The sequence below is a fragment of the Barbus barbus genome (assembly GCF_936440315.1).
Source record: "Barbus barbus genome assembly, chromosome: 47".
Taxonomy (NCBI): Eukaryota; Metazoa; Chordata; class Actinopteri; order Cypriniformes; family Cyprinidae; genus Barbus; species Barbus barbus.
Genome location: NC_136725.1, coordinates 16423004 through 16628031, shown reverse-complemented (window position 1 = coordinate 16628031; position 205028 = coordinate 16423004). Strand labels below are relative to the sequence as shown.

General features: G+C 36.2%; 3 protein-coding genes across 3 annotated transcripts; all 3 read right to left on the bottom strand.

Moving 5' to 3' along the window:
- Positions 1-9107: 9107 nt before the first annotated feature.
- Positions 9108-10016, bottom strand: LOC306865871 (trophoblast glycoprotein-like; the record flags this gene model as incomplete). Its single annotated transcript, XM_079410695.1, has 1 exon — positions 9108-10016. One exon carries the CDS (start codon positions 10014-10016, stop codon positions 9108-9110), a length of 909 nt encoding a protein of 302 aa, XP_079266821.1.
- A 21208-nt stretch (positions 10017-31224) lies between these two features.
- On the bottom strand, positions 31225-35813 carry LOC306865343 (SET and MYND domain-containing protein 4-like). Its single transcript, XM_079409887.1, has 10 exons — positions 35561-35813; positions 35205-35349; positions 34061-34150; positions 32970-33933; positions 32617-32877; positions 32346-32518; positions 32132-32267; positions 31932-32048; positions 31624-31747; positions 31225-31547 (listed from the first exon to the last, which is right to left on the bottom strand). Exons 1-10 carry the CDS (start codon positions 35692-35694, stop codon positions 31418-31420), a joined length of 2274 nt encoding a protein of 757 aa, XP_079266013.1. The 5' UTR covers positions 35695-35813; the 3' UTR covers positions 31225-31417.
- Positions 35814-75676: 39863 nt separating this feature from the next.
- Positions 75677-204273, bottom strand: LOC306865342 (reticulon-4 receptor-like 1). The gene is made up of 3 exons (XM_079409886.1): positions 203761-204273; positions 79796-80247; positions 75677-78140 (listed from the first exon to the last, which is right to left on the bottom strand). Exons 1-3 carry the CDS (start codon positions 203771-203773, stop codon positions 77259-77261), a joined length of 1347 nt encoding a protein of 448 aa, XP_079266012.1. The 5' UTR covers positions 203774-204273; the 3' UTR covers positions 75677-77258.
- Between the last annotated feature and the right edge of the window lie 755 nt (positions 204274-205028).

The window sequence follows — 205028 nt, the reverse complement described above, 5'->3', positions numbered from 1 at the left end:
GATCACTGAGCACCAGAACAGCCAGACACAAGAACAGTTTTTTCCCCCAGGCCGTATCCCACCTGAACAACACATAACACACCCCGGTACTGTACATCTGTAAATAACCCATCAAACCTTCATCTGCACATAGGACACATGCACATTCACAGTTCTGTCTATGGTCATGTCTCTTTTCTGTATATTTTTATTTTTATTACTATTGTTATTCTTAATTATTGTATATTCTCTTCATTAGTGTTCTTTATCACCTTAATTATATGTTGTCTGCACTATGTTTGTACTTTCTGTACTGGAAGCTTATAACACCAAGACAAATTCCTTGTGTGTGCAAACACACTTGGCAATAAAGCTCTTTCTGATTCTGATTCTGATTCTGATATAGTTTCTTGTTAAGTAATAGTAGTTACTACAATCTTAATAGTGCATTAGTGACTTGTTCCTGTGTAGTTCTTCATTAACAAAGGATCAGTATTCTAAAGTGTTACCCACTGGGCAAATTTTAGCCTTACCCTGGAGTTGGTTCACCTTCCGCCTATGACACACACAAACACACAGTGCCCTCTATAATTGGGACAGTAAATACAAAATTACTTTGTTTGCTGTGGAGTCAAGGCATCTGTAAATATGATTAAAAGATGAACTCAAGTATATTAGTATTTACGAGTTAACTGCAGATCAAATGTAGATTTTGAGATTTTATTGAAAAACAATACATTTTTATATGAACACAATATAATACCCTCACAGAAGCATTACAGAAAGCCTCCAAGCACTTTACACTCGAACCACAGTTATTTTGTACATTCATGTACATTTCTTAGAGGATGAACAGACAATCTCTGCATTAACAATGAATGAATCCTGTTTCAAATCTCTTTAGTTTTCAGTGAGTAGAGGATGGGATTCATGCAGGGTGTGAGGAGGGACAAGATATACTTACAATATAGATTGTTAAAGTCATTTCATTATTGAATTCAGAGATGTCATTGTCTAGCTCAGTTTAGTTAAATAGTATCTGTGAAGTCAAATTAACGATAATCACTAGAAATGAAGTGTCCCCAAGTGGTCATTGCATTTAGAAGCTCAACGGAATTGTGTGTGATTGGTTAGAATTTGCAGCGCTGTAAAAGTGGAGTGAAGTGATGTGTGGCCAAGCATGGTGACCCATACTCGGAATTTGTGCCCTGCATGTAACCCATCCAAGTGCACACACAGTAGTGAACACACAAACACACCGTCAACACACACCCGGAGCAGTGGGCAGCCATATTGCTGTGACATTATGAACCAAATAACACCCAAAGTGGGAAAATGTATAACAAAAACCTAAAACGGATATGCTCTAAAAAAATTCATTTTATAATATGAAATAAAATAAAATCTAAAAATTAACAAATGTTATAAAACGTATAAGACAAAATCCAGTATGCTTTAGGAGATGTGCAAGTGAAGACTGAGAAAAGTGAATGACTTACAATAACACTACTGCACTTCAATGAAGTGTGAACAGAGTTGCACGGCTTGATTAATTGAGGTGTTAAATTGACATCAATCCTGAAACACTTTCTTTCTTTGTATTATAATAATTACATTTAGAAATATTAAGCTGGTGCTGTAATTTTGGAGTCATTTAAAATAAATGAATTTGAGACGCCTGAAGGCACTGTGTCAACTGAAAATCATAATGCTACATGAACAAACAGTGCTGCTAGAGTAAAACACATCACCATAGACATCTGTCTTAATTTGGAGATAATATTTAAAAAGCCATTTTCAGCCAATTTGAAAAATGCTTAAGGAAATGTTATTTGCTTTGATAACATAATCAGGACTTTCTCTTTCATTCAATCATTAATTTTAATCAAAGCTTCCTCTGTATAAGGGATTTTAACTGTTTGTTTGAGCAAAAGCCAAGTTCGTTGTTCCACTAACCATTAAGGCTGGATGGGCAGGCGAACTCATGGAATAATTTTCTTAATGTATTTTAGTTTCCAGTCTAACACTGGTCAGAGACACTGTAAACAGATTGACAGAATGACTTATGTTGGGTACACACTGCATGGTTTTAGCCACGATTCTCACTCGCCAACAGTTTTGTGGAAATCACTGATAAAAGCCCCAAATCAGAGGCAAATCAGCACTTGAGTGACCGCTGTGCAGTGTGTATTATCAGAGACACGATCAGAGTGAAGCAGTTTCACCACTGATGCCCCTGAGATATTTAGGCATGCTGTGACTCAGTGTCATGCGGTGTGAAATGGGTTTTGACTGGAAATTAAATTAAAGTTCAGGGGGAGGAGTCATAGACTAGCAAAAGAGCATCATCAAGCATTCCTTGAAGAGACTGCAAAAAGAGACTGCATGACTACACGTCAATGAAGTTGTTTCAACACAAGTTTTAGAACAGCTGGCGTGATTGAGATGTTAAATGGACATCAATTACGAAATTCTTTGTTTCTTTTAAATGAATTTAATTTGAGCTTCATTTGAGAATCATAATGCTTCATGAACAAATAGTGCTGATATAGTAAAACACATCACCATAGACATCTATCACAATTCTCACATCAGTGAAATTCAATTTTCACAGTTTTTTATATTTGTTTTTTATTTTCATAACCCACATTTTAAATGCTTAAGGAAGTGTATAATTAGCCTTGATAACACATAATCAGGACTTCATTCATTTTAATCAAAGTATCTGCTGTATAAGGGATTTGGGCTGTCCAGACTGAGGTTATATTGGATTGATCAAATGTCAAATTTGAGGTGATTTGAGTGGACACAGCTTCTCCAGATGAGCTAAATTAGCTCAGCTAATGTTATCAATCTGCCACTGGTCAGACAAACACTTAGACTTAGATGGACACCTAATACTACTGTATATAAAGACACTACAATCCAAAAGAAAAAACACACACTCGTAAACAACCTAATGACTCCCTGAAAAACCTAATTCTCTCTAAATAAAGAAAACATTGACAAAGTGACTCATTTGTCTGTCTTTATAAGGCAATTCTGAGACAGAAACAATCAGGTCTAGTCTGTGTGGATGATTTTTGCTCTAATTAGCCCCAGGCTGCTCACATCTCATGAGGGTCAGAGTTAATGGAGACAGCATGTAAACACAACAATGCTTGTCCTCAGAGTGAATTAAATAAGGCAGCGGCTATTTACACTAAGTGCAAATATCAATAGATGCTATTTACACTCGGTGTAAATAGCAATTAGATGCTATTTACACCAAGTGCAAATAGCATATTTTTTTAGTGACAGATGCTATTTACACTAGGTGCAAATAGCGATGGATTCTATTTACACCAAGTGAAAATAGCAGTATTTTTTAATGATATGCTATTTACACTAAGTGCAAATAGCTATAGATTATTCTATTTACACTATGTTAAAATAGCAAGATTTTCTGCTATTTACTACTTATTGCAAATAGTGGCAATTATCTGCACCTCAGTATTGTAGTACATTATAAAACAGTATTCAATAATAACGTGTAAATTATAATTTTAATTCAAATTTATTAAATGGATGCCACCTTATTGGGACAATAAAGCCCTCCCTACACCTACCCTAACCCTACCCGATACTTTATTTTCAACTGTTTGATTATTTCCTTCATTTTTATTGAAAATAAATGCCTTTCTGATGCGATATGAGATTTGAAAAGGGAGAAAAAACTGTTTGGCAAAAGGTGGGCTCGAACTCGGGTCGATCGCGTCAAAAAGCATGCGCCTTACCATCTATGCCATTGAAACTGATGTTGAACTAATTTCTTTTTTTATTGTTGACTAACCCAATCACACGTTAGTGGGTGGAGTTAGTGTAAATAGCCTTTGCCAACAAGATGGGCTATTTGCACTTAGTGTAAATAGACACTCCGATTAAATAATCACTCAAAAAGACATGAGAGATAGAGCTCCTAGTCATTAACAAGAAAATGTATTTGGTTTGTAGGATCTGGAATTGAAGAGGTCAGCTGAGGTTAACAATTATTATTTTCATCAGATAGAAATCAGCTTTTCCCTTATAATGATGTTTTCAAATATTGAGAGTTGGCTGCTGTGATGTATGGTGAGATAAAAATCAGATGCGAATATTAATGAGATGTTGCATCTGCCACCTTGATTTTGCTTTGATAGAAGCTCCAGTTAGACAGCAGCTGACATCTGCCTTCAATGTCACTCAAAATCTTCAAATATATCTTCTTTGAAAGCTGCTTTTACTTCACGATTGCAGATTTTTTATTTTTGTTTGCCATTGCCAAGTGGCATCCACATTTCCTCTTATGAAAGAAAAACATTTCGTCATTTCATCATTTTCTCACTAATTGAGATTTTAATGAGTCTCAATTAGACAGGTGAAAACAATCATTTTAAAATAATGTGTCTGTATCTTCACAATCCCAAATGCACAGACATCCCAATAATTAGTAAGTACTTAAGGGAGATCGTGCTAATAATATAACTCTTTGTTTCTTTGGAGAAGTACCAGATTGTTTTTAACCATTTAAATCACTGCATTTACTGTAAATAAAAACAATTTATTCTAAAAATCTATATATTCACGTCATACATTTATTTGTTATGTTACAAATTTGTTTTAAAAATTAATTTATAATGTATTCATTATAACAAAACAAAACAAAAGAAAAATTAAGAGAGAGAGAAATTGTAATATTTTGGGATAGTTTTGTGCCAATATCACATATCAACAGCTTCTGAATGCTAACTTCTGAAAAACTTCTGAAATCTATTGAAAACAGGTCTAGTTGCTTGGCTGGCACTATGTTAATGTGTTCCTGGTGTGTAAAAGATAATATAGAATCGTAATGGCTGGTTGTCCCAGCACTATAGAGAATGAGTTGGCACAAGACCAGAGGAGCACAAAAGACTATGGCTGGCCATTATGAGAGAAAATAGCCTATTTCAATGGGTTTCATTCTTTATTCCTTGCTCTTTTTCTTTTTTGCTGTGGTCGGCATACATATTTGACAGTTTCCTCAATTTTAAAAAGGCAGTGAATTGGACAAAGTCATTTTGAATTTCACTCAGGCTTACAGGGCCAATGGACTCTAAGTCAGAGGCCTAATTCTTTACACACGGAGAGTGACTAACTCATATACGATTAATATGTTCATGTATGTGAGAAACAGAAAAAAAAAAATGAGTGGGAAAGAGGATTCGCCGCCTTTGTGAGGAGCTGAATATAAGAGATGAAAGATGCTGAGGTATTCTTTCCTTCTTTCATCTAAGGCCTTAACTGATGCCATCAGCACATATGGACACCTGCAGCTTTCCTGGCCAGCATCAGCATCACTAGTTTTGCCATATTTTGAGAAACCTCAAAACTCTATTTCCAGTATGCATTCTGAAAATAATGAAATACTACCCCTCATGGTACTGGGAAATAAAAATATCCAAAGTTAATAACATATTATTGCTATTTCCCCAGAATGTTGATGTTTTCAGTGGTGAAACACAAGAATGAGAAGATCAATGATTGTAACTGTCAAACTCCAAAGCTCACATAAAAGTAGTCCATATGATTTATATGCATTATTCCAAGTCTTTTGAGTTCGTTCGATTGCTTTATATGAAAAACAGGCGATCATTTAAGTTGTATTTTCTCAAAATCGTGTCATACAAATGAGAATATATGAGAAGAAACTGAATGCAAACCTCATTTGTTCTCGTGTCTAGTCAACGCGTAATATTCAAATTGAGATTTGAGAACTTTTAAGAGAGAGATTTTAAGACTCCCACAAACTGAGAACTGAAGCCTTAAGTCACATTGGCCTCCCAAATACTTGTATTCAGCAGAATACAGAAAACGTTACAGGTAAACGAAGCATAAGTAGCACTACAGTGAACATCAATAACAAACTTTATAATAAAAAATTATTCGGGCTAACCGGAGGGAAATAGGTTTGCACAGGACATTCATTTTCTTTCAGGATTTGTATCAGGGGTTGTGCTGCTGCACGACTGACATTGTGTTTAAAATCAAACACCCAATCATAAGGAACTTTGTAATTAAACCTGGGCAAATGAAGCAGGCTCACGGGCGAGACTCAGGATTTATAGAACATCAGCTTACCCTCCTATAGTTATGACCCTGATGGGATTAATCCCTGCTCTGCTATAATTATGTCACAGATTTGTCTTCAGTCATGCCTCTGTTCTTTTATTAGCAGCAAATTGTCTCCAACTATCATCAGTATTGGGGAGAGATATCCTCATAGTAGTGTAAGGATGAAAGAACCTCAGATACTTTGATCTCCTGAGAAACAGACAATACAAACATGCACGGGCATCTTCGAGACATCCCACAGAGTGGAGGTGCAGGAAACTTCCTTCCCTTTTGTCCATTTGTTTCTTCTGTCCATCCCCTCACCCATCCTTCCTTCTACTCAGTCAGCTCAAAATGGTCAATTGAATGTAATGTTCTACATTAATGCAAGTGATATTCACAGTCATGTTTGGTATCATTTTAATTGCATGAGGGTGACTGGTACAATATTCTCATTCTTATAAGAAGTAAACTAAAAGGTAATACAGATCCTACGAGTTTAGAGATATGTTGGGGAAGTCGTAGCCTAATGGTTAGAGAATTGGACTCGTAATCGAAAGGTTGCGGGTTCGAGTCCCTGGCCGGCAGGGATTGTAGGTGGGGGGAGTGAATGTCCAGCGCTCTCTCCACCCTCAATACCACGACTGAGGTGCCCTTGAGCAAGGCACCGAACCCCCAACTGCTCCCCGGGCGCCGCAGCATGGCTCCCCACTGCTCCGGGTGTGTGTTCACGGTGTGTGTGTGTGCATTTGTTCACTACTCACTGCCGTGTGTGTGCACTTGGATGGTTTAAACGCAGAGCACCAATTTCGAGTATGGGTCACCATACTTGACAATACGTCACGACTTATGTTGCACACTGTAGAGGGTGGGTCAGTTCCCAGGGTCTTTCATGCAAATTACCTTCTGTCCCAAGAAGTGATAACTCTACTTGATCAATGCAGATTCCAATTGTTAGCTCCTGTCTCCATCTCAGGGGATGTTGGACTTGGTCTGAATTACTTAAGGAAATGTTGCAAAAGGATCGGGGCCTTCTGTAACTGGAATGTATTTTTCTCAATTCAGGTATGCCTGTTACTCTTAGATATATCTTTGAGAATTTGATGTTTTGTATTGATATAATTTGATACCTTTGAATTGGCTATGTTATTGACATAATACATATTTACCTGACTGATAATAAATTGTTACATTTGAATTTATTCTGATTTACTAAATTATTTTCTCAAGTAGATTAATTAAGTGAAGGCGTATGTTACCGCAAATCTGCGTCCAGGGATAGTACATATTAAATCTCAGGTTAGATGGAGCATGGGGCATATTAGGAGAGATTATAGATTTCTGACTAACTGCTTGACTTTAGTTAAGTTGTTATACAGTTACATCAACTATGGGGGGCTAGATAAAATATTATTGGAGTATTAATATGGTTTGGGCATACTTAGTACTGGACATAACCTCTGGTTATTGTTTGAGCTTTAACTCAGTTGTTACATGGGTGACTGTAGGGGGCTAAACAGAACCATTATTTAAATAATGGTAAGCATGGGTGACCTATTAAATAGTTTATCATAACCTCTGACTAATGATCAGACTGGAGAGTTTGTGATCGTGGGGTACACATACATCGTCCGGCGTGATACACCCTGAGCGACATAGATTCCGAATGAACAAATAAATATAAAGTAAAGAATTTCCTCATTCTGTTGCCTTTATTTGATATTCTCAAAACAAAATGAAGCACAAACAAGAAGTAAAAAGAAATTGGACCCATAAAAAACAAAACACAAAAAGAGTAGTCAATGGGGACATCTTGAGTTTTATTGAGGATACAAGTCATTCATTTATAAAATAGTATTATGTCACTGCTCTATATTGTAATTTCATCACAAGGTTATCTGGGCTGCATAACAGTCATTCAAAATATGCAAAGAGTTGATGAAGGTTAGAATTGCACATATCTGTACAGTCAAATCTCCATATGCATATACAAACAAAGGTCTAGATTCAAACATTGCCAAACAAAAAGACATCTCATTCTCTCACTCTAGACCAAGAGTGTCTTGGCACTGTATACAAGGTTATATATGGTAAAAAAAGCAAAATTCAAGCAGTCCTCCAGGTAGTGCATGTAATGTATGTGCATATACATTCACCCTAATGCACTAAAACATTTGTAAATAATGTCTTGAAAGCTGATCATTTGCCTGTTTCATTAAATGCATTATTGCCCATTTTCAGCTTTATATAAAGTTATTGTATAGCCTAATTTTGCTTATATTTACCCAGAATTTTATTACTGGATTGTTTGATGCAATACTTTAATGCATTGAGGAAAGCAAGGAGTGTTACATATATCCTGCACTTTCCTATATTATTTGGAATTGTTATTTATGTATTAGTATTATTTTTTTGAAACTGATAAATGTATATACAGGTAGCCTGCTTTCATTCCATAGCATCTAACACTTACTTAACAAATTAACACTTAAAGCGACAAAATTGCTTAATGAGCCCTGTCTTTTTTGCTGTATTGATGAATTTTCCTATTGAAATATGACATTTCTGGCTAAGGATCTTTTTTAAAAATAGCCTATATAGGCTTCCATTTACATCACAGTTTTAAAACATGAGTTGTTACCTTCTATGGCTTGCAGTGAGATCTTTAATACCTGGAGAACGCTACAAGTTAGCATTCCCATTCATCTCAATGGCTTTTTTTTTAACCAGCAAAAACCCAGCCCTCTTGATTGCTGGTCCCAGACAGGTTGGAGAGGCATTCCTATTACAAATTTTATTAGAAAAGAAAAAGAAAAAAAGACACTTACTGAAATTCCATATCCATTTTAAAGTTCATTTAAAAAGTGTAAGCCTAAGTCTGCTGAAAGTTAATTTTGTGAACTTTTAAGAGTATGCTTGTCTTAAAGCTAACATACATGGACTTAAAAGCCACAAACTCCAGTTTCGTTGTCATAGCGTTTCATCAAAGAGTTCAGGGAGATGAGGTCAGCAGGTTCCACTTAAACGGCAACGTTTGCTAGCCTGGGATCGGAGTCCTGTTCATATCTGTAATGATACACCTCCATTTGATCCCGGCAGGCCTCTCTAATGTTATTGAGCCACTTCTTGATGCCTCTTCTGTTCAGATACAACACCATGAGGAACACAACTCCAATGAGGGCCAACACAATGCCAAGAAGCACATAAGAACGGGCATCCAAGATTTGGCACTCCAAGTCCCTCTTTTCTAGATCCTTCACAAATGTATTATTCCTCTTTTCTGGTTGTGCACATTTCAGGCTGTTTGAGTCTGCGCATTGGGAGCTATTCTTCAGCCAATCATAAAAGTCCTTCACTTTGTCACATTTACAGTCAAACGGGTTCAGTGATAAGTAAATACGTATTTCCGTGAATTCGTTTAATTTTGTGAAATTTTGCTTATCCAAGGTCCCAATGGAATTATTTGTCAGTATTAATGTGGTTAAATTGAGGTTGCCAAACCCAGAAAGAGGCATTACCTTCAAAAAGTTTCCAGACAGGTCCAATCTCTGAAGATTACACAAACTGTCCGTGGACAGCGCGACTGGGAATTGCCCCGCGCCCGAAGTCATTAAGGCGTTACTGAGGTTAAGATTACATAGCTGCTCCAAGCCATAAAAAGCTCCTGGGGACACAACCCTTAAACGGTTGTGACTCAAATCTAAGGAAACAAGCCGTGGGAGTCCACAAAACGCACAACTTTCGATCACCTGTATGTTGTTGTTCTGCAGTGACAGCGCGCGCAAGTCCATATCAGTCCCATTGGCTGAAAACGCTCTCTCGGTTAAAACTGAGATGTTGTATCTGTATAAAGTTAATTTTTGGGTGCTTCTGGGCACTTCGAGAGGTAGCATGATCTCTTCACAGCTCACCAATCCGTCATAATGCATGTAGGTATCGTGGCATTTATGAGCTTCAGCAGACAAAACAAACAAACACATCAGCCCCACGCTAAAATGATGTCGCTTTAAAGTGTGAGATAAAACACGAAGTGCTTTTCTGTTCATTTCCATTTTAATCTGAAGCGAATGTTATTCCAAAGGTTTAATTGCAGCATATGTTCTCTTCATAGTTCGGAGTCACTTCGCTTCGGGAATCCGTTTCAGCCATCAAGGAAAGAAGTCCGTGTGACCAGAGAGAGAGCGTTCAGGCCGGCAGCATCGTCTCTTTCTGGAGCTCCCCTGACGACGCCTACCCTACAAATGCGAACAAGCGCTGTCTAGCAGCATCCCTGAGGTGAGCAAAACCTCGCCCACTACCCTCAGTGAGAGAGAGAGATATATAAAGAGCCGTGTCGTTTTGCAGTTAAGACAGAGTGGACACTGAATGAACTTCATGTCCGAACGGTGTTCAAACTTTAAACGGGACACGTACATGCTCTGTGGGAAAATAAAGCACGCTGCCTGCAAAACTGTTCAACAGGGGTGTAAAAATGGGTACTGTCTCAAAATTTTACTCAATTAAAGGTCAAACATATTTGTGAGAAAGTATCCAAATCTAATTGTTGGCTAGTTAAGTTTGTATCGAAACGTTTAACTAATATCGTTGCCTGATATTGTTAAACTAATATGTGTTGAAAGAAAGCAGTGAGTGGTGGTGTTTGAAATTAGGAGGCAAATCCTCAGTTTTTTTTTTTTCCAATCAAGTATAAATTCATGTCTCAATCATTACATCAAACATTACTTTCAGAAACAAATAATAATAATAATCTCATCAAGTTAGTGTTTTTTTTAATTATTATTATTATTATTTAGATAGGACAGTGTAGTGAGTGAGTGACAGGAAACGATGTGGGGGAGAGAGATGGGGGTGGGATCTGGAGCTGAGGATCCCAGCACGGGACGTCCGCAGCGCACTGACCACAGGGCTATCGGTGCTGACCTAGTGTTTTTAAGAATTTAACATTTATTCCAAAATAATAACTCAAAGCAGTAACAATTTAAGCAATATATTTTATTTGTGAACTTACATTCAGCTATTATTTTTAATAGTTCACTTTTAACTATTTTAGTTTTTTTTTTTTTGGATCATCAGCCATCAAATTTCCATAAATATTGGTCACAGACACGGAGATTTACTTTAAATTACACCAAGCTGATTACTCACTAAAAACTCCCACAGATTATGTTTTCAGGCCATTTCAAGTCTTATTTGGATGTAACATAGTGGTTATACAGTATCTAAGTGCGTGAGCTGTTTACTTTACTTAGTCTTCCCATAAACGGCATTATATTGTTTATTCAGACTGATTCGTGAATGCAAAAGGCAGGATTTATTGCATGAACCAATCACAGCTGAACATAACCAGTCATATGCAATCATATCTTGATGGAGAAATTGCCTCCTCTCACGTGACTTTCCGCCATTCATTCTCAATTACCGCTCAAAACTCATGACTCGCTTTAGGGGGTCTGTTAAAACTCAGTGGGCTCAGGGGAGACGAGAGACACAGACACTCGCTGTAACTTTACCTGTTGGTGTTGCTGTTGCTGTTGTTTCTTTAGAGATTTCTACACTCTTTAATGTTATATTTTGTAATACTGGCATTTTATTTTTGTACAACAATTTTTTTTCTCATCCAATATTTTGAGGAGGCACTGCCTCTCTTGCCTCCTCGGATGAAACACCTCTGGTAGAAATATAGTACCAGGTTCTGGGACTGCTATTTTCAGTGTACTGATATGTGACGCATTAATTCTAATTCAACTCTAGACACTATTAGGGATGGACAGAATAAGACTGCAGGAACATGGAAGGGAGGGGTCGGGACAGGACACAATTAAAAGCACTGCTGACTTTGAGAAAACTCTACCCACAGGACTTACATAACAAGAACACCTAGAAAGAGGATTGAGGCAACATAACATCTAAAATAACAAACTGAAATATTAATGAAAATACAAAACAAAAATACAAGCTTCGCATTGCTTTTAAACCCCTGTCATCTGTCAATTATACTGTAAGTGCACAGCCAACAACAATGTTGTTCCAGGATCAAAAGTGATTTTTTTTATGCTTAATATTTACTGTGACAAATCCTCAAGACTATTAATTCATGAATACAGTTTAATAATCCTTGCACATTGATGGTTTAACACTGCTCACATTATCACAGAGTTTGATAATTTAGGTCTAACGAGAAAAAAAAATAGTTCTTTCACTATGAAATATTAACACATAATATCAATTCTTTGTAGTTTTGTGTGTCCAAAAGATAATTCAACATGTATGAACTGTGATGCCATCTTTGATTTGCTGTATCTATTCACAGTGTGGCTCCTGCAATCCAATCTATATTGTGAACGCCAACTGTCTAGGGTCTAATGTTACTCCATCCTATCTGTCTGAGGGGTACAATCTGTTGGCAGGTAAAGCCTTTTTCAACCCATTGCAATTTTTGCTGTCTGTCCTAAAACTGGTCCCTGAACAGTATTTTTGGAGAACAATTTTAATTGCTGTGGGTTATTTGTTTAATAGCGCAGAGGAAATCTCCAGGCATCGTGTTGGCTATGACACAATAAAATAATTTTACTGGCGCAAACAGACAAGTAGAGACAGGTAATAAGCTCTAAAACACTCAGAGATGTAATAGTTTTGGTGACAACGTTGAAGCTTCTGGCTCTGGCTGCAGCATGGTCACAGGATAGATCCCTTTTTCACCAAAGGTTACTCGAGTTCAAACGAGAGCACTCAGCATTCAGTCATTTTCTCCAGTCAAGTGGAGCATGTAGCTTTTAACGCTTGGAGATAATTCAATTTTGTGGGATTTCATTACAGTAAGCCATCCTCCACCCTTTAGCCACATGAAATGTATTACTGATTACTTTACTTTAAAATCCAACCTTCTGCTTTCAATCTTCACCCAATGTCTACATCAACACTAGACTGAGAAGCAGCATCTTAATCATCAAAAATTCATGCATCAGAAGGGCTATAGCCTAAGTGATAGCTGTTATCGAGTGATGCACCATGATTATTTTATTCAGTGGGTACCTGACAAAGTGGCCTAATTGTACTTGTCAGCCTATGGTAAGCCAGTTTGAGGTGTGCAACAGATATGAGCTATCATGTTCCAAATGGGCAACTTGGCCGGGTATATTACTTTATTCTTTTGGCTGCCCGTCTGGAGTAACACAGTTAGCAAAATGTCACAGTGTCTGTCACTCATGTAACAGGTTCTTAGCCAGAAAGTAAGAGAGACAGATGCTTTACAGCATTGAATAAATGTGTGAATTTTGACAGATATGACACCCCCCCACACACACACACACACACACTCACCGAAAAAAATATTTTATATATTATATTAATGAAAAATACATTAAAAATTTTTATAGTACTCTATATTTATAGCCCATATATGCCTGATACATATATTTGATAACTACAGTAAAAAATGATTTTAATATTTATATTTTAAAATGTAATTTATTCCTGTACTGGCAAAGCTGAATTTTCAGCAGCCATTACTCCAGTGTTCTGTGTCTTCAGTGTTACATGACTTCAGAAATCATTTCTATCATTATCAATGTTCAGAACAGTTTTTGTATTTTAATAATTTTGTGGAAAGTGTGATACCATTCAGACGTTTGGGATAAGACAGAAAAGAAAAATACTTTTATTCAGCAAGGAGACATTACATGGATAAAAAGTGACAGTAAAGACATTGATAATGTTACAAAGTAATAAAGATTAAATAAATATTCAAATAAATACTGTTCTTGAAAAAAAAAAAAAATCTGAATCCTGAAAAATGTGGGTATATATATATATATATATATATATATATATATATATATATATATATATATATATATATATATATATATATATATATATATTATACAGCAAAAACAAAAAAGAAGAATAAATAAATAAATAAAAAATAAGCACCATATTTGAATGATTTCTGAAGGATCATGTGACACTAAAGACTGTAGAAATGGCTGCAGAAAATTCAGCTTTGCCATACAGGGATAAATTACATTTTAAAGTATTTTTAAGTCTAGAAAACAGTTATTTTAAATTATAATAATATTTTACAGCATTACCATTTATACAGTATTTTTTATTAAATAAATGCAGCTTTGGTGAGCATTGGAGGCTTTACAAAAACATTTTCACACATTTCCAACAAAATTTTTCATTACCGTAATGCAAAAAAATCAAATTTGTGACCTGGATTTGTTTTCATGAGATTTACATTTAAGCATTTAAAATGCACATTAGTTTAGTGTAATTGTGTGTGTGTGTGTGTGTGTGTGTGTGTGTGAGAGAGAGTTTGCACCCCACATTGTTTGTAAAGAGCATTATTTCCGCGTCACTCAGGCGTGTGTTTGTTCTTTGCCCATCACTTTAAAGTGTGTGTATTGGCAGCGTGTGACCGGCTTTTTGCTTGCTGGATCAGTAGTAACAGTGCGCTCTGTTTGGGTGAGCTCCTCTGATAGCTTTTTTTCCATTCTGCTCACTTCAGATCAACCTGATCGCTCTACAAACTCTCTGCATTAAACCTGACCACACATTTCCGCAAATTTCCAACATCCACCCCAGAGTGACTCATTTAATTGTCAGATAAGAGCACTTAACCAAACCAATGCACTATCAAACGTCACTCATGCAACACATTAAAAGAATCAAAACCAGATTGTTGAATTATTAATGTGTTTACAGTAACAATCTTGTGGCAGTTTGTAACTATTTTACATTTTGGGGAATTGGTGATTAATCTCATTCATATGTTTTCATACTTACTTTACTTACTTACTTACTTTTGTCATTTAGCAGACGCTTTTGTCCAAAGCGACTTACAAATAAGAAAAAGTAACTAAAACTAAAAAGTTACAACTCTATAAATAATATATACCCACATATTTAAGAAAATAAAGAAATTAAATAAAATTGACACATGCATATAACAACATTTCAATAATAAACATATAAATGAAAAAATTAAATAAAAAGCGATACTTCTATCCCTTGCCGGTGTCCCTGCCCGGTGGAGTCGCGCGGTAGAGTCGATGGTCTTTACACTCTTTGGTCTTCACACTAAGAGGGCTTCACACGACGACTGCCGCGACCGCTGCCGCGGTATAATAACCTTTTTTATACCAATCCAACAAATCACCATTTTAATTCAGCTGGACCCACTTTCCTGTTTATCAACTACAAATGGCCAAGCAAGTGCACACACTGACAAGATACGCGATACAGTACGAGACCAAACGCGATTTCAGCAACTCTCATCCCATCATACAACCTGCTTATGCACCAGTAATGGCTCTCTTTAATGGTAGGGCTTCATGCATTCAATTTTCATACAAATCGCACCAATTCATGCAACATTGCCACCTCATGAAATCATGAGATTTCTTTTACGTGTGAGATTACAATCATTTTAATTAAAAAATTAAAACATCCAGATAAATGTATGGTAATGAGATTACCAATATATGGTAATGAGAGCCTGAGGAGAAAGACTTAATTGTCATGAAAATTAAGTCACAGTGCAAAATGGCCTTAAAAATAGGTTTAATTTACTTTATGCAAAATAATAAAAAGAATAAAAAAAAATCTTTCAGAGGTGAAATATTAAGGGAGCTCGTTTCCACCCTGGAATAAAAAAAAAATAAAAAAAGGTAATTGTGACTTTTTGTCTCACACATTTTCCTGACTATATATCACAACTTTTTCTCACAATTAAAAAAATAAATGAATAAAAATTGCTAGAAACTTAGAATCACAAGATATAAACACAGAATTGTGATATAAGCAATCTGGCAATTCTGAGAAGAAAAGTCTGAAATGTGAGATAAAAAGTAGTATTGACCTTTTTTTATTCTGTGGTTTTTAATCTGTGGCTTCCATAACATGTGACTCAATGTTAGACTCAATATTTTCTAGCCAGGTTGCATAAAAAAATAATATGTGTACTTTTTATTTAAATTGTATTCTTTTTCATTTCACAAAAGTTTCTGGAAAAAGGTTCTTTAGATTATTAAAATGTTCTTCACACTAAGAAAAAATGGTTCTTTTAAGAACTGTTCACTGAAAGGTTGTTTGGGGAACCAAAGCTGGCTCTTCTATGGCATTGCTGTGAAAACCCCCTTTTGGAACCTTTATTTTTAAGAGTGTAAGATTCACCCTGCACCCTCTCTGTTTTGCTGTACAGAGATTCACTTAAAAGTATATCTCTTAACTTCACCTTTCAGAGACCTCTAAAGGGCTGCATTGTAATTGGAAAGCCTGCAGGTTTTGTTACCAATGTATGGTGTAGGTGTCCAATTGCAAACATCAGTTTTCCCCCAATGAGGAAAGTGTCTTTTGTTTTTGATCCGTGACCCACACAAAAGGGTTGGTGGGTAGATGGTGGAGCCTGGAGGAGGTGATTATGGTTGGATGGCTTGCTCTGCTTGCTCTGATAAGCATTAACAGAAGCTTTTATTTCTCATTAACTCAAGGTGCTTCCTCTCGGCTGGCGTAGAATGAGGAGATCACACGGGGACATCTGCGAGGACCTGTTAGATGCCAAGCACCTGTACTCAACCAGAACGTCTGCTATCAGGCTGTGTCTACACCGCGTGATTACCACAACACAGATAAGAAACCTTGTGATTATAATATTACAGCAGTCACATTGACCCGCAGGCTTGATGTAAACAAGTGTGTCATCCACTAGTGAATATAGATGTGAGCATCTGACATACTGTCAGCAGAATTTAAAATGTTCATACTCATCACTTTGTGGTCTCACACATCAAATGCCTAGATACTTCAAGCTAGGATGCTTCAACAGACGCCCAAGCCTGACATGTTCATTCAGATCCGTAATGTATATTGTGAACTCATGTAAATGGTAGTAAAACAAGCAGCTTTGTACATAAAAAATGTCAGTGTACTTATTATGTAAAAGAGCTTTGATGGGTGAATACCCTTACTTAAACTGCTTATTGCTAAATTTCTCCTCTGGCTGAATTAAACCAGGCACACTGAGTCATGACAAACCTTACCAAGTCAAGCATGCACTTTTCAGACAAATAAAACCACAGAGATTTAGAACATAATGAAATGTGCCTGTGAGAGAGAGAATCTGTGTATTTCTTAAAGCAAAAGCAGAAACTAGATGTTTTTATCTATCTATCTATCTATCTATCTATCTATCTATCTATCTATCTATCTATCTATCTATCTATCTATCTATCTATCTATCTATCTATCTATCTATCTATCTATCATTATATTGAAATTATTTCATATATAATAATTATTATTATTATATAGAAATTATTTTATTTTATTTTCTATCAATAAATTATTCATATCTACAAATTTATACACACACACACACACACACACACACACACACACACACACACACGCACGCACACACACACACGCACACACACACACACACACACACACACACACACTTTTTTTTGGTTTTTGTGGTTTATGGGGACTCTCCATAGGCGTAATGGTTTTTATACTGAACAAACTGTGTGTGCTATTGCCCTACACCAAAACTTAGCCCTCACAGGACACTTTTTGCATTTTTAGATTTTCAAAAAAACACAATTTAGTATGTTTTTTAAGCCTTTTGAATTACGGGGACATAGGCAGTGTCCTCATAAACCACCTTCATATTGTAATACCTCTGTCATGTCATTATACAAATTTGTGTCCTCATAAACCACATAAACACACACACACACACACACACACACACACACATAAAATAATGTATAAAAAAATAAAAATAAAAAAGTAAAAACGTATGTGGCAAAGCTTTATTATTATTATTATTATTGTATGGAAATTATTTGCAGCATATTTTATTTCATTTTATGTCAATAAATTATTGATATCTACGAATTTATATTTGTACACATAAAAAAAGTAAAAAAAAAAAGTATGTGGCAAATCATTTCATTAAACATTTAATTTTATTATTATTATTGTTGTTGTGCTGCATACATTTTATTTAATGAAATTACATTTACAAACTATCTTCATGGAACATCTGGAACATCCCAATGATTTTTGGCATAAAAGGAAAGTTGATAATTTTGACCCATACAATGTATTGCTGTTGCTGTAAATATACCCATGCAACTTACAACTGGTTTTGTTCTCCATGGTCACTTATTTCAGAATTATATGCATTTATACCAGAATGATATACCATAAAATATTATTAATATATCAGAATTCAATTTTTCCTGTCAGCTGTTTAAACATTTTCACTTCACTTGAAGGACTGTCACCATGCCAAAGAAGATATATGCAGTGAAACCCCTTTCCCTTTTCATTACTATGAGCTGTGCAGGTTTATATTTTGACAGGTTTTTCTGAGGATATAGATAAGCCTGGTAAGTTTCCAGCTTACTTGTAAGACTTATCACAGATCTGTCAACCAGTTTCTAGAAATGTCTCTGGAGGCTTGAAAAGTTTACACGCAGAAAGTATCAGCGATGAAAGTGACCTACAGAAGCGATGTGTCAGTGGAGATTAAAGCTCATGCGTTCACAATGCGCTCCCATTGGCTTCACATCAGGGGACCGCTTATATCCCAAATGGCAAGGATTTGTGGGTAAATGCTGTTCATTCTGTCCCTCCCATTGCTCGAGTCCTTCAGAGCTGCCTCTAAGCAAAGGGTAAGGAGTTGAAGGACTCTGCCAAACACTGTATTCTGGCGCACACACGCATGGCTGTACCTTCAGCAGAAGGTTTTTCATTAATCACGCACCACCACGTAAACTTAAATCGGCTGTCTGTGTGACAAACGGCTCTACCCTGATAAAGCACCAATGCAGGTACAAGTTCCTCATCAATCAAAAGGCAACAAGGTCATTTATATTTCACGCTCAGCGGGAATCACGCGTAATTTTGCTTCACCCTCAAGGTCATCGAATCTTATAGGTCAAGCTTACCTATTAACAGAAGTGAGAATTAGACACACGATCCTCCAAACTGCCTTTCACAGATTGATTTTATGAAGGAAAATCAATCATCGCACCGATCAATCTCATCATTCTTAGGTGTCATGTATCTCCCGTCCCGAAGACGGACTAAAAACCTCCTAATCACTTTCCAAGTCATAAAAATTCAAAAGGATTCCTTCTCCGTTCCTCTTCTCCACCCATCTACAGTGAGACAAAGGACCCTGAGGCTGTAATCAAGCCGGGTCTTTGAAGCGTGGCCCCAGGGCCAGCGGAACACTGCAGGAGTGCAGAGAGACACACTACTTAAACACTACTCCTGATCCATGTGAATTAATCATGGAGGTGGATTCCATCTTTGCTTGGTCACTCTGGATGCATTATACCTTCCTATTGGCCGGAGAGTAACAGATACTTATAAAATGGTGTCACCTGTCAAAGAGGCATTAATTAGTCATCTACAGTTGTAACGGAGCAAGCCGCATCCAGACAGGCAGCGTGGCTCGGTATCATCTTGTTGCATGTTCCAACATGGCCATCTTATAATGCATCTCATTCAACTTCTGACATAAATGGCCTCTAAATGCACATTGACACCTTTGACAACAGCCTCCATTGCCCCTGATGCTTCTGGGTAATGCTCAGCTGATGGACAAGAGAGAAAGAGCAGCAGAACTGAATATACTTCCCTATACAAACTTTATTTCGTCAAGCGGTTTTAACAAACTAAATTCACAGTTACAAAGTGATACAGGTGGCATTACCTTAATTGCTGATTTCTGGAACCACCATCATGCACCTCTTTCAAATGTATTTATTCCACACACACACAAAAATCTAGAAAAGGTAAAAAGGTTTTTGCCCCCTCCCTGTTATTTTTATTTTTAGCATATTTGTCACACTTAAAAGATTCAGATCATCAAACAAATTTTAATATCACAGAAAGATAATGCAAGTAAATAAAAAATGCAGTTTTGAAATTATGATTTCATTTATTAAGGGAAAAAAGCTGCCCAAACCTACCTGCCCCTACGTGAAAAATTAATTGACCCCTCCTGTTAAATCATGAAAGAACTGTGATTAACCACATTATTTTAGAAAGCTGACTTAAATTTCACTATCCAAACCCAGGCCTGATTACTGCCAGACTTGTTGAATCAAGAAATCACTTAAATAGAACCTGTCTGTCAAAGTGAAGCATGCTTAAAGAGCAACACATCATGCCGCGATCTAAAGAAATTCAAGAACAGATGAGAAACAAAATAGTTGATATGTATCAGTCTGGAAAGGGTTATAAAGCCATTTCTAAGGCTTTGGAACTCTAGAGAACCATGGTCAGAGCCTTTATCAACAAATGGAGAAAACTTTTAACAGTGGTGAAACTTCCCAGGAGTGGCTGGCTTACCAAAATTACTCCAAGAGCACGATGACGACACATCCAGGAGGTCATAAAAGAACCCAGAACAACATCTAAAGAACTGCAGGCCTCACTTGCTTCAATTAAGGTCAGTGTTCATGATTCAACAATAAGAAAGAGAGTGGGCAAACACTGCATCCATGGGAGAGTTCCAAGGCAAAAGCCACTGCTGACCAAAAAGAACAAAGAGGCTTGACTCACATTTGCCAAAAAATATCTTGATTATCCCCAAGACTTTTGGGCAAATATTCTGTGGACTGATGAGACAAAAGTTGATATTTTTGGAAGGTGCGTGTCCCGTTACATCTGGCGTAAAACCAACACAGGATTTCATAAAAAGAACATTACATTTACATTTACATTTATTCATTTAGCTGACGCTTTTATCCAAAGCGACTTACAATTGCTATATATGTCAGAGGTCGCACGCCTCTGGAGCAACTAGGGGGTTAAGTGTCTTGCTCAGGGACACATTGGTCTCTCACACCAAAGGCATGTGTCTTATCCACTGCGCCATCACCACCCGTGATGCATCATACCAACAGTCAAACATGGTGGTGGTAGTGTAATGATCTGGGGCTGCTTTGCAGCTTCAGGACCTGGACGATTTGCCATAATTGATGGAACCATAAATTATGCACTCTATCAGAAAATCCTGAAGGAGAATGTCCAGCCATCAGTTTGTGACCTCAAGCGCACTTGGGTTATGCAACAGGACAATGATCCCAAACACACCAGCAAGTCCACCTCTGAATGGCTCAAGAAAAACAACATTAAGGTTTTGGAGAGGCCAAGTCAATGTCCGGACTTAAATTCAATTGAGATGCTGTGGCATGACCTTAAACTGTCCATGCCCGAACTGTCATGCTCGAAAACCCTTCAAGTGGCTGAATTAAAACATTCCTGCAAAGAAGAGTGGGCCAAAATTCATCCACAGCGATGTGAAAGACTCGTTGCCAGTTATCGCAAATGCTTGTTTGCAGTTGTTGTGTGCAAGAGTGGCACAATCAGTTATTAGATTTAGGGGACAATTACTTTTTCACGTAGGGCCAGGCAGGTTTGGGCAGCACATTTTACCCTTAATAAATGAAATTATTTAAAAACTGCATTTTGTCTTTACTTGGGTTATGTTTGTGTAATATTAAAATTTGTTTGATGATCTGAATCTTTTAAGTGTGACAAATATACATAAAAAAAACCCAGGAAGGGGCATAAAACTTTTCACTGCACTATATATATATATATATATATATATATATATATATATATATATATATATATATATATATATATAAATTAAGTTCCAAACATTGGTTTGGGAAGAGCCTAATCATCCAGTCCTGTCAATCATCTTTACGAATCTTTACAGTGGTGAAAAATTCATTTTGATTTTGTACGTTTGCCCACTGACAAAGAAATGATCAGTCTATAATTTTAATGGTAGGTTTATTTGAACAGTGAGAGACAGAATAACAACAACAATCGATTAGCATTTTAATGAGTCAAATAAGTATTTGATCCCCTATCAATCAGCAAAATTTCTGGCTCCCAGGTGTCTTTTATACAGGTAAGGAGTTGAGATTAGGAGCACTCTCTTAAAGGGAATGCTCCTAATCTCAGTTTGTAACTTGTATAAAAGACAACCTGTCCACAGAAGCAATCAATCAATCAATCAATCAATCAATCAATCAATCAGATTCCAAACTCTCCACCATGGCAAGACCAAAGAGCTGTCCAAGGATGTCAGGGACAAGATTGTAGACCTACACAAGGCTGGAATGGACTACAAGACCATCGCCAAGCAGCTTGGTGAGAAGTTGACAACAGTTGGTGCGATTATTCGCAAATGGAAGAAACACAAAATAACTGCCAATCTCCCTTGGACTGGGGCTCCATGCAAGTCTCACCTCGTGGTGTTTCAGTGATCATAAGAACGGTGAGGAATCAGCACAGAACTAAACGGAAGGATCTTGTCAATGATCTCAAGGCAGCTGGGACCATAGTCACCAAGAAAACAATTGGTAACACACTATGCTGTGAAGGACTGAAATCCTGCAGGTCCCCCTGCTCAAGAAAGCAACGTACAGGCCCGTTTTTTGTTGTTGTTGTTATTCTGTCTCTCACTGTTAAAATAAACCTACCATTAAAATTATAGACTGATAATTTCTTTGTCAGTGGGCAACCGTTCAAAATCAGCATGGGATCAATTATTTCCCCCCCACTGTATAAGCAGCAGTAATTGCATCGGCCCAGTGACAATTTTTTCTAGAAACCCTCCACCTCCCCATCTCCATATATAAAATAGTTAAAACATATTTAACCCCCAAAAAACTGCCCAAAAATGTGTGAAAAGCCAAGTAAAATAAAACAACAGCAATTTCTTTTTCTTTCTTTCTTTCTTTCTTTCTTTCTTTCTTTCTTTCTTTCTTTCTTTCTTTCTTTCTTTCTTTCTTTCTTTCTTTCTTTCTTTCTTTCTTTCTTTCTTTCTTATCATTCCAAAGGTTGACTGAAGGTGCATCCCAAATCATGTACTTATGCACTATTCTATGACGTTTTTTAGTACAAATAGTGCGAGTAGTGTGTTCACACTGAAAACTGAAGAAAAAGTGCACTTTAAAAACTCGGATGATGCACTTTAATAACCGAAAAAATGAAATCTGGAATGTTGGACACTTCATGCACTCAACTGTCGCAGCTTTAATTACGTTGCGAAGGGGGAGGGTCTATCAGACTCTGATCATTAATGACAAAATAACCTTCTAAAATTCATACACTACATGGTTTAGTACATAGTATATAAGCACATAGTGTATATATAATTTGGGACACAGTGTGCAAGTTAATGCAAGTACTGTTGTGAGGACTAGCAGGGTTTTTTATCATTTAATTCAGAAAACAGGGTAGGAAAAGGGCTAAAAATGTTGTGTTTCTCTCTCTGTCTGTTTTTTCGTTTTTCCCCTGAATGCTGAAGTCAACAGTGGAGCTTGCTTTCCACAGCTGGGAGTGACCTTGGTGGGACTGATGTGTGGCCTGGGTAGCGTCTGCGCACAAATTCAATTATTTATGGTGTGGCTGTGTAGAACTCGAGCATTTGCTCAGAGAAGAATGTCCTCGTCCATCACAGAGAGCTTCAGGGACTATAGCTGAATGAAAATACATCTGTTCAACAGGAAAGAGATTAAGACAAGAGATCTTATTTACACCAGTGTTAACTGTGCACAGGAAGTATTTAGTGTGAAAAAAAATATATATTATGTAATCAAACTATAAAGGACAAATAACTGAAAAGATTGCTTAAAACAATGGACCCTTTTCAGATGACACTTTTTCATGGTTATTAACATCATTTAATCAAGTTTTCATTTTTCAAAAATGTAATGTACATAACACTATACTTTGTATTTTATCAGCTTGCCATTAAATTATAGAAAACTATTAATACTGCATGAGTATTTGTAATATAACAGCTGACGGAGTTGGGGCCAAATTGACATTTTCTTGATATTTTTACCTATTTTGTGAAGTCATAAGAATGCTATGCTACTTTTTTCTTTTGCTGCTACAGCAAATGGAAGTGCAAAACTTCAATTTTATAAATTTACCCAACTATGCTGACTTCTGCCTCTTAGTACCCTGAATAAAGGTAAAATGTCAATTTTTGCTGAAAGTAAAAAAAAAAAAAAAAACTACTACCAAATGAGAACTTTATTTTTCCGGCGTTTCTTTTAGGAGATCTTTCCCGTTGACTGCACACGGTATTCTGAGGATTTGCTTTGTCCCTCAACTTCCAATTTTAGAAAGCTGCAGCTGAAATTACATCACCTTTCAAATAAACTTGACTCAGTTTCCCCTCTCTAATTCTCTCTCTCATTCTTTTCTGCTGACCTGGTCTCTTGCCCAGGGAGTTGGTTAAAATAGCTCAATGTGCTATATAGAGATGGAGAGCACTGCATTTAATCTGGCCAAATAAATATAAGCTAAGAAAGAAAGATAGATAGATAGATAGATAGATAGATAGATAGATAGATAGATAGATAGATAGATAGATAGATAGATAGATAGATAGATAGATAGATAGATAGATAGATAGATAGATAGATAGATAGATAGATAGATAGATAGATAGATAGAGCTTATTAAAAAACACTGAAACCTTATCAAATCTGTCTCTGCTCAAGCTAACACCCTCCCATTTTGCTGGTAAAAATCTAGCTTGATTAAAGTTTAATGGCCCCGAGACCCTTCAATTAGTGAGTTTGGCTCATACATTAAAATAATGACTCTAATGAGGAGAGTAATGAAGACTTTATTATGCACACGGAGAGGAGATTAAAACTGCTTTATCAGCCATTATGTGTCACTGAGCTTGCTAAAAAAAGATGAAAAATAAGGTCAAAGAAAGTGTAATGAGCAACGTGTTAATATTTAGCACCTCTGCATGTCATGATATCCTATTACTGCCTTTTTAATAATTATAATTGACATGTATTTGTTATTACAAATGTAAAAAGTAATATTGTGAAATATTATGACAACTGAAAATAACTGGTTTATTTTCAAATGCAATTGATTCCAGTGATGGCAAAGCTGAATTTTCAGTATCATTACCCTGTCTTTAGTGTCGCCCTGCTCTTTCAGAAATCATTCTAATACAGTCATTTGGTTATTGGTACTAAATTATCAATAACGATTCTTATTATCAATGTTGCAAATGATTAATATTTTATGGGAGCTTAAAATTTTATGGAAACCATGATACTTTTTAGGATTCTTTGATAAATGGAAAATTCAAGATAAAAGCATCTTTTTGAAATATAAATCTTTTGTGGCGATATACATGTCTTTATTGTCACGTTTGATAAATTTTATGCAAATAAAAGTATTAATTATTTTTTTTTTGTCTTACTTACCCAAACATTTGAATGGAATTGTATCATGGTTTACACAAAAATATTAAGCATCAACTGTATTCAACATATAATAAGACAATAATAACAAATATTTATTGAGCAGCAAATCAGCATATTAGAACGATTTCTGAAAGAGCATGTGACACTGAAGACTGGAGTAATGATGCTAAAAATTTAGCTTTGCCATCACAGGAATAAGTTCTATTTTAAAACAAATTAAGAGTTTTTTTTTACATTTATACATAACATTATTTCAGAAAATGACTGTTTATACTGTATTTTTAATCAAATAAATACAGCCTTGGTGAATTATTCCTAATTATTCCATACTTTTAACCGGAAGCGCACACACGCATACACATATAGTCTATATCGCTGTTATGTGATCTCTTTCCTCTCTGTCTGCTCATATATCAGCAAATATTAATCTTTCTTCCTCTCAGTTGCAGTGATGGATGTCAACAGATATGTCTATGCTTCAGATGACCAAGGCACTGCAGGTCCGGATACAGAAACCTCATCTGATGCATTATGGTCATGGTTATTGATTTCTGTTATATACAGCCTGTCATTCGATATCTGTTAATTCAGCATAAATGGAAACTTGCTTGAAGTAACAGATCACCCCAAAATTAGTTCTGTTATCATGTACTTACTCACATGGTTTCATGTATTATTATTTTTTTCTAAGGCGGAACACAAGAGATAATGGACATTCCTTTCCATTATAATGACCGTGAATGGGGACTAAGACTGTCAATCTCCAAAATAACAAAAAAGCAGCATAGAATGTCATACAACTTTGTAACAACATGAAGGTGAGTAAATGATGACAGGATTTTTAGTTTCTGTCGGTTATTCATCAGGGTTCAGTTAATCATTTGCAAGCATCTTAATAGTTTGATCCTGTTTTCTCAAGTCAGTTCACCTATGAAAAATATGTTGGGATGGTGATAGCTCTTTGACTGCTTCTCTCACTCTCGCTGCCTGCCTGTCATGACCTTGGCTTTGATTGACAGCCGAGCGTTGTGCTTGGTGGGACAGCTCACTCATCTCCCCAGTAGCTCCACCGACAGTTTGAGACACTGACATCAGCAAAACACACACTCTTACACACATAAATCTGACAACACCTCTCCCACAGCTCCACTGTCAGTCAGAACGAGAGGTTCCTCACAGCCAATGAGATTGACTCTTTCGTGAGTCTGTATATCATAAAACCTGCATGCAGACAGTTCACATAATCAGTTCTGGTTACCTGATGGAATTACGTGGTGGAAACCAGCTGTGGAAAACTGGCCAAATGACTCCGCTGGCTGTGATGTGCTCACAAACAGACACACAGCAGGATGTGCCAGTGATCTATGACAGAGGTGATAGATGACTTTTCATTATCAACAGAAACATAAGAAGATTTATGACCATACAGTGGCCCCAACAAGTATTTGAACACTTGAGCACTATTAAAATGTTTGAAATTGTAATGCAGTAGACAAAAAAATATCAAATCAGAATTAAAAACTCATCACCAAACACCAATGACTTGTACATAAGGGTACTGTCATTTTAGACACGTCCAAAACTGTTGCAAAAGAGATGGAAATACAATTTTTAAATACATGAATTATGTTTCCATCTTTGTTGCCACAGTTTTGTTAGTGCCTTTTTCTGTTCTAAAGAAGGGGGTGTCCCAACACTTTTGTCCTTACAGTGTCTATACAAGTCATTGGTGTTTAGTGATGAGTTTTTGGCTCAAGGTCTGCATATAAAGTCACACCAGAGGTGTTCAGCTGGGATCAGGACTTGGCTTTCTGCAGACCAGTCAAGTTCTTCCACACTGACTGAATCAATCATGTCTTTTTGAACCATGCCTTATACACACTCTTTAACCTGACTTACACATAACACACTAATACACTTCTATTATTCAAATCCATTAATTGATTCAAATCCAAGGATTGTTAGGCTGCATTAATTAGATCAACCGGAACTGGGAACACTCCTCATAACACACGATGTACTCGTTACATTGTAAGACGAATGGCATCTACGCTAATATTTGTCTGTTTCTTTCTTATTCTGTTTCTCAGTCTGTGTCCGGATCAGATGGTGGATCGGTGTCGGGAGATGATGTCTGCGGCCCTGATCGTCGGCGGAGGCCAGACACCTGGATTAGCCCCGGGGACATATCCCCAGTGAAGACCTTGACTAAAAATACAATAAGACTAAAAATAAAACAAAATAACTAAAAATATAATAAAATACCTAACTACATAATACTATCATTGTTAGAAATTGCAAAAATATAAAAATAGAAATATAATACATTTATACATTTAAAATTTTAATTAAAACAATAAGTAAAAAATAAAAAAACAATAATATCCATGCCAGAGGAGAACTGGCCCCCCGACTGAGCCTGGTTTCTCCCAAGGTTTTTTTTTCTCTATTCTGTCACAGAGGGAGTTTTTGTTCCTTGCCACTGTCGCCTCTGGCTTGCTCAGTTGGGGACACTTAATTATCGATTATCGTCAATTTGATTTCAAAGATGCTATTTAACTAAACTGAGCTAGACAATGACATCTCTGAATTCAATAATGAAATGCCTTTAACTGAAAATTGAGTGTTTAATCTTATTATTATACATTACTGACACTCTATCCTCCAATTTGATACTGTTAAGTGCTTTGACACAATCTGTAGTGTTAAAAGCGCTATATAAATAAAGGTGACTTGACTTGACAGAGGCACTGTCATGTTAGAATAGAAAAGGGTCATGTCCAAACTGTTGCTATAAAATTAGAAGCACACAATTCCGTAGAATGTCATTATATGCTTTACCATTAAGATTTGTACTCATAGAAATTACTAAAGTAGTCAAACATGTTCAATAGAAGGGGGGGACCCAATACTCTTGGCAATATAGTGTATCTGGTTATTAAACTGATCAGATAGCTATCCGCTAGCTATAGCTATATTAAAAGACTAAGTAGAAGTGCCCTTCAAGAGGCATTCGAGACTGAAAGCAATTCAATAGCTAAGTGTAGGATTCGGGTTCGTTTGACACTTTAGCATGTTTGAATCCAATCTGGAAAATTCCTCCTAAAATCAGTACAGGAAAAAAAAAAAAAGTGAAACAAAATAAAAGTACTTTTTAAAAATCACTGGGGCAATTTCCCCCCAACATTCAGCACAGAAAAATACATTAAAAGATAATAATAATATACATTTTTTAAAATTATTATTACATTTATCATTGCAAAAAAGTTTTAGAAAGTGAGTTTTAGTTCTGAGAAAAGCTGTATCATCATTTATTCCCACTTGGCTTTATATTTTGCCATCTAATGCAATGAAATTCATACATTTTTAAGAGTGGCTTAGCTGTTCAGATACGATGGGGCTGCTGTAGATGCTCTTTTGCTGTTTAATTCATCTAAATTTTGACTTGCACAGTAAGCATTGCATGCTGGGACACACTGTGCCCTGCTCAGTTGGGCTTTAATTCATGTAGACAGTGTCAGGATAAATACAAATGCCTGAGGAGACGGATAAACCCACCTGATATAAAGTAAGGTGGGCATTTCTGCTGCTGCAGAACGCATTCACTGCCATCACAAGAGTGAGAGATGCATGTGTTAATCTGCTCAAGTCAGCCATACGTACCCTGTAACGCCACATGCTATGTATACATTTAGACAAGACATGTCACTTGACAAATGAGTGTATCTTCACAGAATGGGAATACAACAAGCATTAGCTTTCCAGAATGCTGAGCTAACACTTGAGTTAAAGACACAGAATGATATAAACGGAGGAAGGATATAAACGGATTGTTTCTATTTAAAGCATTTTTAAACATGTTTTGCAAGGTCAAAACTATTTCTAATAGTTTTATTAATTTTTGTCTGATTAGAATCATGATGTTTGGATATTCTGAGACATTTATTAAACTTGGCATACTGTTTTTCAAATATTAATACCATTTATCAGTAAAACTATTTTTTTAAATAAATGATAATGACAGATAATATCAAACTAATTTTTCTCAAGACCCTATTAATGAGGCCTTTTATTTATCTCATGGCCTTTACATCCCCTTGACATTTTTTTTTTTTACTTTAAGCCACAAAAACATAGCAAAATAAATAACTGATTTTAATTCAGTTATCATAGAAAAAGTGTATTCAAGTAATTGTCTGCGCAAACTGCAATTTTAAATATTACATTTATAGTAAATCATTATAATTCATATTGTGGTTATGCAATCTCATTCCTCGTCACCCTGCTTATTCATCAGCAAATATAAAAATGAATTAGTGATTTTAATTCATTAATCATAGAAGTATTTTAAAGTTATTGTCTGTATTAACTGCATTTTTAAATATGAAATTAATAGATCCGAAAAAAAATCACACTGACACCACTGACCTATAAACATGATGTACAAATTATTATCTATCCCCACGTATCACAGAAGCATTTGATTCTTATTTGGTGTATTGATAAGCCACCTCAGATAAGCCCTTAAAGTTTATGATTAATCTCCCAAGGTATTAAATGTTAATCTCATTCCAAAAAATATCATGAGCATGCCCTTAAGCATAAAAAGTTATTTCTTACATGGAGGTCACATATCCAGCCATGCTGATTATCTGCCTGTTGTGAGTCTGAATGGCCCTGAATGTCAACATGAGGTCGCACACACACACAAACACACAGTGCCTGCTCTCCTGAGATATATAATCACATTATCCCCTGACTGTTAAACAGATTTACCGACGCAAGAACCTTGACCAGAGGCTCAAACCAAACACTGGAATAAACAGCATATCCAAAAACCTCACAGGCCGGTGGTTGCAAGAGTGATGAAACTGCTAAATCCACTGGCTTGGCATCCGCTTTACCAGTTGTCATTCTTTTTGAAGTACAGAGAAGTCGGTTTAATTTCTTGCGGGCAAGATTGTCCCATGGGCTACACTCTAGTTGTGCGAGAGTCCATTAGCAACATAAAATGTCAATGGCGCCAATGGCCTTTACTGGATTATTGAACCAGCATACAGAGATGAGCGAAAGTGGGAGAAGATTAAATCTGTTAGTCTAATGTCTCATTCACAAACATTGTTCTTAAATATGCAACCGTTTTGTATTTTTGAGTGGGTGTTTGGTGATTCATTTTTTTTCTAGAACATCCGACTTAAAGGGATCCCACTTTATAGGCCGACAGCTATTGAACTAAATGTTTTAAGAAGTTCTCCCGCCATTGTTATGAAGCACATTAAATATGCAAGAGCGCAGGATTCTACTTTCTCTTCTTAATGTATGATGCCATGGTACAGTATGAATTACAAGTAGCCTTTAATAATGCCAAATAACAGGCTAAAGTGGAATATGGAGTACAATCATAGCCTAAACGGTATGCATTAGGTCTGTTTGTGTCAAGCGCTATGTCTCATATGCATGGTTGTATTCCCACTTTGTTGTTACAGTCTGCCATCTAGAGGTATGAAAGGTACTGAAATCAGGCTTAAATAATGGCGTTTGCAAGCTACTATTATTGTTGCTCACACTTAAGGGATTTGAACAACCTCTAAACCCAAGTATATGTTAAAATTTACCCTGCATCATTTGTGCTACAAATAATAATGACAGATTAATAAATGATTTTTACTTGCCCTGCCAATGTTTTCACTGGGCCCAACACCATTTTTAATAGTTTTACATTTCTACTTTTTATTTATTATTATTTCATATTTATATAATTAAAAATGTATATTATTAAAATATAATATAAATTATAATTAAATAAAGTATTAATAATATATTATTATTATTTTTTACACCCAGAACCTAGTTTTTATTTTATCATTAAATATCACATTTTCTTTATAAGCAATAATAGCTGAGCCCACTGCAACATAACATCGTTAATTCATGACTTTTAACACTATTGCACATACAGTATATCTGAAAAACAGGCTTTGAATTTATTACATGTTTGATGAAACTACAATTCAGATTTAGCTGTTATTTCACAGCAATCCTTGCAGACAACGCTCCATTTCCTGCAGTTCCTGTAGTTCTTCACAGTGAGGGCCACAGTGGAGAGAGAGGAGCTTACGGGCCCTGGGAATCACAGAGAGAGCCGCCCCACAGTCTCCGCTGTCAAAGCAAAAAGTGACGCTGGGGTGAGAAGAACTGTTTTTGATCATAAAGTATAAAAAGTCTCATCATTTACCCATTAAAATGCAGCTGTGCTAGTTTAAAAAGCTGTTGTCCCAGCTCAATGCTGTCCTCTCCGAATTGGGCCTGAATAGCAAGAATGCTACACTTTAGATGGGATGCAGCCAGACTCCATTCACCTGTTAGAAAAATAAAAATAATCATACTATACCGTTTCCTTGCATGAATTTAGATATTACTCATTACATTATTCAAAAGGCAATGTAGCACTGCTATACAACATTTACATATTTGACATTGTCATAAATGTACAATTATTGCCATTTTTTCTGATAGTGTGATATATCAGGCTGTTATTCTGACCTGTGGTGGCGTACACACGAGCTCTTGCATCTGCTAGCGCTCCTTGGAAAGGGTGAGACTCTGTTAGGATGCTATTTGCTTGAGAAGTAGCTGATTTTAGGATTTTTAGGGCCTTGTCTGAAAAACATGGAAACATTATGTATATTTATGGATATTTATCACATACGCAAAACAGATTGTGATTAATATTGAGGCGGTACCAAATCTGTCTCGCTCAATGAGATGGAAGGCTTCATCCAAGAGAGACTGTAAACCCTTTAGTTTGTTCTGCACATCAGCACTGGTGATCTGATGACCACACGACAGCCCAGAGCACATGTATCTCTCCATATAGGACTGAAATGTACAGCATACATCAAGATACACACAATGAACAAACTAAATGATCATTTGAGCTTTTCTGCAAATGTTTACCCGAAGAGGCTTTCCACATTTCACACACTTCAGCCCTGGTGCTGCGTCTTCTGTTGCATTCTGGCTTGCTTCTATTAGGTCTCTCTTACAGGCTTGACAGTTACAGTGAAAATAGTACTGCTCCAGCAGGAGACGCTGACGCTCCTTCACCTCCATTCTGCTACAGTGAGGACCTGTGTGGAGAGATTAAAAAATGTTTTTTAAAAAAATCAAATGTTCCCAGACGAGCCCCCAACCAAACAAAAACTGAATTCCCAAGATCACATAATACCATAACAGTGCAGAATCTCCTGTCCTGGAGTAAGATCTTTTGAAGCACGTACAGTGACTGTCACACCACTGCGAGAGGTCCCGGGATGGTCAGTGTGACCTTCAGAACAACCGAACTGATTGAGTGGGTCAGTTTGACAGCCTGTGGTGAAGGAGATGCTTGTGTTTGGACTGCAGGAGTGGTTAAGCAGGCTGAGAACAGGAAAAATTGCTGTGGCAATGCGGATTTCACTACTAGACTGAACAGCCATGCCACTTTCTTCTGTAAGAATTGAGAAAAAAATTATTATCATTAAAATTCAATCAAATGTATTAAAATGCAGTTTGTGTTTAAGCATGAGAGTTCTGTCAAACCTTTAACCATAACAGCAGTGACTGCTTGAGCGTTACATCTAAGCTGCATCATGTGTCTCAGAGCCATGGCTCCTAGCATGCTCATCTCAGGCTGCCATGTTCCACTTTCTCCTTCGTCCTCGCAAGATGCCCACACGTCTGGTGGGGGTCCACCTTGCAGTCTCATATAAAGCACCACCATGGTGACTGCCAGTAAAAAGCGTGAGCTGGGTGAGTGTTGTGCCACATGTGGTAAAAGGCTGTAGATGCCCATGTACGTGTTGCCATGATAGCAGTCTGTGTGGTCTGAACTTTCTCTACAGGGATCTCCAAGACTCAACCTCACTGGTGAATCACTTTTATAAGAGCTACATGTCACATGGTCTTCTTGTGAAGTGCTTTTTTTCACCCTTTTAACCTCGTTTTGTCCGGCTTTCAGGGCCACTCTTAGTGCAAGATGACCCAAAACCCCAATGGCCAGCAGATCTGCTCCAATTGGGCACTCCCATTGGTGCCAACGCTCCCAAGCATCTTTTTGACAACACTCTCCACAATATCGAACGTAACTGCAATTTGGACAGGGCACAAAGCTCAATGATTGGCTCAGGCAGTGGTGACAGTGTCGGTCTTGAGTATTAAATATCTTTCCTGTCTTATTGGTCATTGTATTGAGTTTGTTTCCTGGTATAAGTACGCAGCAGAAAGCCTCGTCCTCCAGAACAACCTCACCAGCTGGTTTATTTTCTGTGGTTAATATGTGACGACCTTTCTCTCGGCTGAAGTAAACAGATACACCAGGCGAAATACAGGTCTTAGTGTTTCTGCTTTTCTGGCATGGTGGTGTTGGTTGATATGTGGTTGGCTGGTTGTATTTTTCAGGTTTTTGAAGCTGGTTCAGGCATGCAGTCTGCCTAGCTCTCAGTTTGTCCTGCAGGTGGCTTGGGTAACCGGCCTCCAAAGAGCGCCGGATGTCCTCAAGACATTCCTGGAAAAAGGGAGATAATCACTTAAACTCATATAAATGAGTCAGGTATGCATTAAACAAGGTGGCATGTTCTTATTTGAATGCTTAAAAAAAATCATGTTTTGTGATGCATAAGAGAGACTCTTACTCTGTAGAGGCCTTGGTAAAAGAGGGCAGCAGAACGGTTAGCATAGCACAACGATAGCTCTTCTGTATTCTTGTCAGCATGGCAAACACCCTGAAACATCAAACAGAGAGAGTGGGAATATATTATGGTCACAGGACCACCTGTTATTTAAAATCCAAACCATTATCAGTGTAACATTAACGCTGAGCTCAAACCAGCATAACAAGTTGAACCAAACATAAATCTATATTCAGATTTCAGAATGATTACTTTGACATTTATAAAAGGTGTACATATTTTAAGGTCCGTATGCTGATTTGTTTACCAAAGCAATGAAAATCAATGTAAATCACTCACATTTTTAATAAGCTGGCGGTAAAAAAAAAATCCAGATTTTTTAACAAATAATAATTTACATTCTTAGGACATTTGCACTGTAAGAATGAACAGGCATATTTCGGATACAAAAATCACAATTTGTTTTATATATAATGGCTATACATTAAATAGCTATAATATCCAATTATTGACATTGACCTTCATAGTACTTGGAAATGAAAAGATTAAAGAGCCTTTGCCAAGTGAATCACAAAAAAACTGTTATCAAACAGGTTTCCTAAATTCTCACTGCTCCCTCTATCTATTGGTCAGACAAGCACGTAACCCCACCTCAAACTCGCATCATTGGTTAAGCCACTGATGCTATGCTTAACTACTTGCAGAAATAGAGCAACGGTATGGTCGCCATGATTTAGCCAAGTAAGACATGTTCCTGGATCAGCATCTTTGTTGACCCTGGAACAACATTGTGAAGAACCAGTTTATAGTTTTTGTGAAGTTTAGGCTTACAATCTGTGTTTGGTGCTTGTACATCAGTGTCTTTTCCTCTGATTTTAGGGATTACTCATGGTTAAAGTAGGGATATGGTCAAGAATATATTTTTGGATTAAAATGTTATTCCAGAACACATCTAAATCAGCAAAATCAGGACGTGCATAGTGCAATAATGTGGAAACTTCTTGTGTAAATGAATGCGGTTTATGCATGTTAAGCAGCAATAAGGGAAAATATTTTAACCACGCCAAAATAAAAGGAAAAAAGTTAAACTTTATACATACATTACCTTTTCTTAAGCACTACTATAGGAAGCAGGTATTTTCCTTACCTTGGAATAATACAGAGCTGCAGTTGTATAATCCTTGACTTTGAAGCTGAGGTTACCCTGCTGTCTAAATTCAGACGCCCTCTCAGGAGACTTTTTGACGGAGTACTTCTCAGAGATTCTGGAAAAACAGTTGAGATCTTCTGGGCTGAAATATGGAGAAATTACAAAAGGTAGGTAGAATATATATATTTTTTATTTAGACACGTAATTTACAATATTTAAACATTTTTTTCGGCACTCTTATTGAACAACTAAAGTAACGACTAGTAGTGCAGCAATAACGTAAAAAGGTAGTTAAGTATTAATCACTTTATCTTACACAATTGAAGTTAATTTATGAACAGCTCCACACTGACCGTATTAATGAGAGCCCGTAGTTGAACATGGCATCTATATCTGTCAGAAGGCAGAAGCGCTCAGTTCCTTCAGTTTTCAGTTCCGTCCATTTCTGCTCGACATGCCGAACCCACTCTGGACAGGGCAGATCCATTCAAAAAGCCTGCTAATAATCTATTACCCTACAAATAAAAAGCATGAAACTGTTCAAACACTTCGGATATCGCTTCAGTAAAGAGACTTCCTGCTGGAACTTTTATCAATCTTCAAAATACAGGCCCTTCACTTACACATACTTTTAGATTTTTTTGACTGAAAGTGCAAGTATTGAGAGGGATACATATAAGTTATAGATTTTATATATATATATATATATATATATATATATATATAGAGAGAGAGAGAGAGAGAGAGATCATTTATATCAATAATAATGTTATTAAGGGGGCGTTTAGCATTTGATTTTAGATTAAAATTAGATTATTCTAATTATTAAAATATATATATATTGTGTTAATAATAATTTATTAGTTTAAATACTTACATTCAGCACTTTGTTGGAGCCCTTTCCAGCCCCCCTTGTTGAAAGCAATTTCATATTAGATGTTTTAAATTACATTCGTTTTTGTGCGTTACATTTGTGATGAAATTATTATTATTATTATTATTAAATTGTTACTTAAAATTACCATGAGGTAATCTAAAATCTACATTAATGTTTTTGGAAATTTATAAAATACGATTATTTTATTTCATTATATTAAATTATATTTTAAGGCACATATTATAGGGGTTAGAATTGTTTTTGGCAGTAGCAGTCACGTAGCGACAATAACTTGCTTGATTTGTTTTGTTTTGTTTTATTCATCAACACAGACGTCTATATCAGAAATGCTGTGAGAGTCACTATGGAGGGTGCATTTATTTCCCCACTAGGTGGCGACATTGTTCCACGTAACAATCTTCCTTAAACACACACACACACACACACACACACACACACACACGTTGGTTTTTGTGGTTTATGGGGACTCTCCATAGGCGTAATGGTTTTTATACTGAACAAACTGTGTGTGCTATTGCCCTACACCAACCCTACACCTAAACTTAGCCCTCACAGGAGACTTTGTGCATTTATAGATTTTCAAAAACACACCATTTAGTATGTTTTTTAAGCCTTTTGAATTACAGGGACATAGGCAGTGTCCTCATAAACCACCTTCATATTGTAATACCTCTGTCATACCCATGTCATTATACAAATTTGTGTCCTCATAAACCACATAAACATGCACACACACACACAAACAAACAAAGGCGTCTCAGGGACGCTAGAAAAGTGCACTGTGTCTCAGTTGTCGCCACGCATTTTGCTCCATTAATATCTCTTATATTGGTCAAGCTCTCTAGAGACTTCATTAGCTATATTATCTCCAGTAAATAGGGACCGTTTAGAGAGTTAGTTTTGTCAACAGATGCAATGCTTTCATATTAGGTCTAATGCAGATTCTCCACTTAAAATTAGATTTTGTCCATGACATTATTATAAATAATCAATGTCCCAGGAATCTGTATTAAAAGTCTGAATCTCCTTCATGAGGATTTATAGGATTTGCAAGGCTAATTTGTATGTTTGGTTTGCTGTGAGAAATTGTATTCTAAAGAAAGAGCCATTTATTTTTGATTAAATTAATCAGCATCTGCTAAAGGAGAACTGGTATATAATATTTGCTAGAAAGTAACGATTTCCATAATTTACAAAAAAAACCCAAAAAAACCCCCCCAAAAAAAACACTAAAGCTTCCTTCATCTGGGGTCATTTATTATTATTATTATTATTATTATTATTATTGTCATACAGCTCTGACTAAGCTTGATGGTATCTTTGGCACCGTTATCAGAAGACAGGCTTATATTAATCTTAATTTTAAATTTGGTTTATGATTTGCTTTCCCTTTATGAAGTGTCCCTGTGTCTGCATATGAATATTAATGTTGTATTGCATCTGTAAAAAGATGCTTCTGTGAGGTTCTGGGGGATGGTGCTTATCACACATGTGGCTGATGTTCTATAAGAGCTTTAAGTTCTACTGTTGTGTTTCAACAGCTGCTATTAATGCACCCTGTGATCTAGGGCACTTCCTGCATCTTGTATTTTCGTGACTGTCTTTGCTGTTGCCTGTAGGTGCAATGTTTTCCAAGAACGTAGTGCTTTCTAATGTTTTACCATCTTTCTAAACAGTTGTCTTTATTTTACAATGTCATCTAATGAGTCTTCATTAGCATATAATCACTTCAGTTTTTCACAAATTAACTTCACTGTTAAGTTTAATATATAATGCAATTTATATTACCTCTTGTATATTGATTAAAATACTTACTTCAGTTGCAATGAATGAAATTCACTCTTAGCAAACCTTTTAACTTGATACAATACAAAAAAAATAACAATAATAATCATTAAAAAATTAACAACATGGCCCAAACTGTGCAATTGAATTGCTTTCTATTTAACCGATGAGTTTGTGAGGTTTTTCTTTTTTTTTAAATAATAAAACTGTGAACTGAGTATACTGCTTGTGCTGTATGTTTTTTTGTTTTCTTTAAAAATAACCAGTTCATAAGAGTCATTTGTGTATGAATTGGACTACACGGGTTGCATTGTATTTGTTTCACTTAACTATGCTACCTTTTCATAAGAGTTATTTGTCAAGTGAACTACACTGTAAAAAAAAAAAAAAAGTTGAGCCAATTTAAAATTTTAAGGCAACCATGCTCAAATTATTTGTAGTCTGCTTTGGTCCCTTAATCCAAGAACTGGGATATCTCACCCAGTATTAAGTTGCACGCCTCAGGAGGGCTTCTATTGTAGAAAATGGTGAGATTAGATTATATAAATGGAGACCCTAACAATAAAGGATCATTTAAGTTTCTCCAGTCAATTCTCAATGAAATTTCCAATGCCTGCTGTAATAACACTAGCGAACAGATGTGAACAGCACCCTGCAGAGCATATCAATGTTGTACTATCACGTAATTGAATGGCTTTTAGTTGGTTTATGTACAGAATTAGGGCTTGAACAATCTCACTTTAATCAGAGCCAAGAACCATAATGCATTAAACAGCTGAACAAACATTTTTAGTTGTGTGGAGATGAAAATACACGTCAAGCCTCTTTCTCTCCCTTTTGTACACACGCGTTTCTCATACAAAGCCATACGCACCAGCCGAGACACCGTGGCTCGGGTTCCCTGTGTTTTTATTGTGCGTGTCTTGTGAGATTTGGTTCAGCCATGGGATAATGAAGTCCTGATCCATGTTCTGTCCAAACAGACTGTTTGATTTCATTTTCTGGGTTGTGAAACCCAGTTTGCTCAGTTAAGCTTCACGGCCCACTGAGGTCAGAGGAACATTTTAAATTTGTCTTTCATTTCAGTAGGTACACACAGTAGGCCTGTGGTGTCATTATATTTAGTATTGCGGAACTTTAAACCACTTTAGACCTTTATAAATATAGATATCTTTCATTACGCAAAAAGGTAATTATTAGATGAAGTTTAAAATAAGAATTACAATCACATTGTGGAATATAAATTGTTTATAATTTTGGAATAAATGAAGATGATGAAACATGAAGTAAAATTGCGAGATATCAATTAAAAACTGTAAAATATTATTGCAATATTTATTCCTGTGATGAAATCATCAGAAATCATTCTAATATGCTGATTTGGTGCTCAAGAAACATTTCTTCTTAGCATTGTCGATTTTGAAAACAGCTATGCTGTTTAATATCTGTGTGATTCATTTTTTTCAGGATTCTATGATTTGAGAAATCCTCTGCAAATCTGTTAGTCTTTTCTGCCAGTTTTGATGAATTTAAAGGGATAGTTCATCCAAAAATGAAAATTTTGTCATTAATTACTCACCCCCATGTCGTTCCAAACCCGTAAGACCTTTGTTCATCTACGGAACACAAAGGAAAATATTTTTGATGAAATCTGACAGCTTTCTGACCCTCCATAGACAACAAAGCAACTACCATGTTCAAGGCCCAGATAGGTAGTAAGGACATCATTAAAATAGTCCACGTGACATCAGTGGCTCAACTATGATTTTCGAGAAATAAGGTTGCAATTGTGTAAATTAGTTTGATTCAAAGTCATCGTGCTTATTTTACATGGTAGGATAAACTATTCTGACAAACCTTCAGTATTTGTAAAGTGTATCTATTGTTCTGCCGTTCTCGTGAATCTGAATAAGCCTCTTTTGGGCGTATATGTGGAATTGAGTGATTATGCATTCACAGTTTGCTACAGTAATACCATGGGTTTGATTCCAAGGGTACAGTTGTATACTTTGAATGCATTGTAAACCACTTTGTACAAAAGCATCTGGAAAGTGCTCGAATGTGATGTAAATGTAAGCATCGAGCAGCTGTTTATAGCATTCATTTATAGTCATAGACAGCATTCATATCCACTCTTGGAACGACATTATTTATACAATATCTAGACAAGAATTGGAGAAGACAACTGTTGATTTCATGTGAGAAGCCTTCCATGCCCTCACGTCTGATCGCCTTAACCGAGAGAGACCGCCGCTGTGTGCGTGTCATATCCACTGACAGGCGTTTGGCATTTTCCCAGGGTTGTCTGTGGTTGCATGTGTCGCTGTGTGTGTGTGTGTGTTATGAAGATCAATAGAGTACATCTGTCTCCTGAAAAAAAAAGCTCTTTGTGTGTTTCAGTATTAATTTTGGTCGCATTGGTCGGTGGTCAATAAAGCAATTAATCTGGGCGAACTGAAGAGAAAAGAAAGTAAAAATCTATCGAAAGCCCTCTCTTCTTGAAATGATCAAAAGTTTACAGCATTTTTATGATGAAACGTATTTTGTTACAGTTTCTAGAAGTTTTTTCTTTGCTACTAACATTTAATGTTGTAAATATTGTAAATAACAATGTAGCAAAATATTATCTAATCCATAAAACATATTATACAATATAATATTTTTTATAACGTTACTGTTTTTTTTCACAAGAAATAGTTGGTGCCTAATTAATTTAGTTTCATTAATTTGAACATGCTCCACTGGATCAGGGATGGTTAAAGGATCTTCTGCTCGACCGAAGGCAAATCATCTGCTTGAAGTTCATTTGAGCTGCAAAGCGAGATAGTTATTCTCACAATACAAGTTTGGTGGTTCAGCAGAGAGAATCTTATGTAACAGAAACCTCAGGCCTAGATTTTCACTACATTGTCGTTTATTTATAATGTTTTGACAGGATATTGTCCAGTCAGTAGTACAAACAGTATGTGGATGAATTGTCCAGAAACATTCCTAGCATTTCAAGAAATAGGCTGAAATAGAATAAAACTAGTTTTTTTTAACACTGATACCGATGCTGATGTTTAGAGAGCAGAGTTACAGAGAGCTGATAATAAATATGATGTATTGCTGTTTAATCATAAGAAATTAGATGCATATAACATTATACATTTAAATGAACATTTATTTTAGATGTTTCCTCAAAATTCACTTTGATCGCAATTGATTAAAAGTGACAGTAAACACGTTTAAAATATTACAAAAGATTTCAAATAAATGCTGTTCACTGAACTTTATATTAAGCAGTAAAATCTGTTTTCAACAAATTGAGAAATAGTTGAGCATATTTGAATCATTTGTGAAGGATCATGTGACACTGAAGACTAACTGCTGAAGATTTGGCTTGCCGTCACAGGAATGTATTACATTTTAAATTTGATATAAAAAAATACAAAAATAGGTATTTTAAATGGTAACAATATCTCACAATATTACTGTATATTTGATAAAAAATGCAACAATTGTTAAGCATGAGAGAGTTCTTTCTAAAACATAAAAAAAATCATAATTATCCCAAACTTTTGACCAATATATATATATATATTTACTGTATATAGCGTTCAGTAAAGACTTTGACATCCGTGTGTCATTTCCTATTCAGTGAGCAACATCGTATCTTGTCTAGGAGTAAAGTTCTGAAAGATTCGTGATGAAGAAACATGTTTATGTAAGGTCAATGTTTTCCATCTAGAGATTTTTACGTAAGCTGATGTTTATATAACTTGTTTTGTTCATATTTTTCATTGGTTTAAAAAAAATCAAAATGAGTCTTTAGTAATTCGAATCATGCTAGCATTTCATTCCTTATAGTAATGATTCATTTTCAGTTCTCGTTTTTCACTGTTTTTGTGTATATGTGTGTTTACAGCATGTGGCATGTTAATTGTGTGTTTGCTAGATTAGGTGTCGAGACTCTGCGTGCGCGCGTGTGTGTGTGAAGAGCGCTGGGATCAGGTCGGTGTTATTGATGATGTGTCGTCTCTGATGTAATTACCTCAGCATTCTGGGCTTATTAGCTCTGTCCGCCTCACACTCACTGTTTGTGTTTCTCATTTACTGTAATGAGATGGATATGAAGTGTCTCCTTCTCCACAAACCCTTTTACTCTCTTTTCTGCCCTTCTTGCTCCCTCTCTTTCTCTCTCCTTTGTCTCACGACTTCTCTGTTGGTTTATTGTCGCATCTGTGGTGTTTTGATAAGGCAGGTTTGCATTGTGCTGGAACGAGGCATTCTGGCTCTCCCTCCACGTGACTGTCAGAATCGCTCTCCATTAAATATTTACCTCGCTTGTAAATTATCACTTACACAGAGTTGGCTGTTTGTTAATTAAACCTATCATCTCATTGCTGCATGTCCTCTGAAACTTGTGTGTGTGTGTGTGTGTCACAGTGCTCATTTAAATAGTCTGAGAAGTAAAAGCTGTGATAAGATTCAGATGCCTAATATCACAAGGCACAGACACGGTAAACTATTTTTTACTGTATAAAATGAGAAGCAGTACTTTATGGCTTTTTTATTTATTTTTTATGCTTTTGTGGTTATCTGTAATGCCATTTGTATTGATCTTTTTCCTTTTTTCTCTTTATTGTCCTGTAGAACTGTAGAAATCAACACAAAAGCAATAATGCTATAAACAATGCTATACTCATTTGTTTTATAAAGGAATATTCTGGGTTAAATACAACTTCATCAGTGATGTCTGTAATATTCTATTATCACAAACAATAATTTTCACTCATCCTTTTGTTGTTGTAGTAAAAACAAACCAAAATACATTGACAGAAACGCTTTTATGTTTTTAATGGGACTTTTTTTTATTACTACCACTACTAAATTTAATTTTAGTATTATTTAGTATTTAGTTTGCTATTTGATATGTAAAGTTCTTTAAATAAGGTGTTTTCAGACTTTCAGACAACACAATTTGATCACTCTTAAAGGGACCCATATAGCTTTTATGGAAGCCTGTTTCTGCCAAGGAATAAATGAAACTTAAAAAGGTAATAGCGACTTTTGATCTGACAATTCAGACTTTGTCTCTCACAAATATAAACACAGAACTGTGACATATAAACTAGGAATTTAGACTTTTTCCCCCCTCAGAATTCTTGTAATTCTGTTTTAATGCCCCCTATACAGAATAAAAATATAGTCAAAATAAACTTTTTATTTCATAATTCTTACTTCTTTGAGAATTGAAAATTGCAAGGAAAATCTCAGTATATTTGCATATAAAATATATAGTTTAAGAAAAATATGTATGGTAGTAGAAAGACAACAAAATGAAACTATGAACTATGAACTATTTCCAAAATTATATAACTGGACTTGATATTGGCATTGTATTAAAGCAAATAATTTAAATATTGTGTGGAAAAAAATGTAACTGAGTTATGTAACTGTTTATATATACTGAAAAATATTTTTTAAGGTAAGAGGTCGCAATCGATTTATTTGAGCTACATTTAATAAAAAAAAAAAAAATGTTTAGTTAGTCAACTAAATTAGTTTATTTAAATGTAGCTAAAATAAATTGATTGCAACCACTTAACTTAAAAAATATAGTAAATTCAATGAATTCTTTTTTTCAGCGTATAAGTGAATGTGAATGTTTGAAAGGTCAAGATAACAAAAAAGTTACAGATTGTTCATTTTCAGCCAGGCTGAACTACTTTTCTTGCATGTTGAATGAATGCCTGGTTTTGTGTAACTGTCGTCTTTCTTCTAGGTGCAGTTGAAATACTTGACATTAAAGTTAAAGGTCTGATATAACTTTGCACAGACAAGGTCACTATACTATAAAATATTGGAATTACTTGTAATTGGTAATATGCCACCCATTGCTGTAAATAAAACTTGTATTTAGCCAGGAACATTGTTTTTGTAAAGTTTGTTCCTGAAATGTACACCATGCCCGATGGCTAAGTAAGATAAATCAACAATAACACCGGAGAAGGGAGAGCAACAAAATAAAAGGGACAGAGACATTCAAGTAAAGCAGTCTATTATATAAACTTTAGTAAAAGTAAAAGTGTCGGTGTGTGTACGTGTGTGGAATTAGGCCACCTAGGCAAGCAAAACCGAGCGGAACAGCGAGTGAATATAAATGATGGAGACAGAGGCATGGCCAAGGCCATGGGCGCGATGAGCCCTATAAATCATCATTAGACGGAGAGCCCAGAGACATGGGGAGACGACCCACCAAACTCATGCAAAATGTGGCTGTCACATATGAGCTACTATGACACCGGTCATTTGTCATGCATCAAAAAATACATGTAAACAACTCATGCCACCTGCTGTTTTTAGCAGCTAGCATGCGGAGATAAAGGATGACAACTCACAGGAGAGCGATTTCACAACCCACACAGTTTGATCTCCATTTTAGGATGTCATACATAAAATACTCCGGGCCAAACAAAGTTACTCTCTTTATTGGATAAACACACAGCGGGGACAAGGTATGGGAAAAAGAAACAGGCATGGTTTCAGGAAACGTTTTATCTGGATTTGAACGCATAATATCCACAGGAGCACCACGGCTCAGCATGCACCACACATGCCGGATGCTGTACCACTAGGCCATGGGTTCACAAATGACTGGATGGGGGGTGATCGAATGAATGAAACGCATTTGTCTGTGTTCACTCCGTCGCAAATGGCGCTCACGAAATAGAAATAGTAACGTTATCTCTTCCGCGGCTCGATATGTTTTCGACTCGTCTCAAGCAAGAGACTGTACAACATTCACGTTACATGATCTGAACGATTTTTACATAGAAAGGGTGACAGCACACCACATTAAAAGAAATTATCATTCATATTTTCATAACCGCTCAAAAACTAAACTAAAATTAAATGATCTTTGAAAGCAAGGGGGCCCCCTGGTGTCTCGGGGGCCCTATGCAGCTTGCGTATTCTGCGTATAGGGAGGATAGGCTCTGCCTTTAAGTGTTGACTTATGGGGAAAGATTGAACCAGGCGAATTATTGTTAGAGTGCAATTCCTTAAAAACGTGGAAGAGATACAGACAATGCGCAAATTAAAGAACACAGACACAGCCAGCGTTTTTCTGTAGTGACCAGCACAGTCTATCAAGAGCACTACAAATTAACGTCACGTTGCAAACAAGCAGAGCCTATGATTATCAGGTGAGGGTCATCTACTAACAACACAGGCGCAAGTGCAAGTACACATAGTGCAAGTAAACTAACTACAGCGAACCTTAGTAAATCACCTTGCAGGACTGATTTTATACTTTCCATTCAGCTGCAGTAGAATAGTGTCACCATCTGGAGGGCTCTGACTCGATGTGAAATGAAAAGTACTCTTTGATGGCAGCCTGATGTTAATTGAGGTGTAAACCTAACTGTAATTGATAGATGTGAGAGGCATCAAGGGTAATAAAAATGTAAATAACAAAAAATGTATTTTGCGTGAGGAAAAACCGTACTTGCTCGCTTGCGACTGAATATGTGAGTTTATGCATAAGAATGAGAGTCTTCAGGTTATCCTTACATGTCCTTCCCCTGCCTGAATGAAAAAAAAAATGCAAATAAAGACAGAGAAAAGATGAGTCCGAAAAAAGGCGAAATAAAACAGGCTCTCTGCGATGTAAATGCACAGTGAACCATGATGCCACATTTGCCTCAGTTCCTGCTGCGCTCTCTCTAAACACCGGCTTACTTAACATTTCTAATGCATGGAAAAAAGCTTTGGCAGGTTACATAAATGTAATTATTTTGATTGTTTGTCTCTGGTATGTAGCAGCATTGGGGGATTCTTTGGCCAGGACCACCCGCTGCTGCTCTCTACATCATGTAACGATGCTTGAGGGGACACACTTACAGCTAATGAGGCGCTTGCTAATGAGAATATGACGATAAGAATGTTCTTTTTCATTATCTTACAGTCTCAACAACAAGAAAGAAGAGTTTAGTCCTGCCAAAAATAAACAGAAATCTGTGTAGTTAAAGTTGAGGTAATTTATAGTGTTTTGAAGACATAAGGATAAAAACAGTAGAGGTTGTATTAACTTGACATTAACTTCACTGGAGTAGTCGGCAACATAATTGCCTTTTAAGATTAACATTTAATATTGTGTGTGTGGTAATTATTGTGAGTAAATGCATAATTTTCTACACTGTTTTAGTTTAATTAATTCCTTTTTGCATTGCTCACTTTGAGAACTGGAAGAGCCACACTCTGTAGCACATTTTCCCCATCATTTTTGCATTCATTTATTGAATAAAATGTTCACTTTAAATGTTCACTTTTTTCACTAAAAAAGAAAGAAAAAAGAGAGATTGTATTAGATAGTTTTTTAGTATTACAATATAATAAAGTAAATACAGAGATTAATAATTATAAATAAATAAAAATAAATAAATTAGAATTAGAAATAATAATTGTACTGTTTTAATTTATGCAGATTTTAAGAAATAATATAATGGTTATTTTTTCTTTCTTTCTTTTTTTTCAAACAAAACATGTTTTTATAATATTCTTTTAATTTTTAATTATTTTAAGGGTTTTTCATGTCTCCTCAACATCACATTCCATCTAGTATGTCTCTTGTTACCCCAAACTGACAAAAGTCTTCTTAAAGTGATAATTCACCCAAAAATGAAAATTCATCATTTACTTACACTCAAGTTGTTCTTTCTTTTGTTGAACATAAAAGAAGATACTTTGAAGAACATTTGTAAACCAATGTTTGCTGGTCCCCATTTACATTTACATTTAATAGTATGGAAAAAATAACTGATAGAACAGCCGATAAAAACATCACAATAATCCACACAACTTCAGTCCATCTTGTGAAATGAAAAGCTGCACGTTTGTAAGAAAGAAATCCATCATTAGGGTGTTTTAACTTTAAACCATGATGTTTTTATCAGCTGTTTAAACTCTCATTATCACGGCACCCATTCGCTTCAGCAGATTCATGGGTGAGAAAGTGATGTAATGCTAAATTTTCAGCAAATGTTCATTTTTGGATGAACTATTCCTTTTATTTTCATGTCTTGCTGAAATAATTAACTTAATAATAAGCGTATGTGCCTGTACTAAACCAGAAACCTTTTATGGAAACACTTTAAATTACAGCACAAGAATATACAGAGGACACTAACTCCTTACAGAGTTACTTCTCTACAGTATTTCAGTTGACTGAAGTAGCTCTAGATGTGTTGTTGCCCGAGGTGTTAATGTTCCTGTGAATCACCACTATTCAGTTTGCATTTCAAACAGATTGTGTTTGCATGTAACCTTCAACTGAAATTCATATCTTGGCAAACATATGCATGTTTCCCACTTCATTTTTAATATGCCTGTATTTGTGATTTGTGTTGTTAAAAAATTTGAATCCCCTCAACTCCTTGAACCACTTCCCAGAATATTTCAGGGAGTGTTGTTCTGATCTCTCATACGCACATTTACAAACACATTTGGCCTTTCCCTCTCACCTCCTGCCTACAATATTTTTTTCCAATTCTTTCTTGCCGCCAGTGTGTTACAGTCATAATTAAATGCATTTGATTATAAAACTGAAGAAATGTTGTAGAATTCTGAGTGGAAACACTTTCATGTCATGGCCTTTCATGGCACACTTGTTACTGTAAGATATTTAACATGTTAAAATGTTTAGCAAATTCATCAGAGGTGACAAGAACCATAACTGTTGCGTGGAAATGCACAATTAGTGGCTTCCTCATTCACCTGACAACTGCAAACAAGTTTTGTGTCGCTGAACTGTAAATAGTTTTGTCCAATTTAAGTTTAAATGAAAAATATTTTTGCAATTTAAAGGTGGGGTGGGGGATATATATACATGTGTATGTATGTATATACACACACATACGCGTATATATATATACACTGAACAAAATTATAAACGCAACACTTTTGTTTTTGCCCCCATTTTTCATGAGCTGAACTCAAAGATCTAAGACTTTTTCTATGTACACAAAAGGCTTATTTCTCTCAAATATTGTTTACAAATCTAAATCTGTGTTAGTAAGCACTTCTCCTTTGCCGAGATAATCCATCCACCTCACAGGTGTGGCATATCAAGATGCTGATTAGACAGCATGTTATTGGACAGGTGTGCCTTAGGCTGGCCACAATAAAAGGCCACTCTAAAATGTGCCTTTAGAGTGCTGAGTGGAGCTGGAGGCACGGACCAGTGGGGCTCCAGCAGTTCAGGAGTCCTGGCTGAGGGCCAGGGTGGAGCTGAAGGGACAGACCAGGTGGGCTCTTGCGCCTCTGGAAGCCCGGTAGGAGGCCAGAGCGGGACCAGCAGCTTGGCAGGCAACAAGGGCGGCCCCAGCAGGACAGGAAGCAAGGGTGGAACCATCAAAGCAAGGAGCTTGGGCGGAGCTGGCAGGGCAAGGAGCTTGAGCTTGGGTGGAGCCTGCAGGGCCAGAAGCTTAGGCGGCGCCGGCAGGGCAAGGAGCTTGAGTAGAGCCTGCAGGGCCAGGAGCTTGAGCTTGGGCGGAGCCTGCAGGGCCAGAAGCTTAGGCGGCGCCGGCAGGACCAGGAGCTTGGGTGGAGCTGGCAGGGTAAGGAGCTTGGGTGGAGCCGGCAGGGCAAGGAGCTTCGGCGGCTCCAGTAGGCCAAAGAGCTTGAGCTTGGGCGGAGCCGGCAGGGCCAGGAGCTTGGGTGGAGCCGGCAGGGCAAGGAGCTTGAGTGGAGCCTGCAGGGCCAGGAGTTTGAGCTTGGGCGGAGCCTGCAGGGCCAGAAGCATAGACAGCGCCGGCAGGGCAAGGAGCTTGAGCGGAGCCGGCAGGACCAGGAGCTTGGGTGGAGCTGGCAGGGTAAGGAGCTTGGGTGGAGCCGGCAGGGCAAGGAGCTTCAGCGGTGCCGGTAGGCCAAAGAGCTTGAGCTTGGGCGGAGCCGGCAGGGCCAGGAGCTTGGGTGGAGCCGGCAGGGCAAGGAGCTTGGGTGACGCCGGCAGAGCAAAGAGCTTGGGTGGGGTGAAGCATACCAATATACAAATACATGATCTATTCAGCTAAGCTCAGTGATCTCCATATGTTTGAAGCCAAAAACAAAACTGTCCCACATCTTCAATAAGGGCTTCAACCTGATTTCCGAAATGTGCATGAAAAATAAAAATTTCTCTCTCTCTGCATGTACTGTATGTTAATGCTTTTCCTCGCAGGGCTTTCAACAAGATTTATTTTTTAGACCCTGAAAGAATGATTTTCACCCTGCATGCTTTGTGGGTCACACTTACAATACAACAGCTCTGCTCAATAGTGACAGGGTGGAAAGGTATTCTTGCATTTCATTTTCAGCACTGATAACTCTGATGAACCAAAGTGATTGTGACTATTAAAGTGACTTTTATCCTTCATGCACAGGAAACAAATACATTGGAAATGAGAAGCTCATTGTAGTTGCATTATGTAAATGAAAATGTCTTTCTTCTCACAAGCAAAAGAACAAAACACCAATTTTCTCGAAAATCATGAAGAATTTTGATGTCCCTCTGAACAAGATGTCTGCTTGCATGACACATATTTGCTGTCCTTAGTTGTATTTCTTAAACATCGAAATATTTATGAATGCATCATTAATTCAGCATAATACACTTCATAAAAATTCTACCGTCTTCGCAGAGCAACAACATTTGCTGGAAATAGATGTTTTGAAATCTTGTGCTCTTGTTAAATAGAAAAATGAGCACATTATCTCATGTTTGCATCACATTCTGTCCATCCATACCCTGTAATCACTAAACTAACCCACAGTCCTGGACTAGATGTGGAAACGTTTAGTAGAGCATGCAAGTGTTTGTGGGCCATCTAAGGGAATCAGATAGATATGCTGAGTTTCAAGGTGGGATAAGTTTTATCATAGTCATTTGTGGCAGGATTGTCTGCACATCCTGTTTGTTATCAGGTGTGGACAGATCTGACCAACTCAGAGCTCAATTTTACCTCCAGTAGAGAGATACTAATCTACATAGAGACAGCCTGTGAGAGAACGTAGAAAGATCTGATGAATATGAATATGTACTAAGGCTGTGCTCGGAATAGCACACTGCCATTCCATACTTCCTTCTTGACTCATTATTTATGGAAGCCGTTTCCACCTCAGAGTCAAATAATTTTTTTGACTTTGTTTCTTGTAATTGAAGATTTATATCTCTCAATTGCTATTGTTTCGTAATTGTGACTTTTTGTGATATTTCACAGTGTGACTTTATATCTTATTTTAAATAGTATCTCCCAATAAGTGAATTTTGCAATTGCACCTTACTGCACCTTAATATCCCACAGTTTATGATTTATTTCATATAGTTATGACTTTATTTCATGCAATTGGTGTTTCCATCTCACAACTGCAACTGTATATCTTAAAATTAATACTTTTTTCATTCTTGTGACTGTTTCTCATAATCTCAAAGTGTGACTATTTTATGTTTTTTAATGATCTTACAATGAGAAATTATACCTCATAGTTGCAAATGAATATCTCAAAGTGTGACTATTTTATATTTTGTAAATTTATCTCACAGTGAGACTTTATGTGTTTAAACCAACATTGCAAATGTATTTCTCATAGATGCAGCTTAACAGCTCAAAAGTGCAGCTTGATTTCTTGAAGCTGTGACTTTATTTCTCTTAATTGTTACTATTTATCTTATAATTATGATTATCTCACAACTTTGAACTGCAAACCTTTATTTGAAATTCTCACAATTGCAGCTTTATTTCTCATGGTCATGACTTTTTCTCTTAATTTCTTCAATTAGTATCTTATAAATGCCACTGTATCTCACAATGTGATATTTTTATTTTACACCATATCTCATAGTTTTGTGTTTAATACGCTTTTAGAATTATTTAATTGGGACTTATAATTTTAAACATGCACACAAATTGTTTGAAAAATAAATTAAATTTGAATGCTGAATTAAGCATTTAATGTAATTAGGTCATATGACAGAAATATAGGATCATTTTTAAATGTTTAGCTTACATATTGCGCAAGAATGAAAAATAATAGGCTGTATAGAGTTTATTCTACCCAGTATGCATTGTGCTTTTTTATTCTATTCTGAACATAGCCTTTAGAAAAGACATAAGATTTATGCGTTCACTGTGGCTGGTATAACATTAAAAAGGTGCACGTCATTTAATATTTCATCCTGTGCGAGTTAAAAGGCTTTGTTGCTGCCTGTGTTGCGCTCTATGTCCGTACTATTGTGTTTATGTATGTGTGTGTTTAAAGCTTGACAGTGCTATCCATGGAGAATGAGGTTTTGCCATGTCTCTGTTGGTGATGAGTGCTTTCCATGGGAGTGGCCGAAATTAGCTGTAACACCCTTACTCGCTGATGTCAAATCTGCCCTCACACACACACACAGCACAGGCTGAGACATCTGCCAGCACACTAAAAATGAACAAGTCATTTCAGCGTGTCGAGCAAATTTCACACACATCCAAGGCCTCTCTCTGATCTTCTTAAATCACTGCTTTCCTACCGCTTCCTTAATAAACCCCCTTCTTTCATATCCGCAGTGTTTCCTGCTCTCTGTGACCCTTTCTGGAAGCTTCTTCTCCGCTCTGAAGTGCAGAGCATCATTGAAAAGGAAACGTGTCTAATTAAACATGACCTTATTTACATACCATAACAGAAAAAAGGAAGGATTTTCACTCTTGGAAGAGGTGGAGAAAATTACTCTTGGTTTAAAAAAGAAAGACTATTAGATTCACATAAACAGTCAAAAAACATTGTGTATACACAGCTACCATATATATTACAGTTTTTTTGGAGTTGGTACCATCTATAATACCTAATTTTGACTATTGTCCCAAGTAGCTGACAACTTTTCTTTTCAAATTAATATTTCATGTCAATTATTATTGTATTATTTATTTATTTATTTTGTCATTTTATGGTATAAAGCCCCTTAAACCTCATAAAATGGACATGCATATTGCTCAAGAAATCAATTGATATGATGGGACAATTCAGGCCTGGTTCTAAGGGGATGCACCCTCAAACGAAATCAAAAGCACCCTCAGTTACAGCTGTATTAATGGTATTTTATTGCAGATTTGGCAAACTATCAAAGACTATAGAAATAAAAAGACAGTTCACTCCTATACATATGAATGGGAGAAAGAGCAACGCACAATATGGTGGGATAGTCCTGCCTTCTAAACAAAAGAGGCAATCGTTGATTGGTAAAGTCATTCTGTCACTGCAGTGGCCGTGGTTTCCATAGAAACCTGAGACTGGACCAGCCAATGCACATGTGCAGCATAAGCACGTTGGAGCTACGCATGCGCATTGGCTGGTCTAGCTTGAAAAATAAGCTTTTTAAACGCTATTTGAGCATTAGAAACAACATTCATGGGGCAATTCATTTCAGATTTTGTTGCTGCTTTGAAATATGTAATTTAATCGCGAGTTCAGCGAGCAGCTTTTGAGATTTCAGGATTCCCCCATTCGTTTAGATAGGACTTGGTCTTGTTTGACCTGCCCGGAGACGTTGCAAATATGGTGGCCGAGTGAACAGACTTTTGGTAAAAGGGATTTTGAAACTATCCAGTGCGTTATGTTATGGTTTGCCCTCTGGTGATCCATTTCTATCGGTGCGTTCCAAATTAGCCACTTCAAAGGGTCCTTCGGAATGACGGATTTCGAAGGGTACAACTGATGTGCACTTCGGGCTCCCATGATCCTTTGCGCTGATTCTTTGCATGATGACGCCGTCTCCGTATAATGACGGAAACAGTTGTTTGGTCCCCTACACCCTTCAAGCTCTCACTCCGGAGGGTAATAGGAGTTAGGGCATAGGAATGAGCCCTTCCGAATGGAACGCAGGGTATTTTAACGTGTTTTTGCAGTGTTGAGCAGTGTAGCCAATCACAGACATATCTGTTGATTTCTTGAATCAGAGGCAGTTAATCCACTCACTGCTCAAATTGCCGCAGATTTTGTTCAGGTATTGTATTCAGCACAAATCATCGCTTTATAACAAAGTGTTGACGTGATTTAAATAAGAGATTCGTTGTGCAGCGTAGAGAACTTTATTGACTATAACTTTGAATATCTTTTTGAGACCACGATGAACTAAGATGAATGACTGCTATTTAGTGATTATAAACAGAGGGCTCTTTGCACCATAGCAACGGATGCCACTATATATATAGAGAGAGAGAGAGAGCGAGAGAGAGAGAGAGAGAGAGAGAGAGAGAGAGAGAGAGAGAGAGCACCCTCACTAATTTAAGAAGCACTCTCAGTGATTTGATTCTGGAGCCGGGCCTGGGACAATTATAGATGTATGAAAACATTCATGATTCATTTTTAGATTAATTGTCGCAATACATGTTTATAATTATTAACACTAAATAAGAATCGACCTGTGTGTATCTCTTGCAGGGCCTTTGCTGTTGCAAAAGCATGTTTTGAAGGTCAAACACTCTTTTAAATAAAATAAAATAAAATAAACTTTATTTCATGTCATCAGGAGATTACAAACTCTTGGGGAGCTTACATTAAGTTTTAAAGAGTTTTTTCAGGCACTCCTCTCGTCTGCAGACAGATAGAGGGAGACAGAAAGACGCTGGTTATCACTGGAGTCATGGGCCCTGATCAGAGGCAGAGTGCTGGGTCTTATCTTAATGAAGCTGTGCTTATCATGAGCTTGAGGTCACTGCTATCTGTCTAACCTCTGACTTCACCCTCTTTCTTTCAATTAACCCACTCGCAAAAGTCTGTCTACCCTTTCACACTTACATACATACATACAGTTTCAATAAAAAGTTCCTGTCTGCTGTTTTGATTAAAAAAAGAAAAGGTTGAGACTTATTTTACATGTATTTTGCAGAAGAACTCTATTGATCTCTAAACTCAAAGGCCCCTGGCTTCTTGGTACCAGGGGGCCCCAATTTGTGAGAGGTCCTGGGTTCAACTCCCGGACGAGCCCCCAGAGCTGTTAATTTTCAGGCAGACTGTCTGTAGCCTTTAAGCTATCGATCATCAATTGGAAACCGGTGCACCAACCCCTGTGGTGTGTAGCGGCAGCCACAGACAGACACAAAGCCAGTGTACTAGCATAACATTCCCAACTTTGTTGAAAATGACTCATATTTATACAACACAGATTCATACAGTAACATACAGGATATCTTGGGCATCCAATCAAAGTACTCAGAGGTCAAACATTACACTATATGGATATCAAGAAATATAAGTAAGATGTGCGAGAGTTTAGTTACCGTTTGGTTATTAATTTTTTTAATTCCTTTCAAATGCACTTCTTTCCTGTAAACTTTGTAATTAATTTCTGTAATGGATTTTCAGCATCATTATTCCAGTCTTCAGTGTCACATGATCCATCAGAAATCATTCTAATATGCTGATTTGCTGCTCAAGAAGTATTTCTTATTATTATCAGTGTTGAAATGCGTTTTATATTTATTGTGGAAATCATGGAAGCATTTCCAGGATAAACAGAAAGTTCAAAATAACAGCATTTATTTGAAATAGAAATCTTTGTAACATTATAAATGTCTTTATTGTCACATTTGATCAATTTAATGCATCCTTCCTAAGTAAAATTATTGATTAATTGATTATTGGTATTATTTTTACCTCCATGCATATAAATATACATTTAAGATGATGTTGTCTTGCTAAAAGAACAACTGGCCCCTTTTTCAAATCCCCCAAACAGCCACAGAGTCGAATCATGACTTTTATAGGTATATACAGTAATATGAAAGACAGATGAAACATAAGTATAGAGAGAAAGCTCTCTCTCTCTCTTTCTCTCTCTTTCTGTATTCATCCCTCTAGACTAGCGTGGCCTGAGGGTCTGTGCCACTCATGTTTGTACTTACTGCAGTGCCACTTCCTTTAAAACTCCAAGGACAGTCAAAACTGCCAAGGCCAGGATCAGGTCACAAGCCACTGCAGCAATCCATTGTGTGTGTGTGTGTGTGTGTGTGTTTGTTTATGCGTTTGAGGTGCCAATACTGATGAAGTGTTAGATTGGAAGCTTCCTGTTCCACATTTCCACCAAGCACTCTCTTGTGTGCCATCAAGTGTTTCACAGGTGTAGTAGCACTCGTCTGAGGTCTCGACAGGACATTCTAATTTAAATGATAAACATTATGCAAACTACTATGACTGCTTTTATCATAATTACTGATGTATTATAATAGAATTTATTTTCAAATTCTCCTTAGAGATTTATATTTATTTCTACATGTTTATTTAAAGACAACATAAAACGACTTTCTGTAATATGATGTCTGCTGTAACTGAAGCTGCATGTTCAGTTTTTTATTATATATATATACATATATATATGTATATATATATACTTAATATATATACTGTTTGCTTTAATAATTTAAAAATCAATATACTATTTACTATAATAAAAATGTATATACTATTTAATAAATAAATTATTTTTAAAATTGTTATTTTTTGTATTTTATTTTATTTTATTTTAATATTTTTAAGTATATTTTATAATTTTTTTTTTGCAGTTTTTTATAGCATATGGCATATTACTTTATACTATATATTTAGTTATTGGTAGTATCAAAAAATGGAAATTTCTTTGATAGTAGTATCGTTTGCTGAATTTTTGGTGTCGTGTGACAATCCTAATCTATAGTCAAGATGATTTATAGCATATATTTCAATCTGCTATGACATAGTGAGTGTTAGAGCCATCTAGAGCACATGGGGTCCAACATTTTTTGCTCAAGGGGACCAAGAAGAAGGTCACTTTAAGAAAATGTACCCTGTTATGTATGCAATGCATATTTATAATATTAATGAGAGCAGAGTGGTAATGTAGGGGTATAATAACCTCCTGACATCTGCTGAGCAGCTTTCTAAAAGATTCCTATGAGGGGTCTGAGCTATCTCTTCCTGAACCCTTTTTAATTGGATTCTCCTTTGAATGGCTGCCATCACCTTTCTTTTGTTACACATTTATCACTAGTGACTGATTGTCACCATGGTGATGAGTTCATTCATTTTATTACAGGTACCAATGACAACTGTCAAACAAGAATCTGTTGGTAAAAATAATGAGGTACAGCTCTATGATACTTGTGGGGATTTAACTGTATATATTGTTTTATTGTATTGACTATTATTCATGAAGATATTAAAATTTCTCCATGAGTGTATTGGCTCAAATTGTAATTCTGGTTCATTTGACGATTAAATTTGGCTGTCGTCCAGTCGAGTTGAAAGTAATAGCCACAGAGTTATCCGCTCAAAGTGGTTTCAGGGTAATGATCCATTGAATTGATAGAGAAGACCATTTCATATTCAATTAATTTTAGAGGAGATTTCTGAGACCCCCCCCCCATCAATTGAAATATAAATAAATAGAAAAACACAGAATGACATCACTCAAAACATGCACACACACGCACCCATAAAGCTGATATAATAGGCATACTAAATAGACTTCGCAAATTAGTGTGAGTGTGTTTGCGTGTGTGTTGGGGATGATAATAATGGAGAGCTTTATGAATTATCCTAACACTGACATGTTTATTGTGGCTATTTTCCTCAAAAGGCCTGATTCAGCACTAACTCTGCAGGCATTGTTTCTCATTTGCACAGTGAATTCAAGCACAGATTTGGAAAGTGAGTGTCAGAAACTGTAGCCAGTAATTATATTTACAGTCTTCAATGCTGAAATGTTATTCCAAACCCATTTTTCATTTTGATCTCTTATCTGAATATTAGTATATTCTAAGTAATTCCATGCACTGTGAAAAATTATATTCTGTAAATGTTGAATTGATTTAACAAATAAAATGACAGAATTGTACAGAAATAGATTGTTGTTTGTTTGAACTTTAACACTAACTCCTTTAATAATTTTTAAAGTTTACTATTGAAATGTTGTTGTATGCATTTGTCAATTTTATTTCATTTCTGTATTTTCTTAAATGTGTGTGCATAGAGTATTTACAGAGTGTTAACTTTTAGTTTTAGTTACTTTTTCTTATTTGTAAGTCGCTTTGGATAAAAGTGTCTGCTAAATGACTAAAAGTAAAGTAAGTAAGTAAAAGTAATAATTCCTATCAGTTTTATGAGTAGCAAACATTCTGTCGGTTTCATTTTATCAATTCAAACTGATTCAAATTTTATTTTACGTTGCATAATTTGCATTCCATCATTTTCTTTGCATTTAGTTAAATATGTTTAATCTAATAGCTGATGAAATGATAGTTTACTTAATAAATTTCTTGCCATTGTTTTTTATTCAGGACAGAGACAAATAGTGGCGATGATCAGAAATGGAGGGCAAGGACAGGAAGTGACACGAGCTGGACTTGCATTGACCACCTGAGCAGCACAGCTCAGAAGTCATGTGCACTAGGTTACGGCTCTGATACAACATCAAATTCTCTTTTGTCAGTGCTATGTTCCAGCTTCTGTTATGTTCTTTGCATGGCAGCTTTATTACTCCATTGAATTATGTCCTAACAGTGGATTTGATATAAGTCTCCATATCATCGGTGAACAAACTCCCTATCTTCAATGAAACTCTATCTGTAGATTCTGTCATTGATGCCTGCTGTGGGACGGGAGGAGCAAGCAACTCTTTGTGGCCATGAAGATATCTCTGTTCAATGTGATGCTCGGTTGAGAAGCCCCCCTGCTGCTCTCAAAGCCTTTTGGAGGCTTCAATGATTTTTTTTTTTTTTAAAGACTTACATTGCACTCTGAAGTACGTTTCAAAAACCTGTGTGTACCAAGTGTAGAGCTGGGGTGGGTCAGCCTGTTGAGATTTGACGATTCGTCTTTCACAAGAAGTTCAAATGGTCTTGCATGAAGTGTGTATAAACAAGGTGGTAGGAGTAAACATGTTTACTTACAGGTACACTACAGAAAGTTTTGCATTAGAAATGAACAAGATACTAGCATGTATCTTTACAAATAACTTGCAATTTTATGTTTGAACCACAGATGGTAACAGAGAGCCCATAATTCCAGTGTGCCTTTAAAGGGACAGGCATACATTTCTAGTTCTACCTTGAGGCCCGCTTATAATAAGGTGTTTATAAGGTTATATAATAAGCTTAATAAGGTGCTTTTTGGACGCAAAATCAGATAGAATTTAGTTTCTGGCTGTTTTTCATCCTCTGAGTTTTTAAAATTAAATATGCTGTTTTTAGAGACCTAATAAGTGAGAAAATAATAAGTGAATTTCCAACTTTTTATCTCATGATTATGACTTTTTTTCACAATTCTGAGAAATAAGTCAACATTGTGAGGTGTTTGGTTGCAATTGCAAACATGTATATCATGCAGTTGTGAGTTTATAATGTGCAATTGCAAGATATAAACTCTATAATTATAAGAGAAAAAATATATATAATAATTCTGAAAAGAAAATTATTACGAGATAGAATGTCGCAATTACCTTTTGAGTGCTTGTTAGTTTGTGGTGGGAATAAAAAACAGAATTGCAAGATATAAACTCAGAATTGTGAGAGAAAGAAGTAGAATTGTGAGATGTAAACTCGGAATTGCGAGAAAAAGTCAGAATTGTGATTTTTTTTTCATATAAATATACAGTATCTCACAATTGTGGCTTTTAAAAACTCACAGTTCTGGGTTTATATCTCGCAATTTTAAGCTGATATTCTGGTCAGAATTCTGAGATAAAAATCGTAATTACCTGTTTAATTGTTTTATTCTGTGGCAGAAACTGGCTTCCTTAGTCCTGCCACCTGTTGGTATAAACAGGTATTTCATAAACAGGTATTATATATGCCAGTTGGATGTTGCCTGTTTGCAGCGTGTTCAGGGGCAACACACTCGGCTTTCGTCAGTCGTCTAATTCTTTGATGTCGGTTTGGTGTGTCACAGGCTTTAGTCTTCTACCCGTGCTCACTGAGGCGGGTCTTAAGTGTCACAGCTTTCAATGACACATCATGTTGAATCATTATGACTTTTGGATCAACAGACATTCCAACTGACAGCATGACAGATAAAAGTATTTTTTTGTTTGAGAAAGACTGTATGGATGTGAACATTCACCAACAGCCCAAGTCGCTGCCAATTACAGCTATAGAAAGTGGACAGAGATATATATTGAGACATGGATACTGTGTGTGTGGGCGTGCAAATGTCTCTAGGGACACACTTTGACAGGACGCCTCCAGACACGTGCCAAGCCTAGAGTTGATGGACATTCGGCGCATTAGCAAAGGAGAATAAATAATAAAATATGCGAGGAAAATATCCTTAGAAAATGAGCAAACTGCATCTATCTGCTCGGAGCCATCAGCAGCTGTCCTGAGGGCTGTTCCGCTAAATGCATTCATGCCCTCCGCTGCGGGCTGTTCTGTTAAATGCTTGCGCCTCCCCTCCACCAGCGATGATGAGTCACAGTACTGGTCTGTCTGAAATGTTCAGAATGAATCTGGCTCAGGCGATGAAGCTGCGTAAAGAGGATTAGCTTTTCTCAAGGGTCCAGCCCTGCTTCCCTGAGATTGAGGCCTTTACATATTCCAGCATGATTTCATGTAGATTTTGTGGATCTTTTTGCTAAAAAGAAGTTGATGGCCTAAGGTTTTGGCCTTGCTTGTCAAAAATAAATTATTTTGTGTGTGTGGCTGTCAACATAATTTCTGCCTCTGTGTGTGCGTGTGTGTGTGTGTGTGTGTGTGTGTGTGTGTGTGTGAGCTAATGCCTGAAGACCCAACAAATCGAGAGGAGTGTTAAATATTTTGACATCGGAAATCTGTCTTCAAAATCAGAATATCACAATAATTATCACACTCACACACTATATTCAGTGGTGGTAACATGAACAAATTCTCTAATATTCACCAAGGCTCTAGTTATTTGCTCAAGATGATGTAAAGTATTATTTCAATGTAAGCTAGATTTTTCTATATGAATATTAAAAAAAATATATAATTTATTCCTGTGATGGCAAAGCTGAATTTTTAGCATCATTACTCCAGTCCTCAGTGTCACATGATCCTTCATAAATCATTTTAATATGCTGATTTGTTGCTCAAGAAAGATTTCTTATTATTATCAGTGTTGAAAACCAATGTGCTGGTTAATATTTTTGAAGAAAACATAAATTGTTTCAGGAGGCTTTGAATTTCATTTGAAATGGAAATCTTTGGTAATGTTATATTATATTTACTTTCTTCACTTTTGATCAATTTAATGCATCCTTACTAAATAAAAGCCTGGTTTCACAGACAGGGCTTAGACTAAACCAGGATTAGGCCATAGTTCAATTAGGACATTTAAGTACTTAGAAAAAACATTACTGGGGTGCATCTTGAGACAAAACAAAGGCACTGATATATTTTTCGATCAGTCAGTGCAAGTTTCTTTCAGTTGAAACAGCTCAGACTTACATTTTAGTCTAGGATTAGTCTTAAGCCTTGTCTGTGAAACCGAGGGATAGAGTTTAAAAAATCATACTCACCCCAAACGTTTGTATGATAATGTGAATGAAATTATAGTACACTGCAGTTCCTTCACTTTTTGTCATATATGTGCATATTGTTTATACATTGTTAAAGCTGTATGTTTTTTATCATTTAAAAACTATAATTTAGTTTTAATTTGGCAGTTTATTTTGGGTTTCCAAGCCAGAACTTCAAGAATATGTTAGAGCGCTGTCATACGCGTCTACCACCCCTGCTGTGTCTGCGTCACAAAACGCCCTTCAAGTTTCCAGTGGCGTCGTGCAAATGTGTTCTTGCACCTAAATTTGACGAGACTGATCGGTTTTGCGCTTGACACTGTCTGACAAGATGGAAGGCTGTCACGCTAACCATCTCTGCCCTCGGGCCTTCACGAGGAGGGAACTTTTTGTTCTTTTTCACACTCTCTCAGTTTGTTCATCTTCTCTGCTTTCTATATCCTAATCTGTATGCTTGTAAAGTCATATATGCATAAAATAACATCTGAAGAAAGGTACCGGTGACTCAGTTAGCTTGGTGCATAGCCCAAAACTCTTCTTGCTTTCCAGAGCAGGCACCTCATTCACAGGCTTTTTATGTCAATTTGTACTTGCAAATATATTAACATGAAGTTGCATGATATGATATGACTACTATATTGGCTATCAGCCGATATTAGAGGTTTTGTATGGGTCACTAGTGGATATTTAATTGTGTATTTCCCGTTTTTACATTAAGTTTTGATTTAAAGGAATAGTTCACCCAAAAATGAAGATTCCGTCATTAATTACTCCACCCTCATGTCATTCTAAAACTGTAAGACCTTTGTTCATCTTTGGAACACAAATTAAGTTATTTTTGATGAAATCCGAGAGCTTTATGACCCTACATAGACAGCAACGCAACTGAAACGTTCAAGGCCCAGAAAGGTCACATTTAATTTAATAGGCCCTATCATACACCTGGCGCAATGCAAGTGTTTTTTGCTAGTTTCAGCCTTACGCAGCAATAATTTTCAAGTCCTGCACTACATTGTTTAAATAGCAAATTCATTTGCGTCCATTTGTGCGCTCATGGGCATGCTGATCTGAAAATGAGGTGTATTCAGGCGCATTGTTGGTGCGTTGCTATTTTGAGGCCTGGACTATTATCGTGTACCTGGATTATCTCTCTTTGTTTTGCTCCCTGGATCACGTTCGCCAGCGATCGACCCCGTCTGTTGCCTGGACTACTCTTGTGTCTTGCCTGTGCCATACCTGTTTGCTGGTGTTTGACTCTGCCTGTGTTTTGACCATGTTTATTAATAAAAGCTTGCATTTGGATCCGCACGCCTCACGCCTCTGTCTCCCCGTTACACATTGCATGTATCAGAATTAGGCTACCTATTTGCCGTATCCACCGTATAAATTGGGAATCCGCCATGGCGTGAGTACAACTGGCTCTTAAAAGGAATGGGAAATGAGAATCTGATTGGTTTATTGCATTAGTTTATCCAAAACACACCCATTACTCATTAAGAGAATAGGGACAACCCTTTTAGACCATGCGCTAGGCACGCCGACCGTTTTTCTCTTTGTTAAACTAGCAAAAGTGGACTTGCCTTGCACTTTAGACCATGCTCTTAGATCGTTAAAACAGGGCCCAATGTGTTTCTTTGTAATCGTTTGTAAAATTTACTAGTGGAAAATTGCTTCTGCACCATTTTTTTCAGTGTACAGATTAACACAAATACAGATATGAGAAAGCAAAATAGTTCTGCCCGTGAATATCTTGTTTAATTGCTACTAAGTGCCTCAAACAAAACTCAAGTCACTAATGCAGCAAATAGTTCTTCCTCAAAAGTGCCAAGTACCTTGCCAACTTGACTTTAGCAGACTGGCGCACCCAAAAGTTGTGTAAATCCAGTCAATCAGATTGAAACGGATGGTTTTCAGTTAGCATTTTGGCATTTTTGTGTGCAGTAAGCATCAGGCGGTCCATGAACGGACTGTGGGTGGTTTGTGGGTGTGCCGCCTCGGGCTCAAATTAGACATGCTGTACCATATATCCTGCCAGCAGAATCTGCATCCTGCTCTGAGTTTAGCTGAGGTCTTCAAAGAACAAGCTCTTAAACCTCACTTCAACCCAAACCTGAGCGAAATACCAACCTGAAACTACACAATGATGTCACAAAATGTCACACCTATTAGGTATTGCTGAAATCTCACCATTCCTTCACACTTAGAAATTTCTCACGCTGTATGTAACTAAACACTTGTACACAAGTCTCCTGCTACTCAGATTTTGTTTTCAGAAATAAAGACTCTCACATGTTTTTTGTTGTTTTCAGAAATAAAGACTTGTTTTCAGGATTAAAGACTCACACTTGTTTTCTTTAGAAATGATCACAATGACTGTTCATACTGTGCTGAGTTTTGCATTATTTTAGTGTCTTAAATAATGGAAAGGAAAGTTGTTAAAATCTTTATTGTGCAAAGGATTTTGTAATTCTATTTTTTTAGCTAGCACAAAAACAACAGTCAAACAATCAAGCCTGTACAACACTGGTGAAAAAGGGGGAAAAAAACATCCAGTAAGACAGCGTCTGTCTCTGGTAAACAGTTGTCTGTGGAGTCCAAGAACAGTTGTTTGTGTGTCTCATATTGCCTTGTAAATCTTCACAGATCAAAAGAGCTTCTCCCTTCCTTTCATCTCTCAACCTCTCTTTTCACTCTCACGCCATCATTTAGACATCCCTGAAAACATTAATGGACTTCCTTATGTTATTATGAAGGCATCTGATCACTTTTGTTTGATTGCGTAACTTGCCCCTAGGTAAGTCTGTCTACATTTATTATGGTCCAGAATAGTTTTTTTTTTTTTTAAACAGTACAAAAAGAAAATAATAAAGCCAGCATGAATATATATATATATATATATATATATATATATATATATATATATATATATTTAAAAAAATCAAAGACTTGAAGTCAGTTTTTTACCCAAAAGAAAATGTTTTTTAGATGTTGAGTGAATAAAGGACAAATTCAGTTCCCGAATATGAAAGTGTTCATAAAGATTTGATTTTTACTGAGATTAGATTTTTTTTGTTGCAAAAAAAACCTAAAAAACTTTGGTATTTTAAACGGACCTTAGGGGAAAAATGTAAATAAAGGAGTCATATCATAAATTTTTCTATTAAAACAAAAAAGGGAGTTGTATTCGAATATAGCACTTAATAGTATTAATTCACCAAATAGATTTTTTCTAACCCGTTTCATTTTCAGTTTATAAATGTAACAAGTTAGCTGGTTGTTTTGACTGGATATAATGTTGTTTTGACTTTTATCTGTATGCCAAATTTTCTTCAAAGGAATATGAAAGATGTTGTTGTGAAAAATAAGAGGTCATGAAGTATTATTTTTACATTTTGCTATAAAGGCATCACCATTTTTTACTTCTTTGTTATGACATAAGTGGATCTAATGTGAGCAGTTCTCAACTAATTAGGATACTTTCTTCTTTCATCCACGGTTTTGAGAAATAGTTTGGACTCTCGGCTAATGAGCTTGTTTTAATTACACATTTCATTGTACGTAGACATGAACTGAATACTTGAAATATTTCATTTATTCAGTGATCCTTATCCAATGAGGTGGCTTCATTCTCCTCAAAGCGTTTTCTTAAAAATGAATGCTGTTTTTTAAAGAATGCTAAAAGTTTGTAGCCTCCTACCATACAAGACAGTGTTGTTTGAAGAAAAAAGAAAAGAAAAAAAAAAACTGGTTGGTTCAGTGTTTTTGAAGGAGAAAAAAGATAGAGTTGTAGAATTAACTGCAGTCTTGTGCTCTGATACTTAATGTACGTCCACAAACGTCTGTCTATCTTTTAGAGTCTCTTCACAGGCACATCCAGTTCTTTTTCTGCTTCCTTTTCCAAGATGCGTGTGGAGACAGAATGTCACTCACAGTTGGTAATGGAATATGGATAAGATGCTACTGTACTATACTATTTATTTATTTATTTATTGGTCTGAGAAATGCTGGGGTGGACCCTCTGAATCAAAGGCAATATATATATTTATATCTTGCCTTGTCCTGCCATGTCTTGTCTTGATGTCTACATTAAAGACTATTATTTGAGTTTACGTCCTCGTCTGCGCATTCCTTGTTCCTCCCTGCTGTGTGCACCGTGACACATATATGACATGTAGCATATTTTTACGGGTGGAGCTGGGGAAGGTGGAGGGTTTCTGAAGCATACTGCAACACTAGCCAAGTATTTGAATACTGAGCAGCAAGCTCATTGGCTGCTGATACGAAAAGAACCAATCAGCTTCGTCATGTGAATAATGATGTGATTATATAAGACTGAGTTAGTACCTATCAGCCTGTGCCATTTAGAGTTTCTTGACAGAAATTTGTATATATAGTTAGCAGCTTTAATTTTATACAGTACAGTACATTTCCTCAGCTGATTTTAGTATTTTTAGAATATTTTAGTATCTGTTAAAATCTCTTTTTAAAAAATCTGTTAAAAAATTTTTTTAGGCAGCCTTGAAAAATCAAACAAATCAAACACTTGTGAATGCAGTGTACACACAGACACACACACACACACACACACACACACACACACATTTATATGAAGGTCCAATGTTTAACTAGCTATTCACTATGACTTTTGCCTCAAAAAAACTTCTAATTACTGCTTATAAGTAGTTAGTAAGGTAGTTATTAAGTTTATGTATTGAGTAGGATTAAGGGATGTAGAATATGGTTCTGCAGAATATGTGCCAAATAAGTTCTAATAAACAGACAATATGCCAGTAATATGTCAAATGGGACATGCATGAAAAGATATTTTGTAACTTCTCGTACCACTGTAATTTTAAGATCATTCTTTGAAAACTGAAATTTCCAGTTCCTATTCATTGTATTATATTAACTGCATGGAAAAGAAGGACCATTCTCCTTTTGTGTTCGACAGATGAGATTAAATGTCATATGGAGTTGGAACGAGATGAGGGTGAGTAAATGATGACAGAATTCTCAACTCAATTTTATGGTCATCTTAGCAGAACACAGCTGTTAAATCAAACCGAGGCAGTTTCTGTCCTTCTGCCATTTAAAAAGTTGGTGGATCAGCAGCGCTCCGAGCCGCCTGCTTTGGGCTAAATCAGATCTTGGTCTAGATTCAAAGCGCAAAACAATCTGCTAACCACTGAGCCTCTGGGCAGGTTCTGACACAGACAGAGAGGTTCCAGGAGGCTCCGGAACAGATGGAATATTGCTGATTACTCTTCTAATTCTAATATTCATATCGCCATGGAAAACTTTTCTGAATCTTCGAGCAGGGCCTTAATCAGTATGGTAATACTGCTCCCGGTGATATATGAATAGTAATGAGGATATGGGCCATTCTTCATCCTTTCTGCTAACAAATGAATGTGGCCAGCTTGGTGACTTATGCAAATACTGTAGAGGTACTTTAAATGGCATAAAACAGCTCAGGTTGTCTGACATCTGAAGCTCATGAGTGATAGTGTCTGTCTGGACACATTTAAGCCTGAAGATTGACTCATTGAGATGTGAGTTTATGAACTGTCTGCAAGTGTAATGTGTATCTGATGAGCTGGAAGGCAACTTGGATTATCAGTCTGGATAAACTGACCCACTGTCAGTCCTCTGTTGTGTGTGTCATGTGTTCCTGCCTCTTGTGTCCATATTTGGTTTGTTTCCTGTCCTTGTTAAATGTAATCATTAGTTAATTCTTGTCCAGCCGTGTTCGTCTCGTTATCTATGAGTAACCTGTGTATTTATAGTCCTGTCTGTTCAGTGTTATGTTGTCTGGTCTGCTCGTTACCCCCGGTGTTTCCTGTCTGTAAGCCTTGCCTTGCCCTGACTTGATGTATTCAGTAAAGACTATTATTTGAGTTTACATCCTCGTCTGCGTGTTCCTGAGTCCTCCTCGTGTGTGCACCGTGACACCCACTGTTCATTCAAATTTTAGCATTTAGCAACATTTAAACATCATGAAGGCATGATAATAACCCAGACAGCAACATAGTTTTTGCCCAGATCCGGGCCACATCTGGCCCATGTGAAATCCATGTGGGCCAGATGTGGGCCGAATCTGGCCCAACACTGCTTGCTGTCTGGAAAGTTTAATTCCCATAATCCTCATAAGACAACAGAAGAATCACTGCAAGACAATATAATCTAAATTTCAGACAAAATGGTACACAATGGTCCAATCGTCCTTAGATGTGACTTGAGTAGTTATCCATGGAGAGTCTCTGTTTTTGTTGCCAGTGAAAATATTTGTGAGGATTCTTTTCATGCCTTTTTGCCAGTATAAGTAATATTAATGTCCTACTAACAAGAGTGGATATGATAATCGTGTATCTATAAATATAAATAAAATGAGCACAATGATTTGATGATTTGCTGGGCTTTCTGTTGTTATTTGGGCCCTTCTGTAAACCCTTATGCATGTGTTGGTACAAAATTAGTTTGCCCAAACAAAACTATTTTAGTCTCAGAGAAACGTCTGCGAAAATGAATGAGAACTGAGTGAGATGCAGGGAGCAATGAAGTGTGAACACAAAGGATGTGCATATTTTTAGACAGAACAGACGTGAGTTTGATTATCAACTTTTCAATTTCTGTTTTCCACTTGGGTTAGAGTCTCTCTTTCTTCTTCCCTGAAGTCAAGTCACTGAAACTTCTGTTTACTCTTGTCTACTTGTTTTTAACTCACATGCACTCTGCACCTTTTGCACGATGCAATTTATCAAATAAAAAAAAAATGTTTGGCTAGACTTTTTTCAGCCTGTGTTGGATTCAGTGTGCGGCTTCTTGCTCCTTTTCAATCATAAATAACCATAAATATTTTTACTGGCCATGAAAATTAGACAATTTGCCTGTAGACACTCTCCAGCTGTTAATTAGCGATTAAAAATTACCAGTGCTGGGTAAATTACTTAGAAATTGTAGTCCATTACTGATTCCAAATTACATGACAAAAATTGTAGTAACATAATCCATTACATTAAACATAGTATAATAGGACTATTCTTTGATTACTTTTAGATTCATTTTGACCTAATTCATTTATCACATTGATTTAAATAGCATAATCCTGTACCATATTGATATAAAAATACAAAGAGAAAGGAAATTAATTCCATTCGTTGTTATTAAAGATGAAAAGAGAATCAATTGATCAAAATTGGGAGAATCAATAAATTATGAATGATTCATTGCTGTTGCGTGAATAATAATGATGTAATCAATAAAAAAAAATAATAGTTAGGTGTCGTGATGATGGAGTGGGGATCCAAGTACAAGCTTTATTTAATAGAGCGTAGTAGAAACAGGCAGGGTCAACACATCAGCAAACAACAACAGCAGAGACAAGGCAAAAGAGTAATCCAGATAAACAGGCGAAGGTCAGGGCAGGCAGCAAGCGATCAAAACCGCGGAAATAGTCCAGGATCAAAACACGATAACACGGAAACCAAGAAACAAGGAAGACAAGTCAACGGGAGGCTAAACCAGCGAAGACAGAGAGTGTGTGTACTTTTAAAGTCCTTCTAATGTGAGACAGCTGTGACATGATGATGAGATTAAATGAGAGACTGATGAGTGTGAAAAGCATTATGGGAAATGGATTCCTGGGTAAAGTGGCAAGAGTCTGGAGTGGGGTGCCCTCTAGCAAAGCTCACGGGAATTCTAGCTAGAGAATGTGACATTTAGTCTGATTACGGGTAGTTTAAAATATAATATAATCTAATTACAAATGCTTAATTTTTGGAATGTGATTACATAATCCAGATTACATGTAATCTAATGTATTTTTACGGCATTTATAAATATTTAATGTTAGTTGATTAATAAAATACAATTCTTCATGTTAGTTAACAGTGCATTAACTAATGTCAATGGATACAACTTTTGATTTTAAAAATGTAGTTGTACGGTAAATGCTAAAAACATGAAACAAGATTAAGGCTACGTCCACACGAAGCCAGATTTCTCCCTATCCGATCTTTTTTTTTTGCCTCAAATTCCGTAAACACGGAGTCGTCTCAGGAAATATCTGCATACACACGGAATCACTGAAACCGACTGAAAACGATGTAGTACACATGCCAGACCAATATGTGGCGCTGTAATTCTGCCACAGAGATACACAAAAAAACAGAGAAGAAGACTTGGACCATGTGCATAAACCTTGCGCGCTGAATACAAACTAACACACAAAGCAGAAGATTTTGCTTTAATAAAACTAATGAGCTCAGTAGGTTCTGCAGCACGAACATATGCACGTAGTCTGACATTGTTGTTGTCGCTGTTATGTGACGTAGCGGTGTCTGATTAGGGGCGAGACGTGGGCTGATGAACGTCATCGTTTCAGAAAATATACGGATTCGCCGTCCACACGAAAACGTGAAAACGGCGTTTTCAAATTTATCCACCCTGGGACCCGGTTTCAAAAATGATCGGTTTCACTCTTCGAAAACGCCGGATTCGTGTGGACGAAACGCCTATACGGTAAAAAATTTATGCGTATACAGAGAAACGCGTCTTCGTGTGAACGGGGCCTAAGAATGCTGCAGAAGTATTGTTTATTCTTAGTTCACTGCATTTAACAAATGTTAATAGTTCGCCCAATTTTGCTGAAAATGTACTCACTGCTTCAGGCCATCCGAGACGTAGATTGTTTCTTCATCAGAGCAGATTTGAAAAATTTAGCATTACATCACTTGCTCAACAATGGATCCTCTGCTGTGAATGGATGCCGTCAGAATGCATTTTCAAACAGCTGATCAAAATATCACAAAAATCCACAATAATCCAGCTATCAGAAAAGGTTTCAAACAGGTTAAAATGTCTTGAAGTTCAAATGTTTATGGACAGAGAAATTGATGTTTGGCCGGATAAATAAAGAAATGTTTGGCATGTAAGAGATAAAAACGTGCTTCTGAAATTAGGATGTATGCAGATAAATATTTATCATTAGGGGTTTTCGGTCCTGAGGAACGTTTTCATAGTTCCTAGAACTATTGGCAGATGTACCCGCTTTTTGGTGTGTTCCCATGTTGTAGTGATTCTCTCAGTCTGGGAGATGTGTATGTGATGAACCATGTCTGAAGCTCTGCGTCAGTGATTGCATCGACCACAATTGTTGAGATTTAGGCTCTCGTTTTGACTTTGTTCTTTTGTTCCCCTCTCTCTCTCTCTCTCTCTCTCTCTCTCCATCTCTGAGTTACGCGCTGCTTTGACTTGACAGCACAGTGGATTTAGAAGTACTAAGAGAGGATCACATCGAAACTTCTGGAGTCACATGTTCAAATCTGGAGTCATTGAGCTCATGTCAGTGAAAGGAGTGCTGGGAATTCTGTAAGAGCTCCTCACTGAGGCTTTTTAGATGACACTTTAGAGTTCTCAGCATGCCTGTGCTCACATAAACATAAAAGGACTAAACTGTGCTCTTCTAGTGAGAAAAATATTAGAGAAGTGACACTAAACTGATGGTATTTAACTGAGATAAACCCATAGGACAGTTTTATCACTCAGAGGATACTTTTTGGTAGATTAAGAGAGCCTTTGAATTATTATTTTGAGTGGATGCCCCTTGGGTGACGTTTAAAGTCAATTAGATGTTCCACAAATTGGTACAAATTTACTTTTGTGCCTGAAGCAGTACGTTTATGTAATAAATTTAGTTGATTTAGATGATTTATTTATTTATTTTTATTTTATTTTATTTTTATGTAAAATAAAAATAAAATGTATGTGTGTGTTAAGTGTTAAGTGCATATGCAAAGCACCACAAAAGTCTGAATTCATTGCCCCAAGGGGATTAATAAAGCTCTAAACTAAACAAAACAAAACTAAAGCAAGTCAGTCCACTCGTTTGCCAACTTGGAAACAGCGCCAGTCAGCTTTTTTTTCTTTTATTTATTTATTTTTTTGGTATGGTGCGTGTCAATAAAATAATTAGTGTGATGTTAATACAGTATTATATGGAAACAGATAAATGTATAGATTTGAACCTTTTATTTTAACAGTTATTTATTTACTTGTTATATAATAATAATAATAATAATAATCATAATCATAATCATAATAATTATTTCCCCCCTTTTTTTTCTTTACCTTTTTTCCTCTAAACTTGTATCATGTCTGTCAGATAAAATAATTTGTGTGTTGTTTTAACATTTTACATGTATTTATTTATTTTATTTGCTTACTATTATAGTAATAGTAGTTGTAGTAATAAGTAAATAATAATAATAATAATAATAATAATATTTATTTGTTTTCTTTCCCTTTCTCCTGGAAGCTTTTTTCTGCTGTGCCTTGGTTTGGATAATTTAATCTTGAAAGAATTTGATGAGTAATTTTCAGTTCTTATTGAAATTGCTGATTTTTATTCTAGACATTTTTGAACACAATTGATTTTTGTCCCCCTGAAACTCTTGAGGAGAACTGTGAAGAGGAAACTAATGAAACTTAAGAGTGAAGAAAAGAAACAATTGAGATATTACAAAGGTTTCTTTTGTGACTTTGCTTTTCCATGTAAAAGTTTTGTAAAACAGTGAACTCGAAGGTGCATCTCAAAACAGCTGGTGTTTTGCAGTATTGCATTATTGTGATGATAGCGTATACTGTACCTTAGGGTCGGAAACAGATGGTTTCTGGTTCGATTCCCACAAAGAACAAGTCATTAGCCATCCAATGCATTTGATCCCAGATGAATGACATTCTTCTAAGGCAGCAATGTGTGAAAAGTTAAAGATGTATTAATTTTGCTGCATCATACTTTGCCTTTGGCCACGCACTGCCATCCCCTACCTGTGGGAGGTGCTGCTATCTCACCCATACATCACCTCCTCCTGTTTTTCAATTTCTCAGTTTTCTCTCTTTTCCTCTCGTCAGGCCTCGTCATGCTGCCAGGTGTCCTTGGACTCAGAAGGAAGCTATTGAATTAGTAAATAACCAGGATAAAAGGATTATAGAAAGTAAGAGCTTTAGGAGAACAGGCAACATTAGATTTATGATTGATCTGGGAGGCAGGGACTGACGGAGGGGGACGAAGGGCAAGAGGGATTCAGTAGGTAGACAGAAGAAACAAAAGAGCCCTTTCATTTCTCTTCACATACCTCTTTTTGTCGTCCCCACCTGCCTCCTTTCATGCTCAGACAAATTTTTTGAAGTGTCATCGCCACTTATGCTCCAGGACTCCATGAGGGGCACTCCTTCACCTCATTGTCCTCTTGCGTTTTAATATGCATGTGTTTAATATGCTTGTATTTAATTAAACACACATTGTGCTGCCCTAACGAGAAGCTGGAGTATATAGAGAATAAGGAATGCAAATCTTCAGAGGATAAGTGCTTTCTTGTGAAGACTAAAGTTAAAAGTGTGTGTTTCCACACCACTAGCCTCACTTAATGGACCTGCCATATAATGGCTGTTATCAAAGTTTCATGAACCCCTTCTGCTATTGGTCAGTCAATCAGATAGTCCCACCCCCAAATTCATGCCATTGGTTGATTCATTGTTGCTGTTGTTGGGCTGGTTGTGATGCTCAAACAAACAAAGGGATGTTTTGATAGCAGAGACACAGGGTTTATACTTTAGGAAATCTACTCTTGATTTGACTGCAGTTTCTAGTTTTGTTTTCAGGGATGGCAAGCAAGGGGGGGTTAAATTTGGGATGTGAATGAAATGAATAATTTAATTATTAAATATATCCTTTATATGTAAAGAATTTTATATTAGAATTTAAAATTAGAAATGAAGTCGACCCAGGCTATGTTCAGAATGGAATACTAGTTCTATAACGGCTGTATATGGAATAGCATACATTTTTGCAGTATCTACACTACTGTTCAAAAGGTCAGTAAGGTTTTGTTTTTTTAAGAAATTAAATTTTTTTTTTCATCAAAAGCACCAAATCAGCATATTTGATTTCTGAAGGATCATGTAACACTAAAAACTGGAGTAACTGCTGCTGAAAATTTAGTTTTACCAAGAAATAAATTACATTTTAAAATGTATTATAATTCTATTATAAATAGAATACAGTTATTTTGATTGTAATAATATGTCACAATATTAACAATATTATTTTTGATCAAATAAATGTATACTAGTATACATTTTTTATTTTAATTTTAAGGTTAATTATTTTAATAGTTTATAAAATTGTATTTATTTAATATCCTTTATTGACATAAAAGATATACAATGACAGCAATGTATTCTACAGTTAATTTATCGTGGAATAGTGTCTACTGTTTTACAAACTAGTTTAAAAAAAATAGTAGGCAGTAGGCTGCACAGTACAGTATATGCTAATATTTCAAATACAGCTAGTGTGTACTGTACTTCACTGTTGTTGAGCGACTTTATATGTTGCATCTTTAATTCATTCACACTATTAAAGGGGGGGGGGGGGGTACAAAGCTGTTTCATCCATTCATTGTTAAAGAGTTGGTTTCAAAAAACGATTTGGAAGTATGACGTATGTGCCAAAAATCTTCCTTCCGGGTTCATATAAGTTTCGGAAAGTTTTTTTTTTTATTTTGGCTTTTTAATTAAATTTTGCATAACAAATTCTCAAAAAACAAGAATTGTTTAATTGTTTAAAAAAAGCGATTGGAGTTTATGTGCCAATCTGAAGATAGACTTGGGCATTGCATAGTCTGGAAAATGCAGATGGTCATCCAGATATTCCAAGCATACAGAACATTTTCTAACTGTGCATAGTGTATGTACTGCAGAGATGTTACACACATGGGCTGCTTTTCCAGTCAATATCATACTGTTTGCGGACTTTCAGTCACGGCTCTCTTTCTCATCAAAATATTGGAAGTTTCACCAATATTTATCATGGGAATAAGCATAACAAAAAGAGAAGGTCAGTTGCTTTGGAAAGAGCTTCAGACTGCTGCTATTTCATGTAGTTTCATGTAGAGCCTGTCTGTACTGCAGTCTTGCATAAAGTTCTTCTCTTTGTGAATGACAAAACAAAACTCAATTTTATCCCTACTCTCAGACCACTTTTCATCAAGTGCCAAGGGTAAAAAGAAGGCAATTTTTTCCTCACAAGTTCCATTAACAATCTCCCTGACCTTCCGTGTTAACCATTTTATTTATTTTTTTGTCCTGAAACAGTGTAATTTTATTCAACTTAGTGTGTACGTGGTCAATGTAATACAGTTAAAGGAGTGACAACTGCGTTTAAATACAGGGTGAGTCATCTAAATTATAGTTTCATGTGGGTACAAATCAGAACCCACCCTTGAAACCATGATGATTGACAGCATGATAACCATAGCAACGTTATGGCATTTTGTACATTTGGTATTCACTATTTTTAATCAAAGTAATTTTACAGTGATCAAAGATTTTAACTAAACCACCGTTAACAGAGCTATCATGTTTTGTTAATGTTTGGAAGGCTGCTTTGCAGAGCACACACTCGAAGGGTTGCCATGTCCACTTATTATAAGCAACACTTATTAAGTTGTTCGGACTCGCTTATTTTATGGAGGTAATTAAGTAGGCAGGTTGCTGTATTTTTATATGCGGCTTATTTCCAAGATAACACATTTGGATTTGAGATTTGATGTCTTGCACCGCACAGAGAAGACACAACTCTGATACACGCTCAAGTAGATCATTAGCAAGTAATTGTTACTCTGGCAAAATACTGCAGTATGTGTGAACAGAACAGGATTAAGCACTAAAAGGTGAACTGATAACCAAATTGAGCTGTTTGTTTCTTGTGTGAGAAAAAAACGAACACAGTTGAAGTGTTTTAGCTTTGGCCCAAACCACAGGGGGCGCTATAGCAGGTATTAGCATAAACTCATATTCCTCCACACTCAGTTTTCCTTTTCAGATGAACTACTCTCATAATGAACATGGCAACAGTTTGAGCAGGCTTTACGATCTGTCTGGTAGACAGAATTCCCCCTCAGGGTTAAAATATGTCTGTCTATTGAAAGGAGATGTCCTGCAAGTCCCTGAAGAAATTATGCTTGAAATATATATCCGTTCAATTATTCCCACTGTGTGAGTGTGAATAGGTAAAATATATGCAATTGAGAAAGCGCTATATCTTGTCTGCCTTTTAAATCAGCCCAGAGATTTAATGTGAATTATTATGAAATGTTTCTGCAGTAACTCCAGAAAATGAAAAGCTCTGTCTTGTGTGATCATTTCCCTGGTTAAACAGCATCTAATTTTTACTTTATTCTGTTTCAAGCAGAATCCAAACAGAGGCATCCAAAACCATCAGCGTGAGACCACATTTCTCTTTAATGTTCTTTAGAAACATAACAGACAGAAAGTTTGAGTTATGAAAAAGGGAGGAAGAAAGATGAAGGACAGACTGAGGAATACGAGGAAGGTGTTAGTATGGTGCACTTGTATGTTCAAAATTGCAGTTTGACGACAATGTATAAAGAAAAAGTACATGTATACAAAATAACTTCCTCCTTCCCTCGACAATGTCATACACATAGTCTTTTGTCAGTAAGTGACATATATTCTCAAACAAATAAATGTTCACATTGGACATGTCATAATATTTTCAGTTCACTTTTGTATAAAGGTAGAGAGTCTTTGAGGAGGGACACGATAGAAGTGGGGGAAGTGCTATTACCCCACCTGTCCAGAAGGGGGCTCTGTGACTTTTTCCATTGACAATATAACTCTCAGCTTTAGGATCCCAATACAGACATGTATTTGATGGCTCAACAGCAGCAGGGGTCAGAGACGGTGAGTGACAGACAAGTTTTTCTATGGCTTGCAAGGATTAATCTGGATTGCAAGGATTATTACCTCAGAACTTGTTGGCTTTCTATATGGTCCTTTTCACTTTGTACTCCAAAAAACCTGGACGAGAATTGGCGTTTTTGGGCAGTGGGTTCCCTCTGGAGTTTCTAATGGGTTTTTAGAAAGTAGTTTCTGATTTATTGGAAAAATAAGGCCTGGGGATAACATTATTGTTCACATTTTGTTCTATAACTTTTTTATATATTTAAAATTACTAAGAAGTGGCTACATAAGGCCTACAGAGGCTGTTTGACCTATTGAGCAATATTACTTGTGGTACCTGTAGTTGCAGTCCTTGTTTATCAACTTATTTACAGCGTATTGATAAAACAATCCATTATGTGGCTGTCATTATGTAAATTATGTTAATAGAACAAGAGAATTTGCTACTTTAATAAAGTTTAGTCCTCCTCATGTCATTTCAAACCTGTATGCATTTATTTTCTGTTTATTTTTGGGTGAACCATCCCCTTAACATTCATATACGTTATAGCATATTTATTTATTAATAATCTTATTTATTTCTTTATTTACTTTACTTTTTCTCTGAATTTTCTTCTCAGAACTTTGATTGCAGTCGTGGCCCCCTAGTTCCCAAACCCCGGTTTGGAAATAAATGGTTTAATAAATTCCATCTGCTAGATTTAATGTGAACATTTAATTTCTGTAAACTGTAATCAACTAAACTACAGATACCGCATATATATGGTATACACTGTGTGTGTGTGTGTGTGTGTGTGTGTATATAATATTTAATAATAATGACAGATGTGTAGTATAAAAAACGTATAATATATACAGATGCACAGTGTTTGAACTTTACTTCATTAGTGCTATTTATAATGTCAAGAATATCTAACTGTGTGAGATGTTTTTTCTTACTCCATAGTGGTTTAAATCAATAACCGCTAAAAACTTCCTGAGGGAACCTTTGGCAAATTACCCTTCCAGGTTAGACTTGACATCTGTGACTGAACAGCTGTATTTCTCCATTTGTGAAATTTGCTGTTTCATTTTCCCAAACTGTGCCATGTTCAGATATTAATGTAGTGTTGGTGTTGTTTCCCTTCTAGGTTAGCACATTATTGCAGCTGAGCAACAGATAACGCATGATGCCTTTTGCATGAGCTCCACTTAACCTTTTCATATCTTAATTTTTGCCTTCCGGTTTTTATGCAAAATACTATCTTAAGGGCACAATCAATGAATAACAACATGCAAAAACCCAAAACCATCCCATAATCCTTCATCAACTCCACTTTCTCTTTACTGACATCGCCAGCATAGCAGCTTTAGAACAGTAGAATTTACTAGCTCTAATTCCCACTTCGACAGCAAACAGCAACTTTTGGTTTTGTTGGATCAACCCTGTGAACCAGCTTTAATTAGTGAATATTGCAACTGCAATTATATTTCTTGTATGTAAAAAAAAAAAAAAAAGTCTCAGAACTAACCCAATCACTTCACATCTTGTGTGCTTTGGTTTCATTTTCATGTTGTCAGGTGCTAAAGGTGTTAACAACAACCCTCCCACAGAAACCGCTGAGATGCTAATTTCACATTTGTGTAAATGCTTGGTTTATGTATTTCGTTCACCCCCCCCCCCCCAAAGCTGGGCCGCAGCCTGTGTGTAGGTCAAAGGTCAGGACAGGGATACAGAGGTTGTAATGGCAATGAGCTTGACCACAATGAGCTGCTAATTATTCTGCAAAGGTGTGATGTACAACTAAATGTAGTTAACAAATGCAGTTGTTGTTTTTTTTGTTATTGAATATGCCCTGGAGCAAAAGGAAATGGTGATGATCGAGGAGTAGTTCATTTAGTGTCCCGTCTCTCACTCACAAATCCCAGAGTTTCTTGCCATCTTCGGTTTAACTCCAGGCCTGCAACTTCGCACAAGTCCTCTGTCCCTCGAAAGGGGCTCACATGTACACACAAACCCACACACACACACATTCGCACACTGAAGTGTAGGAGCTAGAGTAGACAGAGGGCTGAGTTTGTTCGGTAAAACCATTAGTAGATGCTTCCACAAGGCTCAGCGGAAAATAAGGGCAGTGAGACACACCAATAAGCAAAGAGGGATGATGAAACAAGGTGCCAAGAGGACCGCCGCCCTGCTGTTCGCTCTTTGCACGCCACTAGGGGGACCCACCGAAGTCCGTGGTATGCATTTGTTCTTTCGTCTCGGTTTTGACGGGTCATATTTGTCGTCCGATTCCTTATTGGCTAACTCCTTTAGGTTATACACCTCGTTCTGAGCATTGCCCTTGTGGCTTCGATGCCTCGTGCAGTTCCTGTTGCGTCCCGACTTGGGCTGTCGAGGAAGTGGCGATGGGGAGGTGGGGTAGTATTGATCCTGATGTGGCAGGTGAGGATGATGATGATGATTGCGCGATCGATGATTATGGTCTTTCTTCAGTGACACCCCCACGTCCCCCTGGCTGGATTTGCTCTGGTGGAGCGACTCCGAGCCTGTGCAGGAAGGCAGCTCTTCTTTGGTCAATCGTTTCAGATCCTTTCCCGCCAGCTCTGGTGGAGCCGCGCATATTAACGAGGAGGTGGAACCACGGAAGCGCCGCAGCCAATCCCAAAGCGGCACAGCCTTGCAGTCGCACTCCCAAGGGTTATCGTTGAGCCGCAGGTATTCCAGCGCTGGCAGCTGAGCCAAGCTTTCGGCCGGAAGTTCAGGTAAGGAGTTGTTAAACAGGTAGAGAGTCGTAAGCCGGCGCAGATCGTGGAAAGCCTGTTTGTGAACCCACTGGAGCCGGTTTTGATGGAGCAGCAAGCGATCGAGGGCCCCCAGGCCACGGAAAGTGTTCTGGTGGAGGCTCCACAACCGATTTCCATGCAGAAATAAATGGCTCAGATTCAGAAGATCAATGAACATGTCATCCTCAAGAAACTCCAGCTGGTTGTTCTGTAGAACGGCAGATAAACACCAACAGTCAGTAACAGGCACAGAAAAAAAAACAAGTCACAGATATGAATATCCAAAGCGACAGTCTTATTGTTTTTGTCTTTTGATGAAATGTCCTGGCAAATTTAATCAATATTTCATCATGTTGTATGGATTCATTTGAGCCCATTTTGCTCTGACTGAAATGATGTTGTGACAAAACAGCTCAATCAGCTCAACCTGGATCATGATTGGATCATTTGAATTAGAAAACATTGAGAAAACACTAAAACGTTAGTATAGCGTTTAAAATAGCTTGATTAATAATATTTTTGTCTTGTTTTTGGTTATTGTCTGATCATGCAAATCATGCAATTCCTTCTGTGTAATAAAGCAGTTCAAGGATGAATCATAAAATTGTAAAACCTTGTATATTCATACTGGACCATATTAGCTATTAGATTTTCCCTTTTCTTCAGTATATTTCTTTTATTATAATCTTTTCGAAAATCCAGCGTGCCTTCAATACATGGTGTTCTCAGGACATGATGTGTTGAAGGTAAATTTATATATAGACAATATGTGAAGTCCTGCGTATTAATGATGAATAGGCACGTGTGACGGTGCAGGTTTTGCAAAGATTGGCATGAGAGCAATTAATATTATGTGTATTTTTTTTTTTTTGTTAGAAATATGGAAGTCATTTGCATATGTATGCCAAAATACCTCTCGCAGTAATCCATCCTCATCAGTACGCCTCTTTTATCAGGTTATGAGCTATATGGGAAGCTAAATACTGTGAAAGTGGGGCAAACCAAGCCAAGTGGAAAGCACTGGAACTGCTTTTTTGACACATTTTGTTTGAGAGTAGAATATTTTCTAAAGAGATTATTTTTTCTGATATATTAAGCAATTAAAATAATAATAAGTATATATATATATATATATATATATATATATATATATATATATATATATATATGAGAGAGAGCGAGAGACTTTCATGTCAAAAACATTTAGAATTGTCTTTATTATTTGATCTTGTTATTGCATTATGATCTTTTTCAGATTAACCACAATATCCATAATCTTGAATATATGACTAGCCTTATGAAACCTCATGAAAGGACAGAAACGCTTAACCTTAAACATAAATCAAATTCCAAGAGTCATGTGTCCACAATGTTATTTGCACCTGAATAGTAGGTTTCCTTTTTTGACATTTTCATTAGAACGAAATATAGTCTCTGGTCATCGTTTTAGTGCAGCACTTATTGCTGCCAAGGCTGATATTGAAAATTTTGAGCAGATCTTATCTGGATTTATTTGGCAAGTCAGATGATTCCTAAGCAACAGTTCAAACCGGGAGCACTGCCAGTCTAAAAACTGATATCCATTCAAGAAGGGCATTTTTGATTTCTTTAAAATGTTATTGTATCCAGTCAGATTTTCTAAAGTGTCAGCACAACTGTACCAAGCCGAGCGTCTTATAAATTCACACCCAGTTTGCCTGTGGAGGGCCTAAATATGATATATTTACACAGAACATCAAACCTAGCAGAACAGGCACTTATTTGCATGTGTATATTGTGATATGTTTGTTTCTAAACAAATATGTTATAAATAATTCCATCAGCTTTTCCTTGTTATTGTTTTAGTATTTTAGGGACACAAACCTGTAAATAGAGGTACTGCAGGTTGTGCAGCCCCTCAAATAAGCCAGCGGGCAGAGTGATTAGGCCACAGTGGTAGAGGTGCAGAGCATGGAGTCGGGTCAGGCCCTGAAAAGTGTCAGAAGCCAGAGAGCGGAGGTGTTTGTTGTCCCCCAGATCGAGCTCCTCCAGGCGGGTGAAGCCCATGAATGTGGAGGGCTGGATGTATGAGATATTGTTGGAGTAGAGCCAAAGCATGACGGTGGTGGGGCTGAAATGGCCCTGCAGCAGTCGCTGGATCTTGTTGTTTTGCAGAAAGACGCGCTCACTCTGGGCCGGGATTTCCTCTGGAACCACCAGGAAGTTGTGAGCCTGGCAGCTCACCGTGCTGGGAGAGTCGTAGCAGATGCAGTGACGGGGACACGCCTGGGTCAACTCTAAACCACACAGCACCAGGAGAAACTCCAGACCACAGCCTATGGAAAGAAAGGTAAAGGGGGAAAAAAACATGTGATCAGTGCAAGTTTCAATGCTAAAAAATAGACCACTTGGAACATTATGAAGTTTTAGAGTTTATGCAGGCTCATGCTGTTCCAGGTGATGGACCTTCAGCAAATCTCAGCTGGTTGACTTTACTAGTCAAGATAAAGAACCCTGATGGGGAGAGCAGCATTAGAAAATACAACATATTTTATGGTAAGCCTCTATTTTCAGTAAAGCAGTCTTGTAAAAAAACAGCATCCATGTAACCCAGGGGTACAGAAATACTAATGTATGTTATTATCATTTTGTTTGATTGACAATTTTAGTAATAATTAGAAGGTCCAGATATAACACAGGTTAGAAATGTGAGTGTAAAAAAACCTTTACATGATTTAAGTTCAATTATATGATGGATCATCTGAAGTTATGGGCTCTTAATTATATATACTACAGTATGTTATAAAAACCAACGTAGGTATACATGTCATTCAGAGCAGTTCTCTGAGTACATCAACTGATTCTGACTCAGAAGAATGACTCATTCATTAATCAGACATTGCTACTTCTCTAGAATATTTTAATGCACCTGTATTATATACTGTATAGTACGTTATATTTATAAGTCACACTGATTGCACAGACTGAACAAATCTGAAATCGTTCGAGATTTTTGGAAACTGTAATAAAATGCCATTAAAAAGTTTGATATTTTTAAAGATATTAAAAATATCAAAAGTGACGGTAAAGACTTTTTAAAAAAAATTTAGGCATTGATAATTGAAATTGATTGCATTGAATAACATAGTGATTATGAATTTCGTTAAAAATGTCACTTTCAAGTTTGTTGACCCCTGATCCAACCTTCCGTGTAACTGTACATCATGGCAGTAAATAGCAGCAGTGCAAAAGGCAAAATAATCAAACAATTGAAATCCAGCCAAAAAGATATGAAAGTGATATTTATATAGATGCAATCTCTGCCTCCATCCATAGCCATCTCTGAATACTCCCAACCCACAAGGCTATACTTTAAAAGCAGAAAATCAATGTTAAAGGTTACAGAGGAAATAAATGCATGTGCACATGAGCTTTACTGTGTATGTGTGTGCTTGCAACAAATCAGAATGAAAACCTCCTTGAAAGAAAGACCATGCATGTCTGAGGGAGAAAAGGGAGGAATGAGAATAAATGATACAATCGTGAAGATGAGGTTGCGATGAAGGGCGCTGTTGTATACGTGAACGTTAGTGGCTCAGCATTGATTCGTCTCTTTGATGTCGAATTGAACTGAGAATGAGAGAGAGAGGTTTAGAGGTGCACCGCAGTGGGAAGAGTTTCGAGGAAGAAACGGAACGTGTGAGTCCTTTCGGATGCACAAGAACTAAAAGGATCAGTTCGCTAAGAGAAACGGAGAGAGATTGATACTGACAGAGACAGTGAACTTGTGCAGAGAGCTGAGTGATGTGGTGTAATACAGGGTGTTCTGACACTGATATGAAACATTATCCTGCTCTCACATATTCAGCAGCAGGAAGCATGACAGGATACTGATGCTTTTAGCACGGGTAGTGTTAAAAAGACAGTTCACCCAAAAATGAAACTTATCTCATCATTGACTCAAGCCGTGTGACTCAGTTCCTTAATTTTGCTCAAAGTATTTTTTTCCATTCATTTCCCCCAATTAAATAAAGATTTGTTTAAAGCATTATAAGGCATGAACTAAACCAACCAGCTGTTTGAGGGAGTGAATCACAACATTACAAACTTGGATTTGAAAATTGGACAAAACAAACATAGAAGTTTGTATACTTAACAGGTTTAGTGAAGAAATTCCCATTATGAATGGGATCATCCAATTAAAATCTAAATCTATTAATTTAGAGTTCATATGGCTTCAACAAAAACAAATACCATCAATTAACAGAGCTTTCTATAGTTCGTTTTGTAATGGTTTATCAGTTCTCATTACAAATCCGTTTCTTTATGGAGAGGTTTTTACTTAACGGAGCCCGACTGTTGAATTTTATAATTCTAGTCATTATTCTAAGAACACTGAGGCTTCTAAGCTTTAAAAAAGTACCTTAAAATCATAAAAGTGGTTGTGTGTAATAATTGAAATCTTCTGAAGCTAAACAAAGTCACTGACTCATTATCGCCCCTCTAGTGGGCAATTAACCAGAGAACAGTTTCCAGTTTCGTGAACATTCAAAAGAATGATTCGTTCATAAATCAGTGTACCAATGAGTTGGATGGCAAGTTTTGTAGTGAATAATGACAATTTTATTTATTAGTAATTCATTTTGTTATTATTATTCCAATTGTTCTGAAGCCATTTTCATAAAAAAAAAAAACACACATTTGGTGTCCTTTATATAGCTTGAAAGCCTTATTTGTACATGCTTTGTATGTGTGTACATGCCTCGACATACATGATTGTGTTTATTTAAGATTACACTGATCTCCTTGGTATACACACAGTTGACAGATGACCTTTTCCAACCAATCTTTGTTTCAGATAGCACCCAATGCCTAAGACGGCGTGAAATCACACACAACCCTGGACGACACATGCAATCCTTTGCATTTAAATGTTTAGCATTGATGTTTTTGTGACTTTCTATCCCAGACTTTCTCTTCGCTTTATCTTTATTACAGCAGTCCAACAACGTCAATAAAATTACACTTTTTGGCCGGTGAAATGAAGTGTATTCTTCTGAAAATGAATGCTGAATACACAGCACTATTGCTGGCGGTATGAATTGAATTTGTCTGATAGCGTTCTCTTTATTTGATTATGAAAATGGACTCAAGTTAAACCAGCGGGTATTACCATGCTGTATTGCACCTGAATAACTCTTCTAGACAGTGTGTCTCTTTATCTCTTTCATTGTCATTCTATCGGCTTCGTGTGCATGCACACGCACACATAATGCACAGGAAGGGTTGGCAAGCATAAATACGATCGTTTAGGAGCTTTAGATTACTAACGCTTAAATAAAAGGTCAAAGCACGTTGTCTTTTTCCCCCTAAGCAGCACTTGCAAATGAAAATGTATTTGAGTATCAGTTCTGCAGGTTACAGAAAGGTTAAACAGGCCTGATTAAGGACCGCCTGACATCTTAGCACCTACTGGCGAGAACCTGCATCCGATAAATATTGGAAAGATTTAAAAAATAATCATTTACTTTAACCCTCTGGGCAAAGGTCGTTATTTTACTAGTAATAAAAGCTCAAGATTGGATTCATTTTCTGACAGCTGGTAGTTTAGTGTGATTTGTAATGAAAATCGCTGGATGATATCACCTGAACAATTTTTTAAAATTATACATTATTTACACTTTAAAAGAGTGTGGTCAGAAAGCATTTTTTTTGTTTGTTTGTTTGTTTTCATTTATTTTGAAAGAATTGTGTTAGCAGCATATTAAAGTGATCTGAGATGTCTATTTGAAATAAATGCTGTTCCTTCTATTCGTCAAAAAAAAACATTTTTTTCCACAAAAATATTTAGTATATTTAAGGTTTTCAACCTTGATTAGAAATGTTTCTTGAGCACCAAATAAGCAAATTAAAATTAGAATGTTTTCTGAACAATTATGTGACACTGAAGACTAAAGCAAAGGCTTAAATCATTTTTTTATTATTATTATTATTATTATTATTATATTTTACAGTATTATAAATTATACACTATTCAAATAAATGCAGCCTTGGTGATCATAAGAGACTCGTACGAAAATTTGAAAAATAGTGTATAATATTATAAAAAAATCTAAGTTGTTATTGTCTTTTTTTTGTTTTAGTTAGCTTAGATTTTGCAAGCTAGCTGTTCATTGTACTAGCTTAGCATACTGCTAGCTTAGCCTTTATTCTATGCAAATGTTCAATTATGCAATTTTTTAAATTATTTTAATTAAGTCAAACATATGTCAGCGCATGTTAAATGTTAAATACACTAATCCACCCTTTAATAACTCCACTGGTTCATTTATCCCTTCTTCTTTAATGATCATGTAACTTGCTTTCTCTCTCCCTCTGTCTTTTTGGCTGTATTTCAATTGGTGTACTTGCATTTGTGTACTTGTTTATTGTCCATTGACTTGAATATGCACATGACAAACCGCATACAAATCTTCAGCCCTTTTTATGTATCCATTGTCCTTTGTTCTCATTTTTCATTCGCTCTTCCATAATGACCCTCTTTGATTTTTTCTCTTATCACATAACAGAGGCTGCAGAAATCCCTCCACATTCTGGGAGGCGGAGAAAAACCTTCCGTCACCTTTCGCTCTGTTCCCATTCTCCTTTTTCCCCCTCTGTCGCTCACATTTGGATTATAACTCTGGTTGATAATAAGTGCATTAAATATATTATGATTTCTCTTCTCATTAGAAAAGATCCAGCCATCAGGGCCCCTACCAGCTGGGCCATCAAAGTCACTGAGAATGTTTCCTTTTATTTCCACTAAGGATGTTTCCTGTCACAGCTGAAATATTGTGTTCATGTAAGCTGAGCAAGTAGGCTCATGTGGAGAAAGCTCAACATAATTGAAACACCTGTCAAGTTCTGCATTTTCCACGTCTTTTGATTGTTCATTTAATGAATATTTTGATTAAACTGATTATGCATTCAGCTACCAGAAGTATGCAGTGCACAGTATTAAGGTGCACTAGCAAATTTCACAAACAAAAAACGTTTGTTGACTTGTAAATAGCGTAGCTGTGTATAAACCACACAAAAGTTACTTTCAAACCAAGCAGGTTTCTGTTGGTCAATGCAATTTACTTGAGTAACTTGAAAGTAACTTGATTCCTATTGAAATGTATCTTCATCGGAACAGATTTGTAGAAATTTAGCATTACATCACTTTCTTACCAATGGATCCTCTGTAGTGAATGGGTGCCGTTGAATGAGCGTCCAAACAGCTGATAAAAACATCACAATAATCCACAGGTAATCGACACCACTCTAATGGATCAGTTAACATCTTTTGAAGTGAAAAACTGCATTTTTGTAATAAAATTTTTTTTTTTTAACTTCAAGCCATTCTGGAGAAAATGTGTCCATAATCTATAATAACACTTCCTCCAGTGAAAATGTCCATCCCCTGTTGTCCTCTCGCATCAAAATCCACCAATATACTTGTTTAGAAACATTCACTTTCACTTGTAAACTCTGCTTGAACTCTGCATATTTCTCTCCCGATTCAGGTGAGGCAAATATTTCACTGGAGAAAGTTATATTTTGGATTATGGACTCATATTTTAGCTGAAAGCAATGGTTTGAAATTAAAAATGTCTTAATGATTTTTTGTTACAAGCTCATGGCTTTTCACATACTGTGATATTTTTATCAGCTGTTTGAACACTCATTCTGATGGCACCCATTCACTGCAGAGGATCCAATGATGAGTAAGTGATGAAATGATACATTTCTCCAAATTTGTTCTGATGAAGAAACAAACTCATCTACATCTTGAATAGCCTGAGGATGAATAAATTTTCTGCTACTTTTAACACATTTCTCTGTATGAATCTGATCATAAAAACTGATCTGAATTCTAAATTATGATGGTCCAAAATTAGTGTAGAAAATGGCTGCTATAAACATGATAAACTCAGAAACTCACACTTATGGTTTCAGCTGAGTTTGTATTCCTCCTCCTGAGTGCGTCTGTCATTATGGATGTTATACATCAAACTACGTTATGTTTTTTTTTTTTTTTTTTTTTACCCTACAGGAGACTGGTGTAACAAAGCTGCGCAAGAAAGAACATGAGAGTGGGTGTAGGCAGTGGTGATAGTCTGAATATACAGCATGGGGAGAGTGGACACACACATGCTGGGGCTAATGTTGTGCAGAATGACAAAGAGAAAAGATCCACACTGAGATAAAAGACTACAGACTAGCAGAGAATGAGGACGGGAAGATTGAAATATCACAATGGGGAGGATCTGTTTTTGTTTGTGGTCTGTACGGCAAAAGGAGGTCTATAATAACTGGAGGAAGCCGTCCACTAGAATTCCCATTTATCTTAATGGCTGTTTCTCGGCTGGTGTGTGTCATTTAAAATCTGATATTTGAATCTTTGCTCATGGGAACTTAGCAGAGACGTTTTTTGGCCAATCACCTGAGTTGTAAATGTCATGTGAATGTTGTAGTTACAGCTTTCAGCCATGCTTACCAGCCAAACTCTGACCTCTCGTTGTGGTTCCTTCTCAGTAATGAAGTAAACATCTCTGCACTCTGCCAGACCTGTCTAACAGAATTGGCCAAAAAATAAGAACGTGTTTGTGTCTGTGTGCCAGCATGTATTGTTGTCTGTCAAAATGTTCATCTCCCTCCATTTAAAGATGGACTGTTTCTGTCTGCCTGACTCTGTCTCTCACACACAGAGGCATCTGAGCGACACAATAAAACAAGATCATTCCTATTACAATCAGCAGAACTGTGCAAAAATTATTTTTGATGACTGACAGCTTTGTTGATTATAATAGGAGCGATTGAGTTTTGCCATGTTGCGATGCGTAGCTGCTGGTAGTGTGGTAGACACTTTTTTTTCTTCTTCCACATTTACAGTATTAGACGCTTGAGAAAGCTAAGGTGGAACGTTTCATGGATAGGCATGCATAAGATCCATTTTAAAGGTGTAAAAAGAGCAAGAATTTAAGCAAGAAAACTGTAACTTGGATTATAAAACAGTAATAATTGTGAAATATTATAATTTAAAAGAACTCTAAATATAATTTATTCATGTGAAGGCAAAGCTAAATTTTCCTTCACAGGATCCTTCTGAAAATATTTTAATATGCTGATTTGGTGCTCAGGAAACATTTCTTCTTCTTCTAATTTCTTCTTATTATTATCATTATTATTAATGTTGAAAACAGTTGTGATGCTTCGTACGATTTTGGAAACAATGATACTTTTTTCAGGATTCTTTGATTAATAGAAAGTTTAAAAGAACAGCATTTATTTGAAATGGAAATAGTTGATAACAAATATTTTAATGTCACTTTTGATCAAATTTAATGCATCCTTGCTGAATAAAAATAGTAATTTATTTTAAAAATAATAATAATAAAATATTACCAAAACTGTGAGATGTTATATAAAAAAGAAAATTGTAAAAAATGATAAACTTGATTTTCCAAAAAAAAATATATATTTTTTAAGATTTTAACCTGGCTCCTTTTGCATGCTAAAAGCAAAGCTGTACCAATTGAAAGCAGAGAGAAATGAAAAAAGAAAATTGTTGTTACACAGTTTGTGATATCATTGGTCTGAATATAGAGAATATTAAAAATCCATACAATAGCAGATATACTGTAGGATCAAAAGATATGAACCGCAACCACACATGAATGTGTAAGCAATATGTCTATATCTGCTATATAACACTAGTAACTTCATTTCTACAATGACAATACAGCTTTATTCTTGATATATTTCCATATCATGCTATCAGTAATGTAGCCTAAGTGAGATGGTGAAATATCTTTAGTATTTTGCTTTAAAGTGATTCAATTGTCTTGGTGTTCACTGTTTTGCTTATCAAATAGTCTCAACTTTAAATGCAAGTAAGTGAGATTGTAATTATTATGGGCTGTATTTGGATCTACTTTCTCCCTCAGCGACACAGCTGATATCTTGTTGCAGAGAGACTAATTGAAAGGCTGGTGCCGGGGACGTGTTAGTGACCCTCAGCGCTCATCTGTCAGTACGTGTCTTTCCGTCCTTTCAGCAATGAGACAGATAAAACATAAAGGCTCCTTTAATTTTTTTCTCATGTCTGAGTGAATAGACGAGCAGCCATGTGCCGCTGCAGATGGACGGGCTGAGGCGATCGCATGCATATCAATGACAGCGCTTATGAGCGCTGACTGTCTGTCTTAATGAGAGGCAATACTGAACCTCGCTGGCTCTCTCTCATGTGCCTTCTCTCTCCCTTTCTTCTGGACAAACTCAATTTCCTGCCCCTGTCAGCAGGAAGTGGGACGCTGTCTGTTTCTTTATCAGTGTGTTGTGTTATGTGCTTATGGCAAGTGTTTCAGTATCATTGCATTGTTTTATCTTCTGCATACCGAAAAACAAAGCGGGAGTTGCATTGAATGAACTGATTCAAATATAGCCAATCCACTTTTTTATCTCATAGTTCTGACTTTTCTTCTCAGAATTTTGAGTTGGTATCTATCAATTGCGATTTTATATCTTGCATTTCCAGCTTTTCTTTTCAGAATTGTGAATCTCTTCAATTTGAGGTTATAAATTGAAGCGATTCTACCATAAATTGATAGAAACTACCAATGGAATTGAAGACATGATCCGACTCCTGTAAGATACTGTATCTATGATGGATGTTCATGTTACTGCAAGCAGTTCTATATGATTTATCTCTGCCCACATAGAGCGATATAATAAAATATAAAGGGTCTTTATTGGCATCAATGGTTACACAAAGAACCTTTACCATCCATGGAACGTTTTCATTCCACAAAAGGTTTCCTCATAGTGGAAAAAAGGTTCTTAAATTATTAAAATGTGACTTCAAGAATAATCTTTTAACTTACCCATTAAAAAGAATCAGTTCGAAATTACAAAGAAAACAGTCAAAGGAAAAACTAAAGGGTTTAAAACTTGTTTTTAAGCTTATGCCACATTTGCTTGTCTCATTTCAAGAAGCAATGTGTTTTAGCACTAAAGCTGAGATATAACACTGAGGCAAATCAACATTATGTTGCATGTAAAGCCGATGTTCTTAACTTGCGATGTCAAGATGGACCGACAGTGACTAAAGGCCACTGGTGTTTGGATTCTGTGCACACTTCTAGTTATAAATTGCTAGCAACTGGGGAAAACCCTTCTGAACTCTTAGCACTGACTGGCTTATGCTTAAATCTTTACAAGCATCGTTCAGACCAGACACCGCACGCAAACATGATCTGCCTCACAGTCTCATTTACGCCTCATTTAACACAGGAAAATTGATTCAGAGTGCAAATAATAAAATCAAAAGCCAATTACGAACAACTTTCAGCATACAAACACACAAGATTGTATCACATTGCGTGTCATGTAAATCATAAAGAAACAAATGGACTTTAAACCCCATTTACAACATATTGTTGCCTGTTTTTCTAGTGCAAGAATGTTTTCGTGGGCTGCATAAATGACCATAACTTTTGAAAATCTGATCACAAATGGGGTGTAATAATGATAATGTCATTCCATTTTGACAATGAATAAAACAGGACATTCTGGAAGGGAAAGTGTGGTGTGCATGATGCATCATATCATGCACAAGATGATTTATTACCAATGCACGAATCAAACTTGCTTGCAGTGCTGACTATTTCTAGCATAATTTTCCTTGCATCATTTTTTTTAAACAATATCCTTGTGGGTCATTGCTCACAGTTACTATTAACTCCTCTATCTTGCCTACACTCGACTCGAGTATCTCAGAAGAGATGGATCATATTTCCTCCAGTGCCTTTACTTCCACTGGTAGCTGTCACATCACGTCACTCTTCATTTGCATAGTTAAACTTTTCTCAACTCCCACATCTATCAGTGTGAGCATTTTTGCAGCAAAAATGTGGCCAGAAGTTTGATTTTGAATGAGTAACCGATTTCCGCTACTCTGAGTTTAACTTTATGCAAATGAGATGAAATAGAAACTACCAATGGAATTGAAGACATGATCCGACTCCTGTAAGATACTGTATCTATGATGGATGTTCATGTTACTGCAAGCAGTTCTATATGATTTATCTCTGCCCACATAGAGCGATATAATAAAAAATGTGTGGAAAACTGTCAGAAATTGCCAACACTGAGTGCGTTTGATTCATGCATTGATAATCACTCATCTTGTTCATGATATGATGTATTATGCACAGCTGCACAAAAACTTTCCTTTTCGTTCATTCTTAGATGCAAGAGAACAGATCAAATTTGAATGACATCGGCAATCCATCCCATTTGTGATGAGATTTCCGCCTACTAGCGACCAACCTTCAGTGATAAAATCACCATTAGTGCGAATGGAGCATTAGACCAGGTTGTGCAGTATATTATGAGAAAATGAGATTGAGATTAGCAGGTTTGTGTTATTCTAGCTGATCTAAGAGTTTGCTGCTTTAGTTTTTGTACTTTTTTCTTGAGGAGAATTGAGATAAAAGCAAGAGAGGGCTGAAGAGGCAGAGTCAGAGCACAAGGAATAGGAGCAAGACAGAAGCCTTGGTTTGACGAGCGTAATTCCTTTTCATTAGGCCTGTTCATATGGAGACTGGGAGAGAGGCGCCATTGATCCTGCTGTAATGTCTATTCATTAACTTCACAGAGCTGAACACTGCTAATCAGGACAGAGCTCTGTGTGTAGCCTTCATTTATCACTCACACACTCGTGCACACAAACACTTTGAATTAATGTTTGTGATGAAAAATTGGGCAGAAACCGGGTCAAACAATAAATAAAAAACTCTCTATTCTGTTAGGTTTAGGTAGTATATATTGAATATTGTCGATATATTTGACATGAGTTTGGTGATATAAAAGTGAGCAGCATTGTGAATATCGTAATGATCTTTAATGGGCTTTTTATTTGCCCATTTAAGTTTTGTAAAGACTGTGCTGTGAGCAAGTATCATACCCCCTCCTTGTGTCATGACTGAGAGCATTACAGCATGTTTTAATAGCTTCTCTGATTTAAACTTTACCAGATAAATAGATTTGGGATGTTTATTTCGTTTCCACAAGTGCTTTTTGTAACCATTTGATACATTCAATTATTTATATTTGTAGCAGTGCTGTAAAATCAATTAATCTCAGTTACCGTTTTGCAAGTTTTGCAACCAATTTATTTGCTATGCTCAGTAATGTAAAAGAATGCTAGAAATAGCATTATTGCTTATATTGACTTGAATGAAATAGCCTAACCTAAAAGAACGTCTTGTGGATTTATGCCAGCAAGCAGGGATGCTCAGAAATGCGTGTGGATTAAACATCGACAACGTTCAGCGCCATGGATTGATTTTATCGGGTTACAAGAAAAGGTAGGATATGGATTAAATTGCGAACTGTTAGGCCAGCCAGCCCAATCTCACGGCAATTCGTACATATTTTATGAGGTGGCTAATTCTGATTTTATGATTGATCATGCTACATGCCACGGTATTCGAGTCCACACGCATCCAACTAGAAGTGACATCCTGGTGAATAATTACAAACAGGAAAATATATTTTTTTAGTCTTTTTAAAGGTTATTTACGATTATGTATTGCTGCTAAGGTGTCTAGTCTTTACAGTGCTTTGTTATATGGAGCTGTTTGGTAGATCGCAATCTAATTCATTTGTCTACACCGTAATTAAAATGCGGCAGACTTTAATGGACAGTAAAAAAAAAAAAAAGGCAGAACACCGTATAACTCCAAGCTGGCACCGTAACTTCATATTGACGCACGGGTAAACAAAGTCAGAATGGCGTAACTCATTTTGAGCGCTCCAAACAAAGCAAAAGAGCCGTTAGGTGTTCTGCCTTGGTTTCTCTGGGGCTTTTTGAAGTTATGGTTGCGACGACCCATTATTTTCTCGGAAAAACAACGAAATTGACTCAAGATGCTTATGTACATGATAAAGGATGTCTTGAATGTCCCAAAAATATCAATAACTCATTTTCGACAAAAATCGAAGTTACGGTCTTTTGCCTTTGCACGGCAGTATATGTCACTTATAAATGAATAAATACAAAATTAATAGTAGTTATTAAGACTGATGTGGTTTGGAATTGGTAGAATGTGCTTGGGAAAAACAAATATGATCAGAATATCAACAGAATAATTGATGACGGGCCGTTGAATTATTAGAGCAATAATGCACACCCGAGGAGGTGATGCGGCCATGACTCGAAGCCTCGGGTGTGCATTATATACAAACACTGTGTGTGTGTGTGTGTGTGTGTGTGTGTGTGTGTCATGTTTGTCCATGTATTTATATATACATATAAATGTACATGGTACACATGCACCATAAACAAACAAACTTTCATTTTGGATGCAATTAATCATGATTAATCTGACAGGATTAATTTATAATTATAAATTATTTATTATAATTCAGTGTATTGTGTGAATTTATTGCTTATATTATTTTTTTGTAGAATTTATTATAATGATTGATTTTCTTATATTACATTAAAATATTTATTATTTATTTATATATTAGTATTGCAAAAAATAAAAAGTAAAATAAATGATTTTATTTTTCTTCCTTTTGTGCTGATTTAGTGAAATACAATTTTAAATATTTAATATGCCTTCATTTGCATGTTATTTTGTAATGAATCGGTTACAATTTTTATTGCAATTACAATTATTTAATAATATAAATATTTTAATATTTGTTGAAATATATTTTAAAATAATGTATAATGATATTTTAATTTTTTTATTTATTCATCTATTTATTAATCTTTTTATATCATTCATTCATTCAGTAGATAAAATGGTCCTTAACTATTTAACATTCCTTAATACAGTTTTTTTTTTTTTTGCAATTAATCAGTTTTATTTATTTAGTTCAAATATTTATATTTATAATAATAATAATTTATTATTATTTTCTCATTTGTAATAGATTATGTAATTTATTTATTGTGTAAATAATGATTATTTATTATAAAATAATAATAATAAATACAAATATAGCTGCGAGCAGCGATGACGGGCCCAAGCCGTCAGCATACGCCACCCCGGTGGCATCGATAAAACGGTGCCCAGCGAGCACAAGCATTACAGTAACCCTCTGGCAGTTTGGTTTTAAGGGATACGGCAATTAAAGGGTTAATCCAAACCATCAACTCTGTGAAACACACACACACACAGAACAACATATAAAACTTTAAATTCTGTGAAAATATATTTTTCATTGGTAGTTGATGTTAGTTAATGCATTTACTAATGCTAACAAATGAGAAATTATTATAGTTACCAAAGGTTTTAATGATTTATTTTTCCATTAACTAACATGAATATTTTTTTCTAACACAAATGAATAAAGTAAAAAATATATTGTTAATATTTAATGTTATTTGTGAATTAACCAATGTTAAAAAACTACATTATTTAACTGTTGTTAATTTACATCATTAATAAATATATACCATTTAATGTTGATCAAAATCAATTCCAAAATGTGTTAATATATTATTAAATTTTAAAGTTTTATCTTTTGAACATGACTATTTTTCTAATATTAAAAATATTTTGTTCATTGTTAGTTCGTTGTAAGTTCATACTATCAATGAAGAATTAACATGCTGTAAAATATATATTTTTCATTGTTAGTTCATGTTAATTAATGCATTCCCTACTGTTAACAAATGAGACTTAATTATAAAGTGTTATCAAAACCTTTAATGCTTTATAAGCATTTTTTAAGGATTTTATTGAGAAGTTTAAACAGACCCTCTCTCTCTCTCTCTCTCTCTCTTTCTCTCTCTCTCTCTCTCTCCCCCTCCACACTCACTGAACTCACACAGTCAGTCACCCACCCAGTCACCTACCGCACACATTAGAAGCAGTGACAGGAGATCTCTGATAGTTTTTAAATTTTCTCCTCTCCATAGTGTATTGTAAATTCATGAAATTAATCACATATCCTCAGACTGTATTGTTCTGTGTATGTAATTTTTTATGAAGTGTTTGGAAGCTGCTCTTAAAAGATAAAAAAAAAAAAGTTCTCTTTTTTCTGTAACTTTAATAAATTGCCATTAAATCATCGTTCAAGATATCCTAAATCCGTCCACAATTTAGCATCTTCAGTATTTTGGCATCATGAGAAAAAATGTTTGGTGTGATTTCTGTGTTTCTGCTTGAAGGAGTATGAATTTGTTTACAGCCTGTTTAAAAAAAACCCACATTAAAATAAATATAGCCGACTTCCTGTTGGTCGTAGCTAATGACTGTAAATTAGAAAGTTGTCCGGATTAATAAGAACAATTTATGTACCGAGTTTGGTGTCTGTAGCTATCATTATATATATATATATATATATATATAAACATTAATAATTATATACCATTTAATGTTGTTCAATATTAATTCCAAAATGTGTTAATATATTATTAAATTTTAAAGTTTATCTTTTGAACATGACTATTTTTCTAACATTAAAAAGATTAATAAATGCTTTAAAAAAAATTGTTCTTTGTTAGTTCATACTATCATGGAAGAATTAACATGCTGTAAAAATATATTTTTCATTGTTAGTTCACGTTAATTAATGCATTTCCTAATGTTAAGAAATGAGACCTTATTATAAAGTGTTATCAAAACCTTTAATGCTTTATAAGCATTTTTTAAGGATTTTATTGAGAAGTTTAAACAGACCCTCTCTCTCTCTCTCTTTCTCTCCCCCTCCCCCTCCACACTCACTGAACTCACACAGTCAGTCACCCACCCAGTCACCCACCGCACACATTAGAAGCACAGAGACAGGAGAACTCTGATAAGTTTGAAAATTTTCTTTTCGCCATAGTGTATTGTAAATTCATGAAATAATCACATATCCTCAGACTGTCTTGTTCTGTGTATGTAATTTTTTATGAAGTGTTTGGAAGCTGCTCTTAAAAGATAAAAAAAAAAAAAAGTGTTCTTTTTTACTGTAACTTTAATAAATTTCCATTAAATCATCGTTCAAGATATCCTAAATCCGTCCGCAATTTAGCATCATCAGTATTTTGGCATCATGACAAAAAATGTTTGGTGTGATTTCCGTGTTTCTGATTGGAGGAGTATGAATTTGTTTACAGCCCGTTTAAAAAAAAAAAACACACATTAAAATAAATATAGCCGACTTCCTGTTGGTCGTAGCTAATGACTGTAAATTAGAAAGTTGTCCGGATTAATAAGAACAATTTATATACCGAGTTTGGTGTCTGTAGCTATCATATATATATATATATATATATATATATACAAATTAATAATTATATACCATTTAATGTTGATCAATATTAATTCCAAAATGTGTTAATATATTATTAAATTTTAAAGTTTATCTTTTGAACATGACTATTTTTCTAACATTAAAAAGATTAATAAATGCTTTAAAAAAAATTGCTCTTTGTTATTTCATACTATCATGGAAGAATTAACATGCTGTAAAAATATATTTTTCATTGTTAGTTCACGTTAATTAATGCATTTCCTAATGTTAAGAAATGAGACCTTATTATAAAGTGTTATCAAAATCTTTAATGATTTATAAGCATTTTTTTAAGATTTTAAAAAACAGACCCTCTCTCTCTTTCTCTCTCTCACCCACTGGCTCAATCCACACTCAATCCACACAGTCACTCACACAGTCACTCACAGCCCACCCCACCCCTCACTCAGCAGCAGTGACAGGGAGCTCTCACTCAGAGGCAGGCTGGCAGGGAGCTCTCACTCAAAAGCAGCTCTGATAGTTTTTAAATTTTCTCCTCCGCATAGTGTATTGTAAATTCATGAAATTAATCCCATAACCTCAGACTGTATTGTTCTGTGTATGTAATTTTTTATGAAGTGTTTGGAAGCTGCTCTTAAAAGATAAAAAAAAAAATGTTTTTTCTTGTTTACTGTAACTTTAATAAATTTCCATTAAATCATCGTTCAAGATATCCTAAATCCGTCCGCAATTTAGCATCATCAGTATTTTGGCATCATGAGAAAAAATGTTTGGTGTGATTTCCGTGTTTCTGTTTGGAGGAGTATGAATTTGTTTACAGCCCGTTTAAAAAAAAAACCCACATTAAAATAAATATAGCCGACGTCCTGTTGGTCGTAGCTAATGACTGTAAATTAGAAAGTTGTCCGGATTAATAAGAACAATTTATGTACCGAGTTTGGTGTCTGTAGCTAAAACTAACCCCCCCATTTTTGACAAAAGGTGGCGCTATAGAGTGCCTCTTCCACGCCCGTTTATGAGCTTTTTCCAGTTTCTAACTATCATTAAAATGGATATGTGTGTTGAGTTTCATGACATTCTAAACATGTTATCTGCCTCAAAATCACCAGAAACGAATTTTCAACTTTGACACGTTGCCATGGCAACACAATTTTAGATATCAATATTCCCTTCACAGTTTTACATCGGCCGTGTTTTGACATTATTCTGGTGAAGTTTGAAGCAAATCGAGTAAAAATAAGATGCTGAATTCAAAGCATTTTGAAAACGACACACTTCCTGCAGCCAGTTGGTGGCGCTATAACTTTCAGTCATAATAGTCACATCTATCCGATCGGCATCATACAACGAACAAATCTCTGAAGTTTGATCTACATCATACAATGTATGTGGACGTTATTAGGCATTTCCTGGGTCTCATTTTTCGCCATAACTTCATCGCCTCGCCACGGGCAAACCGTTCGACATATCAAAAATATCTTCGCAATTTAGCGTCCCCAATGTCTTGAGATCATGTTCACCGAGTTTGGTGGCAATCGTATGGAAATCCTCAGAGGAGTATATCAAATTCCAGAGCATGTGCTTTTTAAACAGCCCTGAATAGCCGACTTCCTGTTGGGCGGAGCCTAAGACATGCTGCAGGGAAGTTGTTCGGCTCAATGAGTTCTATATGTGTACCGAGTTTCATATGAATACGTGCAAGTATGTGTGAGCTATACATCAAGTTTTCTGACAATTTTCCAGGGGGCGCCGTAGAGCCCCTGTGCCACGCCCGGGTCCCAGCCTCAGCGGCGTCCTAATGGCCGCAGGTTCCAATGTGCGTGCCGATTTTCGAGAGTTTTCGGGCACGTTAAGGCCCCCAAAAGTGCCCGGATGATTGAAATAAAAAAAAAAATAAAAAAAATAAATAAATATAGCTGCGAGCAGCGATGACGGGCCCAAGCCGTCAGCATACGCCACCCCGGTGGCATCGATAAAACGGTGCCCAGCGAGCACAAGCATTACAGTAACCCTCTGGCAGTTTGGTTTTAAGGGATACGGCAATTAAAGGGTTAATCCAAACCATCAACTCTGTGAAACACACACACACACAGAACAACATATAAAACTTTAAATTCTGTGAAAATATATTTTTCATTGGTAGTTGATGTTAGTTAATGCATTTACTAATGCTAACAAATGAGAAATTATTATAGTTACCAAAGGTTTTAATGATTTATTTTTCCATTAACTAACATGAATATTTTTTTCTAACACAAATGAATAAAGTAAAAAATATATTGTTAATATTTAATGTTATTTGTGAATTAACCAATGTTAAAAAACAACATTATTTAACTGTTGTTAATTTACATCATTAATAAATATATACCATTTAATGTTGATCAAAATCAATTCCAAAATGTGTTAATATATTATTACATTTTAAAGTTTTATCTTTTGAACATGACTATTTTTCTAATATTAAAAATATTTTGTTCATTGTTAGTTCGTTGTAAGTTCATACTATCAATGAAGAATTAACATGCTGTAAAATATATATTTTTCATTGTTAGTTCATGTTAATTAATGCATTCCCTACTGTTAACAAATGAGACTTAATTATAAAGTGTTATCAAAACCTTTAATGCTTTATAAGCATTTTTTAAGGATTTTATTGAGAAGTTTAAACAGACCCTCTCTCTCTCTCTCCCCCTCCACACTCACTGAACTCACACAGTCAGTCACTCACCCAGTCACCCACCGCACACATTAGAAGCAGTGACAGGAGAACTCTGATAAGTTTTAAATTTTCTCCTCTCCATAGTGTATTGTAAATTCATGAAATTAATCACATATCCTCAGACTGTATTGTTCTGTGTATGTAATTTTTTATGAAGTGTTTGGAAGCTGCTCTTAAAAGATAAAAAAAAAAAAGTTCTCTTTTTTCTGTAACTTTAATAAATTGCCATTAAATCATCGTTCAAGATATCCTAAATCCGTCCACAATTTAGCATCTTCAGTATTTTGGCATCATGAGAAAAAATGTTTGGTGTGATTTCTGTGTTTCTGCTTGAAGGAGTATGAAATTGTTTACAGCCTGTTTAAAAAAAACCCACATTAAAATAAATATAGCCGACTTCCTGTTGGTCGTAGCTAATGACTGTAAATTAGAAAGTTGTCCGGATTAATAAGAACAATTTATGTACCGAGTTTGGTGTCTGTAGCTATCATTATATATATATATATATAAACATTAATAATTATATACCATTTAATGTTGTTCAATATTAATTCCAAAATGTGTTAATATATTATTAAATTTTAAAGTTTATCTTTTGAACATGACTATTTTTCTAACATTAAAAAGATTAATAAATGCTTTAAAAAAAAATTGTTCTTTGTTAGTTCATACTATCCTGGAAGAATTAACATGCTGTAAAAATATATTTTTCATTGTTAGTTCACGTTAATTAATGCATTTCCTAATGTTAAGAAATGAGACCTTATTATAAAGTGTTATCAAAACCTTTAATGCTTTATAAGCATTTTTTAAGGATTTTAAAAAACAGACCCTCTCTCTCTTTCTCTCTCTCACCCACTGCCTCAATCCACACAGTCACTCACACAGTCACTCACACCCCACCCCACCCCCACCCCTCACTCAGCTGCAGGCTGACAGGACCCCTCACTCAGAGGCAGGCTGGCAGGGAGCTCTAACTCAAAAGCAGCTCTGATAGTTTTTTAATTTTCTCCTCTGCATAGTGTATTGTAAATTCATGAAATTAATCACATATCCTCAGACTGTATTGTTCTGTGTATGTAATTTTTTATGAAGTGTTTGGAAGCTGCTCTTAAAAGATAAAAAAAAAAAAAAATTATCTTTTTTACTGTAACTTTAATAAATTGCCATTAAATCATCGTTCAAGATATCCTAAATCCGTCCGCAATTTAGCATCTTCAGTATTTTGGCATCATGATAAAAAATGTTTGGTGTGATTTCCGTGTTTCTGCTTGGAGGAGTATTAATTTGTTTACAGCCCGTTTTTAAAAAAAACCCACATTAAAATAAATATAGCCGACTTCCTGTTGGTCGTAGCTAATGACTGTAAATTAGAAAGTTGTCCGGATTAATTAGAACAATTTATGTACCGAGTTTGGGGTCTGTAGCTAAAACTAACCCCCTCATTTTTGACAAAAGGTGGCGCTATAGAGTGCCTCTTCCACGCCCGTTTATGAGCTTTTTCCAGTGTCTAACTATCATTAATACTCATATGTGTGTTGAGTTTCATGACATTCTAAACATGTTATCTGCCTCAAAATCACCAGAAACGAATTTTCAACTTTGACACGTTGCCATGGCAACATAATTTTAGATATCAATATTCCCTTCACAGTTTTACATCGGCCGTGTTTTGACATTATTCTGGTGAAGTTTGAAGCAAATCGAGGTAAAAGAAGATGCTGAATTCAAAGCATTTTGAAAACGACACACTTCCTGCAGCCAGTTGGTGGCGCTATAACTTTCAGTCATAATAGTCACATCTATCCGATCGGCATCATACAACGAACAAATCACTGAAGTTTGATCTACATCATACAATGTATGTGGACGTTATTAGGCATTTCCTGGGTCTCATTTTTCGCCATAACTTCATCGCCTCGCCACGGGCAAACCGTTCGACATATCAAAAATATCTTCGCAATTTAGCGTCCCCAATGTCTTGAGATCATGTTCACCTAGTTTGGTGGCAATCGTATGGAAATCCTCAGAGGAGTATATCAAATTCCAGAGCATGCGCTTTTTAAACAGCCCTGAATAGCCGACTTCCTGTTGGGCGGAGCCTAAGACATGCAGCGTGAAAGTTGTTCAGCTCAATGAGTTCTATATGTGTACCGAGTTTCATATGAATACGTGCAAGTATGTGTGAGCTATACATCAAGTTTTCTGACAATTTTCCAGGGGGCGCCGTAGAGCCCCTGTGCCACGCCCGGGTCCCAGCCTCAGCGGCGTCCTAATGGCCGCAGGTTCCAATGTGCGTGCCGATTTTCGAGAGTTTTCGGGCACGTTAAGGCCCCCAAAAGTGCCCGGATGATTGAAATAAAAAAAAAAAATAAAAAAAAAAAAAAAAATAATCCTTAGAAGAACAATAGGGCCCTGCGCCTTACTGGCTTGGGCCCTAATAATAATCCTTAGAAGAACAATAGGGCCCTGCGCCTTACTGGCTTGGGCCCTAATAATCCTTAGAAGAACAATAGGGCCCTGCGCCTTACTGGCTTGGGCCCTAAATATAGCTGCAAGCAGCAATGACGGGGCCAAGCACATCAGTGGCAAAATGACGAGCTAAGAATAGCACGGAGCATCAAACAACTGCAGAAATGAGTAATTGAAGGCATTTTAAGATTATTGTAGTCCAAATGGCTGAAAAATAAAACTACCAGTAATATGATTGAATCGGACAAAATCGGACAAACCGTCTAGGACGAGTTCGACAAAGTAGGTTTTACGAACAATTGAAGATGGCGAAAAAACTAAACCTTACGAATTTTGGACTTGATTTGACTCTGCTTGAGCCAAGGATTCAGAGATGCCAAATTTTACAACTTTCCCGCAATCGGTTCTATGGTCTGCCATTGCCATTGACACAGTTTTTTAAGCGCTAAAATGCAACGTAGCACAAACCATAATGCTAAACCTGGCAAGTTTGGCATCGATGGACTCGGCAACGATTCAGGAGTCTAAAAAGGCGACTCCTGTGAAAATATGTAAACTCCACCCAAAGTTATAAGCATGTAAAAATTGGATTTTACCACTAGGTGGCGCTGTTTCGAAACTTCTCAGGCTTTTTCAGGGCATTGTGCTGATTACCCATACCAAGTTTCGTAACGATATGTTAATGCGTTCGTAAAATATGACATTTAACTACAAAATTCAACATGGCCGATGCCCAAAATGGCTGACATGGGAATATTGGATATGGTTGGACTCGGCATGATGCACTGAATCTAAAGATACCATTTTTTATGGTTTTTGGCCAATCCATTCACAAGTTATAGGCAAAAATATGCTTTTTTCATATCTCCTGACCACTAGGGGGCACTGCGTCGAAACACTGCAGGTCGCCTCAGGTCATGCTTGCTATAACACACACCAAGTTTCGTATTAATCCGTCAAACCCTTGCGGAGATATAGCCTCAGATCCATTTTGCGTGCTTTTCGGCTAATTCGTTCGCTCATTATTCGAGAACTGCTAAGCGAATCAACTTGAATTCCATAACTTTTTTCCACCATGGTCTGTTGATGATCTGAGCCAATTTTGGTGAGAATCGGACGAACCGTCTAGGATGAGTTCAACAAAGTAGGTTTTACGAACAATTGAAGATAGCGAAAAAACTAAACCTTACTATTTTACTATTTAATTTTGGACTTGATTCGGAGGAAAAAAGAATTTTCATTTTGTGGCTTATGGTTCAAAAGTTATTAGCATTTCAAAATTGAATTTTTGGACAAGTGGTGGCGCTAGAGAGTTTGAGATAGAGACTCCAAATTTGGTGTGGTTACTATTGACAGTATCATCTATCAGTGTGCCAAATTTTACAACTTTCCCGCAATCGGTTCTATGGGCTGCCATTGACTTTCGGCGGAAGAAACGGAAGAATAAGAATAAGAACGCTAACGATTACGATAGGTGCCTATGCACCTTCGGTGCTTGGCCCCTAATAACGCCAACGGTTTCAATAGGTGCCTACACACCTTTCAGTGCTTGGCCCCTAATTATGAAGTATTCCTACTTTCTGCTGAAGTAATTGATCCTATATATGTATTACATACATGTAAAATGGTTTTCCCAGCTATATCTACCAAATTTTTTCTGTTTTCAATCCACCTATAGTATGACTTGTGTTTTTCCAAGTGATTCAAAACACAAACTGCACATACAAATGCACAAACCCAGTTTCTATAGTTTTTTTTGTTCTTTTTTTCTGGTGTGGCCCAGCCATGTTTCAGACTGCTGCCCAGCTCTCATTTAGCACGAGGTATCTGGACCTTTGAGATAGTCAATCCCCCGAATTCTCTGCGTCTCAGGGCAATCCCACCCTACGCCACATGCCAACATCAAAGCCTCGCACACCACTGCATCATGCCAAACACGGCCCCCATATCGGCCCGTCTACCCATCTTTCTTTCCAAAACATTTGGAGGGAGTGGATGACAATGCGTTGTTTTTTTTGTGATAGCTGTAGGGAAGTACAGGGGAGTAAGGGCTCTTGGGTAAAAGCTGTCCTGATACCATCCAGCAATTCAGCCTGCATGTGCATGGCAGCTCAGTTGTGCTCAAACATATTATTATGAATTCTCTACAAATTGGTTGACTCTCTGCATTAAACATTTGTATAAATAAATAAAAAAATTCACTTCACCCTTTTCCACCTCTTTTTTTTTTTAAGGCCACAGAGCATTCTGGACTGGACCTGATGGTCTTCTTTATCTCACAGTGATTGTTTTGCTTTTCTGAGATGGGGGATGTGGCATTTAGAGAGAGGAAGGAATTTTATGCTGCTGCACCAAGCGGGGAATGAATGTCTGTCTGTTCAGCCAGCTAAAAAAGCAGATATGCCAGGGGGAATCGTGTAAGTTTGAAAAATGATGCAGGGAACGAGAAGGTAAATGTCAGTGTAGTACATCAAAAAGAGGACAGTGACAAAAGTGTGGCGAGAAAACGATAGGAAAGTAAGACAACAGGTATATTTTCAAGCCTTATAGTGACTGATAATAAATAATCCTCATGTTTTAAATTTGAAGTGTGTAGTTTCTGAGACACATGGAATAGAATTTTTTTTTTTTTCAAACGGTCTGCTCTTCTGCCATTGGTCAGACAATCAGATAGCTCCACCCAGAATTCATTTATTTGGCTAAGCCAATATTGCTGTTTACGGGCAGGCCAGGATACTCAAACAAATAGCAATATTTTACACCATAGTGATAGTGTTTACATTTTTGTGGAGAATCTTCTGACAGTTGGCTTAGTTATAGTTGTCTCTGCATATATGATAGTACAATACACCTTTGAAACTCCTTGTATGCTATCCCACCATTTTTGGCTGTATAGTGTAATTTGGGAATTAATTACCTTTCAAAGTGAAATCCTTGTCACGTCTTCAGAAGAGACGTTATATACTGCACATCACTAAAACGTGTCAAACAGTCAGCGCTGCATTTCTCTTTTAAGACATATGAGAAACACTCAAAGATAATGTGTGGGAATTATTTTCTTGTGTTTATGACAATAGCTACAATTATATTTTGAAGAGCCTGTCGATTGGAAATTTTCTTCTCAGAAATACTTTTTGCTGCAAACTACTAACCAGAACAAAGTAGATTTTGACTTACAGAAAGACGGCAACGTTAATAACTTAATTGAGTGGTTTCAGTGTTTTACTACTGTATGTGGTTGTTAGGGTAGTTTGGTTAGTTACTAGGTGCTTGTTTAATGGCTCAAGTCAAAAGAGAACAGTTTGGTCCTTATATGGCTTCCTCCGTCAAAATACACATCCTTTTTTTGTATTTTGTTTTTGACAGACAACTCTTATGCTCTCCGAGGCTATTTTATTTGATCAAAAATACAGTAAAAAACTGTGATATTATTACATTGTTAATTTATTCCTGTGATGCAAATCTGAATTTTCAGTAGCCATTTCTCCAGTCTTCAGTGTCACATGATCCTTCAGAAATATTTATAATATGCTGATTTGCTGATCAAGAGACATTTCGTTATCAATTACCAATGTTGAAAATGGTCATGCTGTTTAATGCTTTTGTGGAAACGGCTAAATTTTTTTCAGTATTCTTTGATGAATATGAAGTTAAAAGGAAGTGCGTTTATTTGAAACAGAAATACTTTTTTAACGAAAATGGCAGGTCTTATTTGATCAATTGAATGTTCTTGCTGAATAAAAGCACTAATTTCTTTCAAATAAAAACCTTACTGACCACAACTATTTAAATAGTACTATAACTCTGTGAGATTTTTTTTGTACATTCTGTCATCGACCAGGTGAAAACTTTCAAAGTTGAATTAAATGCATAATAGCACACTTTTCCTCTACACTCAAAAAAAATGATTTTTGCTCTTTGTTCAATTTCGTTAAATAAAATGAGCTCATACACCATAACTCTTGGTAAAAATGGTCCCAACTTAATTGTATTAAATATATACAATGTAATTTAAAAAAAAATTAGATTTACAATTTTTTTTTTAAATTGAGTCAACAAGAATATTTTTTGTTTGTCTTAACCGGATAAGCTGTGTGACTGTGTCACAATGTTACAAGACTTCCACATCAAAGGTTAAAGATTAAGGTTACAGATTTGTTCAAAGTACTGTATGAGCTTCCGCAATAGTTATGCTTGTCTTAACAAACACTGCTAATAGTCCAGAGCTTGGTGCAAAGCCACAGGCACTCTTGTGGAAGTCTCTGTTACTTGATGGTCGGTCTCACCCAGAGAAGCTTTCCAAACACAGCGAGTGGTCAATCATACTGATGTCCGCCAACCAAATGGACCCTCAAGCTTTCAGGCTTGTGTAATTGGCGTACTTTATGGCCACATGGAGTGACCACAATAGCACCTGTGGGGGCTCCTTGAGAGACTACGTCAAGACTCTCTGGGTAATGAGTGATTCTCATACTGTCTTCTCCATTTCTGCTTTTTGTGCTCTTTCTTTGACCTTCATCATAACGGTCTTGTAACTGATGCCCATACATTGCATGTTTGTACATGAACGGAGAAGACTTTCTTTTTTTTATCACTGTGTGAGGCAAAGTGTGTTAATGGATGGAGATGGAGTGCAGTCTGAGCACCTGTCTCAAGGTTAATGGTTTGACGTTCTGTAATCTCTTGGATGTGGCGGCACTGTATGTGTACCAGATGACTGATGTGTGTTTTGAGGACACATTGGCCTTGTTCGAGAACTCTGAGTGGGAAATGGACTCAGAATGAACTGTGTTGCTAATAGCTTGCCGGTTTAGCACCGGATTCATTTTAGGTTAAATGGCCTGCATACAAACATTTAGTGATGAACACAGTTTTTTTGCAAACAATATTTAACCATACCATTTTACCATGTTTTTCTTCACACTAGAAAGCAGCATTCAAGTAAGAAATGTCTTCATATTAAAGCTATAGAAGTTATTTAGTCAAGAGCAGTGAGTCTTTTCTGGTTTTATTTGATTGTTTTGGTCATATTATCAGCATAGACAGCAGTATACTGTAGGTACTTTATACTACGATGCTTTCACTTAATACACAGATCTAATATAAACCTGCTGTTTACCTTCACAGACACAACTGTTTTTGTAACTTGTGTGTGTTTTTTAAGATAAACTTGTGTGTATTCTACAGTTTAAGTGCAATAAGACATCAACGAGAACTTAGTTTAGTTCTCATATGCTGTGTGATAGCCACTTTCTTTGTGCATGCTTCAGATGTGTGTGCTCAGAAAACCGTATATCAGAAGTTTAAACTGATGTGGCTTTAAAACACATGATTTCAGCACGATAGACATAATCAAAATCAAACAGAGTATTTGAGATACGAGCTGTAAAGGCACAGCCCTATTCTGGAAAAGGGGGTGGGGAGCAGCAGCTCATTTGCTTTTAAAGATAAAGGCACGAAAACAGCATGTTTCTGATTCCACTCAGGCATTTTCTGAATGATATAATAAATGATCTGTGGGGTATTTTGAGCTGAAACTTCACAGACACATTCTGGGGACACCTGAGATTTATATTTGATCTTGCAAAGAATTTTTTTCAATTTCAGTGTATGGCCAGAAACAACTGAAACATTCTTCAAAATATCTTATTTTGCATTCTACAGCAGAAAGAAGGTCATAACGATTTGGAACAACATGAGGGCGAGTAAATTATAATTTTTAGGTGAATTATTTCTTTTTATATGTAATATACACTAGCTACCAGTAAGAGTCAGTAAGACAGATCGATGTTTCATGAAAGAACATTCATGAAAAACATTTTCAAATAATCACGTATGCCTCTACACGCAACCCTATAACATTTTTGCTAATGTCTTTCTCATCTATAGCTGCGATGGAATTTAATAGCTTTAAATGTTCTGTCATCATAATCTAGTTCTAAACCAGCTTATGTTATGGTCATGTCAGTTCACTCACCCCATTCATCATCATTTAGTCATTCTTTTTCCCAGACTAAAAACCACTTTATTCCAATCTGTGCTCGACGCTAATCTGATACATAAAGAATATCAATACGAACAGCAGCATTATTCTTTGATACAACAGGACAAATGTACCTGCTGTGATAACATAAGACCACACACAAAACAACCAATCAAAAAACTAACAAGCACGCTGGGTTTCCAGGAATACACTGGTGCAGTGATACACAGGCATGCATATCAGTGAGCTTTGTGAATAAATGCTGTGTGTGTTTGTGCATATACTGTGACCGCACACACCTATCTCTTTTCTGAAGCGTGGAGTGCAGACAGATGTGTAGGTGTACGTGAAGGCAGAGGCATCCAGCTGTGAAATCGCTCTGACTGGCATTTCCGTATGTGTCCCACCACTCTGATTCCCAGCGGTTTATAGTATCTCTCGCTTGCGTATTTTTGTTTTCTCTCTCTCTATCTCTGCCATTTGTTTTCTCTGTGGTTATTGACGTTTTTGTATACTTAAAGTAGGAAAAAACTTTGCAATAGTGTTTTCATGCCAGAAGCCTTTTGTTTTTTATTTCAGTTAAACTTTTGACATGAATATTTTTGGGAAAATAAACATTTACTGTACTTCAAAGTATTATGTGTTTATATGTGATGTTTAATTCTATTTGTTATTTATTCATTTATTGTTTTATAATTTATTACACAATTATGGGGGTCAGTGCTATTTTTTATGTTTTTGAAAGATCTTTTGAAAGAGATGTTCACTTTGCATTGAAATATTACAATTTAAAATAACAGTTCTTTTTAATAATGTTAATTAAATAAATGTTCAATTGCAATGATTTTTTTTAAACAAATTTTCTGCATTTAAACATTTGGATTTGTTCATTATTATTTTATTTTTTTTATGTTTTTGAAAAGTCACTTATGCTCACCAAGGCTCCATATACAGTATTTATATATACAGTAAAAACTGTGACATTTGGAAATATTATTGCACTTCATAATGACCGTTTTCTGTTGCAACGTGTTGATTCTTCAGAAATCATTTTAATATGCTGATTTCATGCTCAAGAAATATTTATTATAAATATTTATACTTATTATAAATGCTGGAAAGTTGCTGCTTAATATTTTGAGGAAACTTTAATAATTTTTTTTCAGGAATCTTTGATTAATAGAAAGAAAGTGGAACAGTATTTATTTATTTATTTATTTATTGTAATAATGTAAAATTCTTTACTGTCGCTTTTGATTAATTTGCCAAATAAGTATTAGTTTACTTTAAAAAATCCAAACTGATTACATTTTTAATGCCTTTAAAACAAATAATAATTTCACTTTTAGAGTCTGCGTGAAATGTATTCCCCTCTCTCTCCTCATAGAGCTATAATATGTGAACCCTTCTCATTCAGTTTCTGTTAGTCGGAGGACTCTGGGCACAAACTGAGCAAAAATAAAACATGCTCTTTATACCACGTAATTGGATCATTTGGATGATTGCAAATTCCATCTAGACACTAATTAAGGCTCCTAATTAGCAGCGGGGAGTGAGAGCATGCTCAAATTCACAGGATAGCACACGCATGTCTCCATATGTCAGGTGTGTGTTGAGAAGTGGGTGGTCAACCTTCCTGTCCTAGTTACGCTGTGCGCCTTTTATTTAAGTCCCAGAGTTACCGCTCTTTTACTTAAGACATAAAGTCCTATTTTTATTTTGGTCTCGTGTATGTTCAGTCACGGATTCTCACTTAAAGGGCCAATGCATGAGCAAAGATGGCAACATTAAATTAAAAGCAATCTTCTGTCATTACATTAGACGTGTAGTCATGATTTGATTTTGAAAGTAACTAGAGAGCACAAATTATCAGGCCTTTCTATTAAATCATCACTATTATAGCATGCAATAATACAATTTTAGATGCTGTTGATTGCCAAATGTTTTAATTCATTTTTAATTGCCGCTCTTATTTTATTAGGCCCATCTAGTGTCACTGCAGAATCAGATTGAAACACTGCTGCCCAATAAACGCTCTCTGTGCCTTATGATTATACGAGTCTCTATAAACTCATAGAGGCTATTCAATTTGAGCTCATTCTATTTTAACTCGGGTCATTCACTCCTCAGAGAAATGGCACCTCTATAAAAATGAATAGAAATAGTTTAGAATAAAATTACTTTTCATAGTATTTGATCATGATATTGACTCAGTACACTGAAGCGAAGTATTAATATTTCATTTTCTTATTATATTTTGTGCCATTTATTTGAAATAGCATTGCTTCAAGCACTTTTAAGAGCAGAGGTATATGAAAATACTGATGGCAAGTAAGTGTAGTCTATTACTTCTAGTTGTTGTTATTATTATTATTATTATTTAATGTGTAAACCTTTTATTTATTTTTCATTAATGGATGATTGTGTTTTTCTTTATGATCCACTCCAAATTATTTGTGAAAAATATTTGAATAAAATGGTGAATTTAATTGATTATTATTAATGGAATTTTTTAATATTTAAACATTTTATTTATTTTTGCTTTTTTGATGAATTTGTTGTATTTTTCTTCACGATCCACTCCAATTTATTTGTTACACATAATAATTAATTAAATAATAACAACAACAGTTGTTAATAATAATAATAATAATAATAATAATGTTTAATAATGTAGGTCAACTCACCTATTTAATCAACGATAAATTACATTTTAAATTTTACATTATTTATAAAATAATAATCATTATTATTATTATTATTATTAATACATGTCTTGTCTTGTCTTGTAAAGAAATCCATATAGGCACAATTTATATCTGTGTGCAAAACATTTATGCATACGTTTTTAGTTAATGCTTTAAAACAGCTTTATGAGAAACATAATCCTTCAAGGGTGTCCAAACTTTTGACTGTACTTATTCATTCATTCATTCATTCATTCTTTCATTCACTTTGTATTTTCCCTCACCCCATCCCTTAACTGTTATCTCTCTCGTTTCCTCTCGCTGCATCTGTTTCTCTGTATCCACTCAGTGTGAAATTGATCAATTTTGCCTCAGTGAGACTTCTCTCCTCAATTAACAGTAATTGCATGTTTCTGAGCCCATACGATAGTGTTTGTGTGATGTTTATATGAGTTGGTTTTAATTTAAAATAAATGAACTGTTAGCGCATCCACAAACTCCATTCCCACCCCCCATTCAGGAAGCTGGTAATTGCGTGTATTTCACTGCTGGTTTAGCTATTTGACAGTAAGTGTGTATGCGTGTGCGTGCGTGTGTGTGTGTGTGTGTGGCTCCATCCATGTCCCCTCAGAATGTGTGTGCGTATGCATAAAACATAAGAGTGTGTAAGTGTGAGTTTGCATGAAAATATTTTCAGCCGCTGTCATGGTAGTTGACAAGGAAACAAGACAGAGAAGAGACAGGAAGTGAGCAAAGCAATGACAGAGCTTGAGCTGATTTTAATGGCCTGTGCGCTGTCTGACTGAAGATTATACCAATGACAGAGCCAAAGGACAGAAGAGAGAAAGAGAGAAGGAAAACAAGAACAAAAAAGTGGGAGAGATGGACAGAGAGAGAAAAAGAAACTTAGAAGATTATGGGCTGAAAATGCAGCTATAAGAATGTATGTTTGTACTAGTATCAGCACATGTGCTGTTAAGTCTATTTTAAAGTCTATTTTATATTCTTTCATTTACTCACCGTGTCCTTTCAAACCCACATGACTCTAGGGCAGTCTGGCCTAATGGTTATAGAGTTGGACTTGTAACCCGAAGGTCGTGGGTTCGAGTCTCAGGTCCGGCAGGGATTGTAGGTGGGGGAGTGAATAATCAACACTCTCTCCACCCTCAATACCACGACTGAGGTGAGACCCTTGAGCAAGGCACCGAACTGCTCCGCGGGTGCTGCAGCATTGGCTGCCCACTGCTCCAGGTGTGTGTTCACTACTGTGTGTACACTTGGATGGGTTAAATGCAGAGCACAAATTCCGAGTATGGGTCACCATACTTGGCCACACACCACTTCCCTTTCCCTTTCCCCCTCTTCTTCTGTGAAACACAAAAGTGAAATTTTTCTCATTGCTCTATTCAATGTAATTAAAGAGAATGATGTTGGGGCTGTTTAGCTACAAAATTACAAAAGAAGCACCAACAATATATCAGCAGTGTGTTTTTTTGTTTGTTTGTTTTTTTGGTCATTTTCAATCTTTTTATAACAATATATTGAATAGAGTGGCCAGCATATTCCTCTTTTTGTGTTCCACGACACAAGAAAGTCATACAGGCTTGAATCTACATGAGCAAAAATGATAGAATTTTCATTTCTGAGTGAACTATTTACTTAAAGGAATAGTTCACCCCAAAATAGAAAAAAATTGCTCTCCCTCAGCCCATCCAAGAAGTAGATGAGTTTTTTCGTCAATAGAACAGATTTGGAGAAATTTAGCATTACATCTCACCAATGGATCCTCTGCAGTGAATGGGTGCCATCAGAATGAGAGTCCAAACAGCTGATGATAGCATTACAATAAGAAACATCACAGAAAGAAACAAATCCATCAAGAAGCTGTAACTTTAAAACGTTGTTTCTTGCTTAAATACGAATCCTCTACCCATAATATTACTTTCAATTATTTAGGATTATGGACTTTTATTTTGTCCAGAAATGACAGTGTAAAGTTAAAAACTTGGACTGGCATCATGTGAATTATTTGTGTATTTTTGTGATGTTTGTTTGGACTCTCATTCTGACGGCACCCATTCACTGCAAAGGATCCATTGGTGAGCAAGTGATGTAATGCTAAATTTCTCCAAATCTGTTCTGATGAAGAAAAAACTTGTCTACATCTTAGATGGCCAGAGGGTGAGTACATTTAAAAAAAAAAAAAAATCAGCTTGAGCTATTCCTTTAAGACAAACTTTGCAATTGATAAAAAAAACTGAAAGACAAAGTAGGAAACATTGATGAAGTTACAGAGAAAGATGCAGAGCTTATTTCACTCCTATTTATGGCTACAGGTTGCATAATTAAACAAGGTTAGAACAAGTTCAAGTACACCACAGAATCCACTTCAGCTTGAAGTTTGTACCGTATCCAACACTGGCAAGTGCTGTTCTGCAGGACACGGATCCCAACAGTGCCTCTGTATTTCCGACGTCCTCAAATCTCTGTTCTAATTAAGACTATTACAGAGCCGCAGCAACTCCTTCAACAATCATGCTCGACTGCGCCGACATGACGCTGATGCGTTCCGAATGACATTATTGAATTAACTGTCTGAAGATTTCGCAGCATCTAACATACCAAAATGACTTTGGAGAGATGGAAAAACATGCCAGAAATGTGAATCCGTTCACTAATGAGGGCAGAGACAGACAAGACAGATGGTTTGGGTTCGCGCATGCATTGGAACAAGTGATGAGAAAGCTGTAGGATCATCACAGTAGTTTTGCTACGTCTGTATGACACTGCAGACAGTCTACGGTTATAAAACAGAGTCCCAGGTTGCAGCATTTGATGTTAACTCAGAAAGCGCACCTAAAAAGATTGTAAGTCAGTAGTCAGAAATTGAAAAGTTCTGTTACTTAGCAGGTACTTGGAAATCATTGGCTTTCAAAAACATCACTTTTGACAACTACAAGTGCAAACTGGCATGATATGACGTTCAGCAGTATGTTGCATGGTACATAATAAGATCATTGCACTATGCTAGACGTTTTCCATTCTATTTTTAATCCCTTAAATGCAAAAATTCAGTTACAGTTACAGTTGAAATTTAAACATTAGGCTCCTAAAGCTGAAATGGTACAGCTTAGTACTAGCAACGGCAAGGTCATGCAATGCGTTTGATTCTGAGGAGAATATACAGTCATGTGGAAAGTTAGGACACCCTATTGAATTCCATGGTTTTCCTTATCAGGACATAAGAAAATTACTGGTTCTTTCCAGGTCTTAAAATTTGGAAAATAATACCTCAGATGAACAACAACACACGACAAATTGCACCTTGTCATTGTTTATTTAACAAAACTAAAGCCAAATTGGAAAAGCTATGGTATGGGTGACAAAATTAGGACACCCTTACTGTTAACATAAGAATTAAGAGGGTACTGTAAGCAGCAGTCAGGCACTGCTAATCAAATGCCCTTGATTAACTGATCATCAGCAAGTGTGAGCACCTCTATAAAAGCAGATGTTTTAGCAGTTTGCTGGAGCCTTCAGGTGTGTGTTAACACAATGCCAAGGAGTTAAGACATCAGCAACGATCTTAGAGAAGCAATTATTGCTGCCATCAATCTGGGAAGAGTAATACGGCCATTTCCAAACAATCTGAAGTTCATCATTCTACAGTGAAGAAGTTTATTCACAAGTTGAAGGCATTTAAAACAGACACCAGTCCTCCCAGGAGTGGACGTCTCAGCAAATTCACCCCAAGATCAGACCACGTAACGTTCAGAGAAATGGCAAACAACCCAAGAACTTCACTGCAGACTCTACAGGCCACAGTTAATATGTTAAATGATAAAATTCATGACAGTACAGTTATAAAAATATGGGACAGGTATAGCATGTTTGGAAGGCTTGCCAGAAGAAGCCTGCTTCTATCTAAAAAAGCATGGCAGCACTGTTTAAATTTGCAATCTGAAAAACCATAAGACTTCTAGAACAATGTCCTTTGAACAGATGAGACCAAGGTGGAGATGTTTGGCCATAATGCACAGCAGCACATTTGGTGAAAACCTAACAAGTATATCAGCGCAAACACCTCATACTAAAAGTCACACATGCTGGTGGAGGGCTGATGATTTTGGGCTTGTTTTATAACCACAGGACCTGGGCACCTCACAGACATTTGAGTCGACCTTGAACTCCGCTATATACCAAAGTATTCTAGAGTCAAATATGAGGACATCCATCCAACAGCTAAAGCTTGGCCAAAACTGGGTAATGCAGCAGGACAATGATCCCAAGCACACCAGCAAATCTACAACAGAACGGCTGAAAAGAAAAGAATCAAGATTCTGCAATAGCCCAGTCATAGTCCAGATCTCATACTGACTGTAATCATGTGGTGAGAGCTGTGTATAAACAAATGCCCACAAAACTCAATTAACTGGAGCAACATTGTAAAAAAGAATGAGCCAAAATTCTTCCATAACGATGTGAGGGACTGATCAAATCATACAGAAAATGATTACTTCAAGTTATTGCTGCAAAAAGTGGATCTACAGGAAATTGAATCATAGAGTGTCCTAACTTCGTCACACATTTCCATCTTGGCTTTGTTTTTGTTAATAAAATTGTGTGATATGTCATGTGATATTGTTCATCTGAGGCTTTATTTCCAAATTTTAAGACTTTCCAAGGACCAGATAATTTTTTATTAACTCCTGATACAGAAACCATGAAATTCAATAGTGTGTCCTAACTTTTTCACATGACTGTACATACTGATAGAACATGCACCCTGACTGCACTGGTAGATGCTTTAAATGAAAGCAGATGCCTTTATAATAATACATTACCCAAAACTGAAACTGTACTCCCCATCAGGCCATCCAAGATGTAGATGAGTTTGTTTCTTCATCGGAACACATTTGGAGAAATTTAGCATTACATCACTTGCTCACCAATGGATCCTCTGCAGTGCATGGGTGCCGTCAGCCAAACAGCTATTAAAAACATCACGGTATTCCACAAATAATCCACACGACTCCAGTCCATCAGTAATGTCTTGTCAAGAACTGCATATTTGTAAGATACAAATCCCTCAATAAAGCGTTTTTACTTTAAACTGTCACTTCTGGCCAAAATACTCCATAAGTAATAATAGTCCATTATAGAGCTTTGTCCAGTGAAAAATCCATACGCGGTTGTCCTCTCACAGCACACTTGATCTATTCATATTTATCTCCTGATTCAGATGAGACAACATTTCAACTGGTGAAAGTAATATTATGGATAAAGGACTTCTAGTTTAGCTGAAATCAACAGTTTGATGTTTAAAAATAAAATAAAAACAAAGTCTTAATGATGGATCTGTTTCTAACAAACATACAGGTTTTTGCTTTATAAGGTGTTAACTGATGAACTGGAGTTGTGCAGGTGACTTGTGGATCATTGTACTCTTTTTATCAGTTGTTTGGTCTCTCAATCTGACGGCACCCATTCACTGCAGAGGATCCATTGGTGAGCATGGATGTAATTCTAAAGCTCCCCAAAAATGTTCATATGAAGAAACAAACTCATCTACATCTTGGATGGCCTGAGGGTAAGTAAATTTTCAGAAAAATGGTCATTTCTGGATGAATTATGCTGATGACTCATCCTGCACTACACAGATTTTTGTCCAATTAGATTCTCTTTAGACTGAGACTGCCACTACCCCTTGTTTCATTTTTTTTAAAACAATTGGCTATGTCCCATTTCAACAGTAGTTCCATTTCAATAGTAAAAGTTAATGAAATATAAAATATGTATATGTAACTGTAAATTCCATTTGTACAGTTGAACTACTGTAGCTAGGAATGCGTACAATTAAAGAAACAGTACTTCATGTCCTGCTGTGTCCCGGCAAGTGTTCTCCAGATATCATTCTCTTTGATAAAATCATTTTACACCTCTTCGCTGCAAACTATGAGGTGCTGATCCTCCCAAACCATTAGCTCTGAGAAAACTTTTACAAGTAGCTTTTAAACATGAATGTGCCTCTCCCACCATGATCCATATTCTACATTGTGCTCACAGTCCAATTACAAAGTATCTGAAATAGTCTGTCCTGGATCTGTCAATTTTCAGCTTACACACTATCACATCTCTCTCTCTCTCTCTCTCTCTCTCTCTCTCTCTCTCTCTCTCTCTCTCTCTTCCTCCCTCCCTCCCTCTCTCCCTCCTCCTCCTCCTCACAGCACCAGCATGGAAGGAGCAAGATAGAAATTAATGATGGACTGATGTTAGGGTTGAAGCATTCGGATGTCAGTTTTTCACAGTTTCAAAAAGGACAAGATGGCAGACGTATGGGTGGTGGGGCTTTCAAGCCATTATGACTGACAGCCCTGTCTGTCCATCCATAATATTCATACTTCATACGTGTATATGCATGTGACGGTCCTTTTTTAATTGAAGTTTCCCAAATGGGAGGAGAGTGTTTTAGTTACACAGAGTAGCGTTTGAGGGTTTGACATTAATCTGCTGTGATGTAGCATGGAATGATGCAGAGAGGCAGGCCCTGAGAGAGAACCGCGATGAATGAAATAACTAACGCAATGTTATCACGCAAATTATGGCCTTGGGAAGATGCTTGCTGAAGTTCCTTCTCTCTGAACATCCATATTCAAGGTACAAAATTAACGTTTTGCCATGACTTGAGATGATTTCAAGAGCATGGGTATTTCTTACTGACTATGAAACCGTATTCAGTGTTATTTTTATTAATGTTTTTTTTTTTCCCATCCAAATGAAAATATTTACCCATATTTATACTGTATTTACATTTCTGACATGTTAGTATAGAGATACTCTAGGAAGTGTGTGTGTGTGTGTGTGTGTGTATTAGTTTTTATTTTTTTTATTTACTGATATTTTTATTATTTATTTATTTATTTATTATTTTGCAGTCTCCACACAATTATAAAGCACAAGTTATTTTCAGACTCAGTTATGTTAGAAATTTAAATTGACAATTTGTAATGATGGTTGATGTTTTAGATGATTAGGTAAAATTTCAAAGCTTTATACTTAACATTCAATGAATATTTATGATGAATTTAATCATTAATCATTTATTTTATTTATGAACCTTATGAATAATGAAGCATGAGAAGTAAACAGCAGTATCACTTTATAAAGCTTTATAAATAGCACAGCACACGACATGTTGATTGGATTTGTTCTCAAATATGGTGGGCAGGTCATACAATAACGTAAATAGTGTATGTTATATTATTGATGGTTTGAGAGTAGTTTATCCAGACATCTTCATTCTAGACAGCTAGTTGTTTTTATTATCTAAGAAATCTTCAGATGTATTTTATTTCCTAGAGTATCTCTGTACTGATGAATCTCTCATGATAGTGATGAAAGATGCACTCAATTTCAATGTGTCTATGTTCCTGATAAAATTTTAATTTCCTTCCTAAAGCTTTAGCCTTCATTATCAAACCATTTGTCATTGCCGTTTCTCATTGACTAGATGTCTCACTCCTTCACACAGCCTATTTTTATCTTCTTATCCTTTCTCTCGTCGTACACCTTCTCGTTGGCCCCTATGCTATCTTTTTCCACTTTTCTTCTCAAACGTCTTTCATCTCTGCTCTCAACTTACTCTCTCACACACACAGCCTCTCACAATAGGTGAGGTAAAAACCGGCCCATATTATGCCGAGCCTGCCTCTATTAGACCCTAAAAACCCTTTGTAATAAGAATTCAGTTGTCAAAGACAGATTAGATCCGAGTCGAGCTCTCATCCAGGTCACCATCTCAGACCTGAGCAATCAAACAAAACCTCTCTGCTGTAGACAGACAGGTGAGAGACTGTTAGAGCAAGCCGGCGCACACAGGGGCCCTCAGACCTGAGATCAGATTAGCATGGCAGGATAAGGAACCGGCTCTTCTTTTCAGAGACTAAATCGCTCTCGCCGATCCCCTGGAGGCTGCAGACTTTCTCGATAAGTGCTTGGTGACACAAGGAAGGCAAATGTTGCTGTTTGTGTGGGAGGATGATATCAAACTACTGATGCATGGTTTACTCTTGTTCCTCCTCTCTCTGCATCTTTCAGGCACCCGCTGTTGCCAACGCAGTTTTAACACATCATAGATGCTGCTCCAATGCCACATCACCGGTGTATGGGACACCCCCTGCCTCCGGGGGTTCCCGCGTGGTGTTAAGAGCCAAATCTGCCCATTTAGAGTTATTTTACTCTGCACAGATGCCACCACAAGTGATCAATGTAATGTGTTTACACAGATTTCAATTTGGACCAAAATGCATTTACAGAGAATTCACAATCATAGAAAGTTTCACTTGTTTGATTGTTGATTGCTGATTTTAGTGAAAGTGTTATGGGTGTTTTTAATGTTGTTGGGTGGTTGCTAAGGTGTTCTGGGTGGTTGCTAGGGTCCAGTTATACAGAATGTTTGTGGAATTCTTATGGGTATTTTTTCATGTTGTTAGTTGGTTGCTAAGGTGTTCTGGGTGGTTGCTAACTTCTGGTTATACAATATGTTTGTGACAGTTACTGGTATTTTTTCATGTTGTTTGGTAGTTTAGATATTTTCTTGGTAGTTGATAGGGTGTTGCTATATGGTTGCTAAAGTTAAGATATTTAAGATATTTTTTATTTTTTAACATTGTTAGGTAGTTGCTAAGATCTTGGCCATATGTTTGTGAAAGTGTTCTGGGTGCTGATTGATTGATTGATTGATTGATTGATTGATTGCTGTTAGGAGGTTGCTAAATTTTTCTGGGTGGTTGCTAGGGTGTTGCTAATGTTTCTCATGAGTTCTTAATATTTAGCGTAAAGTTTGAGTGTTTCTTATGTTAGTAGGTTCAAGTTTGTATGATCTTCTGGTTGCTGGCTCAGATTTTTCCTTTTTTTTTTTTCTTTCTTTTACTTTAACCATTTTATCACCCGCCAGGTGAAAATTGTAGGTCCTGTCATTTAGAAAAATAATAGCACATCTCTCTTCAACAAGCCACACAATTTAAGCTATCATTCATGTCTGTAGAACAACATGCTAACAGCTAGTGTTTTTTTGTTGTTTTTTTTGGAGTGTACATTTTGGATTTCTATCCCCTCTAAAAGTCTTCCAGCTTTTCTTTCTAAAGTGTCTAGATGTGAAGCATATGGTCATCCATCAGTGCTTCAAGGGGACCTTCAGATATAAGATAATAAAGCTCAGAGGTTTAGAAGAGAAGAAAGATTTATAACTTCCTCTGTGAGAATGCCACAAACTGCTGTAGGTGTCAGCAGGTAAAGTCTGTGTGTTGTACATCTCTACAAAAAAGGCATCATGTTGTTACCATGGCACTGTGATGCATACTTTGAATATTCACACAGTATTTACATGAGACATAGAAGTACATAGAATAAACATAGAATATAATGCAGACCAAATTTTCTTAATCAGGTTTGTTTGTATTTTGTATTTGTATTTTTGCACCTAAACACCCTTAAAACATATTACATTTACCTAACAAGTAAAATGGCATGCTTTAATTAGCCTTCATTTATATAGGATGTATCTTGCATACCCCTCATTGATAGTTTTAATTATTAACTTTCAGAATTGATATATTGATTTATGACTTAAAAACTTGTTGGGCTACAGGAAAAAATTGATTTAATATATAATCTCCAACATAATTTTTAACTATTTGTAGATTTGATTGATTGATTGATTTGATATTTCGATTTTTTTTAAAGCTATTTTATTCAAAAACAGTATTTATATGATACGGAAATGTTGGGACATTTTTTAAATCTGAATAAAATGAAAACTAAAAGACTTTCAAATCCCATGAGCCAATAAGTTATTCACAATAGAACATAGATAGCATAACAAATGTTTAAACTGAGAAATTTTACAATTTTATGCATAAAATTAGCTATTTTCAAATTTGATGCCTGCTACGGTTCTCAAAATAGTTGAGACGGGGGCATATTTACCATGGTGTAGCATCTCCTCTTCTTTTCAAAACAATTTGAAGATGTCTGGGCATCGAGGTTATGAGTTTCTGGAGTTTTGGTGTTGGAATTTGGTCCCATTCTTGCCTGATATATATGTTTCCAGCTGTTGAAGAGTTCGCAGTCATCTTTGATGTATTTTTCATTTAATGATGTGCCAAATGTTCTGTATAGGTGAAAGATCTGGACTGCAGGCAGGGCAATTCAGCACCCGGATTCTTCTACTATGAAGCCTTGCTGTTGTAGTAGCTGCAGTATGTCATTTTGCATTGTCCTGCTGAAATACACGTCATCTGGAGGGGAGTTGCTCTAAAATTTTTATATACCTTTCAGCATTCATAGTGCCTTCCAAACCAGGAAGCTGTCCATACTGTATGCACTTATGCACCTCCATACCATCAGAGATGCTGGCTTTTGAACTGAATGCTGATAACACGCTAGAAGGTCTCCCTCCTCTTTAGCCCAGAGGACACGGCGTCCGTGATTTCCAACAAGAATGTCAAATTTGAACTCGTCTGACCATATAACACTTTTCACTTTGAAACAGTCCATTTTAAATGAGTTGGCATCTGCAGATGACACGGCAGATTGTGTTTACCGACAGTGGTTTCTGGAAGTATTCCTTGGCCCATTTAGTAATGTCAATGACAGAATCATGTCGATGAGTGATGCAGTGTCATCTGAGTGCCGGAAGACCAGGGGCATCAAACAAAGGTCTTCGGCCTTGTCCCATACGCACAGAGATTTCTCCAGTTTCTCTGAATCTTTTGATGACGTTATGCTCTGTAGATGATGAGATTTGCGAAGCCTTTGCAATTTGACATTGATCAACGTTGTTTTTACACAATATATTGTGTAAAAATATTTTTACACAATCTTTCGCAGACTGGAGAGCCTCTGCCCATCTTTACTTCTGAGAGACTCTGCCTCTCTAAGACATCCCTTTTATAGCTAAGCATGTTACAGACCTGATGTCAATTAACTTAATTAGCTGCTAGATGTTCTCCCAGCTGAATCTTTTCAAAATTTCTTGCTTTTTCAGCCCTTTGTTGCCCCCATGCCAATAAAATATGTGTGAATTAAAATATTTATTCCGGAATCCGGGTTGTACTTTGTTTTACTGTAGTAGTAATTTAGGCAGTATTTTACTGACCATTGAAGTATTAGGAGTTTTATTGAATTGCAGCATAATTTTTCATCATGACATTGCAGTGATTAATAATTGTAGTAGAGTATGATTTACCCTTGGTCGGTGTTACACCTCTCTTTCTGTCTCTCTCTCTCTCTCTCTCTCTCTCTCTCTCTGTCTGTCGCTGATGCGGTTACCTTAGCTGTCTCTTTCCTCTCACACTGACCATCTCTTGAGGACAGAGGAGCATGTGACATTTACACCCGGCTTGGCAGCTACTGTTGGGCACACACTGACAGCAGCAGTAATGGGCATTTCAAGGTGGTATTTTCATTGCTAATGGAATGGGTAAAGTGAAAGAGAAAATAAAGGGAAGAAAACAATGTATGTACTTATGACATGTTTCTCAGGCATAATGGACTCTTCTGTGCTGACTGTGTTTGACTAGTGGCCTGTACACACAACCAGCTGCTATAATCTGTTTCTTTACAGAAAGGTAAATAAATGTTCAAACTCTGTTTCTATCTCTCTCTCACTCCAGAGTTTTGAGTTTCCTTCTCCATTTCTCATCTCTATTACTTTAGTATGCACAGATACGCTACAGGGCCCATGGCCCTTCGTGCACAGTTTGAAGAGTTGCGGTTTAACTAAACAAATAGTGAAAAGAGTACATTCATGTTTGCTGGAGCTGCAAGAAAATTGCATGAATTCTCTCAGGACTGCTGAATTTTACATTCATGTTCTTAGCAGATGCTATCATGTTTACAGACTAGCACAGATGGAAAGGAACAGCCCTAAATTCACTAAACTTGATTGAATAAACAATATATTGACTTTTTGTAATGGCTACAGTTTAATAGCTTTAAATTATTTTAATTTGAGGGCACATATTGATATATGCGATTAATTTGATGAATTAATTTGCTAATTAATTTCATTAATTAAAAATTCAGTTAATCTGATTCTGGTATAGTGTATAGTGCTGAGAATAACTTTGATGTTCACTGTTCCTTTTGCGTGTTTGGGGAAACTCCTCAGGGAAGACGTTGCTATTTACTCGAGTCAAATCTCAAGATGTTTGTCTCGCTGTTTGACGTTCTAATTTCAGTAATTAAAGACTATCCTTCAAAAGAAGAACAATTTGTTGTTTTCCTTCAGTTTTTAAATATTATTTTGCTCAGTGCCTTTATTTATTTGCCATCAAAAACACACTTAGATATTTTATTGCCTACCCATTTATTTTTATGTCTGTCTGCCTCAATTCTCACATTTATTTTGTGTAGGCAATGCATAATACATTTTTCGTTTAGCTATTATGAGCTGGGTAGATTACTTACAAATTTTAGTCTGTTACAGGTTACATGATGAAAATTGCAGTTAGTAAATTGTGTGTGTATGCATATACATACACACACACACGCATACATACATGTATATGTTTGTGGGTGTTTGTACTTTTAGTTTTATATTTTTACATTTATGCTAATATCAGAATGAAGTGTGTGTTTTTCGTTTGGCACTTCAGCTTAATTTTCACATCAAGTACATTAACTGTGCAAACTCATCTTAATTATATCCTTGCAATTGGAAATTGTGCTGTGATGAATCTGAAAGAAAAGCAGAGCTTTGGCTAATTTTCAAAAACCTATTTGCATGTCATTTTCATCTTGTTTTGCTCGCTATTGAAGCAGGAAGGGCGTCACTGCTGTAGGTGTGCTGACATCAGAAGCGCTGCTGGATACGGCTTTTGTTCTGGAACGTGTTCTGGCTTGTGATATAATCATGCCTGAACTTTATCTGGGGAAATGGAGGTAAGATAGCATCTCAGAACGTCCTGCCGCAGATCTGCGGATCTGCCGTGCTCATACATAATGAACCAGCGGTGGAGAGAAACAGCCACTCTCCACACCGGCCCACGCCGGTGGACAGAGCAAACTCTATCCCCACTGAGATATAAATGGGAAATGGAAGAGAAAAAAGAGGGAAATAGAAAAGGAGAGAGAGAGTGTGGTGATGGACAACAGGATGAATAAGAAACAATAAAAAAACTGCCTCCTTTGATGCATGTTCTCTGCAGGACACTGGCTTTTCAGATTTCTCCTTTTTAATTACTTGGCAGCTCTGTGGTTTAAAATAGGAACAGAAGAACAAACGAAATCGGTAATTATTAAGGGTTAAAACATCCACAACACCCTGAAGACACCAACCGTAACGTGGAATCATGCAGAAGCTTTCCACGCTGAGAGATGCATGGAGATTAAATACCATGAAAACTGCATTTCCATCTTTGATTTGTAACCCTGAAGGATATTTTTCAAACATTAACATTTAACAAATTGTTATTTTTTGGGGAATGATTAAGTTTACGTGAACAAATTTTTCTCATGATGTTCCATGTATTGTCCGTTCAGTTTGGAATCTATTTTATGTGTCATTTTCTATGAACTGAACATATTGACGCATCTTGTTCGTGAGGATCTAGTGTCTGACTGAATGAAAGGGTACTTGTCGATCATTCAGTCTGGCATGTGAGTCAATCTTGTTCACAACAATGAAAGAAAGGGGTGGAGGAATTGCATCTACAGTGTGTTTTTGAAGGAATCAACTCAGTGAATGATTCAATGACTCATAACACACACACATAAACTTTTTTAATCCATAGACTCAGAAGATGCACAAATCTTTGTTGTGAAGTTCCATGAACTGATTCATATTTTTTGTTCACTGATGCGTCTCTTTTGCAGTGTGTCGGTTTCGTGCCTTCAACAAACTAAACATACTGACGCATTTGTGAATGAAGATCTGCTGACTGACGGAACGAAATGTCGATCATTCAGTCTGGCATGCGAGTCAATCTTCTTCACAACAATCAGAGAAAAGGGTGGAAGAACTGCATCTATAGTATGTGTTTTTGAAGGAATCAACTGACTGAATGATTCAGTGACTCCCAACACACAAAAATTAACCTTTTAATCAGTGAACTGAAAAGAAATGCACTGTGATGAATCAAAGTGTTGATATAGTGTGTGCGTGCGTGCGTGCATAAAGTTTGGGATCAGTAAGATTTTTAATGGGTTTTTTTAAAGAAGTTTCTTATGCTCAAGGCTGTATCTGTTTGATCAAAAATTATATTTTAATGTACTATTCTAATATGCTGATTTATAATCAATGTTGGAAACAGTTACGCTGCTTAGTATTTTTTGGAATCTGTGATACTTTTATCAGGATTCTTTGATCAATAAAAAGTCAAAAACATTGTTTATTCAAAATAGAATTTTTGTATTACAATGTACACTAGGCCTACTATTCAAAAGTTTGGGGTCAGTAAATGTTTTTCTTCCTTTCTTTTTAAAGAAAATAATACTTTTCTTCAGCAAGGATGTGTTAAATGAATAAAAAGTGACAGTTAAGAATCAGAATCAGAATCAGAATGAGCTTTATTGGCCAAGTATGTTTACACATACAAGGAATTTGTTATAGTGACAGAAGCTCCACAGTGCAACAGAAGGACAGTAACAGGACAGGACACAGGTAATGAAACAAAATAACAGGAAATAGCCAATAACCCATGTACAAAGCAGCAAAAAAAAAATACACAATATATAATATAGGCGACTATGTATGTACAGGTCAAGTATGTGCAAATTAGAAATGAGAAAATAAAATAAAATAAGTGAGTGTGGTGAATGGATAATGTATTAGTTGTGTGTTCTACGTTTATTTATTGAGTGTTCATGAGATGTATTGACTGAGGGAAGAAACTGTTCCTGTGTCTGGTCGTTCTGGTGCTCAGAGCTCTGTAGCGTCGACCAGATGGTAAAAGTTCAAAGAGGTTGTGTGCTGGATGTGAGGGGTCCAGAGTGATTTTACCAGCCTTTTTGCTCACTCTGGATAAGTACAGTTCTTGGAGAGTGGGGAGGGTTGTACCAATGATTCGCTCAGCAGTCCGGACTACCCTCCGTAGTCTTCTGAGGTCAGATTTGGTAGCTGAGCTGAACCAGACAGTTATTGAGGTGCAGAGGATGGATTCAATGATGGCAGAGTAGAACTGTTTCAGTAAGTCCTGTGGCAGGTTGAACTTCCTCAGCTGGCGAAGAAAGTACAACCTCTGCTGGGCCTTCCTGACAATGGTCAATGGTCAACGATAGTCAATGTGAATATCCCACTTCAGGTCCTGAGAGATGGTGGTGCCCAGGAATCTGAATGACTCCACTGCAGTCACGGTGCTGTTCATGATGGTGAGTGGGGGGAGAGCAGGGGGGTTTCTCCTGAAGTCCACGATCATCTCCACCGTTTTGAGCGTGTTAAGCTCCAGGTTGTTGAGACTGCACCAGACAGACAGCTCCTTAACCTCCTGTCTGTAAGCAGACTCGTCACCGTCCTGGATGAGGCCGATCAGTGTGGTGTCGTCAGCGAACTTCAGGAGCTTGACAGAGGGGTCTTTAGATGTGCAGTCGTTGGTGTAGAGGGAGAAGAGCAGTGGGGAGAGTACGCAGCCCTGAGGAGCTCCAGTGCTGATGGTTCGAGTGCTGGATGTGAATTTGCCAAGCTTTACTAACTGCTGTCTGTCTGTCAGGAAGCTGTTGATCCACTGGCAGACGGAGGTGGGGACGGAGAGCTGAGTTAGTTTATTTTGAAGGGTTTCCGGGATAATGGTGTTAAAAGCAGAGCTGAAGTCCACAAACAGGATCCTCACATAAGTCCCTGGTCTGTCCAGATGCTGCAGGATGAAGTGCAGTCCCATGTTGACTGCATCATCCACAGACCTGTTTGCTCTGTAGGCAAACTGCAGGGGGTCCAGTAAGGGTCCAGTGATGTCCTTCAGATGAGCCAGAACCAGTCTTTCGAATGATTTCATGGCTACAGACGTTAGGGCCACAGGTCTGTAGTCATTAAGTCCAGTAATTTTGTGTTTCTTTGGAACGGGGATGATGGTGGAGCGTTTGAAGCATGAGGGGACTTCACACAGCTCCAGTGATCTATTGAAGATCTGTGTGAAGATGGGGGCCAGCTGCTCAGCACAGATTTTTAGGCAGGCTGGTGACACACCATCTGGACCAGGTGCTTTCCTTCTTTTGTTCTTCCTGAAGACCTGGCACACATCGTCTTCGCTGATTTGAATTGTAGGTCTGGGGGAGAGAGGGGTTGCTGGAGGTGTGACTGGTTGTGTGGAGGGGTGTTCTGGGCGGGTGTGGGGTGATCGTTCAAAACGACAAAAGAACTTGTTTAAGTCGTCTGTCAGGTGTTGATTCTCCAGAGTGCTGGGGGGTGGTGTTTTGTAGCTGGTGATGTCCTTTAATCCTAGCCACACTGAAGCCGGATCGCTGGAAGAGAATTTGTTCCTGAGCTTGTCAGAATAATTCCCCTTTCCTCTTTGATCTCCTTTTCCAGTGTGTATTTGGCCTGTTTGTACAAGACTTTATCCCCCTTTCTGTGAGCATCTTCTTTGGCCTGACGGAGCTGTCTGAGTTTGGCAGTGAACCATGGTTTGTCATTGTTGTAGAATAGATGAGTCCTGGTAGGAATGCACATGTCCTCACAGAAACTGATATAAGATGTTACAGTCTCTGTGAGCTCGTCCAGATCATTTGCCGCAGCTTCAAAAACAGTCCAATCAGTCAGATCGAAACAGGCTTGTAAATCCCGCTCTGTTTCGTTAGTCCATCTTTTAACAGATCTTAATACAGGCTTCGCAGACTTAAGTTTCTGCCTGTAGGATGGAATAAGATGAACCAAACAGTGATCAGAGAGTCCTAAAGCTGCTCGTGGAACCGAGTGATATGCGTCCTTTATTGTTGTGTAACAGTGATCCAATATATTACTGTCTCTGGTGGGACATGTAACATGCTGTCTGTATTTTGGCAGTTCACGGGAGAGATTTGCTTTATTAAAGTCCCCGAGAATGATTAAAACCGAGTCTGGGTGTTGTTGTTCACTCTCTGTGATCAGATCAGCGAGTTTCTGTAGAGCTGTGCTCACGTGCGCTTGCGGTGGAATGTAAACACTCACGAGAATGAACGGGCAGAACTCCCGCTGCGAATAGAACGGCTTGCAGTTAATGAAGAGCGTTTCTAGATCTGAACAGCACATCTTCTTTAACACAGTTACATCTGTACACCACCTCTCATTGATGTAAAAGCATGTCCCGCCGCCGCGCGATTTCCCCGTTGATTCTGTGTCCCGATCTGCTCTTATCAGCTGGTAATTAGGCAGATGGATCGCGCTGTCCGGTATGTCGCCATTCAACCAGGTTTCCGTGAAACATAGAGTAGCAGAGTTAGAAAAGTCCTTGTTTGTCCGGGAGAGCAGAAGGAGTTCGTCCGTTTTGTTGGGTAGAGAGCGGAGATTCGCCAGATGGATGCTAGGTAACGCCGTTCTAAATCCGCGCTGACGAAGTTTCACGAGCGCGCCAGCTCTCTTTCCCCGTCTGCGCCTCCTGTAGCGTTTGACCAGAGCTACGGCTCCGCCAACTACAATGTCCAGCAAAACGTCCGAAAAATCAAAAACCGGTAGAAGATTTTGTGGTGTGTTCTGCCGAATGTTCAGCAGATCATCCCTGGTAAAGCTGATCTTATTTGAAAAACAAAAAACAGGAAAAACAAACAAAAACAATACAAACACTGAGGAGCAACGCACAATAGCTGCCATCAGCGGCGCCATTTTGTATGGGTTTTTGTAAGACTTATATTGTTAGAAAATATTTCTATTTTGAATAGATGTTGTTCTTATTAACTTTTTATTCATCAAAGAATCAAAGAAAAAAAATATCACATGTTCCAAAAAAAGCAGCACAACAGTTTCAACACTGATAATAAATCAGCATATTATAATGATTTCTGAAGCATTATGTGACACTGAAGACTGGAGTAATGGCTGATGAAAATTCACCGCTGCGTCACAGAAATAAATGATATTTTAAAGTAGAAAAATAGGATATCAATATTAGAAATTGCAATAATATGTCACAATTCTCTGTTTTTGATCAAATAAATATAGCCTTGATGAGCAGAAGAGACTCCCTTAAAAGAAAAAAAAAAATCTTACTGATTCCAAACTTGTGTGTGCGTGCGCGCGCTTGCGTGTGTGGGTGTGTACCACACACCATGGTACTGAATAATTATGGTTAAAAAAAATGTCAAGAGACCCATATAATGCACTTAAAGCTCAAAGAGAGCACAAGATGTCTAATGCTTTGCTTTCAGCAATACGCATGCTAGTCAAAATTTATGAAATTTAATTAAACGTAGTTCTGTAACTGGCTCTTAACTGTGCTAAGTGCAATCTAGTGTCTTGCTCAAAATGCTTATATTTGCAAAAACAGACAGATGTAAGATTGCAGCTGCATGATGGAGTAGATTTAGTGAGCATGGTTGAAGGTCACACTGCCTCATAATGCTGAAGGTTGTTGTGTCTTCAGGGTTTATGGTTGGTTAGTGTGTGCAAATATGCAGGAGCGATCATATGAGCATGGGTGTACATACTAAATGTGTGTGTGGATATTAATAGCTCTTTCCACCTTGTGTTGGCTCTCCCTTAGGCCCGTGATGTGCTTTTTATGCTATTAACTGTTGAGAGTGTCTGCAGAGTCTCTCGGCCTCACCAGCTAATGAAGATGGATGGCACACGCAAGATATTTTTAAATATCACCGAGTGTGTGTTTGATGTCCTACAGGTATAAATGCTAAACATGTGGAGAACCCTGGGGGTCCAAATTGAACACCTGCGGGAGGGAGTCGAGAAAACTGATAGTTTGTGCATAACACTGTATGTGGTGCAATGCATGTTTTGATTGCAAATTTTTTGTCTTTTTTCCCTCACATAATAAAATTGTCATTAATTCATGAATTGAGAAATCTAAAATATCTTGATCTTTTGACACATAAGAGGTCATTGTTTATAAAAACTTCCTGTAAGTTTCAGAACTCAAAACTTTCTTGTTATTCTAAAAACAGCTTATTTATATTAAAGCCAAGCTGCTAAAATGACTCGTTTTGGAATTATAGAATAGGATAGAAAATAGCCAATTACTTCTAAATTATGTTTTTTGATGCAAACGTCTTATTAACATTGTAAGTGGACCTCAGAGAACAGTACAATTTTTTTTAAAGGCACATATTTTTATCACAGATTTATTTTTATTATTATTAGGACAAGATGACTTTACATTATGAATTTCTCATTGAGAGTGTATATAGTGTGTTTGAAATGTAAGTATTCTCATTTAACACTTCTTCACTTAGTAAGGCCGACCTATTAATAATTAGCCATATTTGCTCTGAAATTGTGCACAAAGAACATTGATAAGATTTTAAAGGAAACAATGGATCTCTGTGAACTTGTTCACACCATGTCTGAAGAGGTTGGGAAGTTTTTTTAACTGCATAAAAGAACACATTATTGTTCAGAGGTTGCTCTTTCATGTCTGAGAAGACTTTATAAGGTTTGCATTTAAGTTTCTTTTAAATATCAGATTTGTCTCAGATTCTTCTCATACATTTTGATTTCTAGGTGAAACAACTTGTTTGTGACATCACTTTCCTATAGGTGTTCAGATGCCAGACGGTATTTTGGTGTGAAATATTGTTTTGTGAATACTCTTCGTTTATGTCGTTTAGTTTTATCGGACTAGGTGTGAACAAGCCTTAAGAACAGCAAGCCTGAAACCAACACTAGCGATCACAAACAGGCCCTTCACACCGATTTGACATATCTGTTTGTTGGTGCTGTGCTCAGGTCTTTTGTTGCACTTTTGCCTCAGACACGAAGAGGCCAGAAGGGAGGATTCATTGCCACGTCACCACCTGTCCACATGCATGATGTGCCACTTCCCCTGAGGCTCTGTCATATGACCAGTGTTCAGTTCACCAACATTGTTCAGCTCTCCTTAAAGGGGTAGTTCACCCAAAAATGAAAATTCTGTCATTAATTACTCACCCTCATTTCATTCCAAACCTTTGTTCATCTTCGGAACACAAATTAAGATATTTTTGATGAAATCCGAGAGCTCCCAGACCCTCTGCAGCGCAACAGTAGATGGGACGCACACAAATAGTATTCTCATAGCTTCGAAAAATTACAGTTGATCCACTGACGTCACATGGACTATATTACCGATATCCTTGCTATGTTTCTGGACCTGGGAACGTTGCAGTTGCGTTGCTGTCTATGGAGGGTCAGGAAGCTCTTGGATTTCATCAGAAATATCTTAATTTGTGTTCCGAAGATGAAAGAGGGTTGAGTAATTAATGACAGATTTTTCATTTTTGGGTGAACTATTCCTTTAAGATGCAAGCCATGAGTCATGTACATCTGTGCACACATAAACAAACATAAAGAATAGAATTTTGTCTTGGTGTTATTTTACTTAAAATATAAATAACAAAAAGTAAAATAATTGTTAAAAAGAGTATTTTAACTTAAATGGTTTTATTTGAATTTAAAACAACAATTGCAAAAAAAAAAAAAAAAAATGAAGTGATACAAATAGTAATTTAATTTAAATGGTTTTATTTTAATTTAAAATATTAAATAAATAATTTAATTAGAATTATTTTAATGTAAAATAATGTTATCTTAATTTAATGCAAAGATAAAGATCTGACCTGATATTAGGACATTTAACTAAATTAAATAAATTATAGAGATAACAGTTTATTTTCATTTAAAACATAAAATTACAGTTACAAATGGAGCGGTTTAATTTAAATAGATTTTTATTATGATTTATATTAACTCAAAATAATTTCATTTTAAAGTAATGAGGAAATGTAACTAAATGGAATAAATTATAGACATAACATTATGGTGTCATTTCCATTTAAAATGATTTTAAATTGAACTGAAATCAGGAGATTTATGTAACCATAAATTATGGAGAAAATATTTTTTAAAACACGGTTTGATTTTTTATTTCAAATGTAAAATAACAGTTGAAAATGAAATCAATTAATTTAAAGTGGTTTTAATATAAAATGATGATATATCTTATTTATCTTAATCAGAGATGGCAAAAGTACACACATCCTTTACTCTAGTAGAAGTGTAGATACTCGTGTTTAAAAATACTCTGGTAAAAGTACTGACTACACTTGTTTACTCAAGTTAAAGAAGTATGGGCTCTGACATGTAAGTACCCATTAATACAACCTGTTTTAGTGTCATGCTGGTAACTGGACCTCACGTCATATTGACACATTAATGCAAAATAACTATAATATATTTAATATTACATTTAATATTGCTACTTAATGTATCATGACTGAACAACCACCATGTAGAGCAGGGCAGGACTGGGACAATATTTCAGGCAAGGAAATCTCACACTCATGCAGGCCATACACCCACAACAAACTCTGAAACCACGGACAACCCTATTATTATTATTATTATTATTATATTTTTTTGGTTTAAAACCTTAGGCTGGGACCATGCAAAATAATTAAAGGTTCTCTATTGAACGGCACCTTCGCTTCCATTTTCTTTTTCAGTCTCTTCATTTTCCATGATATCTCTCTATATCTCAATTTGTGTGTTTACTTTTTCACTCATTTTCTTGTAGCTGTCACTTTTCCCATCATCCATCTACTGTTATGACCAGAACTGTCTCCACCTTGTTGCAAAACAACCACCTCATTGTGTTCTGTTTGCAATAACATAACTTTATTTTAGTTCAATTTAAAGTATCACATTATTACCATGTGTTGTTGTTCTATCTTATAATGACCTAAATACTATAGATTAAAGAAACTATACTTTCTAAATTGCCTAAATGTCAAAATTAGTACAATAATAATTACATCATGACAATATCTTTAAAGAAAAATCCTAACACTGTTCATGTTATTTCATTATCATGAGTCATATTTTTCTCTTACCAAAATTAACCATGGTTTATTACAGTAAAAGTGTTTTTTTATTTTATTTTTATTTTTTGTCAGATTGATTACAATCAGTTTTAATTTACAACCATAGTTTCACTACACATTTCATGGTTAGACTATGGTTAGTGTAAATCATGGTTAATTTGTTGTTACCATGGTTTAACTAGTAACCATGTTTTTGGTTCTGAGTTTTTGTAAGGGTTGTGTTGTTATCTGTTTTATAACATTTGTCTGCTAAATTACTATTGTAACTTTACAGTAGATAATAATGATGCCCTTTATCATACAGTATGCTGAGTGATGATATTTAGTTTAGTTTACAGTAGACTATTATTAATCATCTGGCTGTTATAAGTTACTGCTAAGAGTTGCTAGCTGTTTAATTCTTAACTAAGTAAACAAACACAAAACTACAGCCTATTTACAAATTAAACTGACCTGCACTTGAAGTCATGAACAGGTCAGTAGTTTTGCCTCTCTGATCCAATCCATTCTTGAGTCTGTTGCACTGATTACTCTGCTAGAAACCTTTTGGTGGTGACGCGGAGCATGTGCGAGTCGAATCGCGTTACCAGTCAAGACAGTACAGAAATGACAGATATTTGTGTATAAATGTAAGGAGTAAAAGTAGTCAGAAAAATAAATAGTGAAGTGAAGTACAGATACCAGAAAAATCTACTTAAGTACAGTAACGAAGTATTTGCAGCCATATCACCCTGTAGCCCAAGACCGGTTGCCCACTGACGCTAAGCAGGGCTGAGCCTGGTCAGTAGCTGGATGGGAGACCTCCTGGGAAAACTAGGTTGCTGTTGGAAGAGTTGTTAATGAGGCCAGCAGGGGGTGCTCACCCTGTGATCTGTGTGGGTCCTAGCGCCCCAGTATAGTGACGGGGACACTAAACTGTAAAAAGCACCGCCCTTCAGATGAGATGTTAAACTGAGGTCCTGACTCTCTGTGGTCATTAAAAATCCCAGGATGACCTTTGAAAAAGAGTAGGGGTGTTACCCCGGCATCCTGGCCAAATTTGCCCATTGACCTCTGACCATCATGGCCTCCTAATCATCCCCATAGACTGATTGGCTTCATCACTCTGTCTCCTCTCCACCAATAAGCTGGTCTGTGGTGGGCGTTCTGGCGCCCTATGGCTGCCGTCGCATCATCCAGGTGGATGCTACACACTGGTGGTGGTTGAGGAGATTCCCCCCCTTTTATGTAAAGCACTTTGAGTGCCTTGAAAAGCGCTATATAAATGTAACCAATTATTATTATCTCGGATCTTAATTTAATGCAAACAAAAATTTAAAATGATTTGAAAAATCAGGAAATTATGATGTATATGATGGAAATAGCAGTAAACAGTTGCTTTTACGATTACAAATCATTTTGGTAAATAGGATTAATATACTAACTGTAATAATGAACAAACATTTATAGAAAAAGAAAGGAAAGAAGATTGTACATCAGTTATTTTTTTATTATAGATAAAGTCTTAAATGTATGTCTCTTTGTCTCTCCATCCCTGTCTGTCTCTCCTGCTGTCTTGTTCTCCTTCTCGCTTATTCTCTGCTCTGTTGTAACAGTTCCGAGTTCCTTATATTCCTCTGAAGGCTTGTTCTGGAAGCGCTGTGGGAGGTATGTCTGCTACCATTATCCACATTGTCACGGCCCCCACGGCCCGCTTTCAATATTCAAGCGCACAGGGAACAGGGATAGGCAGCAGCCTGATAGGATTGTTTCCAGAGTCCATATGCCAGGCCGAGAGATTTCTGCCACTTGCTTCCCTAGTGTGTATGTGATTGTGTGCTACAGATCAAGACTTTATTTAAAACCCAACTTTAAGGGATTTAGCACTGTGCTGTCTGCTTGTGGGTAATGTATATTGGCAGAGTGTTTGTGAGTCTTGCAGTTTATATTAAAACACACACAAACTCACAGTTAAAGCATATACTGCATATGAGAGTTCAGTAAAGTGATATACTTGTGAAACTTTCAACTTTAACATTTGTGGCTTATCTACACTTAGAATGAATGCATGTTATTACCTCAAGTTACTAATATGTACCCTTTGACGGTAACTAAGGAAAAGGTAAAAATGTGTACCATTAAGGTTACTGCCCCAGTGCAGCTCTAATGGACATTTATGTGCAGTTTTAAAAGATGTATTATTATATATTAAAAATATTAGTGAAATCCATGTGTTATGTAATTAATGTGTATTTTATTATATATATATATTTTATTTATTATCTTTTTTCATTGAACAGTTGTTACGTACAGAAAAACTTTAGAGAAAGTAATATAATATATGTAACTAATGTTTATTTTGTTTTAGCTATATGGTTCAAATCCAAGTAAACCTATGAGCAGTTACTGACCCAATGCACCCCAAATGGTCATTTTTATGTATTATTTCTGATTTTATCATTTATCAGAAATTTGTATTTATTTTATTTTATATTTTATTTTATTTTATTTATTTATTATTTTTATTATTTATTTTTTTTCAGCAGGCCTGTGCCTGTATAGGCATAGTTTTTGAAGGTTTTTTTTTTTTTTTTTACTTCTTCTTTTCTCTTTTTTCACCCTGGGGGAAAATGAAGACACATTTCCAAAAGATTTGAGTATTTTTAGAAAGAAAAGCATGGCAAGCTGTTATGTGATTATATATTAATTTTGCACCTGCACAACTTTGCAAGTAAAATAAGTTAATTCAGTCTGATGGGATTGTTTTCCCCCACTGGGAGGATTGTTTTCTGTTCTGCCGATTCTTCCAGAGAATCACGTTGATGATATAACACTCGAGGACATACACTCGATACCTGGAGAAACTTAAAATGGTGGAGGTGTGGCGTTCTGCAGCTTTTCGGTGGAACAGTGATTTTTTTTATATTTACTTTATCTCATGTATTATTTACTTATTTATTCATCGCCTGGCGATGTCGCAAACTCCCAGCTGCTGTTCACTGTAGTCAAGACCACATTTTTTTTTCACAAAAATGAAACCTTGCTTCAAAAAGGGCTTCGGTTCATCTGTGGCGAGTGCTATTAAATGCTTCCCTCTGGGTATAATTACCCATTTAATTCCCAGAATAAACTTTCCATTTAGATATCGATAATGATATCAATATCTGCGATATTATCCTCTCTAGTACTTGATATCGCATCGAAAAAGAAAATAAGTAGCATCTCCAGTCCCTAGTGATTCACCCTGTATTCAGTTATTTAAGATCAACTGACGTCATTGGCTTTTTGTACTGTGAGAATGACTCGGGTGTTTTGACTCTTGTTAGCAATGTGCACCATATAGATTTATACCCATGATGCTCAGTACATACAAGTGTTCCTTCTCTAAGGAAGCGTCCCAGTACCCTCATTGTTTAGTTCACTCATGCGCTGTCCCCTCCGGCGAAGTGCACACTAGTCCCTGGTCCCTTCTTCCAGCTCGTTCATGCGTGCTCATAGCGGCCTGTCACTGTCCTATTAGTCAAACACTGTCATCATCACAGTTTATTAGCATGTGAAAGGTCACCGTCATGTCGGCTGCTAATTGCTGCAGTGCTAAACAAGCGATTGATAGGCAGATGAGCTGAAACGTGACAGGACGCCATGATTCACGTAGATATCGATACATTCTTGACCCCGTCTGCACATAAATAAAGCATTCTGTCGTATATACTTATCAGCGGCTCCAGCCATATCATGAAGGCCGGGCGCCATTGAGATATATAGAGGTCTTAAAATAGCCCTTTAAGATGACAGCAGTGATAGAGCCACACGCAAGATAAGCATGTGACTTCATGTTGATCGATGGCAGGGAAATAAAGTGTAATCATAACGGAGAATGTAGACGGGAGCCGTGTGTGGTACGTTGTGTCTGAGCCCCTGTCCTTCGGGAGCGCTGGGGCCGATAGTATTTGCTCTGTTTACATTTATAATATCTCTCTATTTCAATCCCTCCTGACAGGTTTTTTGTACAAACTTTGCTGGTATCATGGCATATTGCTGGATAAGCACCAACTGTCTCGCTCTGCTCTCTGGGTAAATATCATTTCAGCATATTTGTCAACCTTAAACTCCCTCACTGCCTCTTCTTTCCCTTGCCTACACTTTGAGTATCTTTAAAAACAGCCATATTTATTCACTTGTTGTTGTGTATCCATGTTTTTAGTGGTACATGCTAAGATAAGGAAAAATATTACTAATAATATAGGTGACACTTTAGTATAGGAACCAAGTCTCACTATTAACTAGTTGCTTATTAGCATGCCTATTATTAACATATTGGCTGTTTATAAGTGCTTATAACACACATATTCTGCTTGAACATATTCTACATCCCTAATCCTACCCAATACTTAAACTTAACAACTACCTGAGCAGCAAATTAGGAGTTAACTGAGGCAAAATTCATAGTTAATGGATTTGTGGTCACACTTTATTTTAAGGTCCGATTCTCACCATTAACAAACCACTAACTACGACTTTTACCTCAATAAACTCCTAATTTGCTGCTTATTAATAGTTAGTAAGGTTGTTATTAAGTTTAGGTATTGGGTGGGATTAGTGTTTACATATGTAATTTTCATCTGCTAAATAATAATGTATAACAATTTTATATGTTCTGTTCTTGAAAACTTGTGGGATTACATTATTTGGGTAAAAATCTAGTTGTGATTTTTCTGATAAAAAAAAAAACTGTGATTAAGAGTTTGCGCCAAGCTCCAAAATTTGGCTAAAATTATATAACTAATATTTATGGCTATCTTAATTTCTTGACAGGAAGTCCTTAAAGCTTCTCTTTTGTTGGCAACAGCAGGTTTCTAGGCACTTCTCATTACAAGTTGCATGTTAAGCAATCCAAACTCACAGCAGTGCAGAGATGAGTTTGTTTGGAGCAGCATTTAATTGTGAGATACTGAAAACATCACGATCATGAGCTGTTTGCTATGAAACAGTGCCAATGGAACATGCAGCACTTGTATTTAATTAAATCACATCCTTTACAATTCGAAAATTGTAGTTAGTTGTTTGTTTAGCCCCAGAGAACTTTTTTTCACTAGGAGGAATCGTGATGGAGCTACATGCTAAAAACCATTCAAAACACCTTAACACCTTATAGCAATGCTCTGCAACCACCCACAACACTCTGTCATGCCAGTGAGTTTTGCATGCACATACAGTACCACTTATTTTCTTCAGAAAATATTAAAATCTTGTTTGTGTGTGTGTTCTCTCAGCAGTGGTTGACAAGCGGTAATCAGCCTCAGGATTTGAGTCCCTGCAGGGGGGTTTTGTTGGTATTTGCATCAGGCAGTTAATGAAATGATCAACGAGAGAACAAAGAAACAAATAACTCAAAAGCCGAACAGAAGAAAGGCCTCCAATGAGGCCTAAGAACGCTGTGTCTTTGTGTATACGCCATTGATGGCCAGATGTTATAGATCGTCACGTCTTTGCTGGGCTCTGGTCGATGTCATACGCGGCATCTAATATCCTCCTATTTTCCTCCAATGCCACATTTAAGAATCGCACCCGAAGGATTAAAGGCTTTTGCTGAAGGCTTCCCGCTGACCACGGGACATAATGTCATCTCATTCCTGACTTTAATGTGTTCCCAGTGGGTTTACACTGTCCTCTGCACTGAATCAGGCAGTTTTAGCCAACTTTTTCCATTTCAAAAACTGAACGCTTGATCAATCTAACTAATTATGGCTTAATTAGGGAGCTTGTTCTAAACCGAGGACTTCACAATAACATGCCAATGAGAGCACCTCAAGACAAGTCGGGCAGGCATGACTACACAACGAAAAACACTGCACTGATGTTTTCACCATCAGTCATATTCATTATCTGTATTGATGACAGTGTTTCACCACAAGGCTGATTTACTGATATTGTGCAAGTGATACATGCTGAAAAAAAGAAGCCTAAACCAGCTGAAGGTGGTTTGCTGGTCTTTGCTGTCCAACAAGCTGTTTCAGTGGTTCTAGAGGGGTTTTGGACAGTTGTCAACCAGCTGGACACCAGATTAGTCGAATTTCAAGACCAAATAAATCAGGTTAAATCAGCTAAACTCTACACTTCAGACAGAAAAAAGTTGTTGAATTTCAGAGTTGAAATTAAGATGGCCACGAAAGCACACAGAAGATGATTTTTAAATATTTGTATTAATATGTACTACTGTTCAAAGTTTGGATTTAGTGTGGGGAGGTTTAATATTCAGCAAGGACATTAAATTAATGTTACAAAAATATTTTTATTTGAAATGAAAGCTATTCTTTTTTACTGTTACCATAACAATGTTAAACGGCACAACTGTTTTCAACATTGCTAATAATAAAAAAAAAAAAAAAAAAAAAAAATATATATATATATATATATATATATATATATATATATATATATATATATATATATATATATATATATATATTTCTTGAGGAACAAATCAGCATATGATTTCTGAAGGACCATGTGACAGTGAAGACTGGAGTAATGATGCTGAAAATTCAGCTTTGCCATCACAGGAATAAATTACATTTTAATATATTCAAAAAGAAAATACTTATTTTTAAATTGTAATAATATTCCATAATATTAATAGAGACATATTTCAAAAACATAAGAATCTTACACCAAAATTTAGAAAAACAGTAAAAAAGTGTTTATAAAAATTTAAATATACATATTTTAAAATGTGTATATTGTATATATTGTAAATATGTCTAACAATGACGATATATTCATAGTTTCATATGTAGCTAATATTGTATTTTTTGGTTATTTTCCATTTACTACTTGTCCCTTGACCCCCTTCGTGACCTCACACACAAGAACACATTGAAACAGTGATAGAGAGAGAGAGAGAGAGAGAGAAGGGTGATCGAGGCATGCAGAGAGCTCTGTTAGAGCAGCTCTAGTGCACTCTGGGTCAGATGAAGGCATCTTTGGATTTAATGAAAATTTAATAAACACATTTTCGCTGTGGCTATAGGCATTCCTCGCTTCAATCTTTATGCAAGCATTCTGCCATCCCTCTTTCGCTCTCCTGCGTCTCTGAAAATACATCTCTGAGTGATTTTTCTCTCATGTTTCTGTTGGTCTCTAGGTTGGAGAATAGATGATGGATCCACCCATAGCATACGTGATAGATCTATATATATCCATACATAGATGGATGGGTTGAATCAGCACGGAGTGAGACAGAACATGGCTGTGCTGTTAAGCTGGGCAACTGAACAGATGCTCAATAATTCTCCCTTATTTGAACCCACAAAATCCCAGTGATCTTCATTTTAATCCCTGCAGCTCATAATCTAATAGCAGATACTGCTCACGATCTTTGACCTCCATTGTGTCCAGAATTAATCGCCAATGAATCTGACTTTCTAGCGATGTTTATAGTTTTTAATGTTATTTTTCATAAACAACAGACATGATGGAAAAAGATGTATCATGACTACTATGAAACAATTTCAACAACAAACATCGTATTTAAAAAGATAGATATACCATTTTTCCCTATCACTTTACTATGGTTGTCCTTCAGAACTCTTACAATGATGATAGAGTTTTTTGAGGGTCTTTATGATATTAGTCATGGTTGAATTATGGATCTTTTTTTAATGACTGCAATCTTAGGAATTTCCCATTTTTCAGTTCAATTATCTGTAACTAACAGCATCACACAGCAGTCCAAAAATACAGCAACAGACATTTTCCACAAAAAAGACTAAATTATGTAAAACCTATGTAAAACGTCTACATCCTTATCTGACATGTATACAAGGATTTACATGCTGGAAAGATTGCAGAGGACTGTATCTCTCTATTATTCAGTAGTTTGTCCATATTAAGCTGTTTGGCATCAGTCAGCATGTCAAAGCAGGAGGCACTCTTTCCCAAAAGCACCGCTGAAGAATCTCCTTAGGTATTGGTTATGTAATATCTCACTCTATAAACTGCTGTGGACTGAAAATGACTGTTAACCCCTCCTCTCTCCCTCGCTCTCTATCTGTCTAGATGTTTAGCTGGAGAAACAACACTGAGTTCTGGCAGAAAACAGCCTGGTGACTTGTTTTGAGAATTCAGCCAATCGCAGCATCCGGCCTGTTGTGCTCATCCAATCAGATGCAGGCGGAAACCAATCAGCAGGTATCGCTCTCCAAAGCTACAAGGCTTGAACATTAGAGCTCAAGAGCTGCAGATCAATAAAGCCGAGAGAGACCTTGTCACATCAGATCTTACTAAATTATCCCAAAGACGCTACATGGCATGAATAAGTCAGTCACCTTCATGAAAAATCAAAATGTGAATCGTTAAACAGTCGTTTGAGGTTTATACCTCATCGCTCATGGGAAAGGGGTCTCTTCTGTTCCTTCTAAGAGCCTCAACTTTGTGCTGTGATTCCTTCTTTCTTCATCTGCCAAAGTCCCTGCTGCCTTTGCTCTGGATGCTCAGGTGATTTTTAAATTCCAACAATCTGTCTTTCTATGTTCTCTCACGTCACCTTCTATAACGCAACCGTTACAAAAGGTAGAGCAACATTTGTCCCATGTCTGAATCCGGTATTTAAACTGAAGCAGGTTAGATAACAAGAATGATCACAGTCATTTACTTTTCATTAAGAGCCAGCTTCGTCCTAGATTTTTCTCTTAAAAATTTAGGAGACCCCAAATAAATGATAGTGAAAAAAAAAAAGATCCAAATGTTTTTTGGGTTGTTTTTTTTTGTATGATTTATATACTATTAAATTATATTTTTAATTGGCTTTTATTTTTATATTTCAAATTTTAATTTTAATTATGTGTACTGTCAATTTTAAGTTTTGTTTTGTAAATATTTCAATGCAGCTTTTATATTTCAGTTTTAGTTTTAGTAATTTTAGTACTTCAGCTTAAGTTCTGTTTTTTTTTTCTGCTTTTAAGTTTAATTTATTAATCTAATATATATATATATATATATATATATATATATATATATATATATATATATATATATATATATATATATAGTTGTATAATTTTCATTTTATTTAACAATAAAAACACGGAAACAATTTTGTAACACTGTAGAGTAAGACTACAGTTAATGTGTTGTTTCTTTCATATTGTAATGAACTTGAAAGATTTGATCACAGTTTGAGAAATTGTTGAGATCTTTTATGAAACTCTAAAGGAGGCACATGGGAGATTACTTGGGCCTTTTTCTCAGGAGAAGCACAAGCAAACGTCAATTTGCTCTCAATTTAATCTCATTGCTATTGAAGAAACATTAAGAGACATTAAGAAGGTCTTATTTGTAATTATGCACCTCAGTAACTAATGGATTAATATAGTTTTTCCTATAATTGTATTATCAATTATCATTGAAAAGATTCTAGACTAGATAACAAGTGATTTTAATGTAGTTCTTTTTGATAAGAGCCATCGCTGCTTAACGCATTAGTTTCTTATGACTATAATCTAATGGATGAAGAAGTGGGATAAAATCAGGGATTACGTTTTTCAAATCTAACAGCATCAGATAGCAGTAGAAATACAGTGACTGCATAATAGACACGATATTAGACTTTATTTTTATTCTAAATGCGCTTTATCCATATAAAATGAGTATTAGCAGAAAATGTTGTATCTCAGAGTCTAAATTAAGTTGTATCGGTGAATGTTAAATGAAGAATTTCCTGGAAAAATGCAAGTCAAAGTGAATTTCCACATTAAAGTTTCTCATTACTTGGCAATCTTAGTTTGTGTATGTTCACATTTGTGTGTGTGTGTGTGTTCACGTGCTTCTGTGCATGTCAAGCTAATCAAAACTGTTCTGTTTTGATGTGCAAGCTCTCTGTGGTGTTCTGCTTGAATAGGCTTCTGAAATCAATTCCCACCCTTGATTGTAACCTGCCTCGTTTTATTTATGTAATTTTCTCTCTCTCTTTCTCTCTCCCTCTGTCTGGTGAAAGCTGATGAGAAAGTCGAACCGTTTCGGCTTGACATTTCCACGGGATTCAGCCAAGATGCTTTCGATCCAGCCCAGCCTGACCAGCGCCACCTGTAGGTGCATCTGATCCTGTCGTAGGTTTAGCGTTTGATTTATGTAAGTTCATCTTGATTTAACGATCAGGGACTGTGTAAAAATGAGCGTGAAAGGCTGCGTTTATAGGGCGGCATGAATCATCAGCAGAAGTCTGACAGCATGCACCAATTTCATCCAATTTGCATTCGACAAGCATGTAAAGCAACCAAATCAAATGTTACAGAGTTTTCCTTTTCATCTCGACAAAAGGAATCTTCCTGGTTCGCTTAGGCAGTACGTGTGTGTTGGCAGAGTAGAAGGAGTTGTACATCACGGCTGGCCGGTTCAGTAATCACAAAGCTCCCAGACTCTTCCTGTCTATCTCCCACACAGAAAAAGTAAGTGAGCGAGACGAGCAGAGAGAATGAAACAAATAGAGAGACATAGAGCAAGAGAGAGAGACAAATTCAGGATTGTTGAGATGAGTCTGGTTGGATTATGGGACAGGTTAGTAGATATTATAATTGGCTTTGTAAAAATAAATAAATCCGTACAAATGGTATATCGTCAAATGGAAAACAATTAATACTTTTTCATTTTAAATATACAATAAAAAGTTGAAGTCTGTGGCGCATATACAAAACAAAATAAATATCAAACAATAAAATATAAAATATGCTAAATATTTATGAATATTTACTAATAAATTATATATAACACAAGTAAACACAACATGCAGTTTTTAAATGAAGCGGGTTTTTTTTATGAAGGGAAAACAAAATCCAAACCCACATGGTCCTGTGTGAAAAAGTGCCCCCCCCCCCCCCCATGTTAAAACATAACTGTGGTTTATCACACCTGAGTTCAGTTTCTCTAGCCACACCCAGGCCTGATTACTGCCACACCTGTTCGCAATCAAGAACTCACTTAAATAGGACCTGCCTGACAAAGTGAAGTAGACCAAAAGCTACACATGTTGAGATCCAAAGAAATTCAGGAACAAATGAGAAAGAAAGTAATTGAGATCTATTAGTCTGGAAAAGGTTAAAAAGCCATTTCTAAAGCTCTGGGACTCCAGCGAACCACAGTGAGAGCCATTATTATATACCAAAATTACCCCAAGAGCGCAGCAACGACTCATCCAAGAGGTCACAAAAGACCCCACAACAACATCTAAAGAACTGCAGGCCTCACTTGCCTCAGTTAAGGTCAGTGTTCATGACTCTACCATAAGAAAGAGACTGGGCAAAAATGGCCTGCATGGCAGAGTTTCAAGACGAAAACTGCTGCTGAGCAAAAAGAACATAAAGGCTCATCTCAGTTTTGCCAGAAAACATCTTTGATGATCCCCAAGACTTTTGGGAAAATACTCTGTGGACTGACAAGACAAAAGTTGAACTTTTTGGAAGGTGTGTGTCCCATTACATCTGGCGTAAAAGTAACACAGCATTTCAGAAAAAGAACATCATACCAACAGTAAAATATGGTGGTGGTAGTGTGATGGTCTGGGGCTGTTTTGCTGCTTCAGGACCTGGAAGACTTGCTCTGATAAATGGAACCATGAATTCAGCTGTCTACCAAAAAATCCTGAAGGACAATGTCCAGCCATCTGTTTGTGACCTCAATCTGAAGCGAACTTGGGTTCTGCAGCAGGACAATGATCCAAAACACACCAGCAAATCCACCTCTGAATGGCTGAAGGAAAACAAAATTAAGACTTTGGAGTGGCCTAGTCAAAGTCCTGACCTGAATCCTATTGATATGCTGTGGCATGATCTTAAAAAGGCGGTTCATGCTCGAAAACCCTCCAATGTGGCTGAATTACAACAATTCTGCCAAGATGAGTGGGCCAAAATTCCTCCACAGCGCTGTAACAGACTCATTGCAAGTTATCGCAAACGCTTGATTGCAGTTGTTGCTGCTAAGGGTGGCCCAACCAGTTATTAGGTTTAGGGGGCAAGCACTTTTTCACACAGGGCCATGTGGGTTTGGATTTTGTTTTCCCTTGATAATAAAAAACTTCATTCAAAAACTGCATGTTGTGTTTACTTGTGTTATCTTTGATTACTATTTTAAGGCGAGACACGGCAGGCAAAAACATCGTTTTTTTTTTATTGGTCAATTTTGAGATTTTTGGATATTTGTCTTCAATAACATGTCTTCTTTCAGACTTGTGGTGAAAAAAAGTCCGAAATACACATTTAGGTCTTTATTTTACTGCACTTTGTCTGTTTGCGTCTGTAGATTTCTCATAAATTCAACAAAAGTTGGCGTTCTAAATCAACATGCTGCTCCGCGATCTCTGCCTGTACCCAGTCATCACGTATACTGCTGGAAAGCTCTCTCTCTTCTGTACAATGCTGTCGGATCCAAATATGGTTATTTCCTTTCTATCAGCAACCAATCGGGAAAGTAAAAGAGGGGATTTAACTCTAAATGCGCAATCTCATTGGCTGAAGACAATTTCTGACAACGTGATTCGTTCAGAATCGTCACATGACATGGTATGCGTTGACGCTTCCTTGTTTGGTTAAGCTTTCCGCGGGATCTTTTGAGTGAATTAATGAAAATGACTTCGCGTCAATCATCGAAAAGAGTACAGCAGTTGTCACTTGCAAGGGGGAAAAGGAAAATTAGTGATGGATTACCCAGTGAAATGCCCGCCTCGGGAAGCGCATCTGAACGTAAGCTGTCGATGGGAGGTTTAGAATTTCTAATGTCAGAAATAGCCCAATACGTGTGGCTGTTACCACCTTCTAACATATTATAACATTACTGTAACAATATTTGTTTTGTATGGATGAAATATTTATTTATAAGAATAAAATAAAGTGCCATCTCATTCATTATGTTGTGGTGGTCAGTTTTACTTTTACAGTACAGATTTCTGTGTGCTGTATCTATAAAAACAAAACAAATGAACAGTTATTGATACAATACACATTTCATTTTAGCGGCATAAATTGAGAGAGGTATTGAGTCACTTCACAGGACCAGGGAGCAGGTCAGGCAGGCTTATGCAGATATTGATGCAGATGTGGCAGAGTTGCTGAGAGAGGATGCAGATGCGGTGATAAATATCAGTGTGTCTTTTGATGGCACTTGGCAGAAAAGAGGGTTCACATCACACTATGGGATCGGGGTGTGCATCCATATTTTTACGGGACTGGTGATCGACTTTGAGGTTCTATCCTCCTATTGCCATGCTTGTGTCCTTAAAGAAGCTGCCAGGCATGAGGGAAAGATTACAGATGAGGAAATTGACAGCTGGAGAGAAACGCATGACTGTGCACAAAATTTTAGGGGCTCAAGCAAGGCTATGGAGCAGGAGGCAGCGAAGAGGATGTGGGCCAGGTCTGTGAGTCGCCACCAGCTGAGATACATTCAGATGCTGTCAGAGGGGCACAGTGCTGCATTCAGGGAGGTGGTATCCCTCAACCCATACCCTGGGCATGAGGTAGTAAAATTAGAATGCATCAACCATGCCCATAAGCGTATGGGCACAGCACTACGAAAATTAAGTGCTGAACGCAAATTGGGGGGGAAGGGTCTGGGAAAATTAACGGCCAAAAAATGTAAAACATTACAAAATTATTACAGGGGGGCAATTTTAAATAACCAGGGTTCCATAGAGAAAATGAAAAATGAGATCTGGGCTGATCTCCTCCATAGCATGTCCTGTGACGAAGTCCCCTTGCACACCAGGTGCAACCTGTCCTGGTGTTGGTATAGGAGAGCGGAGGAAAATGGAGAAACTCCAGAGAGCCACAGGCTCCATGCAGGAAACTTTTTGTCTTGGGAGGTGGGCCAGAAGCTGATACCTGTATACCACCGCATGTCAAGTGACAGCCTGCTGCAGCGCATGCAGCATGGTGGCACTCAAAATGCGAATGAGTGCCTCAACTCCGTCATTTGGGCCCGCTGTCCAAAAACAGTGTTTGTAGGTAAGAGTAGAGTTGAGGCAGCTGCAAGTATGGCCATTTCAACTTTTAATGAGGGGGCCTCTGCCATGCTTGCCATTATGGATAAGCTTTGGCTGGAAAGCACTGTCGTTACCGTCACCACCATCAGGGAAACCAACATGCTGAGGATCACAAAAGCCGAATCCATCCGGTCTGAGAGTGTAAAACGTTGCAGAAAGACTCTGAGCACAGCTAAAAAGCTGAAAAGGCATCAGCAAGAGAGGGGTGAGGGGCCTACATATGGTGCAGGCATGGAGAGCTAGGCTTTCAACCCTCATGGGTGAACTTTGTGTTCCGATGGACATAGATGACTAGAGTTGCAGTTCTGATGATAAGTTTGTGTCTGTATTTGTGCTTCTCTGTGGTTAGTTGAAGGTCTTATTTGGCAATGTTGTTTTATTCAGTTGTCATTGTTCATGGTCTACATTGTTATAAACAATTACTTGGCCAGTTGTTTTGCTTGTTAGCAATGTTTTCATATAAAAATGTGTGGATTTTTACAATATAAATCTTTAAAGCCCGTTTTCTCAAAATGACTTTTCTCTCATACTCCAAGTCCGAAATCTCCACTTCAGTAGCACCTGTATACACCAAACTTTCCAGTCTTGTACCTAGTTATATTATGAAGACAATTACAGAGGGATTTGTAAATATATTATTCCTAGCCTGATTTATATAACATTTTATTCCAAAAAACATGGCGAAAATACATTTTTTAAGGCTATTGACAGTATATTCTGATTTACAGGATAACAAAAGTAGATATCCATAAATCCCTCTGTAATTTTTTTCCCATCTCATATGTGAACACAATGAAAAAAGAATTTTGAACCTGGCTTTATCCAATTCTGAGATTTCGTTTTTTAAAATATATGCAAATTAGCGCATATTTAATTAGATAATGACTAATTTGCATATTTAAACATAAAATTACAGAAACTTTGTAATACATTTTTTTCTCATCTTAATGTAGGTAATCAACTGGGAAAGTTTCATGGTGATATCTGCTAGTTAAAAATTTTACCCTATTCACCTGTAGTGTCTCGCCTTAATTTGTTTGATGATCTGAAACATTAAACTAAAGTGTGACAAACATGCAAACAAAATAAAAAAATCAGGAAGGGGGCCAACACTTTTTCACACCACTGTATACTAAATATTTATAAATAAATATTATATATATATATTTATTAAATAAATAATATATTAAATATCACATTAAAATATTAAATTATATGATAAATATGATAAATATTATATTAGAAACGTTATATAATTTAAAATTTTAATATTTTATTTTTTATATATAATTTATTTAACATGTAAAATAATTAATATATTAGATAAACAACACATTAACATATCAAATATGCTATATATCTATATATATATATCAAATATGAATATTTATATTGTTATTATTATTTCATTATAATATAATATCATTTTTTTAAACCATAGTTCTTATCCTGTCTCTTGTTTTCCAAACACTTTCTCTGTGCATTGTAGTTTATTCAGTATTTCATCTAATTCAATTTCATTCTTTTATTTCCCAGGTCGATCAGAGTTTGTGTGGGTATGCGCACACACAGATGCGTGTTTCGTGAAGTTCACAGATGAAATTTGCTTCCTAGCTATTCGTGAATAATATCGAAGCACTTTCTGCTTGAAACTTTTGCAGTGTCGCAACATATTTATCTCTGAACAAGCCTTGATTTGCATTTCAATACTTTTGGCTCATGGCGTGCTTTTAAGTACACATTAGTGGTTCCTGTCAGTTCAAATGGCCCAGTCTTACATAAATGAGCGACAAGCGACTGGACTTTCCATTATGCTGGGACAATCTGCAAACTCTCAAGACAGCTGAACTGCAATGTCAGCTCTGAGCTGGCTGAATACAATGAAACAACTGCCAACTCTCCACACACTATTACCAGCCCACCCCGCGCTAATGGAACAAAGGAAACCTTTACCGTCACCCTACCGTAGTGAATGCCAACACTATTGGACAATAACTCCAAAGACCTACAGTGGGGTTCTGAGACCACAGTGACAGGTTCCATTTAAACTAAACATAAATAATGATCATAAAGTGGGAAAATTAACGTTTTAGAATGTTGAACAAAAAGTAAAAAAAAAAAAAAAAAAAAGTGTGTGTGTGTGTATAGAATTATATATATAGTCTGTATATTTACATATATCTATCTATCTATCTATCTATCTATCTATCTATCTATCTATCTATCTATCTATCTATCTATCTATCTATCTATCTATCATCTATCTATCTATCTATCTATCTATATATATACAAAATATTTTCACGAAAATATATTTTACTTTTCTAAAATATATATATATATATATATATATATATATATATATATATATATATATATATATATATATATATATATAATTTTTTTTTTTTTTTATTAAACTGATAGTAATGGTAAGAAAAAATATTGATAACTGAGCACCAATAATTCTTATTTGAGCCTTATAAAACTGAGCATCATAACTCTTATAACTGATTTCTGAAAGATCATGTGGCACTAATGACTGGAGTAATTAAATTTGAAAATATTTTATAATAAACAATATTAGTAGTTATTTTGAATTGTAGTAATATTTAAAATATTTTCTGTTTTTACTGTATTGCTATTACTATTAATATTATATAAAATATTAAGAATTAATATAAAACTGAATTTATAATATAATCATATATAATAATCATTTTACAAAAATAAAAATTATATATATATTAATTATTAATTATTAATGTGATTAATCACATCCAAAATAAGTTTTGTTTACATAATATATGTGTACTGTGTATATTTATTATGTATACTGTATATAAAGACACACACATACAGCATATATTTTAAAAATACTTACATGTATTTACGTGTACATATTTATATTAATATAAATTATATCATATATAAATAGATTTCATATATACCCGTAACATTTTTCTTAAATATATTCATGCATGTGTTTTTATTTATATTTACATAATAAATATACACAGTACACACTCATATACTATGTAAACAAAAACTATTTTGGATGTGATTAATCGTTTGACAGCACTAATATATATATATATATATAAGCAAAGGAAAGGAAGTGACGTGTGGCCAAGTATGGTGTCCCATTTGAATTTGTGCTGCGCATTTAACCCATCCAAGTGCACACATACTCAGCAGTGAGAAGTCAACAAACACACACACCGTGAACACACACCCGGAGCAGTGGGCAGCCAATGCTGCAGCACCGAGGGAGCAGTACCTGGACATTCACTACCTACACCTACAATCCCTGCCGGACCTGAGACTCGAACCCGCAACCTTGGGGTTACAAGTCCAACTCTCTAACCATATATCATATATCATAATAAAATAATACAAATAAATATCATAATTTATAGTGTATAATAATAATTCTAAATCTTCAAAATACCAAAAAATCTGTAATTATAAATATGAAAAATAAATATATATTTCTAATTCATATATTTTACTTAATTACATAAAATATATTACATAAATTATGTATTAATAATAAATATAATATATTAAATAAAATGCTTCTGTTTTGCATTCTTTTCTAATTAAAATAATTAGAAAAGAATGCAAAATAGAACCATTTCCTCCAGTGGTCTCAGACTTTTGGACCCTGCTGTACCTCAAACACCTCTCTTCACTTCAGTGAATGTGATCATCTGAGGCTCTAAACAGCCTTATATATATATATATATATATATATCCAGTACGGTGGGTGAATGTGATCTTTAATACGGTGCCGGGGCTGCGGCAGAAGCTATCATTCCACGAAGTGCGGCAATAACTCTCAGTTGTGTTCAATGAGGAGAGATCAGTGGGCCTTTAAAAGACTCCACTCTTTTATGTTATATTCATGCTTGCTGTTTTTTTTTTTCTCACAGGCCAGCTGTCTAAAAGCACCACTGTATAATTGATGTGTTTTTGCAGGCACAGGCTGAGCACAGACAGCGGGCTATAAACCCCTCTCAACAACATGTTCCTCTACGCCTCCTCCTCCCAGATGGCCTCCCTCTATCTCTCCTTCTTTCCTTTTCTATCACGCATGTACTCTCTCTCTCTCTCTCTCTCTATACCTCTCATACATATCTCCCCCTCGCTTTCTTTCTTCCTCCCTCTTTATTTCTCTCTATGAGGACTAGAGGTTAAAGACTAAATTGGTCATCCTCACGAGAACTGGGTGATTCGTGGCAGCATGTCTTGGTTTGAAAAAGAGACAGTAATTATAAGTACCTCACCGATAAAGGACAAAAAATGTGTTTCACCTATAAAAAGTTCAGACAGGACTATAATGTGTGAATGAAGGTTGGAGACAAAGCGAATGTGCAGTAATTGTGGTGATTTATTGTGGTGAACTGGGTGATTTATATTGAATTTTCACATCTATGTGACGATTTATTTGGAGAAATAAAGCAACAGGAATACACTGGGAAAAAAAGCTTTGAAACCATTTTCACTCAGAAATTGCTAGTAAATTTCACAAATAATTACAAAGAATTGGGGTTAACATGAAATGAAAGGTGACATGTTGATGAAGAAAGTATTTTATTGCAAAAACCTACTCTAATAATCTGTTTTATTTACAAATGTATTTAAATGTCTCTATATAACAATAAAATATTAATACTATAATATAAAATATCATTAGAATGAATTTCTAAAATATTCGTGTGTGCGTGTGTTTATTTATATATATATATATATATATATATATATATATATATATATATATATATATATATATATATATATATATATATAAAATAAATAAAACACATGAACTAATATAAAACAGAAAATATAAATTATATATATACTGTATATAAATTTAAATATTTCACTTTTTGTACTTTAAAATAGAAATATCAAATATTTAGTCCTATAATTAATCACCGGAAAAGAAAATCAACTTACTTATTGTAATTAGAAAAGCATATGAAATAGAAGTATTTCGACTTGTTTCAGACATTGATTATTATTATTATTTATCATGAAGTTGCTGCATTTTATAAGTCAAAACATTTTATCACGATTTTAGTGTTTTTAGCCTCTAACGTAACTTATTGCTTAGTATAGCACACATAACACTGGGCTTTTTAAAAAGTATTGCATAATTGTGCTTACATAATTCTAATTATTACATTAATATCAGCTGATTGGCAGGTCAGCCACCATAAGCGGATAGTAGACCTTTTTTCAAAGCAATAATCCTTTGAAATGATAATATAATACTCTATTAAAAGTAAGCAGTATAGAGTCTCCTTGGCCTGTCCTACACGCTAGATTACTGTAATCTCTCCTCACACACTCTACCTGCTTCTCTTCACCTATTGGTCAGTGCGGCTGTAATGAGAGCAGGGGGCTAATGCCAGGGAATAATGTTTTTATGAGCGACAGCAGAGGTTGGAATTAATGGCTGACGAGATGAATGCCCCGCGAGACGGGAAGTCAGTCCTGAGGGCATACAAATGGCTTCCTAATGAAGCTTGACATTGGTTATAGGTTATCAATGTGAGTGTGTGCATGAGATGAGAGAGAGAACAAGAGGGGAAATGGGAACGGAGCAAATTTTATGTGCTTGCAAGCGTTATGAAAATTATACTTGAATTCATTGAGTCATTGGTGTAAAATGTCACATGGCATTACATTAATGTACTTCTGTCTGCACCTGCTAACTGTCCTACTCTAGTTCGAACGCTATAAATATTGATATCAAGCATGAATATTCCTCCCAAGTAATGAACTGTTTTAACGTGACTGACTACATGAATATGTATAGAAATTGCTACGGGGGGATGATATCACACAAGGTAATAGGTATCATGCCACAGGAAAAATAGGATATGAAAAATAAATGACTACTTTTTGACTTCAAGATCACAGCAAAAATAAGCATTATGATAGTAGTATTTGTATGCATTCATACTGATCAAAACTTGTAACTTTCTGTTCAACAAAGAACTCTAAAAAATTCTATTCATTATTCTATTCCATTTACTATTCATATACTTATCAAGGCTGCATTTATCTGATAAATACAGTGAAAACAGTAATATTGTGAAATACTGTTACAATTTAAAATAACTGTTTCATCAGAAATCATTCTAATAGGCTGATTTGGGTCCTAAGAAACATTTATAATTATTATCAATGTATAAAAAACAGTTTTGCTGCTTAATATTTTTATGTAAACATGATAAGCTACCATTATAAACTAAGATTTACAACAACTAAAAAATAAATGAATGCTTATGTTCAGCAAGGATACATTAAATTGATCAAAACTGACCAGTGAAGACATGTTACAAACTATATGCTGGTAATTGAACTTTGTTTTTTGTAAAATAAATATATTTTACAAAAATATTGAGTAGCAAAAACAATAAGAGTTTAAAGCATTAAAAAATGATTTCTGAAATATCATGTGACACCGAAGACTGGAGTAATTATATTTTAGCATTTATTCATGTAGAAAATGGAATATTAAAAGTTATTTTAAACTGTGATGATATTTCACAATATTACTGTTTTTACTTTTTTTGATCAAATAAAACTCTTGGCGAGCATAAGCCTGTCAAAAACATACAAAATATATAAAAAATAAGATTGGGATTGCAATGTTATATGCTGTCAATATATTTACTGTCAAAAACGTACTGTATGTGTGCTAGAACCCTACTTTATGTTCAAATACTTAACAATACTAATCAGATCCTGTTGCAATATTAGACATAAACCAGCAGAAAGAGATGAACCCTAAAGAATGAAAATATCCCAATGTTCGCACTGTGCTGGTGAGCTTCTCACTTCAGTATCTGAGACGAGAGCTGCTGGATTAATATCTCTCTCCTGTTGGCCATTTCACACCAGAATGCTTTCACAGCAAACCTCGGAGACATGGGGGAAAAAGCAGAGCTGAGAAGGAGTTACACATACAAGCAGTGCACACAGAGGAGCATGCATTAGCAAAAACCAATGGCTTTTGTGTTTGTCATACTGGAAACATCATGATGCACTCAGACACAACATCTTGGTGTATTACTAGAAAAGTGGTTGGATCAGTAGAGTAATCAGTCAATGAAAATGACAGCAAAGCTGCTACGACACATCTATATAACTGATTATTTGGTGTTTCTTCAAAAGAATAATTAATGAACTTCAAATGTAGCTAACATCTCCCTATGTTTCAGAGAATGCAGAAAATAAGGTGTGGAAAGGGTGAGGAAAAGGTGAGGAAAAATGACAATATTTTTAACTGTGAGTGAATTATCTCTTTACATGTTGATAAAACCCAAATAAAATGGAAAGTTTACTTCAGTCCTGATCAGATTCGTGCTTGAAATTCCAGGGTTTGCATGGTTTCTAGATGGTCTATGAGGAGGCTTTCACCTGACAGACCATCTTGGTTAAGTTAGTTGGGTTTGCATCAAATGAGCTACCAAAACCAGCAGGGATCCAGGACAGGGAGTGAAAAGGCGAAAGGAAATGAGGTGACATAAACCGGTGGCTTTTCTTTCTCTGTCAGAACTGTAATTAGAAAAGCCGATGTGACCGGCACTCTGAACCGAGGATCAGAGGATAGAGAGAGAAAAAACAGCACATAAAAAGAAGAAAAGGAAGAACAAAGGAAGGAACAGAACATGGCAGAGTGAGATGGACACCGGAACAGTTTAAAGAGGAGATGAGGTACAAGAAAGTGTGTGTGTGTGTGTGTGTGTGTGTGTTGTGAGAGGGAACTGAGTGGGATATTTGAGAGACATGAGAAATGCGCTAGTAAGCTGTTTGTAAAGGTCTTCAGACAGAGGACCACGTCTCACTAAAGCAAGGACATGCATCAAGGAGAAACACTTTTCACTCTCATGTTAAAAGAGGAATATGCCCTTCAGAATCCTGGAATTTATTAACCACACACATACACCTATATGCTTAGATGCCGGACTATCAGAAAAGCACAAAATAACCTGCATACTGAATGGAAACTTGCCATATTTATCAGAAAACAGAGTTCAAGCCAAGACCAAAAGAAAATCCTCTGTGTGTCAAAAGGAAAAGAACAACATGACAGTTAAGTAATTTTTCTGTACAGTAGTTTTTAAGTAGCTTTATAAGAAACGATTAAATGTTGAAAAAAAAAATACAAATACATTTTGCGTTTATTATTTCAATTTTTTAATTATTAGGTTATTTGGTTTAAATGTAAATTTTATCCAATCAGACTAGGGTTGCAAATGGGTGGGAAATTTACGGAAAATTTCCCAAAAATTATTAGATTTGTTTGTTTGTTTAGTTGTACTTTAACAGATTTTAATGCTGCCTTCACATGATATCGGAATTATTGTAAATGCAAGTTTCCTAATCAGAAATTGGATGTGAATGACCTCTCAAGTCATATTTACTACTTGGAAACTAATAATTTCGATACCCGAGTTTCTGAGTTGGACAGGACATAAACTTTAAAGATGGTGGAGGGAACAATGATTGCTGCTGCCAATGCTATTCTTTATTAGTTATTTCCACAACAACTACATCACTTTGTCGCTAAAGTAGTGTATTTATAGGCTATCAACATTGAAATAAGCATGTATTTCAACGAAATTCCAGAATTGTCAAGCTGACTATCTAGCATGGTGAAAGTTTATGTTGTTGTTGATCAATGTGATGCTACATTTTAACCTTTCTGACAACAAAGCACTTGAATGCGACAAGCTCGTAATCACAACTTCATTAATGGGGAAATAGACATTTTCTGATAGCACGTGAAGGCAGCAAAACTACTGTTACATTTTAGGGGAAGAAGTGTGGAATTATAATCATTTTTATTTGAAAGTACCTCACTTGGTAATTGAACGCGTAATTAAATCAGCCAAAATGTTTAATAAAGAAAACACACGGGATGTGTGATATGTACAACTTAATGAGTGGAAATATGAGTCACTTTCTGTTGAGTTTCTGTGGATTTCACATGTGTTTGGTCGTACACCATATCACCAGTGACCTCAGGCAATATTAATTCTCAACAGTAGTTAAAAACTTATGGATTTAGAGTGAATCACCATCACAAGCACTGTATCAGTCAGAGAGCCTCGGGGAATGTTGCTCTGTGAGACTTTATAGAGCAGCGAGGAATTTTTCATTGCGTCCACAGGAATAGTTGCCTCCACAGTGTCACACTCACCTTCTAAAAATATACACTTGCAAGTTCACTTCTGTCATTCTCTCTCTCTGTTCCCCCACAGACACACACACACACACGCTAATCCGTGTGATTGAAGAGCTCTCAGAAAGGTAATTAAATTTGCCAATGATCCGCTGTGCTGGGTACATAAGCCTGCGTTCTGTGGAGGGGAAGAGCGGAGCAGGACCTCAATAATAGCGGCAAGCTCATTCATCAGCGCAAGCAGAAGATTCCCTCATATTTCACTACGGCTTTTTAAGACACTGCACGAGGCTGATCTATGTGGCCTACACGCTTAGAGAGCGCAGGGTTTACTCTGCAACAACAGACTCTCGGTGTACATTGACATAGCGTTTAGCAAACAGTTGTACTTGTTTGTTTTGCTAGTCTGTGTGCAGGATTTATGCTTTTGGAATTGACTGTGAATATCAGCTGCTCAGCTCACCAAAAGTACAGATGCTACAATAACTTACCTACATTTTACAGTAGAATAATAGCTTATAAGTAACGTTTCTAATAAACTACTGTTCTAGACAATCCATTGGTTTTTGTCACATTTAAACCAGCCTACGTTTGTTGGTCTTAACTAGTTTAAGAGATTCTCCCAGCCTGGTGCTCAGTTGGTTTTGCTAGTCTGCTAAGGCCTGCTCATACCTAAATAAATGTTCAGTCAAAAAATCTGGTGCGATAAACATAATTTGAATGAATGAAGTTGGGATCTATTCAAATATTTTAACATACCACCAATGCAATGGAAAACTTTTTTTTACAAAGAGGGGTTCTAATCTTTGCTAATCTTTGCTCTAATCTTTTTTTCACATCAGTCTGAATAGACAAATCTCATGTGAAAACCGGACTGAATTTGTGTTGGTGTCAACAGGCCTTCACTGGTCTGACCAACTAAAACGTCTCACTAAAACCACCCAACAGATCAGTCTGACTAGACTAGGAGACCCAAACGAGACCAGAAAAACATCTTAGGCTGGGTTAAGCTGTTTTCCTATGCATAGAGAATTGAGTATACGTGGAAGTATTTATATTTAGGAACTCTGCTTCATTTTAGTGATTCGATTCAAATATATATATATATGAATATATGTAAATGAACCAGCTCAAAAACAACCTGCTAAATAATTTTCCATAATGTTTTCAACCTTATTTTATTTCAACTACCTTGATTTTGAGTAGCATGTTGTTTTTAGAGTTTAAACTTCCCCATTATCTTATGTGCATAGGTGGTTTTTAGCAGCGTGGTGTTAATGGTGACACAATTATCTCTATACAATGTTGAACTCCATGCTTACAAAAAACTAATTTGTCATTTAGCCTTTATCTAAAATCACCATTTTAAATATTTTATTGTCAAATTTTGTTGTCATATTTGTTGTAGCTCTGCCCATTTCCGTAACCCCTACACAATACCACCCATTCATGTGTTCGCTGAGTAATTCTGGTCATTATTGTCAAACTAATAGCATGTGTTTAGGGTTACAGATAATGTGCGTCTTATTTTGTGTGAGGATGGTGTCACCAGCCACTGCTGCCTGGTCTCTAATAGATCAGCCCATTTAGCATTTATTAGCATGCATTAGCATTCATTAGCTCCATTTCCAACACCGATGGCAGTGACGGGAACTGCATCTAACAAGCCTTTATTCCAATGAGAGTGCAGGGTAAATGGATAATTGATTTTGAAAAAGCCGAATTGTGAATTGGGCAGGTTGTAAAGGTGCATAATAGGCTGGGGGAAAGAAAGATTGAGAGATTGGATTTTTTTGGCTGAGCTCATTAGGATAATTTGGTTAAAGCTTAGACAGATGTGGACAGCACAAAGCTTAAAAATGCTCTTACAGTTCTTTCTCTTTCTTTCTCTTCTTGGAATCGCTTATGTAATTTGGAGCTATGCCGTTTTTAGGAAGGTGCTGCCAAGTGTCTGCTCTATTATATATATATGTGTGTGTGTGTGTGTGTGTGTGTGTGTGTGTGTATATATGTATATATATATATATATATATATATATATACAGGTCCTTTTCAAAAAATTAGCATATTGTGATAAAGTTCATTATTTTCTGTAATGTACTGATAAACATTAGACTTTCATATATTTTAGATTCATTACAACACAACTGAAGTAGTTCAAGCCTTTTATTGTTTTAATATTGATGATTTTGGCATATAGCTCATGAAAACCCAAAATTCCTATCTCAAAAAATTAGCATATCATGAAAAGGTTCTCTAAACGAGCTATTAACCTAATCATCTGAATCAACTAATTAACTCTAAACACCTGCAAAAGATTCCTGAGGCTTTTAAAAACTCCTAGCCTGGTTCATTACTCAAAACCGCAATCATGGGTAAGACTGCCGACCTGACTGCTGTCCAGAAGGCCATCATTGACACCCTCAAGCAAGAGGGTAAGACACAGAAAGAAATTTCTGAACGAATAGGCTGTTCCCAGAGTGCTGTATCAAGGCACCTCAGTGGGAAGTCTGTGGGAAGGAAAAAGTGTGGCAGAAAACGCAGCACAACGAGAAGAGGTGACCGGACCCTGAGGAAGATTGTGGAGAAGGACCGATTCCAGACCTTGGGGGACCTGCGGAAGCAGTGGACTGAGTCTGGAGTAGAAACATCCAGAGCCACCGTGTACAGGCGTGTGCAGGAAATGGGCTACAGGTGCCGCATTCCCCAGGTCAAGCCACTTTTGAACCAGAAACTGCGGCAGAATCGCCTGACCTGGGCTACAGAGAAGCAGCACTGGACTGTTGCTCAGTGGTCCAAAGTACTTTTTTCGGATGAAAGCAAATTTTGCATGTCATTCGGAAATCAAGGTGCCAGAGTCTGGAGGAAGACTGGGGAGAGGGAAATGCCAAAATGCCTGAAGTCCAGTGTCAAGTACCCACAGTCAGTGATGCTGGTGTTGGTCCACTGTGTTTTATCAAGGGCAGGGTCAATGCAGCTAGCTATCAGGAGATTTTGGAGCACTTCATGCTTCCATCTGCTGAAAAGCTTTATGGAGATTATTTCATTTTTCAGCACGACCTGGCACCTGCTCACAGTGCCAAAACCACTGGTAAATGGTTTACTGACCATGGTAATACTGTGCTCAATTGGCCTGCCAACTCTCCTGACCTGAACCCCATAGAGAATCTGTGGGATATTGTGAAGAGAAAGTTGAGAGACGCAAGACCCAACACTCTGGATGAGCTTAAGGCCGCTATCGAAGCATCCTGGGCCTCCATAACACCTCAGCAGTGCCACAGGCTGATTGCCTCCATGCCACGCCGCATTGAAGCAGTCATTTCTGCAAAAGGATTCCCGACCAAGTATTGAGTGCATAAATGAACATAATTATTTGAAGGTTGACTTTTTTTTTTGTATTAAAAACACTTTTCTTTTATTGGTCGGATGAAATATGCTAATTTTTTTAGATAGGAATTTTGGGTTTTCATGAGCTGTATGCCAAAATCATCAATATTAAAACAATAAAAGGCTTGAACTACTTCAGTTGTGTTGTAATGAATCTAAAATATATGAAAGTCTAATGTTTATCAGTACATTACAGAAAATAATGAACTTTATCACAATATGCTAATTTTTTGAAAAGGACCTGTATATATATATATATCATATATATAATACACACATGCCATTTTTTCTATTTATTTTATTTTATATGTTATTTTATGTTTTGTATTATTTATGCATTGTAAGCAAGTGTACAACTTGCAAATATTTTGGTAAATCAAATGTCTTTGGTAGAGATGCATAATAATCGGTACTAAACCAGTTATTTATTTATTTATTTGAAAATAAAGATATTTTTTCATATTGTTTAATTCTGCATGCTATTTCTTTTACATTTTAGGTATTTTATTTTATTTTATTTTATTTTATTCGCTGTGAGCAAGTGTCCCATCGATACCATATCAGTATATCAGTTAGTGGTGTTTTGTTTACTCATAAAAATATATTTTTTATATTTCTTAATTTCATTTTATTTTATACTTTTTAAGTGTACTACTTTTTACATTATGGCTTCGACCAAAATATGTTTCATGTTTGGCAGAAATGCACAATATATTGGTGCCATATAAGTTATTGGCTGGTATTTGTTTACTTTTTTAAAACTTATACATTCTGTCTATTTTTATGTCTTAATTTTACATACCCGTTTCTATCTTATTTTATTATTTTTATTTTTATTTTTATTGGTTAATTTCCATTACATTCATGATCAGTATCTGATAGAAGTTTAATACGGGTGGTCTTTGGAATGCAATGAATTTGGAGCTTCATCAGGACCACCAACACAAGGTTAAGTGATTGGTGCACTTGAGTGTGGGAGACAAAAGATTTTTTTATCATATTTATTATCAAAATTTGCACTCATGTTTATATAAGACTCGCTAGTGTGGCGTGGGCACCAAAGCCCTTTCACAACTCATGATTTGGACAATTCGGTGTCATGATCCAAACACGACACTTCCTGCAAGTGCCTTAACAGATTGGAAGGTGTAAAGACGTGAGTGGATCTCATGAAACACATCTGAGTCACAGCAGAAAGAGAAGACAGAGAGAGATCCATCTCTTTATTAGATTACAATTACATGAAATTGCGAGTGCTCTGTTCTAAACCGCAGATAAAAGGTGCAAAAGCATCGAAATGAACAAAACGCTCACGCAGAGTGAGCTGAATGATAAATAATAGCGAAACAAAGGAGGAGTCACATCCTAGGGGGGTCATGTAACAACAGAAAAACGTCACTTCGGCTAGCGTTTCGCAATTGATTGACTGTCATCCACGATCATCTCTCCCCAAAAAGTGCCAAACTGGGAAAGAAAGCGTGACTTGAAATGACTTCAATAGCTTTTGTCAAATCAACGCCTCGATCGGTACGATGAGTCACGCAAAGGGAAAAGTGATAAATACTGGGCCTGACTAAAGAAGTGACAGTGGGTTGGCAAATTTTAGGCCATTTCATTCACCCTTTCCTCCGTTTTATTCTTCCCTTGTCTTGTTAAAGTGAGCACAATAGCGTTCCCTGCCTCCCTCCCACTTTCTTGGCTCTATGAATATCTCTGCGCTCCATCTCTCTTTGCAATCTTGGCGTAATTCAGACATAACAAATGCCAGCTTGTTCTCTTTCATAACTTCCTTGTCTTTCACTTCTCTATTATGCTGTCACTTCATTTTATTTCACTGTCGACGTCAGTTTCTGGCTGTTTGCATTTATATTTTTGTGTGCAGATGAACCTGATAGCCCATCCGGATGAAGCGACACAAAGCAAAGATGACATTGATTTAATTGCTAGCGATACCCGTCCAGTGAAACTTGTGTTACTGAATTACATGCACACTATGCCGTCGTGTCCCTATACGCTGATTAAATTACTTTAATTAGAATTATAATCAAAGCACTTGTGCATGAAACACAAGCTCAGTTTGCTGGATTCAGAGTCGTGCGCAGATATTGATCTGTCATCGTACACATCATATCGACGGTGGAGGACAATGTACAGGATTATTGATGTGATGTAATTTTCAAGTAGTTGCCTTAAAGACTTAAAGGAACAGTTCACCTGAAAATAAATATTTAAATCATATCTTTCCAAACCCGTATGACTTACCATATTCTATGTGTGCACTATTAGTCAAAGGTTTAGAATATTTATTTATTTATTTATTTTATCCATGCTCTCATTTTTTTTTTTTAACAGTACAGGTTTGATCACTTACTGTCAATTTTATGCACCCTTGCTGTTTATGATCACTTTAATGCAACCTTGCTGAGTAAAAGTGTTCATTTCTTTCTTTCTTTCTTTTATTTTGTGTTACTTACCCTAACCTTTTGAATGGTGGGGTACATGGTTTCCACAAAAATATTAAGCTTTTTAAACTCATGTAACATGAAAAATCAAGTAATATTTGCTGAGACTTTTTTTTCAAAATGTAATAATTCCAAACATCTGACCAGTAGTGTACGTCTTTTTCCTATAAATGAGTGTCACATTTCTGATTGCTGCTGCATCCTAGAAACACGTGACATGTTCTCTGCAAGCAAAAGCCACAAAACCACAAAACAAATGCACATACGGAAAACATCGTAAACACAAGTTTACTTATGCATCAAGCTGACAAGCGAACCATCTCGCTGGGACTGAGGTCAAATAAAGCACAGGCTATATAAAGCTTCGCTAAACACTGCTGTCAATCAAAATCTTAAAAAAAAAGAGACCGCATATGTGAGGAGGAATCTGTTAGTGGGGTTTTATTTGTTAACAAATCTGTTTTTGAAACAATCTTTTAAGTAAACGAATCATTCCGTAGACTGACTCATATTTTTTGTTCACTTCATTATTTGCAGTATTTACTGTAGTTAATTTGTTTTTGTCAAGAAATGTGTTTTTAAAGAATCGTTTGAGTGAAAGATTACTCATTAATATGAACAAATCATTTTGGTGAACAGATTTAAAAGATTCATTCATGAATCAAATGGCATCCACTATTGTATTTTTGTGTGTGTACGTGTGTGAAAGGGAGCGTGTCCTTGAGTCAAGCTGGTTGGAAGAGAAGATCAAACATGTTGGGATTAGTGAACGTCCTAACATGCTGACCTCAGCACTTGTTCATCACATGCTGGCCAGAACAGCGTCCAAACACATCCGTACCTTTATCTTTAACACTCATGAACACACTCCCTCAGTTCCTGGAACTAGTACACACTCGCTTTCTGACACAAACAAATCCATGATGAATGGACATCTGGCATGACGTCCTCAGTGTTTGCGTATGTACATTGTGATCTTATTCCTCAGAATTGCATTGTAGTGATTTAATGTGAACAATATAATCAAGATTTGGATTATAATCAATAAACATGCTTGAAGTCGTGGCCTAATGGTTAGAGAGTCGGACTCGTAATCCAAAGGTTGCGGGTTTGAGTCTCGGGCCGGCAGGTATTGTAGGTGGGGGGAGTGAATGTCCAGCGCCCTCTCCACCCTCAATACCACGACTGAGGTGCCCTTGAGCAAGGCACCGAACCCCCAACTGCTCCCCGGGCGCCGCACCATAAATGGCTGTCCACTGCTCCGGGTGTGTGTTCAAGGTGTGTGTGTGTTCACTGCTGTGTGTACGTTGGATGGGTTAAATGCAGAGCACGAATTCCGAGTATGGGTCACCATACTTGGCTGTATGTCACGTCACTCACGTCACTGAAATGGATTGAAAGCAAATATATTGCGACATTTTATTTTAAAATTATGAGCATCTCCAACCTTTTACTCACATTTGGCACTTGGTAAGTGTTAATTTTGGACTCTGTATGCAAATGTGTGTGATGCATGGTTTTCAATGTACTTTAAGTGGGTCACTGTCTGTCTCTATCCGCACTGTGGCAAAAAGAGGGGGCCGTGTTGTCATTTGGGCAGCAAAACCCAAGAGTAATTTCATGCATTTCCAAATGTATTTATTTGGATGAGAATGATATAATTTATTCATTAATTTAATACCATTCTCAAGAGTAAATTCAGGAAGTGGAATAAACACAGTACAGCAGGTTCTGTCTAACTCATTTAATCTACTAATTTCTGTTCTTGTCAGAGCCCTGGATAGCAGCCACCCTTCGCCAGGAGCGGGTGTGAAGAAGACTCTTTTGCTGAAGAAGCTGGAATATGAGAAGCTGCAGTGGCCCAGATTAAACATGGAACAGGAGATGATGCTCAAACGCCACATAATGAGCTCCCTTTGGAGGATGAACGTAGGGATGCATGTCAGCAATCACCTCTGAGATGTCTGTTATTATGTGGGGGTCAAAACATTTTAGCGTTTTTGGAGATCAAGGACACTGACCTTTAGCTAAGCCCCATGTTCAAGAGATGGTTCAACCAAAAATGGAAATTCTGGCATTACTTATGCATGAATGTCTTCCTACTGACTTCCATTTTACAATCTTAATAATAAAGGCTCCAAAAGGAACCAATTTTAGTTCCCCAAAGAACCTTTCAGATAAGCGTTCTTAAAAGAACCATGTTTTTCTAAGGATGAAGAATATTTTAATGTTCTTCACTGAACCATCAATGCCAAAAAGAACCTTTGTTTTTTAAGAGTGTAGAGACAAAACTGGTTTGAAATGACATGAAATTTTAAATCTCTATAAAAGAATTACTGACCAATTTTACCTTAGCAACTGTTGCCACAGAAACTGCGTTGCTCACAAATCTTCTATTATTTACTATTCATTGCTATTCATTCATTCTCATAAGCTGTGTCTCATTTAGAAGGCTGCGTCCTCCGAAGGTCTCATTCGAAGGGTGCATATGTCATCGAGGCTGTCTCATTTCAGAAAAGCAAGTAGGACACTCAGAATGCGACCTTCTTTCACAGGAATTCGAAGGATGCATCAGGTGTATACTTTGCTACTACAGATAACCCTCAATTCTTTGCGTCGCCATAAACAACCGTCGTTAATTTGAAAAATGCTGGCAGATGTACACACAAGCGCAGATGTGGTCTTTTCAACTCAGATGTCTTGTATGTACGCGGCAGCTCCTCAAACATTGAGCAAAATAAAACAAGTAAAAGCATTTTTTTTTTCAAATTACTTTCCAAATGTAGAAATAAATTTCCTTCATTTAAGTAGTGTGAGAGCACAACGATGCTCTAAATGTGTTAGCAAATCAACGCGATACTTCCGGTTTCCTTTTCCACCCATCCTACGAAGGCCGTCTCGTTTAATTCTAGGTTGAGGACACTTCGTATACGTTACGCATCCTACAGAGGATGCGACCTACAGAGGATTCGACCTCCGGAGGACGCAGTCTTCTAAATGAGACACAGCTATTGAACGTTCCATAAAGCTTGTCACCTTTTCACCCAAAAATGAAAATTTGATGTTTATCTGTTTACCCCCAGGACATCCAAGATGTAGGTGACTTTGTTTCTTTAGTAGAACACGAACAAAGATTTTTAACTCAAACCGTTGCAGTCATATAATGGTAGTCAATGGGACTCATGGCTTTGAGAGTCAAAAAACATACACGGACAAAACCAAATTAAACCCTGCAGCTTGTGACGATACACTGAGATCTAAAGACCCGAAACGATCGGTCTGTGCAAGAAACTGAACAGTATTTATATCTTTTTTTTACCTCTGATTCACCACAATGTCCTACTGTCCTGAGTGCATTCACAACAGCCAGCACGTGACGCGTCTTCTTCTTGCTTTACGGTAGATCCCAGACTTATAAGTGCATTACCGCCACCTATCTCTCAAATGGACCACTGATACATTATCTACAATCTCAATTAGGAGTGTCAATGGTCCATTTGAGAGATAGGTGGCTGTACACATACGCTAACGTGCGCATACAAAAACGTAGTATAGTTTGGACCTTAAACAGCAGAAGAAGTATCAAAGACGTGTTTTATTGTATGGACAGCAGTTCTTTACTTCTTCTATAAATTTGTCTTTCTTTGCATTGTGGTAATTTTTGGCCATGAAATGATGGAGGGGATGAATATCAGGAAGTGTTGCGAGCTGGATTTGAACTCATGTCACCCATATGAGCACCACAGTTTGATGCAACGGAATATATGACCACAAGATAACAGATGTACTTCTTTCAGGAACCGTTCACCCAAAAATAAAAAATTATGCCATTTATGTGCCCCCTCATGTTTCTTTTGTATATTTATTAAAAAGCAACATAAAAGTGATCCGTCCTGGCCTGAATAATACCTCTTGTATTCTGCAGAATAAATGGATTTGGAACAAAATGAGTAAATCGTGACAGATTTTCATTTCTGAGTGAACTATCCCTTTAAGAGCTTTTGTTTATTCCTCTCATAATAATGCACCTTCATCAATTGTCGAGTTAGCTTGAGAGCCATTTTTCATTTTAATGTGTTTTCCAACAGCACACACAACAAGTCCCAAAAACACAAACAAGCTTCAATTATGTCAACAACCCGTTTGGAGGCTTTGGCTTGTTATACAAGCTTTGCAGAATGAGATACTGCCCATATTATGCTGCTGATTTAGCCTTCTGTTGTCCAGTTCCTCTGTTATCTTTCTCTCTGAGCGCATAGCTCTCTTTTTTTGCTGTTCTTACTGTGAAACCCACATTAGGATGAAATAAACACACAGCAGTGGAAGCGTCTACACATCAGTCCAATGCAAACGACTCAATAGACGCACTTTACGGCCAGAGGACGTGTTTACAGAAGCTAAGCCCCTATTAAACAACATCTGTTCAAGAGACACAGACTCTTCCGCGCTCAGTAAGCGGCATGTGATGTTCTTTCATAAGAGTGCTGGCAACTCCTATAATCCATTGCTTGGGTCCTGGCACTGGGCTTCAGAAATTTGCAGATGAAGCAACCAACACACAGTATGTGTCCAGTTCTAATGGCTTTTAAGTTAAAAAAAACTTTCTCCTTTAAAATTTCCTTTACACACACTTTTCTCCTCTTTTCCCGAGACTGTTTTCTCAGAAACGGACAGAAGTAGGTCATGCCGTGAGCATAAGAGGCTAGCTTTAGCAGACCTTAGCCTCAAGCTAAATGCACCTGTCCAGTCCTTCACCCCACAGTCTTACCTGTCTCCTACAAAAGTTGTTTAAATGCCAGCAGACACCGCAGCGGAGCTAAAGGCAAGTTATAATTGCATTTCCTGTCCGAATTAGAGAAAGAGAGTCAGGCTAACCTTAATTATTCTAGCACAACCTGCATAAAGGTGTTCAGGAAAAAAAATGGCACAGAGCAGAAACATTTTAAAAGGGCCAGAAGCTCTAAATAGACCTTTGGAAAAGAGATTTAAGGACTATAAAAAAATACCTAATAGTCATTTTAAAAATAGTCATTTCTATCAGACATTTAATATATATTTTTAATTTGATTAGTCATTTAAATAAATAAAAAAATGGAATGGAAATGACAAATTAAACAAAAATAAATATTTACAAAATTGTAAAAGTAAGTTTTAAAATACTGTTTTATCTGCTCACCATTGCTTCGCACACAAAAGTTTATATAGGCCTATATATAATTGAGTTATTTATTTTTTTTATTTATAGCAATTATTCCAAGCTGGTAGCACAAATACATTTAATTACATACTGACATTATTTAATAAATAAATCATTTTAACAATAAATAGATTTTTTTAAATGCTATTTTAATCTGCTCTCCATTGTGTCAAACTATTCATTCATTCAATTCCCTACTATTTTTGAAAATGTATACCTTTTTTTGTTTTACACCAGTAATACCAAGCTGGTACTGCACAGATGAATTAAATTATTTTAATAATTACAGTACACAAAGATAAACAAATAAATAATAAATAATCCTTTATAATATTATTTTATTTGGTTGTCTAGTCTGTTTTAAACTATTTAGTAGTAGTGGCACAATTCCCTAAATTATATACCTATTATTTAATACCAAGCTAGTATTTGTACAGATTCATTTTTATAATGACATTACGTAATAAATAAATATTTTTTAAAATAAAGTGACAACTTTTAGAGCACCATTTCAGATGCTTGCCATTGTTTAAAGCTATTTTTCTTTTTTTGTTAGCACAATTCCCTATATTCCCTATTATTTTACTTTATAGTGATAGTTATAGTATCATGTGGCTTTATGTGAGTATATTCATAGAGTAAATTAAAGTTGCACTAGCTCCTTAATGGTGCTCTCACTCCCTAGTCTCTCATTGACTAGTGTTTCCACTCTTCCGATCTCTTCTTCTCCTACTCAAGATCTCGATTTGTTATCTTCCTCTTTGCTATCTTTCACCCTATTATTACAGAGATAGTTTTTGTGGCTTTACTTTTCCTAGACCCCCATTCTCCATAATAGTTTCTTTCCGATCCGTAATGTTTCTGTCGATAGCAGCACTGCTGACCCTGATCCGCCCTGCCTCAGCGGGCCTGTCACATCCCCGCTCCTGCTTCTCCCTGAAGGACCCACTCGATACGCAGCCTAACTAGTGTGTTCTCTCTCCCTAACAGACTCATTTGCCTTTGTGTGGGTACATGATTTATCCTTGAATGGTGCAGGCTATAGTGAATTCAGTAGCAGCTCATGCAGGCTTACAACAGGAGCTGTTATTGACTGTCAATCAAACTCTGCCAGTCTTTCACATATTATGCCATACTTTCAAAATTATGACTAAGATCAAGCATAACTGCAGAACAGTTGATAGATCTTAAAAGTTTTTTTAAGTTCCTTTTAATATAATCTTATTATTATTATTATTATTAAACTGTATTGTTGATTGGATATTTACTAATTGAAAATAGTCATTATTTTTAGGCATACACAGTAAATACTGGGTTTTTATTGTTGTTTGTTATTAAGTAGTGTTGTTGATATTAAATGTTTCATTGTGCCATCACCCAATGCTCAAAGTTTAAAAAATAGTGATAATTTAATAACACTGAAAAATGATAAATCTGAAAATGATAATATAAATATTTCATACCTTGTATTATAATGTTGTAATGCCTATTTTCACTAAATTCAGTCATTAAAAAATAGTTTAAGTTTTTAGTATTTAAAAAGTAAAATTTTTGTAATATTTTAATATCGGCCATTCATTATTGTACTTTGTATAACAGAGTAGGTTGGCCTTCTTTGTCTATTACAAGAAAAATGCACTGGTATTTAATAATTTATAAAGCCATCTTGAGGCTGTTATCTTCATATCTCTGCTGTCTTAACGGAAAATTGTTGAGAAATATTCCCTTCGTTCACAAAATTCTTATACTATCTGTTCCTTTTGCTCGAACTGAACTGGATAAGAAGGCTTTTTCACTGACTGGAAGCTTCTTTAATCGAAATTGAAATGACAACATTTGCTGTCTTTGGATCATTTTAAAACAGTTATTCAGCAAATGGAAGATGACTCAATGATATGTAATTGTTTTAAGTGCTTTTAGTTTGTTTGCGTTGTGTAAATTTGTGATGAAACTGATTGTATTGCTGCCTATTTTGGCCAGAACACTCTTGTGAAAGAGATCTCGGAGAGTCTTTTTCTGGTTAAATAAAGGTTAAATAAAAATAAATAAATCAAATTTTGTGCAAAAATAGATGGTTAAATTTAAGAAAAGAAAACAGCAATAAATATAAGAAAAATGACCAATCACAATTCAGTGTGAAAATAAATACAAGAAAAACAACCAATCACAATTCAGTATGAAAAAAAGACTGCAATGCCCATTTCAGGCAAACATTACAATGACATCATCACTGACAATATTTTTTCACCTAAAAAATAAAAAATAGTTCTGAAAATGTATTTCTGTCAGCCATATTTAGTATTTTGTTCCAAAACTGTTTTTCTTTCTTCTATGGAAATGTCTGAGTGATTTTTTTTTTTTTTTTTTTTTTACTGCTTCAATGTTGTTTGGTTCTCAACGTTCTTCAAAATATCACCTTTTGTGTTCTGAAGAAGAAAAACAGTCATACAGATGTGGAACAATATGAATAGTGATGACTTGAATTCCAAAAAGAAAATAAATTATGATTTCAAGCCAAATTAATTGCCACATTTGTGGAGAATAAATCTAAAAAGGAATATCAATAACCGCGCTGCCTTAAAAACTTCAATACCACCGACAGCTTCTAGTGACTAATACAGCAACAGGTCTATTTCTGCAGAAACGGTGAAATATAGCACTTCTCATTATATTAGTCCTTCATACTGAGCAGCGAATGCAATGGTAAAACATCAGCACCAAGGACAGCTCCAGGAAGGGCTAATACGCTGCTTCAACAGGATTTGCTGAATTTCAGGCACTGATTAAAACAGGATTTCGGGACGGCGGACAGCTGTGGGATTCACAGCGCATGAGGATGCTCATTTGAGCCGTCGGATCTGCTCTGCATCTTTGATACTGCTGCTGCAGACCCAAGGTAGCTAAGAAGATCATGTAGATTACAGCTGCTCCCTCTGAGATGGGAATTAATAATACGGTTTGATATCTCATGTGTGCAAATAGAAAAAAAATATTGTACGGGTTTAAGCAGATAGAAAGGGATTGAAAACAAATGATTTTCTTTTAAAGATCAATGTCTCTTCCGTCATATAAGTCATCAAAAATAGATTAAATATATCAACCAGATTCAGATAGGAAGCAAATCTTCGTCATGTTCTGCGGTTGAGAATAAAGTCAGGAGATTTAGAGTATTTGGGCCTAATATTTACAAAAGAAACAGCACTGTTTTTCTCATGCACGCCTCATCACACACACACGTTTAGTGGTAGTGGGAGTCTGCTATAGCTGTCCGGGTCAGATAAGATTGCACACTTAACACCCACGTACTTTATAATGAAGTTGAGGATATGCACATTTCTAATGTTGCAAATAATACACCTACTCCCACACTGTGCTTTCCCTCCCTCTTTCTCTGCAGGAAACTATCTGGTCTCATCAGCAAACCCAGGGCTTTTTGTGCTGCGTTCTACAGCTTTGTCTCGCTTTGTTCCTGGAGGGTCTTTTTGAGGTAATCAATCAGTTTTTACACAAATCTACAAATTAATTAAATTATGGCTTACTATCTACAATGAGGTCCCAAAAGACTACTAGTGGAGATGCTTCTATTTTCCATTTTTTTTTTAGATGTATTATATTATTACTGTTATTTTTTTTTATGCATAACACTGGTAATATAATTATTTGGTCATTTATTTAATTTATAGTATTTAAAATAATGTCTGAAACAATATATAAAATATATTAATGTTACTATATACAATATGATATTCAATACAAAATATCTTAATTTTCACAAATTTTCACAATTGCATAAATTGTAATGTTTTGCGTCTGCCAAGCCCGACTCTTCAACCCTGTTAAACAAGTAGAAAAAACAAACATATATATATATATACTGTATATATAATTGTATTATGAGAAACAGAATAACTATAGTTAAAATAACTATAAACCAACATTTGGTCCTGAACTACAAGGCTGTATTGAGTAGTAGCTTCTTTTAATGTAAATTTCCATACCTGTAACCCCTAATGATTTCATTTACTTAATTTTTAAGTAGATATATATTATATATTATATTTACATATATATAATTGTTATAAATAATTAATATAATATGATAACTGTTACGAGCGAACAAGACAAGAGATGTGCGAATCCATTTGCAGAGCTTTATTAAAAGGCGTGCTCATAAAACAAGCATTGGTCAGTACACAGCAAACAGATATAGACGAGGCAAGACAAAGAGTAATCCTAGGCCAAGCGTAGGTAGGCGATCGGCGAACAATATCCAACAGGGTAAAGCAGAGAGAATAATCCAGGTACATAAGCGATAATCCAAACGAGGAGCAGAGTCCGAACGGCAAGGCAAAGGGTTAATCCAGGAAACACGGGCAGACATCAAAACACGAGAAAACAGGCAAGGCAAGACTATAGCAACTAAGTGGGCTCCATAGAGTAGCTATCGCTAGGATATAAGCTACACAATACTCGGCAGTGACAGAGAGGAAGTCCATGGCTTATAAAGCGTGTGTGATTGTGTGATCAGCTCTGTAATCAGAGCAATGTGAGATTGGTGACAGCTGTGTGTCGTCAGTGCAATGGATGATGGGAATTGTAGTCCAGTGGTGAAGTGCAACAGTGGTGTAGTGCAAGAGTCCATGCGGTGAGCAGGTGACCTCTGGTGGGGAGTGAACGGAAGTTCATGGACCGGATTCGTGACAATAATATATTATTCATTTATATCATAAGTGTTTTTAAACACATTAATAATGATGTATTAATTGATATAATATATCATATTAATGTAAATAAACTGTAAAATATATTAGTTTTAATATAAACAAAAATATTATATTTTTATCATTTTCATTACAAAAAAAATTTCACTACATGCATTTGTTAAGCCCAGCCATTCAACTCTGTTACCAAATGTACTGCTCAAAAAATGAACATATGTCTTGTTCAATTTATGAGAAATAACTGTTAATATATAAATAAATTATATCTAATGTGTTTATATATATATATATATATATATATATATATATATATATATATATATATATATATAAAATACAAATACATGTTATTACATCTTGTTATAAATACATCTTTGTACATTTTTGCTAAACCTTAAATACAAAGAAAAAGTACAGACTGTACAGTTTTGTACCCTGCAGATCGACAGAGAGGTGTCTCTATTTGTGATTTATCTGTCTTCTCTCTCTGCCCCTCTCTCATATTGTTCCAGTCTAACTCCAACTCCTCTACACACAAACAGTCTGAACACGACTCAGTGTGAATGTGCTGTTTCAGAAAACAACTCATGCTTTTGATGAGGTTGCTGAACTTTTGGCCTGTGACTGCACATCTTTGGTAGAGCCATGAAAAGCAGCTTGACTCTCGAGAATCAACCGGAAAAGCAATTTAATGCAAAAAAATGGCTCTGAAATATGTTTTTTCCCCTTCTTTCTGGCACATAACTTGAACGCGACTGCTGGAAGACAGCATTTTTCTTTTGATGTACGGAAAGCCGAGGTTAATCCAAATCTCCCTGCCTGCGATTTTCACAATATATTACTTCAGCTTTAAATGTAAGTAATGGCTTTTCTATTCTGGGAGAGACCGCTGATGATTTTGCAAGATTTGGAAAAGAAGGAAAGGGTTGAGAGGAGGAACCAGGGTGGAACGAACAAAGCCAAAAGGAAGGTAAATGACATAAACAGAGAAAAAAATAGAATGAGAAAGAGTGGGGAATGATTGTTAAAAGAGAATGGCTAGAGAGAGAGTGGGGGCTATCGTCTCAGCGGGGCTCGTTTAATGCAAACCTGTAATTAGCACACCCTGCTGCTCAAACTCCTGTCTTGTCTGCACCTAAAGAGGGTTATCACGGGGCGAAACCGCTAATATCACACAGCCCAGCTGTAAATTATACTCTCTCCCTCTCTTTCACACATACTTAATGCAGGTAGCGTTAATGTGAACAGCAGTACCTATATTCTGACAGTCTTTTAAAAGGTGCTTACGTTAATCATTTTTATAGCAAAAACTGTAAATATGTTGATCATTTCAAGACCCTTTTGCACTTGTTTTGTGATATTTTTGTACTGCTTATTTAAGTTGCATTATTTATAAAAAAAACAGTGAAAGTTCATGTTAAATTATTTGTGCATATCTAATTAATATTCATGAGCTATACATGAGTCTGTCTATATTAATGTTAATATAAACAATAATACACTCATTTTCATTACAAAAAATAATAAATCTTACATGTACTCAATTTTCCCACAAATTTTAGTGTTGCATTTGTCTAGACCAATTGTTCAACCCTGTTACCCAGGTTACTGTAAGAGAAATTAATGAATAAATGTTTGTTTAATTCATGGACTTCTTGTAATCTAAAGTGAAAGATCATGTTAAATTTATTTTTGCATAACTAATTAATGTTCTTATGCTATGCATTTGACAAAAATCTTCATTTTAATTTGACTTAATTTTATTTAGTCTATTTTTTTTTATTTTTTTCTCAGATTTTCCTCAAATTGTTGTGTTGCATTTGTCTCAAGGCCGTTCATTAACAAACAAATATTTTTGTTTAATTTAAATGAAATATAAATAACTATAAATCAACATTTGGTCCCAAACCATATAAGCTTTATTGAATAACAGCTTCATTTACTCCAAATTTGCAACCCCGTTACCCATTCTGGGTTTTCTTATGTATTTGATTAAATATACTCAAATAAATTATATACATATTATATATTATAATTTGTATATGTACAGTGCGTATGTATGTATAAATATATAATATATATACATATAGTGAAAGATCATGTTATGTTAAATTATTTATTTGTGCAAACATAATTAATATTCATGAGCTATGCATTCACCATACACCATTCCATCGCATGAGAAATGTTCTTGGCTTAATATGCCTCTTTCGAGAGGGTTTGTGCTTGTAACTGTACACACCAGTGAATTTTCTGTGCTGCTCATTTTGTGCACCTCTGCTCTACAGTTTTTACCCTCCTGGCCTGTGCTGCTGGAGTGGTCGACCCCTCTGCCCCAGCTCACGGCTGAATGCTAGGATGATTGCTGCCAGAGTAGGGGGGGTAATAGAGGAAAACTTGCGGTTTCTCTCTCTTCCTCGCTGTGAGGGAGCTCGCTCGCTAGAACAATGGACCTATAGGAGCTCCGCATCCATGATCAGGATGTTTCATATCTCACAGCGGGCTGCAGAGCTGAAAGAGCGGGTGTGGTATATATCATTCATATATATGGAAACACCAGCTGCAGTTTCTGTGCAGCAATATTCCCTCTTCAGTGCTCAATTTCCTTGCTTGCTCTTCTCATTTTGTGTAAAATAGCAGCAGAAATCTCCCTCCATGCTCTATTTCCTGCCAAGAGTCTTCTGCCCTTTTCCCATGAACCTCTACTGCTGTGTCTACTGCAGAAATCCAAATTTTATTGCCTTCTCTGCACCTTCAGCAACTTTGTGACATTGGAAATGCAGTGCTTATTACACCTGGATGCACTAGGGCAGGGCTTGACGGGGCTATAGCCCCATCAGAAACTTGCTTAACCCCGGCACAGCCACCCCCCCCCCCAAGGATTTCCAAATGATTTTCCTGTTTTTTAACTCGGTGTCACTCTCATTAACATTGAAAAATAAACATTAAAAACCTCAAAAAAGTGCCTAATATGTGGCCTATAAACAACTGATATTATGGGGGAGGGGTCAAGCAACGCAAGAAAGCAACGCGCAAACTTTGCACAAGACGGTGAACTTCAATTCACTATAGAGAAAGTGAAAGTTAAAAAAACTGATGGCTAACACTGCATTAATGGCGCATATTCTCTCTGAGACAACGAGAGACGAATCTACTTTAACATATGCTGATAACGGTATATAACCGTCTTAAATTATTCCCTTAATATTACTTTTGTGGCTTGTATAGTGAAAAACATGAGAAGAAACGTATTTCGCATTAAACAGGTTGTTTTTGAAAATCAGTGCCTGATATAAAGCTGCTCTGAATTTTCATTGATGACTGCAGTGTTAATATTTTTAATTATAGGCCTATAATTCATTGTATAAATTAATAGACCTGTTTTAAAAAATATTTTAAAAACATTTTCAATGAAGAGTAAGCTAATAGCCTATTTTATTGTCCTCATAGCGCATCACCGCATGATGCGGTGGGGCAATATTTTCATGTACTTTATTAATAAAAGTAATCTAATAATAATAATAGGCCTAATAATAAGAAGAATGTAACAGGCCTACATTAATTGGAAATGCTAAATCCTCTTAATAGCCTATTGCCAATTTTTTATGCTTATCTCTGGCTATCATCGACACATGATACCATGCAAATCAGCACGGGGAGGAATTCACCCGCAATGTGTGCCCGTGTGGAAATAGTTTTATAAATTGTACAAAAAATTATAGTTTTTATTGAATTGAAAATAGAAAAATATCTATCTATCTATCTATCTATCTATCTATCTATCTATCTATCTATCTATCTAAAATCAACTTTGCATTTAATATGCTTTGATACAGCACTCTGTGAACAGCCACACCTTTCAGTAATGACCCTCTGTGACTTACCCTCTTTGTGGAGGGCTTCAATGTTCGTCTTCTGGATCATTGCCAAGTCAGCGGTCTTCTGCATTATTGTAGTTTCAAAGAACAAGAGATACCCGGAATTTATACTGTATGGATGGTCATTAATTGAAACTCAAATGTAAATATTTTGAGATACTGATTTTTGACTTTCATCAGCTGTAAGCTCTAATCATCAAAATTAAAACAAAAACCTTTTGAAATGTTTTACTTTACATGTAATTAATCGAAAATATATGAAAGTTTGACTTTTTGAAATAAGTTACAAGAAAAAAATGAACTTTTTCACGATATTCAATTTTTTTGAGATGTACCTGTACATTATGTAAACAAAACCTTTTATTTTGGATGTGATTAATCACGATTAATCATTTGACAGCACTAATTATATTATTATTATTTAATTTATATTTCATTCATAATTAAATGTATACATTGACATAATGTCACATTTATTTGTGTAGCTTTACAGAAAATGTTAATATTTATAATATCAAATATTTGTAATATTTATAATATCCTTATAGTCGCATTTAGCAGATGAGAACTTGGCAAGATTTGCTAATAATATATTAAATAAATGTACAAATAATAACATTGTATTTTATATTGGATATTTAATTGTACATGCTCATTTTAGATGACCTTTGCCATTATCTAAAACTCAGATAAAGTTAATATTTATAAACACAAAATAACAACACAGTTAAATATAATCTAATAAGTATTTTATTTGTAATTTATTTAGACAAAATACATAATTAATATCAATGTATTCCTCAGTAGCCTCCTGACTGCCACTGTATGGAAAAGATCAGTCGGAACATTTTTCTGAAAAAGCACATCTCCTTTTGTGTTGAAGAAAGACATGCATGCGGGTTTGAAACAACATGAGGGTGAGTAAATTATGAATTTTCATTTTTAGGGAGAAACTAATCCTAGCTTGATGAAAAATTGGATTTGGTTCAAGGGAAAATACAATGTGTGTATGTGTGTTTGAGACGTTCTCAACTTACTGTTCAGTATTCTGTGCTAAGGAAACTTGGAGGAAAGCCCTGACAAGAGCAGCTGCCTTTCCATTAGCGCACTACAGCTGGTGATGTGACCGGTGAAAGCACCATGCTCTGCCTGCTTCATCCTCAATTACTCTAGCATGGTAAAAAGTCTCAGACCAAGAGAACTGATCGATACCACATCTAACCTTCCCAAACCACGCTCGCTCTCGTTATCTCCCAAGGCTTGAGGCAGGTAGTGGCCATTGTTTCCATTACAAGAGTGTGTGTGTTTTCAGAGGTGGGCCTTCAGTAATGGTTGGGGAGGAAGGGAGCGGATTTTGTGTGAAAAGGGCAGAGTGTTATTTTGAGAAGATGTGCAGGCTGGTTCCCAGCCCTAAATCTGTCCATTGGATGGATGTGAGGCTGAGGTAGAGGTGCAGAGTGCGGCGCTGTCACGCGTCCTCGGCCTTGGACCAGAATCACAACCGACAGGTGAAAAATTGTTACTTTAAGAGATCCATCAGCATATGCTGCGTAAGGGCTATAGAGGCTGAGGAGTTCGAGGATGGCTGGAGGTTAAGGGTATGAGGGCCCTTCTGTTGAATTTTGCTCCCTATTAGGCTATTCCCTATTCACTAACAAGACTTCCTTGGTCAACCTATACATTTCTGCTAGTTTTTCAAAAAGTTTTACTCAAAGCATATAATAATAATAAATGCAAATATTAACTGAATTGGCCATTTTATTTATTTATTTATTTTTGAGTTTATAGTGAGTTCGTCGTTTCTAAACTTTGTTCTAAACATGGTCTGTTTAGAAACAAAGTCTGCTTGTCACACTTTGGTCTATATTATCATATTTAGCATTATTATTATTTTTATTATATGAACTATTATAGTTTTTATTCATATTTTGAATTAGCTTTTATTTGTATATTTTCATTTTAGTTTAAGTTTGAGCATTTTTGCTATACTCTTTTGTCATTTTTATTAGTTTTTCTAAGATTTCTATTCAACTTTATTTTATTTTGATTTTAGTACTTAATATTTTAGTAAGTATGTATATATGTTAGTATAAGGCAATATTTAAATTTTTGCATTTAGGTTTTCGTTCTTTTTTTATTATTATTTTAATAACCAATATGTTATTGGAAGTTAAAGTAGCAGTTTCAGTTAAAATTTTCAGTAAAGATTTTCAGCTTTTTATCTAATCTTGAATTACATTTTTAGCCCATAATTGTTGGTGCATCCCTAAGAAAAATATAAATAAATGACAGATCGACAGATCGAAAATAATAATTAATAAAAGAAAAATACAATAAATTATAATTAGTTAGTTAAACAACTGAATATACATGACAGATTTATTTTTTTTATTTTTTTACTTTTTTCTATTTTTCATGTCTTGTATCTTTTAATTTTTTGTTATATTAAAAGCCAATTGTCTTGGATTTTTATTAACGCCTACCATATGGGAGAAGATGCATCATCATAGTAAAACAAACAATTATCAAAACAATTACAGCAATACCCTTTCCAGACACATTTAACTTAAATATACTGCAACAAAAAAGCCTTTGGTTCCGATAAATCAAAAAAGGGCCACTGATATTCGTCTTTTATCATATTAATCATATTCGTCAAAAATAACTTTTATACTTTTCTGCATAAAACCAGCAGAAGAATTACTTTAAACTAAACACCAGAGGCATTCTTGACCCAGACACTTTGTGGGACGCTCTAATGCGATTGGTCACTTCAGTGCCTCACATCTGTATTATTCAGGGCCCCTGTCCTCGCTGTCTTTTTCATAAGACATATATGACCCTACTGACAGGGGTACAAAGGACCTCAGCCGAGTTAGACCACAGGGTGGACCCTCTCCAGTGGCCCAGAGGGTATAAATCTTTAATCACATCCCCCCATGCCTTTCCATGACAGACCAGAGGGCTTAGCCCATCTCTGCATTATTCAGAAGGACCCACAGAGCACTACCCTCATCCTGCATAAAACAAAGCAGCTTCACATAAAACATCCCCTTTCTGTCTCACCTCTGGACTCTTTTCCAGAATCGAGGGACATATTCAGACACCTGCGTATGTGGACCCTGTGTGCTGAACGTGAGCTGCATTTATACAACTCGAGGAAAGAGTGATCGTGTTATTCTGTGGAAAAGTGCTAAGCTGGGATCAGCAGTGTTTGCTATTATAAAGCTATTATGCTAATTGTATTTGTCATTGTATTTGTTATTGATAACAAGTACTCTCTCTGAGAAAATTTAGTTTTTTTGTTACTTTGACTATTTAGCTGAAGCAAGGTTTATGTTAAAGTATGTTAGCCACCATTTATCCTAGCAGTTCTGCATGGGTAAGCATTAGCAGCTAAGCTAATGAGGTGATGGGGTCACAGAGGACATCATTAGAAACATATCACTGTTAACAGCTAACTTCCGATCAATATGTTTGTGGGCTATACGTTGAGGATCTGAGGAAGACTCTCTCTGGGGTTGACAGTTTCATGGCTCTCTAAGGGAAACATGTGCTGCTAGTTTTCTATTAGCTGGACTAAACCACCAATGGCTCAAACAGTTCACAGCTTAGCACTTCACTGAAAACCGCAATGGGGCTAAATGCATTTCAGCACAAGATGTTTTTTTGTTCTGAAGTCCTTTTTTATAGCTTATAGCTTTTGACGTTTTACAGCATTTCTAGCTGATTGAAGCTCTTAAATTCTGTCATTAATTACTCACCCTCATGTTGTTTCAAACCCGTAAGACCTTTGTTCATCTTTGGAACGCAAATAAGATATTTTTGATGAAATCCGAGAGCTTTCTAACCCTCCATAGACAACAACATAACTACTATAGTTCAAGGTACTATGAAAGGTTGTAAAGGCATAAAATAGTCCATGTGACGTCAGTGGTTCAACCTTAATTTTATGAGTTGTGCAAAGAAAACAAAAATAATGACTTTATTCAACAATTTCTTCTTTTCCGTGTCAGGGTGGTACTTTCGTGAACGTGTCGAAGGCTGATGAAACTTTAAGTGTTGATAAAAAAGATTGCATGAAGCTTAGAATAAAACTTTTTTTATTATAAAAAAAAGGCTCTAGGCTCTGTTCTTTTCTCTTTTTTGACATATTGTATGTTCAGATATTCACATATATTCATGGGTGCCACAGAACTTTTGTGAAAATGCTCAAAAATGCTGGCAGTGGCTGGCAACTTAAAAAAAATATTCTGGCGCAGAAAGAGTTAAATTACCTTAAAAAGTTTGACCTCAAACTGTTCAAAAGTTTGAGGTCAGTCATTTCTTTTGAAATAAACTATTTTTTTTTTTTAAAGCAAGGACACATAATCAAAGACATTTTTAATGTCTTTACTTATGATATTTCACAGTATTACTGGTTTTAACTTTAATTTTTGATCAAATAAATGCAGCTTAGATCAGTTTTTTTTTTTTTTTGGTTTATTTCATTTAATTATACAGGGACAATGAACAACAAAAGTTTTGTACCAGAGTTAGCTATAAAGCTAATTTTCATCTGCAGTCCCTGGGCAGGATGTTGTTAAAAAATTAGAATGTTCAGTCAATACAGTACATACAACGCATACAATAGCACATCATACTCCATTAAAAAATCAATGATCACAAATTTGATTTTCCTTAAGCCATACTTTAAGCGTAGATTTAAAAATACTAAATGTTACACACTCTCTAATATAAACAGGTATTAAATTCCATCTTTCTGCTGCTCTGACTGAAAAAGCTGATTGTCCAAAAACAGTTTTCTTAAATTTAGTTGAACAGTCACCTCTAACTGATGACCTAGTCTGCCTGATATTGTCCTTACAGAAAGTCACGCATTGTTTAAGCGGTGGTGGTGCAAGATCATGAAATAGTTTGTACATTAAACACACATCAGCAAAAAATTAAATGTTGTCAAACGTCAATAATTTATCATTTTTAATAATATTGCAGTGATGATACCTTGGCTTTTTTAGCTAAAATTTTCACAGCTTGTTTATAAATAGTATATAATGGTTTTAACATAGTTATACTTGTATGGGACCAACTTGTAGCACAGTAAGATAAATGAGGGAGGATGCATAAAGAGTTTAGCAGCAGCCACAGGTAATTGGTGCCTAATTTTCCTGAGGATCATCAAGCTTGCTCTAGTACTTTTAGAGATCTTTTTAATATGTTTTTTAAAATTTAAGTTTGAATCCATAAGCATATCCAAATATTTAAAATGCTCAACAATATTTATTACTTATCCTTTAACTAAAATATCTGGACAACGCTCATCAACTTTCTTGATTGAAAAATACATTCCCTCACATTAAGAGTAAGGCAAGAATGACATAGCCAATCGGAGACTTTGTTCAATGCAGCAGTAAGTTTGATAGTAGCTTGTCCTTTTGTCTTAGCATAAGTATAAACAACTGTATCATCTGCATACATATGAACCTGGACCTCTGGACAAACTGTAGGCAGATCATTAATGTATAAGCTAAACAAAACTGGTCCAAGAACCGACCCCTGTGGGACTCCAATATAATATTTTCAATGTGGTCTCAGACTTTTTGACCCAGCTGCAAGTCCTGAGTGCTTTTTACTTTTTACTTACTTTTACTTTTAGTACTTTAGCAGACGCTTTTGTCCAAAGCGACTTACAAATAAGAAAAAGTAACTAAAACTAAAAGTTACAACTCTATAAATACTATATACCTACATATTTAAGAAAATAAAGAAATTAAATAAAATTGACACATGCATATAACATTTCAATAAACAAATAAATGGAAAAACTAAAATAAAAAGCGATACTACTATCCCTTGCCGGTGTCCCTGCCCGGTGGAGTCGCACGGTAGAGTCGATGGTCTTTACACTCTTTGGTCTTCACACTAAGAGGGCTTCACACGACGACTGCCGCGACCGCTGCCGCGGTATAATAAACTTTTTTATACCAATCCAACAAATCACAATTTCAATTCAGCTGGACCCACTTTCCTGTTAATCAACTAAAAATGGCCAAGCAAGTGCACACACTGACAAGATACGCGATACAGTACGAGACCAAACGCGATTTCAGCAACTCTCAACACAGTAAACAAAAAGCGTTTCCTAGCAACGGCAAATGCGCTAAACACTGAGACAAGTAAATACACTTACTAAGTTTTTTTTTTCATCAACAAGAAAGTGTGAATGTATGGGCTCCTGCCCTAAATTATGTTCTAAACATCTGCATGGTATAATAGTGTAGTCTCTCAGATGAATTTCTGTTGACATTTCTGTGCTTTAAATGTGTTATGTTATCTAGGTTGAGCACAGCTGTTGATATGAGACTCACCTCTCACTTTCACCACACCAGAGTAAACGCCAGAGCCAAGCTGAGGCACTATGGGAAATGATGGCCTCTCGTAGTCACTGATACACAAAACACACACACACAGTCTGCCCTCCTTCTCTCTGCTGCATACGCTTCAACACTTCAATAAAGTGTTTTTATGCTTCAAGACACCTGTCTGATGAGTTTATATATATATATATATATATATATATATATATATATATATATATAAAAATAAATAAAGGTTTAGCAACTTGGCAAAATTGCTAGGCTTAAAAATTCCTTTTTTACATTTTTCAATTTGAATTAAAATTGACTTTATGTGCGTTAAGTTGTATGTTTTTTTTGTGGTTGTTGTTTTGTTTAGATTTTTGCAGTTAGCTTATTTAATTATTTATATAGTTTATTTTATATAAGGTTTTTATTTTTTTTATTTTTTTATTGTTAGATCAGTGGTTCTCAGTTGAAAAAACTATTTATTAGTCAACAAGTAGGACTTTTCCATTTCTTTTATACAAATTTCACTAAAAATTCCCAAACAGGTTTCCTGAACACTTATTTTTGTGTAATACAATCAAATATCAGGAAGTATTTTGACATAAAAATTACACACTTAATTTTTATAACCTATTTTCGCATTATCAGTATATAATGACGAAGCCCAGAAGGAAACCAACATACTTCATATGTCAACCTATCACATAGCAAGAGACAGTTCTGCCATGATAAGAAAAAGCCAGTATGCTAAAACATTTCAAAGTGGATAAACAATACCTTTGAGAGCTTCCATGCAGGTACTGTAAATACGCATTCACCCGTTGATTTGGCAGCTCACATGACCATCTGTCTCCTCAGAGCTGGGTAAGAAGGGCGCGCTGGCACACAACTGGCCCTGACAACTGCCAAATCACCTGCCCATAACTGGAAATAAATTATGCTATATATCTTGCTTAAGATCACAGCGAAATGTCATATATGACGTCTATCCTTCCTCGATGGAAAGGCCACATGCAGCAGACATTATCAGATGCTCGGTCAGCTCATCAGCTCAATATAAATGCTCTTTTAAGCAAAGTGCCACAGCAAATTCACATGAACATCGATTTATTACTGAAGTGTGAATCACGCAGCTTCCAGATGTATGAGTGCAAAAAGGTTCTTTGCAGCACCGTAGATTGATTCATTTTCACCTTACAGGTTTCTTGAGTTGGCAATATGGTTCTCGGAGGAAAACAAAGTTCCTTATAGACACCTTTAGATCAATGTATTTGTTTTTAGGTTCTTCAAACCACCTATACATAAATGGTTTTCCAAGTCAGTGGTTCTCAACTGTTTTTGTTCAGTACTCTGTAATTCACTACATAAAGCACACTGAGACCATACAGTTAACCATGTTTATCACGTATTATATCTAGTCATATTTTTTAAGTTTTTTTCATGGTTTTTCTGGATAAGCATGTCACAACCTGTCCATCTTGGCATCCGCCCAATTCTACCAAATGACAGATGAAATTGAATAAATACAACAATTAATATTTATTAACGTCAGCCTGACAGCACTGAAAGAAAACGTCGGGATGTGAAGAGACTTTCAACCAGCATAACAAAAAATGTTTCTGAAGACAATCACCTATTGCACCTTTAAATAAGCATATTTTCTTAAATCTGAACAATTATATGGTGAGTGGCATATTAGTGTTTTGCATTCGGCATGTTTATTTGTTTATTTATTTATCTTTTTTATCACCATCTGAGAACCCCTGATCTGACAAATTTAATTAGAGGTCAACCAGCATGGATTTTTCAGTTGCTGATATTCACATTGATTATAAAGACAAATGAGACATACACAAAATTTAAATTAAATTCTGAACAATTTTATGGCAAGTACCATGTTATTATTATTTAATTTTATATAATTTTATATAATTTTTAATCACCAGCTGAGAACCACTGATCTAACTAATTAGTTGTGAACAATTATGGATTTATAGTTGCTGACATTGTACAAATTATAAAGGCAAATGAGACGTAAACAACATTAAATGAACACATTTCTTCTTTCTAAAACTCACTAAAACATTTCGAAATTGTTAATAGTTTTGGAACTAATTTGTAATCTGCTGCTTTCAGATTGGCTCAATGTAAATCCATATATCACTAAAAATGAAACTTAAAATGTTCTCCTATTGAACCTGAAGCGTAGTGCCTAAACATGGTGAATCAAAGATCATTTATTTTGTACTTGTTCTGGTCAATAATTCAGTCCATAGAAATATGAATCATTTGCGTTTCATCTTATTTGGCTGGTTTTCAGCATAGGATTAAAAAACTATAGAAATGTCTCAATCTTAGACTACACAATGAGAAGGATGGAGTGGAGGGTTAAATGATTAAATGAGGGCTGCCGGCACTAATCTCTCAAAACAGTCTCCTTAAAACAATAATGTTTTATAGTCGCTCCCAATCCTGCAATAAACCAATTATAAGGGAACACAGAGTAAACAAACACGAAGGAAGCATATGCTTCTGAAATCTTGAAATAAATTTACATCATAATTACAATTCAGAAGGCTGAGTCATTTTCAAAGGCCTTAAAACACATAAAAAGATTAAAATATAGAAAAACCCCTTTCATTTCTTATAAAACGTTCTCAAAGACTGACTATTAAACCTCCATTTAGTACTGTAGTCTCTAGGCCAATATCTATTTTGCTAGCCATAGTCATTCCTCCCACCGGCAGAAAGATATGCGTCACTGGCTGATCGATCGTATTTAATAATAACTATCACTGCCAAGATGCTACAGAATGTTTTGCAGAGCCAGAATTAGAGACGGAGGAGGAACTTGTAAAGGAAAGATCTGCACGTTGACTCCATCAAGGAAATAATATTTTACATCCGTCATGATCTGTGCAGAGATCACTTTATGCTTTCTGGTTGTTTTTTTTCTTGCGTTTAGCGAGTTCAAGACTTTAATACCAGCAGCTTAGTCATGATGCGTTCGTAAGATGATTGACTTCTGTGAACACACTGAAAACAGTATCAAGCTACACACACACACACACACACACACATCACAGATTACTGGAAGAAATCCCTGTGGTCAGTAAGTATATAGCATGTAAATCTCCTGTCAGCATACAGCTGTCCCTGCACTGTCACAGTCCAATGCAGGCTGTTTGATCTGTTCTTAGGAGAATCTCATGCTTTACGCTTACTGACCTATTCAAAATCTGTTTCCTTGCTCCCTTTCTATCTCTCATATAAACACGTGCCAAAAACCAGCTCCTTCACTTGAAAAAGAATAGGCGATGTGCTCTCTCGGCTGATCTTTCTTTCTTTCTTTCAATCCTCCCCTTTTCTCTCTCTTTCACTCCCTCTCTTGTTGACCTTGAATTAACAAAAAGAAAGGTCATCGGTCATTAGTTCTGCTTTACTGCTTTAATGAATACAATAGCTGTTGGGTGAATCTCACAAAAAAAAAAAAAAAAATAGATGTCCAAGATATTATTTCACCACATAAATAAAAAAAATAATTATATAAAATAAGTGACTTTATTTATTCCTTTATTTAAATTCATGTGGATTTAATAGTATAAGGTCAAATAAAAATTGCATTTAAAATCATTATCTCTGGTTGCAATTATTATTATATTTGTATTGATATAATAATTAATTCATATTAATATAATACTTATTTTTATTACATTTTTAATTACATTTAGCATTAAAATTACAGTGATGTGTACTTAAATTATACCTTACAAATGCACTTTAAGTTTTCATTCATGTTCAATAAATAGTAATAATAATATATCCTTCATAAAGTTGGTAGGCTACAACTAGATGTGCTTAATGGTCCATGAAAATAATGTCAAAAATATCCTAAACAATTCATTTTGTTAAGGAAAATTCATTTAGCATTAAAATTACAATGATGTGTACTTAAATTACAAATTTTAATGTTCCAAACATAACCAAGCTTAGCATGAGTTCAAGAAAACATACAAACTGCTTTACAGAAATAAATGATTTGAACTCATGTTCAGCTCAACAATAAAGCTCTAGACGAGCACAGCTGAGCATGTAAACCCTGCGCAGCCTCACGGCTCTAGAGGCAGATGGAGAGTTAATGCAGTCCATTATGTAAGCAATGGCTCTGACGCCAACAGTGTATTGCTTTATGCTGTTAAAATACACACAAAGTGCTGGAGTTACAGACACGGGGGAGTATTTCCATGGAAGATCTATCTTTAGTCTTGTAAAAATGAATCTACGGAGTAACAGACTTACTGAAAGCTTCAGTTGAGGCTTTCATCATTGCCCTTAGTTTCCAAGCTTGAGTTACATCAATTTCATCCTCTGAAAAGATTGCTTTTCTGATATATAGTTACATTAAAATCTCAGAAAAGATTATGAAAACCTATTAATAATGAATCATGCACACTCAAGAAATCTGTAGGCATAGCTTACCTCAAAATCAAGAAAAATATATTATTATTGTTATTTTCAGGATTTTTTTTACTTGATATGTAAAATATTTGCATAAATAAAGAAAAATAAACTTATTTGTAGGACCATTAAGATTTATGGCATTGTGAGATTATTTTCATAACAATTGATCATGTTTTTCAGCAAATGATTTTGATGAGTCCAAGCATTTAAAAAAAAAAAATCCTGGTTATTCTTATTTTTCTTAATGTTGATTCTCATTAGTGTAATAAAGCACTTTTTTCCAAGAAAAAATTGAATATTAAAATATTACTTTGAATAAAAAATCATTCATTAATAGTAATTTAGTCAAATTTAGTAATAGAGTAATTCAATTTTAGCATTTTTAAATAATAAAATCATCTTAAAATAAAGGCAGTACAACTATTACAAATACTATTAAAATTATTAATAAAATTAAAATAAGAGTATTATTAATTTTGCAATCTAGTAATGACAATCTTTTTCACATTATAGAGAATTTTGTAGGAAAATGTGTTTAATTATTTTAAATAAAAATGATGTCTTGATGCAAAGTTATTAAAATTAATAATTTATTTTAATTAATTTCTGTTGATTTTTAAAAGTACGACTTTGACATATTCTTGACGAGTTTAATATGTCATCATACATGCCATGAAAGACCAGGGATATTTATCAAGAAAGCAAATAGGGTCAATGCAAAATTTCATGTTGTTTCATGTTGTTTTTAAACACACTTTGAAGAAATTTACAGCAGATGGATGCAGAGAAAGGGAGAGTTCAGAAAAAAGGAAGAGGAAAGCATGACGATTTAGCTGTTGAATGTTTTAGCCAAAGATTCCCAATCATTCTGGCAATCAAAACATGCTTTAATAATTCAGCAGGAATAGAGAGAGTGAGAGCGGGTGAGAGACACGCAAATGCTGCAGACAAGACTATGACAAAAACTCAGGAAAGTGAAGAAAGCTGGAGCTCGCAGTGTAAAGTACTACAAACAAGTCAAACCTGATCAATAGCACAAACGTCTCAATCAATAAACAAGTCCTCATTAAAACACACTGAATAAAACACCCAATGCAATAATAACAAAGCAGCTCACTAATGTCAATAATGGAATTTAGATACTACAAAAGCACAAAATCAATGAAAAGCCATGTTGTTTAATGCTTGTCTGCAACCACTCTGTTTACATAGCACTTCCAACCCTGAGCAATGAAATACTAAGCAGTGAACTTGCTGCCACTGCAAACACCAATGTCCCACCTTGTGTATGAATATTGTCTGAAACATGCTCAATCCCATATTTTGTGTTTGGTATGTCAGCCAACCATGGTGATGATGGTGGAGTGGTCATTAAAGGGCTATAAAGTTACGCTGACAGCTAAGGAAGGGCAGGCAAAGCCACGGGAATCGATAGCCAAGGTCAGAGAGTGTTTGAGAGGACACATGGTCTCCTGAGTCCCCTTAACCATCTCTCATTTCCACAGCGACGCAGGCAACACAAGGCCTGTACTCTGCTGGTATTAGTTTTTTCTCATAAATTTTATTACTAAATAATTAAATCTTTAGTTTATCCATAGAGAGCTTAACAATGTCATATTGTGCTGCTGTGCCCATCAGAGTTACTTTTATATAAAAATCAAGAAGCAACTGTGAGCGTTAGCAGACATAGGCTTTAGGTCTACATATGGCCTGAGGGAATTTTTATTTGCTTCTGTGATGCGTCTTTCACTAGCTAGTGAAAATTCGAAAGTTATTTCATGATTACTTTGGGAATAAAGTCTGAAAATCTCAGTTTGACAACAATCTGTGGCCTAACTGTGGTTTTGTTGCCTCATTCTGTAATGTCAAGCAGTTAGCGCCTGTTAGCGCTGCTAGTATATTTAGTTATTTCATGTTTACATTGGGAATGTGTCAAAATCTCAATTTGACAACAATCTGTGCCTAAACTGTGGTTTTGTTGCCTCCTTTTATGAAAACTAACCATGATTTTATTATAGTAAAAATATAGTATATGTATTTTTGGTAAAATGATTACCATTTGTATAACCACAGTTTTAATACCATTAACTACAGTTTTAAATCCCATGGTTAAACAATAGCAAAACCATGGTTAATTTGTGGTTACCGTGATTTAGTAACAATGTTTTTTTTTTTTTTTTTATTTGTAGTAAAACCATGATTAATTTTCATAAGGGTCATTCTGTAATGTCAAGCAGTTAGCACCAGTTAGCACTGCTAGTGTAACATGTCTCTGTCTTATATTCTGTTTCTGGTCATTTTGAAACTTTAAAGAAGAGTAGAGAGAGGAAAAGATGGGAAAGGGAAGGAACCCTGTTGCTGGAAACTGTTTAAACTAGTCTAACTAGACTCCTAGCCTGATTAAAATGGTATTTAGCTGGTCTGCCAGGTGGTCTCCATGGCTGAGTAGCTGCAAAATGTCTAAAATCCATCTAAAACCAGCAAACAGACCAAATAACGAGAAGAATAGCAAAGTGCAGTGAATGTAAAACAGTTTGCACTATAAACCAGTGTGCTCATAATTAATACATTTAAATAATATGGTAAGACACACCAGTTTTAAACATTAAGCCGCAAAACAAGCTGTTTTGTACAGCTAAAAATAGCTGAAAGCAGATTCGCCGGAGGCCAGACACCTTAAATTAGCAAATGGCCGCATTTGCTCTTATGGGAAAAATAAGGTGGATAGCAAGGCAGGTACTGTGATCACGATTGGCTAGTTTGATAGTTTTAAAGGGGTTTTCAACAAGCAAAACCACGCCATGTGAGCTATATTAACTAATAGGTTTTAACATGGCTCAGTTTATAAGCTTAGTCCTGTTTTCTTTCTCCTCCAGACACACTGGTACACTCCAACAGAACAACCTGAATCTATGTAGACATGTCTGAGTTTAGTTAGCAGTCGTTTTTCTCTTTCTAGCATCTGCAGGGGCCAGACTCCACTGAATCCCTGAGTCTCAGAGGAGTAAGGAAAAAGCAGCAATCTACTGAACAATCCCTCTCTCTCCCCCTCTTTCTGTATGTCTCGGTTTGGAATATGACCCTATTTCAGTTTTTCCTCACTATTTCCATGGATATTTATGTTAGCAAATTTGTAGCTAATTTATATGAAATTGTCTCATTTGTACATTTTTACACGGTTTACGCCACACTAATGGTTTGGAGTGGACATTCATGCTTTCTGTTATACGTTGTTGTACAAATTACTTTGTTGTAATAATGTAGCAATGCACAGCTCATACTGAAGTCACTTTTAAACCAAATTTAGCTTTCTGTTGGTCAGTGCATGTAACCAACAAATGAATGGGATTTTTTTCTTGCAAAACACAAAACCATGTGGATACCTATATAAATATCTGAAAACTGCCCACACAATTTCCACCAAAAACTGTGATGCACTTCTGAGCAAGTACCATGTTAGTGTGGAATGTGAAGCCAATTTTTATTGTCTGAACCTACTGAATTAATTAATTAATTAATGATTCAGTAACAAAAAAGCGTAGCTGCATCTGAAATTGCATACTTCTCTGCTACATTTGAAATCGGTGAAAAACAGTATTTGAAAAGAGTAGTATGTCCAGATTCATTAAACAGTACACAGATGACTTACTCCTTCCGTAGAGATACTGAAATGTACATGTGATGGACACTTTACTATCCCATAAGGCCACGGGAGAGGAGTTGTAAATGGCAGCGAAGTGATGTTGGTAGATCATATGACAATGACAACATGTTGAATGTACTGTAGTATGCTTGGATTACATTCATACTACACACTACTATATAGAATATATTGAGTGTACTTTTTTTAGAATGCAGACTGATACAGGTAATTTTGGACGCAGCCCGTGTATTCTACAGAATGAATCACTGAATGAACCGAATCAAAGGAATCAATTCACTGGAAAGATTTAAATCCATGACCACTATTGCACTAAGCATTGTTGCACATCTACAACATCTCTCATTCTGGAGATCACTGCTGCTGTTGATGTTACATCTATCTAGTTCAGAATTGCATGTTTCTGGTTTGACATTTGCACCAGCCATCCCCAAGGGCTTCCCAGCAGCCTCTGCCTTACATTCCCCTAAGGAGTGGTGTTGCAGTGACATGCAATAAGTCATACGCAGACACACACTCGTGTAAATGTACACATCCAACCACCTCATTGTTCTTGCTATCGAAAACAAAGCTTCACATCTTTATCTACAGGGAAGGCACTGCTCTCCACTCTTGCTCTAGCTCTGTATCCCATTTATGAACATCAGCTCCTAGTAGATTCTATCTGTTAGTGAGAACTCCTTCAGATGCACTAATCTAGGTGCTGCAGTATGAATTTCCACCAGCCTCCTTGGTAAGTGTTGGGGGGTAACACATTACAAGTAATGTGAGTTACGTAATCAGATTACTTTTTTAAGTAAATAGTAAAGTAACGCATTACTTTTTAATTTAGAAAGAAATATCTGAGTTACTTTTTCAAATAAGTAACGCCAGTTACTTTGTTTCCCATGTCTTGACTGACAGCTCTCGTGTTGCCATGTTGAGAGAAATAGTGCACAGGCATTGTGTGTGCTATGTGAACATGATGTTTACTGTAAACTAAATATGAACATGTATTTACACGTCTCACCTGCACAAAAACAGATTCAGTATTCCTCAAAATGAATAAAAGCCATCAAATGCAAACTTAGAATATTATACAAACCTACAATAATTAAATATGTTAAATAATAGAAATATAATTTATGCATTTAATCCCATTTTAATCCCATTTGATCTTCGATGATCCAATTCAACCCTATTAAGCAAAAATTACACATGCGTTTCATTTTTGTTATTGCTAAATAGTTTTCCTTTACAGCATCATATTCTTCATGCAATTTGTTTGAGCTGCACCCTCTAATGCACAAATATGAATTTACATTTCCTTCAGCCTGAGGCGTATTCATTTCACTTTTGTTGGGAAAGGGCTTTTACATTTGTAAAAGAATAGCTTTTTATATTAAAAACAAACAACCAAGCCCAGCCCAGATTTAAAAACTAACTAAAAAATAACGTAACACATTACTTTCCATAAAAAGTAACTAACGTAATTACTTTTACTTTTTTAGGGAGTAACGCAATATTGTAAAGCATTACTTGTAAAAGTAACTTTCCCCAACACTGCAAACCAGTACATATGGAAACCTGGTTCTGCCTTGGAGTAAAAAATGGACTGTATATCTCAGAATTTTGACTCTATTTCTCTATTTGTGCCTTTATATCTCCCAACTATAAGATATACAGTTGGGAGATATCTAAAAGTTTGTAAAGATGCATTGTATCACTCTGGAAATCAGTGGGACTAAGATCTTCAGTGAACAATGACTTAAATATCAGGGATAATAAAATTGTGATTTTTGGGTACACTATACCTTTAATATCAGCAGAAAAGGCCTTTTACTGCTTTCGTCATCGTCAAACATTGTTCTTTGGTATTATTTGCTTTCTGTTGGTCTAACTGGTGTGATAAAGTTTATTCTATGCTTTCTTTCTTTCTTTCTTTCTCCTTATCTTTCTCTTTCTCCTTCTCTCCTGGCTGGTATGTCTCTACAAAGGATGCTCTCCAAACCAACTGAGCAAAGCCTGAAATGGCTGATACCCGTTTACCTAACAACACTTACATTCCTCCTGCCTTCCTTCTCTGCAGAGGTTTTAGCCTGTGAGCCTCTTTGACAGACTAACTCAACAGGGAAGAAAACATAAAACAGCATGAAATTTCACAAAAAAAATGATAACTCCAAGCTAAAAGAATAAACATATAAAGGATTTTTCAGTTTTCATCTGGAAAGTAAATAACAGTTTTTCAGAGCTGTGATATAACAGCAAATCATTTTAAGAATCCGTTTAAAGTAAAGTTTAAAAATGGTACACGTGCATGTACTGTAACTTAAAATGCACTTTCTTATATAAAAGCACTGTTACATACATCTAAAGACAGGAGCTAAAACTGCAATCTGGCATCCTTCATATCAAGTCCTAAATGCATAAAGACATAAAATATTTGTGTGGCTCCTAAAAATAGTATCAGACTGTCAGACAGTCCCAGTATCAGAGTTAAATGTATATGCTACCAGTTAAAAAATGTTTAATATTTTTGAAAGACGTCTCCTATGCTCACCAAGGCTGCAATTATTTGATCAAATACAGTAATATTGTCAAATATTATAATAATTTAAAATAACTATTTTCTATTTGAAAATGTTTGAAAATGTAATTTATTCCTGTGATGGCAAAGCTGAATTTCCAGCATCATTACCTCAGTCTTAAGCGTACCAATCCTTCAGTAAATCATTCTAATTTGCTGATTTGCAGCGCAAGAAACATTTCTTGTTTTATCAATGCTGAAAACAGAAAACAGTGCTGCTTGATATCTTTGTGGAAACTGTGATAAAAATGGTTTTAAGTCAGTTATTTCTATCTTTTGCTGTAGTGTGTCAGTAGGAAATAAGAGTTTACATTTACAAACATTATTTTTGCCATTAATTGTAATAATCCAGTAAGATTTTTGTTTGCACAAGGAGTCTGACAACAGCCAGTGCTCCACACAGAGATCTGATCTCACCATCATCCAGTGTGTCTGGAATGAAATGAAGAAACAGAACAAACTGAGACAGACTAAATCCAGAAGAAGCGTGGTAACCTCTCCAAGATGCTTCAAGAGACCTACCTGCAAAGCTACCTGAAAAACTATGCGCAAGTGCACATGGTGCAAAAGCTGTTTTAAATGCATGGTGTACTCACACCAAATGTTGATTAATTTAGTTAATATAAGTTAATTGATAAATATAATCTATTTATTTACATTTAGTCATTTGGCAGACGCTTTTATCCAAAGCGACTTACAATTGGGGAATACAAAAAGCGATTCATCTTGAAGAGGCAATCAGACAGTGGAAGTGCTCGTAACACCAAGTCTCAGTCATTGTTCAAATAAGTACAAGCTAGTAAGGGAGGGAGGGAAATACAGAGCATAGGTTGCGTCTGAAATTTGGCCAGGGGCACGGTAGATTACCACAATCTGGAGTTTTATAGGAGCTGTTACCGTAATGGCATGAGATTCAAATGAGTTGAGATTGCCTAGGGGAGAGTGGGTTGAGTATTTCCAATTGTTTGAAATAAGCAGACCAGTGCCTCCACCCCGGCCAACTCGGCCAGTCTTCTGGACTGGTCTTAGTCAAGCTCAGGATGCTAAGTGTGGATTGTAAGGAAAAAGCAGAAATGAAGTCGGCTTTGTTGACAGCTGACTGGCAATTCCAAAGATAACGGATAGGATAACATAGCCTTCTGCGTGTGTTTTTAGAGCGAAGTTGAGAGGGAACCGGAATGGTTTGGAAACACATGATAGAGGTGGAAGGATAGAGGATAGGAAAGTGTGAGGGAAGATAAAAACGATACTTAAGTGTGTGCTCGGTGTCGTTGCTCGGTCAAAGTGACGCAGGAAAAAGTCATCTGTCTTTACACTCGTTGGTCTTCACACGAGGATGGCTGAACGCTTCCGCCACAGCGCTCGGACATCAAATAAATACAGTCTAGGAAACTAGAGTGAAAACAGCTGTGGCCGGCTTCTGATCAGCCCAGCCAATAAGGTTAAAGGACTGCTAAATAGCTTAAGAAGAAACTAACACTTAGCACAATCACACAGGCTCGTTCTCAGCTGAGGCGCAAATTATTCTAATTACCAGTAAGTACAATCAAACATAAAAACCTCAACGAAAATGCAGAGTAGACATAGGTAGGAAACGAACTATGCCTTCCTAGCAGCAAGTAAATAATTTAAACAACAGAACTGCGACCAAGTATTCAAAACACTTACGCGAGCTGCCGTCCGTCTCTTCTGGTGACTAATCAGCTTTCCCAACCTTAGAGCAGCGACCGAGCAGTTTAAATACTTTAACAGTCGCTGTGGCCAGCTTCTGATCAGCCCAGCCAATAAGGTTAAAGGACTGCTAAATAGCTCAAGACGAAACTAACACTTAGCACAATCACACAGGCTCGTTCTCAGCTGAGGCGCATTATTTCTGAAAGCATCCTCACTTTACAGCATTTTTACCCAAGTGCCTAAAACTTTTCACAGTACTGTAGCTTTGCAGGTAGGTTTCTTGAAACATCTTGGAGACGTTGCTACAGTTCTTCTGGATTTAGACTGTCTCAGTCATAAATTGTAAATATGAATGGGAATAATACAGAGAATTTCTAGGGGTACCAATAATTGTGTCCAACGTGTATTTGAGAAAAACATTTATTTCATAATGAGATTTTCCCCCATTTTCAATTGTTTTAGTTCAATGAAAGGTTACAATTTTGTGATTTTTTTTTTTAATAAAAGATCAATAGGATTAAAAATGCAGGTTTATTTTCAGAGCCTTCTTTGATCATATTTACTAAGGGTGCCAACAATTCTGACCACATCTGTGTGTGTGTGTGTGTGTGTGTGTGTGTGTGTGCGTGTGTGTGTGTGTGTATATATATATATATATATATATATATATATATATATATATACACACACAACCCGAAATCTGGAAATTACAGTTTTTAAATTTGAATAAAATGAAAACTAAAAGATTTTCAAATCACATGAGCCAATATTTTATTCACAATAGAACATAAAGAACATATCCAGTGTTTAAACTGAGAACTTTTGCACTTTTATCCTCTAAATTAGCTAATTTCAAATTTGATGCCTGCTACAGGTCTCAAAAAAGTTGGCACGGGGGCAACAAAGGGCTGAAAAAACAAGAAATTTTGAAAAGATTCAGCTGGGAGAACATCTAGCAACTAATTAAGTTAATTGACATCAAGTCTGTAACATGATTAGCTATAAAAGGGATGTCTTAGAGAGGCAGAGTCTCTCTGAAGTAAAGATGGGCAGAGGCTCTCCAATCTGTGAAAGAGTGTGTAAAAAGATTGTGGAATACTTCAAAAACAATGTTCCTCAATGTCAAATCGCAAAGGTTTTGCAAATCTCATCATCTCCAGTGCATAATATCATCAAAAGATTCAAAGAAACTGGAGAAATCTCTGTGCATATGGGACAAGGCCGAAGACCTTTGTTGTATTCCCGTGGTCTTCGGGCCCTCAGATGACACTGCATCACTCATCGGTATGATTCTGTCATTGACATTACTGAATGGGCCCAGGAATGCTTCTAGAAACCATTGTCGGTAAACACAATCTGCCGTGCCATCTGCAGATGCCAACTAAAACTCTATCATGCAAAATGGAAGCCATTAGTGAACATGGTCCAGAAGCGCCTTTGTATCCTGTGGGCCAAGGCTCATTTAAAATGGACTGTTTCAAAGTGGAAAAGTGTTCTCTGGTCAGATGAGTCCAAATTTTGACATTCTTGTTGGAAATCACAGATGCCGTGTCCTCCAGGCTAAAGAGGAGGGAAACCTTCCCGCATGTTATCAGCGTTCAGTTCAAAAGCCAGCATCTCTGATGGTATGGGGGTGCATAAGTGCATATGGTATGGGCAGCTTGCATGTTTTGGAAGGCACTATGAATGCTGAAAGGTATATAAAGGTTTTAGAGCAACATATGCTCCCCTCCAGACGACGTCTATTTCAGGGAAGGCCTTGTGTATTTCAGCAGGACAATGCAAAACCACATACTGCAGCTATTACAACCGCATGGCTTCATAGTAGAAGAGTCCAGGTGCTGAACTGGCCTGCCTGCAGTCCAGATCTTTCACCTATACAGAACATTTGGCGCATCATTAAATGAAAAATAGGTCAAAGATGACCACAAACTCTTCAGCAGCTGGAAACCTATATCAGGCAAGAATGGGACCAAATTCCAACACCAAAACTCCAGAAACTCATAACCTTGATGCCCAGACATCTTCAAACTGTTTTGAAAAGAAGTGGAGATGCTACACTATGGTAAACATGACCCTGTCCCAACTATTTTGAGACCTGTAGCAGGCATTACATTTTAAATGAGCTCATTTTGTACATAAAATTGTAAAATATTTCAGTTTAAACATTTGTTATGTTATCTATGTTCTATTGTGAATAAAATATTGGCTTATGTGATTTTAAATTCTTTTGGTTTTCATTTTATTCAAATTTAAAAGACGTCCCAACATTTCCGAAATTTGGGTTATATAATATATATATAATATATATATTTTAATTTTTTTTGGGGGGGGGGGGGGGTGTTCTTTGATGAATACTACACTCTAAAAAATGCTGGGTTAAATACAACCCAGCGCTGGGTAAAATATGGACGAACCCAGCGATTGGGTTGTTTAGACCCAGCGGTTGGGTTAAACATTGAAAACCACCCTTCATTTATTTAAAAGAAATCTTTTGCAACATTATAAAAGTCTTTACTGTCATTTTTAATCAATTTAATATTTCCTTGCTGAATAAAAGTATTAATTTAATTTAAATATATACCATTTAAATTGTAATAATGGTGCATTTTGCTATACTTTGCTATACATACTATATGTAATTCATTTATAATTTGTAACCTGTGATGGTTGTGTGTTACAAAAACTGTAAAAAGTACTTTTTTCAAAGATTACAGGTGTTTTACTTTAAAATATTTCAATTGTTTCTGCTTCAAAATGTCACGTTTAATTCAGTGCTGTTTTTTTGTACTCATTTTTGACATACACTAGCAGTTTCTAAATGAAATCCATTTGAAATTCAATCCTACACACAAAAAAAATCAGTTTTGGCAAACAACTATAATGCGCTATATGTCTTTGTGTGCAGGTTAAGAAGTATCACAGTCATATACATCATCATCATTGGACTGTCAGGTCAGATCCTCCGGCTGAGCACCAGCTCTGGCACCAGCACTAGCGCCTGCCTTAGACTCCACTGGGGAAAAACACCCTGAACACTACCTGACAGGCTGCCCCCGGCCTAAGGCAGGAAGGTAGCGCGTGCCCTAAAATACAGGTTGAAAATAAGCAGGCAGTTCTGTAAACTCTGCGTGCTTTGCCGTGCTTAGCCATCTCTGTTAGCTCGGTGTCAGGCCGCATCAGGAAAAGCCTGACAAGAGATAAGAGAAGAGAAGAGAGGAAAAGATGCCACAGAAATGGACAGTCCTTTCCTCTTCTTGTCTCCCAAAATAAAACATGGCCAACACTCAAAGCGACCGCTGACATGTTAGCCGCTGATTTGGCAGCGAATAACGTCCTCTCACATTATTTCCACAAGCTAATTTTTCTGTGGAGTCCGAGATGTGTTTGAACACATCTTTACGTCATGTCTCAAGGAAAGTGAAGGCTGCCATGTCGAATCACAGATCTGGATGGCTCCTGTCAAACGCTCTTGATGTTCAAGGTGTGTATTTTCTCCTGCCTTCAGTTGAGATGCAAACGTCTGGGAGGAAAAGAGGGATAATACACACGCGCCAGACCCAATGTCCTTGTTCTGTCTTATAACAGACTGTTATAATGAGCGCTCAATTTTTAAACTGTCGGGATCCAGGTGAAGCTCTCATCTTTTCTGAATGCAGTAAATCATTTAAGAACCTCATGGACAAAGTATTCACTTCAGATGGTGCAGTTCAAATGTGTATCTGTATTTTAACTCACCTTCATTAAAGCAACTGGGAAGACTTCAGAGTGGGTAAAATGGTCCAGCGATGTTCATTATGTAAGTTTGCGACTATTATCATGCGAGGTACGCAGGGGCATTGCTAGACCAGGGTTGAAGTGGCAGAATACTTTCAGGGTTATTTTAGTCTTATTGTAATATTTTATATTATGGTAGTATTTATTAATATTTTGAATTAGCTTTAATTTTTATATTTCCAGTTTATTTTAGTTTTTATAGTTTTTCATCATTTTAATACATTTTAGAATAGAAACAAATATTTCTATTTAGCTTTATATTTATTTTATTTTAGTTTTAGTAATTTTAGTGCTGTATTTTCTGGAAAATGAGTCACATTTGACAAAAAAATGCACAGATAACTCATTTTATTATTATATTCAGAAGTAATGTAATATACTGGCAAATAAAATGAAATGTCCAAACATTATAAACACTAAAAAAAGTGCATTTTAGTTCCCCTCACTCCACAACAAATCCTCTAAATTTAATGGTAGTTCAGAACAGAACAAGAATGAAAAATGTAAGTATAAAACAAACATAAATTATAGAGGCATTCATTATAAACAACATTTATTTTAGATGCCATGCCTAAATGAACTAATTTATAGTGAAACTACAACTTATGACGTGTGGGAAATGCGCTATAGGGGGAAGTTGTGGCTTAATGGTTAGAGAGTCGGACTCGTAATCCAAAGGTTGCGGATTCGAGTCTCGGGCTGGCAGGAATTGTAGGTGGGGGGAGTGAATGTCCAGCGCTCTCTCCACCCTCAATACCACGACTGAGGTGCCCTTGAGCAAGGCACCGAACCCCCAACTGCTCCCCGGGCGCCGCAGCATAAATGGCTGCCCACTGCTGTGGATGTGTTCACGGTGTGTGTGTGTGTTCACTGCTGTGTGTGTGCACGTTGGATGGGTTAAATGCAGAGCACGAATTCCGAGTATGGGTCACCATACTTGGCAGTATGTCACTTCACTATACACACATACCTCTCATTCAAATGTATGTGTTTTGCGTTCTTGACATTAATTGCATTATATAAGCATGCTTCAATTGCATGCTTCAATTTGGAATATAAATTGAAGCATGTTTCAGATGATTAAAAATGTTGCTTTTATTACAAAAACTACTTTATTAAGTTTTTTTTTTTTTTTTTAGCTAATATTTGTAGTTTGATTTTGTTTCAGAACAAAAATGTTTTCATTAGAAGTTTCAGATGAAATTTTAGTTTACCAAAAAAAAAAAAAATGTTAAAAGAACAAAGGTAAGCAAAGTAAATTAACGTTGACCCTGAAATATTGCTCTACAGCCCTAAATTGTCAAAATAAAATGTGTTGTTATATATCAAGTGACATACAGTTCTGTGTTTACAGCTGCAGTTGTGCTTAGTCTAATAAAAACAATGATATTCTTTAGAGCGATGAACTCAAGACCTTTGTAGTCCCTTAGCGGAAAAAAAACACTATGCCAACCAAGAGTTAGGTATCAGAACTAATGATTTTCTCTATTGACGGCCATTCATTTGACAGAACTGTTATTTTTCCTACTGGTCTGGCGCTATATTTTATATTTTTTTTATTTATATGTATTTTTAGGCCTTGCAAACTGAGTAATTTAAAAGCCAATTGCTTATATTGAGTGAGTGAAGTGATGTGTGGCCAAGTATGGTGACTGTGAGAATTGTTTTGACTTCTACGTCTTTTATGTCAAGTAAGGTCCCTGAAAGTTGTAAGCATTTGACAAAGAGCCGGATCATTTAGTACCTTCACCCCCAGCTCACTTGACTCCAAGTTAATAAAATGTAAATCTTATGCAGGAAGTACTCTCCTCCTCTGTACAAACAGCATTCAGCGGTCAGGGAGACAGCTAGCTGACAAGCACAAACAGAAGCCAGCGTCGTGCCTCCCCGTTTCCAAAGGGAGCTCACGTCACAGATGACCTTTCGCCGTACGGTTCGCCTCTTCTTCCGTTAATACATCATTAATCTCTCAATAGGCGGTGACATGGCAGACCTCTGCCGAAAGATTATTGTTTGCTTTTTCTCTCGTTGACTCCTAATTATCATCAGCTACTGACCGCGCCTTCCTACCCTTCAGATTTAATTAACACTCCAAAGAGAAAGAGAGGGCCAAATGTTTGCTGAGAGTTTGGGTTAATCATCTGTATGACACAGTAAAGGGGTCAGACTTGGCCGGGATCTATTCTTAAGATTCTAGAAATACTAAATATGAGCATACTGTGGTGATTATCCAGCAATGAGGTGAACGGCGATGAATAAAAACAAATTTAAGAAGATGTGACATATATACAAATGGGTTCATGGCTGTGCCCTTTTCTAAACAACATTTCTATGACTCAGTGAATAATGTTCGAAAAATGGTGCGTTTACCCATATAATTGTGCAATTAGGCCTGTTTTACGCATACTGTTTCTGCACTTTATATTTGAATGAAAACGTAATGAAAATGAAGTTGCAACATGGGTTAGTTTGATTCTCAGCTTTGATTTAATTCAATTGAATTATGTGCAACATTTTATTAATATTATATTTTATTGTCATTTTGCAGTTGCACAGTAAAATATTATTATTAATATTATGAATGTCCCAGTTTTTTGTGCCCCCAATCTCTAATTATAATTTTTCTTAAATACAATTTTATGATTTTATACTGATATATTGCAGTAATAATAATAGTAGTATAACAGTGAAATTTTGCATAATATTTTTATAGTAATAATAGTAATTATATATTTTTGTTTATTTTAGTCATATATATATATATATATATATATATATATATATATATATTCAAACAATATATTTTTGATGAAATTTCAGGCAATATACTAAAAATATAGAGTATATTTTACAATCAAAAATAAATTATATATTAATTAAATGATATACAGTATATTAATGTTGATAATTGTTATTTAAACAGTGGAAAAAATGATAAATTATGTGTTGAAAACAACTAACTTTGAGGTTAATCTTGGTAAATTTAGGGTTTATTAATTAGCCACCATAGTAAACGGATAGTTTACCAAGAAATTAATATTCTGGCATTATTTACTCACACTCATGTCTTTCCTGTGGATCACAAAAGAAAATATTTTTTGGAATGGGTTTTTTTTTTTAAAGTGTTTCTTATACAACTTTTGCGATCCACAAAAGAAACTCGTAATATTTTTATTTTTAGGTGAACTACCTCTTTAAGTGTTACAATTTCTAATTACGATTTTTCGAAATTCTACATCGGTAAAATATATGGAACACTTTTTATGCTTCATACCTGTTCTATATGTATAGCTGATGCTAACATATTCATTTCTATCAGTACACAGTATGTCTTTAATTACGATCACTGAGTTTCCATTAGGCTTTCGTTCCAATTAGCCACATATGAAGGTCACTGGCTGTACATAAGACCTGTTGAACAATCATTTAGAGGCACTTAATCACTTCCAAATTGAACAGTCACTTACAGCTCTATTTTAGTGAACAGAGTGTGCTTTCCACATGCTAATGGTTGGCCACATGCAGCATGCATGCCTCCGGCCACAGACACCTAAGAACATAGAAATGCTTAGAAATTATTGAACAAGGACTTGCACACTTGCACTGAATCATCATTAAGAGTAGGTTCGCAATCTGGCGGGGACAAGAGATTTTCTCTGCCACAGGTGGGGGGTGTACGTGGCTCTATTTCTTTCTGGCTGCGTGTGAAATCTCTGACTAAACAAGCTTTCAACTGAACGAGCTATTAAAATGGGCCAACGAGCCACACCGGCTCACTGCCCAGCCAGTAGCACTTTGTATGGTAAGCAGCCTCCTGTTTCCTGCCTGCGCTTCAGCCAATAGAATTTTTTGTGTTTCAAACCTTTATTTAATCTGAGCTGCTTCTACTCCGAGGCTGAGGCTCTCACGCAGGTGGAGGGATAATGGAAAAAGAGGTGCCATATTGTAGAGAACCTGCAGCAATCTGGGGTTAAGAGAGGGTATCGCAGAAGTGGGCAGAAAAAGAAACAGGCTCATTACAGCAAGCAGATAGTGGGCCTCCAGCTGCTTCAGATCCACAGTCTCACCTGTCAAAAAAACAGGAGCCTTTTGGCCTGCAAGATCATCCCGTCTATATTTAACATCTCTATCTTATGGTTCTGTGGGAATTCGATGAACTCGCAAGCAGCATTAGGGAAATAAAGCATGAATTTGCTCATTTGTCATTTATAAAAACCTGTGCTTTTCATACATGGTACCATTGTGAGCACCTTGAGCACATTGTAAAATGTGCAGTTATTACCTAAAGGTGCTACTTCTATCTGACCAGACCCTTTAAAGGGATTGTTCACCCAAAAATGACAATTCTGTCATCATTTACTCACCCTCAAGTTGTTCCAAACTTGCATGAGTTTCTTTCTTCCACTGAGCACAAAGGAAAATATTCTGAAGAATGTTGGTAACCAAATAGTTGATGGTAGACTTCCATAGTATGGAAAAATACTAGAAGTCACTACCATCAGTAACACTTTATTTTAAAGACTAATTCTCACTATTAACTAGTTGCTTATTCACACGCATATTACTAGCACCCAATACGTAATCTTAACAACTACCTTAAACAGCAAATTATGAGTTTATCGAGGGAAAACACTTAGTTAATGGTGAATATATGTTCCCTAATCTAAAGTGTTACCCTACCATCAACTGTCTTCTTTTGTGTTCAAGAGAATAAAGAAATGTATACAGGTTTGGAAGAAGTGGAGGATGCGTAAATGATGATATTATTTTTATTTTTATTTTTATAGTGATTGTGTGCAAGGGATCTGCAACTAAATAATAGCTTTTAATCTTTTATATCTGCCTTATGTTCAACTGTCCCAATATTTATGCTCACATCAATGAGTGGGATGAACTCTAAAAGTGCTGAACTTCTTAGCTGGTAAAACATCTGTGTGTTGAATCACCCAATAATAAAATGTGACATTCTGTAGTTTTGTCTCATATTCATCTTTTATATTTGTAAATGTCTTGACTCCACAGCCAATAGAGCAATTTTGTCTTTACTGTTCCAATGCTGGTGGAAAGAAGGATCGCACGGTCTGTGTCTCTGTGTCTCAACCGGGGGGGTGTGCGCTGTTTTATCTTTCACTTTCAAAATCGATCGCGTTCAGCAAGGAGGAGGGAGGATGGAAAGTGGTGGGGCACAGTAACTCGTTTGGGGGGGGGGCACGGGCCGCGAGTGCCGTCACCCCCCCCCCTTGGCGCCGGCCCTGATTTATCTATCTGTCTGTTTGATATCTCACTCCATCTCACACATCGAGATCATGGGTTTCATTCCCAAGAAATGTACAAACCGATAACAAGTATTAGCCAATTGCATAAATATACAAAAATATAATATGCTAAATTCCCATATGGCATCTAAGACTAAATTGGCCACTTAGACACCCACTTAATGCAGTTTTGATTGGAATTGTGTTTATCTATATTGTATCACCAGTCAAAACCCCGTAAGCAGTAAAAACACACACTATCTGACGTAGACATACAGCTCTCCTGTAAACACATCTGTGCCGCTCAACATTGTGCATTCAAGACCTTTTTCTGTACCCCCGGGCTGTAAGCATAGACCCCTATTGCTAGGAGCGGCAACAATAAACAGTCATAACTCCTTATCATTTTATTGTCTGTTATTGTGTGTTTGCACTGAGGAGGGGCTCAGTGCCACAGCTGATGCAGAATGCTTTAAGCACACAAACAAATCCCCCCTCTCTCTTTCTCCATCCCATCTTTTGCCTCAACTAAAACCCACACATTCTTTTGTAATGAGAAGAAAATGAGGAAGCAGTTCCCAGAGCAGGCTGGTTTGAAGCTGCAGGCTGAGCATTAGTAAAATGTTATGACTCCGCTGTCACTCCTCAGAGGAAAAAATAACCGAATGGAGGAGTTTTTTTCTTTTTCTTTTTTAGGCAGGTACATCATAGCAGAATGGCAGGCGCCAAAGCCACTGACAAAATATGCAAATTAAAGTAGTTCTTGCTGATATTGGAAGATATTTTAATTAAAATGTATGTGTGTGGGTGAGAAGTCGGGGTTGTGCCCACAAATATGTCAAAAAATGACTTGTGAGGACATTTAAAGTGGTTCTTATTATTTGAAATGAGCAAAATCATGTTTTGGTTTCCATCTACTAATGTCAACTAGTCTCTTTGAGGGTTAAGTTTAGGCTATTGTTAATATCATTATCTTAATATGAAAACCACTGAATCTGTGAGAGGTCTTTGCTTATGTAGCTTTATAAGTCTGTGTGTAAAAAGGTACAGGTTTGAAAATATAATAAAAACACACCAAAACCCAACATGTGAAGGCATTTGAACTGGTCCACACAATCACAAACAGCAAAACTGTTTTTGATTTAGATCTGATAATGCAACAGGTTTAAGTGAGGGTTAAATATATATAGTAAATATTGTTTTAGTATGAAAACCATTTAGTCTGTGAGAGATTCAACGACAGCTTCAGAAGTCTGTTTGTGTGTGAGCACGTCAAGAAAATTCTAAATTGCTAAACTATTATCATCCAAAATAATTAGCTACAACTAATTACAACAAGAAAGAGAAAGAAAACATTAGTAAAGTTAAACGCACGGCAAAAAAATGTCCCAAAAAAAAACATTTTGACATGCAAGACTTCCTAATAAAGGAAAAACAGCACCTCTTTGTGGACACGCTTATGTTAATCCGTCAAATTTCATGACCTGGATGTTTCTTGAATTATTCTGTGCTAGATTTGTTTTGATATCTAGACAGTGGAGTACCAGTATATTTCGGTTTTGTGTCCACAGCTTATATGCCACATATTGAGTAGGCTACTGATATAGACAGCAAAATGCACGCGTCTATAATTTCTTGGTTGGTGTGTGTGTGAGAGAGAGTCTGAGGCAGCATATAAGAGTTCACAAACACTGGTCCCATGGGCGCCTGTCGCCATGCACCGCCTCTCTAGTCTTAAAAAAGATCACTGTGTGTTTTACTAGAACTAGTTAAGCGCGTGCAGTAAGTAAGCTCTAGTAGTTGTCAGCTGCAGTGCGGCATCGCTTGTCTATTTTTAATAATAATATTACGTGCTGTGTATTAATATTTAATCGGCGCACAGTGAAATGCTTAAAGCGCCAGAAAAACCTGAAATTAACCTGGTTAAAACCTCATAAAGAGTTTCTGATATATAAACTCGGATGCGCGTGGAAGAGTCACGCGCGTATTGAATAGAAATGTAACCTACTTTCAGCATCATGCATTTGCTTGAACTGCACCAAAAACGCAATTATATAATCTAAAATGTTGATCTTACCTCGCCGGAACATCCTGAAGGTGCGGTGATGATGCGCTGTACTTTATCCCACTGTGATAGTCAAAATAGGCGTCTCATCTTTAATAATCCGTGTCATATGTGATAAAAGTTTGATCTGTTTTAATTATCTTCAAACGATCCACACCAAATAGGCTACAAATTCTTAACTCTTGACCCCTGGTCTCAGGTATCGATTAAGATGGAAAACAACATCGCCGTCATAGAAGTCTCACAATCCCCGAGAATTTTTTTTAAAGAGAGATGACTCCAAATGTTTCATATAAGCTTCAGTTAGCCGTTATAATTGCCGCAAGAAGCTTTCAGACAGCCATAAGAAGAGCATTTAAAGTTTTACAATATCAGTCGATGTGACTGGAAAGAAGCCTTCTGGTATGGTATACCACTTAAACGATGAGACAAATGACTGCTCTGGTTAGAAACTGCTAGAGATGCTCGGGTGGTTATCGGATGACAGGCGCCGTGTCTCTTCAGGAGTCGGGAAGCTGGAGGTGTAGAGGAGGGTATTTGCGATGCCCGATTCGTGAAAGAGCCATTCTTGTGAATCGGATCTTTTTAATGAATCAGTTGAATGGCTCGCGTGTTCTCGAGCGGTTCTTGAACAGAGAAACCGTCTAATTTTGGATTCGTAGAGAAAACTGCAGTAAGAGCGAAAAGCAATTAATTTTAATGGAAGCATACATGTTTAAAAATAAAGCGAACTGTTTGTTACTTAACGGTGTGACAATCAATGTGAATAAGAGTTGGTTTTAATATCCGTGGTTAACAGGTTAACCTACTAGGCGAATAAATAGCCTACTATTTTATTAGAAACTGCAAAAACTGTTCAAATAGATTTCAGTATGCTACTTTTTATGAGCTAAATCATGATGAAACTGATCTGAGAGACAGTGAATTTCAATAAACACCATAATTAATCAAACTTCACAGAAAAGCATGAACATCAATGTGGCTGTATGAATACGCCACGAGCACGAGGGGATGTAAGGGAGGGAGCGCGTGATGACGCAATTACGCTGTGACGCATTAAAAGAATCTCTGAATTGTTTCTTTTGAACCGTTCGTTAAAATGGATAGTTCAAAAGAACCGATTAGCAGAATCGAATCAGCATCGCTAGAGGCTATAGGACCAAATGAAAGACGGAGTTGGACCCTCTCCCGTCTCACTTTCATTCTATAAATGTTTCCATCCTGCTTTCTCTTCCTCAGACAGACCTGCAGCTACAAAGAAATCTAATGTGTGTCCGTTC

Coding starts and splice junctions, on each gene's coding strand:
- LOC306865343 (XM_079409887.1), bottom strand. CDS start 35,694: ATGGATCTGCCCTGTCCAGAGTGGGTTCGGCATGTCGAGCAGAAATGG. Junction 33,934..34,060: donor TTTACCAAGGCCTCTACAGA/GTAAGAGTCTCT, acceptor CCCTTTTTCCAG/GAATGTCTTGAGGACATCCG. Junction 31,748..31,931: donor TCGTGTGTACGCCACCACAG/GTCAGAATAACA, acceptor TTTTTCTAACAG/GTGAATGGAGTCTGGCTGCA.
- LOC306865342 (XM_079409886.1), bottom strand. Junction 78,141..79,795: donor TGCAGTACCTCTATTTACAG/GTTTGTGTCCCT, acceptor GCCGTTCTACAG/AACAACCAGCTGGAGTTTCT.